Source organism: Schistocerca serialis, chromosome 7 (assembly GCF_023864345.2).
Source record: "Schistocerca serialis cubense isolate TAMUIC-IGC-003099 chromosome 7, iqSchSeri2.2, whole genome shotgun sequence".
In the NCBI taxonomy this organism is placed as follows: domain Eukaryota; kingdom Metazoa; phylum Arthropoda; class Insecta; order Orthoptera; family Acrididae; genus Schistocerca; species Schistocerca serialis.
In genome coordinates this window covers 200720005-201008362 of record NC_064644.1, presented here as the reverse complement: position 1 = coordinate 201008362, position 288358 = coordinate 200720005, and the positions used below count along the sequence as shown (strand labels likewise).

The 288358-nt window shown below is 43.6% G+C and overlaps 1 protein-coding gene across 1 annotated transcript; it reads left to right on the top strand.

Annotated features, from left to right (window-relative positions):
* The first annotated feature begins 84609 nt into the window (after nucleotides 1-84609).
* LOC126412223 (uncharacterized) lies at nucleotides 84610-267733 on the top strand. Its single transcript, XM_050081712.1, has 8 exons — nucleotides 84610-85391; nucleotides 154626-154682; nucleotides 227597-227671; nucleotides 240271-240540; nucleotides 243741-243938; nucleotides 250939-251175; nucleotides 258171-258528; nucleotides 266845-267733. Exons 1-8 carry the CDS (start codon nucleotides 85221-85223, stop codon nucleotides 266910-266912), a joined length of 1434 nt encoding a protein of 477 aa, XP_049937669.1. The 5' UTR covers nucleotides 84610-85220; the 3' UTR covers nucleotides 266913-267733.
* Nucleotides 267734-288358: the final 20625 nt, after the last annotated feature.

Below are 288358 nucleotides of genomic sequence, written 5' to 3'. Positions count from 1 at the left end.
ATGTAATTTACTAAATATCTACAGCTATTGATTATTTCCTTTGGTAAGTAACAAACTTTTTTTTCTTTATCCAGTGTACTTTACTGACTGAAGACGCGTTTCGACTTTTACTTCAAGGCATCTTCGGTGGAATCTAGAATGATTCAGTTTTGTTTTGATATGTGATACTTGCAGATTATAAAACAGTTCACATCTTTTTTTATTTTTATGACTGATTACTTACAGTGAATCGAGTTTTTGGCGGACATATACGTTTCCCCTAACCTGGTCACATGCTCGAGGTTGAACTAAAACTTAGATTATGGAACATAAGCACATTTTCATGTTCGCTCTTTTTTCTTCTGTCACTAGCAGTAGACTTTTTACTGAAAACTCTGATTTGAAGTCGTAACTACAGTGTGTTCACCTCATGTCCCTACCTGTCTGGTTGGTTTATGTACGTGTTGCCAACCTGCAGAATTATATGCTGAAAACTAATGTTCGTTTATTTTTGTTCTCCTTATATCTGTATGTGTGTGTGGCTAGCCAGCGATAGTTATAGAAAGTTGAAAGTGAATCCAGTAGTTGTCAGACAGTGGTTGAAAGATTTGGTGTGCAGCTGATTTCAGTTTTGATTTAAATGTTTTGTGGAGGAGTGCATGGAAGAGTAAATTCACTGCTTACATTAATAGTTAAAATAGTAGAATAGTATTTCAACAGACGATTATTATCAGAAAACTATCACCCAACCTATTTGTCCTCACTCTTTCACGCCCCATAATACGTTCTGTCAACTAACCCCTATTGTTGTCAAAGTTGTGCCTTAATTTCCTCTTCCTCCTCTATTTAATTCTGTACCTCTTCTTTAGTCACACGATCCTCGTATCTAATCTTCAGCATTCTTTTTCATCACCATGTTTTGAAAGCGTCCATTGTCTTCTTGACAGTACTGTTCATCGTCCACGTTTCACTTACATACAAGGCTGCGCTCCACACAGATACCTCTGTAAAATAGTATCCAACCATTAGAATTTATATTCGGTGTGAACAAATTTTATTTTCCAGGACGCTTTTATTGCTATTGACAGTCTTCAGTCAGGTTCGCGTATGCACCAGGAAATGCCTTACAATTTAAAATCTGGTTTCGAAAACTCTGTTCCAAATATATATTATTCTTTCGTGATTCTTAAGCAAGGTGCTGGCAATGATTACATTATGCTCTGTGGGAAATTCTATCAGGTGGCTTCCACTTTCATCCCTTCCACCTAGCCTTTGTGTTCTTACTGTTTTCGTGTACCTGCTACCGTATCACATTTTAAATTTTTGTCTCGCTTCATTATCTGAATAATCTCTTTTATCGTACATTGTTTCAATGTGTTAGGAGATAGTGAACAATCATGAACGGTAGTTATTAAATCTGTTTATGTTGAAATGAGAAAACATGAATAATGAAATATGTGAAAGAGTACATTGCACAGAAAATGAAAAATTTTATGTCTTCACCCAACTTCGTCTTTCCTTCATGTAGGTGTAAGATATAGTTATTCAAACACACCGGTCGTTTCAGTGGGTCCCGCCCCGTACCTCAGTGGCTGTCCGTCATTGGCTACCGCTAGCGTCTGCCGCTTCCAGATGGGAACGCCAATTCCGCAAGCCGCCGCGTCAAAGCGGAAAACGCTTGCCGCTGCCGTTGCCGCACGACGCGCTGCCGCGCTCTAGTGGGAACCGGCCTTTACAGCCATGCGGATAAGATGCCTGTCATCTCGACTGCTAGTGACTCGAGGCCGTTGCGATCCAGCACGGCGTTCCGTATTACCCTCCTGAACCCACCGATTCCATATTCTGCTAACAGTCATTGGATCTCTTCCAACACGATCAGCAATGTAGCGATACGGTAAGCCGCAATTGTGATAGGCTACCTTCATCAAAGTCGGAAACGTGATGGTACGCATTTCTCCTCCTTCCACGAGGCATCACAACAACGTTTCACCAGGCAATGTCGGTCAACTGCTGTTTGTGTATGAGAAATCGGTAGGTGTCGCCACCGGCACCAACCTTGAGTGAATGCTCTGAAAAGCTAATCATTTGCATATCACATCATCTTCTTCCTGTCGGTTAAATTTATCGTCTGTAGCACGTCATCTTCGTGGTGCAGCAATTTTAATGGCCAGTGGTGTATTTTATTTGTGCGGGACATTTTAAATTATCAATAAAACTGTATCGAGCGTATATTCGGCAAGATGAATCGATTTAATTCCAAGCGCTTCATACAAAGACATGCATCCACCAAAATCCTGTTCGATGCCATCCACGAGGTGCATACAATTCTTCCCACTAATAAATGCTGTCGACATTTTGTTTGCCATGTGAACTGGTGCATGTGTTACAAACTTGAGCAGTGACCACGTGCTCCCCAGATTTTCCCACCCCACAGGAATCTACAGATTAAGGCCAAAGTGGCCTGTTTTTCTCCTATGAGAAAGCCATAGGATCGTATATAAATATAATCGTATATAAATATACCAGGATTGTTTCGTCCATCTATTAAATACAAATTGATTACTGTTAACATGCGAAATATTAGTCAAAAAAAATATTTTATCATTTGAAGCTATTTTCGTGATCGTTAATTTATTTTCAGTACATCTGAAAATAGTGTCACATTTGTAGTGTTGATGATTACGCTCCTCAAATCCAAAGAGTTTGGCTCAAGTTCAGCTAACAGTATGTAGCTTTCTCTGACTGCCCCATAGAATACCACAGCGTTATCCGTTGCGACCTTCATAAAGTCAATCGGTGAAGGAATTGTTCTTAAAATTTAGATGGGCCTAACCATGTCTTTCAAATAACGGGCAAAAACTATTCAGAGAAGGTTACGTTGCCAAAAAAAAAAAAGAGCGAATGTGGACATTGTATGCCATCGCAGCAGGCTGGAACAAAAGAAATAATAATAATCAAAAGAAGCTCCTGCTAGTGAAAGTAAGTAACCCTCCATAGGCTGCCATTCAATGAGTAGTAAGATGCCAGTGGTGAGTTACAAACTTTATATTCTATTACAAGGCGTTAAATGTGCACTCTTGTTGGAAGTTTCAGGGCACTGTTGTGTTACAGTTAGGTCCACAAGTAGCTACCATCCGTTTTTATAACCAAATCAACTGTGTAATTTCAGGTTTGCTGACGTTTAGTATTGCGTAAAAAGCGAACAACATAGGTATAAAGAAAGGTAGGAAAAAAACGAATGCTGCATCAGTACTAAAACTATACATCGGCGACAGCTGCAAGTTGCTGTGTCATGTGATTGCTGGTAGTGATCTCCGTGGCGTAGCTTGTTAATTTGCTCGCTTGGGTACAGGATTCATGTACATTAATACGATGTGCATCTGATTTATTCCATGGTTGCACCTGACACCTACATGTAAAGGCGTTTCTTAAAGGTAAGATTCCACAATAATGCATTGGCCGTAACTTACTGCACCAACGTCCTATCACGTTGCCTGATCTCACAGTTTGTTTGTTTCCCTTTAGTTCGTGGGGTTTTTGGGAAGATTACGTGTATGTGACTCTTCTTCAGCTACTTTGCGTGAACGCTGACGCCACAGAGCAACAGCAGTGAATGCAGTGACAACAGACATACGAGCAAAAGTATGATACCTATTGAACTAAACCCTGAATGTGGTGCGTTCAGTGGAGGGCATATCGAACGTTTGTGGAAGTTAAATAAAACCTTTGGTCCTTAACGCAATTGTACCCCAAGGTTCTACGTACACACACGTAAATGGCATTGTAAAACTGGGTATTTACTTCGGAAGCAAAAAAGTCGTGTGCGAGTTGATCCTTGCACCAAAAAATATCAATCTGTCACTCTTCACAATAATGTTATTAATGGTATCTCGCCACTGTTTTCCTTATTTTAAAGATTCACTGTATTTTTTACACAACGATGGTCTCAAAATGTATGCTTCGGACAAAACAGCGAACAAATTTGTAGTTCTTTGTAGTCGCCCGGTTTCTACCTTCATTCACTAGAAGTTATAGTCCAATGAAGTGGAGAAAGCGTTTGAAACACGCTGTGTACCACTCTAACGATCATGTGTAATGTGCATTGACTTACAAATTGTGTACTGCGCACTTCTTTACCTGCAGTATGCTGTAATTTTCATTTGTTTCTCAATTGGTAGCGGACTGCTAATTTAACGCCTGCCTAGATCTGTCTAATATTCGAAACTATTCTTCACTTAGTTACAAGTATAATTTAGAGTCCATCGTTGAATGGAGAATTCTGTGACTAAATGAAGATTAACGATTGCTTACTGTTCTTACTTAGAATAAAAGCTGTAAACCCGATCACAAAAAGCTGTAATTTAAAAGCGTTATTGTAACTGCAGCAAACATCAAGGGAAAGGCTGTAGGACGCTAGTCACTGGGGTCTTCACATTTAATTTATTTCCATTCCGTTCCGTAGCCCTGCTGGCACTCCCGGCGTCACGCATGACGGTAGCTCATCAGTAATGCGTCATTATACCCCACGTCGGCCTTCTGCCAGTGTTGTTTCTACAGCGATGGCCAACGGTACAAGGTGAGAACGTTATGGCCCTTCCAACCAACCTGTCACTGAAGCAGCTCACAGTTAATCTGTGCTCTTAGAATCACATGCCACAGTTGAAACATAAACTGATATTATTTGTGATCTTTCAAGGTGCTTGATTGTGTAGATCGTGTCACCCTCCTAGAAAAACTCAAGTGTTACGCAATAGACGGCATTACACACAATTTGTCTGAACCATACCTAACTAACAAAATGCCAAAAGTTGAGGTAAATAATTCCCGCAATGTCAGAAAGCTAGAACATTTTAGTAACCGAAAAAAATACAAATGCAATCCCTCAGGGTTTTGTTTTGGGTCCGCTCCTACTCCTTATATATGTCAATGACCTTCCACTTAATATTCAACACTCAAAATAGGCACTTTTTGCAGATGATCCTAGTGTTATAATAAATTCCGTTAGAGAGGAAACAACAGAACAGTTGATAAACGATATTTTCCAAAGAATTATTAAGTGGATCTCTGAAAATAGACTTAACATTTTGCAAAACAACACTTCATTCACTTCTGTGCAACAAACAGTCACACCAAGAGCTGATGTAGCACATCAGCAGGAGTCGGTAAACAGGGTAGAATGCTCCAAATTTTTGGAGGTATGTATTGGTGGAAACTTGAACTAGAAGAATCATATTGCTGAGCTTCTGAAACAATTAAAAGTTGAGCTACTTTTGCTCTTCGGCAGTTGCTAACCTTGAAAACAATTGTATCAACCTACTGATATATTTTGTATACTTCCATTCCGTAATGTTGTACGGAATAATTTTCTGGGGTAATTCAACACGCAGAGATAAAGTACTGATTGCACAAAAGCTGGCAGTAGGAGGAATATGTGGTGTTTACCCAAGGGCGACCTGTACGTACCTTTTCAAAGAGCTACATTACATATGAAGGGCCTGTTTTAATAGTGGTACGAGTCCATTTTTGTTCATTCTGAGATACAGAGTCCTAAAGCTATCTCAACTGCAGATTTTTCAGCGCTCAGTCAACTTTGCATTTGTACGTACCTTTTCAAAGAGCTAGGGATTTCAACTGCGTCGTTACATTACATATGAAGGGCCTGTTTTAATAGTGGTACGAGTCCATTTTTGTTCATTCTGAGATACAGAGTCCTAAAGCTATCTCAACTGCAGATTTTTCAGCGCTCAGTCAACTTTAGGACTCTGTATCTCAGATACAGAGTCCTAAAGCTATCTCAACTGCAGATTTTTCAGCGCTCAGTCAACTTTAGGACTCTGTATCTCAGAATGAACAAAAATGGACTCGTACCACTATTAAAACAGGCCCTTCATATGTAATGTAACGACGCAGTTGAAATCCCTAGCTCTTTGAAAAGGTACGTACAGGTCGCCCTTGGGTAAACACCACATATTCCTCCTACTGCCAGCTTTTGTTCATTCTGAGATACAGAGTCCTAAAGCTATCTCAACTGCAGATTTTTCAGCGCTCAGTCAACTTTAGGACTCTGTATCTCAGAATGAACAAAAATGGACTTGTACCACTATTGAAATAAGCCGTTCATATATTAGCTAATGAAATTCATCATACCTAATTCATCATAATTTGAGAAAAACAGTGATGTCATACCTACAACACTAGAGGGAAAAGTGACATTTATTATCCATTGTCAACGTTGTCAGTGGCTAAGAGAGAAGTTCAATATGCAGCAATGAAAAATTTTTCATCATCTGCCCAACAATACAAAATGTCCGACAGGTAGTGAAACAAGTTTAAAATCTAATTTAAACAACTCCTTCCATCCCGTTCATGAATTTCTGCTTAAAATCTGTAGCCAGAAGAAAATCTAGTTTTACAGGGTGACAGTTATTGAACAATATGAAAAAGAACGTAAATTAGTTAGAACCAACGAGTGTGCACACATAATATTCAACATGTAAGCGTCACTACATGTATCCGGATTTAGGTTATGACATGTTCGATACGCCTGCAATCACCGGCGATGTTGTAGCGCCGACGAACAGCGAAATTCTGCATGACCCGCTAATGTATGAGAACATTTATGCAGTCGACGCCCTCCTGAATGGCTGTTTCCATCTCAGCAATGGTTTTGGAGTTATTACTGTACACCTTATCTTTAATACAGCACGACGTAAAATAGTCGCATGAGTTCAGATTTACAGAACACTGCGGCCAATAGAGGCCCATGCCAGTGCTTTCCGAGTACCCTAGAGCCGGAATGCGTTCTCCAGAGTGCTCCTCCAGGACATAAAACACTCTCCTTCTTCGATGGGGTCGAGCTGCGTCTTGCATGAACCACTTCTTGAGGAAATCATGGTCACTTTGGATAATGGGGATGAAATCATCTTCCAAACCCTTCACGCACCGTTCGGTAGTCACCGTGGCATCAAGGAAAATCGCACAGATTATTCCGTGACTGGACATTGCACTCCACACCGTCACCCTTTGAGGGTGAAGAGACTTCTCGATCGCGAAATGCGGATTCTTAGTCCCCCAAATGCGCCAGTGTTGCTTATTGACGAACCCATTCCAACGAAAGTAGGCTTCGTCGATAAACCACACTATATTCACATACCAATTCCCATCGTGCCCCACTCTCAAATGTGCTGTTAGGACGCCCTAACGCAAACCGTTCAGAATTTATGGCGATTTTATTTCATATAGTTCAATAATTGTCTCCCTGTAAGTGTAGTTGCACGAGTAGGAATGGAATGACAGTTTGTTCATTGATGTTAATACTAATCATGCTTACATATCCTGTAAAGTGACTCGTTCCACATCATTTCTATAACGGAAACGTTGAGATGATCTATGGTATGTGTAATTAACTAACTAAGTAATCACCCCTCCGCAGACATTCGGACAAATCACTGACACTGTGTCCAGTAGAGTTGAAGCCGTCACAGAAAAGATAGCTGGACACATCCCTTGTTAATGTCCGCTAAAAGGCGCCCAGGTACATTTGATCAGATAGTGTACCGCTTTCGGTTAACTTTTAAGGGAGGGTAGGACGTCAAACGGGCCGACTTGGAGCAGGAGAGGCACCACAGGGCATTTTAATTTCCACTGTCTATACTTTTACAAATAAATTCATAAAACTTTGTCAACATGACCAGGAAGGATTCAGAATTCACCCTCATAGGAGTGGAAGTTCGAAAACACGACGAAATGATTTTTTTTTTACATGCGATATTTCATCGTTTTTTTCACTTACTAATGGCAGTATTTCTCGCTAGAGGTACACTTTTCTTCATAAGTAAGAGAGGTTCTTCGATGAATCTTGCACAGCATACAAACCATACTTAAAGCTGTATGAAACCCCAGAATTTTCCAAATCTATTAAAAACTGTGGTAAAAATTGAGGTAATTATCTATAAAATTTGTGTTTTTTCTAAACATGAAGTTTAAAATATAAAATATCATTCGTTTTTTCATAAATTAAATAAATTCTAGAGTTTCATACACCTGTGAGTATGGTATGAATGCTGTGCAAAATTCATCGAAGAATCTCTCTAACTTGTGAAGAAAAGTGTACCTATAGCAACAAACGCAGCCATTAACAAGCGAAAAAATGATGAAATTTCACACTTAAAAAAATTTATTTTGTTATGTTTTCGAACTTCCACTGCAATGAGTGTAAATCCTGAATCCTTCCTGGTGTTGCAGACAATGTTTTATGAATTTATTTGTAAAATTATAGACACTGGAAATTCAAATGTCCTATGATGCCTCTTCTGCTCCAAGTCGACCCGTTTTGCATCCTACCCCCCTTAAAAGCTTATTTTCCGGTCAGTTTTCGCCCCTCTCTAGCTTCACCCCTGGTGACGGAATATCTCTCCAGCCCCTCGGTACAGCCGCTATACGACAAATATTAACTACCTGTGACGCAGCGGACAGCGTCCGTCAAACAGTAACAAACGACCCGTGTTACGGAAATGGCTTCCTGTCGGGTAGGTGGGGCAAGAACAGGTTGTGGCAGCTGCCCTGGAGCGTCACTTCCTGCCCCGCCGCGCGACCGTAACTCAGAAATGCCTATAATGTAGGTATTCATTAGTGGAACACAGACACACTTCGTATTCATGTCATAAATGACGGCCGCGTGCGTGTCTGTGTTTTCAATAATGAAGCGACGCATACCTACAGGACAGCAGAAGAATTTCTCCGTGTCCGAGGCGGTCTAATCGGTCCAAATTATATTGTTAGGCGCCGGGATAACAGTCACGAGCTATGAATAATTCCCCCCCTCCCCTCGCCGTCTCCAGCTTTCAATGAATACCTGATGAGGGCGTTGGACGGCGCCGGCCGCGACCCGAAGAAAACGGAGCAGCAGAAGCCCCAAAATGGGTCGTTAGGGCTGCGGCGGGGAGTCCCCGGGCCCGGCAAGCCGCGGGCTGTTGGCCGCCACCGCGCGGCACTTAGCCAGGAATCCCTGGGCGCTGGTGGGGTGGCTTTCCGGGAAAGAGGCGACTCCCGAGGACGGCCTGTCCTACGGCACTTGTGGTCGCGCTGGCAGCCCTCGGGTCAGTAATGGAACTGGGCCCGCGCGCCTTCTGCCGTATAAACGCTTCCTGCATAAGAATCGTTCCTTTCCCCTGGCGGTTACAAAGTAATGAGGGAAACAACGTGTGGGCCTTTATCCCCTGGCCTGCCTTCCCTCATATACGTGCAACGCCACGCCTAATCACCATCGTGCTGCTGGTCACGGCCTGCACAGATGGCCGGGGATCTTCACTCTCCCTACAAGAGTTTCGAATTCATTGCTCAAATTACTTAACCAAAACACAGTTAAATAGTCAAATTACCACATTTCCATCGGGTCGGTTATCAGTATTTTGTTTTTACTGTTTGGCAGAGCCTTCACCTTAGTCAAATGGTTTTAAGCCAAAAATCGTCCCAGACGCATTAGCATTCGTTCAGATAGCCATTGCATTACTGACTTATCGTACCGCAAAATGGCTCATGAACGATTCGTAAACAGCTCTGTTTAGAACTCAGCTGTGTACTAGTGCGAAACGGTGGCAATGGGGAAGGCAGAAATGAAACAGTTAACAGATTGGAAATGTAGGATATTAGACGCATTAATCGATTAATCAGTGAGGAAGATTTGCGTAGTTTCGCCTAGAGAACAAGAAAAGGAAAGAATGGCAGAAGGAACACAGTGGAGTTACACTACTGGCCTAATAACTGCTACACCCAGAAGAAATGCAGATGATAAATGGGTATTCTTTGGACATTATATTATACTAGAACTGACATGTGATTACGTTTTCACGCAATTTGGGTGCATAGATGTTGAGAAATCAGTACCCAGAACGACCACCTTTGGCCGTAATAACGGCCTTGACACGCCTGGGCATTGAGTCAAACAGAGCTTGGATGGCGTGTACAGGTACAGCTGCCCATGCAACACGATACCACAGTTCTTCAAGAGTAGTGACTGGCGTTTTGTGACGAGCCAGTTGCTCGGGCCGGCCGAAGTGGCCGTGCGGTTAAAGGCGCTGCAGTCTGGAACCGCAAGACCGCTACGGTCGCAGGTTCGAATCCTGCCTCGGGCATGGATGTTTGTGATGTCCTTAGGTTAGTTAGGTTTAACTAGTTCTAAGTTCTAGGGAACTAGTGACCTCAGCAGTTGAGTCCCATAGTGCTCAGAGCCATTTGAACCATTTTGAACCAGTTGCTCGGCCACCATTGACCAGACGTTTTCAGGTGGTGAGAGATCTGGAGAATGCGTTGGCCAGGGCAGAAGTCGATCATTTTCTGTATCCAGAAAGGCCCGTACAGGACCTGCAACAAGCGGTCGTGCATTATCCTGCTGAAATGTAGGGTTTCGCAGGTATCGAATGGAGGGTAGAGGTACGGGTCGTAACACATGTGAAATGTAACGTCCACTGTTCAAAGTGCCGTCAATGCGAACAAGAGGTGACCGAGACGTGTAACCTATGGCCATACCATCATGCCGGGTGAAACTCCAGTGTGGCGATGACGAATACACGCTTCCAATGTGCGTTCACCGCGATGTCGCCAAACACGGATGCGACCATCATGATGCTCTAAACAGAACCTGGATTCATCCGAAAAAATGACGTTTTGCCATTCGTGCATCCAGGTTCGTCGTTGAGTACAACATCGCAGGCGCTCCTGTCTGTGATGTAGTGTCAAAGGTAACCGCAGCCATGGTCTCCGAACTGATAGTCCATGCTGGTGCAAACGTCGACGAACTCTTCGTGCAGATGGTTGTTGTCTTGGAAACGTCCCCAGCTGTTGACTCAGGGATCGAGACGTGGCTGCACGATCCGTTACAGCCATGCGGATAAGATGCCTCTCATCTCGACTGCTAGTGATACGAAGCCGTTGGGATCCAGCACGGCGTTCCGTATTACTCTCCTGAACCCACCGATTCCATATTCTGCTAGCAGTCTTTGGATCTAGACCAACACGAGCAACAGTGTCTCGATACGATAAACCGCAATCGAGATAGGCTACAATCCGACCTTTATCAAAGTCGGAAACGTGATGGTACACATTTCTCCTCCTTACACGAGGCATCGCAACAACGTTTCACCAGGCAACGCCGGTCAACTGCTGTTTGTGTTTGAGAAATCGGTTGGAAACTTTCCTCATGTCAGCACGTTGTAGGTGTCACCAAAGCATCTTCTTCCTATCGGTTAAATTTCGCGTCTGTAGCACGTCATCTTCATGGTGTAGCAGTTTTAATGGCCAGTAGTGTAGAATGAGGAGGAGGGGGAGGAAATTACTGTTTAACGTCCCGGCGACAACGAGGTCATTAGAGACGGAGCACAAGCTCGGATTAGGGAAGGATGGGGAAGGAAATCGGCCGTGTCCTTTCTAAGGAACCATCCCGGAATTTGCCTGAAGCGATTCAGGGAAATCACGGAAAACCTAAATCAGGATGGCCGGGCGCGGGATTGAACCGTCGTCCTCCCGAATGCGAGTGCAGTGTCCTAACCACTGCGCCACCTCGCTCGGTAGTAGTGTAGAATGCTTGGGCAGATACTGTGGCGTTGTACAGCGTGCGCAGTACTCGGAAACATGGCAAAATTTAAAACTCACAAATTACACGAAAACTGATATAAATGTATAGTTTATGTTAGTGACCAAATAATAGTGTTTCGGAAAAATTCACAAATGGACTTGCAAACTTGCTTCTCAGATTTGTTTGGGAATTCAATTTTCTATAAAAATCCTAAATACGCATCGTTACGACAGTTTCTCCAATGTACGTTTCGTTATTTCTTCTGTTTTCCTGACTAGATTTTGGCCACTAGTGGAATGGAAGTACGACGGAGGGCGCTATAGAATTTATCTGTCGTTGACGAACGAAGTACTAGAGAAAATTCGTGAAATCAAGCAACTCATCGTTTCTTCTCAACCATCAAGTTTCCTTGAAAAATCTATTTCATCTCTGTTAACTTCGAGATTACAAAAGAAAATGCCTTCCTTGTGTGTGTGAAGCATTCGCAATTCCTCAGTCAAGTAATATGAAACGGTTCTGCCTCCACAAATGCACTTCTTTCTGAATAACTTATATGCCGTGATACTTTCTGCAGCAGTCTCTAATCGAATCCGATGTAACAAAAACAGGAAGTGAATACGTTAAACTTCCTTTCCTATTAAGCAACTATGCATCTAATAATTATTATGTATATGCATTGTATATTTATCATAAAAATGTCATTAGTTAATATCGATCAAGTTTTAGACTTGTGTTACATTTTAAATCACAAAAAAAATATTTAGTGTGGGTATACGTGGAAATCCTAACTTTCATATTACATAAGGATTATAATGTAAAGTAAACCAACATTTACATTATGCGTACGCCTGTATCAAGTGATATACGGGTTGAATCACCTAAAACCTGCACCACAAATATTGCGGGAAATGGAAGTGCTACTGATGTGAAGGTTTCACGGAATAGATTGGTTCTCAGGGGCTCGTATTCTTAGCCAATCAAACGATTGTAACAATACTTATAAAATGTATTTCTTGTGCAAACACACAAAATGAAACAATGCCTATTGACATTAACAAACAAAATGGTAGAGCAAATTAGAATGTCAGTGGTGTATGTTGCAAGATTCTAGTGCGAGTCTTTTACGAGATATAGTGTTTAGAAAAGTATCCACGCCGACACTTCTACAATACACTAATTATATGGATACTGACTATTAACGAAACAACTGACGATCACTCGAAATGATCACCGGCAGCGACAATACACGCTTCCAGTCTGATATGGAACGACTGCTGCACACTTGTTGGCATTTCAGCGGAGATGTCCGAGTAGGCTGCAGTAATACATCGTTGCGTATCATCGGGTTAGTTGGTTTGTCCGTGTAGAGAGCGTCCTTCAGGTTTCCTCGCAGGAAAAGACTACAGGCGTCAAATCCAGGTAACGGGATAGTCAAGGTACAGATCCTCTGCGTCCAATTGAAACGTTTCTCTCTCTCTATGAATTTATAGTGAACGAAAAGATTCTGAGACATAACTATTAAGCGAAGCTTTCCCACCATGCCACGATAAAACAATTACTGAGTGTTGTACACTTCCATGACGGGCTAGAGAAACATCCACAGAGGGCAAAAGTAAGCAAAAAATGGAATTAATTAGTACTAATAACAGATGCGAACTAAACATTCGTCGCCGTCCACTAATTTCTTGGGACAGAAGACCAGCAGGCTAGTGAAACGACGCCTACGCCATTGTTAGACGGTAGTTGATCGTAGTAGGCTAATAGATGTTATCACAGGGATCAGTGAGGTGTGCTTCCTAAATAACTCGTCTTGCATATTTTAATTAAATATATACTTAATTAAATTCAGAGGTACATAGGAGCAGATGCTTCTTACACTTTGTATTCCACAGAGAAAAGCACCACAGACTGCAAGAAAAAGTGGAGTACATAATCACGGCTTGTTCCTTTACCGACACTATCATTCCTTATTTCCATTTGGTTCTCTTAGCAAATCTCTCTGGGCAAACGATATCATTACTATATTAATTACAAAACGTATTTCTCTACATAGAAAGGAACAGAAAACATTATTTTACTATAAACACGGATTTGAGATCACTTCGGGGGCAAGGAAGGGATGCGAACAGTCGACTTCGCTTTATTGGATGAACTCTGGAAAAGTGTAGCTCAGTTATAAAGGAGACAGCGTGTAGAACCATAGTGCGACCAGTTCTTGATTATTGCTTTAGTGTTTGGGGGCCCCACCTGGTCAGATTATAAGAAGGCGTTGAAGCCATTCAGAGACATGTTGCTTGATTTGTTACCTTAGGTAAGACGACGTCCTTTTCTCGAAACACTATCGAGAAAATTTAGAAGTATGGCATTTGCGACTGCCAATTTACAAGTCGAGTAAGGACTGAGAAGACAAGACAACGAAATTGCGGCCTGTACGAAGCGCATACGCAGTCATATTTCCCTTGCTGTATTTTCGATTGGAACGAGACAGGGACGCTCTACCGTACATCATATGGTGGCTTGCAGTATGCATGTTAATGAAGACATAGGTACGTTTTTCACAACTTTCTAATGTTCATTACTGTTGGCTTATAAGCAGCAAGGCCAGTCAAATCAACTATCGGTATTGTCCTAAGCGACATTTAGAAAAGCAAAGCATTTCTACATAATCATGTGTAATGATATCTAAATCTACCTATTTCCATCAATCCAGGCGGCATAGCGTAGTATTTTTCCTCGGAGGAATATCCTCCCAGAACTAACTGCACCAGCTAAAACAGTACGAGATTACCGGTCAGTAGCCACGTAAGTGTGTCAGCAACAAACAAATCACTGTAGTTACATAAACTACTCGAATCATTTGAAAGTAATTTCTATAAACGGTGTATTGAAATACTGATACAGTAGAGCTGATCGACCAGTAGCTTATCTACTGGTTATAACAGTAAAGTTAACATTCGTTTGCTAAGAGAATACACATACTTCTTCCAGAAAAAGTTCTACGAAGACTAGTCTGTATATTGGACGGAAGAAAGATTTAATAAAATGCTATTACGTTATTAAAATACAATGGAGCCAGCAAATGTACACAGGGTGTAGTGTATAGAAGTACAGATTTTTTATATGTAGAATGTAATATGCACACACATAAGTGTGTTGGTTGTTTCTGCCTTGTGTCAGTCTTCCTGCAAAAACACCACATAATTTACTACCTGATGTTTTCTGCACAGTTTTATCTGCTCCACTAAGTGGACTATGCCTGCAGTATAGACTAACCACATCTCGTACATGCATCCAATTTCAACACTTGACGTGCTGCCCAGGGAAAAATAAGTATTAAAAGCTTGCTCTTGTCACATGCACTTGAAGATACTAACCAAACTAGAAACATACTTACTCTAACAACTGGAATCAATAATCTGCAAACGACGTAAATAGTGATGTAATGTTATTCAGTACACTGTCCTGAGTCACTAATAAAGAACTGTACTTATACTCGCTAGAACCTGTATAATAAGAGGAATAATTCACTGATGATTTTTCGCAAGATACAGAAATGAAAGTGTATTACATGAAAGTAAGTGTTTTAACTAGTAATATGTGTTATCGCCCTTGTGTGGACGCACTGACAACACATTGTATGCAATATTTAAACATTCATGTAGTGCGCTGATGCTTGCGATTTGATTTAAGGCATTGCCGCCACAGCTGGTCATTGTAGCCAGCAACGACACAAGCAGTCATTGTGTGTGCTCGGACTTTTGTGCAGAAAGGACATGAAGGCACAACGGTAGCCACCGGCCGCCGTGTCATCTTCAGCCTACAGGCGTCACTGGATGCGGATATGGAGGGGTATGTGGTAAACGCACCACTCTCCAGCCGCATGTCAGTTTATGAGACTGAATCCACTACTTCTCAACCAAATACATCCTCATTTTGCCTCACAAGGGCTGAGTGCATCCCGCTTCTCAAACAGAACTTAATTAATCTATGATTCTTTTGTACAAACGTCTTTCGACTCCAATACTTTATTGTAGCACAAAAAATATTCTGAACTTACGTGTACAATAATTAACAATCAAGAATTAGTTATGGCCACTCTCGTACGATTAATAGTTGTCAAATGTAAAGTGCAACTGGCTATTTTCGTTGTAGAGTTTTTAGAACTTACGAGAGTACATTTCTGGATTTGTATTTCGTTGCTCGGAACTCGCTTTGCTACTTACGTAAATAAGGTATTCAGGTACGATCTGCTGCATTGTCGACAGTGAACGGCTGCAACCTATGTACTGTTAGAAGGTGAGTGTGTCGTCCTGAATTTTCAATGCACCATGCATGTTTTTATTTCGTAATGCGCCATGTACAAGTATTCGCAGTGCGGTCCAGTACCAGAATAGAAACAGTAGCAATACACCAATCAAGTAAGAGAGTCGGTTACACCTACAAATAATTTATAGCGGTTCCCTGTTTTTCGAACGAGGAGATTCCTTTCTCGAGATGTGTTTGCGTGTTTGCGTGGTACCGCATTAGCAAAACTTCACAGCAGATAAAGCTCTGTACTTCGCTCTTTACGGAGCGAGGTAATTAGTTGTAACAGTAATTTCTGGAGTAGTGCAACACAATGTTACAGGGCCATCGCATTTCATGAAGTAGAGAAATGGTAAACAGGCAGACCCCGGAAGAAATGCAAGGCAGTTCGTGAATGATGCTGTTGTACATATAAGAAATTGCAACAACAGAAAACTGCATCGAAATTTAGGAAGACCTGGAAGAGTATCGACGACTGATACGGTGAGTGCGAGTTGATCGTTAATGTAATGTGTGTATGGCAAATTGAACTCAAATAAAATCACAAAAGCTGTAAAGTAATCATTTATTCAGGATCGATTTCGCTGTGTTAAAGCAGCATCTTCAGGCAGTAGTGCATAGAAAGGAAGGCATTCCTGTAATCTATATATCTAAGCTTATTGACTGCTTTAGAAGCCACTTTTTCCGTGAATGAGTTGCCTTAGGATCCCAACATCACATCTGATTTTCCTACAATTGCCTACATGTCACGACGCTCCGCACGGGTTTTCCTAAAAATTTTACTATTGTTGCCAGTGTCAGTCATTTGTAACAAATAGTATAAAAGAACAGCAATGACTTAGGATAGCCGATGAGGCACTACAGCAAAAGCATATGTAGTTAATGGACTAAATATGGTTAAAATGCAGTGCAAGAAACATATAATAAGATATCATCAGTAGAGCGTCTGTCTGAGGAACCAGCCCAGTTACAACAAAGATAAAAATACCCCAGAAGGATAAAATTATGCAAGATTAAAAATCAAGTAGCGAGAAGTTAATTAAGCTGTTGGATCTATAAATGCAGCTATATGCAAATTGAAGGTAGATGAAGGACTAACTGTATTAAAAACCTTATGAGGTTATTAACTTTATTTAAGACCCCTACCAAAAACTAGTAAGAACCGAGAATGAACATCAAGTAATAGGGGACCCCATTTATAGAGGTAAATCTAGGAACCAGACGAACAGATTAATGAATCACCTAATATAACGTGAATGTCCAAATAAGCAATACACAAAATTTCTATACCCTGTAATTGGTTGCCGCGAGGGTAAAGCAGTAGAGGCGGTCAGCTGTATACTAAATTGGCATGGATCGCCACACGACCGAAGACACTAGTGTATGATGAAAGATCACAATACGTGATAAGTGCGGTGAGATTTTGAAGGTTTGGGAGCGCCTTAACGATCGAACATTGCATTTAGGAACCAAAGAACGCTGTAAAGACGAAGACGTATCATCAGGAGAGGACGCTGTATTAGTGGGAATGATAAAAATATAAATAGTGAAGGATGAAGGTACTAAAGGTGAATACCAAAGTCGTGGAATCCAAGGAATCACAGACTCCACTTTTAACTAATCGGAATTACTTAGAATACTGCAGTATCTTAGCTCCATCTGGTTATTTAAAGTATGCAGTGGGAGCAGTTTCTTACTGCGAACAATCGCACCTTCCTCAATGACGTTAGGAATCAGGCCTTTCTCCTGACGATACGTAGTAGAGAAATTGTAGTTCAGTTTTGTGACTGAATGTCACATTTTGTCGAGGTGTGCGCTGAAGCATGACTTTGGCCAAATGACCTACCAGTGTGGCTGATAGATCTCATTGGACAAGTTGTAAGTATTGCGTGTAAATAGGCGGGTAGAGTCATTGCTGGCCTTTTATACTATTTGTTACAAATGACTGACACTAGCAACAATCGTAAAATTTTTAGGAAAACCCGTGCGGAGCGACCTGACATGTAGGCAATTGTAGGAAAATCAGATGTGATGTTGGGATCCTAAGGCAACTCATTCACGGAAAAAGTGGCTTCTAAAACAATCGTTCGGGCAACTTTTTAGTATTGCTGATAAATCTCGAATCTCTTATCCAGTAAATTTATATAGTATGTAGAGAATATCGAAAGACTGCTTGTTTCCTCACAGGTGAACTTCTCATCAACTTCTAGTGTCAGAAGAGACGTGCGTTTACTGTTAAACTTCCGAGTGCAGAGTTCCAGGAAGAGTTACTCAGTACAATACATACACTCCTGGAAATTGAAATAAGAACACCGTGAATTCATTGTCCCAGGAAGGGGAAACTTTATTGACACATTCCTGGGGTCAGATACATCACATGATCACACTGACAGAACCACAGGCACATAGACACAGGCAACAGAGCATGCACAATGTCGGCACAAGTACAGCGTATATCCACCTTTCGCAGCAATGCAGGCTGCTATTCTCCCATGGAGACGATCGTAGAGATGCTGGATGTAGTCCTGTGGAACGGCTTGCCATGCCATTTCCACCTGGCGCCTCAGTTGGACCAGCGTTCGTGCTGGACGTGCAGACCGCGTGAGACGACGCTTCATCCAGTCCCAAACATGCTCAATGGGGGACAGATCCGGAGATCTTGCTGGCCAGGGTAGTTGACTTACACCTTCTAGAGCACGTTGGGTGGCACGGGATACATGCGGACGTGCATTGTCCTGTTGGAACAGCAAGTTCCCTTGCCGGTCTACGAATGGTAGAACGATGGGTTCGATGACGGTTTGGATGTACCGTGCACTATTCAGTGTCCCCTCGACGATCACCAGTGGTGTACGGCCAGTGTAGGAGATCGCTCCCCACACCATGATGCCGGGTGTTGGCCCTGTGTGCCTCGGTCGTATGCAGTCCTGATTGTGGCGCTCACCTGCACGGCTCCAAACACGCATACGACCATCATTGGCACCAAGGCAGAAGCGACTCTCATCGCTGAAGATGACACGTCTCCATTCGTCCCTCCATTCACGCCTGTCGCGACACCATTGGAGGCGGGCTGCACGATTTTGGGGCGTGAGCGGAAGACGGCCTAACGGTGTGCGGGACCGTAGCCCAGCTTCATGGAGACGGTTGCGAATGGTCCTCGCCGATACCCCAGGAGCAACAGTGTCCCTAATTTGCAGGGAAGTGGCGGTGCGGTCCCCTACGGCACTGCGTAGGATCCTACGGTCTTGGCGTGCATCCGTGCGTCGCTGCGGTCCGGTCCCAGGTCGACGGGCACTTGCACCTTCCGCCGACCACTGGCGACAACATCGATGTACTGTGGAGACCTCACGCTCCACGTGTTGAGCAATTCGGCGGTACGTCCACCCGGCCTCCCGCATGCCCACAATACGCCCTCGCTCAAAGTCCGTCAACTGCACATACGGTTCACGTCCACGCTGTTGCGGCATGCTACCAGTGTTAAAGACTGCGATGGAGCTCCGTATGCCACGGCAAACTGGCTGACACTGACGGCGGCGGTGCACAAATGCTGCGCAGCTAGCGCCATTCGACGGCCAACACCGCGGTTCCTGGTGTGTCCGCTGTGCCGTGCGTGTGATCATTGCTTGTACAACCCTCTCGCAGTGTCCGGAGCAAGTATGGTGGGTCTGACACACCGGTGTCAATGTGTTCTTTTTTCCATTTCCAGGAGTGTATTTCTACTCACATGTAGCTCAATCAAGATGGTTGAAATATCAGTGAAATTATAGTAAATATGGAGGTTTATCAGTGGCTGTCCTTCCCATACGCCATTCACGAAAGTTCCCATAGTTACTTGGTAGCGCCCGCAGATAAAGCTTTATGCTCCGAAACCAGTTGTAATATAATTAAGAAAACACCGGCAACTGCAGAGGATTTTTACTCTATAAACATTCATGAATGATCAAAAAAGGGGGAAATGAATCATTGTGGGAGCTTGCCTCAGACCATAATGTGATTATTAGATGCATGTAGATGTGCATGGACACGTTACTGATGACTTAATGCACTCTCTGAATCGATGACGCTGGAAAGATGGGGCGTTCTAACATGGGAACGGCACACCAGCTCATTAACCGCGATGTCCGTTCAAACGAAGAAATCCGTAAAAGCCGGGGCGTGTTTACTTGGATGTACAGAGACATCGAATGGGTACACATTACGGAGCGTTGACCAGCCTTTACGCTTTTGTGTACCACAGTATTTGTATTTCATTGTCCAGATGATAACAAAGTAAAATAGATATACGTAATTTTTGTTACGAACGATGCTGAAAGGAATTTCACAGACAGGAAGGAATGAAAATGATGGAAGAAGATTTGCAATTCAGCCTTAAGGCATGTGTGCAAGAACAGGGATACAGCAAAGACAAGAACCTAACACCGACAGATTTTTCTTCACAAGAGGTACATGAAACGATATTGTCAAAAGTTCTCACAATATATTGCTCATCTAAAAATATATAAGAAAAAGAACAGACAATTATGAATTAATCCATGCAAACTTTAAAAATGGATGTAGGCTACGTATTTAAGTACGTTCCATATCTCCTCCTGAACCACTTTACGGATTTCAACCATAGTTGGTACACATGTCACTTACTGTCTGGAAAGAAGCACTGTGGGGATAAGAATCACACAACTTCCGAAGGGTTTGGGGATGGAGAAGCAGTGTAGCCCACGACGCGTGAATACCAATAGTTCAGTCATCCGGTATTTGAGAATGAGGGCACTTAGAGGCTTGCAACAAAATTTACACGTTATGTCAAACCTTTACAAAACTTTTTCTCGCTGACGGCCCCAAAAAAAGATGAAAGATATAAAAAGTTTATGGCTTACTGCGTTTTCGCTGTTCATGGAGTAAAAATGCCGCATGAAGTATGACGTTTTAATTTATCGCTTCTTTGCTAATAACTGTATTCGTGACACATTTTGCAGACAATACAGACAATATTCACATACACCACTGAACATACCAGAAAAATTATATCATTGTACGACACTTAGTTCAGGAGCTAAACACCGAGATGCCTGAAAAACTACCGAACCATGCAGACGTCTAAATTTATTACCATGTTGTTACTTACTCAATTCCTAACACTTTTCGCCGGCAGTGTTTACATCGCCAGTAAATGTATATGCAAAAATGTATCACTGTACGACTGACAGTTCAGGAGGCCCGCCCGGCTAGCCGCGCGGTCTAACGCGCTGCTTCCCGAGCGGGAAAGCAGTGTCGGTCCTCGGCACGAATCCACCTGGCGGATCAGTGTCGAGGTCCGGTGTGCCGGCCAGCCTGTGGATGCTTTTTAAGGCGGTTTTCATCTGCATCGGCGAATGCGGACTGGTTCCTCTTATTCCGTCTCAGTTACACTATGTCGGCGACTGCTGCACAAACGGTCTCCACATACGCGTACACCATGATTACTCTACCACGCAAACATTGGGGTTTGGGGTTACACTCGTCTGATGTGAGACGTTCCCGGGGGGCAGGCGGGGGGGGGGGGGGGGGGGGTGAACCGCACAGTAACCCTGGGTTCGATGTGGGGTGGCGGTGGGGTGGGTGGACTGCTGAGGCCTGTTGTGGGGTTGTGAACCCTGAGGGCTACGGCGGGACGAAGCCTCCCCGTCGTGGTTCAATACGCAATACACACACACAGTTCATGAAGTATGACGTCAAATACAGAGATGAGTGTAAAACAGCTGCATCATGCACAACGTCTTAATTTATTACTTATTTACTGCTAACTCTGTTCATAACACATCTCGCATGCAATAGCCACGTATAACACTGGTTGTATCTGCACAATTTCATTATTGTACAGCACTTATTTCAGGACATACGACGTTATAAACATTGAGCTGCGCGAGAATTAAACTGCGGGGCCGAGCTCACTAGACATACAGGTGAAATGTGTGACAGATACATGTGGAATATGTTAAATGTGTGTGAAATATATTTGACAAGTGTGTGTGGAAAAAGCTACGGGTAAAAAGGTCGTCATAAACCCCTGGAACAATTTCAGTCAGAATTGGTACACATAGTAGTCACAATCTGGACAGAAAAACTGTAGGGTTGAGAACCACCAGCTTCCTATTGAGGTGAACGTGATAACGTGGTGAGACACTGGTGGAGAAGGAGATGAATGGATAGTGAGGGAGAAGGAGGAGACAGACATAGGAAGAGGATGAAATAGACCGAAAGGAGGAGACGGGTAAAGAAAAGAGACGGGAGAAAGATAGCAGAGAGAGGGGCAGGAGGAGATGAACACAAAGAGGGGGAGGAGGAAAGGGGCCGAGAAGGAAGAGCTGGAAAGAAAGAGGAGAGAGTTGGAGATGGACGAAGAGGAAATGAAAGTGGAGATGGAGACAGAGAGGGGGACAGAGGTGAAGGTCTAATAGAAGAATGGAATAAATACGTACATGAGCAAAGCCGGGCATTCAGCTACTAATTATGAAATGTGAAAATAACTGTGTCCGAGACATTAATTGTAGCATCTTTGTACTCAAACACATCAACATTAAGTTTTTGCAATCGTTTTCTCCTTCTTTGCGGACTGTGTGGCAAGGGGGGAAAAGCATAAACAGTTTTGAAGGAATCAAAAACGAAGCATATTGAAACTATTCCCACTAAATTCTTATGTTATTGGTAAACTGCATATGCTAAAATATTATATTTACTGTTCTTCTAGCCGAGCGGTCTAAGGCGCCGCTGTCATGGACTGTACGGTAGGTCTTGGCGGCGGTTCGAGTCCTCCCTCGGGCATGGGTGTGTGTGTTTGTCCTTAGAATAATTTAGGTTAATCATTGTGTAAGCTTAGGGACTGATGACCTTAACAGTTAAGTCCCATAGGATTTCACACACACATATATACTGTTCTTCGTTTACTTTACTTAGATTAGGTATTTCTTCCTCTGATTTTTTTTGTTTGCTGTGAAATTACGAACAACTTTTGATGGCACTATTTTAGCGATGATATCCAGTAAATCATCTCTTTTGGAGCACTTTTAGACAAATGTTTATTTCAAAGAGAAACGGACCACATTAGTGCATGCAATGAATCAATGTCACTTTCTTACGGAAGACAATTTCTTGAATTTTATAGCTTTTTAAAGGAGATTTTAATTCCATATTTCTGTTTGTAATTTACAAAAGTGATCGGGGATATTATCTGTATAGAGTTAAAAAATTCTGTTGCGGTAATTGTGATAAATGTGTTTAAACTATGCTCATTCTGTACACAGTTGATGAACTAGTGAATTATAACCAGTTAATCGGTTTGACTGACTGGTACTGAGAATGACTATTTGCACCTGTGTTGCGTTCCAAATTTTTTGTTGCTGTGTGCAGCACATATTTGGAAGAATTTGCTGGTGTTACACCGTTTCCCCAGCGGAGTCCAATCATAGTTTCCTCGTTTGCATACTGTCAGTTAAGTACCACAGGGTGAAACTGTCATACAGACATTTATTTAAATGGAACAACGGCTATTGTCATTAACAAACTAGAATTAGGGTAAATTATAATGTCAGTCGCGTTTGTTGCAGGATTCTAGTGCGAGTCGTTTGCGAGATATTGTAGTCTGAAAAGGTCCCACACCGACACTTTTGGAATTCCTGTAATAGCACACACTGAAGAACAACATAAGTGCATAAACTAGTTCTGTGGATTCCGACCAGTAATGAGGCAACTGATCATCACAGATTCTGTTCAAAATGACCAACGGCTGCGGCGATACACGTTTGCAGTCTGGTATAGGATAGATGAAAGGAGAAAGTACGAAAACGTTCCGGGACACTCAGGAATACAGAAATACAAGTCGCTGAGGAAATGCAGGGAAGCTAAGACGAAATGGCTGCCTGAAAAATGTGAAGAAATCGGAAAAGACATGATTGTCGGTAGGACTGACTCAGCATACAGGAGAGTAAAAACAACCTTCGGTGACATTACAAGCAAGGGTGATAACATTAAGAGTACAACGGAAATTCCACTGTTAAATTCAGACGAGAGAGCGGATAGGTGGAGTGAATACATTGAAAGCCTCTATGAGGGTAAAGATTTTCCTGAAGTGATAGAAGAAGAAATGGGAGTCGATTTAGAAGAGATAGGGGACCGGGTATTAGAATCAGAATTTAAAAGAGCTATGGAGGACTGAAGATTAAATAAGGCAGAAGGGATAGATAACATTACATCAGAATTTCTAAAATCATTGGGGGATGTGGCAACAAAACGACTATTCACGTTGGTGTGTAGAATGTGTGAGTCATGCAACATACTATCTGACCTTCGGAAAAAACATCATCCACACAATTCCGACAATTCCGACGACGGCAAGAGCTGACAAATGTGAGAATTATAGCAGAATCAGCTTAACAGCTCATGCATCCAAGTTACTGACAAGAATAATATACACTCCTGGAAATTGAAATAAGAACACCGTGAATTCATTGTCCCAGGAAGGGGAATCTTTATTGACACATTCCTGGGGTCAGATACATCACATGATCACACTGACAGAACCACAGGCTCATAGACACAGGCAACAGAGCATGCACAATGTCGGCACTAGTACAGTGTATATCCACCTTTCGCAGCAATGCAGGCTGCTATTCTCCCATGGAGACGATCGTAGAGATGCTGGATGTAGTCCTGTGGAACGGCTTGCCATGCCATTTCCACCTGGCGCCTCAGTTGGACCAGCGTTCGTGCTGGACGTGCAGACCGCGTGAGACGACGCTTCATCCAGTCCCAAACATGCTCAATGGGGGACAGATCCGGAGATCTTGCTGGCCAGGGTAGTTGACTTACACCTTCTAGAGCACGTTGGGTGGCACGGGATACATGCGGACGTGCATTGTCCTGTTGGAACAGCAAGTTCCCTTGCCGGTCTAGGAATGGTAGAACGATGGGTTCGATGACGGTTTGGATGTACCGTGCACTATTCAGTGTCCCCTCGACGATCACCAGTGGTGTACGGCCAGTGTAGGAGATCGTTCCCCACACCATGATGCCGGGTGTTGGCCCTGTGTGCCTCGGTCGTATGCAGTCCTGATTGTGGCGCTCACCTGCACGGCGCCAAACACGCATACGACCATCATTGGCACCAAGGCAGAACCGACTCTCATCGCTGAAGACGACACGTCTCCATTCGTCCCTCCATTCACGCCTGTCGTCGACACCACTGGAGGCGGGCTGCACGATGTTGGGGCGTGAGCGGAAGACGGCCTAACGGTGTGCGGGACCGTAGCCTAGCTTCATGGAGACGGTTGCGAATGGTCCTCGCCGATACCCCAGGAGCAACAGTGTCCCTAATTTGCTGGGAAGTGGCGGTGCGGTCCCCTACGGCACTGCGTAGGATCCTACGGTCTTGGCGTGCATCCGTGCGTCGCTGCGGTCCGGTCCCAGGTCGACGGGCACGTGCACCTTCCGCCGACCACTGGCGACAACATCTATGTACTGTGGAGACCTCACGCCCCACGTGTTGAGCAATTCGGCGGTACGTCCACCCGGCCTCCCGCATGCCCACTATACGCCCTCGCTCAAAGTCCGTCAACTGCACATACGGTTCACGTCCACGCTGTCACGGCATGCTACCAGTGTTAAAGACTGCGATGGAGCTCCGTATGCCACGGCAAACTGGCTGACACTGACGGCGGCGGTGCACAAATGCTGCGCAGTTAGCGCCATTCGATGGCCAACACCGCGGTTCCTGGTGTGTCCGCTGTGCCGTGCGTGTGATCATTGCTTGTACAGCCCTCTCGCAGTGTCCGGAGCAAGTATGGTGGGTCTGACACACCGGTGTCAATGTGTTCTTTTTTCCATTTCCAGGAGTGTATATAAGAATGGAAAAGAAAATTGAGGATGCGTGAGATGGCGATCAGTTTGGCTTTAGGAAAGGTAAAGGCAACAGAGAGGCAATTCTGACGTTGCGGTTAATAATGGAAGCAACACTAAAGAAAAGTCGACACATTCATAGGATTTGTCGACATGAAAAAAACTTTCGACGATGTAAAACTGTGCGAGATGTTCGAAATTCTGAGAATAACTGGTGGAAGTATAGGGAGAGACGGGTCATATACAATATATACAACAGCCAAGAGGGAATAATAAGTGTGGACGACCAAGAACGAAATTCTCGTATTAAAAAGGGTGTAAGACAAGAATGTAGTCTTTCACCCGTATTGTTCCAATCTGTACATCGAGGAAGTAATGATGGAAATAGAAGAAAGGTTCAGTAGTGGAATTAAAATTCAAGGTGAAAGGATATCAATAATACGATTCGCTGAAGATGTTGCTATCCTGAGTGAAAGTGAAGAAGATTTTCATGACCTGCTGAATGGAATGAACAGTCTAATGAGTACAGAGTATGGATTGAGAGTAATTCGAAGAAAGACGAAGGTAATTAGAAGTAGTGGAAATGGGAACAGCGAGGAACTTAATATCAGGATCGATGGTCATGAAACAGATGATGTTAAGGAATTCTGTTGTCTAAGCAGTAAAATAACGAGTGACGGACGGAGCAAGGAGGACATCAAAAGCAGACTAGTAATGGCAAAAAGGGCATTCCTGGCCAGTAGAAATCTACTAACATCAAATATCGGCCTTAATTTGAGGAAGAAAAAAATGGTTCAAATGGCTCTGAGCACTATGGGACTTAACATCTATGGTCATCAGTCCCCTAGAACTTAGAACTACTTAAACCTAACTAACCTAAGGACAGCACACAACACCCAGTCATTTGAGGAAGAATATTTGAAACATGGACTGTGGGATAACCGGAACAGAAGAGAATCGAAGCATTTGAGAAATGGTGCTACAGACGAACGTTGAAAATTAAGTGTACTGATAAGGTAAGGAGGTTCTGTACAGCACCAGAGAGGAAAGGAATATGTGGAAAACACTGATAAAGAGAAGGGACAGGATGATAGGAAATCTGTTAAGACATGAGGGAATGTCTTCCATGGTACTAGAGGGAGCTGTAGAGGAAGACAGGGATTGGAATACATGCAACAAATCATAGAGGACGTATGTTGGAAGTGTACTCTGAGATGGAGAGGTTAGCACGGGAGAGGAATTCGTGTCGCATCAAACCAGTCAGAAGACTGATGACACCCCCCCCCCCCCCCCCCCCCACACACACACACTCACAAAATGGAACAACTGCTGCACACGTGATAGCATTTCAAGATGTACAGGCAGACCGCAGTAATACGTTGTTGTATATAATCCGATGTAGTTGGTGTACCCTTGTAGACAGCGTCTTTCAGCTTTCCCCACAGAAAGAAATCCACAGGCGTGAAATCCGGGGAAAGAGCCGGCCAAGTACACGTCCTCTGCGTGGAACGCAATAAATTCGAAGGGATTCGTGAAGACATGCTGTGGTATTTCTTACACTATGGGCCGGACAGCCATCATTTTGCTACCACATGTCCATTCTAGTCCTCAGAGGAACGTCTTTTGGGTGCATCTGTGGAAAATGGTGTACTAGGAGTCTGAGTTTTGTGTGTGCGATCGGTGTTCTGCCTATATAAAATGGGTGTATGGGCTGATTGTTCACTATCCCACACCACACGTTTACACTCCATGGACGCTGACATTCCACAAGACGAACCCAACGGGGATTGTCGTCAACAGACAAGAGGTATGTGTTTAAGCGGCTTACCAGCCGTGATTGGTGAATGTGGCTTCATTACCAAGGAAGATACATCTACAATATCCAGTTCTTAATGCCCATGTACAAAAGTTACATCGGTTCTCATAATCGTTTCCAGGCAGCTCTTGATAGAGATGTGATAAGGGTGGAACCTATGTCGATGGAGAACGTATAGGACACTTGCTTGAATCACACCACTTCCTCGTGCGTTTGTGCGGGAGCTAACATAAGGATCAACTGCAACAGCGCCAAGAATATTAATTACCCCTCTCCTGTCGTCACTTGTTTCTTTCTGTTACCTTGTCGAGGTAACACATTACCACAACTGGTTGAAGAGGTTGATAAATAACCGCCGAGATCGTCGACGCCTAATGGGGTACCTTCTGCATACGCCGTACAAGAAGGACATCCATTCTTCCTACATGCTCCATACACCATGAGCATTTCGACTTTTCCTGCATTGGTGTATCTCATCATCCACCAACGACCTACTGCTGGGACTGATACACATTAATTGACTAGCAAGTTGCACTGCACTCAATGATACAGAGCACCTTGTAATCAAATATAGCAACATTGTACCTAGCAGCTACGCTCGCTGAATGGCACTAACAAAAGTCGGTGTAGAAACTTTTCAAAATGCGATATCTCGTAAACAATTCGCACTAGACACCTACAACAGACACCACTGACATTCTAATTTACCTTTCTTTTGGTTTGTTAATGTCAATAGACTTCTCCCCGTTAAAAAGGTGTATGGTGGCACAAAGATACACTTTCTTAGTATTATTACAGTATGTTTATTATTGGCTAACAATACGACCCCCTGACTACTAATCCATTCTGTGAAAACCGCACATCAATAACACCTTTTATTTCCGCGACATCTGCGATGCAAGGTTTAGCTGATTCACCCTTCATGCATAAAAGATTTAAGAAAAACTTGGGTAGTGACGATAAAACATTTTAAAAATAACGATGCGTATTTTCGTACACTATTATTTCGTGCCGACGAAATAACTGTTAGACATAATGAAAATTACTTGCAAGAAGCTGTCTTTAAATTTAAGTAAAACAGCCAGAGAATACGCTCTGGACATCTCCATCACAAACACAAATTCAGCGGAATTTTTAGGGCCCCAGCCTGTTCGAGTTATCATTGAAATTGACAAGTAGGTCATAGTGCAAGTTAATTCATTTAAATATTTATGGAGCAGTATTGACAGACAAATAATGAAATCAAAAATAAGATAGAGTTATTTAAAAATTTCTGTGGAACTTTACGCAGAACATCGGGAAAGAAATTCCACAGTGAGACTCCACTGAAGTTCTATAAGGGTTCGGCTACGTCAGCACTGCTCTGTGGATGCGAAAAATGGACCCTTAAGAAGAGTGATGAAAAGAGAATAGAAGCATGTGAAATGAATTTCTTTAGATAAATGGCTGGATATACGAGGGCTATTCGGAAAGTAAGGAACGATAGGTCGTGAAATGGAAACCACAGTGAAAATCAAAACTGTTTTATTTGCAATGGTTAGCTGCACCTTTCAGCTACTTCTCTACACAGTCACCGCTCAGACTTAGACATCTGTCGTAGCGTTGTAACAACTTTTCAATTCCCTAGTTATAGAAGACAGCCGCCAGTGCTTTTCGACAATTTTCTACTCTGGACTGCAGCTCATTGTTTGTATCAAAATATTGACTTCATAGCTAGCGGTTCATTTGAGCAGAGGTGAACCTCAGGGGTAGCCAATTACGGGCTGTATTGTGGGTGATCAAACAGTTCCCATCGAAAACGCTGCAGGAGCATCTTCATTGCCCCTGCAGAGTGCGACCGAGAATCGTCATGTAGAACAAACAGCATTAAACTTATGTTATGTGGATTGCATAGCCTCAGGCGAAATCTTTCACCAGGCCCTCATGCTAGTCGGGAGACGCTAATTTCTGGCCATCTTTACGTTCTCACTGTGAGCTCAGAACTGAGAAGAGCGACATGATGCGATCGGCGGGCGTACTAGACACAGTGCCCAACGCATCTGTGCAAAGCTTCATCAGATTTTCACTGTATTTCTCATTTCGCGACCGATCGTTTCTTACTTTCCGAATAACCCTCGTACTTTGATGAATAAAAACAGAAAGGATGACCTCCGAACTGAACGGAACATGCAGAATATAACTGACATGTTCTTGTGACCTTCAGTCTGAAGACTGGTTTGGTGTAGCTCTCCATGCTACCCTATCTTGTGCAAGTCTCTTCATCTCCGAATAACTCGTACTTTGATGCGTTTACCATCCCTCTGAATCTGATTACTGTATTCACCTCTTGATCTCCCTCTACAATTTTTACTCCCCCCACCCCCTACCCATTTCCCTGCAATACTGAATTGGGTGTCTCTTAATGTCTCAGAACGTGTCCTATCAACCAATCGCTTCTTCTAGTCATGATGGGCCACAAATTTCTTTCCTCGTCAATTCTGTTCAGTACCTCATTATTATTTACGTGATCTACCCACTCAATCTTCAGCATTCTTTTTTAGCATCACGTTTCAAAAGCATCTATTTCCTTCTTCTCTACACCATTTATCGTCAATGATTCACTTCCATACATGGCTACATCCCCAACAAACATTTTGAGAGAAGACTTCCTAACACTTAAATCTATACTGTGTTTAACATACTTCTTTTCTTCAGAAATGATATTCTTGCCATTTTATATCCTCTCTACTTCAGCCATCACTATTTATATTTATTTTGCTGCCAAAATATCAAAATTCATCCACTACTTTAAGTATGTCGTTTTCTAATCTAATACTCTCAATATCACCTGATTTAATTCAAATACATTCCATTATTCTTATTTTGCTTATGCTGATGTTAATCTTATATTGTCTTTTCGAGACACTGTCCATTCCGTTCAATTACTCTTTCAAATCCTTTGCTGTCTCTGACAGAATTACAGTGTCATCAGCAAACCTCAAGGCTTATATTTCTTCTCGCTGAACTTCGATTCCTCCTACAAATTTTTCTTTTATTTCATTTTCTGCTTGCTCATCGTACAGATTGAATAACATCTGCGGTAGGCTAAAACCCTGTCTCACCCCCTTATAAACAATTGGTTCCCTTTCATAACCCACGACTCTTATGACTGCTGCCTGGCTTCTGTTCAAGGTATAAATAATCTTTTACTCCCTGTATTTTACCCCTGCTGCATTAAAAATTTTAAATTGGTGTAATAAAACAATATAAGTTAAGACGGAAAGAAAATATAGATCGTATGCCAGGTCCAAGAATCACTAAAACCATAGAACAATATACTGGGTGATCAAAAAGTCAGTATAAATTTGAAAACTTAATAAACCACGGAATAATGTAGATAGAGAGGTAAAAATTGACACACATGCTTGGAGTGACATGGGGTTTTATTAGAACCACTCCATATTACTAGACGCGTGAAAGATCTCTTGCGAGCGTCGTTTGGTGATGATCGTGTGCTCAGCCGCCACTTTCGTCATGCTTGGCCTCCCAGGTCCCCAGACATCAGTCCGTGTGATTATTGGCTTTGGGGTTACCTGAAGTCGCAAGTGTATCGTGATCGACCGACATCTCTAGGGATGCTGAAAGACAACATCCGACGCCAATGCCTCACCATAACTCCGGACATGCTTTACAGTGCTGTTCACAACATTATTCCCCGACTACAGCTACTACAGCTAATGTTGAGGAATGATGGTGGACGTATTGAGCATTTCCTGTAAAGAACATTGTGGTGTCACCGCCAGACACCACACTTGCTAGGTGGTAGCCTTTAAATCGGCCGCGGTCCGGTAGTATACGTCGGACCCGCGTGTCGCCACTATCAGTGATTGCAGACCGAGCGCCGCCACACGGCAGGTCTAGAGAGACTTCCTAGCACTCGCCCCAGTTGTACAGCCGACTTTGCTAGCGATGGTTCACTGACAAATTACGCTCTCATTTGCCGAGACGATAGTTAGCATAGCCTTCAGCTACGTCATTTGCTACGACCTAGGAAGGCGCCATTATCATTTGCTATTTATCTTGTGATGCATGTACCGTCAGACCGATGTTCACCAATTATGAATTAAAGTTAAGTATTCCAGAAGCTCCGTACTTTTTTTACTAGACTCAACTCCTTTAACTGTTCCAGACCTCACGCCAGCATGCGTGAGTTTAAACGCGTGCCTTTCGGCTACCTCATAGTGGCTTGGCTGTCTTGCCAAGTCACAACAAACATCATCTTTGCTTTGTCTTACTTTGTTATGATAAATTTTGCTATTCTGATCAGATGAAGCGCCATCTGTCGGACATTTTTTAAACTTTTGTATTTTTTTGGTTCTAATAAAACCCCATGTCATTCCAAGCATATGTGTCAAATTGTACCTCTCTATCTACATTATTCCGTGATTTATTCAGTTTTCAAATTTATACTGACTTTTTGATCACCCGGTATACCAAGAGGCAAAAGAGATTTAGCACCAATGAAGAGATGGCTTGACCTATTTGGAAGGAGACGACATACGTCTCGCCACTGTCGTCCTGTTGTCAAAGTCTGCATTGGAGAATGAAGTTCAAACTCACTTCTTTATGTACCTCGGAGATTTGCCGGGAATCATCATTTTAGAGTTCGGGTGATCGTCTTCTTGTTCTGATGCTACTACAGGAATTCTTAAGCTTTAGTAGCGCGGGTGATTAGAGGAAAGTACTTACGGGAAACCGCCATTATAATTGCAGCAGCGCCTTCACCGAACAATGTACTCTCTCCGGAATACCTTCAGTCCGTGCTGGCCTGAGACGCCAGCGAACAGAAGAAAAGCTCCGCTGCGTTGGCCACCGAGACGCGTGTAACGCAGCATGACGCCATCAAGGGCCGCAGCCGGCTGGTACAATCGGAGATGCCGACTCACGATGCTAAGGAAGGGCCTAAAATAGTTGCGCTGCGTCATCCTCGAGATGACCGCCGATTTGTAGTTCGAACGGAATCTTCGCGGAAATAAAATGCCGCTATATAATCAGAATTCTTATGGGGTCTACTGCTGGGATAAGACACGCTTTTTTATGCACAGTGCTACAGTAATCCCCTCAAGTTTCCATCAGATTATGGAATCTAGCGGTTTCACCTCGTTAACTGCGGAAAATGCCATACTTAAATTTTGCATAAACATGATGTCACGAAACGTGGTATCCGGGAATAAAGGTTGTCGTTGACAGTCGGATCACAATTTGAAAATAGTTGTGCCATCCATAAACATAATCTCGTACTAACGGAAATACGGATAAACTGCACACAACAGAAATTATTTAATTTTTGAAGAACAACATTTTTCCACCAGGCTGTGCATAGAAATTCTATTTTTCACTAGCGGATTCGGGCATTGCCCATCGTCACATGCATCTGAAAACATAGCAACACACTGTAGCAAAAACAGCTCAACACATAGCGGGTACCTGCATTGGACACACCATTACCCAAACATTACATTTATATATGGCTACAATTAAAAATTATACGAAACACACTCGTCAAACGTCCTAATCTATAATATAAAGATGCATAGCATGAAAGTGCTTATGGAAAAAATACTACTACGGCGTTCTTAAAATGCCACATCCAGCCAAAAGCACTAAGAAAACAAATCAAGCAATATATTCTACGAATCACACTGTATACATTCATTCAAAGAAATATCTTATGTTCAGTTTCCGTGCAACATTTCGAACTGTCAGTCAGGGAATAAAAATACAGGCATCTTACAACTATCGACGCAATTTCAAAAATATTTATATCTTAGTAACAGTAACAGTAACGCATAATACCAATAAGTCGATGTCACACATAAGCATCGTTACAGTATCTTTAGTACATATGTCGAGACGTATTTCGTGGACTGAACAAATTTATTTACCTTGTATATATTCAGTAAAATACTGTTAATCGATGTAATACTCTGTCAAATCTCAAATGTAGCACTTCGGCTCGTGAAGTAGAAAAATGTGTGAAAATATGTCCACATTCCTCACGTAAAACATAGTGTTCACACTTACAACGTGTGACAAATGTGGAGAAATGACGCTTGCAATCAGTTGTGGCCAAAACAATCTTTCCACGTGTCACAAATAACCGTGCACATACAAAGAATAATTAAAACATTGACAGCAAGACATAAGGTGAAAACAGATAACATTAATATGTAAGTCTGTATACGATGTTGTACTTGAAATATATCTTTTACCGCACAGCGTTTGAAGAACAACACTTTTCCACCAGGCTGTGCATAAAAATTCTATTTTTCACTACCGGTTTCGGGCATTGCCCATCGTCACATGCGTCTGAAAACATAGCAACACACTGTATCAAAAAACAGCTGAACACATATCGGGTACCTGCATTGGACACACCATCACCCAAACATTGAGTGTTACTAATCATGGTTGTTATGGCACGGCACAACCGCCTCTTACAGTATCTCCATTATTTGAAAAAATATACAGGTGAGACCATTAGAAGAGTAATCCTTACCACAGCATAAACTCATCAATTTTGATTGGAATCCACCCACATGACGAACAGCAAATGAAATTTACAACGTTCATTCTTATAAGATTGTCGTTTGTTGTTGCGGTGCTCAGTCCGGAAACTGGTTTGATGCAGCTCGCCATGCTACTCTATCTTGTTCGAGCCTTTTCATCTCCGAATAACTACTGTAATTTCCATCCTTCTCAATCGGATTACTATATTCATCTCTTGGTCTCTCTCTACTATTTATACCCCCTACACTTCCCTTCAACACTAAATTTGTGATCCCTTTGTGTCTCAGAATGTGTCCTATCAGCCGATCTATTCTTTTGGTTAAGTTGTGCCACGGTTTCCTAGTTTTCCGAATTTTAATCAGTACCTTCTCATTAGTTATGTGATCCACTCATTTAATCTTCAACATTCTTCTGTAGCACCACATTTCGAAAGCTTCTATTCTTTGTGTCTGAACTGTTTATCCGTCATGTTTCTTCCATACATAGCTACACTCCAGACAAATATCTTCAGAACAGACTTCCTAACACTTAAATCTATATTCGGTGTCAACAAATGTCTCTTCTTCAGAAATTCTTTGCTGGTCATTGCAGGCCAAATTTTATATCCTCTCTACTTCGGCCATATCAGTTGTTTTGCTGCCCAAATACCACAACTCATCTACTACTTTAAGTGTCTCGTTTCCTAATCCAATTTCCGTAGCATCACCTGTTTTAATTCGACTATATTCCATTATCCTTGTTTTTCTTTGGTTGAGGTTCATCTTACATTCTCGTTTGAAGACGTTCTCCATCCCGTTCAACTACTCTTCCAAGCCTTTTGCTATTTCTGATAGAATTACTATGTCAACGGCTGACTTAAAGTTCTTATTTCTTCTGTTTCAACTTTAATTCTGCCCCAAATTTTTCTTTGATTTTCTTTACCGCTTGTTCAATGTACACGCTGAATAACATAGGGGGAAGACTACAACCGTGCCTCTCTTCCTTCTCAACTACTTCTTCCCTTTCATGTCCCCTGACTCTTATAACTGTACAAGTTGTAGACAGCGCCTCACTCCCTGTATTTTACCCCTAGAGCCTCCAGAATTTCAAAGAGAGTATTCCCGTCAATATTATCCAAAGCTTTCTCTGAGTCTAAAAATACCATAAACGTAGATCTGTCTTTCCTTAACTTATCTTCTAAGATAAGTCGTAGGCTCAGTATTGCCTCGCGTGTTCGTACATTTCTCCGGAGTCCAAACTGATTTTCCACGAGTTCGGCTTCCACCAGTTTTTCCATTCGTCTGTAGTGAATTTGTGATAGTAATGTGAAACGGAGACTTATTAAACTGATAGTACGGTAATTTTCACACCTGTCGGCAACTGCTTTCTTTGGAATTGGATTTACTATATTCTTCTTGAAGTCTGAGGCATTTCGCTTGTTTCATACATCTTGTACACAGTGGAAGAGTTTTGTCATAGCTGGCACTCCCAAGGCTATCAGCAGTTGTCACGGAACCTCATCTACCCTCGTTGCCTTGTTTCGACTTAGATTCTTCAGAGCTTTGTCAAATTCTTCTCACCATATCGTATCTCCAATCTTTGAAGTTTATCTCCCTCATATAGACCTTCTTCGGACTTTCAACTTTTGCATCGTTGCTTACGAATGGTTTATCGTCTGAGCCCTTGATATTCATGCAGCTGATTCTGTTTTTCCCAAAGGCTCTTTCATTTCCCTGTAGTTGGTATCTGTCTTTCCCCTAGTGAAATATGCCTCTAAATTTTTCATTTGTCCTCCAGCCATTCCTGCTTAGCCACTTTGCACTTTCTGTCAACCGCATTTTTTAAATGTCGTACTCCCTTTCGCCTGCTCTATTTGCTGCACTTTTAAATGTTCTCCTTTCATCAATTAAGTTCAATGTCTCTTGTGTTATCCAAAGATTTCCATAGGACTTGTCTCTTTACTAATCAGATCCTCTGCTGCCTTCATTATTTCATCTCTTAAAGCTACCCATTCGTCTTCTACTGTATTTCTTTCCCCTGTTCTAGTCGTCTGTTGCCTAATTCACCCTATGAAACTCCTAACAACCTCTGGTTCTTTCAACTTATCCAGGTTCCATCTCCTTAATTTTCTACCTTATTCACGTTTACTCAACAGTTTATAGTCAATAAATTGTGGTCAGAGACCACATCTGCCCCTGGAAATGCCTTACATTTTAAAAATTGGTTCCTAAATCTCTGACTAACCATTATATAACCAATCTGTCTCCAAGTCTCTTCCACGTATACAACCCTCTGCTATGATTCTGAAACCAAGTGTTAGCGATGATTAAATTATGTTCTGTGTAAAATTCTACCAGACGGCTTCCTCTTTTATTCCTTTTCCCAAGTCCATATTCACCTACTAGTTTTCCCTCTCTTCCTTTTCCTACTGTCGAATTCCAGACCTCTATAACAATTAAATTTTCGTCTCCTTTAACTATCTGAGTAATTTCATTTATCTCATCGCACATTTCTTCAATCTCTTCGTCATCTGCCGAGTCAGATGGCATATATGCTTGCACTACTACAGAAGGCGTAGGCTTTGTGTCTGTCTTGGCTACGATAATGCGTTCACTATGCTGTTCGTAGTAACTTACCAGCATTCCTATTTTCATGTTCATCATCAAACACTCTCCTGCGTTACCCCTATTTAACTTTGTACTTATAACCCTGTGTTCACGTGACCCAGTCCTGTTCCGCCTGCCACTAAACTTCATCAGTCCCCACTACATCCAAATTCAACCTATCCATTTTCCTTTTTAAACTTCCTAATCTCCCCGCCCGAGTAAGAGATCTAACATCCCACGCTCTGATCCGTAGAATGCCAGTTTTGTTTCTGCTGATGACGGCACCCTCCTGAGCTGTCCCCGAGAGATCCGAATGGGAGACCATTTTACCTCCGTAATATTTTACCCAAGAGTACGGAATCGTCATTTAACAATACAGTAGAGCTACATGCCTTCTGGTGGAATTACGACTGTAGCTTCCACTCGCTCTCAGCCGTTTGCAGTACCAGCCCAGCTATGCCGTTTTGGTTGATTTTACAAGGTGAGATCCGTCAGTCATTCAGACTGTTGCCCCTGCAACTATTCAAAATGCTGCTGCCCCTCTCCAGGAACCACACGTTTGTCTGACCTCTCAACAGGCACCCCTCCACTGTGGTTGTATCTAGTTTACAGCTTCCAGTATCGTTAAGGCATGCAATCTAACCCACCAATGACAAGGTCCATGGTTCATGGGGGTATGAAATTGTACTGGTATAAAAATGAAAGTATAAAATAACATGCTGTGCCAGAGTAATAATGCCAGTGTAAATCGAGAGGATAAAATGAAACACGGTGGCAGGTCAGAACTTAAAAGACCTAAAGTAACGGAGATTACACCTGTTGGCTCTGAACATTTTATTAGTACATGGCACAGTAGATAAAAATAAAATAATATGCCCGTATCACATGCGGCGTCATTGTGTAAACAGAAAACAAGACGAGTTCAGAGAAATTGTTCGAAGTGTTCAAAAAATCTTCTGTCCTTTAGTTCTATTAGTTCATTGAGGATTCTGTCAAGATGTTTACGTAAATGGCTGTATCTCTCTATTCTTCAAGTAAATTCGTAACTCTGCCGTTTGTGACCTTGTGTAGAGCCTCCAGTGTGCTACCAGTTTATCCTGGGATAACTAGATCCTTCAGGCCCTACTTCCAACAAGGCGTAACATTCATTGCAAGATGTATGTTACAAAAGATCTGGAACGTAATAGAACACAACATTTAGAAATAAAATGAGTAACGGCACAGTTGTAGCTGTAGGAGGAGAAAAACTCATTTTTTTCGTTGTTGGGAAGTATAACGATAAAGACAAACTACAGGCTTGTGGATATTTAAATTATGAGCGCTGACAACGATTGACGAGGGAACATTGAAGAAGAGGAGTGGGAAAGGAGGGACGTAGGAGAGAGAGAGAGAGAGAGAGAGAGAGAGAGAGAGAGAGAGAGGAAATTAAAATACAAGTAATTAAGATAATGAAAAAGAAAACTGAATCGAAAAATGAATAGTGGAGGAGCGTAATTAACTATGCTCACTGGTTATTACGGAAAAATCGGATTTTCGTAGAACGGAGTGCTTCAGCTTTTTCTTAAAAGCAACGGGGCGTCGTGGGCGGACCGCAGGATAGCTTGTTTTAGACATGGAAAGTAGCAACACATAATTAGTTCACTAAATGCTTTTCTTTCGTGTATGGCCACAATTAAGGTTCTAGGCAAGTGAGACCTATTGTTGCATTTGCGATGAGATGACATTTCTAATTCGAGGTAGTGGGGCACACGCACACGGATGAGTCGATTAAGTAGGCACAGCATAATTGTAGTAAACGTAAACGTTCACAGACCCCTGGCGGGTCCCCGGTACCGACCGACTGCCGTGTCATCCTCCAGCAACGGCGTTCCTGGATGGAATGCGGAGAGGCATGAGGTCAGCTCTTCTGGTAGTTGCCAGTTTTCGTGACCTGGATTCGGTTTTGTAGTCACATAATTATTCTGCCCGCAACCATCCGAACTGGGAGCAAGAAGTACTGAGATGCTGAAATACGCCAGAAGTTTCGCACAACAATGCAACTACGCATAGATAACACGTAGCACTTGAAACTAAATTTGTAATTATTTCCGCTTGGCGGTTTTATCTACTTTACTGTGTGTATTTGGTACCGCTATTAAAATTAAATGACTTAGTACATAATTTGCTTGAAGATGATTCCGTTTGAACGAGTGACTGTAATAATGCAGAAGGAACACTGTACTCGATGTGAAAGTTGGTTTCAACACCGCAGTATTTTATTATACGTGGTTCTCTTGGAGGTGTTTGCCCTTGCCTTCCACCAACGTTTGAACTGACTTACCCAGCGGGTCTGTATCACAACAAGTACTACGAACCAAGTTGTAACGCACACAAATAAGTTTCGGAGGTAAGGATATCAGCAAAATAACAAAAAAAAAAAAAAAATTTACGATTGACAAAGGATTGAATTCCAGATCTTTGACTTTGTATCTTGGCACTCACTGGTTAATTCATCAAGAAACACATTCGGGAGGACGACGGTTCAAACCCGTCTCCGGCCATCCTGATATAGGTTTTCCGTCATTTCCCTAAATCGTTTCAGGCAAATGCCGAGATTTCCTTTCCAATCTTTCCCTAATCCGAGCTTGTGTTCCGTGTCTAAAGACCTCGTTGTCGACGGGACGTTAAACACTAATATCCTCCTCCTCATCATCAAGAAACACGTGTTTTTCGTTATATCAGTTGCCCACTCATTTATTTCTTCGTTTACTCGTTGTGCTCCATAAATGACATCACGTTCGCTGCATTCAGTAACGTAAAATGCGCAGCGTAAATGCACGAAACAAAGTTAAGTACCGATATATGGTTCAAGCAAATTTTTGACGTGTACGATTAGCATGTAAGGTTACTCCAACGATACGAATGACTTTCACAGTTTCGCTGAGTTGAATTATATTATATTAACTAATTCCTTTATTGTTTCATTTCATCTCGTTTTTCTTTTTTCTTATTTTCATCTGCTTCTACTGCATAAAAATCAACCCGAAGGTTGTTGTGATCAGCACAGTGTTTTACTAGTCATTGTGCTGTCGGAGATAGTATGCCGCTGTTTTCCTGTGACTTCTGAACTTGCAGGAGGAACCTACATTTAATACTGCCTCAGAATCACAGTGCAGCTCGGCGTTTTTCGTATAAACAAACATCTTCGAAGGTGAAAGAAGTGGAAAGTGGCTCAAAAAGTGTTAGAACTGAAAAGCGACTGAATGATCGACCTTTTGAACTTATGTAGCACTCGCAGCTATCGTGCGTCAGTGTATATTGTTTAGCAGAGAGGATTTTCGTCTTACTATTTGTTAAGGATTCTTTCAGTACAAAAAGTTTATCGTCTGATAGTATGAAAACTGATATTTTCTTCTCGAATCACTTCATTCGCTAGAAGTAAGTAGCGCATTACTTTAGTTCCAGATTCCTCATTGAAAAATGCCGTTTGAGTTTTTGTAACACGAATTCCGCAACAGATTCAGTATGTTTCACCTGGGCCAGTGCCACTTTATATTTTTTTCTAATTTTATGATACTCTCTCGTACTTAAGAAAACCTATAACAGTTAGTGGAAGTTTTTTTCCTTAGAGTTTCTTCGAACAATATTCCATTGCAGGTTAGGACTATAGAAGTATTTCATGGACGTTCTTTCTCGCAGACGAACAGCTAATTTCTCGCATATTACTAACTAACCGATGCTTATCATATTTATGGTGTTATAATTTCTGACCTGTTAATGAATCAGTGTGTTCCATGTGCAAAGGTTCCTTAAGCGAGCACTACATACTGTGAAACTGGAACTGAAGTGCTAAGACACGTTATCCGCTGTTCTCTTCGTAAAGTGGGACGCTTCACGAGCACTATATACTGTGAAACTGGAACCGAAGTGCTAAGATACGTTATCCGCTGTTCTCTTCGTAAAGTGGGACGCTTCTTTCACTAGACGTTATTAGACCTTATGTTGACCACAATTATCGGCAAATGCCATATATTATTTCCTTACGGTCATGCATGCGCCCTTTTCCTATCACAACAATGTTCACAAGAAGCTTCTGTTGGAGACTGATAGACCAATTTGTTGTCACCTTTATTGGCAACTGTTTACTTACATTCATGCCTTCTTTGCCTATCACAGTTTTGCCTTTTGACACCCCATGCTGGCCATTCAATCGAAGCCTGAGGCGTTTTGAATCTAGAAATTCTTTTGCTTCTAGGAAAACCAATATGCTGCCCAAAATTCCGGACTTCTCTGTATGCCTTAGGGTTTAATGGCCCTACAGACTGCCTACAGTATTAGCATAGGGACGTTTAGTTCGCTAACTTCCAAGGAAGTGGACTACGTTCACTTACCATTTTAAACTTTCCGTTTTTTATAATCGATTTGCGTTTCGTTCTATCTTCCCTCTGTACTGTATATGGCGTTTTATGAGAACGAATCATAGACTTTCACACTTTCCTATCTAAACATTCCTCGCATTTCGTTGAAATGCGGTGCTGAATTACATTCCTTAATACTTCAAACTATGCTGAAGCGCCAAACAAACTGGTATAGGCATGCGTATTCAAATACAGAGATGTGTAAACAGGCAGAATATGGAGCTGCTGTCGGCAATCCCTATATAAGATAACAAGTGTCTGGCGCAGTTGTTAGTTCTACTACTGCTACAATGGCAGGTTATCAAGATGTGGGTGAGTGTGAACGTGGCGCTATGGCCGGCGCAGGAGTGATGGGACATAGCATCTCCGAGGCAACGATGAAATGGGGATGTTACCGTACGACCATTTGATGAGTGTACCGTGAATATCAGGAATCCGGTAAAACATCAAATCTCTGACATCGCTGCGATCGGAAAAAGATCCTGCAAGAACGGGACCAACGACGAATAATGAGAATCGCTCAACGAGACAGAAGTGCAACCCTTAGGCTGCGTTCACACTGCCGGCCGGGCCGAGCCGGGCTGACGCGTACTGGCTCGGCTCGTGCCTAGAGATGGGGGATGCACTCTTGAACTAATTCATAGAGTTGAATCTTTCAAAGGAGTGAACAATCAGTGATTCAGAAAAAAAGAACGGTAGCTCCAAACGTTTCCCACGGCAGAGAGAGAGAGAGAGAGAGAGAGAGAGAGAGAGAGAGAGAGAGAGAGAGACGGACCATATCAGCGGCGCCTCTGCTGGTCAGAGCACAGTGCACGCCACACAACACAGCCAGCGCCGGCCTCTGCCCTGCTTCTACCTTGGCTGCCTCCATTGTGCAGTGCCCCATTGGATTTAGTGTTTCACATATGCCGTGCCATCTCTGTGCGTCGTCTGCTGCGCGCAGTGTCTGGCGCAGCTTGACTTCGCATCGCACCCTGTCGGCGATCGTTTCAGTCGCACGTCCTGCCCTCTGGGCAGTTGATGCGAGCAACAGGACAGAGAGCCACCTAGCGGATAACATAGGAACTACTTGCAACAACCTGCTCGCAAGAGAACAGACGATTTGTCTCGGAGCGGGTGAGTTCACCGCTCCCCCCATCCACGGAACTCGCCCGCTCAACGCTCACCCCACCGTCTCGACTCTAGCCAGAGCGTTGAGCAAAGCGACTCAGGTGTCACTCTGGTCTCTGCGGTCTCGGCTCACGCAGTAATACAGCTCGCGGCTCGACCTGCTCGACTCAGCGGCTCTGCATCGGAGTTCGTCTCTACTGGATATTGTTCTTCGTAGTAATACCGCTACGTATATTAAATTATTATGTTATGTATACATCATTTGTTTTTATTTTATTTTTATTTGTTTAAACTGATTAGATTAGGTTCCTGACGACTCCTCTTACTATAGGATTTTTATTATGGACACTCGAATTTACGCTTTAATTACGAGCGAACCGATAAACGTATCGCAAAATGTGATACACTAATATTTTCCTTGTTTTATTCTGCGTAAGGCTATATGCAGCACTTTCGTTTTACAGTCAAATTTATAGTTTTTTTCTTATTCTGGTACGGATTTTGCGATTTTAGGCGTCTTCGGAAGGAAACGTTCACTTTAAAAATATATGGCTTGCGATGTATTTGTATGAGGTTAATGAAATTTTAGTACATTGTAGCCAAATATATTGTTAATGTAAATCTCAAGTTACAACATTTTCCGATCACCCAAAAAACCACGATAGTGCAAAATAAATCAATAATCAAAAACTTTGTCATATCGTGGAAATTTCAATAAACAATACAAAATTCTTACTCATTATCTGTGTTACTTCAAAATAGGATCAAATAAGATCAAAATACAGGTATAGTACTGGAATAAACCAAGTTTAAAGGGCAATGTGCCTTCCATTTATTTTCTATTGTAAATGAGTGGTGAGTCATGAAAAAGAGCTAATTCATTTCAGGGAGTGAACAGTTCTGATCCGATCTCTGAAAAGAACAGTTTTGCCCATCTCTACTCGTGCCTAGCCAGCTTAGGCCGACGAGTAGTGCATTCACATTGCGCGCCGCGCCGAGCCGGGACGGCGAAATGGGGGAAAATCCACTTCTCCGATTTTCATGTTTTAAAAATTCTTAGCGGTATATAAGATTTCGCCACATCGTTTTATGAACTTATTTTTTCCTTAAAAGCGTTACTTACGTCGTGAAAAAAGAAAAAGTCTACTTTTCGTTTCGCGTGATTTCTTAGTTCCGTAACGCTTCCCAACCGATTTTGAAGAAAGTATGCTGCTAAAGAATCTGATTTTTGTACACGCGGTAGTGCAACATCTTAGCTTCGTATTGAATCATTTATCTTTCCATATTTCTTAACAGTCATTGTGAAATGATAATATTTGTCAACATTGTGCACTTGATTTACAAATCTTGTAGTGAAAAAGTTATGTAGCGGGTAGCTTACTGTTAGATCCGTTTTAGACCATACATTGTTGGGAATGAAATGTAGCTAAAAGTACCAAAAACGTTTTGAAATGATAATGATACTGATATCTGTCTCTGGTCTCAAGTAATGCGAGCTATTCAGTGGCGTCAGTGCCGCGTCCGCAAACCACGGAGTTCGCGCGGTTACAGCTTGGTTTAGTGTAGTCATATAATGCAGGACAGAAAAAAACTAATTACTAGTGATCAGCGCAGACCTAGTGCCGGTCCCTCTTATTATTTTAATGGTCTCATTCTCTAGATAAATCCAAATGTATAAGAATTTTTCCCTCGGCTGCTGGACAATCATCTGCTATGCTTTTATAATTGTCCACACGTCGCATCAGAAAAGACAAACAATTATTTGTCATCAACATCGTACAATTAGTATGATGTACATTTCGTATTTCGAACTAAAAGATAACTGAAGCGCAATTCTGTAGTTTCGTTGTCTACTTTGACGGAAAAAATAATGGAGAGTTAATGAAACTACTGTAGATCGGCACAGATGTGCGTTTCATTGTTCTTCATAGTTTTTTTTTTTTTTTTTTCCTTGGCGGGCTGCGCTGCACTGTCAAGGTAATCCCCACTCTTTGGCTAAATGGCTGGCCGGAGGCCAAATAAATAAATTTAAAAAGATCCCCACCCTTCGACAGCTGACAAGCAAGTCAGTAGAAAACGCAACTACAGTCAACAGTTGCTCGCCTTAGCTAGTCTGTGCTGTCGTGTAGAACAATGTCTTCACTCTTTTATTGGTATTGTTTTGACTCTGCAGTAACTCGTCGAGTTTTGAAGTACAGAAGAACTAGGAGGTTATGGGTTCATCCCATAAATAGCGACAGACATTTAGGAGAGTTTTTTCCTTTATATGAAGAACTTAAAAACTATCCTGAAAAGCTTTATTCAAATTACAGAATGAATCATAATACATTTCAGTATATGCTGCAGAACATTCAAGACAAAATTTCTAAACAGAACACAAATTTTCGCAGAAGTATAACAGCAGAAGAAAAATTGTGTATAACGATAAGGTAAGATTCGTTAGTACACACTTTTTGGTTTGCAGTAGTACTTTGTACAGCATTCACTACATCCAATTAATTGTAGCCAATTTGTATTTTAAATTTCACAAACGCTTACCTCTGAGGGGAAGAGAGTTTATGGGACTCCTGAGAATCATTAGGAAGTAATTAGCTTCCTCATTTTGGGTAATGTCTTGCTGTGCCTTCAACAGAGAATCGCAGAAATACTCCTTCAGAATTTTCCAACGTTTTTCTTCTTTTTTCTTCATGATGCAGCGCTTGGCAGTGGTGATGGATCATCATGTGGAGCCACTGATGACCTCACAGAATTCTTTTCATTACCTTGTAAGATAGACAGATTCATAGGCGAAGAGTTTTGAGATAATGCCCTTTGACTCAGTGGTTCTATTTCCACTGATAAGGAGCTGCCACAGCATGACTTTACAATGCATTATCATCTGGTAGGGACACATTTCCGTCCCTCAGTGACACTCATATCTGTCTCCGTTTACAAGTAAATGCGAACTATTCAGTGGCGGCAATGCCGCGATCGCTGGCAAGCTATTGTTGTAAATGCATGTAAATACGGTAGATTAAATAAATGAAATAAAAGTAATTTCGCATGTATCATTATAATAAACGTAATTTTTCCTCACTGATTGTGAAATGTGAGGTAACATCTTAAAATAAAAGACGTGTGCAGTCACACTTGTGATGAAAGCAGAAGGGAGACGTGTGATGCGTGTACTGCAGCAGCTGTAGTGCTGCTCCAGAGGCTCGCGCCTGCGGTCGGCTCGCGCCGGCAGTATTAAACACTCGGGATGTCGCCGGCTCGGCTCCGGGAGGCTCACGCCGTGTCGGCGCGGGCCGGCCGCCAGTGTGAACACCGCAATTCAAAACCATGTGTTTGATATCGAAGCGGGCGGCGGCCCGGCCAGGCTCGGCTCGGCCCGGCCGGCAGTGTGAACGCAGCCTTACGCAAACTGCTACACATTTCAATGCTGGGCCATCAGCAAGCGTCACCGTGCAAACCATTCAACGAAACATCATCGATATGGGCTACCGGAGCCTAAGACCCATGCGTGTAACCCTCATGTCTGCACGACACAAAGCTTTACGCCTCGCCCGGGCCCGTCGACATCGACATTGGACTGTTCATGACTGTAAACATGTTGCCTGGTCGGACGAGTCTCGTTTCAAATTGTATCGAGCGGATGGGAGTGTACGGGTATGGAGACAATGTCATGAATTCGTGGACACTGTATGTCAGCGAGGAAATGTTCAAGCTGGTAGAGGCTCTGTAAAGGTGTAGTTCGTGTGCAGTTGCAGTTATATCGGACCCCTTATACGTTTAGATACGACTCTGACAGGTGACACGTACGTAAACATCCTGTCTGATCACCTGCACCCATTAATGTCCATTGTGCTTTCCGACGAACTTGGGCAATTCCAGCAGGGTAATGCGACATCACACATGTCCAGAATTGCTGCAGAGTTGCTCCAGGAACACTCCTTTGAGTTCAAACACTTCCGCTGGCCGGCGAACTACCCAGACATGAACATTATCAAGGATATCTGGGATGCCTTGCATGTGCTGTTCAGAAGAGCTTTCCACCCCCTCGTACTCTTACGGATTTATGGACAATCCTGCAGAATTCATGGTGTCACTCCCCTCCAGCACTACTTCAGACAGTAGTTGAGTCCATGCCACGTCTTTTGCGGCACTTTTGTGTGCTCGCGAGGACCCTTCCGATATTTGGCAGGTGTACCAGTTTCTTTGACTCTTCAGTGTATGTGAGACTCCAGAGTCGCACCGAAAAATTATCAGTCATGGTATTCTACGTGCTTGCTCGTAACTGTTCCTTAACATTAGGCACTCCATCGGCTTATGACAATCTGCCAAGAAACTTGTTCGCACGTCGCGTGCACAGCAGGAGCGAAATTAGATCAGAGGAACCAAGTTCTTAGGGACGTTTGTGGAACGCACTGTCTATAGTCGCGTGATGATCTCGTGCAAGCGTGGATATCAGAACATCGAAAACAATACGGCAGACTTGCCACAGTTACTTCAGCTGTAATGCTACTAACTCAATGAAGAAGTGGGAATGTTATTTGTTACCAGGCCGGTACTTTCGTATTCTTCGCCAAAATTTCTACGAATTATGGACCATTGTATGGCAGTGAGACAAGGACTGTGGGAAAACTGAAAAAAAAAAAATGGAATCGAAGCATTTGAGATGTATTGCTGCAGAAGAATGTTGAATATTAGGTGGACTGATAAGGTAAAGAATAAAGAGGTTCTACGCAGAATCGGTCAAGAGAGGAATATATGGAAAACACAGGAAGAAGGGGCAGAATGGTAGGACACCTGTTAAGACGTCGGGGAATAACTTCCATGGTACCAGAAGGAGCTGTAGGGGAGACAAGTTTAGAGGAAGACAAAGATTGAGATACATCCAGCAAATAATTAGGGACGCATGTTGCAAGAACTACTCTCAGATAAAAAGGATGGCACAGGAGAGGAATTCTTGGCGAGCCACATCAAACCAGTCAAAAGACTGGTTCGTCGAAAGCGTCGTATTTAGATGAGTTTTCATTTTGCGTCATCACGGGAATATAAAGAGAGGATATAACCCAATCATGAGATCGCACGTAGGTGCGAGTTTCGCGCCAAACTGTCAGTTAGCTGTTTAAGTTCGGACTTGGACGTATGGTAGTTCAAACAAGAGCCATATGAGGCATCCTTAACAATTAGTTAAAGTAAGTAATACTGGACGCTTCGGTAGGCACCATACTCATTATGAATCTTATTTTTCTAGCCTTACGACAACAGTTACAGTGCAATAGAATATCTTTCTTATGGACATCGATAGGACATACCGAAACGAATTAATATGGATGTTGCTCATACAAATGAACAGAGAACGATATTGTTTAAGGCTTTCTTCTTACCAGTTTTATTCCTTATTCGCTTCTTTTCTCCGAGCAAGAAATACTTAACGAAATCTGACAAGTGCATTAACATCTCTTGCAGTGGATCGATCAGTATCTTTAGGAAGCGCGTGATTTCCCTCATGATCCTATTCAGTCCAGCATCAGACCATTTTCACATCTGAACTCCCGTACCGCATGCCTAGTCATCTCATGATACGACGAGCCGTCCAGCGGACTCACAATGACGGCGGTTGCAAACTGTGACAGGTGCTGGTAACGACATCGCACCTCACACGAGCATGCAGCGTTCTCCATGTGTTCTCATAGTGCTCGCTATCTGATCCAGTGATCGCCCAATATACAGAGTGTCCCAGGAGGAATAGTCACTATTCACAGATATGAAAGGAACGATCATTCGAAGGAAAAGATTCCAGTAAACACCAAAATAAGAGAAAATTGTCCAGTAAACATGGGCTCTAACTTGCATACCTTCAGCGCTATGAGCACATGTTCAGTAGAAGAAATTTTTGACAGTAGCGAAGATAATGAAGCACTTTAAGCCCGTCTTTGCTGGTCTTTTCTTGTTATGGTCCATACTACCATCTGTAAAAATGTGGAAAACAAAGAAATGGCAATAGAAGAGATATGATTCACAGAATCGAAGATGAAATAGTGCTCATAGCTCTCAAGCTATTCATTTTAAAGACCATGTTTAGTAGATTTTTTGTTTCAAATTATGATTCCTGTGATGTCTCTGAATAATGACCATTCCTCATTGGATATCCAGTATACCCTGAAAGGTCTCACGTGCTTAAACACTAATGCATCTGAAGACAATTTTAACCGCCACAGATCATTACAATTCAAATCACTTACATACCTGCAGCTGAAGATACGCGAGCACACCCGTGAGCACAACAGACAAGTATTTATCATCCCCAGGAACCATCTCTCTAATATCGTGTAACAATCCCGCAAGGTAAAGAGTCACTCACTGATGATTAGCCGGCCGCGGTGGTCTCGCGGTTCTAGGCGCGCAGTCCGGAACCGTGCGACTGCTACGGTCGCAGGTTCCAATCCTGCCTCGGGCATGGATGTGTGTGATGTCCTTAGGTTAGTTAGGTTTAAATAGTTCTAAGTGCTAGGGGGCTAATGACCACAGCAGTTGAGTCCCATAGTGCTCAGAGCCATTTGAACCATTTGATGATTAGATCCCGGGGAATTCCCAAAGTGGAGAGGGGGGAGGAGGATGGTGTTAGTTTCACCTGTTGGTCCAAGCAGTCTAAGACATTTTCTGTGGATTTGGGTGATTAAGTGGATCAAAGATGATGTGACTGGGAGGTGTGTTCTTAAAGCTAGGAACGTATGTGTGCAGCCCTGTGAACACGGCTGATATCATTTTTTAAGACGGAAATTTCCGCAGCATACCCGTCACTAAGTTGCAAAAGATAGGGTCGCGAGGATGTTGAAGTAAATACCGTGGTTCATGTTCACGGTGACTTAAATGTACGACCCTACGCTACGGTACGAAAATCGTCACGAATACATCACAGAACCAAATAGATTTGGGGTTAAACGCGTCATTGGACTGGCGATGTACTCGACAGCTCTCATCATTTGAAAAGAGACAAAATCGCGACACTCCGTCACAGTACACGCCTCTTCATCTCAGAGTAGCCTTTGCGCCCAACGTCCTAAATTATTTATTGGATGATTTCCAGTCTTCTCTTTCCCCTCTGCAACTCCCTCTAGTGTGATGGAGGTTATTCCCTGATGCGTTAGCACAATTCCTATCATCCTATACCATTTTCCTGTCAGCTTTTCCACATGTTCCTTTCTTCACTGATTCTGTGAAGAACCCCCTCGTTACTTATCCTGTCAGTCCACCACCCTGGTCGGCAGACGGTGGTTGAACTGATGGCTATAGCAAAAAACTACTAATACCAGTGCTGATGGCCCCAGTTTTGATCAGAATCGAGGTAGAACCTTCCTACACGTTGCTCAGGGGCCTGAAGATGTCTTAGTAAAACGCTGAAACTGGTAGCCATATAAAATAAATTTGGAAACTAGACGGCTGAAATGTGTTTGACATTATGTATCGAACAGTCGAGTCCCACAACCATCTCAAAAAAAAGATGGACATTTAGCGTCTTCCTCCTTCTGTCACGTCATCGAAGGTCTTCAATGTATTCTTTCCATCTATCCGCTTTCCTGTGTTTAACAGTGGAATTTACATTGCGTTGCTATGCTGACACCCTTCCTTTTAGTTTCACCAAAGATCGTTTTGTTTCTTGAATAGGCTCAATCAGTCCATTTAAAACCATTTCTTTCTCTTTGTCTTCACAGTTTGCTCCTGCAGCCATTTTGGACTAGTTTTCCTGCACTGCCTACTTATTCCATTCTCAAGTGACTCATATTGCTGTTTTCTTGTCTTTCCACCAACGCTTCTGTGCTTCCTTCTTTCGCCGACCAGTTGAAGTATTTCTTTTACCCAAGGTTTCTTCGCAGCTACCTTGCTTCGACCCATGTTTTTCTTTCCAAATTCTGTGACTGTCCTTTTCACAGATGTCCATCCCTCTTCAACGGAACTGCTTACTGAGGCATTCACTATCACGGCAACTACTGCTTCAGAGTACTTCAAGCGCCTCTAATCGTTTCTTGATCTTTAGTATCTCATTTCTTTGGACACTGATTCTTACGGACAAGTCTCAAAAGCTTCAGTCCGCCTTCATCATTACTAGATTGTGATCCGTGTCTGCATCGTCGCTTGAATCCAATATCCGATTTCCGATTCTCTGTCTGTCCATGATGTAATCCAATTGGATTCTTCCCGTGTCTCTAGACCTCTTTCAAGTATAATTCCTCATCTTGTGATTCGTGAACACAGTATTCACTATTACCGTCTGAAATTTACGCCAGGACTCAATGCGTTTCTTCTCCTCTCCCATACTCATCACCGCAATTCTTTCTTCTGCTCCTTCCCCGCCAACCGCATTACGAGCCCCCTTGACTTTTAGATTTTCATCTCCGTTTGCATAATGAATTAGCCGTTCAGTAGCCTCATATACTTTCTCTATCTTTTCATCTTCCGGGACGGCGGTATGCATTCTAAATTACTATTGTCGGCGTCGGTTTGCTGTGAATCTGGTGAGAACAACCCTGTCACTGAACTTTTCACAACAGTTCATTCTGTGCCCTACTTTCCTATTTATAATGAACACTACTCCCGTTATACCGTTTCCTACTACTATTGATATTATTTTATATTCGCCTTATCAGAAACCCATCTCTTATTTCAATTACGCTTCACTGGCCCCCACTACATCGAGACTTAGCTCTTGCATTTCGGGAGTCAGATTCTGCATGTTTCCTACCACGTTCAGACTTCTGACATTCCACCGTCCGACTCGCAGTATGTTACTTTTTCTTTGGTTGTGCAATACTTTTTTCGAAGTTACCTCCCGCTTCGCAAACCCCTCCCCTAGCTGCGAATGAGGAACTAATACGAATTTTTTTTGGCAATGATCGTCATGACATTTTCTAAATTACAGGCCACATTTTCTGTTGATACCCTCAGTGTGTCTTTAATGCCGTTGATTCCATTGCTTTCCACATCCTCATGCCTTTAGTCATTGCTGATTCTTCTGCATTTTATGGTCGATTTCCCATGCGAAGGGCAAGAGGGTATCGTCAAGACGTTGACAGAACGGAGATGACTTCTTACAGCAGAAACCTTCAGCAGTCGTTACTGATGATTTTTGCTCAAAATTTAAGCAGCTGCTTGGAGCGCACCCAGGACCGAGGACTTTGTCTGTTAATCAAAGACGCTGACCCTAGACCAAAGGTCCTGCAATGTGTCCGATCCCAGATGGCCACTGCACGTTGTTTCCTTCGCACTGTTCATACGGAAACTGGTTAAGATGCATATGCATTCACTTAAAATAACTATGACTGTCACATCTGAAACCTGTTATCATCGATAAGACGTGAACCTCACCTCCTGTCCTTCTCAGGATCTTTTAGGACCACCGTTCTTATGGTGTATTCCATGGCCGCGATTGGTACACTGTTCTTTCTAGGTCCGTTGAGCAGTGTGCAGTGACACATCAACAAATGGGACAACTTCATTCACGGTATGATCATGGGCACATCCAAATATGATAGCTCCTTTTTGTCACATTTGCACGTGACCCAGCTTACTGCGTTAATTCTGTGGTATCACAGATCGATAGCGCCCTGACCCCCGTCTCACGGTTGGCAGCGCAAAAGCACATTTCCGCCAGATGCCAACAAAAGTCGTGCGAGGACCGCGCGGATCCAATGATGCGCGCCCGCTGAGCCATGCCTTCACCGGCTCTGGCTATGAGCACCCTCTGTTGCCACGATGGAGAGTGGCTGGCAGCAGCTATATGGACCAGTCTCAGTCGCATTCTTCGACAATCTTTAGCCTTCGACAGTTCGCTCATGCATTCGTAGTGGGAGTCTCATATTGCGCGATGCTCTATAATTTGATTATTGTAACAGCTGGTCTTAGTATCTGTTTGTTCTTTTGTAAAGTTCCTTCGCAATACTTGGAGACAGCTACAAGTTAGTAAAATTTTTGTTTACTGTACCTAATCATTTCTGCCTCTGTCCAGCTTCCCTACGACGACAGCTGCTACGTTCCTCTGTAGCTCAGCTCTAGCTACCCTTGTCTACCACTTAAACAACATTCCCCTGCCACGACTTATGTTAGTGGTGGAGGGTCAAAAATCATCTGGTACCATTCCACATCATTTACAGCGCTTAAAGCCTCTAGTGTGTTCTTTGAAGAATGTGACTAATATTTGTCTGGTAAGTCTAGTTGTACAAAGTTATGTATACCTTGCGTGATTTCTTCAAGTTGTTTCACTTTCATTTATCATTGAGTCTACCAGTATGAAAAAGAGAGTTTTACCTTTGTTCTCATACCTTCCACAGATTTTGTGAATGTATTCTACAGTATATTCTTATAGTATCAACATATTTACCTTGCAGTAATCTACAAGACATTCACTATGAAAATATCACATGCTCTCGATGTTAATGTGCAATCTCTCCTGGCAAATGCCGGGGTGTTTCCTTTAAAGGGAGCGACCAATTTCTTTCCACTTCCTTGCATCATTACAAGCTTGTGAACCGCCCCTAATGACCTCGATGTCGACAGGATGTTAAATTCTAGTCTCCTTTCCTTCCTAGAATCGATGTACTACTTTGAACACAATTGCAGAAAATAAATAATAGTTCAAATAGAGAGAAACAGCCCTTTCACCTCGCTCCCTTCCTCCCAGCTACTACCAATTACTGGCCGTCGTTGTACAACGTTAGCAAGCAACAGCGATAATTTTTAGAGTACCGGTCTATAAGAAGTCAGAGACAAAAACACTGGCCCAACGTGGCACTCACCACAGCGTTGCCATTACCAGGGTAGGCAACAACTAGCACATGAGACAGAGACCACAGCACATTGGCGCCTGCGAAGTACGGTCCGTATCATTCTGTAGAGAACACATCACGCAGCCGCCAATCTTGCTTGCACGCCACTGTAACATAGGGTTTTACTTTACGAGACGTTTCATTTCTCCAAGGACATTCTCTGCGAATTGACGCGATAAAGGGCTCTAGATGGGTGTCCACTGGACGGTGTCTGATTAAATCTTGCAATGATGCAGTGAGAGGAGACAGTGGGAGAGCGAAAGCTGTCTGTTAGGATGTATCACGAGGAGGGGCGAGGGAGTCAGGAAGCCGGTTGGTAGCAAGGGGTCAGCGGCAGGGATGGGTGACCTGCGGTGTTGTGCCGCTGGCAGCTTTCCCTGCAGATGGCCACACTTTAGCGCCTGGCGAAAGCGTATGACCCCAGTGGAGGGCCATTCGCCGACGACCGCCTTGCAATCACGTCACGTACACACATACCCGTTCTCTCTCTCTCTCTCTCTCTCTCTCTCTCTCTCTCTCTCTCTCTCTCACACACACACACACACACACACTCACTCACACACACACACACACACACACACACACACACACAAACACACTCACAACCGCACACACACACACACACACACACACACACACACACACATACACACACGCACGCATGTACACTGGTACGCATTGTTGCTTCCATCTAGAGGACAATACTGGCTTCCTTTAAGACGAAGTTTTCTCTCTGCAGGAGAGTTAGAGCTGTCTTAAAACTTCCTGTCAGAATTTGCGAAAATATTTCCTCGATTTAATACGGCTGTAGATTGTCGGTAGTATCTGATCCTTCACAAATACGTGCATGCATGTCCGAAGGACATTGTGGAGTAATCTACACACACACTGTTAATACAGACACTGCGAACCTATAACCTTAATGTTACAGTGCAATGTTTCGTGCAGTCACCGAATAAATATCTAAGAAAAGTGTCCAACGATTGTGGAACGGCAAGAACAAGCCTACGAGGGATTCAGAAATTTGACTAAGAAATATGTCCAACGATTGTGGAACGGCAAGAACAAGCCTACGAGGGATTCAGAAATTTGAAATTGAGAGCTTTTAGGGCTACTTTACTACAGTGCGCAACAGTATTAAAAGGTCATTTTTTTCTAAACATCGTAATCCCCATCCATTGCGACGCTTCGTCTGTAACGGTGCAAAAGCTTGTCGTCCTGCGACGTAACCTTCGGACGCTACGACGCTTCAATCAGCGATGTGTTGACACGTGCGAAAAACAGACCATACCTCAAAAATTTATGTGGCGTTTAAGGTGGCTCAATAATTTACATTCGCACCAAATTTCGTCACAATTGTGTCCAGTGCCACTGTGGACGTATCACTCGATCTAAAGGCCGTAGCACCACTTCTTACGCACATTTCACCCCTTTCTTTTGACGTCTCTGTGACGGAGATCAGAACCGGGATACCCAGCGTTGAAATCACGCTGTTATGTTGTGAGCGGCCGAGGAAAACATCTCAGCCACTCCACTGCTCTGAATCGGCACGTACAGGCCACAGGCCCCTTTTCCTGGGGCGTCGATTCCCGCACACTTCGTGGTCGAAAATGACAGCTAGCACCCTTGGGTGGTTCAACCCTTCTCTAAGGACAATGTGGGGCTGCGTATCAATTGAATGTGATCGTACCCGTTTGGAGTGCAGCCGACCAGAATCTTGCTTTCTTGTACAGGTTGGAAACACTAGGGACGGTTCAAAACCATTCGACGAAATCTGAACCTAATCCGTAACACCTAGAAACGTTTCTGCTTTTTTCGTTAGCGGATGTGAGATTGACACCTGTACACTACTGGGCAATAAAACTGCTACACCAAGAAGACATGCAGATGATAAACGGGTATTCATTGTTGTTGTTGATGTTGTCTTCAGTCCTGAGACTGGTTTGATGCAGCTCTCCATGCTACTCTATCCTGTGCAAGTTTCTTCATCTCCCAGTACTTACTGCAACCTACATCCTTCTGAATCTGCTTAGTGTATTCATCTCTTGGTCTCCCTCTACGATTTTTACCCTACACGCTGCCCTCCAATGCTAAATTTGTGATCCCTTGATGCCTCAGAACGTGTCCTACCAACCGGTCCCTTCTTCTTGTCAGGTTGTGCCACAAACTCCTCTTCTCCCCAATTCTATTCAATACCTCCTCATTAGTTATGTGATCTACCCATCTAATTTTTAGCATTCTTCTGTAGCACCACATTCCGAAAGCTTCTATTCTCTTCTTGTCCAAACTATTTATCGTCCATGTTTCACTTCCATACATAGCTACAGTCCATACAAATACTTTCAGAAACGACTTCCTGACACTTAAATCTATACTCAATCTTAACAAATTTTTCTTCTTCAGAAACGCTTTCCTTGCCATTGCCAGTCTACATTTTATATCCTCTCTACTTGCGGTAGCATTCTCGCTTCCCACGCCCGGATTCCCGGGTTCGATTCCCGGCAGGGTCAGGGATTTTCTCTGCCTCGTGATGACTGGGTGTTGTGTACGGTCGCAGGTTCGAATCCTGCCTCGGGCATGGATGTGTGTGATGTCCTTAGGTTAGTTAGGTTTAAGTGGTTCTAAGTTCTAGGGGACTGAAGACCGTAGATGTTAAGTCCCATAGTGCTCAGAGACATTTGAACCATTCTTTCCTCTCTACTTCGGCCATCATCAGTTATTTTGCTCCCCAAATAGCAGAACTCCTTTATTACTTTAAGTGTCTCATTTCCTAATCTAATTCCCTCAGCATCACCCGACTTAATTCCACTACATTCCATTATCCTCGTTTGGCTTTTGTTGATTTCATCTTATATCCTCCTTTCAAGACACTGTCCATTCCATTCAACTGCTCTTCTAAGTCCTTTGCTTCTCTGACAGAATTACAATGTCATCGGCGAACCTCAACGTTTTTATTTCTTTTCCATGGACTTTAATACCTACACCGAATTTTTCTTTTGTTTCCTTTACTGCTTGCTCAATATACAAATTAAATAACATCGGGGACAGGCTACAACCTTGTCTCACTCCCTTATCAACCGCTGCTTCCCTTTCATGCTCCTCGACTCTTATAACTGCCATTTGGTTTCTGTACAAATTGTAAATAGCCCTTCGCTCCCGGTATTTTACCCCTGCCACCTTTAGAATTTGAAAGAGAGTGTTCCAGTCAACATTGTCAAAAGCTTTCTCTAAGTCTACAAATGCTAGAAACGTAGGTTTGCCTTTCCTTAATCTATTTTCTAAGATAAGTCGTAGGGTCAGTATTGCCTCACGAGTTCCAACATTTCTGCGGAATCCAAACTCATCTTCGCTGAGGTCGGCTTCTACCAGTTCTTCCATTCGTCTGTAAAGATTTCGCGTTAGTATTTTGCAGTCGTGACTTATTAAAGTGATAGTTCGGTAATTTTCACATCTGTCAACACCTGCTTTCTTTGGGATTGGATTCATTGGACAATTATGTCATACTATAACTGACATGTGATTACATTTTAACGCAATTTTGGTGCATAGATCCTGAGAAAGCAGTACCCAGAACAACCACCTCTGGCCGTAATAACGGCCTTGATACGCCTGGGCATTGAGTGCAACAGAGCTTGGATGGCGTGTACAGGTACACCTGCCCATGCAGCATCAATACGATACCACAGTTCATCAAGAGTAGTGAGTGGCATATTGCGACGAGCCAGTTGCTCGGCCACCATTGACCAGACTTTTCAATTGGTGAGAGATCTGGAGGATGTGCTGGCCGGGGCAGCAATCGAACATTTTCTGTATCCAGAAAGGCCCGTACAGGACTTGCAACATGCAGTTGTGCATTATCCTACTGAAATGTAGGGTTTCGCAGGGATCGAATGAAGGGTAGAGCCACGGGTCGTAACACATCTGAAATGTAACGTCCACTGTTCAAAGTGCTGTCAGTGCGAACAAGAAGTGACCGAGACGTGTAACCAATGGCACCCCATACCATGACGCCGAGTGATACACCAGTATGGCGATGACGAATACACGCTTCGAATGTGCGTTCGCCGCGATGTCGCCAAACGTGGATGCGACCATCATGATGCTCTAAACAGAACCTAAATTCATTCGAAAAAATGACGTTCTATCATTCGTGCACCCAGATTCGTCGTTGAATGCACCATCGCAGGCGCGTCTGTGATGCAGCGTCAAGGGTAACATCAGCCATGGTCTCTGAGCTGGTAGTCCATGCTGCTGCAAACGTTGTCGAACTGTTCGTGCAGATGGTTGTTGTCTTGCAAATGTCCCCATCTGTTGCCTCAGGGACCGAGACGTGACTGCACGATCCGTTACAGCCATGCGGATAAGATGCCTGTCATTTCGACTGCTAGTGATACGAGGCCGTTGGGATCCAGCACGGCGTTCCGTATTAACCTCCCGAACCCACCGATTCCATATTCTGCTAATAGTCATTGGATCTCGACCAACGCGAGCAGCAATGTCACGATACGATAAACCGCAATCGCGATAGGCTACAATCCGACCTTTATCAAAGTCGGAAACGTGATGGTACGCATTTCTCCTCCTTACACGAGGCATCACAACAACATTTCAACAGGCAACGCCGGTCAACTGCTGTTTGTGTATGTTAAATCGGTTGGAAACTTTCTTCATGTCAGCACGTTGTAGGTGTCGCCACCGGCGCCAGCCTTGTGTGAATGCTCTGTAAAGCTAATCATTTGCATATCACAGCATCTTCTTCCTGTCCGTTAAATTTCGTGTCTTTAGCACGTCTCCTTCATGGTGTAGCAATTTTAATGACCAGTAGTGTATAAATGAACGCCAAAGCGTCTCTCTAAGACCCGTAGTTTCTTCACTAAGAGTTTTAGACATGCGCCTGTACAGACAGACGACGTGTGCGACGTCATAGGCGCTTGCAGACCGGCAACCCCTTTGACACCCCCCGATTCCGGATGGCCTACTGTCAGGCGCGAGGACGGCAGCATAGCCTGCCAGCCGGCACTGGTAGTCATTTCTACGGCATTTTCTGCCTAATCTGAGAGGTGGTGTCTCTCAGACTTTTTCCTCGGCCACCTGTAAGAAGACCGCGTGATTTCAACATTAGATGTCGCGGCTCTGACCTCCATCGCAGAGGCGTCAAAGAAGTGGTGAACTGTAGGTGAGATGGGGCGACACGTTCTCGGTGGGATCGGGCATAATTGTAATGAAATTTTGTGCCAATATGACAGTATTAACCGACCTTAAATGTCAGATGAACTTCTGAGCTGTGGCCTTTTTTGCTAGTGTCGACACCTCACTGTCTGAAGCGCCGTGAAGTCTGAGGGAGATGCTGCAGAGCGATACTTTTTTCACCATTACAGAGGTAGGATGTAAGCATCTTTGAGCCAAATTTCAAACTTAAGTGTCGCAATGTGGAGGAAAAAACGATCCTTTAATTTTGTTATGCAGTGTAAAAGGCATAAATGGAGGTGAACTGGAGATGGGTACGGAATTCTGCAAGTTGTATACAATCTGACAAGAAGCGGGTCCCAAGTTTTAGAGACGCGTTCTTTGGGGCGACGAAGTGAGTTTTAAGGTGATCAAACACAAATATGTCTACTGGGATTCTACGAAGCCCCATGTGTTCGTTGTGTGACAGGATTTTCAGTGATGGCTTTAATGTACTATCAGTTCTGTAAATTACCTGGACATGCATCAAGAAGTGTTGTCAAAACTGCAAAATATTCCACTTTTTGAACATCTACAGCTGGTTAAGAAAAATTGTTATGGGGCCAAAACGGGACACCCCGTATTATGGACTTACAGCAAGGGTCTTACTACAGCAAACTTTTGATCAATGGATTGGCAGATGGTGTGCTACTGAATGGTCTCTACGAACCTCATATATCACAAATGTTCAAATGTGTGTGAAATCTTATGGGACTTAACTGCTAAGGTCATCAGTCCCTAAGCTTACACACTACTTAACCTAAATGATTTTAAGGACAAACACACACACCCATGCCCGAGGGAGGACTCGAACCTCCATATATCACACCCATGAATATTTCAGTCTGTAGCGTTCTCAAAAATGAGGTTTGTTCCATCAGGATTAATGATGTTGATCATTTGAAGAAATGAATCTAATTAGAATTTGAGAAGCTGGAAGACTTACTACGAAATTTGTAGATTAGTGTGGGAAAGATGCCATGTTTGCTTCGAACAGCACTGAAACGACTTTTATCAACTCCATATTTATTTCTCTGTTGATGAAGAATTCGGATTTTCATTTGGTAAATATTGCAGCATCAAACGCATTTTATACAGCTGACTTATGGCCCACGCCGTATGTTAACGAAAAAATGGTTCAAATGGCTCTGAGCACTATGGGACTTAACTTCTGAGGTCATCAGTCCCCTAGAACTTAGAACTAATTTAACCTAACTAACCTAAGGACATCACACACATCCATGCCCGAGGCAGGATTCGAACCTGCGACCGTAGCGGTCGCGCGGTTCCAGACTTAAGCGCCTAGAACCGCTCGGCCAACCTGGCCGGCCGTATGTTAACGGATCACACCTGAAACTCCTCCGACTTGCTGATAATATTATAAAGCTTGTCTCGAGTGCAGATAAGTTTCAATAACAAATAGTGGCACTTAGACAGGAAGCGTGAAAAACAGCTCATGAAAATTCATTACATATAATGAACACACCGACAAGAAAACAGTGCAGATTAATAGGAAGTCATATAAGTATTTCACATGTTTCTGTTTTTGTGGCGGTTTAAAACTAACAATACGTTTGAAAGACAGACGCCTGTCGGCTTAAGTCACTTGGTTGGTTACAGATATTCAGTCACGGCTGGCATCTTCCTGCCAGAATGAAGTATTGTTGCCAACTCGAGAAAGTGCAACTCCATGAAGCCCATCTTTATACACGATGGTTCCATTACGTCGGCTGGTCAATGTAAAATATCAAAGCAAATACATCTTCAGCCGTCTACATTCCCTATTTCATTTTATTTATGCTACACGTTTCGGCGCTACATTACGCCATCTTCAGGCCTCTGTGTAAATACAGCAGAAATAACATGATAAACTACATAAAAAATGGTACGCTGTTAAATTTAGAAATCAAATTATAAACAGTTCTTAAATGTAGTAAAAGCATAACTAAAACCAAACTGTACAGGCAATGACATCAAAGTTTAAAATAAATTAGGGAATAAAACGATAGAACAGTTACACACTGTATGAATGTAAACTGGGGAACAAGATATATATGGCATAAAATAGTAAGGAAAACATAGTAATCGATAGCCAGAATCGCATGCTATGCATAGGTAACTACGGTGTCACATATTCACAAACAACCAGTATGTATTGCTAATGTTAATGCCCGTTAATCAACTGAAGCAAAACAGCCAAAGTCATATACTGATGAGTACAAACCGAAGGTAAAATATTTATTTATATGTTGTCACATAATAGTAAAATGTAAAACCACTTATTGGAGGTCAACCCCACATTAACTACCTGTATCACCATGTACCATATACTAACAATAAGTAATAAAATAAGAATATAAAATTACATCAACATAATGTATCAGTCAGTGATTCATAAGGAGCCACATACTTAATAAAGACATTTTTAATGAGCAAAACCGTGAAGCTAATGTAATATACAGTAATACATTCCCACAAAGCAGTCAGAATTGAACGTCATATGGAAAAAGTCATAACCAACATTATCATGAAAGTGGGAAATCTGATGGAAAGCTGGCGTGTGGCTAGGCGATATACCAAACTGTAAACTGTGAAGTAACTCCAAATAAAAGTACTACAATACACTATATACACAAAAAATCAGAAAGACACACATTTCAATCAGAAAAACCAGCGTCACAGAGAAGCTGAAAAAGCTGAGGTGCCAGATCCTTGGAAGAGAGACGCCAACTGTCCGTAGAAAGGGTACTTAAAAAGTTTCGATAATCTAGGAATATACTACATCCCCAAAATAACACACCTATAGCGATAGCGAAGACGACATCGAACTATTTACAACTGGCACTGCGCCATCTAAGCAGCTATTCCTCCCACGATCCACACGCCAACAGAGCGGTAATAAGACCTAATAGTGTAGGAATGGGAACTACTCTATACCATGCACGCAACATTGGTTTTTAGAATACACACTACATGATCAAAAGTTTCCGGACACCCCCAAAAACATACGTTTCTCATAATAGGTACAGTGTGCTGCCAGATACTCCATATCAGCGACCTCAGTAGTCACTAGACATCGTGAGATAGCAGAACGGGGTGCTCCACGGAACTCACGGACTTGCAGGAGGTGAGAAAACTTGGATTTCATGGTCGAGCAGCTGCTCATAAGCAACACATCACGCCGGTAAATGCCAAACGACGCCTCGTTTAGAGTAAGGAGCGTAAACATTGGACGACTAAACAGTGGAAAAACGTTGTGTGGGTATGACGAATGACCGGCAAACGTCATCTGCCAGCGTGTGTAGTGCCAAAAGTAAAATTCGGAGGTGGTGGTGCTATGGTAAAATATGGTCGTGTTTTTCATGGAGGGGGCTTGCACCCCTTGTTGTTTTACGTGGCACTATCACAGCACAGGCGTACATTAATGTTTTAAGCACCTTCTTGCTTCCCGCTGTTGAAGAGCAATTCTGGAATGGCAGTTGTATCTTTCAACACGATCGAGCACCTGTACATAATGCACGGCCTATGGTTACATGACAGTAACATACCTCTAATGGACTGGCCTGTACAAGTCCTGACCTGAATCCTATAGAACACCTTTGAGATGTTTTGTTACGCCGACTTCATGCCAGGTCTCACCGACCGACATCGATACCTGTCTCGATACCTCTCCTCAGTGCAGCACTCCGTGAACAATGGGCTGCCATTTACCAAGAAACCTTCCAGCACCTGATTGAACGTATGCCTGCGACAGTGGAAGCTGTCATCAAGGTTAAGGGTGGGCGAACACCATTATACAGGGTGGTCAGAAAATGTCTGAAACGCTTGTCGTGATGTTGTAGGGCAGATTGTACTGAGACATAAATTTTAAGAAAAAAGGCGATACGTTGCGCCGTTTCCGAGATATTTAGCATTGAAGTTAGCCAAGAAGGTCGTTGGGGGCGCGAATTCAAGTTTCTGCTATCAAAACAAAGCACTCGTTAGGTAACACCGCCCCCTGGCAGGCCGCTTGAATGTGAGCGCGCGACGCCCCGATTGGCTACATTCAGTGTTTAATTACTCGAAAACGGTGCAACGTATCGAATTTTTTCTTAACATTTATGTCACGGTGCAACCTGCCCTGCAACACCCCTACGAGCGTTTCAGACATTTTCCGACCACCATATATATATATATATACACTCCTGGAAATGGAAAAAAGAACACATTGACACCGGTGTGTCAGACCCACCATACTTGCTCCGGACACTGCGAGAGGGCTGTACAAGCAATGATCACACGCACGGCACAGCGGACACACCAGGAACCGCGGTGTTGGCCGTCGAATGGCGCTAGCTGCGCAGCATTTGTGCACCGCCGCCGTCAGTGTCAGCCAGTTTGCCGTGGCATACGGAGCTCCATAGCAGTCTTTAACACTGGTAGCATGCCGCGACAGCGTGGACGTGAACCGTATGTGCAGTTGACGGACTTTGAGCGAGGGCGTATAGTGGGCATGCGGGAGGCCGGGTGGACGTACCGCCGAATTGCTCAACACGTGGGGCGTGAGGTCTCCACAGTACATCGATGTTGTCGCCAGTGGTCGGCGGAAGGTGCACGTGCCCGTCGACCTGGGAGCGGACCGCAGCGACGCACGGATGCACGCCAAGACCGTAGGATCCAACGCAGTGCCGTAGGGGACCGCACCGCCACTTCCCAGCAAATTAGGGACACTGTTGCTCCTGGGGTATCGGCGAGGAGCATTCGCAACCGTCTCCATGAAGCTGGGCTACGGTCCCGCACACCGTTAGGCCGTCTTCCGCTCACGCCCCAACATCGTGCAGCCCGCCTCCAGTGGTGTCGCGACAGGCGCGAATGGAGGGACGAATGGAGACGTGTCGTCTTCAGCGATGAGAGTCGCTTCTGCCTTGGTGCCAATGATGGTCGTATGCGTGTTTGGCGCCGTGCAGGTGAGCGCCACAATCAGGACTGCATACGACCGAGGCACACAGGGCCAACACCCGGCATCATGGTGTGGGGAGCGATCTCCTACACTGGCCGTACACCACTGGTGATCGTCGAGGGGACACTGAATAGTGCACGGTACATCCAAACCGTCATCGAACCCATCGTTCTACCATTCCTAGACCGGCAAGGGAACTTGCTGTTCCAAAAGGACAATGCACGTCCGCATGTATCCCGTGCCACCCAACGTGCTCTAGAAGGTGTAAGTCAACTACCCTGGCCAGCAAGATCTCCGGATCTGTCCCCCATTGAGCATGTTTGGGACTGGATGAAGCGTCGTCTCACGCGGTCTGCACGTCCAGCACGAACGCTGGTCCAACTGAGGCGCCAGGTGGAAATGGCATGGCAAGCCGTTCCACAGGACTACATCCAGCATCTCTACGATCGTCTCCATGGGAGAATAGCAGCCTGCATTGCTGCGAAAGGTGGATATACACTGTACTAGTGCCGACATTGTGCATGCTCTGTTGCCTGTGTCTATGTGCCTGTGGTTGTGTCAGTGTGATCATGTGATGTATCTGACCCCAGGAATGTGTCAATAAAGTTTCCCCTTCCTGGGACAATGAATTCACGGTGTTCTTATTTCAATTTCCAGGAGTATATATATATATATATATATATATATATATATATATATATATGAAGTCTCAAAGAAGGCGTGCCAGAGATAAGTTCCTGCAGTCGCACTATCCTCTGTGTCCTCGGTGGCTCAGTTGGATCGAGTTGGCCTTTTGCCGTGCTGCGGTGAGGACTCGCTGTTTGTGTCCCTGCCTTGGAGCGAGCGCTCGTGTTGCTTAAATCTACTCCGCCGTTTCGCGCGTGCCGTACTCAGCTTATAGATCACAATGGCGCACCAATAAAGAAAATCGACGCTCAAATTTACGTTCCGCAACAAATTTGCACGACCCAAAGCACCTGAAGTCTAACGATTCCTACGAGAAGAGGAAAAACTCCCGGCGACCGACATTCTTGGCCTTCACTTGTCCATTGTGAGTAGCATCGTATTTGTCAAGATCATCAGCGACGCAACAGGTGAACGAATCCTTCGGGAGACGAAACAGGGCCTCCATTTCTGCCATGCTGATGGCAATGTAGGGACTGTGCACGTCGATTACTCTGGCATGGGATTTCGCACGATCAGACTTTTCGATCTTCCATTCGGACTACCGGCGGAGGACGTCGTGGCAGCGCTGCGCCCTACGGCACAGTGCATAATCATGTTGTTGTTGTTGTGGTATTCAGTCCCGAGACTGGTTTGATGCAGCTCTCCATGCTACTCTATCCTGTGCAAGCATCTTCATCTCCCAGAACCTACTGCAACCTACATCCTTCTGAATCTGCTTAGTGTATTCATCTCTTGGCCTCCCTCTACGATTTTTACCCTCCACGCTGCGCTCCAATACTAAATTGGTGATCCCTTGATGCCTCAGAACATGTCCTACCAACCGATCCCTTCTTCTAGTCAAGTTGTGCCACAAACTTCTCTTCTCCCCAATCCTATTCAATACCTGCTCATTAGTTATGTGATCTACCCATCTAATCTTCAGCATTCTTCTGTAGCACCACATTTCGAAAGCTTCTAAACTACTTATCGTCCATGTTTCACTTCCATACATGGCTACACTCCATACAAATACTTTCAGAAACGACTTCCTCACACTTAAATCTATACTCGATGTTAACAATTTTCTTTTTTTCAGAAACGCTTTCCTTGCCATTGCTAGTCTACATTTTATATCCTCTCTACTTCGACCATAGTCAGTTATGTTGCTTCCCAAATAGCAAAACTCCTTTACTACTTAATTGTCTCATTTCCTAATCTAATTCCCTCAGCATCACCCGACTTAATTCGACTACATTCCATTATCCACGTTTTGCTTTTGTTGATGTTCATCTTATATCCTCACTTCAAGACGCTATCCATTCCGTTCAACTGCTCTTCCAATTCCTTTGCTGTCTCTGACAGAATTACAATGTCATCAGCGAACCTCAAAGTTTTTATTTCTTCTCCCTGGATTTTAATACCTACTCCGAATTTTTCTTTTGTTTCCTTCATTGCTTGCTCAATATACAGATTGAATAACATTGGGGAACCCTGTCTCACTCCCTTCCCAACCACTGCTTCCCTTTCATGTCCCTCGACCCGTATGACTGCCATCCGGTTTCTGTACAAATTGTAAATAGCCTTTTGCTCCCTGTATTTTACCCCTGTCACCTTCAGAATTTGAAAGAGAGTATTCAAATCAACATTGTCAAAGGCTTTCTCTAAGTCTACAAATGCTAGAAACGTAGGTTTTTAAATATATATATATATATATATATATATATATATATATATATATATATATAATGTAAAATGAATGGATGAAAATGGGGGAAGAAATGGCTTTAAATATTTTTGTTATTTACATGGGGAAGAAATGGCTTAATATATTTTTGTTATTTACTCTTTCAGTACGAACTTTGTTGTAGAACCCTTTTTTTTACGTGTGGTAATAAAAATTCATTTAGACAGAATTAAGCACATTTAAAATTACGTGAACTTTAGTAACCCTCTCATGCTGATAAATTCAAACTAACTGATTAATAACATTTACGACTTTGAAAATTATGTAAATTAAATTTTTTACGTATTTCGGCCTTGGCACACATTTTCTAAATTCAGTGGGTTTTTAAATATTTACTGAATTCCTTCCCGGCGCTAGCTATGAAACACAAGACTGTCTCTGTTAGCATAAAATGGTTAAATATTGCCTAGCCGACCTGAACGTTTAATCATCATTGACAAAATACACTTCACTATACGTTTAAGTTATTTGCTTTAGAAACTGAAAGAACCAACAGATTAACAACTTCAACGTTAATTATCCGCCTATGAATGCACAAATGTAAAACCAGTAATAAATTCAGTCAGCCTCAGGATCGCTGTAAAAGAAAAATATTTCGTAATTCATTGCTAATTTTACCTGCTCCCGATTTTCGGGTTTGGTTAATTTTATAGCGGAACAATTTTTTAAATGTGCCGCCGCTGCAAATAGTTCGGTCGCGGCACAGCACAGCAACACCAACGATAATCGCTAAAAGTGCTGAAAATTCTTTAAGAAATATTATGGATGACATGGGCAAGCTAATTTACATTAGTAATACACAATTTTGATAAATTATAATGTATTTAGACCACAACAATAATTAAAATTACACACCTTTATAATTTCTCCTCTAATTGCGGCTAAAGACAGATACAGACAAAAGAAGTCTACTCATGCATACGCCACAGGTTCCTCTCTCTCTCAGCTCTCGAGGAAGACGACAAAGAATGCACATTATGTAGTGCTATTTATACTATTGCTGATTATTAATATCTCTTTGTAATCTTACAACATTATTTTCCTCTGTGGCTATATTTTACATTTTTTCATCGCAGATATTAACATATTTCGTAATTACATTATGAGTATAGAAATATTACAATCATAAATACTTCGAGATTATTATTACAGAAAATATTACAATAATAACGAACGTCCTTTATACAAAATTAAATAATATTTTTTGTTAAACATTTACAGTGCATACGAATTGCTTCATAGCGGCGTACATAGTACAATTAAACGTCATTTCAGTTTATTAACAGTGTGTTTGCTGCCAGGGAACGTTACAGTTTGCCTTTCCTTAATCTTTCTTCTAATATAAGTCGTAGGGTCAGAATTGCCTCACGTGTTCCAACATTTCTACGGAATCCAAACTGATCTTCCCCGAGGTCGGCTTCTAGCAGCTTTTCCATTCGTCTGTAAAGAATTAGCGTTAGTATTTTGCAGCTGTGACTCATTAAACTGATAGTTCGGTAATTTTCACATCTGTCAATAGCTGCTTTCTTTGGGATTGGAATTATTATATTCACCTTGAAGTCTGAGGGTATTTCGCTTGTCTCATACATCTTGCTCACCAGATGGTAGAGTTTTATCAGGACTGGCCCTTCCAAGGCTGCCAGTAGTTCTAATGGAATGTTGTCTACTCCCGGGGCCTTGTTTCGACCCAGGTCTTTCAGTGCTCTCACGCAGTATCATATCTCCCATTTCATCTTCATCTACAACCTCTTCCGTTTCCATAATATTTCCCTGAACTACATCGCCCTTGTATAGACCCTCTATATACTCCTTCCACCTTTCTGCTTTCCCTTCTTTGCTTGGAACTGGGTTTCCATCTGAGCTCTTGATATTCACACAAGTGGTTCTCTTTTCTCCAAAGGTCTCTTTAATTTTCCTGTAGGCAGTATCTATCTTACCCCTAGTGAGATAAGCCTTTATATCCTTACATTTTTCCTCTAGCCATCCCTGCTTAGCCATTTTGCACTTACTGTCTATCTCATGTTTGAGACGTTGTATTCCTTTTTGCCTGCTTCATTTACTGCATTTTTATATTTTCTTCTTTTATCAATTAAATTCAATACTTCTTCTGTTACCCAAGGATTTCTACTAGCCCTCGTCTTTTTACCTACTTGATCGTCTGCTGCTTTCACTACTTCATCCCTCAGAGCTACCCATTCTTCTTCTACTGTATTTCTTTCCCCCATTCCTGTCAATTGTTCCCTTATGCTCTCCCTGAAACTCTGTACAACCTCTGGTTCTTTCAGTTTATCCAGGTCCCATCTCCTTAAATTCCCACCTTTTTGCAGTTTCTTCAGTTGTAATCTACAGTTCATAAGCAATAGATTGTGGTCATAGTCCACATCTGCCCCTGGAAATGTCTTACAATTTAAAACCTAGTTCCTAAATCTCTCTCTTACCATTATATAATCTATCTGATACCTTCTAGTATTTCCAGGATTCTTCCATGTATACAACCTTCTTTTATGATTCTTGAACCAAGTGTTAGCTATGATTAAGTTATGCTCTGTGCAAAATTCTACCAGACGGCTTCCTCTTTCATTTCTTAACCCCAATCCATATTCACCTACTATATTTCCTTCTCTCCATTTTCCTACTCTCGAATTCCAGTCACCCATGACTATTAAATTTTCGTCTCCCTTCACTACCTGAATAATTTATTTTATCTCATCATACATTTCATCAATTTCTTCATCCTCTGCAGAGATAGTTGGCATATAAACTTGTACTACTGTAGTAGGCATGGGCTTCGTGTCTATCTTGGCCACAATAATGTGTTCACTATGCTGTTTGTAGTATCTTACCCTCACTCTCATTTTTTATTCATTATTAAACCTACTCCTGCATTACCCCTATTTGATTTTGTGTTTATAACCCTGTATTCACCTGACCAAAGGTCTTGTTCCTCCTGCCACCGAACTTCACTAATTCCCACTATATCTAACTTTAACCTATCCATTTCCCTTTTTAAATTTTCTAACCTACCTGCCCGATTAAGGGATCTGACATTCTACGCTTCGATCCATAGAACGCCAGTTTTCTTTCTCTTGATAACGACATGCTCTTGAGTAGTCCCCGCCCGGAGATCCGAATGGGGGACAATTTTACCTCCGAAATATTTTACCCAAGAGGACGCCATCATCTTTTAACCATACAGTAAAGCTGGATGTCCTCGGGAAACATTACGGCTGTAGTTTCCCCTTGCTTTCAGCCGTTCGCAGTACCAGCACAGCAAGGCCGTTTTGGTTAGTGCTACAAGGCCAGATCAGTCAATCATCCAGACTGTTGCCCCTGCAACTATTGAAAAGACTGCTGCCCCTCTTCAGAAACCACACGTTTGTCTGGCCTCTCAACAGATACCCCTCCGTTGTGGTAGCACCTACGGTATGGCTATCTGTATCGCTGAGGCACGCAAGCCTCCCCACCAACGGCCAGGTCCATGGATTCATGGGGGGGGGGGGGGGGTGCATAATCATATTGTGGAAAAATGGACATAATTGCAGACATATCCTGTACTGAACGGAGTTCGCCAGGTCCGAATATAACTTAAAAGACATTTACTTTCATATCTGAATATTGGTGGTTGCCGTGTCATCGTCACCTACAACGGGCAACCAAAGACCTGCTCTGGTTGTGGGAAGGAGGGACACCTCAGATCCGAAAGTATCCAACGTCGAATCACTCACGTGCCGCCGGCTGACAAGGACCCGCCATCGCTGCCGACGCTGCTTCCTGTGACTTACATAGCAGCCCTCACGGCAACTACAACTTCACCGCGACAGCCGATATCCAATGTTGAGTTGCCGCTCCATCCTCCAACACAGGGCGATGACGACACATCCGTTCTACATGTTACGGATTCAACGATGGCGCCGCCCCCGTCGACGGATGACGCGATGCATGACGATAGCATGGCAGTAGACTCGCTTATTGTGCCAACAGCAGCCTTTGTGCTGGAAAGTCGTGAGTCGTTGCCATCGTCTGACACACAAGGACACACCAGGAATCAACGCTCTCCGAAGCGACGGAAGCGGAGTCGGAGAGCGACTTCCAAACGGGATGCGACACAGCTTCCAGAGGAAATGTAATCCGAAAACAAAGGAAGTAAGTTACAGTACGCTTGCTCAGCAGTGTGGCATCCGTACCAGTTAGGGTTGATAGAAGAGATAGAGAAGATCCAACAGAGAGCAGCGCGCTTCGTTACAGGATCATTTAGTAATCGCGAAAGCGCTACGGAGATGATAGATAAACTCCAGTGGAAGACTCTGCAGGAGAGTCGCTCAGTAGCTCGGTACGGGCTTTTCTTAAAGTTTCGAGAACATACCTTCACCGAAGAGTCAAGCAGTATATTGTTCCCTCATACGTATATCTCGCGAAGAGACCATGAGGATAAAAACAGAGAGATTAGAGCCCACACGGAAGCATACCAACAATCCTTCTTTCCACGAACAATACGAGACTGGAATAGAAGGGCGAACCGATAGAGGTACTCAAGGCACCCTCCGCCACACACCGTCAAGTGGCTTGCGGAGTATGGATGTAGATGTAGATGTAGACGAGTACTTCACCTTCAATGACGACACTACCACAGAAGCAGTCGCCATTTGCTGCAGTGTGGCACCACCGAACTGAGGACAAATCACACATATCCATAGTGGCGCAATCGGATGCCAATATGCAGGACAGATGCTGCCCACCACATTCTAGAGTGCAGACCCCCATGCCGTACCCTGAGGAAGCTAGGGAAGCCGATCCTGCTCCGAGTTCCCCGGCGTGGGCAGATGACCACGACGACGACGGCACCACGCAAGTTACGCCAACAGGGCCCACGCCATTGGCGCTGACTGTCTAGAAACGACTGCAGGTGAGGTTTGGGGGGATGCGGAGGAGCCAATATATCGGAAGCTCCATAGACATTTCCAATCTCAATGGATAACTTAGCACCTGCGGTTCGACAACAAGCGTATCGTATCGTCACGATTAGCCTCAATACGATAAGAACGGCAGTGAAGATCCAGTTGCTGCGTGAGAAGCTTCGTTCTTCGGTTGTTGACATTCCTGTGTCGCAAGACGTGTATATAGTGGCTCTCCCCGTCTTTTGTGGTTATGTGACACCGGCGGACCGAAATGACAGCGGTACGGCAATACTAGTGCGCGACGGAATTGCCATCGAAGAAGTGACTTACCTTCCGTCAGGCAGGGGCTGGCGATCACAGCACTGAGCACGCGCATCATTAACATCCATCAGGAACTGACCAACATAGTGAGCGTTCGAAGTTCTACTCGGAGGATATCACCCCCCTCTTTATTAGTCGCTTCGATCAGTGTATCTTCGGCGGCAACTTTAACTGTGTGCTCCACCCCAAAGACCAAGTCCCACATTTCTCGATTAGTCAAGAACTTCGGCTAATGGTTCAAGATTTGCTTCTCACCGACACTAGGGAGAAAATGCATGATGAACGTCCCGGACCCACATACCTTACTAGTCGCTAAGCCAGTCACCTAGACCGCATTTATGTCTCACGAGCTCTAGCGCTGGGAGTGTTGGACGCCGAACGATGGCCGCTTGCCTTCTCCGATCATAGCGCTTTCATATGCACGGTTATTCTACAGCAGCAGCGGATATGGCGCAGCCGTGGACCCTGGAAGCTGAATGTGGCACACCTTCAGGACCCGGAATGCCGTCGGATTATCGCTAGCACATGGATGGAGTGCGATCGTCGTCTTCCCCGATATCCTTCGACTCTAGCATGGTGAATGGAATGTGCAAAACCAGCGTTTCGGCTTGCGCTAACGCAATATGGTAAAGACTTCGCAGCGTGGCATCGTCACACGTTGGACTTTTATTACACAATGCTCTGCGAACTCGCCACCCAACCACCGTCACCAGACCGAAAAATGTAAAATATTGTCTCTTACAAGGCAACGTTTGGAGGGGGTCGTCGTGGGGTCTCGACGCCAAGACCGAGCGGGAGGAGAAAATCCGTCTATGCATCACATCGTGCACGACACCCGCCGATGCCGACAGCAGCTGATCACGGATCTCATTTTGCCCGATGGTAGGGTCGTAATGACTCAGGCGGCGGTTGCAGAAACCTAGCACCGGTTTTACGAAGAGGTGACTACGGAGTACGCGGACGATCACGACATACTGTATCACGTGTCGCACACCCTCGACAACGCAGCAGCGGCGTCGCTTTTACGTGGACTGACACGGGACGACATCGAGGATGCGCTTAACAAGGGAGCACTCAACAAGTCGCCCGGGCCAGACGGACTGCCGCTCGAGTTTTATCGGACTTTCCGCGATCTCATGATGCCCCGATGGATCACCATGTACCACGAACTGATGACCCCCGGTTCCCAGGTGCCACCTGGGTTCGTGGAAGGTCTCCTCATACCGATACACAAGCGTTCCAGAGGTCGGATGGTTGAGGACTTCAGGCCAATTACAATGCTAAACTCGAACTACAAAATCTTCGCCCGACTACTCGTCAGCAGCATAAAGAAGGTTCTGCCACTACTCCTATTCATGGAGCAAACGACACAGGACAGAATGACCAACATGCAAACGACAACCAGCGAATGCAGGGATTTAATAGTCATCGCCACATCCTGTCGCCTTCGAGCTGCTCTGATCTCCATTGACTTCGACCACGCGTTCGACAGAGTTCACCACAAGTTCCTTCTGTCAGTTATGGCCCGCTTGGGCTCCCCGCCTGACTTTCTTGACATGTTTCAGCGACTTTTCTGCAGAGTTGCATCCCGTGTACTGGTGAATGGATGGATTGCGGGTCCTTTGCCGATCCGACGGTCAGTTCGCCAAGGATGCCCACTCTCCACGATCCTTTACGCGATCGCACTAGAACCACTTGTCTGAGGGTTGAAAAACAGGCTCTCGGGCGTGGCGTTAGGGGATCACACCCTTCACCGCAGAATATATGCTGATGACCTTCTATTACTTGTCCGATCTGGTGAGGAGGTACGGTCGGTGTTACAATGGATCAATCGGTACGGATTGGCAATGGGCAGCCTCATGAATGTGGCCAAGTCGGCAACGATGCCTATTGGGAGAGGTCTACAGAATGGCGCTTTAGCCCCACTCCCAATAGTCAACAAGATCCGGTTCTTGGGCATAACATTTACACAGGATGTGCGCTTCACAGTTGCCATGAACTATAAAGGATTACTACAGGCGATACGCACAGAAGTTCGCCGTGACCTATTTCGACGGTTGGACCTCCTACAGCGTGTGGAATACCTCACCCTTCATTTGGCGACTAAGATGATCCACATGGCTCAGGCTCTACCAATATCGACAGCGATGGCACACAGACTGCAAGCAGCATTTGGATATTACCTTACTGGTGGACTCCTATTCAAAGTCCGCTACGAAACACTCACCCTCCCTCCGCGTGAAGACGGACTGGGACTTACAAATGTACGAGCGAGAGCTACAGCGTTATACTTGTGCACAGTGATGAAGTTGTGGACCCATCAAGATGCTTCCCTTACGGGATGTCTGTTAGAGGAATTGATGCGGACGTCTCATCTGCCACCTGTCACGATTGCGCACATTGCTGCCTCACTCTCGCACCTCTCGGCAGACCTTCCCAACACTCGCACTACCAAGGCGAGACACATTTACAGTTTCCTGCTAAGGTCCATCTCTCGCAATGTGACTGAGAGGAAAAGCCCGATCACCCTATGGCCAGCAGTGTTGAGAGCGGTCCAGAAGCCGTTCCTGCCCACGCGGATACGAGCCACGTGGTACCAGGTTGTGAACGGGAAAGTTGTAACACGACATAGGCTGCATACTATTGGGGTGACGGATTCCCACCTTTGCCCACGTTGACACCTTGTGGATATTGATGAACACCGTTTAACACGTGGATCGGCGTTAGAGCTACGGCTGCGAGTGCAGAAGATCGTTGCCTATTATACCTGCGTATCGCGCCTCTCACAATTGAGCCACGGCTTCTCCTTTGTCCGGAGGATACTTATTTCCCGCAAGCGAAGACTCACACTCTCACATGGTTTAAATGCAAGTCCATATACAACTTCTTTCGAGATGATGAGAAGATGGTACTTGATTACTGGCAATTTCTCCAGAACAGTCATAGCACACTTGAGCGTACAACACGATACCAACAGCTATTTGTGAACTATTTGCTCAGTGTCTTCGATAACTCCCCTCACAGTGGGGGAGTACCGGGCAGGGGATGATCGCCGTTATGGAACTCCACACGCTGCGAAATGTTTACCAACTTGGAACATGGAATCTGTACGCAGATGGACCATGCACATGGAATGGCGTGCAAGACCAGCTTACATTTTTCTTTCTGTATTACCTATCATTATACGATTAGTTTTAAATTCCATTTCATAGCCGGCCGAAGTGGCCGTGCGGTTAAAGGCGCTACAGTCTGGAACCGCAAGACCGCTACGGTCGCAAGTTCGAATCCTGCCTCAGGCATGGATGTTTGTGATGTCCTTAGGTTAGTTAGGTTTAACTAGTTCTAAGTTCTAGGGGACTAATGACCTCAGCAGTTGAGTCCCATAGTGCTCAGAGCCATTTGAACCATTTTTTTTCCATTTCATAGTGGTGAAGGTACTCCTGTTCTGTTATTGCTATAATGTAAACTCTAATTTTGCTTGTCGTCACTGACAGACGCCTTTTTTCTAAAAAAAAAAAAAAAAAAAAAAGTCTCTGGGGTACGAATTTTGCTGGTGCTACTTTTTTTTTTACTCCCATGTGATTCTAACAATAGATTTGTTATGACTGCAAATCATCAATATTTAATGATTCATGTATTATTTACATAATATTTATCCTGAAAAAAAGATGGTAGAGCACTTGCCAGGGAAAAAAAATTATAAAAAATGCTGGATAGAGCGTCAGCCATGTGGGCAGGAGTCCCAGTTTGGGCACACATTTTCAACTGTCCCCGTTATATCAACGCCTGTATGGTTCAAATGGCTCTGAGCATTATGGAACGTAACTTCTGAGATCATCAGTCCCCTAGAACGTAGAACTACTTAAACCTAACTAACCTAAGGACATCACACACATCCATGCCCGAGGCAGGATTCGAACCTGCGACCATAGCGGTGGCGCGGTTCCAGACTGTAGCGCCTAGAACCGCTCGGAAACTCCGGCCGGCTCGCCTGTATGCAGCTAAGGGTATTCATTTCATTGCAGCCATACTGAATTCCAGTATTACAGATGGAGGGCGCCACGAACTTGTAAGTCATTTCCAGCCAGGTGTCCGGATACTTTTGATCACATAGTGTACACAGAATATCAGAAAGACATTCATTCAATCAGAAGAACCAAACGCAATTGCCGCTATATGACATGTAAGCGTTATATAGGTTTAAGACAGAGGATAGTGTGGTCTAAGACCAGAAAAAGATATCAATAAAATTTTCGTACAGTAAAGAATAAATCCCCATGTCGCGTAGTAAATACTGGATTATAGTGAGGGGGATATCAACATGCTAATGACGACAAAAGTTATGGGGTGAGTATTTATGCTTCGGAACCAGGAGTATGTAATTACCTGTGACGTAGTTTACCCAAAATATGCAAGCAACACATCACAAGGCAATATCAGTAAAGATGGACAAACGAACAGGCCCATTAGATGAATGAAAAAGGAAGATAATGAAAAACAAACATACGGGGAACAATATATTAATGCTGTATACCTACTCAGTATAGAATTAGAAATAACGTAGAAACACGTGTATGGGATGTACTAGAGCAGATTGCGAGGGACGGTCATATCAGTAATGAGGCCAACCAATGTATCAAATCTTTCTCAAATATCTCAACAAATCAGCTCTAAAACAAAAACTGTGTCACTGTATACTACAGAATGTATAATTTGTCGGTTGCTATCTTCATGAATATTTGGTTAAAGGAGAACATGGGTGTCAAGAGATAAACCAGAACACTATGTCGCATATTATCCGAACAACCACAACAACTAAAAAAACTGCAGACGCGCGGAAAAAAACAACTGTCATGTAACGTGAATCAGCGTAAGAGGGAAGAACAAGCAATACGAACACCACAATGCCAACAAATGTAGTGTAGTAACCATCATGGTTACAGACCAAAGAATGAAAGCAAGGAAGTGAGTAGATCAAGACGACGTTCACTTACGTAATACGGGACTTGCGAAAATCTAGAAGGGTTCTTCAAGAAGACACAAAACATATATTTTGTTCCATGAATAGTAAGGGCTGTAGTGCAGTTTAGAAAAATGACATTAATAACCAAATAAGAAACAATGTGTGAATAATTACCCCTGTGTGTAATGAAGACCAGTAAAACAATATCACGTGCAGCTACACGCCGATAGTACAAAACTGTTAGCGAGAAGTACAACAATTACGGTTTACAATTATGCATCGTTCGTAAAATGGTATCCCACATATACAGCACACTTGAAAGCACTGCAAACATCAATAGTAATTCATAACCAGAAAACTACGTCAATGTATTTTAATACACTGGAAAACACAAAATTAAAGTAATAACATCATTGTAATTATCAATGAATCAAACGGTCAGAAATGTAAAACTTCAATAAGTTATACATTCGTCTGCAACCATTATTGAAAAAACAAGTTACCGTACTTAATGCGGAATAATCCTAAAGGAAAGAAGCAGGCCACACATACCACAAAGATTGGGCTTGGTATAGAGACATACTTTATGAATACCAATCTTAAAAGGCCAACAGTGGTCATGGTATACGAAAAAACATGTTTGAATGAACGCAAAACACACGGACACGAACCAAAAACGACGGATCAGAAAAGAAAATGTAACCACATTAGACTGAGGACAACCCATATAAAGAGGATACACGCGTTAGAAACCACTGACAATAAATGAACGATGCATTGAAAAAGAGTTTAAACCAGAGACATGAAACTCATGTCATCGACACGTAAAATTAAAGAAGTGGTCATGTTGTAAATATTTAGGCTTGCTACTCTATGAGCATTTTCAGTAGATTATATCAGTTTCAGTGTGTCGTGTGAGACGGTTTCTTGGAACTACTCTTACTGACTCGACAATCTCCACTAGTTTGTGCTACGACTTCTAATACGTCATATTTACGTGTCCCCCCCCCCCCCCCCAACCACCTTTTTCAACTAAGTTTCTTTGTTTCGTCATCCACGTTTCTACGGGGCTGGCTGAACTAGTATTTTTTGTCTAGAGAAAGTTTCTTTGTTTCGTCACCTGCGTTTCTACGGGGCTTGCTGAGTTAGTATTTTTTGTCTTACAACATTGCGTTGTCTTTATCACATTACGTGTTGATGACATGGGTTTCATGATTTGTTTTAACCTATTTACATTTCAACTATGCATTTATTATTAGTCGTTCGTAACACACGTGTTCTATTTATACGGGTTGTTCTCAGTCTAATATGGATACATTTTCTTTTCTGAGCCTTCTTTTCTGGTTCGTGTCAGTGTGTTGAACATTTATTCATATAAGTTGTTTCTATACGATGACAACTGTTGACGGCTTGTGCAACCTGCCTTTAAGATTGGTCCACATGAAGTACAGGAACTTGGGTTCCAATTATTGGTGCAAGCTAACGTAAGATGACCACATTACGGACTGCCAAAAAGAGGACATGTTCCATGTTTTAGGTTGAAAAAAGAAGACATTTTCTATTTCTTAAAGTTACTTCATAAGAAACAAAAAAATAAAAACAGCACACACATCTCACATACCTACAACACTTTAGAACTCATGTACTGGTACTGACTCACCTCTTTCAATTATCATGATCTTGGTCTTTTTCTTATTCACCGGAAACTCTAGTTTCTTACTTTCTCTCTTTATCCAGCAGTCACTTCATTTCGACTTGTGCTTCTTGCACACCATGGTGGCATCAGTGTATCACAAATTACGGATTCTTCGTTCTCCAATTCGGATACCACCAGTTCAGCCATAACGATAATGCTCGATAAAACATATGACATGTAGATGAAGAACCGTGGAAGCAGCAGGTGTTGTGAACCAAAGGAGGATATTGTCACAGAGTTTGAGCGTTGTGCACGACAAGTGTGCGTAAACTAATGAAGAAAAACTTCAATTGCATCATCAATATAATGGCGACGAAATTTAATTGACGAAATAATGAGTGCGAAGGCGATGCCGGCGCACTTCACAACGATTCTGTAATCAAAAGAGGTTTCGAATTATCGATAGGAATCGACCATTCCTACAGCTCCGAAGCTTCATATTATACAAAGCTCCTCAAGTGTTGCTGCAGCTCTGAGTCTAGTGCTGAATGTTCTAGGTCTCCTGTGAACGCTTGGTAGTGCGGTAGCGTACAGTAAGTAGAGCCACCAGAAAGTCGGCGACGAGAACGCTAATCTGTGTGAAGTAGTTTACGATAACACACAAGAAAACCTCTACGCGCCTGACGCATTTTGTAAAACTTCTCAACTTTTTACTGTGTACGCAATATAATTCATGCTGTTGGTAATGTCGCAGACTGTCAATGTAAAAATTACTTCTCGATGCACATGACGCTCAGTGTTCTCAAGTTTCCGTTGATGCACACATAGCCCAAAATGTAATGAGTTATCGGTGCAGAAATGTTGTTGACGCGCGTATGCAGAGTGAATCGTAATCAACAACGAAAATTGGCAGAGGTGAAAATGTACGATAAAATAAACAAAATATTCTGGTCATCATGGCTTCACGAATATCCTGCTGCGAAATGAAATGATGGTTGGCATTATTGGCATGTAGACACCACGTGGAGCTGTTAGCCCGCCTGGTACAAGTCACTCTATTTGACGCCACATAAGAGAATTGCACAGCGATGAAAATAGAATATGCTATTTGGTAAATGACCAATGGCTGTTGTGGCAACATAATTCGCCCCTTTCTGTGCCCAAGTTAGATATAGCCCACAATACTGAAGAACATCCTTTCTTCTAGTGTTGTAGCTACGCAGTTTGCTATTATTTTTGAACTAGAATTGGTTATTAATAACAAGTTTCGTAATTGAATATATGTATTGTGAAGGCAGTGTGAATATCCCCAGGTTCTTAAATAAATGTCTGCAAAGTGATCTTGCGTGAGCTCCAGCTATTATTCTGGTTACACGCTCTTGTGCAATGAATACTTTTTCTATTAATGATGATTTCCCTTAAAATACGTCACGTGAAAGCAGTTGATGAAAAGAGGCATAGTTGGCTAATTTACTGATATGTTTATCACCAAAACTTGTAATAACCCTAATAGCGTAAGTAGCTGAACTCAAACATTTCAGCAAATCATCAATGTGCTTCTTCCAGTTCAGTTTTTCATCAATGCACACACCCAGAAATTTCAAATATTCTGCAGCAACATACTTCAGTTTAAAGTCTATATTTACAAAACGGAATATACTTTGTTTACTCAAAATTCAGTAAGAGTCGATCTGCAGAAAACCACTAAATAATTTTCTGAATGACATTAATTAAAATTCCCTCATCTAATTCTTGCTTGTTGGGTGTGATTGCTATATTTGTTCGCTCCTCGTAACTGAGTGGTCAGCGCGTGGGAACGTCATGCCTAACGAATCGGATTCGATTTCCGGTTGGGTCGGAGATTTTCTCCGCTCAGGGACTGGGTGTTGTGTTGTCCTTGGATGTAAACAAATTGAGCCCGCCTTCACGTGGCGGGACACGGGCAACAGTGTGAGCGGGGACCGGAGACGGGTTGGTGTCACTTTTAGTCACACCGGACCCCGGACCCAGTCACAGCGGCTAAGTGGCAACATACGAACCCACCATAAGAAATTAGACGGTGGGTCATAAAAAATAAGCAGCTAATGAAAAAGAAGTGTCCTTGTCATCATCATTTCATCCCCATCGACACGCAAGTCGTCGGCGTGGCGTCAACTCGAAAGACTTGAACCAGGCTAACGGTCTACCCGCCGGGAGGCCCTAGCCACACGGCATTTCCAGTGGTGTACTTGTATCATCAGCAGAAAGAACTAGCTTTTATCTCCGTGATTAGTAAGTTGCAGCCACTGGCCTACCAGGTGCTGTTAATGTGTGATTGCGAGCCGCCAATTGAATTCAGTATGAAACATTGCCCTTGTTATCAAATGTACTTGAAATGTTAAGATCAGATTAGATTAGATGCCCTTTCATTTCGGAAAGTCCATAGAGTGGAGATCTTTCAGGATGTAGATCACATCTGGAAAAAAATCATAAACAAATATTTACAAGGAAAAACAAATATACTAATGTATATTACACAGATTCTTCTTCATGGATTTGGAATAAGTCAAAAAAATCTTAAACATATTTTCATCTAAAAGGTAATAAATAACCTGTCACAAGACATGTAAAGTTTCGATACACATGATAAACCTGATAATTCTTAGGCTACCGAATCCATGCATTATCGAATAGAAAAACCATGTTACAAACTTATTTACATTGTAACCTCCCAACAGATAAAAAATGTAAGTATAGCATTCATTCACATTCAGCGTGACACAGTTAAAAATACCTCCCAACAGTAAAAATAATTGTATCATTCACTTTCAGCGTAAACTCCCAATGAAAAATTCCGTAACCTACCAATCATACAATGTGAATAGCCTCCTAATAAAAAATGTGACTCATATATAACCTTTCAATAACTGACTGTGAATTTAAACTACTGAATTTTGGACGTCAGCAGTGCTGCGTCATGGCCCTGAAAGATCATTCTGAACAAATTGAAAAATCTTACCTCAATGAAGTCGCCGGATAACGCGATAAATCTGCACCTATAATAAATTTTTCTGACACAGCCCAGTGCAATGCTGGCCGATAGATTTGTCATGTATAAAAAGAAACAAATGATTTTCTCTTTACAATAATCGGAATGACCATGGTTTGGAGAAATTAGTAAATTCTTTAGATTGAGATGAATGATTGTCAAAAGTTAATTTTTAGAAGAAAGATTATTATTAAGAGATTTTTTTAAAAAAATTTACATGGGACTTGATATAACAATAGTTCATATGCGCGAGGCTGTTGGAATATTCGCTATTGTAGTGTTGGGCAGTTGGATGTGAACAGCGCGTAGCGTTGAGCAGTTGGAGGTGAGCCGCCAACAGTGGTGGATGTGGGGAGAGAGAAGACAGCATTGAGATGTTAATATGATGGGACGAGCTGGACGTGTGTCCGTCAGAAAAATGGAATTTGCCAATCTGGATGTCACAAATTATACATATATATTAAGACTTTTGAACACTATTAAGGTAAATAAATTGTTTGTTCTCTATCAAAATCTTTCATTTGCTAACGATATGCCTATCAGTAATTAGTGCCTTCAGTAGTTAGAATCTTTTATTTAGCTGGCAGTATTGGCGCTCGCTGTATTGCAGTAGTTCGAGTAACGAAGATTTTTGTGAGGTAAGTGATTTCATGAAAGGTATAGGTTATTGTTAGTCACGGCCATTCTTTTGTAGGGATCATTGAAAGGCAGACTGCGTTGCGCGAAAAATACAGGGCTATTACAAATGATTGAAGCGATTTCATAAATTCACTGTAGCTCCATTCATTGACATATGGTCACGACACACTACAGATACGTAGAAAAACTCATAAAGTTTTGTTCGGCTGAAGCCGCACTTCAGGTTTCTGCCGCCAGAGCGCTCGAGAGCGCAGTGGGACAAAATGGCAACAGGAGCCGAGAAAGCGTATGTCGTGCTAGAAATGCACTCACATCAGTCAGTCATAACAGTGCAACGACACTTCAGGACGAAGTTCAACAAAGATCCACCAACTGCTAACTCTATTCGGCGATGCTATGCGCAGTTTAAAGCTTCTGGATGCCTCTGTAAGGGGAAATCAACGGGTCGGCCTGCAGTGAGCGAAGAAACGGTTGAACGCGTGCGGGCAAGTTTCACGCGTAGCCCGCGGAAGTCGACGAATAAAGCAAGCAGGGAGCTAAACGTACCACAACCGACGGTTTGGAAAATCTTACGGAAAAGGCTAAAGCAGAAGCATTTCTTAAACAGGAGATTGGAAAACCGATGGATCGGTCGTGGTGGAGATCATGATCAACAGTTCATGTCATGGCCTCCACGCTCTCCCGACTTAACCCCATGTGATTTCTTTCTGTGGGGTTATGTGAAAGATTCAGTGTTTAAACCTCCTCTACCAAGAAACGTGCCAGAACTGCGAGCTCGCATCAACGATGCTTTCGAACTCATTGATGGGGACACGCTGTGCCGAGTGTGGGAGGAACTTGATTATCGGCTTGATGTCTGCCGAATCACTAAAGGGGCACATATCGAACATTTGTGAATGCCTAAAAAACTTTTTGAGTTTTTGTATGTGTGTGCAAAGCATTGTGAAAATATCTCAAATAATAAAGTTATTGTAGAGCTGTGAAATCGCTTCAATCATTTGTAATAACCCTGTATTGTGTGTCAGTTTAGTTTTGATCAGAATAAGTAAAGACAGAAATTTCTGAGTACGTCCAGTTTTGCTCAGCTGTTTGAAAATCAAATAACGTCATAAGTTTACCAGCACAGTAATTCATAATTTTTCTAAGGGGACATTTCAATTATGATAACACGTGCATAAGCTAGTACCATGTGACAATGTGCTAAAAGCCGAGATCAACCTGTTATGAATGTTAGTAAATTTTTAATTTTGAAGAAAAGTTCACAGTCCCTTGGAATGATGGTTTTCACATACAACATGGATAATCTGTAAATCTGTTAAGGCACTACAAGGAGACGATAGTAAGAAACGATGTGCTAGGTCTATTAAAAGGATGAAAAAAAGTAATTAATGAACGAAAAAGTTATTTGATAAAAGTGTAATGTTTGGGCAACAGGTGAAGCGACTCCTTTAGGGCGACTACGTGAAGAATAGCCACAGGCGAAGTTGTCGTTTCCTTCGTGGCATCTCTACTGCTGGTATGGAACATACAAGCCCGTGAAGCAAAGTTATTTCACCGCGAAGTTGTTGCTAAGAGATCGCGAGGCCGTTATTACCATCATACGAGTAGCTGATTGCGAGCTCCTGTCTGCAGTATCGGATAATAACTGAGTTGCTCCAAATTTGACAGCCATCGTGGGTGTTCCAGAGCACCATCACTGACGAGCAGTATCATTTCTTCAAGGCAGTGTCAATGCTGACTTATGTGTGCTTTAGGTGATTTCACTGTGTTGAACTATTATACCACCCGAGTCGTCCTCTTGAAACCACACAAGTCGGAATTCGCTTAAAGGCGTGCTGTTTGACAAAAGGGGTCACATAATAACTGATTATTCATTGGTATGTTTATTCTAATGATAAAGCGATACAGGAGATGCAAGGCGGGCTCATATATTAAATGATTTGTAAGATTTTTATGGTGGTTGAAATAAAGCATCTTCAGCCTTCAGCTGTACTCGTGCAACTTAATTTTTAAGCCCGTTTCTCATGTTACAAGCATAATCACTGGAGAAAAAGCTGTACAGTGAAAAATCAAAAACCTTGGCATGAAATAGAGCGTGATCATACGTTCCATATAAATAAATTCCATGATGAAATAGTCCACATACAAAGAATGAAACCAACTTTAATGCGATTCATACAGATAGTGTTTTATAGGTTGTACGTGTTGTAACATCGTTGTTTTTTCAGTTTTAGAGCTCTAAAATCTGTTTTTATTCCATCTAGATAAAAATTAACGGCATGGCCTGTTGGGACTAATGTCGAATGTGAAAATCATCTTTTGGGGAAAGGTCCTCAGGGGTGAGGGGTAGGTTTTCGATAGTTACTACCTGAGGATTTTGGTATAAAACAACAGTTATAATTCAGGCTGTATCAGTAGAAGCCTGTTGGAACTGAGATGGTCACTGAGGCTTTTAAATGAGTTTTTTGAATGTTACGTTATTTTGATTTACTGTTGATATTTTTTTAAGAAAAAGTTTTTCGTGATAATGCTCAACGGCGCCTTTGAACTGTGTTTAGTGTGATTATTGGCACCTTAAAAATCTGAAGTTAAAACTTTTTTAACTGAATCCTTAGCGCCCTTTTTTGGAAGTACATGATCTTACAATTATTTTCGTTGGCGCGTTTAAAAGCGCAAAAGCTACTGCTTCATTAGATACTTAGCGCCATGAAATTATTTCGCAAGTCATTCACTTAATGTGGACAGTGTTTTTAATTAATACTTCGCAGTCTTATATAATTGTAGTATAAGTATCTGACTTCTTAAGATGAAATGTGTTAATGCTATCAGCGCGTGCCGTGTGTAAATTGTTTTGTGATGCAATAAATTTGTTATTTTTCTGTTATTTAGCACGCCAGTATCCCCGCTTCCTATGGAGTCTCGACTCTACCGCAAAACTGTGCTCAATTAGACTTGGTAAACTAGAACAAATGCAGCTTACTGATATTCTTTTGACCTTGTTGTTGTTGTTGTTGTGGTCTTCAGTCCTGAGACTGGTTTGATGCAGCTCTCCATGCTACTCTATCCTGTGCAAGCTTCTTCATCTCCCAGTACTTACTGCAACCTGCGCCCTTCTGAATCTGCTTAGTGTATTCATCTCTTGGTCTCCCTCTACGATTTTTACCCTCCACGCTGCCCCCCAATACTAAATTTGTGATCCCTTGATGTCCTACCAACCGGTCCCTTCTTCTTGCTTTTGACCTTACAAACGATAAAACGTCTCCTTCACAGTAATTCACAGGTTGAAGATGCAGATACGTTGTTGAGCAGGAAAGATTTTAGCGTTCTCCTTCCAATACAAACGCATCTAGCGTACACGTTGTTTGACTTGGAGCGGCAGCAACAGCCTCGATGTTCCAACGCGGACTGTAGGCTGTTTCTGGAGAATGCCGCTCCCGCCGTGGTGGCAGCAGAGGTCAGATGGGGCGGACCTGCCTGTGGTGGGGGACAGTCACGTGACTCACGGCGCCGGGCGACGGTAGTGGGGATGGAGCAGCTGTAGCTACTCGGGTGGCAGACTAACTTTCAGTGCGTGCTCGAACGCACGCGGGGAAGGTGGGTTTTCTGAGAGAAGGAGCAAGTGTACATTGGATCGTGCTTCAACGAAGCTTCTATTTCGAGGGAAAGACAACGTTCCAAAGAGGCAGCGTCAACCTATATGGTGTGTCACGACACTATGCAAGCACCGTCTCATTCGATCCGATGACGCAGTCAATGTCGTGAGTAGAGCAAGTGTGTCAATGTGTCAGGTACCTCGTTTTAAAGTTATAGGAAAACGTCACTAACAAGTGGGATACGTATTTACGGTTACTGATACGTATTTACGGTTACTGAGTAAAACCACGAGCGCACGCTTTGTTTCGCTTGTGAGTGACCTGAAGTGGAGCATGGGAGGAATACAAGCAGCGAGCAGTATTTTTTTGTTTAATGAAGTGATGCGTGTCATCCGTTGCACTTAGGTTTGAAAAGCACAGTACTCACTCTTGCTATCAGCGCGGACGCTTGCAACTGCACTTGTCGTATCACTGTTTCACGCGAGCACCGCCGCGCGCTACGGCCCTGCGCAGAGTGACCTATTGTGACGTGTGTCCGCTATGTGAGGAGCAGCTGATCGGAGGACACCATCATCTCGTCTCCCGATGGCTGTGAGTGCGGGCAGGTCGGCTTCGGCGGCGACGCGCGTGCTGCTGCTGGCGCTGTCCTGGAGCGGCGCCGTCTCTGGAGCCTCCGGTGGCGCTGCGGACTCGCTGGAGGACCCCACGTGGTCCCCTCTGGCCGTCGCGCACTGCCGAGCCACGTGTCTGCGACAGGTGAGCGAACGCGCGGAATCAGCTTCGCTGTTAACGACCAGCACGTGCTGCCGCAGCGAAAACCTTGCATGACAATAGTCGTCGTTTCACGTAAAAAAAAAAAAAAAAAAAAAAATGTATTATGTCACTAACACTGTCAAACTACAGTCTGAGTACAAATTGATCTACTTTGCAGCAGCGACCAGAACTGTTTTGTTTTGCGAAATGTCTGTTTTTCGACTGGAAAAAAATCTGCTTATGTACTCTTTCATGCTTGGAAAACTTGTCTCCTGCCGAAAATTCTCTTTTTCCCTCCGTTTTCCTCGTCCTGATACTGCTATTTTCGTTAGGAAAACGGTAGTGTTTAATGTGTTACACATTTTCAAAGCACACACGTACGATGTCATTTATACTGAAAACACAATATGATAGTCTACGTTAATCGTGTGCTCACAGATAGCAAAATGTTAATGCACTGCCTCTACATCTATATGGAAGTCACCAGCCCTCTTTTTCTGTCTGTATTTGAAGGCTACTCTCAGGAAATACTATATAGATTTTGATACGGCATTCACTAACAGCCGACCGATTCACTACGAAGCTTCGTGTGTGTAATTTATAAATACTCCGTGCGAACTGGCCGAACTATGGTGAATTAAAAATGCTCCCAATGTGCTTTACTGTCTGTATGTGAAGGCTGATCTCAGGAACTGCTGTAGGGATTTGGAGACTGTTTTCAGTAACAAACTGATATGTGAGGAAGGCGAGTTTGCATATAATCTACTGCTGCTATGTTAAGTTGGTCGTCCGCTCGTAGATTCTTGGTGCTACCCGTGCGAAGCCGAAACGGGTCGCTAGATTCTATTTTACAAATGACGTAGATGACGTAGTAGTTGAGTAGTCGCGTCATAAATAAAGATCTGTCTCTCTCTCTCTCTCTCTCTCTCTCTCTATATATATATATATATATATATATATATATATATATATATATATATATATATATTGTCAAACATCATTTACAAAGGTCCAGTTAGAGTTAGAGTATTTGATGCTGTACTGGCTGTTTTTATAAAGGTTGCATGGTGGTCTTTGCTTTTGTAAATGATTGATCGAAGATCCCCGACGGTGTAAAAACGGCCGAAATCTGTGTGGGACTGCACCATGTTCTTCGAGTTTGTCTCTAGGTTCCCCTGACATAACAGTTTATGTTCACGAAAACCTGCCAAACCAGATTATTAGCGTCTCTGGGAAAGTACCTCCAGGTTAGCGACGGTCTGTTTTGTCTGTGTTCGTACACATTTTTGAACAAGTGTAAGAGGAGGTACACACGGAGTTATACTTCCATGCAATAAAAGTGTTTGTGTAGCTACAACGAATGTTTCATTTATGGTATGGTGGCTTAAATACCGGCTGTTTGTACAGGACGGCACTTATACGAATCGAAGCTTCATAGTACTTACAGGATTTCTGGATTCCTCGTTTGTATTATGTGGACATTTTCCCGAGCTTACCGCCGTCATCATGAAGCGTCTGTCGGCTCTGGAAGTCCGGTGTACCATAGTCTCGAAATGTAAGTGGCTAGACTTGTTGCCTGTATCTGCGAACATTTGATATCCGCTATTTTTATACAGTACCAAAGACACTTAAACGGCATCTAGAACAATATGACTGTAGCGTAGGTATGTAAAGAAAACCACTACACTTACGTTACGCTATTGACTAAAATCGCTGGTAACAGTAAGTCCTATCAAATACTTAGTAGTAACTGTACGGACGGTCACGTAAAACAAACAGTGGGAAAAACAGGATCCGGGCTGAGATTCATTGGGAGAATATGAAGAAAATTTAGTTCATCTACGAAAGAAGTGGCTTATAAAACACTTGGTCGACAGCTTCTTGAGTACTGCACATCAGTCTAGGACCCTTGCCAACTAGGATGAATAGAAGCGACAAGATCAAAGAGTATCAACCCGGAATCGTTTACTGAGCGCTAAAGCCTTGCAGAGATGCCCAACTAATTCCAGTGACAGTCACTTCGAGACAGGTGTTGTGCATCGCGGAGAGGTTTTCTCTTGAAAAGAGTCTAGTAACATAATAATTCCTCTCACACACTTCTCGCGAAATGGTGAACCGGCAAAATCAGATAAATGAGAGCCAATGCACACCTTCAATGACAATAATTCACACAGGAGCCATTTGTGAATGGAACAGGGAAGTGAAGACGAGATAGTGGAGCCAGAAGTACTTTTCTCCATAGTGTAAGATCGCAGTGACGCTTTATTAGCTAAGTGTTGTGATTGCAGGTGAATTGCACTTCTCCAAACGTGTTACTGCCGAACTGTGTTTAACCTCCAGATTTACCCATGACGAAATCATATCGACATCCTTTCACATCTTTCAACAGTTGCTAGCCTCAATCATTGCAACAGAACTTCAATGTTATGCGGGTATTAAAAATTTGATATACTGTTATGTTTCATCAAACAAGGAATAAAATATTTAGCTAATTATTGCGCGTTCGATGGTACTAAACACATTTATCGTCCAGTTGCAAACCGGAATCACGGAGATGAACGACAAAATGTGCATATTCATTCCATTTCAGTATTCTGAGCAATCGAATGATCGGTTTATGCAGATATCATCTGTGCTATAACAGACAACAACAAAGGTGTGCTACGTAATATTCAGTAGCTAAGACTCCGACAATCTGTAAATTTCCTTTGCAGGAATGAACAAACACGAACTGATTTTCTTTATAGGATCGAGCGTTCTTGTCTATCTTCTTCGGATGCCCCGCAAGTCATGAGAGGTCGCGTATAATTTTGAGTTCTGAATCCAACGTGCTAAAAGTAGCTTACTTCCATTTGAAAGTGTGTTTTCTGTTCAATATTATTAAATATATAGTTCCTATGGAGTTAAACTGTAAGAGTATTCGATCAGGCTTCAGCTCTTGTAAAAGGTCGCATAAAAGATAGCTAGTACGCCGTTAAATATATTGCAGAGCGTTTTTACAAAAAATAAAGCATGTTCCATAAATGAAAACGTAACTGAAGAAGACAACATTACGCTATCTGTGGTAAAATGAGTAAAGTGATTATCAAAACAATTTTTAAAGTTCCTCTGAAAGTCACTAAAGGCTACTTTTCATTAAAAGCTTTCTTTGTATTGTTACTGACGACGATTACTCACACAGTTTGTGAAATACTTTATGCTTGTATTCCAGTGGTGACTCCTCCGCTAGGGTCAAGAACAAGGCGCGGGAACTGAAGGCAGGAGAATAACTGCTTTCACTTTCGTTAGACTAAGCGGTGTTGCAAGCTGGAGAAGCACACACGCACGCGCACACACACACACACACACACACACACACACACACAGGAAGAACGGACAATACAATCAAGATCTTCGTAGCGCTGCGTACGCGGGATTGTTCAGCGCATTACGTCGTTGATTGAATACTCAACCTAACGACTACCCTTCCCCGTAATGTTACCTCACACTGCAACTAAATTTCGCAACAGGTTTTCCTTACTAAATATGTAGAATATGACATACTCATTCGTTTCAGCTTTTGTGTTATTTTGTTAAATTCTATTCTTCTGAAATCAAGTTATAGCATTTCGTTGGAAGAGAGAATAGTTCAGATTCACGAGATCCATTACGTGGAATGCGCTTTACGAAGGTGTTGAACAAAACTTTGTTTTGAGTCGCGGAAAGAGCAACGGCATTTCAGGAAGCTATTGACTTGTCGGTTTAGTATTCTGTTCATTGCAGAAGGAGGTGAACAAGAATGGTTGGAGGTTGTTTTGGGGGAAAAGACCAAACTGCGAGGTCATCGGTCTCATTGGATTAGAGTAGGACGGGGAAGGAAGTCGGCCGTGCCCTTTCAAAGGAACCATTTCGGCATTTGTCTGAAACGATTTAGGGAAATCACGGAAAACCTAAATCAGGAAGGCCGGGCGCGGGATTGAACCGTCGTCCTCCCGGATGAAACAAGAATCTGGTGTATTGTATCACTGTGCCGTAGCACCTTCCAGCTGATGGCAAGCGTTGGAAATGCCGAAATCAATGTGAATTACGATGTTTGTTCCCTGACGTAAAACGAAGCCAGAAACAATTCTCAGGAGCTGTGGTGGAATTCTGACGTAATGTAAAATTACAAATACAAACGCGAGAGTTACAGAGTTGGTATGGTTTTACATTTTTGTATACCTGAAGTGACTATCAATGCTGGCAATACCTCATATATGACGTGACCGAACTTGAAAGTTACTTAGTGCTAACAAGTAACTGGCAGGGTCAACCAGTTCTCAGGTAGCAAGCAGGCATTGGTATACGCTAATCTACATTAAAACAAACATTCTTGAACGGTTACAGTAGAGCGTAATTTTCTCATATCGCACGTTCTGCTTCACGTCGCTTTAAAAGCGGGCACGCCTTAGCGCTCTTTGCTTTCAGTCGTTTAAGGCTGCTGTCTGGCATAATCGACTGCTTCAAGTGGTTCAGATGGCTCTGAGCTCTATGGGACTTAACATCTGAGGTCATCACTCCCCTAGAACTTAGAACTACTTAAACCTAACTAACTTAAGGACATCACACACATCCCAGCCCGAGGCAGGATTCGAACCTGCGACCGTAGCGGTCGCGCGGTTCCAGACTGATCGACTGCTTCGATATTTCTGTAGGTATTGTAACTGCTGTGATGCTATCATGTTCATATAACATGTGAAGCGACATGTTAATTTTATCAAACATTTAACCACAAGTTCTTCCTTACTTCGAGTCGCCTGCCGATGTGACCGAGCGGTTCTAGACGTTTCAGTCCGGAACCGCGCTGCTGCTACGCTCACAGGTTCAAATCCTGCCTCGGGTATGGATGTGTGAGATGTTCTTAGGTTAGTTGCGTTTAAGTAGTTCTAAGTTCTAGGGGACTGATGACCTCAGATGTTAAGTCCCATAATGTTCAGAGCCATTTTACATCGAGTCGCTCGGTAGTTCGAACTGAAATAAATCCCAGTAACAGTGTTAAGAAATTTTACAGAGAATTCCAGTACCTTATTTTGATGCGAGGACTATTTACATTCTTTTCGTAGTAAATATTGGCTTTTATTTATTGTTAGCGCCGTGATTAATCAACCGGCATCCTGAACTCACATCTTTTTATCACCTTTTGCAAATGTCGGAATACTCTCTCACTGCTGTTAGAACGTACTTATTAATTCACTCATATTTATTGTGAGCAGGAGCAATCCTGTCACGCTTACTGCCAGCCGATGTTATGTTGCTTTCGATGATGACTTCCAGTCCACGGCGTCATAGCAGATTCCCCAGCAATTTACATTATGCACGGCTAGTTCCGTCATCCTTATGGATAGTAAGCGGGATGTAAATCATGAAGTCCTTGAAGATGCGTTTTTCTCTGTGAACCGATAAACACCAAGAAGAGCTTATGTCATGCAGTCGCGGTGAAAACAACGCTGGCAGAAGGCCGATGAGGGGATAATGAAGCATTGCTGATGAGCTTCCGTCATGCGTGACGGCAAGAATGCCAGCAGGTGTACGGAACGGAATGGAAATAAATTAAATGTGAAGACTGCAGTGACAAACGTCCAACGGCTTTCCCTATATCCTTCCTGGTATTACAGTAAAGCTTGAAATGGCAGCTTTTTGTTATAAGCTTTACAGTTTTTATTCGAAGTGAAAACACGACATAGTCGTTAATCTTCAATTCGTCGCAGAGTTCTCCATTTTGCGATGGACCCTAAGTTATACCTGTAAGTCGGTAGAGAGTTATAACGCATAGTAGACCCATCCAGGTAAGAATTAAATTATCTGTCGGCTGTAAATTAAGGAACAAATGTAAAATGAAATACACTGAGGGAAAACAAGTCTGCTGTATAAAATTTATTTGAGACTCAACATCTACATCTACGTGGTACAGATGATCAATAAAGTGATGTAAATAGTTCATCATACTTCGCAAGACAATTTCTACCCAAATGAAGATAGAAACTTATGCATAGAAGTGCAAAACATTTATTTTGAAAAGAACGACCCAGTTTTAGAAGGATGTACCTCTTACATACATGCGCGTAAGACCTTGGGGTACTTACTACAGTTATTTTAAAGGTAAAAGTTTTCGTTTATCTCTTATGAATGTTCGATGTTTTTCAGCTCAAGTCGTAATTTAAGATGGGCTGCTGATATGAACTTGGATCACCTCCGTTAACATCTGAAAGCACCTGGCAATCCTTGCGAGTTTTGGACTGTGATGGCAATCTAATGAAAGGTCAACATTTGGGGTTAGGGATTGGGGGTGGGATGGAGGGTGTATTGGAGGAGTGTGGTTCACAGGCGCATGACGATGTGAACGTATTAAACAACAAAATTACTGTATAGGCATAATAAATAAGCGTGCTTACTAATGTAGTAAAGAAGGGAAGAAGTTTTGTTACATGTTGTATTTGGTGGTAGAAAGCCGGTTGCTACATTGTTACATGTTTTTGTGATTGTGTCGTACGAAAAGGAATGGGTTCAATGATAGAATACTGGGAAAATCTAGTTGGTCTACAATGGTGACTGGTTACAAACGCTCTTACTAAACAGTCGTGCGACCCGTTCCAGAAAATTGCCCTGATTGTTCGACCCCATATCAAATAAGCCTAAACGGTCAAGACCGGACTAATTGCATAGTGCACAGAATCATTAAACATTAATTTTTTCTCATGTTCCAAGTGCGATTGGAAAGGCAAGAAATTCTAATGTATAGCAGAATGAAACGTACTCTCTACCATTATCATAGTAGCTTACCTACTGTGGATGCTCATGTAGAAACGTTGGGATGGCTCCTATGGGATATAACAGATTTCCTGATTCATCCTTCGTGAAAATTTTTAAAATTTTTTCACTGTTTTTATTTTATTTTTTGCCTCTATAATGACTTCTTTCTTCGTAAATGGCTTATCGGTTCCTTACTAAGAGCCGTGCATCTTTTCGCATGTTGACAACTCTGTTCTTGTCCGAGACTTCCGTCAGCACCCCTCTCGTTTCCGCAGAACGCTCGGCGTGCCGCGGCTTGAGCCAGCGGTCACCTGTGACGTCGCACTAGCGCTGAGGTTGCGTGCGGGCCAGCGCTGGAACAACATTCCGTTTTATCTCTATCGACTTCTATTGCCCTTCTCGTCCGACCCGATCGTTCATCAAAATTTCACCGCAGCACTTAATCGATAGCAGGTGCCTTAAGCTTACGTAACGCGGATGCAGGTCAGCGGGGGGAGAGGGGAGCACCTGTTGTGACTCATTTAGACGTTAACTCTAGAATTTTCTGTCGCCGTGACGTCAGTAAGCGTGAAATATGCACCACAACTCATCTGCGCACAGTGCTCCTTAATTACCGTTCATACCATGGCTTAAAATAAATTGTCGCTGCTACTGGTATCGACTGGATCGTCGGTGACGTATTGCTTTCCTTACCCTAAATGTGGCATCTCGCTTTACCGTCAGGCCTGGTGGGGTAGTGGTAAGGAGCGTGACTCGAAACCGAGAGGTGGCCAGATCAAATATCGGCCGGACCGCTTTGCGTTTAAACCAACCTTCCACTCCCAACGGTGCGAGGAGTTGCCAGGAACGAGACGTGGTTCGAGTTCCACGTTTAACTCTACGTCACGCTTTTCCAGCTGGATAAGGGGGATACATTAAGGACACGCAAGACCACGACGTGGCATCCAATTACAAGACTTGCACTTGGCCACTGAACCGGACTCATTATTATTTAGCTTCACCCACGCTATGTGTCATTACTAAATGATAGAGAACGTTCGAGAAGTATGCTCATCATTCGAGGGATCCACTTCACAATGCACGATTAGCGTTTGCAGTTGTTTGGTTATTTTCATGTAGTTCAAATGTATGACGTATGAGTCATTATATATGCTTAGGGTTATTTTAAAATCAGTCATGTGTGACCCCAACTTGTGCAGTTAAAATCGTTGCAGTTTCTATGTTACAGCTTAAATAGTCACTAATCGAAAAAAACGTTTACAAAATAAGATTATAATACAACTAGAAGAAATATTAGCAACCCTACTAAAAGAGCTACAACTAGACGAAATATTGGCAACCATACTCAAAGAGCACTTGGTCTCTTTGCAATGCAGCAGATAATGTACAACTACTACCAATCGATGATGTGAGCCCCCACTGATGACGCAAGTCATGACAATGAAGTGCCGTGCGGGATTAGCCGAGCGGTCTGGGGCGCTGCAGTCATGGACTGTGCGGCTAATCTCGGCGGAGGTTCGAGTCCTCCCTCGGGCATGGGTGTGTGTGTTTGTCCTTAGGATAATTTAGGTTACGTAGTGTGTAAGCTTAGGGACTGATGGCCTTAGCAGGTAAGTCCCATAATATTTCACACACATTTGAACATTTTTGACAATGAAGTGCTGTGTTGGTGCTAGTCTGTCGTGTACAGTCAGTGCTGTAAGATGTGTCCAAGTGGAACGTAGCCGAATGGCAGAAGGAGATATCATGTTTAGACCTGCCGAGGACTACAACGTGAATGCCGTTGCCCGATTTGTTGCGTTGATACAACGTGGACTGTCCAACTTCTCTACAAGTAATCTACGTCTACATCTACATACATACTCCGCAAACCATGGTACAGTGGATGACGGAGGGTACCTTGTACTGCTACGAATCATTTCCTCTCCTGTTCTACTCCCAAATAGAGCTAGGGAAAAACGACTGCCTAAATGCACTCGTAATAGTCATAATTTCTCGCATCTTATCTCAATGGTCCTCCCGCAAAATATGCACTGGTGGCAGTAGAACCACTATAGAGTCGGCCACTAATGCTGCTCCTCTAAATTCGCACAATAATGCTTTGCGGAATGAGCACAATCTTCCCTACAGGGATTCCCGTTTGAGTTCACCTAGCACCTCCGTAATACTTGAGTGCTGACTGAACCCACTGTTAAAAAATCTAGCAACCCACCTCCGAAGTACTTCAATATTTTCCTTTAATCTGACCTGGTGGGGATCCCAATCACTCGAACAGTACTCAAGAATTGGTCGCACTATCTTTCTACAAGCCGTCTCCTTTATGGATGAAGCTATGCTTTCCCAAAATTCTCCCAATAAAAGTATGTTGAGCATTCGCCTTCCGTCCTACCAATCTGACATCTTCATTGCATTTCATATCGCTTTGCGACTTTACGCCTAGACGTTGACAAACTGTACCCTACTGATGTTAACTTACAATCTTCTACACTTACAGCAAGCTGTCATTTCATGTGACGGGGATATTCTGCAGTCTGGAGAAAGGGCGTATGAGTCGCAGCTATGTACACTATGAGATCAAAAGTATCCGGACCACCCCAAAAACATACGTTTTTCATATTAAGTGCATTTTGCTGCCACGTACTGCCAGGTACTCCGTATCAGCGACCTCGGTAGTCATTCAACATTGTGAAAAAGCGAAATGGGGCGCTCCGTGGAACGCACGGGCTTCGAACGTGGTCAGGTGATTGGGTGTCACTTCTCTCTCATAGGTCTGTACGCGAGATTTCCACATTCCTAAACTTCCCTAGGTCCACAGTTGCTGATGTGATAGTGAAGGGGAAACGTGAAGGAACACTTACGCTATGCATTTGACAGACTTTTTTCCTTGTTTTGGTCCATACTACCTCCTTCCAAAATATGGAAAATAAACAGCTTGCAATAGAAAAAATGTTTTACAGTATCGAAGTGCTCATCGTTCTGAAGGTATGCGTTTTAGAGCCCATGATTTTCATGTTTTGGTCTATACTGCCTCCTCTGTAGTTTGTCGGTGGAGTTCTGGAGATGCAGAAACCAAAAACAGTTACGTATTTGAAGCTAAGCAGCTTTTATAACACATCGTTTCCGGTCGCAACCGTTGGCTAATCGGTTTCCCGTGTACCCCGGAAGTCGGCTGTTCTCGAGCCTGGAGAATGGGCAAGGACCCTCTCGGCAAAATGAGCGGTGGACTTGACCGACTCTGCTGTTTTCAAAGCCAAGTGATTTTCTCATGAAAGTCGTTGTTTATTAATACCTTTATTAAAAGAATCTTGTCATAGGCTTGGCTGGAAGTAGCACATTTCATAAAAAAAGTACGAAAGAACGAGCATTAGCAGGAAATAGCCAGTTTAAATGGATATCTCCTGCTCTGGAAGATGATAGTCCGAAAGTTCTGCAGTCTGAAAGTGGTTCTGTGAACCCTCTGCCAAGTACACGTGTAAGCGCAGAGGAGTCATGTAGCTGTAGACGTGGGTTAAAACAGCTTCGTGCTGTAGCAGCTCGCAAAATTGATAGCCGTCCCTCTGATCCCTAGCGACCAGTAAAGTTGGTAGTTGGTTTACCGTATCACAATATGGGGCTTCAGCAACCTGATCGAAATGTTTCATAACAACGAGGTGTACTTGGCAGCGCCTTATAGAAGACGTAAAATCCATTTGCTGCAGAGGAAATTATTGTGGTTTTCACATGTGTCCATCTCCCTTGTAACTGTAGATTGTTATCTTATTTTGTCGATGGATGAGATACTATAAATGACTTGGAGGTTAAATAGACCAACAGTTTGGTTACAGTGGGTCCGATCTCCGTCATTTTTTGGCAGGATGAAGAAGCCCAGGTCAAGTTGGAAAGTATTCTATTATAGAGGTTAGAATCTCTTTCTGTGAGTGGTTGGAATAACCAGACAAATTTTGCAAATATACGAGACAAAGAGAAAAACGTTTAATTACGTGCTCGAAATGATTCATGGTGACATAGAAAGGTAAGATTGCAAATACTCTGCACCACTTCAAATAAATACAGCAAAACAGACGTATGTCAATTAAGCTTCCGTGACTTTCATTTAGCATATGTGTGGAAGACAAACACAAATTTCAGAATAAGATATTCTGAACACCTAAAGCACAAAAAAGTGGAAGCACATACACCAATCCCCATCCTGTGGCTAATCCATGTCTCCGCAATATCCTTTCTTCCAGAATGCTTGTCTTGCAAGTTACGCAGAGGAACTTCTATGAAGTTTGGAAGGTAGGATGTGTAGTGGTGGAGGTAAGGGTGCGAGGACGGGTCGTGAGTCGTGCTTGGGTAGCTCAGGTTGTAGAGCACTTCCCCGCGAAAGGCAAATAACCCAGGTTCGTGTCTTGGTCCGGTACACACTTTTAAACTGCCAGTAAGTTTCGTATCAGCGCACACTCCACTGCAGAGCGAAAATTCGTTCTGGACATACACATTTGCAGACCACCTCATACATTGCGGAAGTGAAGGATAGGAACCAATGCTGGACAGGACGTGATTTGGGACGAGAATGATTTCTAGTAGAGACAATTGAAGGTTCTATTCCGGGTAAAAGAGGGAAGTACAGAGGAGCCAGATGCTGGACGACGTCAGTAGACAGGATGGAGGGTACCGAAGAATGAGGAAGGAAAGTAGAGGACATAGAAGCATACAGGCCTACGACGTCTAAACCTGCCGCAAGACACTTAACCAAATGGTGGGCTTAAGAATGCCAGTAAGCAGTAACAATAATTTGTGGACAGGTAATTCCAACCTACCATAACTCAAAGCAGACAGTGAAGCTTGCCTTGTCCACTACAGAAACTTTAACGACTAAATAGACATACACCATCTTTCTCGTTTGTAAACATAACTTTCTGAAGCTATAATCTAAACCTAAAATTTCCGATGCAAGTTTCGCCTGTGTTGCAGATGACATATTGATTAGACATGAGGATGAAATGTATAGACAGCCCCGAACATGCATGAGGTAATGTAAGTTAACATTCAGTAAACTACTACTAAATTTCTAACTTGTTAGAAAACCGTGGTTTCGAATAAAGTAGTGATTTCAGGCCATACATTCCGAGACATTTTTTTCTATTATAACCTTACTCGTCCTTAGGATGTTATGGTTTCCTTCTTTTTCGTAGGCTCGTATTACACACTATCAAATTTCTTTGTCAAAGATTTGATCAAAGATGTGATCAAGTATTCCGTCAAATATATTTGACAAAGATCTTTGACGTAGCGCTAGAAGGGGTATTACACTGTCCTCACATTTTTCATCAAAGTTCAAGATGGCTGACAACAACTTGTTACTAACCGCAGCAGTTGCATGTACCACAATTGCGCTGTGTGCACATGTATAAGAGAAGCGGGGGGGGGGGGGGGAGAGGGGGGGGGGGGCGGGGAAGAAACATACCTGAGTGAAGCCGTGGGTTTTACGACTACAAGATAAAACCATTCAACAAAACTTGTTTATACGTGAGGTTATAGTGGAGGACGTCAAGTCGTACATCAATTACTTAAGAATGGATGAGCATACATTTCTGTATGTGCTCAATGAAGTGTATCCTCAACTCACAAAGCACAATATTCTTAAGAACTGCGGCATCTGCAGAAGACAGGCTCACTGTAACACTCCGATTCCTTGCTACAGGAGAGGGTTAGGTTAGGTTAGGTTAAGTTAGGTTAGGTCAGGTCAGGTCAGGTCAGGACTCCAATCTTCTTAATCTACTTTTGTATTCAGCTTGCCTCACGTTGTAAAGCGCCTCATCAGCTTCATACATCTCTGTTAATTTTGTAGTTGTCGGCACACACCAATTGTATTTACCGGCAATGTTTATAAAAACAACACAGACGACAGAATGCTGCAGCGATGCTAGCGCTCCATGTGGTAACATGTCACATTGCAGTGAACAGAAGACAAGCGACTTCTTTGATCAAATCTACAGCGAGGCCCTAGATTTGATCAAATACTGGACGACATTTGACAAGTTCCCTATTACACCATCAAATATCTTTGACAAAGATACTGGACAAAGATATTTGACAAAGAAATTTGATGGTGTAATACCGGTCGTACTAAACTAAAAAAGAATTTCTCAAATCAAAGTTTTGCATGTTGTAACGTCGGCCGATTCGACGGAAGAGAATAAATGATTTGAATTCCACCGACCACCTTGTTCGGCCGATGTCGGAGCCAGTGCGACCGCAGCCAAAGCTGTACGGTAAGGTCCAAGGCTGCGGGCACGTGTGCGAGTAGCTTCTGCGGTCGCCAAGGCCGCTCCTGGGACGAGACGAGAGCAGAGGAGACTAGCTGCCCCTAATTACTGTGCGCCGAGCCGCGCTGCGCTGCGCTGCGGGCCAACAACCGTAACGTATACCCAGCCACCGCCGCCGCCGCCGCTGCTGCCTCTTAATCGCCGAAAAAAGAAGGCGACGAGAACGGCGGGCAGGGGAAGGAAAGGCAGCACAAAAAGGAGCAGCAGGGGCGGCCCGAAGGGGTACACACACACACACACACACATACACACACACACCACAGTGATCGGCCGAGACCTTGCTGCAGCGTCCTTGCCCGGCAAATGTTTGCAATGAATTTGCTCAGGGAGGTACTGACGGTAAGCAAGTGAGAAAGCACAGTGGTTCCGTAAGCAGCGACCGCTTTATCATTCATAGGTGAGCTGGTGGCGGACATAGTCACTGGTAGGATACTGGGACCATACAGCGCGGTTACAAAAAGGAGATCGGCTGCGAGTCACTCAAATACCGAGCCAGTGCATACTACCCACTCCAGATAGAACTAACAGGGGACGTAGAACTAATACACCGCCAAAAATTTCCGGGCTGATTTCATTCCTTGCGTGTAAGTGACGCCAGGGCAGTAACTACGATGGCAGCTTTCAGTAACAAGAATAAAGGACACATGTGCATGCAGCTACTCAGTCGTGGGGAGGCAGTTTCAGTAGTGGATGTGCTACAGTAGTGCGTCAATGTCGTGTTGTCGCAAATTACAATAGAGCAACACCAAGGGTTTCAAGGCGTCCTCCAGAATTTTTTGAGGAAGAGAATAGTGTGCGCAAAGTTTATCGCTCATATCTTGACTCACGAACAAAAACGACTCGTGGAGGCCTGCAGCGGCTTGATTGAAATGCAGAACGCAGACAACACGCAGGGAGGTGGGGGGAAGGGAGGGATGAAATTTAGTTTTATGAATAATGTACATGCCACTCAGGCGAAGGGTCTACGGTTTGATGCCAAACCCGCCATTCAAGCCAGTGTAACAAACTGGTTGAACACCCAGAAGAAGGAATTTACTGAGAGTTTCACATTGTTATATCAACGTTCTGTGAGTTGTACAGAACTGGGTTGGAGACTGTAGAATACCTGAAGCATTAAAACTGCCATCTTTTCTCTAAGTTTTTTTCTAATCCAGTCTCGCTACCTTTTGGACTGACGGAATACAAAGAGGGACACCACGTGACCTGTAGGAAGCGTCACAGAGAAGCTGAAGAAGCTTAGGTGGCACATCTTTGAAGACTGATGCCAACTATTCGCAGAACAGTTGCTTAGAAAGTTTCGATAACCTACGAATATGCTACTGCCCCAACGTATGGCTCCTGCAGCCATGTAAGCAGCTATTCTTCCCGAGATTCACCAACCAACAGAACTGAAATACGTGTTGCAATGAGAAGTACCCCATACCACGCATGTTGCATTAGTTTGTACAATATAGATGCTGATGCGACAATTTAAAATCGTGAGGTGGGCAGATGTCACACCCAGACTTATCGGAAGATGCCTAAGAAACTTGTCATTGAGTCCGAAGAAGATACGTTGACACCGTGGCTCTACACTTGACATACCTTTCATCGCCAAACTCCTGTGATGTCCGGAGGACGACTTTCGGACGTGTAGTTTCGCCCCGGCGCAGTATTTATGACTGTATGTTAATTTATTCAGTGATCTTGTGATAGGATTCAAGGTGTTTTTACCCATTATGATAAATATAAGTGGCAGGAAATATCGTGGGGTGAAGTTCACGACGACCGTGTGCAATCTCGAAATCTCGTCGAATAAATATCTCAACAGTTATGGTTAATGTAAGAAACCTCCATTAATTCTTTCAGTGACTAACTCGTAATCATATGGATAACTGGAGACTATAAACGTTTCGACGACTCTGCACCAATCTTTATAAGTAGTTCACAGGATGTTTGTGAAAACTACACACTTGTTACATCCGTAGTGGTGTAGCTGCAAATAAAAGCAGTCTGCAGCGCTGGAAAGAAATAAAATGGATCAGAATACTAGAGCAACGTTCATCATTACTGTTCGTGCCAGGTGGGATTCATGCCGTCGTCGTCAGCTGGACTGAATGGTAGCACTACAACACAGAATTACATAACTTCAGTACGACGTCACTGCCCGTAGCGTTGCCCTGTTACGCTACAAGAGAACAACGTCACGCCGTAACCAAGCGACGTCTCAATTTTCACGTACCACTTTGACGTCAGCAGTAGCTATGACGACCGACATGCTATTCGATATCAGACGTAACATAAAACTGTCTCTCATGCAATGTCAACTGAAGGACTGTGAGTGACGTCCAATGTACTCGTAGATACGATGGACTTACTGACAAATACTGGTGAAAGGCACAGGTGTCAGAAAGGCGCAGGTGTCAGCCCTTCGAAAGAACCTTTAAATGCTATTCCTTGTCTCTCAGCTGAACATTTCGAGGGGCAAGTTACATTTGTAATGTTATAGCAAAACTGATACGAGTGGTACTCATTAAATCTGAATCTTACATGAAAAGTACTGTTATCTTTTGTTGAATAATGCCTTCTTACAAAATATAGTAGGCTCAGAATTTTTGCGCACTGTGTAATATGCTACCCAGGACAAGTTATTTTAAAGTAATTGCACATATCATTACAAAAGAACTACACCAAACATCTCATACAACATCGAACTCTTGTCACTACTTCTTGGACAGTCCCTGGCCTACAGCATGGCTTATAAATTTTCCTTTCTTACCTCAAACACCGTCAATTTCTTGCTGCGTCGTCGCTAGCTGGAAGTACAGGCTCAGTACTGAGTTGCCGAGTCTCTGAAGAGTATCTCAAACAACGCTGTGTGCAGTGCCTCGCTCACAAGTCGAATGTTAGGTTGCACAGCGCTTCGCCAAGATCCACCTGGATTTGTACCGCTTGACAGCGAGGAATGTTGAAATCTTTAAAGTGTTATTTGCCGATTTGTGTGCCGTTCGAGGTATGCAGCAATGGCATTACCTTATTCAGTGTGAAGTCTGCTGAAACGGTACACCCGCAATGTACCGATGAAGACGATAATCGAAAAGCCTTTCGTGACTGGGACAAACTGGATGGTATGTTAAGAGTTGAACGTATCTCAGCGTTAAAAGTAGCTGTATTAATATTTTGTCCAAGGTCAAGATAGTGAACAGTGAAGCATAACGAAACTTTGTAGTACATTGAGAGATGTTGTGTTCAATCTGCAGAGTGTTTTGATACAGTTCTCCACGCTAGCCTGTCATGTAAAAGTCAAGTCTTTCCATCTTAATATTAAAACCCACACCCACTGGAGCCTTGATTCACTCTGTAATGGTGGACTCCCCTCCCCCCCTCCCTCCCTCAACGTCGCCCCTTGCTTCCCTCCACGACTAAAACTTTCCTCGATGCCTCAGGAAATGCCCTATCAACCTATCCCTTCTTCTACTCTAATTACTCGACCTGCTCATCTAATCTTCCGCTTTCTTACTTATCACAGTATTTCTTCTCTTGTCTATGTTGTTTTTGCCGTTGTCTCACTTGCCTTTAATACTACATTCCAGACAAAAACTTCCAGGAAATACCTTCTAACATTTACATTTATGTTAGATGTTAACTAATTTCTCTTCCGGAAAACTAACTTAAACTAACATACGCTAAGGTCAACACACACACCCATGCCCCGGGGGAGGCCTCGAACCTCCAGTGGAAGGGCCCACGCAGTCCGTGACATGGCGCCTCAAACCGTACGGCCACTCTGTGCGGCTATTGCACCCCAGAATTAGAAAGTGTGGATTAGAAAGTGTTCATTACTACAGATTCAAAAATGGTTGAAATGGCTCTGAGCACTATGGGACTTAACATCTGAGGTCATCAGTCCCCTAGAACTTAGAACTTCTTAAACCTAACTAACCTAAGGATATCACACACTTCCATGCCCGAGGCAGTATTCGACGGTAGTGGTTTCGCGGTTCCAGACTGAAGCGCCTAGAACCGTTCGGCCACACCGGCCGGCACTGTGAAGTTTACCTACGATTATTTGCGCTAAGCCATTGTTGGCCTTTTTTGTGTTGTGTTACATGCAGTGTTGCAGACTTAATCATTCGACAAGTCACAAAGATAAGTAGACCCTTTAACTCATTTGTGTGACCTTGTCACTCATTCGATGGGGTGCTGTAGTACGTCTCTTATCTTGTTACTTGACCCTGTGACACGGTTGTGTAACAGTGGCAGGGAGAAATTTTCGTTGCGGTGTAATGCACCAGAAGCCGTTTCACGATCCCTCAAGCTCGGCCTACAGTAGCTACAGTGGCAACTCGGCCTCCAAAGGAGTAGTGGACGAAGCCCTTACAAGACTGGCGACAAGGGTATACGAAAGTTCCCATGAGAGGTGCCTATCGAGTATCACGCTCAGATATTTTTCAGTGCGAGACCATGGGGTGGGGCCTCCCACGATCCGGGTGGATCTCGGCAGGCACTCTTTTTCTTGTGATAGTCAGGGCCTGACTGTTTGTGACATCATATCTCGGGCGCCATTTAGTGGTTCAGGCTCATGATGTCCGCATTAAGACACCTCCTGTATAGAGCAGTGTCGTCAGCGCTAACGCAACTGTACCTTCGGTGTGTCGGAGGTGTAAAGGAAGTACACCACGTGGCCTAGCACGGACGTCTGCGGCACTCTCGCCTGTTTTTTTGCCTCGCTGTTGATGCACCGACTCGTACGTGGAAGGTCCTATCCATACGGTAACGGACACTGGCCCGGAAACTACCGAGTCGAAAGTTCCAAGCGAAAATCGTTTTTATACATGTGACAGTGGAGCACATACCGGTATTGTTATTTACAAGACTGTAGAGTAGGCAACTTTCAACGGTAATAGTAAGGACTAAAAGAAGAAAAAAATGTCCAGTAAACATGGGCTCCAATTTGCATGTGTTAAGAGCTATGAGCACTTGTTCATTTTCGCTACTGTGAAACATCCCCTGAACAAGATATGCATTTTGGAGCCCATGTCTACCTGATATTTTTTTCTTGTTTTGGTGTTTCAGCTGTGCCGCAGGGGAGTGTTGTAGGACCATTGCTATTCACAATATACATAAATGACCTTGTGGATAACGGGAAGTTCACTGAGGCTTTTTGAGGATGTCGCTGTAATATATCGAGAGGTTGTAACAATGGAAAATTGTACTGAAATGCAGGAGGATCTGCAACGAAGTGACGCATGGTGCAGTGAATGGCAATTGAATCTCAATTTAGACAAGAATACACAGAAAGAAAGATCATTTATCATTTAGCTACAATGTAGTAGGTCAACAACTGGAAGCAGTTAATTCCATAAATTATCTGGGAGTAGGCATTGAGAGTGATTTAAAATGGAATAAAAAAGGCACTCCGTCTTCAAACCACAAGTGGCTCATCGGGACCATCCGACCGCCGTGTCATCCTCAGGTGAGGATGCGGATAGGAGGGGCGTGTGGTCAGCACACCGCTCTCCCGATCGTTATGATGGTTTTCTTTGACCGGAACCGCTACTATTCGGTCGAGTAGCTCCTCAATTGGCATCACGAGGCTGAGTGCAACCCGAAAAATGGCAACAGCGCATGGCGGTTGGATGGTCACCCATCCAAGCGCTGGCCACGCCCAACAGTGCTCAACTTCGGTGATCTCACGGGAACCGGTGTATCCACTGCGGCAAGGCCGTCGCCACGATTTAAAATGGAATGACCGTATAAAATTAATCGTCGGTAAAGCACATGCCAGACTGAGATTCATTGGAAGAATCCTAAGGAAATGCAATCCGATAGCAATATTGCTCACCGGTGTGGGATCCTTACCAAGTAGGGTTGATAGAAGAGAGAGAGAAGATCCAACGGAGAGCAGCGCGCTTCGTTACAGGATCATTTAGTAACCGCGAAAGCGTTACGGAGAGTGAAACGTCCCCTTAGAAAAATTAATGAATTACTGTGCTGATAAACCTCTTACATTATTTGATTTTCAAACAGCTGAGCAGAACTGAACGTACTCAGACATTTCGCTCTTTTTATCTATTCTGATGAACACTAAACTGACACAATATTTTTAGCGCAACGCAATCTTACTTTCAATAATCCCTACAAAAGAATGGCCCTGACTAACACTAACCTATACCTTTCACAAATCACTTACCTCACAAAAATCTTCGTTACTCGAACTACTGCAATACAGCGAGCGTCACTACTGCCAGCTAAATAAAAGATTCAAACTACTGAAGGCACTAACTACTGATAGGCATAGTTAGCAAATGAAAGATTTTGGTGGAGAACATACAATGTATTTACCTTAATAGTGTTCAAAAGTCGTAATATATATAGCAGTTCATGACATCCAGTCTTACAAATTTACTGTCTCTAATGGACACACGTCCAGATCATCCGCTCTCAAAACTCCACCATTTCTCTTCCCACATCCACCACTGCTGGCGGCTCACCCCCAACTGCGCAACGCTATGCGCTGTTAACAGCCAACTGCCCAACACTACAATAGCAAATTCCAACAATGCAAATCAGCCACAGACTGCACACAGCACAGTCAGTGATTTTCATACAGAGCGCTACGTGGCGTTACCAATAAAAAAACCTAAACAGCCTACTTACAAGATGATAGATAAGCTCCAGTGGAAGACTCTGTAAGAGAGACGCTCTGTAGCTCGGTAAGGGCTTTTGTTGAAGTTTCGAGAACATACCTTCACCGAGGAGTCAAGCAGTATATTTCTCCCTCCTACGTATATCTCGCGGAGAGACCATGAGGATGAAATCAGGGAGATTAGAGCCCACACAGAGGCATGCCGACAATCTTTCTTTCCACGAACAATACGAGACTGGAATAGAAGGGAGAACCGATAGAGGTACTCCAGATACCAACCGCCACACACCGTCAGGTAGATGTAGATGTAGAAACATGCCTATCGCACAAGCTTAGTGCCAACACTACCGGTATACGTATTCTTTGTCAGAGGTATCGGAATGATTTTCTCTTATAACTTTCGGCTGGGTTGTTTCCAGACCAGGGTCAGTTACCTCAAACAGATTCTTCTTCACCATCCCTGAAAGTTCGTAACATCACCACTAAGCAGAATCGAAGATTTTATGTGTCCCTAAATGGTAAGAACTGTAGATGGCGACTGCAGAAGAATGGCTTACCACAAGGAAGTGTACTTTCTCCCATCCTTTATAATGTGTACACTAATGACCAACCTATACCTCAAGATGGAAGACTGTTCGTATATGCTGATGACACCGCTGTGGTGGTCCAGGGGTCCAATTTTGATGCAACATCTGGAAATCTCTCTAGAGCGCTTGAAGAACTGGCTCAATACTACGACGCCAATCACCTCAAGCCAAACCCTGACAAAACCCAAGCATGTGCTTTCCATCTGCGCAATAGAGATGCTAGAGTTGAGCTCGACGTTACATGGCAAGGTAAGAAGCTAAAGCACTGTCCAACACCTAAATACTTGGGGTTGTACTTGACAGAACGCTTTCCTTCAAGCAGCATTGCCAAAACACCAAGGCTAAAGTCTGCTCCAGGAATAACATCATCCGCAGGCTGACAAACTATGAATGGGGAGATCATCCGCAGGCTGACAAACTATGAATGGGGAACCCAACCATCAGTACTGAGAACATCAGCACTTGCTCTGTGTGTTACTGCAGCAGACTATGCAGCGCCAGTATGGGAAGCATCTGCACATGCTAAATAGGTTGATGTAAGTGTAAATGAGACAATGCGAATTGTTACAGGCTGTCTCAGACCCACACCAACGGGGAATTTGTACCTACTTGCTGGTTTGCCCCATCCAAGATCAGAAGGCAGGTGGCAGCAGACGCTGAGAGAACAAAGAAAGAAACAGATTCTCGACACCCACTGAATGGGCACGTCACTCAGGCTCGGAGGCTTAAGTCTAGAAATAGCTTTATTGCAAGAACCAAGATCCTTGACGGTTCACAGGAAGATAATAGAGACGGTAAGTGGGAGGATGAACAAACCGCACTGCAGGTAATACCAAAAGAGCAAATGGCACCTGGAAACATACTTCCTTATACAGTGTGGAGAATACTAAATAGGCTGAGGCCTGGTGTACCCAGATGCAAAACTAATCTGTGCAAGTGGGGACTGCTGACTAACTATGACGACGTTCTTTGCGGATGCGGAGAGGTACAAGACGAGGCACATCTGCTCATGTGCCGACTACTGCCGGAGCCCTGCAGTTTTACTGACCTGCTACAAGCCAACGACAAAGCCGTAGCGGTGGCTAACTACTGGAAAAATAAAATTTGATCTGGACACGGGAAAGTAAAGTGAATATGCACGTGTGGAGACGGCTGATCGGTGACGGGAGGCCGAAGCAGGCGTGATGCAGCTGCAGCGCGGCGGCATGGTTCGGCGCCCACGCCACACCACACCACAGCACAGCGCAAGCACACGACCGCGTCGCTTCGGCTCCGGCTGCGGTCAGGCGTCGTGCCGGGGACCCGGACCGCGAGGCAGCTCGCCTCGCCGACCAGGGACAGCCGAGTGGGGCCGCGCCGCCCTCGGCCGTAATTACACGGGTCCCGACACGACGCCCCGCGGGACTGCAGGTGCTGCTGTCACGACTCTGCTCTCCCCGTCCCTCTCTCCCTCTCTCTGACACACACACACACACACACACACACACACACACACACACATACAGTGAGCAAGACATTCGACACGAAACGCTGCTCTAGCTTACCGCCCACCCGCTTTGAGCAGACAGGTCTCCTCTTCTCTTTATATGCTGCAGTTTTTTTTTTTTTTTTTTTTTTTGTGCGAAAGATTTCGTTTACCATTGTATCTGCATCCGGCGGCGACCATGAGTAGCTAAAGTAAGTACGGCACAGCTGGTGTTCAGCTGTAATCGGTCGGTATGGTTGTGGTTGGTTGGCTGAGGGTGAAGTCTTAGGGGACTTAACTGCTAAGGTCATCAATCAGTCCCTATGCTTACACACTACTTAACCTAAATTATCCTAAGGACAAACACACACACACACACACACCCATAGATGCCCGAGGGAGGACTCGAACCTCCGCCGGGACCAGCTGCACAGTCCATGACTGCAGCGCCTTTCACTGCTCGGCTAATCCCGCGCGGCTATGGTTGTGGTGGCACACCTGCAGAGTAGCCCGAGGTCTAGGCCATTTCGTGTGTGAGTTCGTGAAGCCAAGGAATGCGAACGCCAGAATGAATCTGTGGTTACTGGTCGACCTGTAGCGTATGCTAATGTTTACGTTCGGGCCGAGTTTAATCGGTCGATTTCAGCCGAAAGCCGCGTGTACCGTACTCGTTTTAGTTACTCCTTCTAACAACCCTACCACAACAAAGGTCAACATTTAATAATGATTAAGACTTCCGGAATAAGAAGTCACCCTCATTCTGCCAACGGCCTTGTCAAAGAGGGCGGAGGAGCGGATACAGGTTCAGGGCACTCTCTTGTCCTAGGGGTGGGAAATTGCCCCTAAAGGCGGAAGAATCAGCAATGATCAACGACATGAGGATGCGGAAGGCAATGGAAACCACTGCATTAAAGACACGTAACGTGTATCCACAGGACATGTGGCCTGTAACTGAAGAAGTGTCATGATGATCTCTCCATTGGCAAAAGATTCCGGAATAGTCCCCCATTCGGATCTCCGGGAGGGGACTACCAAGGGGGAGGTTACCATGAGAAAAAGATTGAATAATCAACGGAAGGATAACGTTCTACGAGTCGAGGCGCGGAATGTCAGAAGCTTGAACGTGATAGGGAAACTAGAAAATCTGAAAAGGGAAATGCAAAGGCTCAATCTAGATATAGTAGGGGTCAGTGAAGTGAAGTGGAAGGAAGACAAGGATTTCTGGTCAGATGAGTATCGGGTAATATCATCTGCAGCAGAAAATGGTATAACAGGTGTAGGATTCGTTATGAATAGGAAGGTAGGGAAGAGGGTGTGTTACTGTGAACAGTTCAGTGACCGGGTTGTTCTAATCAGAATCGACAGCAGACCAACACCGACAACGATAGTTCAGGTATACATGCCGACGTCGCAAGCTGAAGATGAACAGATAGAGAAAGTGTATGAGGATATTGAAAGGGTAATGCAGTATGTAAAGGAGGACGAAAATCTAATAGTCATGGGCGACTGGAATGCAGTTGTAGGGGAAGGAGTAGAAGAAAAGGTTACAGGAGAATATGGGCTTGGGACAAGGAATGAAAGAGGAGAAAGACTAATTGAATTCTGTAACAAGTTTCAGCTAGTAATAGCGAATATGCTGTTCAAGAATCACAAGAGGAGGAGGTATACTTGGAAAAGGCCGGGAGATACGGAAAGATTTCAATTAGATTACATCATGGTCAGACAGAGATTCCGAAATCAGATACTGGATTGTAAAGCGTACCAAGGAGCAGATATAGACTCAGATCACAATATAGTAGTGATGAAGAGTAGGCTGAAGTTCAAGACATTAGTCAGGAAGGATCAATACGCAACGAAGTGGGATACGGAAGTACTAAGGAATGACGAGATACGTTTGAAGTTCTCTAACGCTATACATACACCAATAAGGAATCGCGCAGTAGGCAGTACAGTTGAAGAGGAATGGACATCTCTAAAAAGGGCCATCACAGAAGTTGGGAAGAAAAACATAGGTACAGAGAAGGTAGCTGCGAAGAAACCATGGGTAACAGAAGAAATACTTCAGTTGATTGATGAAAGGAGGAAGTACAAACATGTTCCGGGAAAATCAGGAATACAGAAATACAAGTAGCTGAGGAATGAAATAAATAGGAAGTGCAGGGAAGCTATGACGAAATGGCTGCAGGAAAAATGCGAAGACATCGAAAAAGATATGATTGTCGGAAGGACAGACTCAGCATACAGGAAAGTTAAAACAACCTTTGGTGACATTAAAAGCAACGGTAGTAACATTAAGAGTGCAACGGGAATTCCACTGTTAAATGCAGAGGAGAGAGCAGATAGGTGGAAAGAATACATTGAAAGCCTCTATGAGGGTGAAGATTTGTCTGATGTGATAGAAGAAGAAACAGGAGTCGATTTAGAAGAGATAGGGGATCCAGTATTAGAATCGGAATTTAAAAGAGCTTTGGAGGACTTACAGTCAAATAAGGCACAAGGGATAGATAACATTCCATCAGAATTTCTAAAATCATTGGGGGAAGTGGCAACAAAACGACTATTCACGTTGGTGTGTAGAATATATGAGTCCGGCGATATACCATCTGACTTTCGGAAAAGCATCATCCACACAATTCCGAAGACGGCAAGAGCTGACAAGTGCGAGAATTATCGCACAATCAGCTTAACAGCTCATGCATCGAAGCTGCTTACAAGAATAATATACAGAAGAATGGAAAAGAAAATTGAAAATGCGCTAGGTGACGATCAGTTTGGCTTTAGGAAAAGTAAAGGGACGAGAGAGGCAATTCTGACGTTACGGCTAATAATGGAAGCAAGGCTAAAGAAAAATCAAGACACTTTCATAGGATCTGTCGACCTGGAAAAAGCGTTCGACAATATAAAATGGTGCAAGCTGTTCAAGATTCTGAAAAAAGTAGGGGTAAGCTATAGGGAGAGACGGGTTATGTACAATATGTACAACAACCAAAAGGGAATAATAAGAGTGGACGATCAAGAACGAAGTGCTCGTATTAAGAAGGGTGTAAGACAAGGCTGTAGCCTTTCGCCCCTACTCTTCAATCTGTACATCGAGGAAGCAATGATGGAAATAAAAGAAAGGTTCAGGAGTGGAATTAAAATACAAGGTGAAAGGATATCAATGATACGATTCGCTGATGACATTGCTATCCTGAGTGAAAGTGAAGAAGAATTAAATGATCTACTGAACGGAATGAACAGTCTAATGAGTACACAGTACGGTTTGAGAGTAAATCGGAGAAAGACGAAGGTAATTAGAAGTAGTAGAAATGAGAACAGCGAGAAACTTAACATCAGGATTGATGGTCACGAAGTCAATGAAGTTAAGGAATTCTGCTACCTAGGCAGTAAAATAACCAATGACGGACGGAGCAAGGAGGATATCAAAAGCAGAACAACTGAGAGAAAATTTGGAAAACATTTCACATAAATTTTCTCAGCATGTTATAGTCTTAGGTGGAGATTTCAATTTACCAGATATAGACTGGGACACTCAGATGTTTAGGACGGGTGGTAGGGACAGAGCATCGAGTGACATTATACTGAGTGCACTATCCGAAAATTACCTCGAGCAATTAAACAGAGAACCGACTCGTGGAGATAACATCTTGGACCTACTGATAACAAACAGACCCGAACTTTTCGAATCTGTATGTACAGAACAGGGAATCAGTGATCATAAGGCCGTTGCAGCATCCCTGAATATGGAAGTTAATAGGAATATAAAAAAAGGGAGGAAGGTTTATCTGTTTAGCAAGAGTAATAGAAGGCAGATTTCAGACTACATAACAGTTCAAAACGAAAATTTCTGTTCCGACACTGACAATGTTGAGTGTTTATGGAAAAAGTTCAAGGCAATCGTAAAATGCGTTTTAGACAGGTACGTGCCGAGTAAAACTGTGAGGGACGGGAAAAACCCACCGTGGTACAACAACAAAGTTAGGAAACTACTGCGAAAGCAAAGAGAGCTCCACTCCAAGTTTAAACGCAGCCAAAACCTCTCAGACAAACTGAAGCTAAACGATGTCAGTTAGCGTAAGGAGGGCTATGCGTGAAGCGTTCATTGAATTCGAAAGTAAAATTCTATGTACCGACTTGACAGAAAATCCTAGGAAGTTCTGGTCTTACGTTAAATCAGTAAGTGGCTCGAAACAGCATATCCAGACACTACGGGATGATGATGGCATTGAAACAGAGGATGACACGCGTAAAGCTGAAATACTAAACACCTTTTACCAAAGCTGTTTCACAGAGGAAGACCGCACTGCAGTTCCTTCTCTAAATCCTCGCGCAAACGAAAGAATGGCTGACATCGAAATAAGTGTCCAAGGAATAGAAAAGCAACTGGAATCACTCAATAGAGGAAAGTCCACTGGACCTGACGGGATACCAATTCGATTCTACACAGAGTACGCGAAAGAACTTGCCCCCCTTCTAACAGCCGTGTACCGCAAGTCTCTAGAGGAACGGAGGGTTCCAAATGATTGGAAAAGAGCACAGATAGTCCCAGTCTTCAAGAAGGGTCGTCGAGCAGATGCGCAAAACTATAGACCTATATCTCTTACGTCGATCTCTTGTAGAATTTTAGAACATGTTTTTTGCTCGCGTATCATGTCATTTCTGGAAACCCAGAATCTACTATGTAGGAATCAACATGGATTCCGGAAACAGCGATCGTGTGAGACCCAACTCGCCTTATTTGTTCATGAGACCCAGAAAATATTAGATACAGGCTCCCAGGTAGATGCTATTTTTCTTGACTTCCGGAAGGCGTTCGATACAGTTCCGCACTGTCGCCTGATAAACAAAGTAAGAGCCTACGGAATATCAGACCAGCTGTGTGGCTGGATTGAAGAGTTTTTAGCAAACAGAACACAGCATGTTGTTATCAATGGAGAGACGTCTACAGACGTTAAAGTAACCTCTGGCGTGCCACAGGGGAGTGTTATGGGACCATTGCTTTTCACAATATATATAAATGACTTAGTAGATAGTGTCGGAAGTTCCATGCGGCTTTTCGCGGATGATGCTGTAGTATACAGAGAAGTTGCTGCATTAGAAAATTGTAGCGAAATACAGGAAGATCTGCAGCGGATAGGCACTTGGTGCAGGGAGTGGCAACTGACCCTTAACATAGACAAATGTAATGTATTGCGAATACATAGAAAGAGGGATCCTTTATTGTATGATTTATGATAGCGGAACAAACACTGGTAGCAGTTACTTCTGTAAAATATCTGGGAGTATGCGTACGGAACGATTTGAAGTGGAATGATCATATAAAACTAATTGTTGGTAAGGCGGGTACCAGGTTGAGATTCATTGGGAGAGTGCTTAGAAAATGTAGTCCATCAACAAAGGAGGTGGCTTACAAAACACTCGTTCGACCTATACTTGAGTATTGCTCATCAGTGTGGGATCCGTACCAGGTCGGGTTGACGGAGGAGATAGAGAAGATCCAAAGAAGAGCGGCGCGTTTCGTCACTGGGTTATTTGGTAACCGTGATAGCGTTACGGAGATGTTTAATAAACTCAAGTGGCAGACTCTGCAAGAGAGGCGCTCTGCATCGCGGTGTAGCTTGCTCGCCAGGTTTCGAGAGGGTGCGTTTCTGGATGAGGTATCGAATATATTGCTTCCCCCTACTTATACTTCCCGAGGAGATCACGAATGTAAAATTAGAGAGATTAGAGCGCGCACGGAGGCTTTCAGACAGTCATTCTTCCCGCGAACCATACAAGACTGGAACAGGAAAGGGAGGTAATGACAGTGGCACGTAAAGTGCCCTCCGCCACACACCGTTGGGTGGCTTGCGGAGTATCAATGTAGATGTAGATGTAGAAGCAGACTCGCTATGGCAAAACAGGCATTTCTGGCCTTAATTTGAGGAAGAAATTTCTGAGGATGTACGTCTGGAGTTCAGCATTGTATGGTAGTGAAACATGGACTGTGGGAAAACCGGAACAGAAGAGAATCGAAGCATTTGAGATGTGGTGCTATAGACGAATGTTGAAAATTAGGTGGACTGATAAGGTAAGGAATGAGGAGGTTCTACGCAGAATCGGAGAGGAAAGGAATATGTGGAAAACACTGATAAGGTGAAGGGACAAGATGATAGGACATCTGCTAAGACATGAGGGAATGACTTCCATGGTACTAGAGAGGGCTGTAGAGGGCAAAAACTGTAGAGGAAGACAGAGATTGGAATGCGTCAAGCAAATAATTGAGGACGTAGGTTGCAAGTGCTACTCTGAGATGAAGAGGTTAGCACAGGAAAGGAATTCGTGGCGGGCCGCTTCAAACCAGTCAGTAGACTGATGACCAAAAAAAAAATGGTGTTGCTCACGCTGCTAAGTACTGCATTTTCGGGCAACAACAAAGTTATTATGTGGCAGGTGTCATTAGAGCACAGTTAATAAAGTCATTTCATGTAATAATAAATAAACTAGGCACTCATCTTTTCGTGTTTCCCACGCTGGTCTCGTTGTAAAATCATGGCTCAGTCGTCGAAAATCTAGGTGGTGATGATTCCAAGCTCGGATGCAAAGAGGCCTAGGTTTTATTCTGCTGTGTTCAAAAGTTTTATAGATGTGTTTCACAAACCATTCTTGAAGATTAAATCTTTGAAAGTTAGCACAATGGTGATGTAAAAAAAGTAATCAGCACTCCGAATTCAAGTTACACTTCTTTTTATTGCTTTTGTTGCACTGGCACGTAACACACAAAACATCACTTCACAATACAAAACATACTTGAAAACATCTTCCTCACTGTTAAAGTTCACATTGTATAAACTGCCTACAATATGCGTCTTTCCAACATAACGTCCAAGACATAACTTTTTCAAGGTCCGACTCTCTAACAAACTAGTAATCGCTTACGCGCCCAAAAATCAGTTACAAGTACGTCAAAGATCATAGTGACAAAAGAAAGAATACACATAAGAATAATATCATTGCAACATAAACATATCGATGTGTCAAAGTACCTCTACATTAATGAAATCAAATATGAATGTTGTCTCAGAAATATGTCAACTACTTTACAGAAACACCGTAGAATGTTGCTGGTACCGAGAAGTTCAGGTGAGGTGCCGTAATGGTTACGTAATTCAAGTACCATTACATCCTGCAGTGATGAAGAAGCAGAAACGTGTCTTCAACAGCTGGATAAGGATTTGGATATGACCAGCACAGGACATACCGCTGGGAGGCAGTCAGACAGGGCAGTGGTTAGACACTGGACTCCCATTCGGGAGGACGATGGTTCAATCCCGCGTCCGGCAATCCTGATTTAGGTTTTCCGTGATTTCCCTAAATCGCTCCAGGCAAATGCCGGGATGGTGCCTTTCAAAGGGCACGGCCGACTTCCTTCCCCGTCCTTCCCTAATCTGATGAGACCGACGACCCCGCTATCTGGTCTCCTTCCCCAAAAAACAACCCAACAACAACAAGCAGTCAGACAAGAGGCTTCGCGCAGAGCTGGAGTGCGCTGTAGAGGCCGACTGTGTTGTATTGTAACCCGCTGGAGCAAGGCGGCTTGTGCAAGTCCGCCGGCCGAAGTGGCCGTGCGGTTAAAGGCGCTGCAGTCTGGAACCGCAAGACCGCTACGGTCGCAGGTTCGAATCCTGCCTCGGGCATGGATGTTTGTGATGTCCTTAGGTTAGTTAGGTTTAACTAGTTCTAAGTTCTAGGGGACTAATGACCTCAGCAGTTGAGTCCCATAGTGCTCAGAGCCCTTTGAACCATTTTTGTGCAAGTCCATCACTGTGTACATCAGAGCTAATATGTCTTGTGACTGCGGGAGGACACAAGATGACTTGCAATTTTGTCATATGATGACATGATGGAGACCGTGGCTGTTGTTTGAAGACAAATGTGTTAGGACAGCACAAATGTGTTAGGACAGCAACCAGCCACAAATTTACTTTCTGTTCCTTTATTCAAAGGGTACCGTTACCGGTTTCGAATCGTTGTGATTCATCCTCAGACGGTTTACACCCTTTCATTATGACATGTGCTTTGTTTTCTACAGATTAATTGTCCTAAAATATAAATAATACGTAATTATAAACGTGTCACACACAGATGGTTGCGTTACAGATTTTTGTTGCATGCGAATTACGTGAAACGTCGGTTTGGAGTGTTTGTTTTCATAACATCCGTCCAACAGATGTGAATACATTCCCACTGCATTCTTATTGTTGCACACGTAAATTGTTCTCACTGAACACTTTAGATTTGTCATTGAGAAGATTTCGACCACGCACCACATGTTTTGATACATACAAAGAGCTTACAAACATATGAGTATCAAAGATGCTCTGATATATCGTAACATTTGACGATGATGTCCTATGTTTGGAAAGTATTATATATTCGTTTACGCTACTGTAATGCCTTTTACACTAGTACAGAGACACTGAATTTTTTAATCCAAACCGACGTTTGACGTAAGTCATATGCAACAAAAATCTGTAACGCAACCATCAGTGTGTGGCGTGTTTATAATTATGTATTATTTATATTTTAGGACAATTAATCTGTAAAAAACACACCACATGTCATAAAGAAAGCGTGTAAACCGTCTGAGGATGAATCACAACGGTACTCTTTGAATAAAGGAACTGAAAGTAAATTTGTGCCTGGTTGCTGTCCTAACACCATCAACAAGATGACTTATTTTGTATTGTGCTGCTTGGCATTGTCACCTCGATCAAATACAGTGTGAACTATATGAAAATATATGTAAATTAGTTACAAACTAAGGCGTATGCACACTTTATTCAACATGTAAACGTCACTATAGATATTCGTTCAGGCTATGACATGTTAGATATGCCTGCCATCATTGGCGATAATGTGGCATCGACGAATAGCGAAATTCTGCATGACCCGCTTCTCGAGCGCGAAATGCGTCTTCTCAGTCCCCCAGATGCGCCAATTTAGCTTATTGACGAACCCACCGAAATGAAAGTGGGCTTCGTCTCCAAACCGAACCTTGCAAGCTCATACCGTGCACTTTGGACGTCCTAACGAAAACCGTTCAGAACTTGATTTTATTTAGTTCAATAATTGTCACCCTATGTTTTAGGCGTAACTCTGCAAAGCAATCTGAAATAACGGTTCCATCATTTCTGACGGACTGCGACATTTCTCTTAAAATGGCAAAAAATTGACGTAATATGGAAAGCTGAAACCGAAACGAATTGGTACACTTCTCTTGAGCTTAAGAAGTGACTTAATTAATGAAAATATTTTCTTGGGTTTGTAATTAATACTGTCTTCAGCTACACCAAAATAATTGACAGTTGAAAGTTCATCGCATATAAAAATTTGACAGTGTCACACTCTAACACTGATTAAAAAGTTGCTGTAGAATTCATTCTGCCCAAAGTCATATTTTGTGCTGCTTCGGAATCATTAAAATATTTGCAGCTTAGCCTCGAAGTACACTCCACTGATTTCAAATACATTTGATGTTTAATGGTATGATAGCACATTGGTAATTCCGCAGCTGTTAGTAATCAAACAAATTGGAAACAAAATAAAGGTCCGTTTTAAGTGCTTTTAGAGAACACGCTTGATTTATGCTTTACTGTACCTAAATGATCCTTAATATCTGCTCTTCCCCTAAGTGCAATGGAAACACAAACACAAGTTACACATCGTACTTCAGGCCACTTCTCCCTCCTTTTATGAAAAACCATTCTTCTGAATATTTCTCTTGGACTCAACACGTCCTTTTTCTCATTTTGACTTCAGTTCAAACAGTCAAACACTTTAAAAACAAATTAATCCGATACGACTCAGACAGACAAACAGGGAACCAAGTTGCTGCAGAACTTAAATTGGACTGAAGCACTGAAGAATAATGGAAACTCCGCGGCCCTACCAAATAGAAATACTTCTTAAGGGGCACTAAGTAACTGTGATAATAGAGACTTCCATTATTTAGCTTAAAAGCTGGCTTTGAAATACAGATCCACCCAAAAATTTGGAAAGGATATACATAGCGTCAGAACATTTCTCTGAAATCCGAAACCCGGGAAGAAATGCAATCCTGAACTACTTTTACGGACACCGACTTCTGTAATCTGAAGCCAGGATTGTCCCTCTGGCAAACTTTTCTGAAATGGAATGAGTACGTCAGGGTCGAATTAAAGGAAGTTGGCTCAAATGGCTCTCAGCACTATAGGACTTAAAATCTGAAGTCAGCAGTCCCCAAGACTTAGAACTGCTTAGTCCTAACTAACCTAAGGAGATTACCAACATCCATGCCCGAGGCAGGATTCGAATCTGCGACCGTAGCAGCAGCGCGGTTTCGGACTGAAGCGCCTATAAACGCTCGGCCACAGCGGCGGGCTTAAAAGAAGACATCAAAGCGTACAAGGCAGAAGCGTGCTGTTATGTTCGTCACTGATAGGTTAGATCTACACGCGAGTAGTATTGGGGAGATGCTTTCTGGCCTCAAATAGGAATTCCTGGACGGAAGACGACACTATCGACAAAGTTAAAGTTCAGGGAGTTAACGCTAGTTTCTACTGTCGCGAACGTATATTTTGCGTAATAACCATACATTATAGCTGATACGGAGGCAAATAGCCATTTGCCCCTCACTCTAATTACGAGTGGAATAAGAAGGGAAATGACTAGAAGGTATCCTGCGCCGTGAGGCATACGGTGGCTACCAGAGCATGTAGGTATACACAGAGGATCACTTCTTGTTACGTCCGTCCCCGTTAGCTGAGTGGTAGTTGGCACGGTAGCTCAGTGTGTTCGGTCGGAGGGGTAGCAGCCCTCTGTAATAAAAAGAAATGGATCAGTAACGAACTTCAACGGGTGTCATGGGACGTCCGCCCCGAACAAGGCAACGAACATGAACGAACACAACGACATAAAAAAAAGCGCGACAGAATATCAATTCTAAGGGCCCGGGTTCGATTCTCGGCTGGGTCGGACATTTTCTCTGCTCAGGGACTGGATGTTGTGTTGTCCTAATCATTATTATTTCATCCCCATCGACGCGTAAGTCGCCGAAGTGGCGTCAAATCGAAAGATTTGCACCCGGCGAAGGGTCAACCTGACGGGAGGCCCTAGTCACACGGCATTTACATTTTACTTCTACCTACGAAGGTGTTCGGAGCGTACCTTACTAGCTCAGTATTGACGACCTCGCTATGTAGATGTTTTCTGTGTTAAGTTTCTCCTTCGACGTACTCTTCTGCTGATGGACTTTGTTTACAGAACGGTTTGCTCAAACTTGTGTGAAATCACTCGTCCCCATCTCCCGGCAGGACCGAACTCTGAACGTGACCTTTACGTTCTCCTGCTAATCCATCATCGTTTAGCGGTTGTGGTCTCGAAATCAAGGACCGCTTTGCAAGTCTCGCGTTCTATTGCTTGTGGACTACAGCCCTGGCATCGCTTTTCGGGACTCTCGTTCGGCGCGTGTATCTAGCGGGACACAAAATTTACAAAACGCAGTTCACCGCTGTTAGTGGGACTCGAAAGTGGTGGAAATATTCTAGGTGTAATAATGGAACTTCTTGTGGCTCATTGGTCGATTACAAGACTTTCAACTGCATGACACTTTGGCGACATGCTTGTCCCTAATCTTTCAAATGTTCAAATGTGTTTGAAATCTTATTGGACTTAACTGCTAAGGTCATCAATCCTTAAGCTTACACGCTACTTAACCTAAATTATCCTAAGGACAAACACACACACCCATGCCCGAGGGAGGACTCGAACCTCCGCCGGGACCAGCCGCTCAGTCCATGACTGCAGCGCCCAAGACCGTTCGGCTAACCCCGCGCGGCCCTAATCTATCGATGGGTGGAATGCGGACCTGCAGTTTAATGTGGAATCCAAATCGAATGTCATTTCTCACATCGCTGGGAGGCGAAGGTTATTATTAAAGGTTGACAGAATTCCGCAGTCCGACCAAGATTCGATTCCGCGACCTCACGGTTTCGAGGCAGTGGATACAGCGCACGACGGCAGAGGCGGTTGCTCTGGTGAAAAATGGCGCATAAAACGCGGCACGCGCGGCTAACGTAAAATCCTCTCCTACGCGACGACACCGCCAATAGCACTTCGGCACGGACAGGTTGTGGATCGTCGCCAGCCGAGGTCTCCGACAGATGTCCCTGCGTTCACAGTATTGTGATCCAGTACGGTACAGAAGATGTAAATCAGCAGATCGTTATATTTTCCAAGTGACACTTGAGTTGAAATTTTGGAAGCTATTTCTGCTTTTTCTTCCTTCGTAACTCAGAACTTGCCAACTTTGTTCTCGCTACTTACATGGTTTTTATAAGAGATAACAACTTCCCATCAGTAAACGGCTGGATGGGTGTGTTTAACTGGTAACACTTGTTGGGTTCGCTGGCTCCATCAGTAAATACGAGGTGTCTCTCCCGCATCGGTACTACGATTTTTTTATTTCCATTTATCGTTCTTTTTACCTCTAGCAATGATTGGTTAAAGTGAAAAATGCCAAATTGCACCCTGCTACGGACTTAACGCTGAACTGAATAGGACAGTTCTCAGTTAGGTTAGTGTCCTGCGTTAGTCCAATGCTTAACATACGTTCAAAGAATGGACCAGCTGGTGCTTTGTAAAGAAGTTCTTTTTTAGACGACCTTCTCAAGAGCTCTTGTAGCTGAATATAACATTTTAGTATTTATATTAATCAATCAACCTGAATAAGAAGTGAATTACTGCAGTAATTTAAACCATAAAAATAAAGAAATTCTAATGATGAAAGATAAATAAAGTGAATCTCTAGCAGCTTCTACTTTACAAGCATGACATGGTACCAGTGCGAATTCCTGGGGCGAAGTGCTCATCGTGTGCAAGGCTTTTCGAGATAGAATGTTTCCTAAACAGCCGAAATGCAGACTTCTACATCCAAATTCTTCACAAACTCGTCAGTTGCAAAAAAAAAAAAAAAATGTGAATATGTAGAGAAGCACTATCACCGATTTTCATTATCACAGCTTGATTTTTTTCAACGTGGAAATTAAAACTTTATGACGACTCTTCGGAATGTTTTGTAGGACTGAACATTTTTCGTACTCTTTTTTTTTTTGGGGGGGGGGGAGGGGAGGGAGGGGGGAGGGGGAGAAGATCACCAGCCCTCTCACACTTATGAATCACGAATTCATCTCCTGTGCCAATCTGTTCGTTTCAGGGGAGTATTTATGCACAAAGTCACTGTAGAACCTGCAGAGAATTTCTTCATTTCTTTTTTCATCAGTTTATCCAATTTTTTGAATCCTTATGTGGTGTCAAATATCAACCTCTTCGATTCTCTTCTTTTCCGATTTTCCCACAATTCATTATTCACTTCCATAACATGCTGTGCTCCAAACATACATTTACAGACGTTTGTTATCCAAATTAGGGCAGGTGTTTGATGCTAGTAGACTTCTTTTGGGCAAAGTGTCACGTTTGCTTGTGCTACTCGGTATTTTATTTCTTCTTTCCTCCGGCCGTCATGCATTATTTTGCTTCGAAGGTAGCTGAGTCCCTTCGCTTCGTCTACTTCGTTGTCCCCAATTTTTATTTTGAGTTTATCGCTAATCTCATTTCTACTATTCATTACTTTCAACCTCATTATTTGCTCATTAGACTGTTAATTCCATTCAAATAGTCCTGAAACTGTTCTTCACTTTAATTAAGGACGTCAATGTCATCTGCTAATCTTATCGTTCATATACCTTCATCAGGAGTTTTAACCCTATTAGTGAACCATTCTTCTAGTTCTCCCATTGCTTCTTCGACGTATAGATTAAACAGTACGGGCGATTAAACAACAGGGGGTGAAAGGCTACATTTCTGCCTCATAACTTTTACCATATGTTGGTCACCGGTGACATGACTGAACTTCCTTAGGCTCACGTGAATTCTTTGAATATGCCGCAGGGGGTTAACTTATGCGACTAGGGTTAGCTATCTATTGACGTAGTGCCAAGGAGGTCATCTAATTACGAAATGAAAATGGACTAATACTAAAGCTTGCCAAAGAACAGACATTAGCACAGAAGGTGAATCTGCCCTCCAACTCTCTACGACATAACAATGCCCGAAACTATTTCTCACTTCCGTGATAGCACCTACTAGTAACTTATGAGTCTCCCCAATTTTCTCCCTAAGCTCGTGTCATCTTACCAAACTCTACATGTAGTGGAGGAGAAGTCATGATATGCTGTTAAGTGTTGCTGGCGGACAGAAAATCAGCCCTCGTGGGCTCACGGTGGGTAATTCTAGTAGTCGGTGGCCGCAATAGAAGTCTCCAGTATATGAAGCATGGTACGTTCTGCAGACCAATTCTGTGTCCCATTTGGAGCGCCAATCCGATGATTTTACAGAACTTTGCCCAATGGCAAAATCGCAAATAAATCAAGAATTTCAGAGTCTGGAATGTTAACCAATGGAAGGACTCAGTTCTGAACAAGTCTTTCCGGCATCCCCATTCTGCTACCGCCAGTCCGCTGGCCTAGGTTTGTGGACATTTTGGAGGCCAGTGCTCGGCGCTGCCCCACTGCTGAATTATTGGCATTAACCACTGATGAATCTCGTTCTAAATTTACAACAAACTATCTGGACAATCCTGTGTGTAGGATGGACCTGATAGTTTCTCACAGTTCCACAGAGTGGTCAGCATCTCACACTACTTGCCTCTGGGATGGACTTTCCAACCAGAAAATGAACTTTTTTGGAAACAGTTACGCCTTGGTAATTTTTGTAAACATTTCTCGCGAAGAACAGCGGTCTGGCTAAAAAAGTATTTGAAAAATGAATAAAAACATTCTCCACAGAAATAATATATTTATTTACAGTGGTTACTGGTTTCGGTCAGAATGCGACCACTTCAGACCACTTGATGTGAGGCGGTAGCAGCGAGCAGAGGACTAATAAACCTTGCTGCGTTCACCGCCACTGCCTGCCATCATTCTGGTCTGAAGATGGTCACATTCTGACAGAAACCGGTAACCATAGTAAATACATGTTTTATTACGGTGGAGAATGTATTAAGTCCATTTTTAAAGTTACGCCTCGCTCCTCCCGCCCACTAAGCTCGTCGGATGGTCTGACTGCTCTCACGCTAAGTAGTACGATCAACTAGGAAGGCACCGGACTGCACATGGTGCGAAATACACCATGGCGACTGCTCTCGGACTCACCGCGGCCAGTACGCAAAATCCTGACAGTGCCCTGCCCTGCAACTCTTATGCTCAGCCGCAACGAAATCTGATACAGGGTGTTTCAAAAATGACCGGTATATTTGAAATGGCAATAAAAACTAAACGAGCAGCGATAGAAATACACCGTTTGTTGCAATATGCTTGGGACAACAGTACATTTTCAGGCGGACAAACTTTCGAAATTACAGTAGTTACAATTTTCAACAACAGATGGCGCTGCAAGTGATGTGAAAGATATAGAAGACAACGCAGTCTGTGGGTGCGCCATTCTGTACGTCGTCTTTCTGCTGTAAGCGTGTGCTGTTCACAACGTGCATGTGTGCTGTAGACAACATGGTTTATTCCTTAGAACAGAGGATTTTTCTGGTGTTGGAATTCCACCGCCTAGAACACAGTGTTGTTGCAACAAAACGAAGTTTTCAACGGAGGTTTAATGTAACCAAAGGACCGAAAAGCGATACAATAAAGGATCTGTTTGAAAAATTTCAACGGACTGGGAACGTGACGGATGAACGTGCTGGAAAGGTAGGGCGACCGCGTACGGCAACCACAGAGGGCAACGCGCAGCTAGTGCAGCAGGTGATCCAACAGCGGCCTCGGGTTTCCGTTCGCCGTGTTGCAGCTGTGGTCCAAATGACGCCAACGTCTACGTATCGTCTCATGCGCCAGAGTTTACACCTCTATCCATACAAAATTCAAACGCGGCAACCCCTCAGCGCCGCTACCATTGCTGCACGAGAGACATTCGCTAACGATATAGTGCACAGGATTGATGACGGCGATATGCATGTGGGCAGCATTTGGTTTACTGACGAAGCTTATTTTTACCTGGATGGCTTCGTCAATAAACAGAACTGGCGCATATGGGGAACCGAAAAGCCCCATGTTGCAGTCCCATCGTCCCTGCATCCTCAAAAAGTACTGGTCTGGGCCGCCATTTCTTCCAGAGGAATCATTGGCCCATTTTTCAGATCCGAAACGATTACTGCATCACGCTATCTGGACATTCTTCGTGAATTTGTGGCGGTACAAACTGCCTTAGACGACACTGCGAACACTTCGTGGTTTATGCAAGATGGTGCCCGGCCACATCGCACGGCCGACGTCTTTAATTTCCTGAATGAATATTTCGATTATCGTGTGATTGCTTTGGGCTATCCGAAACATACAGGAGGCGGCGTGGATTGGCCTCCCTGTTCGCCAGACATGAACCCCTGTGACTTCTTTCTGTGGGGACACTTGAAAGACCAGGTGTACCGCCAGAATCCAGAAACAATTGAACAGCTGAAGCAGTACATCTCATCTGCATGTGAAGCCATTCCGCCAGACACGTTGTCAAAGGTTTCGGGTAATTTCATTCAGAGACTACGCCATATTATTGCTACGCATGGTGGATATGTGGAAAATATCGTACTATAGAGTTTCCCAGACCGCAGCGCCATCTGTTGTTGAAAATTGTAACTACTGTAATTTCGAAAGTTTGTCTGCCTGAAAATGTACTGTTGCCCCAAGCATATTGCAACAAACGGTGTATTTCTATCGCTGCTCGTTTAGTTTTTAGTGCCGTTTCAAATATACCGGTCATTTTTGAAACACCCTATACCTGCCAATAGCCATGTGGGTGCAGAATGAGACCTCGCTCAGCTGAGAAAAACAAGATCCTCAAACTGTGCGACTTTGTAGGATTCTCCCTTCGCAAAATTTACCGGAAGATTTGCATTCGACTTCCAATATAGAGGACAAGAAGACTCTAAATGACGTCCTGATTTCCGCAATCACTGAATATTGCTTTCTACTAAACGTAAGAATGTATCAACTAGCTTCAGTCAGACTGAAACCAAATGAAATAGTGGACAACCTGACAATAAAAAATGAGACATATTAGTCCAGAAGTTGACTACCAAATATCACTTTTCCAATCACAGCACGTTTGTTCCTTGTCTTCCATCCTTCTTTTTTCACTATTGGTTCTGTACATATTGCATATTACCCCTCTTTCTCTATAGTTTACACACATCTTCCTGAGATTTTCGAACATCTTGCACCATTCTACATGAGTGAACTCTTTTTCTAGATCTATAAATTTTATGAATGTGTCTTCGTGTTCCGTTAAGTCCTACGTGCATTATTAAGCGCAAAGTGAGAAGCTCCTCTCTTGTGCCGTTACCTTTCCTGATCCCAAACTGATCGTCATGTGACAGGTACATATTGCATATTACCCCTCTTTCTCTATAGTTTACACACATCTTCCTGAGATTTTCGAACATCTTGCACCACTCTACATGAGTGAACACTTTTTCTAGATCTATAAATTTTATGAATGTGTCTTCGTGTTTCGTAAGTCCTACGTGCATTATTAAGCGCAAAGTGAGAAGCTCCTCTCTTGTGCCGTTACCTTTCCTGATCCCAAACTGATCGTCATGTGACAGGTTCTGAATTTTCGTTCCAATTCTTCTACACATCATTCTTGTGAACAGAATTGGATGCATGAGCTGTTAAACTGATTGTCCAATAATCCTCTCACTCATCTGGCCTTTTTCTACGTACGAGCCACGGTTGTGCAATAGTTCTCACACTTAATTTTCATTTCTCTACGTATGAGGCGTCAGACCTCAGATTCGGACGAACGTGGCTGAGTTCACCACTACATAAGGCGCTCTGAGGCCGGTGTTTAATTCAGTGTTTGAGCTGCCGGAAGAGACATACGCATCACGGCTATCGGTAGCTGTTATTACACTGTAAATATTTAACTCCAACGAGCAAAGACAAAGTTTATACGCGCAGTGACTTGAAACAAAAAATCGAGAAACGAAACAAAACAAAAAAATATTAACTGTGAACAATAGCGGAGCGCCCGCGGGGGTAGGAGGGGAGAGGGTGGGGTTGGGGTGGGGGTGGGGGGGGGGGTCAGGGGGAAGCCCGGCCGGAAAAATACGCGGCCACTCGGCCGTGTGTTAGCAAAACTAATAACACGCACACGGCGTGGCGCTCACGTGTCGCTCTTTTTGCCGCTCCCCGCCCGTGGGCGCGCGCCCTGCGTCTCACTCGCCGTCCTGCACAGTTTATTGAACAAAACGCCGCCCGCACCCGACGCCGCGCCGCGTGGTTGCGTGCCTGCCTATTCCCAGAATTGGAATTAAAAATTGAGAGGAGACTTTTGGAGCGCCATTCTGTTGATTGAACAATGCATGATGAAACACTCAGAGGTGCTAACGGATTGAGAGCGTGTCCTCTGTTTTCGCAATCGTAGCGATACGAGACGTTATACAAACAAGCTCTCTCTTGCGATGAGTAACACTGAGAACTACTATGAATTAGAAGCGACGTTTCGACCGTGTTTTCATCTGTCCTCATCGGGATGACAATTTAGCTGCTTTATGTCGGTGGTCTTGTACAAAACGTGCAGTTCTGTACACAGAACTGGACCATTAAACTAAACTCTGTTCGAACATACCTTAATCGACCGACGATAACGTCCAACCGCCGTGTCATTCCCAGCCCATAGGCTTCACTGGATGCTGGTATGGAGAGGCATGTAACCAGCACACTGCTCCTCCGGCCCTTGTCAGTTTTTGTGACCCGAGCCGGTACTTCTCAGTCAAGTAGCTCCTCAATTGGACTCGAAATGCTGAGTGCTGCACACGCTTGCCAACAGCAGACCTCGACGGTTACCCATCCTAATGCTAGACTGGAGGTAAAAGATCGTTGGCACCCCAGTATCAGCACCAGTCAGTTTGTAAGACCCCCTCCCCCCACACATACATACCTTTTCACACCACTTGTCACGTGGCTGATCTTACCGTTACAATCACGGCCACAGATCACACCCCAGGAGCCAGTGCGTATTAATCCAGTTAGGCAACGGAACATAATGAAAACGTGATCTCTTATAGGTGGCCTGAAAGTCTGTATCCTGTGTGGGTCTCATTGAACTTATATCTTCTACCTGTGGACATGGAATTCATTGACCGTGAAAGTAAAATCGCATAATACGATAGTCATAATTTATTTCACAATCGGAATGGTAAATCTTCGAAGGATTGGACATTTGTTACTAAAAGATTTCGATTCAGATAATACTTGGATGGTTACATCAATGACTAACTAGGTGTTGACAAGGTTCGGAGATGGATGGGATGGTGATTTTGTTATGACGATTTATCATCACGCTAACTAAAACCATGAAGTTGTATGGTATGCATGCAGTGACCGCGAGGTGTGAGGTGGAGAGCGAATGACTCTGGTCCTCAGATTTCTCCCAGCGCTTCAGTCAGATCGTTGTACTCAAAAGTCACGATTGGAATGTCTAGAAAGCAGACTCCTCTGCGACCCGCTGTAGTTTCCTTGGCAAGTCAACCAGTTTGTCTCAAACATTCGCCAGTGACATTGTTTTGTAATGTCCTGCATCCTCCCTCTTTTTCTGTCCAAAAAATGGAAATGAAGAATAGTGCCACAAGACGCCTACCAAGAGCACACTTTTCCCCTTGTCGCGATTTCGCCACCTTGGGGGAAAAAAATGAAGAAAAGTTCTACCCACTCGGCTTCGGTTTGATGGGACATCAGCTGCATATTAAAGTCACAGCCAAGTGGTATTTTGTGGTGTGCTTTCTAAAGACTTTATCTGTGCGCAGTGCCTGTACTTTCGCACTCCGCAAATAACATTCCGTTGAAATCTTTCACACAACTATCCACGAACAATACGAGACTGGAATAGAAAGGAGAACCGATGGATGTACTCAAGGTACCGTCCGCCACACACCATCAGGTGGCTTGCGGAGTATGGATGTAGATGTAGATGAACGGCAAGTTTTTCACCTGGGGCGTACTGTCCGATCCGCATGTCGGCCTAGGGAAAACAGTGGGGGTTGCATCTTTAGCTCCATCCTGCTATATTGTCCAAGGCCTTTGCGGTATATGGCCCGGCGCTGGCCTAGCGACTGTCCATCCTCCTGCACAGAGTCAGTTCTCCCACTTTCTCTCTGACTTGAGTTCACTGGCCAGCTGATGAAAAGACCCTGCAATCTGCGGCCCTTGGGAATGATCCCTGTGGTAGCCCCTCGCTCCCTAGCGCTCGTGTGTCCTGGACGACTCAGCGTCTCCCTCTACACGTCGTGATATGGCATGCATGAAAGCCAAGCAGAAAAGAAAAGGCGCAGGAAATTATCACTGCCCCTTGATTCGCTGTCATATCCATCCTTAAAATTCTAAATTCAGCTGTCCCATTAAAAACATCATTAGCATAATACTCCATTCCATCTCTGTTTGCATGGAGAAGTGACTAGCTGGAAAGGTTAGCCACCTCTCAAGGTGCCCTGTCAGCATTGAGTAAGCCAGACGACTGTACGGAACCTTCTCTACAAGTACTACCGCTGTCTGTATCAAAACGTTGTGCACGACTTCTTAGCTACAGACTTGTCTCTGCAGTGATGGTTTTGGCGCTGGTTCGTCGCACAGGCTAGCATGTTTCTGGGAATTCTGTCATGCATTCCCTTTATGAAGGGCGTTATTGTCAACCATCACAACATTCACCCAAGAGCCACAGAGAATCCGCTTCGTATGGAGGCAGTGAACCATCAGCTATGATTGAGCCTCAATGTGTGGGGTGAGATTACTGGCGACCGCCACGTGGGCCCAGTCATCACGCCAGAGCACCTTTCAGGAGAGGCGCGTCTGTACTCCATGTGGGTGATCCTACCTCACATTCTGAGAGACGTGCCTTTGGTGGTACAAACTACAGTGTTGTACCGCAAGGAAGCAAGTTATTGGTGACACGTATCATCTTTCTACATCACAAATGCACACGTGGATTAATATGGTTCTTTATTTACAGGTACAGGGAGCTGCTACTTAATTTGAATAGAGTCCATGCGTTGTGGTACAAGCTCATCAATAACAGCCCTGTTGCAAGCAATATCGGTAATCTTGCAATTAAAAACTTTAATTCTCACTGCTAGTCCAGCTATTAGACACTCGCCTGGTCGCTATTTGGTGTCGTGGCCTGTTACGAACTAAACCCGCACTGCAAGTAACTGACGACGCATCACTGGAAGCGTGTAACGTGACTGTTACATGATGATTCTCCAGCTCACCATACTGTTCAGTATGGAATTAAAACACTTGTAAAGGCAGAGTATTTCTATGTGCCTTTCAGTCATTGAAACCTAGTCAAAGATCTTTTATCTCAAACTTCAAGCTGATGTACTTCCCTCGGAGTGCAACTGTGACCATTAAAATTTTTCTGCCCTTTATTCTGTCCCAGTTTAGCAAACTCAACCTGTGCTCATGTGAATGGGGAATGGGCTTCAGACGTTATAGTACTTACACTTACAGTACTTAAAAGTCTAATTTCTGCAACGTTTACTTTGTGGATAGTATCAGATTATGGAGATGAGAAAGTCGGAAAGTTTACTTACTTATCCTGTTTCCATCCACCAAAATGTCTCTCTCCATAGCTGTGTGGAAAGTGTGTGTCCCTGCCATGCGAAGGACGCATGATCAGTCTGCAGTAGTCCCAGGGAGTTTTCAGTGGTCGGAGGAATAGATCGGGATCCAGTCAAAAGCTATTTCTACACAGCTGTCTGCATGGTAATTGGCTGTTCCATGGTCTGGAAAGCCGACAACCACCGCGAGAATGATTTGTTGTCCCCAGGCACCTCCATACCACATAGGTGTGACCCCATATGGTAGAAGATGACACGGTAGCCGTTTGCCATTATGCGTCCTGTATGCACTTGGTGCAGGGAGTGGCAACTGACCCTTAACATAGACAAACGTAATGTATTGCGAATACATAAAAAGAAGGATCCTTTAATGTATGATTATATAATAGCGGAACATACATTGGTAGCTGTTACTTCTGTAAAATATCAGGGAGTATGCGTACGGAACGATTTGAAGTGGAATGATCAAATAAAATTAATTGTTGGTAAGGCAGGTGCCTGGTTGAGATTCATTGGGAGAGTCCTTAGAAAATGTAGTACATCAACAAAGGAGGTGGCTTACAAAACACTCGTTCGACCTATACTTGAGTATTGCTCATCAGTGTGGCATATGTACCAGGTCGGGTTGACAGAGGAGATAGAGAAGATCCAAAGAAAAGCGGCGCGTTTCGTCACAGGGTTTTTTGGTAAGCGTGATAGCGTTACGGAGATGTTTAGCAAACTCAAGTGGCAGACTCTTCAAGAGAGGCGCTCTGCATCGCGGTGTAGCTTGCTGTCCAGGTTTCGAGAGGGTGCGTTTTTGGATGAGGTATCGAATATATTGCTTCCCCCTACTTATACCTCCCGAGGAGACCACGAATGTAAAATTAGAGAGATTCGAGCGTGCACGGAGGCTTTCCGGCAGTCGTTCTTCCCGCGAACCATACGCGACTGGAATAGGAAAGGGAGGTAATGACAGTGGCACGTAAAGTGCCTTCCGCCACACACCGTTGGGTGGCTTGCGGAGTATTAATGTAGATGTAGACGTAGACGACTGGAAAATCGTGCCCTGGTCAGATGAATTCCGATATCAATTGGTAAGAGCTGATGGTAGGGTCCCTGTGTGGTCCAGACCCCAAGAAGCCACGGACCCAAATTGTCAATAAGGCATCGTGCAAGCTGGTGGTGTTTCGTTGCTGGAAATAGTCTTCGGCTGCCTGGAGACTATTTTCTGCCCGAATAAAGATGGAATTTTTACGGATGACAGTGCGTCATATCGCCAGGCGACAATTGTTTGCAACTGGTTTGAAGAATATTAGGGACAATGATTTGGCCACCCCGCTCGCCCGACATGAATTCCATGGAAAATTTATGTCACATAAACGAGAGGTCGGTTCGTGCTCAAAATCCTGCACCGGTAACACGTTCGCAATTGTGAACGGTATAAGCGGAACATGGGTCAATATTTCTACAGGGGACATTCAACGGTTTGTTTAGCACATGCCACATCCAGTTGCTGCAAGTCCAAAAGAACGTCCGACACGATTTTAGTAGGTATTCCATGACTTTCGTCACCTCAGTGTATGTGCAGATGTAATGATGCAAAGTGAGACGTCCACTCTGCAGCGACGTGCCTTCTGGGAGACTAAAACTGGGTGTCTGACTGGGACTCGAAATCACGACCTTTACCTTCCGCGAGCAAATGCCCTACTAATTGAGCTACCGAAGCACGACCCACGATCTGCCCTCACAGCTTTGTAATGTAGGAGATGAGATACTGGCAGAAGTAAAGCTGTGAGAACATGGTGTGAGTCGAACTTAGCATATTTAGTAGAACACTTGCAAATAAAACAATTTCTGCTTCAGTCACTTGTTTATTTTGCCACTTTGCATTTCGATGGTTCAAACCATCATCTGCATTTGAAGATTTGTGTCTTTACATAGCTGGTGTTGGTGATGAGTACATAAAAAGGGCATTGTCAGCAATCTTGTGTTTTTTGCTAATGATAAAAATTGTTTATTTATAAAAGGCTCTATTGAGGTTAAAAGATATGAATTTCCAACACTGAATTGTACTTGCAGGGACAGCAGAGTTATTAGAAAAATGGGAAACGTAACCTATGCCGTACTTGGTCTGCTACTGTGAAAAGACGTCTGTAGTTTTCATGTGAATAAACAATTCTCCGCCTGAAGATGATGCTGTGAACCTCGAAATCCGTAGTAGCAAAATCTACATCTACATCTACATTTATACTCCGCAAGCCACCCAACGGTGTGTGGCGGAGGGCACTTTACGTGCCACTGTCATTACCTCCCTTTCCTGTTCCAGTCGCGTATGGTTCGCGGGAAGAACGACTGTCTGAAAGCCTCCGTGCGCGCTCTAATCTCTCTAATTTTACATTCGTGATCTCCTCGGGAGGTGTAAGTAGGGGGAAGCAATATATTCGATACCTCATCCAGAAACGCATCCTCTCGAAACCTGGCGAGCAAGCTACACCGCGATGCAGAGCGCCTCTCTTGCAGAGTCTGCCACTTGAGTTTGCTAAACATCTCCATAACGCTATAACGCTCACCAAATAACCCTGTGACGAAACGCGCCGCTCTTCTTTGGATCTTCTCTATCTCCTCTGTCAATCCGACCTGGTACGGATCCCACACTGATGAGCAATACTCAAGTATAGGTCGAACGAGTGTTTTGTAAGCCACCTCCTTTGTTGATGGACTACATTTTCTAAGCACTCTCCCAATGAATCTCAACCTGGTACCCGCCTTACCAACAATTAATTTTATATGATCATTCCACTTCAAATCGTTCCGCACGCAAACTCCCAGATATTTTACTGAAGTAACTGCTACCAGTTTTTGTTCCGCTATCATATAATCATAATCTTTCTACGTATTCGCAATACATTACATTTGTCTAAGTTAAGGGACAGTTGCCACTCCCTGCACCAAGTGCCTATCCGCTGCAGATCTTCCTGCATTTCGCTACAATTTTCTAATGCTGCAACTTCTCTGTATACTACAGCATCATCCGCGAAAAGCCGCATGGAAATTCCGACACTATCTACTAGGTCATTTATATATATTGTGAAAATCAATGGTCCCATAACACTCCCCTGTGGCACGCCAGAGGTTACTTTAACGTCTGTAGACGTCTCTCCATTGATAACAACATGCTGTGTTCTGTTTGCTAAAAACTCTTCAATCCAGCCACACAGCTGGTCTGATATTCCGTAGGCTCTTACTTTGTTTATCAGGCGACAGTGCGGAACTGTATCGAACGCCTTTCGGAAGTCAAGAAAAATAGCATCTACCTGGGAGCCTGTCTCTAATATTTTCTGGGTCTCATGAACAAGTAAAGCGAGTTGGGTCTCACACGACCGCTGTTTCCGGAATCCATGTTGATTCCTACATAGTAGATTCTGGGTTTCCAAAAACGACATGATACTCGAGCAAAAAACATGTTCTAAAATTCTACAACAGATCGACGTCAGAGATATAGGTCTATAGTTTTGCGCATCTGCTCGACGACCCTTCTTGAAGACTGGGACTACCTGTGCTCTTTTCCAATCATTTGGAACCCTCCGTTCCTCTAGAGACTTGCGGTACACGGCTGTTAGAAGGGGGGCAAGTTCTTTCGCGTACTCTGTGTAGAATCGAATTGGTATTCCGCCAGGTCCAGTGGACTTTCCTCTGTTGAGTGATTCCAGTTGCTTTTCTATTCCTTGGACACTTATTTCGATGTCAGCCATTTTTTCGTTTGTGCGAGGATTTAGAGAAGGAACTGCAGTGCGGTCTTCCTCTGTGAAACAGCTTTGGAAAAAGGTGTTTAGTATTTCAGCTTTACGCGTGTCCTCCTCTGTTTCAATGCCATCATCATGCCGGAGTGTCTGGATATGCTGTTTCGAGCCACTTACTGATTTAACGTAAGACCAGAACTTCCTAGGATTTTCTATCAAGTCGGTACATAGAATTTTACTTTCGAATTCACTGAACGCTTCACGCATAGCCCTCCTTACGCTAACTTTGACATCGTTTAGCTTCTGTTTGAGAGGTTTTGGCTGCGTTTAAACTTGGAGTGAAGCTCTCTTTGCTTTCGCAGTAGTTTCCTAACTTTGTTGTTGTACCACGGTGGGTCTTTCCCGTCCCTCACAGTTTTACTCGGCACGTACCTGTCTAAAACGCACTGACGCTCAAGAAGTTGTATTTGCACTTAACAGTCACAGCCCTCATAGCGCTGTCCGTTGCGGACGAACATTCATTGTTAGAGCACTTGCCTGCAAAAGGAAAAAGATTCTCAGTTTGAGTCTCGGTCCCACACATAATTTTAAGCTTTACAGGACGCTTGAGAAGTATAGTGTCTGGTCATGCTTCACTGTTGTGTGAGGGTGCGACGGCTGTTTATTTTACCGCTTTTCCCGCGATATACCTTCTCATCTGTACCTGACCAGGTCCTATCTCCCATTATTGCCACGAGATGTCACTCCAAACGACAATGTAATATGAAACAAATAACAATAGATACATCATACACTCATCGTTGCAGTAATCACGCTGTATATCAGTGAATGCCGTAAACTTCACATAGAGGCAGAAAAACACATCAGAGGACTTTAAATTGCCGGCCGCGGTGGTCTCGCGGTAATAGGCGCTCAGTCCGGAACCGCGCGACTGCTACGGTCGCAGGTTCGAATCCTGCCTCGGGCGTGGATGTGTGTGATGTCCTTAGGTTGGTTAGGTTTAAGTAGTTCTAAGTTCTAGGGGACTGATGACCGCAGATGTTAAGTCCCATAGTGCTCGGAGCCATTTGAACCAGGACTTTAAATTACGTGTATTTACGGATACAGCAGCAGCGGCAATATTTCGGCGGTCACTTAGATACTATCAGATATCGTCGCCATATAACTGGTGTTAAGAAAACAAAGCACACATGGATTACTACTGTTATAGTCCACCCCCGGTAGCTGAGTGGTCAGCGCGACATAATGTCAATACTAAGGGCCCGGCTTTGATTACCGGCTGGGTCGGAGATTTTCTCCGCTCAGGGGCTGGGTGTTGTGTTGACCTAATCATCATTTCATCCGCATCGACGCGCAAGTCACCGATGTGGCGTCAAATGGAACAACTTGCACACGGCGAACGGTCCACCCGACGGGAGGCTCTAGTCACACGACCATTGTTATACACCGAAAAAAGTGAACTAAGAATCGAGCCCTGTGGGACATGAGAGAGTACAGTAAATGTTTCCATAGAAATTTATCTGAGGGACATACGGTTTTAAGGTAGCTACATTGCACTATTTGAGGAATTCCACAATCAACAGTATCAAAAGCGTTGCTGAAATCAATCAGGGTTAAAATTTACACTTGACGACTGTCCAGGACGTGTTTCAAGCCGTTGGCCACGTAGTAAACGTGTTGATTGAGAGACCAGGGGAGGGGGAGGGGGGGGGGTGGGAGGCTGTGTCTCCCAACAAGATCTGTAGTGAGCCGGGCCCCCCAGACGCTGCAGACGGCCGGTCGCAGACTGGACAGGTAGGGTCTACGCACCCTGGGGTCTGCCGTCAGCCGGGGAGACGCTGCTGCCGGTGCTGCCGCCTCCTGGCGGCGCTATAAACCAGCCGGGCGGCGAGTCGGCTCTGGCGGCCGGCCAGCGCCGTGACACAAAATTATGGGCTGTCCGTCGAGCCCCGCGGGACACGCGAAACGCAATACCCGCCATTAATTCCCTAATGCACACACACTCCAAACACACACATACACACACATGCACGTCTGGCGGCCGCACACGCGGGACGACCCAGGCCCAGCCCACCGCCGGCTGCTTCTGCGCCTCTGTCTCTCTCTCTCTCTCTTTCTCTCCCTCCCTTCCTTTCTCTCTCTCTCTCTTTTTCTGTTTATTCGTCCGGCACCGCCCGGCCCTGACAGCTTCTCCATTACTCCGAAATAATTTCTTTCATTTAGCCTCCCACCGCCCGATCGCTCAGCAGCTTAGCTGGGCGGCCCGTCTGGCGTACGTGTGGGTGCGCGCGCGTGTCTGTAATCCAGTAATGGCGGCGACGGCAGTATTGAAAATTAATTTCGCGTGTAGGCGGAATAATTGCATTTGCGTCAGCGGGACGACAAGCGGGGAAAAAAGGGAGTACAAAAAAGCACAAGTTGCGCAACATGCGGTGGTGGGGAAAAAAAGTGTTTGAGTGACACTACGTATGTGTACGTGCATGCGTGCATATGTGTGTGCGTGTGTGTCTGTGTGTGTGTGTGTGTGTGTGTGTTTGTGTGTGTGTGTGAGTGTCAGACAGAGAATGTCCGTGCGTATGATGGGACATAGAGAAGGATCGGTCGTTGTCAAACACGTACTGCATACACTGGCATGGCGAGTTTATTTACAGATACTGCGTTGTGGGGACGATCGAACTGTGTGCGAGCGCGGTGGCAGACAAGGCACCAAGCGCCCCCGTCACTCACGGGCTGTTTATAGATCGCACGTGCACGACACTTGCTGAACGCTTTGTTGCGGTCCTTCTGTGCCGATAAGCCACCGCTTAATGGTGCTAGATGGAAACGTATAGCGAAAACACTTCAGAACTTTTGGTGTCTGATGGGCCGGCCGGAGTGGCCGAGCGGTTTTAGGCGCTACGGTGTGGAACCGCGAGACCGCTACGGTCGCAGGTTCGAATCCTCCCTCGGCTATGGATTTGTGTGATGTCCTTAGGTTAGTTAGGTTCAAAAATGGCTCTGAGCACTATGGGACTTAACATCTGAGGTCATCAGTCCCCTAGAACTTAGAACTAGTTAAACCTAACTAACCTAAGGACATCACACACATCCATGCCCGAGGCAGGATTCGAACCTGCGACCGTAGCGGTCGCGCGGCTCCAGACTGTAGCGCCTGGCAGGCAAAGATCATATATATTTGAGCCACCCAGGATATTTGTCGGTCGGTAGAGATAACTACCAAAATCATTCAAACATATGAATATACACAATTTAAACAATGCTGAGAATCCTTTAAATACGTATAATTGCGGAATATATGTGTGCAAACAAATCGTAAATTCAAATTGTTTCGGCTGTTCAAGCCGAGCCGAATTGGTGGCTCTGACCGATGTTTCGGCAACGATTTTGCCATGCCATCTTCAGATAACTTCTGGGGAATGAGGCGCTGGTCCACTGAGATATCCTTTATTTCCCGTATTTTATAAACGGTCACATCTCTGGAACTATCTGTCATACGCTGATACAATTTTGCGGGGACATTCAGTGGTATACGTGGATACTGCCAGCAAAATGTGTTGTGAATAGATTCAGTAGTAAAAAAGTTAAATAAATTGAAACGTCATGGCTGATGTTGTACTTTTACTGCATGAGCAGCGAATACGTAGTAGGCGATAACTTTCTTCTTTTCTTCAATTTTTAACAGGTGTCGGCTAAAAAAATGTTCGTAAGAGTTTGATATTGTGTTTAAATTCGGTCATAACTGTATGAGATATGGAAAATCAAAATTTTGGTGCCCGTGGAAGCCATTATGTGGGGAACCTGCAACTGCGACCGTGCCTCGGGTTAGCCTTTTAGGTAGGCACACTGCTCACACTTGTTTAACGCGTACGATTGGGATCTTTCATGTTATAAAGTGCTATCATTACTAACTTATTTCTTAGTCACGTCTACAAATAAACGTGCATTTGCCTTAAAACGTTACTCTTTACAGCATATAAAACGTAAATTCGGGGCCGTTGCAATATCTTTATAAGACCAATTAAAACACTGTCTTTTTATAACCACAAATTGTGGACATCAGCAAAAGGACGCTCAACTACTTGTTGAACATGTTTTAATTTTGGTAAATCAACAATACACTAAAACAGACGATCCTATAAATTGGTATTTTTTTGTCAAACTTCTTTTACTTGTTTTTCCATATTTTCTAGATGGGGCGCAAAGCACCTGCAGCACTTTGTTTTTGTGGTTAATGTCTTCTCTGCCAGTAGCTTCTTCATTAGTTGCTAGTATACTGTTTACATGTAAAATCTCTTCTATTCCTTTAGAGTAACTTCGCTTTTATGCTCGAATTTTTCTCTTATTATTAGGCTCATTACTACCCCTTAAATCAACACTGGAGGATGGGAGATGCTGAGTAAGAACACCTTTGAGCTCCAGTTACCTTTCGGCGAAAGGTTCAAAAGCTAACTTTATAAAATCCCTTTCATAATCGGAATCAGAAAAATGTACTGAGCGTACACAAGGAACTGATGTTCAACCAGATGACTCGGGTCGGTTACAAGCATTTACCCGTTATTGTTTTTTCTCATTGTTCTTGGGAGATACATGAAACTTAAATCCGAACAATAGTTAAAGTCGTTCTTATCGTCAGCCCCTTGAGTTGGGGGAATGGAGCTGCGTTCTGGAGACAAAGTAACCGCCGAGTCATCACTGGATTCACACTCCTAGAATTCCTCAGTATGGCAAGCGCAGAACTTCATGCCTTAATGTGACAGAGAATATGTTGACACCCCAGTGAACCAGATTATAATCCTCATCTGTCACGTAAAAGTGACGGCAAGTGTCTGGTGATGGGTTAGAAGGAAACCTGAGAAGAATATCAACTATGTGCAAGTCGTGTATTGTACCCAGAGAACTATGTGCACTATTCAATGTAACGCTTACTTCCGTAAAAGATTATTAAAGAGTAAAGAAGAAAAATGTTACTTGGAATTGTCTCATGGCAAATCCTGATGGGATGCTCAGCCACATAATGAGAAGTAATTTTTTTTATCTCCTACCTTGACATCTTTCATTTACAACATGTGATTTTACATACATACTCTTATGTATAGGTTGCGACGACGATATGTAGAAAAATACATACTATTAAGTCTACGTGTTTGGTATAGGTTGTGACGACGATATGTAGAGTGTAGTGAACAGAGAAGACAAAATTCAGTGGGAGCACATAAACCAATTCCTTTGCAAAAGTAGAACGGATTAGTTAGGTTCCAGTTTTCCTCAGACTGGCAGATAACCGATCACATTCGTCGCACATCATCACTTTGAAACTCACTGAGATTTTAGGAGCACTGCGGGACGTGGGCACGCAGTATGGTGATCGGAAATATGAACCATTGCTTTTACTCGCCTTGTCGGCCAAATACTGGTGATGAACTCTTGTGCACTAGCCGAGATTTCAAAGGACTATCTCTGTGTAACAACCAGTGCGATCGTTGAAAGATGCATCATGGAGCTAATACGTCTGCCAAAGCGGATATCAGATCTCTACAATAGTGCAGTCTACTGACCAGTGAGAAAGTAAAAGTTCTAACGTTTATCAGTGCGTGCCTGAACAAAGCTGTTAGTTCTAAATTCGGCAAGTTTAATATGAAAGAAATTATCGTTGTTAGGCTGACAAAAGTGCTTCCCCCTTAACGTGGCTACTTCGCTCTTAAGATCAAACCATTTTAGATGCGTTGCTACAGAAGAATATTGAAAATTAGGAGGACTGATAAGGTAAGGAATGAGGGGGTTCTCCGTAGAATCGTCGCGGAAAGGAATATATGGAAAACAGTGACAAAATGAAGGGACAGGGTGATAGAACACCTGTTAAGGTACCAGAGAATAGCTTCCATGGTACTAGAGGAAGCTGTAGAGTATAAAAACTGTGGGGGAAGATATTGAAATACATTCAGCAAATAATTGAGAACGTAGGTTCAAGTGCTACACTGAGATGAAGGGGTTGGTACATGAGAGGAATTCGTAGCGGCCCGCACCAAAGCAGCCAGAAGACTGATGACTTGAAAGCCGAAGTCAGTTCTTCTTTAGACAGTACCACCAGACCCATAAACTACCACGAAAGTATCACTTTCGTCATGCAGGACAAACGGTAGAAAATGGGCTTCTAGATGCGTGGACACCATACAAAAAAAAACTTGTTCCTACGTGCAGAGAGAGGAATGCGGTTTCTAAGATATTCTCAGATTTTCATGCAGGAGGTGTATTACTGCGGGGCCCGCATGGTTCACGATTCGATTCTTCTGAAAAATATTTTTAATACCTAGTCATTTTCTTAGGTGCAGCGTGGAATGCTCTTGAATGTCTGTTTGTAGTCCAACTAGAGAAATCAGCTTGACATTCAATTTGTGTCATATACGACTGGAAAATGGCATGGACTGAATGGAGATAAGGGTGTAATATCTCGTCCACAACGAAGTCTTCAGAGACGAAGCACAAGAATGGAATGGCGATGGGTGGGGAAGGAAAGAGACAGCGTTTTTCTCAAAGGAACCATCGTTGCGTTTCGCTTAAACATTTCGGATGAACAACAAAAGAATTAAATCTTGATGATCGAACGGGGATGCAAGAGTTCTTCCATATTCCATGCCTTAAAGGACACGAATTCTTTACAGAAGAGTGGAAAAACCGGGGGAAGTCGACTTCGAGAATGATTAATGTGGGAACTCACGAGGCTATATTGATGTTACGACTCATCTTAGCAGATAGGTTGAGGAAAGGCAAACCTACTTTTATAGCACATGTAGATTTAGAAAAAGTTTCTGACAATGTTGACTGGAATAACCTCTCTGAAATTTTGAAGGTAGCAGTGATAAAATACATGGAGCGAAAGGTTATTTACAACTTGTACAGAACACAGACGGCAGTTATAAGAGTCCAGGAGCATAAATGATAAGCAGTGATTGAGAAGGAAGTGGGGCAGGGCTGCAGCCTATCGCCTATGTTATTCAAACTGTGCAGCGAGTTACCCAATCTATTCATACAGCAAGCAGTAAAGGAAACCAAAGATAAATTTGGAGTAGGAAATTTCAGGGAAAAGAAATAAAAACTTTGAGGTTTGCCAGTGACGTAATTCAGAATCAGAAAAGGACTTGGAAGACCAGTTGAATGGAATGGACAGTGTCTTGAAAGGAGGAAATAAGACGAACATTAAGAAAAGCAACAGAAGGATAATGGAATATAGTCGAATTAAATCAAGCGATGCCGAGGGAGTTAAATTAGGAAATGAAACACATATATTAGTAGATGAGTTTTGCTATTTGGGCAGCAAAATAACTGATGGTCACCTAACTAGAGAGCATATAAACTGCAGACTAGTGATGGAAAAAGAGAAATTTATTAACATTTAATGCAGATTTAAATGTCGGGAAGTTTTTTCTGAAAATATTTGTATGGAGTATAGCCATGTATCGCAATGAATCATGGATGATAAAGAGTTTAGACAAGAAGAGAATAGAAGCTTTTCTAATCTGGTGCTACAGAAGAGTGCTGAAGGTTAGGTAGGCAGATCACATAGCTAATGAGGAGATGCTGAATGCAACTGGGGAGAAAAGAAATTTGTTGCACAACTTGGCTAGAAGAAGAGATCGGTTGATAGGAAACATTCTGAGACATTAGAGTGTCACCAGTACGGTACTGGAAGGAAGTATATGTGTAGGGGAGAGTGTGTGGTGGGGGGGGGGGGGGGGGGGGGGGGGAGGGGTTGAGCGGGGATTAAAATCCTAAGGGGAGACCAAGAGATGAATGCAGTAAGTAGATTCAGAAGGATGTCGATTGCAGCATTTATTCGGAGACAAAGAGTCTTGCACAGAAAAGAGTAGCATGGAGAGCTGCATCAAAGCAGTCTTCGGACTACAACAGCAACGACAAAGGAAGGAAAATATTCAGGCAGGGATGTGTTACAAAACAGCTTCCTGCAAAATAACGTCGTATTTACCCCTGTAAGACAGTCGTTCTAATATTTCCGCTGCCTGGGTGGGCCGAAAACATCTCAGCTGCTTCTCGTATAATTCGAATCAGTCCTTCGAAGTGTTTTGATGTTGTAGTAACAGACGGTGGCGAGCCCGCGTTGACACATTAAGTCGAGATCGTAGTTCAACAACAAAAAGAAGTAATAATCATAATAAAGAACTGAACAGAAGACAGGATTGTGAAATATAATTCAAACGGAAATCTTCAAATAATCCAGCAGCGAGCCAGCTACGTAAACTTGGAAGGCAGCCTAAACAGTATGTTGCCGCTGGGCACTGTGCCAGCGCCTCGGTTCGATGTCGCTATACCTGTCCACAGCTCTTAAAGCGCACACGGTTACACTCAGCTATTTCAACAGCTGCGGTACGTCACCTGATTCCTAGCGTTGCATACTGGGGTGGTACATTCCTCAAGGATAATTCACGAAGCCGAATTGGTGGAGCATTTCTGGCAGAGACTATTCTTGTCAGTGGGTTACCCATTAAATGCCGATTATGAGGATTACTTATATTAGATTCTTCCAGTTGTTGGCAAATAGTGCTTACAAGGGAACCTCCTCCCCCCCATCGCACCCCCCTCAGATTTAGTTGTAAGTTGGCACAGTGGATAGGCCTCGAAAAACTGAACACAGATCAATCGAGAAAACAGGAAGAAGTTGTGTGGAACTATGAAAAAAAAAGCAAAATATACAAACTGAGTAGTCCATGCGCAAGATAGGCAACATCAAGAATAATGTGAGCTTAGGAGCGCCGTGGTCCCGTGGTTAGCGTGAGTACCTGCGGAACGAGAGGTGCTTGGTTCAAGTCTACCCTCGGGTGAAAAGTTTAATTTTTTGTTTTCAGATAATTATCAAAGTTCAGGCACTCACACATAATCAACTTCGCTCTCCAAAATTCCAGGACATGTTCAGATTTGCTTGCACATATGCAGGATTTGACGGTCTACACACGGAAAAATTTGAAAACGTTAAAAACATATGTTTTGACAGAGCACAGGGAAAACTGCGACTGTGAAACTGTTGCATTCATTTGTTGCAGTTTATGTGACAAACTCTTATATTTTCATCACTTTTTGGGAGTGATTATCACATCCACAAGAAAACCTAAATCGGGCAAGGTAGAAGAATCTTTTTACCCATTCGGCAAGTGTACAAGTTATGTGGGTCGACAACATATTCCTGTCATGTGAAGCACATGCCGTCACCAGTGTCGTATAGAATATATCAGACGTGTTTTCCTGTGGAGGAATCGGTTGACCTATGACCTTACGATCAAATGTTTTCGGTTCCTATTGGAGAGGCACGTCCTTTCGTCTCCTAATCGCACGGTTTTGCGGTGCAGTCGCGAAAACACAGATCATAAACTTATTACAGTGAATAGAGACGTCAGTGAACGAACGGACAGATCACAACTTTGCGAAAATAAACTTTTCAGTCGAGGGAAGTCTTGAACCAAGTACCTCTCCTTCCGCAACTGCTCACGCTAACCACGGGACCACGGCGCTCCTGAGCTCGTATTATCCTTGATGTTGCCTATCTTGCCCATGGACTACTCAGTTTGTATATTTTGCTTATTTTTTCATAGTTCCACACAACTTCTTCCTGTTTTCTCGATTGATCTGTGTTCACTTTTTCAAGGCCTATCCACTGTGCCAACTTATAACTAAATCTGAAGGGGGTGCGATGGGAAGGTTCCCTTGTTAGTAGCGAACAAACAGTGCGTGGGCAAAGAGATCATGGGAAGGCACAGGGGCACAAGTCGCTTATTGGCGGCTGAAGCCTACGTACAGGCGTGGTGAAACGGAATTCCTGTCGACTCATATTTAGATACGTAGCACAGTAGACCGTCGATCGCCCCCATAAGACTGGGTAAATCAGGCGTCGTCGTGCGTCAAACGCTTATGTTTGCCCCTTGCTGCTGTTAACGCGTGTAGAAAGATTCACACTAGACACTGTTAACGAAGGAAACCAGAGATGTGTATTTCAGACATGCTCTGACCCACACGTTTTGCACCGATTATCATTCAATATTCAAAGCCAGTGGCATCGCGACGTGCTGTCATGTTCGCTACTCATCTGTGTGTGGCAGTGGTTGAGAAAAAAAACCGTATATTTCTAAGAACCAACCCAGTGGGTTGAATTGTGTTTTTATAGAAAGTCCTGGTACAGAACGCAATAAGGAAGTAATAAAACACAGAAAGGATCAAGCACTAGGCTCTTTCACTATCTTGCTAAAATGTTAGATCCGATATTCAGAGGGGAAGATCAACAGCTGAACAAGAAGAAAGTGGAGAAAACTGGCTAATACAGATGCATCAAGAGTGGATTGCAAATGTTATGTATTTTAGGATTACTCAATTTGACTACTTTCCTATCATGATTTTTTCTGATATTACCTTTCCGAAAAGGTCAATTCACTACCTATGGGCTTGTGTGGTCAAAGTTAAGAAACAACTCATGAAAGAAACGAGCTGTATAATTAGTCAGCATGTACCAATTCATGCATGGTTTCAAAAGGGACTTCATTGTATTTTACAGTCTTTACGCTTCTGCATCAAGTTAAAGTTGTTTTTCTGGAAGTGTAAATGTTATTTAACTGTGTTTCTTATATTGTAAGGGGACCGATGGCCTTTGTAGTCTGGTCCCTTCAACCCCCACAAACCAACCAGTCTTATATTGGAAGAAAAGTTAAAACACGTTGTGATAGCCCGACATGCGACCTTGCAGATGAAATGCGCGCACACGCTACACCGTTCTCCATTTTATTTTCTGCGAGTAAAATTCGACAAGCGAAACAGCTTGATCGATAGTAGAATTTGTGACTGATAGAATACGGTAGTGCATGGTGGTGAAGGCTCGAGACGTCCAAAAGGATAAAAATGCTGTACGAACTTAACATATAATATCCCATCGACGTCGAGGTCGCTAAATACAATACGAACTCTGTAAGTGAAGGGCTACGCAGGAAACGCTCCCGTCTACAGCGATTTATGGAAGCTGCGGAAAACCTAGGTATGGCGGTAGTCGCTGTTCCTAACACCGGTGCTTCAGCCACGACGCCTCTCCCAGTCTTCAAGGGGCATAACAGCATTCGCGCTGACCGGAGTCGACAGGTCAGGTAGTTGATACTTGACAGAAGTTGTAAATGTCGAGAGGCTGACAGAACGCTCCCAAATGTGCCTCCCCAGTGGAAGATGCTTCCCACAGCTGTAAACTTCTGGAAACAAACATTTAGTCGAGGAAAATAAAAAGGTTAGGCTCCAGCTTTATTCGTTGGAGAAACAATTAATATTAAGATACACTCCTGGAAATGGAAAAAAGAACACATTGACACCGGTGTGTCAGACCCACCATACTTGCTCCGGACACTGCGAGAGGGCTGTACAAGCAATGATCACACGCACGGCACAGCGGACACACCAGGAACCGCGGTGTTGGCCGTCGAATGGCGCTAGCTGCGCAGCATTTGTGCACCGCCGGAGTCAGTGTCAACCACTTTGCCGTGGCATACGGAGCTCCATCGCAGTCTTTAACACTGGTAGCATGCCGCGGCAGCGTGGACGTGAACCGTATGTGCAGTTGACGGACTTTGAGCGAGGGCGTATAGTGGGCATGCGGGAGGCCGGGTGGACGTACCGCCGAATTGCTCAATACGTGGGGCGCGAGGTCTCCACAGTACATCGATGTTGTCGCCAGTGGTCGGCGGAAGGTGCACGTGCCCGTCGACCTGGGACCGGACCGCAGCGACGCACGGATGCACGCCAAGACCGTAGGATCCTACGCAGTGCCGTAGGGGACTGCACCGCCACTTCCCAGCAAATTAGGGACACTGTTGCTCCTGGGGTATCGGCGAGGACCATTCGCAACCGTCTCCATGAAGCTGGGCTACGGTCCCGCACACCGTTAGGCCGTCTTCCGCTCACGCCCCAACATCGTGCAGCCCGCCTCCAGTGGTGTCGCGACAGGCGTGAATGGAGGGACGAATGGAGACGTGTCGTCTTCAGCGATGAGAGTCGCTTCTGCCTTGGTGCCAATGATGGTCGTATGCGTGTTTGGCGCCGTGCAGGTGAGCGCCACAATCAGGACTGCATACGACCGAGGCACACAGGGCCAACACCCGGCATCATGGTGTGGGGAGCGATCTCCTACACTGGCCGTACACCACTGGTGATCGTCGAGGGGACACTGAATAGTGCACGGTACATCCAAACCGTCATCGAACCCATCGTTCTACCATTCCTAGACCGGCAAGGGAACTTGCTGTTCCAACAGGACAATGCACGTCCGCATGTATCCCGTGCCACTCAACGTGCTCTAGAAGGTGTAAGTCAACTACCCTGGCCAGCATGTTTGGAACTGGATGAAGCGTCGTCTCACGCGGTCTGCACGTCCAGCACGAACGCTGGTCCAACTGAGGCGCCAGGTGGAAATGGCATGGCAAGCCGTTCCACAGGACTACATCCAGCATCTCTACGATCGTCTCCATGGGAGAATAGCAGCCTGCATTGCTGCGAAAGGTGGATATACACTGTACTAGTGCCGACATTGTGCATGCTCTGTTGCCTGTGTCTATGTGCCTGTGGTTCTGTCAGTGTGATCATGTGATGTATCTGACCCCAGGAATGTGTCAATAAAGTTTCCCCTTCCTGGGACAATGAATTCACGGTGTTCTTATTTCAATTTCCAGGAGTGTATGTAGCACCTGACGGGCTTCAAATCCCCACTGGTCTTCCTGAATTAGGTTTTCTACGGTCTCCTTAAATTATTTGAGATGAGGTGAGGACTGTTCCATTTAAAGGCTACGCCTATTTTTCCAGTCATCCAACTGAATCTTTACATTAAGAGGTACGATTTTACGAAAAAATTTCAACTGATTATTTTAGTTTCATTCTTCGCCGCGTCTTAGCTGTGTTTCTGTGCCATATATAGTGTTTAAATTTAGTCGGATGCTAGATGCAGTCCTATCCTAAAGATATCTGAAGATTCAACGAAGGCAGTTCTCACCTCTCATATACAAGGTAGGTAGGCTAGAGATGAACTAAACACAAATGTTAGTTTGAACACCATGTTGTTTTACTAGGTAAGGTCCTCTTCGAGGTGGTCTGCCTTTTCCTTTGCCTTTGAACTGCCACAGTCAAGTAGTTATTTGAGGAACTGTAGATTAATGTGGGCTCAGAACCAAGCTAACGCTCAAGTAATACAATGAACGCTTCGCTACGAACAGTGGCTTCGCGAACGTCGGTCGGTGTTGGCCTGGGCTGGCCGCAGAACTCGCCTTTCAGATATGCCACTGTGGGCTGTCATCAGATCTCCGCAACGAGGTAGACATTCTGCGTCGACAGCGCCTCAGCAAGCTAGACAGGTGTCCTGTATATCATCTCCACTTAAACATGACAACTGCTTTGTAGCGGCGGAGACGACGTATGTCATCAGCGCGCTGGTAAATATACAGTTCCAATAAAACGTGCGTTCCGACGTCTTCAAATACTGATAAAAAGGCGCGCTGTTTGTTTGACGCCGGAGCTTGATAACGTCACGAGGGGGTCGGTGTGACGGCCGGAGGCGTCACTTTCTTGCTCCCATCGGGCCTGCGTTTACGTCGGAGCCGTGCCGGAAATAGCAGCTCAGTCGGATCCGGCCTAAGGACCTTAAGATCATTATCTGAAAAGAGACCCCTCGAAAACAGGCTGCATCTATCCTCGAGCCTAGAGAGAGAAGGATTTTTAACTACAGCACTGCAGGCTGTTTGAGGGTTGAGTGTAGGAACTCACTTCCTTCAGTGGAAAACTTTTGTCCATGGACGCTATTTACGGAAATCAACACGAAGGAATTTTATTCCGTATTTAACGTCATGCCAGGGATACCTATCCTTATACAATGGGTGGACAAAATTATGGAAACACAAAAACACAACACATTACCTTGCCTGAAACGGTGTAGAAAAACTGTTGTCAGTCAAAAAAGCTTCCAGCAGTCTGGGAATGGGTAAATACAGGTCCTCTGTGGTTTTCAAGAGAATCAAATACCATTTTTCCCACAACGTATTGTACTGTATGGAACTGGTGAGCCAGAAGCGACGGAGAGGCTTCGTCCCCGCCTTGACAACTCCACAACAATGTACAGCAGTCCACTCACCCTACCGCCGCCCCACACCGAAAAATGGTTCAAATGGCTCTGAGCACTATGGGACTTAACTTCTGAGGTCATCAGACCCCTATAACTCAGAACTACTTAAACCTAACTAACCTAAGGACATCACACACATCCATGCCCGAGGCAGGATTCGAACCTGCGACCGTAGCGGTCGCGCATTTCCAGACTGTAGCGCCTAGAACCGCTGGGCCACTCCGGCTGGCCCTCACACCGAACCACGGGTTATGGTGCGGTTCGGCCCCCAGTGGACCCCCCACCCCCCGGGAACGTATCATACCAGACCAGTATAACCCCAATGTTTGCGTGGTGAAGTAATTATGGTGTACGCGTACGTGGAGAAAGTATTTGCGCAGCAATCGTCGACATAGTGTAACTGAGGCGGAATAAGGGGAACCGTCCCGCATTCGTCGAGGCTGATGGAAAACCGCCTTAAAAACCATCCACAGACTGGCCGGCACACCGGACCTCGACACTAATCCGCCGGGCGGATTGGTGCCGATGACGGGCACGCCTTCCCGCCCGAAAAGCAGTCCGTTAGACAGCACGGCTAGCTATACGGGCTCCCACATCGTAGTGGCTGTTCTGGTAATAATGATGGAAGAGGGTAGCGATCACATCGAAGTAGGCATTAAACTGCATTGAGATCTGATGGCTGTGGTGGCCAGGGAGATATTTGACGATTCAACCCCGTGCTCACAAAACCAGTTCTGGACGATGCGAGGTATGTGGACGGGGGTCCTGTAGTCTTGGAACACAGTATCGCCAGAATAAACATTGTACGGTAGTATGGGCCTGGTCAGCCAAAATGGGTCACTTAATCCATGGCAGTACTGGGACCTCGCAATGTAACTATGGAGCATGTGGAACACTACAACATGCCTGCCACAATGACCACCGAACCCACACCACGTATCACCCTTGGGACGTAAATTCGGCCAGGAGTTGGAAACCCTGCGGAACAAGACTCATCATACCAAATCACTTTCTTCCATTACTACTGAGGCCAGGTTCTATGGCTTCAGCACCACGTATTTGCATTTCCCATAAGTGGTTTTGAAATTACAGCTCGCCTTACAGTTCCCTGCTTTTGGAGGTTCTTTCGTGTTGTTTTGGTGGTAGCACGATTCAAGAGTGCGACATCCAGTCCTGCAGCGGCTTTTGCAGCTGTCGTCGAGAACTGGTTTTGTGAGTACGGGGGTGATTTGTCGCAGATCCCCCTGGCCTCCACAGTCACCAGATCTCATTATTGTTAAACTTTATGGTCTACATGGGTGTGATGGCTACCCACTTCCATTATCGTTACCAGAAAAGCCACTACGTTGTGGGAAAAAAGGAATTCGATTCCCTTGAAAACCACAGAGGACCTGTACTTATCCATTCCGAGACGACTGATAGATTTTTTGTCTGCCAACGGTTTTTCTACACCATATCAATCAAGGTAATGTGTCATTTTTATGTTTCCATAATATTGCCCACCGATTGTATAAGGGTAGGTATTCTGGGCACCTTAATTATCGTCACAGTCCTCTTCAACGAGCGTCCGTCACGATCAGTCAACATATAGTTTCGCCTGCGTTGTCATTCAACAGATGATGTTTTTTCGCTTTCCCTGTAGGCAGTATAAATCTTCGGTACAGTTTCACAATAGAAATAATTCAAAAGCCAAGATCGCTTGAATACTGTTTACTGGATAACCGGTTTCTACACACTATAGGTGCCATCATCGGATCTGAATCTAGCTTTAGTGTGTTGAAACCGGTTATCCAGTAAACAGTGTTTAAGCGATCTTGGCTTTTGAATTATTTCTACAACAGAGTGATCGCCCCACTACGCACTATGTGTTCACTGCAAAACAGTTTCACAAGTTGCGACATGGTCGTGAATTGAACAGTGTCTCGAAAATAGAATAAGTTTCCTTTACTTCGCGCCTATGGCCACAAATTTTTAAGTCCTTAGACTACCTGTTTCGGTCAGTAATGGCCATCTTCAGATCTGTTTTATAAAAACATGTCCTAATATATTGGAGCCATCCTGGCTCTTGAAACACAAAATACTTCGACTACGCTGGTTACGGAAGCAGCCACCTTAAGAGCACCAACAATCTGCTCAAGTTCAGTGTCGTTCACCTCCGACGTAATGCACTCACAAATACGCAGAACACTGTTCTGAGGAGTTGCAGCAAATTGCGGATATTGCACAGGTGCCTTTAGTTGTCAAATACAATAGCGAAACCTGCAGGCTGCTCCAGCATCTGTATTTACGTTAAAGCATGCGTTTCTCGTGCTGTTTCGATATTTTTGTCCAACCCCTCTAGATCTGTCCTTGGAAGACGTTCGAACATTGCAGACTGTCGACATTTTCCATGTAGCAATTACGAAAGAGAGGCAGCAAGAATGGTCTCAGATTTGTATGATCGTCGAAATCGTGGAAAACATGAACTGGGAGACGGTTGAAGATAAGCGTCCACTCTCCTGCGAAAGTCTACACAGAAAGATTACACGAAACAGCGTTAAATATGAAAGCTGGGAATTTACTACAATTCGTTACATCGCGAAGACCACTCCTACACGCATTTAAGCAATAATTTCCTTTGCGCTTTGGATTAAGAAGAAACTTGTTACCATGGGTAGTGTAGATATTCAGGTAATGATGTGCAGTGTTTCATGATGCCAAGAGACAGCGAAATGGAACATATTGCGTTGATATGAAACTTGGTGGCCGATTAGAACTGTGTGCCGGACCGAGACTCGAATCAGAACTTTTGCCCTTCGTCGGCAAGTGCTCTACTCACTGAGATACCGATGCACGGTTCACACTCCACCCTCACAGTTTTACTTCCGCCAGTACCTTTTCTACTACCTTCCTAACCTTATACAATCTCTCCTGCGAACCTTGTAAGACTAGCACTCCTAGAAGAAAGGATATTGAGGACACATGGCTTATCCACAACCTGGGGGATGTTTGCAACATGAAATGTTCGTTCTACAGCGGAGTGTGTAACGTGGGAGACGAACTACTGACGGAAATAAAGATCTGAGTAGTGGTCATGAGTCTTGCTTGGGTAGCTCAGTCGGTAGAACACTTGGTGGCGAAAGGCAAAAGCCCCGAATTCGAGTCTCCGTACGCCAAACGGTTTTAATCTGCCAGGAAGTTTCATATCAGCGCGAACTCCACTGCAGAGTTAAAATTTTATTCTGGAAACACCTCTCAGGCTATAGCTAAGCCATGTCACCACAGTATCCTTTCTTCAAGAAGTGATAGTCACGCAAGATTCATAGGAGAGCTTCTGTGATGTTTGGTAGGTGGGAGACGAGGTACTGGCGGAAGTAAAGCTGTGGGGACAGGCCGTGAGTCGTTCTTCGATTGCTCAGTCAGTAGAACACTTACCTGCAAAATGCAAAGGTTGGTGGTTAGAGTCTCGGCACGGCTCTCAGTTTTAATCTGCCAGGAACTTTCAAACTGAAATATGCAACACATAGCTCCGTCCGAACAGGCCACGAATGCCCAACGGTATCGACCACCGACATGTCATTCTCAGTCGATAGGGGTCACTTGTTGCGGATATGCAGGGACATGTGGTCAGGACGCCGCTCTCACGGCCGTTGTCAGTTTTCATGACCATAGCAGCTACTTTCTCCTAAGTTGTTCTCACAAGGACTGAGATCACCCCGCTAGCCAACAGCGTTCGGCAGACCCGGATTGTGACTCCAAATGCTAGTCCAGCCCGACAGTGCTTAAGTGATCTATTTTTACAAGCTTGCACAAGAAGAAGCAACCTGGGAGATTATCCTCAAGACATTGAGTTAAGTACAATTAATCGAGTTACCCATTCTTCGCTGTGCCATATATCGATACCATGTTTGAAGGCGAAAGTAGAATATCTTTGCATACACCCCAGTTGTGTGTGTGTAAGAGAGAGACATACAGACAGACAGACAGAGGGGCAAGGTCTATGATGAAGAAGCGTGGATACAGACATAGTTAAGGTGGAAAGTAAAGCAGTACATGGACTTAAAAAATGGCGCTATGCACTATGGGACTTAACATCTGAGGTCATCAGTCCCCTAGACTTAGAACTACTTAAACCTAACCAACCTAAGGACATCACACACATCCATGCCCGAGGCAGGATTCGAACATGCGAACGTAGCAGCAGCGCGGTTCCGGACTGAAGCGCCTAGAACCGGTCGGCCACAGCGGCCGGCTGTACATGGACTTACTCAAGCCTCTAGTAATATCCATATATGCTGTAATGTGGCCTTTGCACCACACGTTTATATCCAAACCACGTAACTGATAATGACCAGGCTGGAAGAAGGGAAAATGTTCTGTGGTAATAGACCGCTCTGCTTCGTGGAAGAGATAACTAAGTGCACAAGAAATAAGAGCAAATGAGGGGTTCCTCAGTTCCTTTACGATGACGACTGTGTTTAACTCTCTACGGGACGAATAAGATACTGTGCGGCAACTGCTTTTGAAGAATGCAGAACTTCATAAAGGAGAATAGAAAGTAATTTTGGAATATTGCGCTTTGAAATAGGCATTGTCACAGCCGTGTGAGGAAAGAAAGACATTTAATTTGAAGACCAACATACAAGAATGAGTTACATCACTATTGTAGGCTGGTAGCCATGCCGTCAGTTTAAAAGAAAGCTGTTGTCTGAGCACTGCTTCGAGGTACAGGTACATGACCTTTATCATTTATTCCACGGTGAACAGGTATAAGAAAGCCTTAGTTAGTTAATTACTTAGGTACATGTTCCATTGGTCAATTGAACGATTCATTTATCAAGTAAGAACGAGTCAGTTTACAGGATATGTATACATACTTGGTGTTAACGTTAATCTACTCACTATTGTTTTTAGTCGTACACATACTTATACTATAATTTATTTCTTGTTTCCAGTTTTTAAGCAGAAATTCGTCAATGGAAAAGAAGGAGTTATTCAGGAGAAATGATTCTGAATTAGATTTAAAAATTGCTTTGCTACCCGCCGGGCACTCTATGTTATTGACCAAATGATCAAAAATTTTCGTTGCTGCATATTGAACTCGTTTCTGAGCAACTGACAGCCTTGAGACTGGGTAATAAATGCCATTTCTGCCTCTAATTGTGCAATTATGGAAATCACCGTTCTTCTCAAGCTGTGATGGATTATTTATGACGAATTTCGTTAATGAATATACGTATTAGGCACTTTGGAAAACAAGTCATTCTTATGTCCATCAGGAGAGAGTGAACAGGAGTGTCGTCGTATCTTCGTACAACACTGTATCGATATCCTCATGATCTCGTGTGTTAGATATTGTGTGAAGAAGAGATCGAAGTGTCTGAAATTGTATACTTTACAATGTAGCTGCAGTTTAAGTGGAGTCAAAAGATATAAGGGGACTCTTCGCAGAATCGGCGAAGAAATTAATACCGGCACCCTAACTATAAGAAGGGACGGAGTATTTGGAAATGTGTTAGGATCTCAAGGAGTGAAGCAGTAGCTTCTGTGGTGCTACAGGCAGTCGTCGAGGAGAGAAATTTTAGCAGAAGGGAGAGAACGGCTTATCTAGAACATATAACTGAGGTAGTTGCGTGTATGCGCTACTCTGAGGTGAAGATATTAGCAATGCAGACGAATTTGTGGCAAGTCGACTGAAAAACGATGGCATAAAAAAAGTTGAAGTACCGGAATAATATCGATAATGTGACAGCACATCAAAATTTGGTATACCGACCACTCACCCCACACAACACAGGAAATGAACAGTGAATTCCATTTCAATTAATAGAGATTAAACTCCAACTCCCTCTCACTCCTCTCTCTCTCTCTCTCTCTCTCTCTCTCTCTCTCTCTTCTCTACACATACACACACACACACACACTCGTACACAGGTGGTAAACGGACACGAAGCTGTACATGGGTTCGCAGGAATCAGAAAAAAAATTGCATACGTTCATTAACAGTGGCACAAGACAAGCCTATCATTAAGTAAAAAAATGTGAAAATATAGATATGTAATTAATCAGATCAGCCATGTGGTTGCGAACACGACATCTTGCAGAATTAGTAATTCAAAACGAAAAAGAAAAGGAATCACATTGCCTGCAAAGGCAAAGGAAATACGAAATTAATACATATGTTATAGAGCAGCTTGTACCTTGGTTCATATCGCACCGCGTTTACCCCTTAGTCGGAGTCGTGAAAGCTCGTTGGTTCTCCGAAACCCCCAGAAAGTTCTCGAGGGCGACCGACCGTTCCGAGCTCCCAGCCTCGTTCGGAAACGAGCCTCGTTATACCACGAGCAAATATATCGGTCAATCAAATATTTGACGCTACCTCTTCGGAGCGGTCCTATTAATCTGGGAACCGTGTTAAAAGGGCAACGGAATTCTCAGCTCGGCCGTGGGGTCTCGTCGTTCCTGTTCGGAGCCGTGATCGATAAAAATTAGGAGCGCGTTTTCCGCGGCGCGGTCTATGGCGTGGCTGCCCCGTTAACGGGAAAATAAATGTGAGAGATTGGGAAGCGCGGCGTGGGCTCGGGGGATCGAGGCGTCGTATCTCTGCCTTGTTAAGGTGTTACCGTTAAACCGTGAAGTCCGTGCGGCCGGGCAGCTTCGTTTATTTTCGGGCGCCTTCGTGTCGGACTTCACATGCTCCGAGCGCGCCTTCCCCGTTCTTTGGAGGGACCTTCTTTGTAAAAGGCTCCGTTTTTTGTTTTCTTCGTTATGTAGCCATCACAGCAGCGGCGAACCACTCCGCCAATGTTTCACACTTCAGCGCGAGAGGGCATCGTCGCGATAAACAGCGCCCGTGAATAGCAAAACATGCACGACTTTCACACTTTCGCGAATCAACATCCCTTTTTGCTACTCCGCTGTTACATGGTGCTTGTCGATGGAAGTTCAATAGCAGGATCTGAAAGCGAAGTGCTAACTCATTGGCCAGAGGCCTGTTTTAAACACCACTGCCCTTCGCTAACCACTTTCTTGCGTTACCTTAGTGTCTGTGAACCAGCGCAAGATATTTAAAAGTGAGATTAAAAATAACTGTTGGATGCAACTCGTCAACCTGCCTCGGATAAGCCAACGCAGTACCCACTGTGGCTGAGAGAGAGAGAGAGAGAGGGAGAGGAAACCGTAAGAATTGCATGGCAAGGCTACATGTGAGGAGAGAACCTGATTTGTGTCGAAAGGGGAGATGACAACTGTGAGAAACATAAAGAAACTACTTTGCTGTCGCGCTGAAGAAACCTTATTGTAGTTTGCTTCTGCCTAATGAATTAAAGCGTACAAAGCGCGATCTTGAAAAACTGAAATGATATACATTTTTTCTGTTTTCACTCAGAACGCATGCACTTCGAATCTGAATTGTTGTTACTGAAAGACTGACTGAGAGATAATAGGATCGAGCCATGATGAACGTTTCAGGCAGTGCGCCTGAATGGTTCAAATGACTCTAAGCACTATGGGACTTAACATCTGAGGTCATCAGTCCCCTAGACTTAGAACTACTTAAACCCAACTAATCTAAGGACATCACACACATCCATGTCCGAGGCAGGATTCGAACCTGCGACCGTAGCAGCAGCGCGGTTCCAGACTGAAGCGCATAGAAGCGCTCGGCCACAGCGGCCGGCCGCCCGAATGGCTCAATATCCCTATCGTTATCTGAGAAATGTGGAATTTAATTCGTGTCCCCGGCCGATATGAAGCCTTAGCTTGTTAGATCCGAAACATTTCGGCTTGTACCAACATATATATTTTGTCATTTTTGTTCATCTTTTCTGCTTGTGGTTGCTACCCATTCCGCGGCAGCAGCGTCACAGCAGAGATGATTTAATAATAATGTGCATATCTTGCTTAAAATGACGTAATAGTAATGGTGGACGTGTCTTTTGTTGCAGTTCTTGCCGACCTATGGAAAGGATTCTTCCTGCAAGCTGCACCGAGATTGCTTCATGGTAAGGCTGTTATTAAGCTTACGCAAGTGACCCGTAGCAACTAAGGCCTCTGAAAGTTAACCCTTGTTCTCCACTCAATAGTACTTTCATAAACGAGCCGCATCAATTCTTAGATAAGTCTGAAAATGTTTTAGGCTGTGCGTTCCATTTTGTAGAGAAACCTGGCATGTCAAAAAAAGTTGGTGGCACTACTTACAAAATGGCAAGGAATGTAATGATTGTCGTGTGTGTTAGCTCTGTGCTTGTCAGTTAAAAATCATCAGAAGCTGTTTTCGACTTGCAACTGGCTTGAAAACATGGCTGCCACCATACACTTCCGAGTTAAGTACAGAATACTTAAGCCTAATAGTAAACAATGATTTGATGAGCGGGTTGAAGGCGTACAAAGGTATCCACTTGTATTTCATACAACCATTACGAAAATCTCCTTTTCAACAGTAAAACTAATCAATTTTTTCACATTTCCCCAAGATACTATTGTGTGCACAGCTCCGATGGAAGAATGTTCACGCTACGGTCGCAGGTTCGAATTCTGCCTCGGGCATGGATGTTTGTGATGTCCTTAGGTTAGTTAGGTTTAACTAGTTTTAAGTTCTAGGGGACTAATGACCTCAGCAGTTGAGTCCCATAGTGCTCAGAGCCATTTGAACCATTTGAAGAATGTTCTTCAGTATCTTTGTGGGTAAATCGATGTAGCCGCAATTTTCGATTACAAGAAAACGAGGTTTCGAATGCTATGGTTCATAAATGTATTTGTGGAAAAGTGAAGCAACAGCAGCGGAACAACTTGTAAGTACATGTCGTTCTTTGCATCTCTTAGATAATTCTGTAGCGGCCGACGACCACTGTATGATTGTCAGTCGGCTTCAAGGGATGCCTTCAAAATTAAGTTCTCTTATTATGTCTTCTATTTCATCAGCCTTGTGAGCATTAAGATGTTACTGTAAAGGCAATGTACCGAATAACATGATGACTTTAGGTTCGTGTGAAGTATCAAAATAGAGTGTGAGTTTAAACTCCACTCATAAACACATAGACAAATGCCGACGGAACGTTTATTTCTCTGCTGCACCTTTCAGCACGGGCAGCATAAACGATAACAGCTACTAAATGTAAGAATTACTTTGCTTCTCGGTCAAAAAAAGCTTTTAGCCGGCCATTCACGTGTTTAAAAAGATAAACAGAACGTTGGCACGTTACGAGTTCTACAAAATCAGTGTTTATGTCCTCAATCTGACAACTGTTATCGTTTTCGTAAATTTATCGCTGCTGTACATTTCTGTTTCTATGACAGACCTAAACAGATTCCGACTGCTTTTCAGTTCCGTGCCGTATTAATTGTTCCAGAATAATAAATATTAGTGAAGTATAGAATTTTCTGCTACTATGTACTCATAATTTTCTTTCCTTTTAGTCACAATTTAATGTTGCAAATTAATGTTTTCATTTTGCTGTTTTGTTGGTTTATGTAAGTGACCAGCGGACTTTCCATATACTCAGAAAACTTCCACAATGTACAACCGCATAGCTCTCTGAGGCTGTGACACCCCATAGGATGTGCGAAGGATTAATGCCCGTCTGCAGTATGTGAGGAACTTCTTCCTCGAAGCAAGTTACCTTATTAACGAAATCAGAAGCAACGCATGTATCACAGCGCGCGACATCATACTTGCAAGGAAGTTAAATGAGGGCAGAAACAAAATTGAAAAGAAATTCCCTAATTGTGACTGGAAAGCTGTATGGCGGAACATCAACTATGCCGGGCTATCTACAGACGCTATTTCCGCATGGTACAAAACAGTAAGCAATGTCATCAGCACCAACGAGAGTCTATATGGGATCGGTTTAAACCAGACACACCTTTGTGGAAAATGCAATCTGGTGGATACACTCATCCACAGATTCACCTGTGGCGGTAATGTGAATAACTGGAATTGGATCACGCAACAAATCGCCTTTCTCACCATTTCCACGGCGGAATATATAACGCCATCGCTCCTCCTGAGACCAGACATGACGTACTTTCCGAGATTAAAAACCAACGCCATTAGCTGGTTACTGGGAAAATATGTTAGTTATGTCATCAACAAACTTGGGTCGGACAACGAGATAGAATTTCGCGTTTACTTGAAGTGTGAATACGCAAAAATTAGCACGTATCGTATCGCAAACACAAGAATCACTACGGCAACATGCTGAAGATCATTTTTGAAAGAATGGGTGTCGGTTAAGTATGTGGAACCACTACAACACCTTGAACGAGAACGAACAGAAGATAATTAAAAGTCACTTGTGTTATTATTATTTACTATTACCTTGCTTCCGAAACTTCTATGTTACACGAAGAGTTTTTTCAAAACATTTTGTTCAGAATTACTCGTGTTCGACTTCCAAAGTATTTGTGTGATTCAAGAAGAATTGTTAAGTTTTATCAGTGTTCAGTTTCTACTCAGAGAAGAGGTTTCTTTGTCTTTCTTATATCGGAGAATGGGAGTTTTGTAACATTTCTGCACACTTAGTGCTATGACCCAACAGGGAACATGAAAAAAGGGGTGGGAGGGGTTTGGGCCTCGACGCACTGGCAGTGCCGTGAAGAGACCCCACTGCTAGTGCGGCGTGTACCACGCCCTGATCTCCCTATAAAAAAAGGAGAGTCTTTAAAAAAGCGGTCTAAGGGGGAAAAAACGTCGTGGTCTAGTCTGTAGATTTCAAAACCCAGCCACTCAGGTCCCGGGTTCAGTCCTAGGAAAGGGTGGGAATTTTCCTCTTTCCCTTCCCTCCAAGACAGCCTCAGTTCCACTCAGTCTGCCTTCAGATTGAGTGCAGGAATCTTTTCCCAGGAATGAAAGACAGTCGGGGCAGGTGCCGAAGCGAAGGAAAGGCTGCACTCTTCCTGCTGTCAGGCCAGAAACCCATTCATGGGTTGAGCTTCTCATACGTACAGAATACTTGTGACTAGTCGCACATGAACAATAATTTTGAAGCTCCTTTTTTTTAAGTGTGCTGCTATTTAAGCGCGAGATGACCCACTGGAAAATGTACTGCACACGAATTCCTGTCTGTTGTGGCTCAAATTCTCGTTCTGGCCATATAGATACTCTTGTTACAATTTGTTAAAGTGCTGTATGCAAATCTTATTGCTTAGCTTTACATGTTCGTGAAGGACGTTTTCTATATGTTTGAACATATGGCTGTACGTGTGTGTTTTTTTTCAACATATGCGATAATCTAACTTTTCCTCCGCTACAGGGAATGGTGGTGTTCTTCTGAAGTGCAGCTCATGATGTTCATCAATCTGTCCTGCTAGAAGACTGTGATGTGCCTTCCAACTTTCCACTTAATGAATATATTTCAACTCTTCTTTAGGACTTTGTTAACAAAAAAAATTCACCAAACAGCCGTGCAAATTGAGAAGTTACTTATTTTACTTTCGCTAACAGTTTCGGCAATTGAATATACCATCTTGAGAGGCGCATTTGGAGCCTGAGTATGGTGTATTGAATTTCCGAAACTGGTAGAGAAAGTAAAATAAAATAACACCGCAATTTGCACAGCTGTTTTGCGAATTTCTTCGTTAAATATTTGACCAGCCTACAACCGATCAACAGAGACATCCTCGGAACAGTCACTGACTTCGTGGATGTACTAAAGATTAGGTGATCTAGATTTGATTTTTTTTCTGGCAGATATAAGGGCTGACGAAGCTTTGTTTATTGAAAAAGTCAAGTTTCACAGTTGCTCAGATCCGCTCCAGCTATACACTACAGTCAGAATTATTTTTCATTCCTTGAAAGAAGATTCCTGGTAGCTGACATCACTGACTCCAGCTTTCAATCTGCATACCCCAAACGGCTGTCAGCAAAAACAGTAGTCGTCTACATAAATGCGGCACGTTGCCATAGAGACATATTCAGTATCATGTTGCGTGATCGGTCGAAGCAGACGCATGAAGCAAACGCGACAATCTCTTTTAAATGTCAGGGCTCTTTATTCATGGTAAAGAGTATACGCTGAGACGAAACAGTCATGGTATAACTCCTAATACCGTGTTGGACCTCCTTTCACCCGGCGTAGTGCAACAACTCGACGTGGATGGACTGAGAAATTCGTTGGAAGTCCTCTCTTGAAATATAGAGCCGTGCTGCCTCTATAGCGTCCATAGTTGTGATTCACGAACTGACCTCTGGTTTATGTCCCATAAATGTTCGATGGTATACACGTCGGGCAATATGGGTGACCAAATCATTCGCTCGAACTGTCCAGCTCATTCTTAAAATTAGTCGCAAACAATTGTGGCCCATATAATTGGCTCTGAGCACTATGGCTCTGAGCACTATGGGACTTAACATCTGAGGTCATCAGTCCCCTAGAACTTAGAACTACTTAAACCTAACTAACCTAAGGACAGCACACAACACCCAGCCATCACGAGGCAGAGAAAATCCCTGACCCCGCCGGGAATCGAACCCGGGAACCCGGGCGTGGGAAGCGAGAACGCTACCGCACGACCACGAGATGCGGGCCCCATATAATTGCGTAGACTTCCGCGGCCAGAGTCAAATGGTTCAAATGGCTCTGAGCACTATGGGACTTAACTTCTAAGGCTATCAGTCCCCTAGAACTTAGAACTACTTAAACCTAACTAACCTAAGGACATCACACACATCCATGCCCGAGGCAGGATTCGAACCTGCGACCGTAGCGGCCGCGCGGTTCCAGACTGTAGCGCCTTTAACCGCTTGGCCACCACGACGGGCTACGCGGCCAGAGTCAGACGACATAAAAATTTTCTGGGTATGGTACCGCGTCATAATGTAAAACCTACTGCTGCTCGAGAAAAACCAACGTTTCGGTCACGGTTGTAGCGGCCTTCTTCTGGGTCTATTGGTGCGTTCTAGCTATGCAGTGTCCTTTATATTTTGTTGTTACTGCTCACTGCGCGTGCCATTGCGTCATTTTAAATGGTAGTTAGTTTCATTGGTCAGTTAAGGAAGAAGGAGAGGAAACTTTATTTTAATAGGTTATTGCGGTGGAGGGAGAACGTAACCTCTGTTGTATATTGGCTCTTGTGTTTTGTGCCATGATTGATAGCCACCGTCGAATGAGATGGTGGCTGCTGTTTACGAACTGCTGGACGTCGGCCGCGCAGCGTCAGTTACTCGCCGGTAGTGCTCGTGCCTCGTGTTGACAGTGCGGTCTGTTGGACTCTGATTGCTGGCAGCCAAGATGGGGCAAGCCTGAGTCCATCCTCCCTGTTCATGTTATTAGGGTGTTTAAGTATTACGATGTTTGCCTATTCGGTCAGTAACATTTTTCACATAAGGTAAGCGAATAGGCAACTTCGCCGCGTTAGGGTGCAGCCTGTCATCTACAGTGGTCGTAGGATCCAGGACTTACTAGGCTCCAGTAAGGTCAACGTGGATGCATTACACACTGCAGGAGTTTACATGGTGGAATTCGAATGTGGAGAGGCATACATCGGCGAGACTGGTAGGCCAATAGCAACGCACAATCGGGTAAACGACCGCTATATTCGTCTAGGGCAACACAAATCCGCAGTGGCAGAACATCAGCAAGATTGCGGAAAAGAAATAAAATTCAGCGAAGCCTTTGTGTTGACCAAGCAGCCAGTTATGACGACACGCAAAATCAGAGAGGCCATCGAAATACTTAAACACCCTAATAACATGAACAGGGAGGATGGACTCAGGCTTGCCCCATCTTGTCTGCCAGCAATCAGAGCTCAACAGACCGCACTGTCAACATGACAGCACTACCGGCGAGTAACTGCCGCCGCGCGGCCGACGTCCAGCAGTTCGTAAACAGCAGCCATCATCTCATTCGACGGTGACCACCAATCATGGCACAAAACACAAGAGCCAATAGACAACAGAGGTTACGTTCTCCCTCCACCGCAACAACCTATTAAAATAAAGGTCCCTCTCTTTATTCCTTAACTGACCAATGAAACTAGCTACCTTTTAAAATTAAGACGTAATGGCATGCGCAGTGAACAGTAACAACAAAATATAAAGGACATTGCATAGCTAGAATGCACCATTAGACCCAGAAGATGGCCGCTGCAACCGTGGCCGAAACGTTGGTTTTTCTCCAGCAGCAGTAGGTTTTACATTATGACGCGGTACCATACCCAGAAAACTGTTATGTCAGTTGTGGCCCGGTGACATGGTGCGTTGCACCCATAAAATGTCCATCGCTGATTGGCTGCAAATGCTCTCCAACTAACAGAACGTAACGATTTTCGGTCAATGCTCGGTTCATTTGGACGAGAGGACCCAGTCCCTTCCATGTAAATATAACCCACACCATTATGGAGCCACCATCAGCTTGCACAGAGCCCTGTTGACAGACTGGGTACATAGCTTTACGGAGTCTGCACCACTCCAACCCTACCATTACACACACGAATCCTACCATCAGATCTTATCAGCTGAAAGTGTGGCTCATCTGACCAGGTCACGGTTTTCCAATCGTCCAGGATCCAACCGACAGGGCCACGATCCCGGGAGAGGCCATGCAGGCGATGTCGTGCTGTTAGCAAAGGCACTCTCGTCAGTCGTCTGATGCCATAGTCCATTAAAGTCAAACGTCGTCATACTGTCGTAAAGGATACGTTCGTTGTACGACCCATATTGATTTCTGCGGTTATTTCACACACTGACAACTGTACGCAGACGGCTCTGTTCTCGGTCGTCGATGAAGACCGTCGGCCACTGCGTTATCCGTAGTGATATGAAAAGTCTGAAATTTGGTAATTCTCGGCACCATCTTGACACTGTCGATCTCGGAATATTAAATACACGAACGATTTCAAAAATGGCGTGTCCTATATGTCTAGCTCCATCTACCATTCCGTTTTCAAACTCTATTAATCGCAGTCGTGCGGGCATAATCACGCCGGAAACCTTTACACTTGATTCACCTGAGTACAAATCACAGCTCTGCCAATAAACTGCCCACCTATGCCTTGAGTAAGCGATACTATCATGATATGTATATGTGCATATCGCTATCCCGTCACGTCACGTAAGTGTAGTTCAAGCTGTAGGAAGCAATAGGCAGAGTACCCTCACCAGGATGATGGGTTGCAATACACCACAGTCATCAAACCAATCCGTAGTACCACAGTAATTAAGGTTAGCACTCGATGCGTCCAATATACACCAAGAACATCAGAAGAGAAATCGGTAAGGTATTTGTAACCATCTTGAGCAAAATAGGGCCCTTCCTCTACGTTTTATTTGACGTCATGAAATCCCTTACAATCAATCACAATAGTTGACTGAAGTTAAAATCTTCTGGGTTATTAGGCCGCGTCATGTTTCTTCTAAAATGTTCGACGTTTCGACTCCTCTGCTGGGATCCTCCTCAGGATCTTTTGGTGTCTTCTACTGCTAGAACACTGTCAGAGACGAGTGTCGCGTCCACTTATAAAGGGGGAATTTTCTGGCGTTCGTACTGGAGAAGTGATAGTATTGGTTAAAATTATGTGGCTACCATTGGTGGGCCATAGTCATAGGCTAATACAGAAGAAGAGGCGTTGGTAGCTCATCTCCTGTGGATACCATTGGCGGTCATCGTCATTGGATAGAAAGCCACTGTTTCACACTTATGCTGGAGAAGGGTTGTTGGTTGAAATGCCTCCTACCGCTACTGGTTGGTCTTCATCAGTGGCTGGATTCGAAACGGACAGAGCAAGAGAGGGGGAATGTTTACCCAAAATATTATTGTCCGCCGAGGTGACTTGCAGCGCGCTGTTTATGCCGCTCACACACCGCGGCCGCGTATTTACTTCCTTGATGGCGGGGAGCCACGATGCCGGAAGCCTACAGCCGTCCTCTCTATTGAAATTAGATGAATTCTTAGAAATTTCAACCGCGTCTCGGACCTTAATTCTACAAATGTTTGTTTCCTTAGCCAGTACACGTACGTTATTAAAATCGATATCATAGCCACAGTTCTCGTGATGTTCTGCTACTGCCGATTTTGCACTTTGATTTAGCCGCATATGCCGTTCGTGTTCCTTAATGCGTTCTTTAACAGTTCTTCCCGTTTCGCCTATATACACTTTGCCGCAGCCGCAAGACACTTGATTGGCGCCTTCATTGTGGAGGCAATCAGGTGCATCCGTTTTCCGTCGGGAAAAGTCTTTTATTTTGTTTTGACTAAAGAAAGATGTCTGAATACCATTTTTCCTTAAAATTCTGCTTATGCGGTCAGTGACCCCAGAAACGAACGGTAACCTGACGGAGTGAGAAGGCGGTTCCTCGTCATTCTTATTAGCGGTATAACCATTCCGCCTAAAAGCCCTGTCGATTGAATAACTATCATACCCATTTGCCTTCAATGTCCTCTCTAAGTGTTCTAGCAGTAATGGTCACCAAACGATCCTGAGGAAGATCCCAGCAGAGGGGTCGAAACGTCGAACTTTTTAGAAGAAACATGACGCGGCCTAATTACCCAAAAGATTTTAACTTCAGTGACTACGGCCACGAAAGCCTGCAGACTTACATATCACAGTAGTTGCTTCCTATGACTAGACTGCTCTAACAAGGAATGTCCATTCAGTTAGCTTCTGAAGGCATTCGACTGAAAGTGTCTGTTTCACACCCAGTTGCCGCTAAGCGTTTCAGCAGCTCTCTTTCCTCCTCGGCAACGTGAAACCGTCCCCGCCACGCCCTGCGCATTCTTCATACGTGACACGCTCCCATACGTCTCTGCGGCGACGGCGGGCGGGGTTCTACTTTGCTGGAAAATCTCATTGTACCGACCGGGGCACCGGCGACAACAAACGACCACCACGACAGCCACAAATCTCGACCCAGCGGAACAAATGCAAATGGCGGCGTGCGGCCCGTTATAAAATGTCTCGGCTTTGCGTGTCAAAACTTTCAGAATTACGAGCTCGAATTCTCTGCGTCTACGCAACAGGATTGCAGCAAAATAAGCCTTAAGCCGAAGAAATAATGGAGGTTTCCCCTTTTAGTGGAATTGATGCCTGCCGTGATCTCTTAAATAGCGAGGTGGTATTAATCTCCCCAAGAATGTGAGCTGTCGGTGCCAAGAGAGCGGTTGCGTTAGTGTGAAAAACGGGGGCGCAGAAGCATTGTGGCCGCAGGTTTTCTCTGTGGTGCAATCCGATTTAGAGTGAAACTGTGCAAACAATTTTGAAATAAGAGAAGGTAGAATATAAAGCACAGTTAATTTCACAGACGTACTTTTGTTCCCGTTGGTTGGATTGTTGATGAAGTACTGATACCCATTATTTATTCTTTGAAGTTTGGGCAGAACGATCGAACTGAGTGGTTCTATATTCACGAAACATAACTTCCCCAAGTAACACAGTTATGATGGTGAAACTCAATGTGTTTTCAAGTAATTCTTGTACACATATTCCGTCCTGTTTGTATCGAGGAAGTGTGGCTCAATACAGTTTGAAGTTCCGTCCTTTGTTCTGTTTCGTATGTGAATGGTAGCCGGGTATTTGGCGTGTCTGTCTGTTCCAACTCATTGGTCGATGTAACACTTCGCAGATTTAAAGTCCATCTGCGTTCATAATTTGTTGTGAAGAACATGCGTACGTTGCCTCCAACTTTGCTAGTGATAGATCTGTTGTAGATGTTACGTCCTTCTCTATTGATCTCTGAACTAACTTAAATATCCACTTGTATGAGGACTTAAAACTTAACTTGGATTAAGGAGCAAGCTGAATATTGTAACATAAATCATTAGCAGCGTTTGAACTCCGAGCCTTTATGTTGCAGTTCCACACCCACTCACTCAGCCACCGAGACACATAGTGTTGAATTTGGCTTCTGAGGCCAAAACTACCAAGTATGGTATGTGTAAAAATTTTACATGTCGACAAGAAATTTACATTCACAGTGGAACCATGGTGTTGATATTTTCGTGGCGGCAGTGGCAACTAATAATAAAAAAGTAAAGCGATAGGCACGGAACATTTGCCTTCAACGAAGATAATTCCCGAACATACAGCATGTTGTTGAAGATACTGGTGTTACGAGTCGCTCGGGAAGGTGGAATGCACACGCAGATCACAAGTTTCTGAAGTTGTGGGTTCCAGCCGTTCTGGATTAGCTATCCCGCCATTTCCATAAATCACGTCAGACAACTTTAACGACGTTTCTCTTGGCTCAGTTAAGTCTGAGACGTTTCTCTACATCCTGAGGTATCTGAGAAAATTTTTCTTTATTACGTGAAGAGAACGTATTCCAATATTTGTAAAGCTTTATTTGAGAGCTACTTCACACCTTCACACCTCTTCAGGCAGTGAACTGATCCGACACCCACCTTTTGGATTTATGTAGATCTAACAGGAATTGAAAAGAATACTCTGTTGACCATTTAAATCTACTGAACACAGTAATACAACATTCCCAAAGACAACTGGAGAAAATGAACAGTGATGCGACTCTCAGGGGAATGACTCACAAGACATTACAGACCCAAAGCTCAAACGGACTTGATATCTTGATTCTAGTGTTATAAGTAATAAAAATGTAAAATAATTCTGGCAAATGTTTCATCGTGTTCGGCTTGTAAACATTACTTGCTATATATACAGGGTGATTCAAAAAGAATACCACAACTTTAGGAATTTAAAACTCTGCAACGACAAAAGGCAGAGCTAAGCACTATCTGTCGGCGAATTAAGGGAGCTATAAAGTTTCATTTAGTTGTACATTTGTTCGCCATTTCAGCCAATAAAGTTTTTGGTCCCTTTTTCTTCGAAGGTGCTACTGTAACTGGACTACAGTATCTGGAGATGTTAGAGAATTGGCTGTTCCCTCAGCTCGAACAAGAAGCACAACAACTCATATTTCAGCAGGATGGAGCGCCACCACATTGGCACTTATCTGTCCGTAACTACCTGAACGTCAACTACCCGAGGCGATGGATCTGCCGCCAGGCAGCCCGTGACAGAGCACTTCATCACTGGCCTCCAAGAAGCCCTGATCTTACCCCCTGCGATTTTTTCTTATGGGGGTATGTTAAGGATATGGTGTTTCGGCCACCTCTCCCAGCCACCATTGATGATTTGAAACGAGAAATAACAGCAGCTATCCAAACTGTTACGCCTGATATGCTACAGAGAGTGTGGAACGAGTTGGAGTATCGGGTTGATATTGCTCGTGTGTCTGGAGGGGGCCATATTGAACATCTCTGAACTTGTTTTTGAGTGAAAAAAAAACCTTTTTAAATACTCTTTGTAATGATGTATAACAGAAGGTTATATTATGTTTCTTTCATTAAATACACATTTTTAAAGTTGTGGTATTCTTTTTGAATCACCCTGTACTTATTGGAAAAACAAATATATCTCACTCGAAAACACAGATCATTCTCTTTCTTTAAAATCGTAGACTTAGGACAGTGCATCCATTAGACGTTTCACACTACCGGCGTATGAACACAGTTACGTCTTGCACAGCAAGTGATTTCCGACGAACTGTAGCTTTATACCCTAACGAGTAAAACCTGTGACTGCAGTCGCATTTGGTACTACCTCAGGTGCAGTGACCCTAACCATCTTTTATCCCTATTCATATGTATTTTATATACATGCAGGAGAATAACACGGAACGTAAGAGGTTATACCTAGTATTCCATTTATCACATACCAGAAATGGGCGAACAGTACACTGCTTCTTCTCGGAGTCCAAAACTGAACAGTAAAGCCGAGTTCTTTCGGTTGGACTGCACAGATTTCGGTGCAAAGTCGATTTGGTACAGAATTTTAGTTTACCTTAAATGCGGACGAATGTCACAGTATCGTGAACGTACCGGTCCCGTTCAAACGCTAAAGTTACCGCCCTACGGTAAGAAGTTGTTATGTGGACATTTACAGCTGTGCCATAACCATATTGTTCGGCAGTGAAAGCTGTTCGGATGCCAGTGTAACGATGTGGGACTGACACACTGCGTTGAATAAAATTTTTGACATAGACAGACATATTGTACTAGTTCCGCTAAATTTCGAGAGGAAACTCTTGACAACAATACAGAATTAAATTTGTTAAGATTTCCATGAACTGTTGATTGTTGACCATATCTGTGAAAGAGTAAGAAATAATAACGCCAAGGTGGTCTTCCCATTTCTACGTCGACGAGTTTGCTATGTTCTTAAGTTACTTCCATCCATGCTACTTACTTTCTCAAACCTGCGGTTTGAAATTCAGCCCGTTTTATCTCCTGGATGACTGAAATTGTTCACTGTTTTTCTTTCGTATTGACAGTTGTATCTATTTCTCACTTACTCTGAATCTCATCTTGATCATCAGTACATACCGACCCAGTGTCCTCGATCTACATACCATCTCTGCTTGGTCATAGGCGCCAGTGTCAAAAAATGTAGGGTCCTGATTGATCGTCGTTTTCTCATGTCACACCGAATCGTGCTCTACCGGCATTTTGAGTGCACAATACTTTCTTCTGGTCGCAGTTTAAATCTACTCTGAGAGGTAGTTGTTTATCAGGTTCACTGGCCGAACACTCTGTTTCACGGGGTTTCCGGCTGTGTTGTGTTTCTCACCTGGCGATAAATAACTTGCAACGTGGTCCTTTATTTCGCTTTCGACCATAACTGCCAAGAATGTGACAGCAATTTTTATAACGGGACAAAAGAAGCTGTAACCTTATACTGCCCACGCAGAGAAACAGAAATTTAGTGACTTTGCACCTCGCCGTATAAACGACGCTGGCCCGGGAAGAAAAGGAGAAAAAAAAAGGAAAGCAGGCAGGGGGAGGAGGCATCCTGACTCAGGATGTCACGGCGAGAACGATATCGCGTTTCAGCCCGGGGCGCAGCCGCCGTCGTCGTGGAATCGGAAAGTCTCGCCTCAAAGTTACCACGGCTTTCTTTCTTTACGTGGCCATGATTTTAACTCCACCCCATCCTATAAAACTGTAAATATCGAAAGAAAAAAAATTGTGCTCTGCAGTTTCTGTACTCTCTTCTTTCTTCTTTTGATATGTTTCATCAACCCCAGTGTGATGTCTTACACAAGGACAACTTCTCAGTACGAAATACCACACATTTGATATCAACTGTATTAATGCTGTTGCAAGAGGTGGAAAATCAGGAGTCACAATCGACGTTTTAAACAGCTTCATTTTTCCACTGGTTCCTTGCTAACTACACAGTCCAGTCACATTAATATGACCACTGCCTATGTTCGACGTAAAAGTGCAATAACCACTCACAGATGACGTGGCAGCACTAGCAGTGGAGGGCATATAAAAAGTGTCGAGGGGACGCTTCCTGTAAATCCAATTTCACTAACGATATCAGTGTCATCAGCGAATCTTCTCGTTGACCTATCTCCATCCTGAATTGCCGGCCATTGTGGCCGTGCAGTTCTAGGCGCTTCAGTCTGGAACCGCGTGACCACTACGGTCGCAGGTTTGAATCCTGCCTCGGGCATGGATGTGTGTGATGTCCTTAGGTTAGTTAGGTTTAAGTAGTTCTAAGTTCTAGGGGATTGATGACCACCGATGATAAGTCCCATAGTGCTCAGAGCCATTTGAACCATTTTTGAACCATCCAGAATATTAATTCCACTCTTAAATTTTTCTGTTATTTCCGCCATAGCTTTCCGATGTGTTATTTGAACATTAGTAGGCGACAGACTACATCCATGCCTTACACCCTTTACCGAGCGAGGTGGCGCAGTGGTTAGACACTGGACTCGCATTCGGGAGGACGACAGTTCAATCCCACGTCCGGCCATCGTGATTTAGGGTTTCCGTGATTTCCCTAAATCGCTCCAGTCAAATGCCGGAACGGTTCTTTTCAAAGGGCACGGCCGACTTCCTTCCCCGTCCTACCCTAATCCGATGAGACCGATGACTTCGCTGTCTGGTTTGATTCCCCGAAACAACTATAGTATAATAAAATAATGGAACAGATGATAATAAAATGCGTGGCTTTTTAAAATGTATTGAATTAATGAGATTAATTTTTCGGCGTGAATGACAAGCTATGCCTGGAAATAAGTCCGTATTAGTTCATATTATTTTGCAGGGCGGAGTAGTTTCTTTCTCCGCTGTAGATTTGTGCTTACCATTCTTTGTAATACTACGTTTGGTCGCCGCGTTCACCTTTGAAGTCTTGACCGTGTTCCTATTAAGCTTATCGGATCTTCCTAATTTTCCAAAGTACACAGGTGGGCTTCAGTTATTGTAATTATTGTACTATTTGAAATAACAACTCACACGACCTTTCTGTTAATAAAACAATACTGTATTTTTCTAAACGGTGCACATATGAAATCCACACTCCTCACTTATTTATAGCGACCCCAAAATGGCGGTCTACAATTACTCGCTAAAAAATTGACGTGCTTCTCACTCTTTCACTAGCTGAGCGCGAATCCCTCCTTCCTCCTACCGGTACCAGAAAAAAATCCTCTGTTTATTAACAACTGAAAGTCAAAAAATACATGACGGTAGGCATAGGCTCTATGATGGGCTACCGCTTCATCTTGTCTCTTTGCCTTTAAGGAAGACGAAAACATAAAGGAAATGCAAAAGGTTTATCACACAACCAACCAACCATCTTACACCTTTTCTAATTCGATCACTTCGTTCCCGCTCTTCCATTCTTATTGTTTCCTCTTGGTTCCTGTCCATACTGAAATGATAGCGGAACTTTATGTACGTCTGTACAACCTTCCTTTCTTTCTTTCCACAGATTATAATGGCGTCCAAAACAAACGGCTAAAGAGAAATAGGTGGTAGATCGACGACGCACAACGGCTTCTTGCAAAGGACACCCTCCAATTAAAGCGATATAACACCAGGAATGGAAGCCTGTAGCGTACAGCTTTGCAGTAATCTTCTAAGCAGACCAGGCTGTAAAACAGTGCGATTTCCTTTCTATAATTTCACGATTAAATGTTTCCCGATTGCGGCATTCGAAAGTCTTGGGTTGGATTGGGTTATTCTGAGGGAAGAGACCAAACTGCGAGGTCATCGGTCTCATCGGATTAGGGAAGAACGGGAAAGGAAGTCGGCCGTGCCTTTTCAAAGGAACCATTCCGGCATTTGCATGGAGCGATTTAGGGTTCAAAAAAATGGTTCAAATGGCTCTGAGCACTATGGGACTTAACAGCTGTGGTCATCAGTCCCCTAGAACTTAGAACTACTTAAACCTAACTAACCTAAGGACATCACACACATCCATGCCCGAGGCAGGATTCGAACCTGCGACCGTAGTAGTCGCGCGGTTCCGCACTGCGCGCCTAGAAGCGATTTAGGGAAATCACGGAAAACCTAAATCAGGATGGCCGGACACGGGATTGAACCGTCGTCCTCCCGAATGCGGGTTCAGTGTGCTAACCACTGCGACACCTCGCTCGGTTTCGAAAGTCTCTCTGAAAACTGAAAGAACAGTCGTTGTATATTCTCTGTGTCAGTCTCCCAACGAAAGCAGAACTGTAGAGAAAAGTCTTGTCTGTGGGTGTCGTCTATTCGGCGGTATCCGCCGGGATTGGAATCTGGCGCTCGTGTTTGGTGTGGGGGATGTATCGGAGCAGGTAGCGTCTCCTATTTAGGGGCATGGGGCGTGGGGCGAGCGCCCGCCGGAAAGTGGAACTGGGAGGCTGCCGTGCACAAAACAGGGCAGGTCGGCTCCAGCCATCCGCGGCGTGCCGGCCCCGGCGCTGCTCAAGTCGAGCGGAAAATTGCCGCAGGGTGGTTGGTAGGCGTGGGAGGGTGGCGGCGCGACCTGCCTCCCGAACAAAGGAGTAGCCGGTAGGCGTCAAGGCTGCCACCATACCGCGCCTCCAAGACGCGGCGGCTTAGCCGCGTTTTAATTAACGGCGTGCTGGTCTGGGTTTGTGTCCCATTGGCGGCAAAACCAACGAGTTATTTGCCGCAGGTCTTAATTCGACGTTGGAAATTTAAGGAGAATTCGGAAGATTTGGGCACTGGGGACTAATGCAAGATTCCGAGACAGCCACTCTTTGCCTCATTAACAACCATCGACCTACTGTGCCATCTACCACCCTTATACATATTTCTCCTTTTCGTTTATGTGAATGGCAAGTGCATCTCCATTTTATTGCCTAAATATACACTACTGGCCATTAAAATTGCTATACCACGAAGATGACGAGCTACAGACGCGAACTTTAACCGACAGGAAGAACATGCTGTGATATACAAATGATTAGCTTTTCAGAGTATTCACACAAGGCTGGCGCCGGTGGCAACACCTACAACGTGCTGACATGAGGAAAGTTTCCAACCGATTTCTCATACACAAACAGCAGTTGACCGGCGTTGCCTAGTGAAACATTGTTGTGATGCCTCGTGTAAGGAGGAGAAATGCATACCATCAAGTTTCCGACTTTGATAAAGGTCGAATTGTAGCCTATCGCGATTGCGGTTTATCGTATCGCGACATTGCTGCTCGCGTTGGTCGACATCCAGTGACTGTTAGCAGAATATGGAATCGGTGGGTTCAGGAGGGCAATACGGAACGCCGTGCTGGATCCCAACGGCCTCGTATCACTAACAGTCGAGATGAAAGGCATCTTATCCGCATCGCTGTAACGGATCGTGCAGCCAGGTCTCGATCCCTGAGTCAGCAGATGGGGACGTTTGCAAGACAACAACCAACTGCACGAACAGTTCGACGTCGTTTGCAGCAGCATGGACTATCGGCTCGGAGACCATGGCTGCGTTTACCCTTGACGCTGCATCACAGACAGGAGCGCCTGCGATGGTGTACTCAACGACGAACCTGGGTGCATGAATGGCAAAACGTCATTTTTTCGGATGAATTCAGGTTCTGTTTACATCATCATGATGGTCGCATCCGTATTTGTCGACATCGCGGTGAACGCACATTGGAAGCGTGAATTCGTCATCGCCATACTGGCGTATCACCCGGCGTGATGGTATGGGGTGCCATTGGTTACACGTCTCGGTCACCTTTTGTTCTCATTGACGGCACTTTGAACAGCGGACGTTACATTTCAGATGTGTTACGACCCGTGGCTCTACCCTTCAAAAAAAAAAAAAAAAAAAAATGGTTCGAATGGTTCTGAGCACTATGGGACTTAACAGCTGTGGTCATCAGTCTCCCAGAACTTAGAACTACTTGAACCGAACTAACCTAAGGACATCACACACATCCATGCCCGAGGCAGGATTCGAACCTGCGACGGTAGCAGTCGCACGGTTCCGGACTGCGCGCCTAGAACCGCGAGACCACCGCGGCCGGCCTCTACCCTTCATTTCATCCTTGCGAACCCCTACATTTCAGCAGGATAATGCACGACCGCATGTTGCAGGTCCTGTACGGGCCTTTCTGGATAGAGAAAACGTTTGACTACTGCCCTGGTCAGCACATTCTCCAGATCTCTAACCAACTGAAAACGTCTGGTCAATGGTGGCCGAGCAACTGGTTTGTCACAATACGCCAGTCACTACTCCTGATGAACTGTGGTGTCGTGTTGAAGCTGCATGGGCAGCTGTACCTGTACACGCCATCCAAGCTCTGTTTGACTCAATGCCTAGGCGTATCAGGGCCGTTACTACGGCCAGAGTTCTGGGTCCTGATTTCTCAGGATCTATGCACCCAAATTGGGTGAAAATGTAATCACATATCAGTTCTAGTACAATAGATTTGTCCAATGACTACCTGTTTATCATCTGCATTTCTTCTTGGTGTAGCAATTTTAATGGCCAGTAGTGTATTCCTCCTTTTCGTTTAGGTGAATGGCAACTGCATTTCCAGTTTGCTTGCCTAAAAATAGTCCGCAAATATTAAACACTGGAAAGTGTGCAGAGTGCCTTCCTAAAAACGTCACGATCCCCCTGCGGATTGAGGCGAAAACCCGAAAAGATTTTAATGCACAAATTTCAGTGGTTTCCTAAGGATGAAATTTATATTGTCTCATCTCGGCCATCTTCTCTTACAGAGTTTTACAACCACATGTTGCGTCACGTCGGTGTCCATTGTTTGAGAAAAAAGGGTTCGTTGCAAACCTCATGATACGCTACGAAAAACTTTGACATACTGAAATTATTGTAACTCACCGACCATATTTTCTTTTTTATTTTTATTTTACAAATATAAAGATTTTGACCAACTGAAGAGAATGTAATGCTAAAATTATTTTTAATATTGAAATTCAAGTGGTTCAAATGACTTTAAGCACGATGGAACTTGACATCTGAGGTCATCAGTCCCCTAAACTTAGAGTTACGTAAACCTGGCTAACCTAAAGACATCACACACATCCATGCCCGAGGCAGGATTCGAACCTGCGATCGTAGCAGCCGTGCGGTTCCGGACCGAAGCGCCTAGAAACGCTCGATCAAGCGGCCGGCCGCCAACAAGGACGTTATCGTGTCAGGAATGCTGTCCTGATATTTATCCATGTTTTTGTTGCTCATTTCTGTCGGCATTGTTACTAACGTAGCACTGACCGGTCTTCCCGTCTTCTATGATAACATAATACAGTATTTCAAGCTAATGTAGATTTCAGCCGCGCTGATTAGCCGCGTGGTCTCGGGCGCCTTATCACGGTTCGCGCGGCTTCCCCTTTCGGAGTTTAGAGTCCACCCTCGCTTATGGGTGTGTGTGTTGTCCTTTGCGTAAGTTAGTTTAATTTATATTAAGTAATGTGTAAACCTAGGGACCCATGACCTCAGCAGTTTGGTCCCAAAGGAATTTAGCACAAAAATGCATATTTTAGAACTAAAAATTCCTCCTTTTTAAAAAATGGTTTATTTAAAAAAGAAAGATTTAAGCGCTGCTGCTATGGATATTGATATTTAGATATTTTTACTCGTTTATTAGTAAAAGATGGAAAACACCTGTTATAACCGAGACCGGTTATTCATAACTAAAATAGCGGTGTCGATTGTAAGAGGTTGGTTGTTACCATCCATAGGTTAATCTAATCCTGTTTTCAGAGACATTAGAGGTGCGATACGTAAAATATTGTAATAGATTCCTAATTCTTCACTTAGTAATGGTTCTTAAAAGTTCGTAAGCTGCAACAGGATAGTTGATGTCTACCAGTTGTAGTTTATCAACATCTCTATGAGGCTCTCACATGGGTTGAACAAATCTGTGATCATTCGTACTTCCCTGAATTATACATCTTCAGTATTCCGTGAGTGCTGTTTCGTATGGGTCGAACAAACTTGTACAATACTCTAGAGTATGTCACACGCGTGTTCGGTAAGCAATACCTTTTGTAGACTTACTGCGTTTTCCCAGTGTTGTTCCAATGATCTATAGTCTGTCCCCTACAAATACCTGCACTCCGATTTTCTTGTAGGAGCTGACCTGATTCCAGTTGTGACTGATTGAGATTTTATAATCATGGGGTACTATGTTTCTGCGTTTTGTGAAGTAAACAGTTTTACAGTTCTGAAAATTCAAAGTAAGTTATCAACCTTTACACAATTTTGAAATTTTGTGAAGATGTTCTTCTTAGCGTTCATCCTAGTACGGTGTCCGCTGTGCTCAAGATTTTGGAGATTTTATTTTTCAACATTTAGTTATGACGCTTCCGATGTCCACCTTACGGTACATAATCCTGAGTTTAGCCATTCAGTGATCATCCTTCTGAGAGTTTACAGAACTGATCGGTTTACAACCTGACTGTTCCGACATCGTGTATTTTCTCGTTACATGAAGTGAAAGACAAGTGAAACCTGTTCTTGTTTTCTCGCTATTATTCACTAAGCAGTAAAAGCATTTTATAAAAGATATTTTTGTATTCAATACAATCACCTGAAGGTGCCCCTGAAATGGTGTAGACGTGGTTGTGGTGCCTAATAAAGGAATCAGTAAACAGCTAATGCAGTAGAATTTTCATTCATTTTCTAAAATGTTTTGAAGTATTTTTCTATGTTCTTTGGAGAACTTTGTAAATTTTCTTACAGTTACAACTTATTTCAAGTGTTAATTTTGTAGGTCGTGTTTTCTGAGGCAGAAATTGGGGACCAGTCTAACATTTGTTTTAACGAGCGTGGAAAACCGTCTAAAAAGTACATTCCGGTGGCCGGTGGACCAGCCACGGTCGTTAATCCGCTACGTGGATTCGATCCGGGTCTCATTCATCGCTCCAGAGCTGCAGCCCCGTACGGGCAGGTGTTAGAAATTCATCTGACTGAGTATTTGAGTAGCTTTTTTCAGACCGTGCTTCATTATAGGTAGCTTCATCATCTGCAAAACGTCTGAGTTTGCTCTTAATGTTGTCTTCCAGGTCATTAAAATACAACTCGAGGAGAGAAGTTGCCAACAAATCTCCCTCAAGCACGCTTGAAACTACTTCTACATTACATCTCTGTCTCGCTCAAACACACACACACACACACACACACACACACGCACACGCACACACGTCCGTGCGCACTTCCTCAAATACACAGTCCACATGCATGCTCGAAAATAAAAAAGGAAAAGGAAAAAAATGAAAACACGACGGCGGCGTCCAGGTAATGTCCGGTGTAAATGAGGTGCACTTGAGCACCGGGCAGAACCGGTTCCTTGCCACTTTCCGCTGTACTCGCTGTTCTGCTGCCAAAACAAACAGCTGCCGTAACAATTTGCATGCAGCCAACATCGCCCCAGCGTCTCAGAGAGAAAAGTGTTCCTTTTTGCAGCTCTCACAACCACTTCCAGCTCGTTAAGCTGACGTACGAAGTTGAACATACAGTATGTGTGTGTTTATGCCTACAAACAGAAGTGTTAATTTTTTTATTTTCATTTATTTATTTATTTTTGCTCCAGTTCAAGTTGGAAAACGTTAAGGCCGCGTCTCTGTCGCTACGTCAATTCTGGATGGAACGTACAAATAGCAGATAAACTGATTCAGTGTTTTACGGGCGTCGCGTCGAATAATGTTGTCATAGATGCACAATATTTCTAGGAGACAGCTGACCGTTATCATCAGGTGCTTACCTACGTGTCGCTGCAGTCGCACGGCAATACGCAGTATGTGCTGGCTCGCTAGAGAAGCGCAAGCGCCAAGGGGTGGGGCTATCAAGTCATCGTAGACGAATCATAGAACACGGCGACATCCAGTGCCCCCTGCCGGAGACACGGGCCACGGTGTGCGCATGCGCGACAAGGGAAAAGCTCGGCCGCAAATCACGGCTCAGCGCGCGCGCAGGCGGTGTGTTGGCGCCCAGAAGTGTGTGAACTTCCATTCTCCGTCTGTGTTGACTCGGTTTCGGTCATCTGCGACCGACGATGCCTTATTGCCCCCCAGTGTTGGTTCTCATACATCTCTGAGTTGTAATTCCGTACCTCTGTTAATCAGGTCGTTACTTATATTTGTTTCTAGTGCTCCTTTAAAGGCGGAGTCCCTTTACGAGAAGTCGGAAGAACGAATATTTGTCTCTCCCTAGCGGACTGTAGATGTCGTCGTCTATGATACATCTATGGTGTCATAACCTTCCTCTTGACGAATGCGCTTTTCTAGCGAGCCTGCGCATTCAGTATATTGGCGAGTGGCTACAGCGACACCTCAGTAAGCATCTGACGACGCCTGGTTGGCCGTGCGGTCTAACGCACGGCTTTCCGGGCGAGAAGGAGCGCCTGGTCCCCGGCACGAATCCGCCCGGCGGATTTGTGTCCAGGTCCGGTGAACCAGCCAGTCTATGGATGGTTTTTAGGCGGTTTTCCATCTGCCTCGCGTACACCACCATTACTCTATCACGCAAACATAGGCGTTACACTCGTCTGGTGTGAGACGTTCCCTGGGGGATCCACCGGGGGCGAACCGCACAATAGCCCTGGGTTCGGTGTGGGGCGGCGGAAGTCGTCGTGGGGTTGTGGACCACTGCAGCTGCGGGGGGCGCGGAGCCTCTCCGTCGTTTCCAGATCCCCGGTTAACATACTGTACACTACAATACAAGCATCTGACGACGATGAGCAGCTTTCTCGTTGAAACACTGTGCAGCTTTCACAAAATTATCCGATGCGACGCCCGTGAACCACAGAAATAATTATTACGTCTGGGAAGTCTCAAACAGCACAGCACAGAAACTATTAGCATTAATTACTATTTAAAAGGACCGTCAAACACTGAAAATGAATGAGGTCAAAACCTTGTAAATAGAAATTTGTAAACATTCCATTACAAATTGAGATAGCTGTCAAGTACAGGAGCGGAGTCGCACTCATACTACACAAAAAGATTACTAGCTATAACTGTAGCTGAAAAATACACACTGTACCCAAAATGCAACGATTTAATATATTTTAGGTGCAATAGAGAGAATAGATCGCCTATAAAGAATCTGCGAGTTATTGTTGCGAGCTGTCGTTATTTTGTGGATAAAAGAAGAGGTTACCGCTAAAACGTGTGAGAAATTTGTTTCAAAGACCGCGTTTATTTTTCTGTGTGTCATTGAGAAGTGTTTGGCGTGTCTGACGGAGGATACTTTGTTTGCCGTGTGTTCTTCCTCTCATTCATAAATGGATTTAGGACTAATGGCTGTACGTGTGTCTCCGTACGAACTGCTTTTCTTAATTCATCAGGCTTTCGGCTGGTTTTAAATGCGCTTTATCTTTTGCTGCCTTGTACTGATCTTTTCATCTTAACGGAACTACTTCATCTTATCATCCACTGCGGTCTGTCTACCCCTACCACATTTTCCTCTCTACCACTTCTTCCAGCGCCATCTTACATGTTGCTGATGTCCGGGTAGCAGACTGTAAGTGTGAAGCACTGTACTTCCTCCAGGTAACGGATCGTCGACAGTCTATGGAGACTACAACTGAATGTTGGATAGCGAGAGAAGCGTTTCTGAAAAATACAATTTTTTTGAAACTGAATGTAATTTTCTCGAGTCTAGCCTTCTAAGGAAATGGAACGTGAATTATAAACGTTTCCAACAAGTTGGCCGGCCGAAGTGGCCGTGCGGTTAAAGGCGCTGCAGTCGGGAACCGCAAGACCGCTACGGTCGCAGGTTCGAATCCTGCCTCGGGCATGGATGTTTGTGATGTCCTTAGGTTAGTTAGGTTTAACTAGTTCTAAGTTCTAGGGGACTAATGACCGCAGCAGTTGAGTCCCATAGTGCTCAGAGCCATTTGAACCATTTGAACCAACAAGTTGAGAATAGAAGCGTTCGAGATTTGATGCTACAGAAGAATACTCGGATAATTAATGAACAGGTACACGATTGAGTAAGGAAGCAAAAGAAATTTGTGGTGCAACTTGGCGAGGGACTGATTGATACGACATACCCTGATGTTACAAACGAAAAAGGAAGGAAGATTATGGCCTTAAGTACGTCGACAACGAGCTTATGAACGACAGAGCGCGGTCTCAGGTTAGGGTACGAGAGGGAAGGAAATCGGCCGCGCCCTTTCAAAGGAACAATGCGGGCATTCAACTTATGTGGTTTAGGGAATGGCGGGAAATGGAAATCTCGATGGCCATAAAGAGATTTAAAATGCCATCATTTTGAATATGAGTCCTGTGTGTTACCATTGCTCGGTCTGATGTTTGGAGATTAGTGGTGAACGTCATGGGAAAGTCATATTTAGTAATAATACTAACAAGCGATATACGAGTAAAATGGGATGATCACGTGGAAGTACTTGTGGAAGAGTTGTCAGAAAAGGTCATGCACCTATGCAGAGATTAACATACAAGACGCTAGTGCCATCGATTCTAGAGTACTGATTCAGTGTTTGTAATTCTTGCAACTTACGTTTGGCGACAGGCATCGAAAGAATCCAGGGACGTGTTGTTGCGAACGTAACAGGTCGGAATAGCCCATGGAAATGGAAATGAGCGTACGGCACTGTGGGCCGGGAGTCCCCCATTCCGGGAAGTTCGGGCGCCGAGGGCAATTACTTACTGCATTCGACGCCACATTGGCGACTTGCGCGTCGGAGATGGTTATGAAATGATGATGACAGTACAACACTCAGTCCCTGAGCGGAGAAAATCTCCTGCCCCAGCTGGGAGTCGAAGCCGGGCCCCTTGGCGTGGCACCCCGTCACGCTGACCACTCAGCTACTGGGGGCGACATAGCCCATACAAAAGGGCAACAGAAATATTCGAGGAACTCAAATGGAAAATGCAAGGAGAAAGATAAAGCACTCTCGGAAACCCCTTCCGGCTAAATTTAGAGATGAATATGCAACCTTTACGCCGCCACCGAAGTATATCTCGGACAGACATCTTGAGAATAGGACAGGATAGATTAGAGCACGTACAGAAGCATGTAATGAGTCATGTTTCCTTCACTCAATACGGAAATGGAATAGGAAAGAAAACTAATAATATTGATATGATGTGCACTCCACCATGCACGGTACCATCGCTTGAAGAGTATTAAGGGATGATAGAGAAGGGTGAACGTACCAAATTGAGGTACGACACCCTTGTCCGGAAACGATCGAGTCGGAAGTTATAAGCGAAAATCGTACCGATACCTGCTAGCGTTTTGCTTTCATATTTTGGGATTTGGCAGTACGAAGCAAAGTAAGGAAAAAATTCCATTAAACATGAGCTCTAAAATGCATATCTTAAGAGCTATGACCACTTATTCATACTCGATAATGTGAAACACATCTCTTCTAATGAAGAAGTACTCATAACTCTTAAGGTATGCATCTTAAATCCCATGTTTACTGGACAATTTTCTCTTGTTCTGGTCCATACAGTCAAGAGCTTGCCAGTAGATGATGTCCACTGTCCGACGTATCAGAAGGATTTTCGCGTATAAATATCGATTCTGTCGTTCCCGGACCAGGATTCTTTATCTCAGGTTCGTACATTTACCCTTATCCATGATCGCTGCAAGTTTGTAACATCATCGAGAAATCACACTGTATATGTAAATGTAGGCATTATCAATTTGGTAATGCAGGAAAGTTCGGGGGTGTTAAAATTGTAGAGACAGACCAAGGCTTGACTACTGTAACATCTAAATGGTTGTAGGTCGCAGTAGTTACACAGAGATGAAGAGGCTTGCATGGAGTAGACGAAAGTGTTTATGTTCCCCGTATGTGTTTCAGTTTGAAATTTAGCCCAAACTTACCTCCCACCAGTACCATGGAAGTCATTCAATGATGTCTTAACAAATGTCCTGTCATCTGTCTCTTCCTCTCGTCAGCGCTTTCCACATATTCCTTTCTCGTTGTTTCTATGGAGAACCTTCTCATTCCTTACTTCATCAAGCCACCTACTTTTCAACATTCGTTTGTAGCACCGCATCTTAAATGCTTCGATTCTCCTCCCACAGCCCGTATTTCACTCCCATAAAATGCTGTGCCCCAGACGTACATTCTGAAAACTTTCTTTCGCATATGAAGGCCTATTTAGATTTCGCTTGGCCAGGAACGATTATCTGTAAATTAATCGTGGAAGCGACAAGATTCTGAAGAAGATTGCACCGGATGTGTCGAAACGTCACTCGAATAGAAGAAAAACGATACGACCCAACAACCCTGAAAAATTTCAGTGACATCGGCTACAGAAGCCGGCAGAATTACAGTTCAAAGAGTTTCCATGGCGACACACGCCCCTCTCCTCCGCTCAGTCCGTCAGTGGGAGAAGTACTCGCCGGAAGTGGGGAGTGACGGCTGTCATATGGCGGCCGGCGAGCAGAAGAGATGAGGCACTTATGCGGGAGGTGAAGGCGGCCGCCGGCAGAGACTGTGAGCACTGGCAGCTGCCAGGCATCCGTTCACCACCTGTCGTGGCGCCAGCAGCCTCTTGTCTTCCATTCTCTTGCCTTCTCTTTGCTGCCCCCACCCAATCACTCCGTTCCATTCACTCTCACAGCCGTCGCCAAGCGCCAGGTGCGGGCTATCAGCTTTTCACGGCTTCCAACTGGACTAAATATTGCACTGTCTTGCAGTACTCCGGCGCAAGAGGACGCTAAAAAGAAAGAATTTCCTGCTAGGAAATGTACTTAAGCCGTTCTCACACGAGAAGAGTTAGCCGACGTTGACGTGGAAATGTACGAGTTTTGTGACGTCACTTCCGGTTGATTCACGTTCAGGGTCCATTGCCTCTCGTGAAACAAAAAGTAACTTCTCCCTAATTTCGGCAACGCGACACGAAAGGTTGGACCAATAAGGGTCAAGAAAGCTCACTGTCACAAGCAGAACTCACTAACTGCCATACTGTATTTGTCGTTTTCAGCTGAATACCATATTTGGTGAGTTTCATATTGTAACTTACAACCTATGAATATATGCTGCTCCTAAGAAATATAATGACGATCCCTCGAAAACTCGTCCTCATTGGTACGATTTGTTGTAAGAAACTGGTAGGATGCGTCATATTACTAGTTAAAGCATTTAATATTTAGTTATTTTCATCTTTTAACTCGGTTGTTACAAGAGTACGTTGTTTTAAGACAACAGCAAATGGAGACTCATTAAAAATGCGTCGTCCGTGGTAGAGTTTATTATGCAAGATGACTGTTTTAACTTGAGGCAACTAAATACCTCCAAAACGACGAATCATACGGAAGAAAGTTTGTAGCTAAAAAGTTATCAGTAAATGGGACATCTGTCTGTGATAAAACTGGACACCTCGTAACCATCATTTGTGCGTCGGCGGGGTCACTGTATTTTCCAATGGACTCCCTCCTGCAATTTTCATTGCATATTAGCATTCTACTGCAAAAAATACGTACGGTTTACTCAAACTGATGTTTTCCATTCGTGGTGGATGGATGGATGTGTAATCGGCAAATATCTGGTGTGTCTATTTTTCAGGTGAAAAAGCGACACATGGTCACCATCACCCTCGAAGTAGTTCCTATACGCACGCACACACTACTTCCAGCGCTTCTGCCTCTGGTCAGACGTTTTCTGGAAGTCCTGTTCTTTGAGGGTTTATATCACCATCAGCGATGCTTCTTCAATCCTGTCTAGAGTGTCGAACCGACGGCCTTTCAACTTGAGTTCCGGTTTTAGGAATAGCGCGGCGTCGCAAGGTGCCAAATCTGGCGAGTACAGTGGATGAGGTACAACCGCCATGTTGTTTTTTGCCAAGAAGGCCCTGGTGGGCCAGAACGTGTGACAGGGCGCGTTGTCGTCATGCAGCAGCCAGTTCCCTTGACGCCAAAGTTCGGGCCGTTGTCGCTGCACGTTTTCAGGGAGCCGTCGCAAAACGTCACAGTAGTACTCGGAATTCACTATTTGGTTGGGTGGGACGAATTCTTTGTGCACAATTCCCTTGTTATCAAAGAACACGATGATCATGCTCTTCACTTTGCTCTTCATCTGTCTCGCTTTTTTGGGTCTTGGAGAGCACGGGCTCTTCCGCTGGGACGATTGTTGCTTTGTTCAGACGGCTCAAGTAGCTCTGAGCACTATGGGACTTAACATCTGAGGTCATCAGTCCCCTAGAACTTAGACCTACTTAAACCTAACTAACCTAAGGACATCACACACATCCATGCCCGAGGCAGGATTCGAACCTCCGACCGTAGCAGTCGCGCGGTTCCAGACTGAAGCGCCTAGAACCGCTCGGCCACAGAGGCCTGCGATTGTTGCTTTGTCTCTGGGTCATAACTGCAGCTCTTTTCCCGAGATTCGCACAGAATTTGATGCACACGCGCTGTTCTGTTCGCGGATCCGTCGTAAAATCGCCACACACCAAACACAGAGTATTAGGGAAATCACTGTGGACACGCAACACTTCCTCCCAGCTGAATACCACTCAGCACACTGACTCATCAAATATGCTGCTCTCGCCACCTATCGGTGCAAAGATATACTACTCCTGCATTCCAGATGGCAGCACCAGTCCCGAAAATTTTGGATTCCACCTCGTACCATTGTACCTTTCATTTACGATGTAAAATTTAAACCATTGTGTGTTAATGCTTGATACTGACGTTCAAACGTTACTTGAGTGTTGCAAATGTAACCGTAAAGTGCAAATAATATGGCCTGTATGGTAACGTAGTTTTCTGTCAGCTATTGCGTTGACTGTGGTGACTCACGAAACCATCGGATTGCTTCGGTGGCCACCCTCGAACCCTGTCATCTGGGTGACTGCTCTCTGTGTGTTTCCAGCCAACCACAGTAGCTCTCGCTCTGGTCGCTAAGCAGCTACTGGCGGTATACAAACAACATCCAGAGCAATGATGTAAAATGTCCACGAAATGTCTGTGACAGGTGCGCCAGCCATGCATACTCACAAAATCAAGCACCACATTGGTGAGAGGCAAGGTGACTCAACAACATCGAACATCACGATGAGAACACAAAACTGTTACATCCACGTCGTTGTTCCTGGATCACACTAAACGTAGTTTCTAACGAGTCATGGAAAGAGCTAACCGTACTTGTAGTTTACAGTCAAATTTGCAACACTAAAGTAGATTTCGAGGACAAGTACCAACCTTTAGAACACAAAGATTTACGTTTGCATTGTAAATGAAATATAGAATCATATGCACCACTTCTTCATTGCAGGACAACGCACAATTGACATCTGTCAATTCACAGCTCCATCAACCACGAATGGACAACAATGGTTTGAGTAAACCGTACCCATTTTTTGGCGTAGATCCGAGTTTACAATATAAATGGAGCGTTCACTTTTGAAAACAGACAGTTGACCCCGGCCACGCAGGAGAGGTGCAGAAGAGGTGGTTGGATGTAGCACAAACACTTGTCACCTTTACTGATATCAGCTTTTCACCTAGAACATTTTAAGTGTGATGCGTCTTTTTCGAGATATTTAGTTGTCCCAGTTTAAGACAAATGCCCTATACAAGGAGCGATGAAAAAATTTCCGTTTGAGGTCGTTGCTGCAACGTGTACGCAGCGTAGCGCAAGTCTGATGTGGGTGTATGAGCACCGACATTTAAGCAGGCATTCGTGCCTTTCCGTCGTGCGTGCCGTAAATGCGGAAAAGTGAACTGCAACGGCGTTATTATGAAATTCGTCCAAACAGAACGAATGTGCTGTTATTATTCTCTTGCCTGCTAAAGGAGAAACACCGGTAGATATCCATCGGAGAATGCGGAGTGTCTCTGGGGCAGCGTGACTGTCCCCTCGTCCCAAGAAGTTCAAGAACCACTCATCTACTGGAATGTTGATGGTGCCCTGTTCTTTGATTAGCGGTAGCCATTGCTTAATGATTTCAAGGAACCTGGTGTCTCCATCACTGGGGAATCGTACTGAGCAATGCTGGAGATATTACGCCGTCAATTAATACGAAATGTCCGGAGAAACTGTGACAAGGGGTGCTGCTGCTTCATGATACGTCACACCTCCTTATCACATTTTTTTAACGCAGACGTTACGCTAAACAAAGGGGGGGGGGGACACTCGAAAACCCGCCCTATAGTCCCGATCTTTCCCCTTGCGATGGTCACGCCTTGGGATCCTCGAAGAAGACCGTGAAGGGTCGGCGATTCCTGTTGGACGAGAGTGTGCAGCAGACACGAATTTCTTCACGCAGCATGACACAGTGTTTTACCAAACGTGTATTTTCAACCTGCGTCGGTGGGATGACAACCTCAACGCTCACGGCGATTTTTGCTGATTGTCATACTCATTCTGGACTGTACGGCCTTCGAACGGAATCTTTCTGGTAGCCCTGATAGATCAGTTACACCTCTTAATAACGAAATGGCGATTAAGGCCTTCAGAAGATCGTACCTAAAATAGCAGCATGTTTATTGTACTAAGTTCAGAATAGCGTGGCTGATATAGGCGCCATTACAAAACAAAGTGTAGCGAGTTCAGATGTTCGTGTATCAGAGTTTCTTCTCACCTTCGTGTTTTCTAAAAGATTCTGCGCCTTTCTTATTACATTAATAGAAATAAAGTTGTTTCTAACTTGAAAAACTGAAATGTGATGTGACAAAATGTGACATATTAACATACTTTTAACTACTACGTTATTCAGTTATTGGGGTATATAAAAGGAAAGATCTATTACAGGCTACTGAAGATGCTTCGTCAATAAAAGGATCAAAACGTTTATGGGAAAAACAAACTATCTTTCAATTAGCTGCAAGTATGGAACATACCTCCATGAATAATAGTTATACTTTCTGTAATATTCAGTGTTAATCTAAGTGCACTATCTCTCTCTGCGAAGTTTTAGAAGCTAAGTCCTTATTGACTAGACATGGAACTTTTCTTTTTGTCTTATAACATGTCCGTGGATACTGAAGTCTCTATTTATGTATACGACAAGCAGCGCAACATGACCATTATATGGACAAGGGAGGAAATGTGCGTTTTAATTGAGCCAACTTAGGATTTATACGCGCATCCATTTTCGTAAACAAACTGCGTAGTCTGAGAGACAGATACAGCCGACAGGTACCGTTGGAGAGCGCTTCAGCTGCAAATAACTTTAACGAGCACTTCCGATGTGACGCCTGGCGCTGCGTTTCGTGAGGTTGGATTTCCCGTCAACGCCCACGTCAGCGTTGCCTGTCTCGCCCCGTGTGAGGAAGGCTTTAGAAAGGGCGATAAAAATTGTAGAGGGGGACCCTTCAGTGTACACAGAACGCAGTTTTAGCTGCATATAGATTGCAACAGTTGCTTGGAGATGAAGAGGCATACATACGGCAGATTAGCGCGAATAGCTGATGAAGCCAGTCTTCGGATGGAAGAACACAACGATAGCAACATGGTATCGTGCTGTTAGCCTATTGCTTAGCTTTACTGACAAAGATCTTGCTGTACACAAATATAAAAGCAAAGATTTAGCATTCGTCAGATAAACGAATTGCTAATACTTAATAAACTAACTAATGCGTTCACAATCATAGAACATCGTAATGTAATTCTGGCAAATACATTTACATTGGTAGACTTCTACTACTGAGAAGTTTTGAACTTAATAACTTGTTAACAATGGAGTATTACCGCTGTTTATATCTACATCTACAAACATACTCTGCAGGGCACTATATGGTGCTAGGCCACATCTAGTCATTCCCTTTCTGTTATACTCGCAAATGCAACGAGGGAAAGCGACTGTCTGTATGCCTTCGTAAGAGCTCTAATTTCTCTTGTCTTTGCGGTCCTTACACGAAGTGTACGCTGGTGGTTGTAAAACCGCTCTGCAGTCAGCTGCAGACGCCGTTCTCTTCAATTTTCTCAATACTGGTCCGCGAAAAGAACGTCGCCTACCCACCAGGGATTGCCATCGCGGTTCACGAAACATTCATCTCTCGCTTGTTGATCGAATCTAGCAGTAACAAGTGTAGCTTCACACCTCTGAATCGCTTCGATGTCTTCCTTCATTCCGACCAGACTTGGAACCCAAACACTCCACTGATTTTCAAGAAGGGGTGCATTAGTATTCCAGATGCGGTCTCCGTTGTAGATGAGCTACACTTCCCCTAAAATTCATCTAACACGCCGAAGTAGATCTTTTGATTTAATCGACTTGAATGTGTGAAACAGCATCTGCATTGACTTGAATTTTTCTACATTTAGAGAAAGCTGCCATTCATCACACCAAGTAGAATTTTTCTCTACGCATCCTGCATCCTCCTACAGTCACTCGACGTGATCAGTGTCATCAGCAAACAGCCGCAGATTATTGATCATCCTGTCAGTCAGATCGCTTACGTACACCCATACTTACTGTAAAAATGTGTGTATGTTTATCTGCGTGTGTTCCACATATCCTCCTAAACCACTGGATAAAGTTCAACCAAACTTGGCACACAAACCCCTTACAATCAGTCAACAATCGCTGTGGAGATACGAGCCACCTGGCTACCATAGTTGAGGAGATATGACGTCGTAAACAATGACATCGCACTGTAATTGTAAAGCTCCGCCTTCAACTGATAGACAATGAGATCAGTGAAGAACTGCCATGTAATGCATGTGGTTTAAATTTGTTACTTCCGTGCTACAAACTCCATTCGCCAGAAATTTCGCATGCAGCTTCCACATATATCGCTAAATGCACCTTCAAAGTTATAGCATGGTACCACAGATGGTTCAGGAGATATGACATTATAAACACCGAGATGCCTGAAAAAATGGCGCATTGAGCATGATGTTTAAATTTAAAACGTATGTGCTGCAAACTCTATTCGCAACATGTTTTTCAGACAGTATCCACGTATCCCGCTGAATGTACCTACAAAATTATATCATTGTGTGACACACAGATCAGAAGATACGACGTCATAAACGTTGAGATGTGTCGAAAACTGCCGCATCAAGCATGATGTTTAAATTTATTCTTTCTTTGCTAATAACTCTATTCGCAGCATATTTCGCAGATAGTACCCACATACGACGTGCGTCAATAAAGTAATGAGACTGATTTTCTTTGCAAGATGTGGCAACCCTGCAGGTTTGCGTACGCACAATGTCTTTGACCTTGGTCTATAAGCTGCTTCTAGTCCAAGCGGCACATCGATGCAACTAATCAGTCGTGAGTTGTGCTGTAATAAGTTAACACGTGTCTGTGTCTATCGTCACGGAAATGGAACCGCATAATATTGCGCAATGGTATGCCATTTCTTTTTGCGTTAAATTGGGTGAAAACGCGACGACAACTTACGGTAAGCTTCATAAGGCTTTTGGAGAGAAGGTTATGTGAAGAGCTCAAGTTTTTCGTTGGCATAAAATGTTTAGTGAAGGCAGAACGAATGTTGAAGAAAAAGTGAAATGCATGCTTGTGTGTTTCTTTGATTCCAAGGGAATTGTTCATAAGAGTGGGTGCCTCCTGGACAAACAGTTAAACAATACGACTACAAAGGAATTTTAGAAAGACTTCGTAAAAGAGTTCTTCCTGCCCTTGCCAACACTGCTGATAATTGGATGCTGTATCACGATAATGCGCCATCCCATACTGCTCTGTCAGTACAACAATTTTTAACCTCAAAACAAATTTCAGTACTACCACAGCCACCTTATTCACCAGATATCGCTCGATGCGACTTTTTTCTATTTCCAAGAGTCAAAACGGCGGTCAAGGGACACCATTTTCAAACAACATAAGATGTCCAAAAAGCTGTGACGAGGGTCTTGGAAGATATTACAGAAGATGAGTTCCAGTAATGTTACCATCAATGGCAGAAGCGCTGGGAAAAGTGTGAGCAATCAGAAGGGAACTACTTTGAAGGAGACAACACTCAACGTGACTAAATTGGTAAGCAACATTTTTTCACATCAGTCTCATTACTTCATTGTCGCACCTCGTATACCACTGAATTTACCTACACAAATATATCATAGTACGGCACAAAGTTGAAGAGATATGTTACAGACACTGTGTTGAAATGCCCTATCAAGTATGAAGTTTTAATGTATTTATTCAGCGAGCTTAAGGAAATGCCCGACACCCAGCAGCGCTTTTGACAGCTTGCAACGGCAAACCGCAAACGGCTGTGGGCGAAATCAGAAGCTGTCTATAGAGCTATGAAGAAGTGTAGACACGGGGACGTTCAGAAAATCCCGTTGTAGGTACGTGAAGCAGCTGTACCCAGCGTGCAGAAACTGTAAGATTCTAATATAAAATAGGCAGAATGAATAACAGAGCAATGCCAGGCTTTTCAGCTAATAGTGAATAAGAGCCCTCCTATCATACCTCGCTGGGAGACTCCTGAAAATACCACTTCCGCTGGTGAACATTCGCTGGTCCAGGGCAACGCACTGGATCCTGTTGCTTAAGAAGTCTTCGAGCCATTCACAGGTGTAGGAAGTTAGCCCGGGCGCTCGGACCTTCGTTAAGTCTGCAGTGGGGTACTTTGTCAGACGCTCTCCGGAATTCTATAAAAATGGAATCTGTCTGTTGCCCTTCATCCTGATTCGCAAAATGTCTTGTGGAAAAAGATCTACTCGTTCTAAAATCATGCAGATTTGCTTATAGCAGAAGCTTTTCTGTCTCACAGAATTTTATTACGTATATTCGAACTTAGAACATGGTTTGGGAATGGAAGTAGTATGCGAGCCCTTGCCCTCTACGCTGTGAGACATCCTCGTTACAGACTACCATCTCGTAAGCCGTTCTATCGATTTTCCTGCTTCTTAGGGACACAAGTTGCCTAGCACCCAAGTGTCGAAATGATTACATTCTTACATGACAACAGCGTTTTTCTTTTTGACTGACACCTGGCTTATTTCGTGCTTAGTGAGTACGACCTTGTAGGGACATGGTTAAAGAGTGAAAAATAATTTAAAAAAAAGAGAAGAATGTTACGGTATACGGAGACTTCGATCTCGAGTGTTGTTGTATGGCATTCAAGCTCTTTGTGCGACCGCACCATTAGGACTGGGGTACCTTTTTTGTAGGTTTAAAGGCTGATGGGCACGGCCGTCCGAGCATAACGTAACGTTTGAAAAAGCAGAGCCAAAGATAGTTCCCAACTGCGTGCTTCAAGGCGAAGGCGTTGTCCTTATTACTGAAGTATTCGGCTGTTATTGTTTTCCAGTCGTTACGCATTTAGCTCTGCTTGAGCAACTGCCCGTGAAGGGATACTTACTAGCAATACGCCGCCCAAGAAAAATGCGAAGCTCTGTACGTCTGTGACGAGGGTCTGCAGTCACAAAGAGTCCCCATAAAAACGAGAGCGCAAAAAGTATTGAGCCGTTTATATTTAGAACTTAATGTCTTGTGTATCATAAAACCTGATAAATCGGGAAGTTCAAACACGAATGCATGTATAATCGGAGTTAAAACACGCCTTCAGTATGCCCATTGTTTGGCTGCTGTAGTGTTTCCAGACAATCATCCATCGTCGGTGCGATTTCTTGCGCTATACTGCAGATTTTCCATACGATAACGCTGAGTTCCTCTGTATTTCCGGGATGCTACGGGTGTCAGTTTAATAGCTCGTGCTTCCAAGTTGTTGACAAGAATAATATGCAGATGAATGGAAAAGAAAACTTAGGATCTGTTAGATAATAATCAGCTTAGCTTTAGGAAAGGTAAAGGCACCACAGAACCAGTTCACTGATAATGGAAGCGAGACTGAAGAAAAATAGAGACACATGCATAGAATTTTTAGACCTGGAAAAAGCGTTCGACAATGTCAGATGGTGCAAGATGTTCGAAATTCTGAGAAGAATAAGGGTAAGCTGTAGGGAAAGACGGGCAACACACAATTTGTACAAGAACTAATTGGGAACAATAAGACCTATGGCCAAGGACAAAGTGCAAGACAGGAATGCAGTCTTCGATTTATACATCGAAGAAGCAATGAAGGAAATAAAAGAAAGGTTCAAAAGTGACATAGGCCTTCATTTGAGAAAGAAATTTATGAGAATTTACGTTTGGAGCACAGCATTGTTTGATAGTGTAATATGAACTGTGGGAAAACCTGAACTGAAGAGAACTCAAGAATTCGATATGTGGTGTACGGAAGAATGTTGAAAACTATGTGGACTGATAGGTAAGGAATGAGGAGGTTCTCTGGAGAATGGCCGAGGAAAGGAATGTATAGAAAACACGGACAAGGACAAGGGACAGGATGATGGGACATGATGTTACGGCATGAGGAATAAAGAAATTTATGAGAATTTACGTTTGGAGCACAGCATTGTTTGATAGTGTAATATGAACTGTGGGAAAACCTGAACTGAAGACAACTCAAGAATTCGATATGTGGTGTACGGAAGAATGTTGAAAACTATGTGGACTGATAGGTAAGGAATGAGGAGGTTCTCTGGAGAATGGCCGAGGAAAGGAAGGTATAGAATACACGGACAAGGACAAGGGACAGGATGATGGGACATGATGTTACGGCATGAGGAATAATTTCCATGGTACTGGTTCCAATGGTTCAAATGGTCCTGAGCGCTATGGGAGTAATATATCTGAGGTCATCAGTCCCCTAGAACGTAGTACTACTTGAACCCAACTAACCTAAGGACATCACACACATCCATGCCCGAGGCAGGATTCGAACCTGCGACCGTAGCAGCAGCGCGGTTCTTGACTGAAGCGCCTAGAACCGCTCGGCCACTCCGGCCGGCTTCCATGCTACTAGAGGGAGCTATAGAGGGTAAAAACTGTAGAGGAAGACAGAGATTGGAATACATCCAGCAATTAATTGAGGACGTAGGTTGCAAGCGTTGCTCTGAGATGAAAGAATTGACACAAGAGAGGAATTCGTGTAGGGCCGCATCAAACGAGTGAGACCTTAGCAAAAGATGTGGCAGAGAACCCGAGAAAATTCTGGTCGTATGTAAAATCGCTAAGCGGGTCTAAGGCCTCCACTCTCTCGCTTCTTGACCAGTTTGATGTGGCAGTAGAAGACAGCAAAACGAAAGCCGAAGTTTTAAATTTCACATTCAAGCAATCGTTCGCGCACGAAAACCGTCTGCGCGGCTGGTCCCGGTGGAGGTTCGAGTCCTCCCTCGGGCATGGGTGTGTGTGTTTGTCCTTAGGATAATTTAGGTTAAGTAGTGTGTAAGCTTAGGGACTGGTGACCTTAGCAGTTAAGTCCCATAAGATTTCACACACATTTGAACAATTTTTAACTAAAACCGTACACACTTACGGTTATTTGACCACCGGACAAATTCCCGTATGGATGACATAGAAATAAGCATACCTGGGTAAAGAAGCAACTTAAAGATTTGAAATGAAATAAATTACGATGTCCGGATAGAATCCCAGTTCGATTTTAGAAAGCGTACTCTAGGGCATTTGCCCCTTATCTATCTTGTATTTATCGTGAATCCGTCTCCTAGCACAAAGTCTCTAGTGACTGGAAAAAAACGCAGGTGACTCCAGTATACACTCCTGGAAATGGAAAAAAGAACACATTGACACCGGTGTGTCAGACCCACCATACTTGCTCCGGACACTGCGAGAGGGCTGTACAAGCAATGATCACACGCACGGCACAGCGGACACACCAGGAACCGCGGTGTTGGCCGTCGAATGGCGCTAGCTGCGCAGCATTTGTGCACCGCCGCCGTCAGTGTCAGCCAGTTTGCCGTGGCATACGGAGCTCCATCGCAGTCTTTAACACTGGTAGCATGCCGCGACAGCGTGGACGTGAACCGTATGTGCAGTTGACGGACTTTGAGCGAGGGCGTATAGTGGGCATGCGGGAGGCCGGGTGGACGTACCGCCGAATTGCTCAACACGTGGGGCGTGAGGTCTCCACAGTACATCGATGTTGTCGCCAGTGGTCGGCGGAAGGCGCACGTGCCCGTCGACCTGGGACCGGACCGCAGCGACGCACGGATGCACGCCAAGACCGTAGGATCCTACCCAGTGTCGTAGGGGACCGCACCGCCACTTCCCAGCAAATTAGGGACACTGTTGCTCCTGGGGTATCGGCGAGGACCATTCGCAACCGTCTCCATGAAGCTGGGCTACGGTCCCGCACACCGTTAGGCCGTCTTCCGCTCACGCCCCAACATCGTGCAGCCCGCCTCCAGTGGTGTCGCAACAGGCGCGAATGGAGGGACGAATGGAGACGTGTCGTCTTCAGCGATGAGAGTCGCTTCTGCCTTGGTGCCAATGATGGTCGTATGCGTGTTTGGCGCCGTGCAGGTGAGCGCCACAATCAGGACTGCATACGACCGAGGCACACAGGGCCAACACCCGGCATCATGGTGTGGGGAGCGATCTCCTACACTGGCCATACACCACTGGTGATCGTCGAGGGGTCACTGAATAGTGCACGGTACATCCAAACCGTCATCGAACCCATCGTTCTACCATTCCTAGACCGGCAAGGTAACTTGCTGTTCCAACAGGTCAATGCACGTCCGCATGTATCCCGTGCCACCCAACGTGCTCTAGAAGGTGTAAGTCAACTACCCTGGCCAGCAAGATCTCCGGATCTGTCCCCCATTGAGCATGTTTGGGACTGGATGAAGCGTCGTCTCACGCGGTCTGCACGTCCAGCACGAACGCTGGTCCAACTGAGGCGCCAGGTGGAAATGGCATGGCAAACTGTTCCACAGGACTACATCCAGCATCTCTACGATCGTCTCCATGGGAGAATAGCAGCCTGCATTGCTGCGAAAGGTGGATATACACTGTACTAGTGCCGACATTGTGCATGCTCTGTTGCCTGTGTCTATGTGCCTGTGGTTCTGTCAGTGTGATCATGTGATGTATCTGACCCCAGGAATGTGTCAATAAAGTTTCCCCTTCCTGGGACAATGAATTCACGGTGTTCTTATTTCAATTTCCAGGAGTGTATGAGAAAGGTAAAAGAACGGATCCGCAAAATTATAGACCAGTATCCCTAACTTCTGTTTTCTGCAGAATCCTTGAACACATTCTCAGTTCGAATATAATCAACTTTCTTGAGGCTTAGCAGCTTATGTCCTCGACTCGGCATGGTTTTAGACAGCATCGCTCGTGCGAAACTCAGCTTTTCCTTTTCTAACATGATATACTGAGAACTTTGGATGAAGGGCAACAGGCAAATTCCATATTTCTAGATTTCTGAAAAGCATTTGACACGGCGCCCCATTACAGGCTGTTAGCGAAGATGCGATCGTATGGAATACACACATAGATGAGTGGCTCGAAGACTTCTTAAATAATAGAATTCAGTATGTTGTCCTCGAAGACGAGCAATCATCAGAGACAGGGGTATCGTCAGGAATGCCGCAGGGAAGTGTGATAGGACCGCTGTTGTTCTCTATAGACATGAATGATTTGGCTGGCAGGGTAGGCAGCGGCCTGCGGTTTTTTGCCGATGATGCCATGGTGTAAGGTGGTACGTCGAAGTTGAGTGAATGTAGGAAGATAAAGGACTAGAAAAAGCTTCCAATTGCTGTGATGAATGGCAGCTAGCCCTAAGTGTGGAAAAATGTAAGTTAATGCGTATGAGTAGGAAGAATAAACCTGTAATGGTCGGATACAGTATTAATAGTGTCCTACTTGACACAATCTACTCCTTTAAATATCTGGACGTAACGTTGCAAAGTGATATGAGTTGGAATGAGCATCTGAAAATTGTGGTAGGGAAGGCGAATGGTCTACTTCGGTTTATAGGCAGGATTTTAGGAGAGAATGGTTCACTTGTAAGGGAGACCGCATGTGGGACTCTGGTGCTATCTATTCTTGAGTACTGCTCGAGTGTTTGTGATACGGGCCAGGTCGGATTGAAGGAAGACATCGAAGCAATTCAGAGGAGGGCTGCTATATTTGTTATTTAAGGTTTCGAGCAACAGTTTTGCGGTGATGCTTCCCTAGAGGGAAGGCAGCATTCTTTTCGTGAAACACTCTTGAGAAAATTTAGAGACTCTGCATTCTGCTCCCGGCAACATAAATCGCGCGTAAGTACCACGGATATAAGATACGAGAAATTAGGGCTCATATGGAGGCGTATGGACAGTCGTTTTTCCCTCTTTCTATTTGCAAGTGGAAGAGGAGGGGAATTGACAAATAATGGTAAAGGATAGCTTGCGGGGTATCTGTGTGGATGTAGATATAGGTGTAGATAACTGATGACTCAAAAAAGGGAATTTCTAAAGCGACGTCGTATGTGAGGAGCTTAAATGTTCTGTCTCTGAAGACATGGACTAAAGCGTTCAAGAAATTTTCGCAACCTTCGTACGGGGAGAACTGTTGTCATTGCATGGACTCCCAAAATACAGTGACATTCTACGTCTAGGAAAATCGCTTTCGCTATGTGAGCATCTGACAAATAGATTTGACCGTCTTACTGCGTGGTCTGATAATGCAGTGGAAACTTTCATCTGTGGAACCTGACTTCCCATTACGTTCATGGAGCACACTATCGACGGTCCAGTTCCTTCGATGGGTCGACTCAGTGTCTCTGTCGATATTAAAATATTTGCATACCTCGCGTTGGCAAAGATTCACCATATTATTGACGAGTTGTTCCACGAAGACACAAAGTAACAGTGAAAAAAGATAGGATTAGCACAGTGGTCTTGTAATTGACTAGTATTAGTGATTCAAAAGTCATATTGACATAGTAATAATGATTAAAGTTCTGCAGCTCTCATTAGAAATTACAACCAGTTCATATCATTCTGTCATATTCAAAATATAAGGTTAAGAACTGTGGACACAGGCTACATATTGTTAACCGAAGCATTGCGAGTTGCCTTGAATCAGCAACATCGAATTTTATCTAATCTCAGGCTTAAGTAGACCACTATAAATAAAATTTAAGTAATGGTTTTCATTAAAGGCTTCCCCCCTTTTTATGGCGACGTTTCTACTTTTGGCAAGCCTGGTTTCGAATATATGTTATTCGGTTTCAGATGACAAAAAAAATTCCTAAAAAGAAAACTGAAATATGTTGACATTTATTTAGGTGTGTACAGCAATTAAAAACTAATACACTACTGCCCACTCACGGGAACTGCCTGACCTAATGAATGACACCAGTCGCCTTGGATTGGGCCAATGACATATGTTTTTATTTTTCAAACATTTCATTAACCGTGATTATTCACGGTTTCTGTGTCTGCTGTAGTGAAGTGTAAAAGATGAGGTTCAAGTTACACTGAAAATAAAGTAATTACTACATTTGTGAGGCTTTAATTACACATTTTCCTTAGGTGCCCCACTGGGAGGAACATTTCCTTTCGTTCGTACTGTTCTTCCTATTTTATGATCGGACCAACCAAATTAACTTCCTACCGTCAGCGAACTACATGTTCTCCGGACTGAGTCGTTTTTATCAGCCTCTTTAACGGTTTGCAGTCTCGCTTATCCATTGTCAGTGCATCACTGGAACACGTTTTCACGTAGTATCGTCGTACTTGTCGAAGAATCCAAATGTCAAATTACACTGCCTTAAAATAAGAAGAAGAAGAAGAAGAAGAAGCACCCAAAAGATATGATGGAACGTTATTTCAACCTCGTACACGTACGCACCATCGGCGCTTGTGTAAATGATTAAAGTTGCAGTTCTCTGTGACAAGAACAATGGCCTTAGCTTTGTTTACGTTTAGTGCTGTTACCATGCGCGGTAGGGTATATTAGGGACGTGAATAGCGTCAGATGTAGAGTGATCACTGTAAAAGAAACGGGGATGCGCGTGCGACTGTGAGACAGTGTTGACAGGATCTGACAGACTGTGGAAGGGATTTGATTGTGGGTCGTAATTTGGCCAGCTGTTTGAATCATGCAATATCCAGATTTGTGGGCATTCGGATGTGACAGTGGCCCGAAGTTCGACGTCATGGGAACGTGACGGCTGGCGTACACGTCAAGTATCTGGTCGACCACATATGGTCACAACTAAGGACGTTCGCTCCAACATTCTGTGTCATCCTACACAATTGGTGGGAGACAAGCAGCAACCGGTGTATGTAATTACTGTCCCGTGGTTATACTGCCGTCAGCATGAAACACAGACTGGTCCCGTGACCGAGAAATCGTGCACACCACCGGCGGGTATGTAAATGACTGGAGTTGGAATTCTCTGCGACAAATAGAAAGATCACCAGGGTGCACTAGTACTGCCTGTGTTTAAGTTCTTATAAGGCCTATAGCATCCTGATGGTGTTTTATTGTGTTCAGCTGTGAATTGCGGTTCTGCAGTACACCGGATGACCAGTGTCGCCGAATACGGCGGCGATCTGGATGGAGGTCCCATTCTCCTGGTGATTTAGAGAACCACAGCGATGCCACTCCTGCTGTCACGGTGTGCGGATCCATCGGATACAGCTGGTAGTGTCTGACGTACATCCTGCATCCTCATGTCTTACTTGTTATTCGACGATCTCGTAGTGCCATTTTCGAACAGTATAATGCACGTGCACAGACGGCACGTCTCTCTAGAAACTCTCTGCTTGATGCTGAGGGACTCCTGTTGCCAGCAAGGTCCCAAGATCTTTCTCCTATAGAACCTGTGTGGTACTAGGTCGGACATCAACTTCCAGAGTCAGTATCCAGGATGTCAAGGACCAGATAGAAAAGCGGTACCTCAGTTTGCCTCGGGGGAGCATGCAGCGGTGTATGACACTCTCCCCAACATAATAAGTGCATCCTTCCAGGCTAGAGGGAGCTGCAACGTCAGACGGATATGTCGGCCCCTACTGTCAAGTTCTTTGTTAATTTGACTCGCTATTGTAATAACAAATAACGTCACATTCCCTCTCAACGCCGGAAGATTCTCTTCGTTTCCTCCTGTCCTTCTGGGAGCTTCCCTTTTTTTGCTAGGCAGTGTATAGCTGTTAGAGGTCTTTCCCTTCATCAGGCGCCAAATCTCTTCTTCCGATAGCTTGACCCTATTACATTCCACGGATGTCTAGAATGAGACGTGGATCAATGCAATCTTTCCGGGTAACAGATTTCAATACTTGGGTTAAGGTTTAATGTCCCACTGATGAGGTCACTGGTTCAATTCTTGGATGTACTGGAATGCCGGTTAGCTACCTTTGAACAGAATGGTGTCAGTATTGTTTACTGAACTTGGACAGAGAGCGAGCCAATCCGATAGTAATTGTATTCATCATTCGTTGCATTTTAGTTCGGAAACTGCAATGAATACTGAGCAATACACTACTGATCCCTGAAATTACATCTCTTAAACGAGAAGGAGTCAGGGTAGGTGCGGAAAATTGTAATGAAAACCCCACTTCATATACTAGTTACGACAAGTCATTTCAGTGATCAGGAATCTTCGTCCGAAAATATGAACTAAATATTTTATACTTCATTTTGGAGCTGCGCCGCAGAATCTAAATCTAGCCATTAAACTGAAATCGGAATTGTGAGGCGGTTTCCTGCCACATCAAAAGAAGTGAGTCAAAGTCTCTGAACATCGTGTGTCAATATTACATCACATTTATTTATATTATATTCCGTTATATGACCTGCAATGAAGCGATAGACGTCAACCAGGCAGCGCTAAGTATTGTGGCATGGCCTTACAAAGTGCTTGGTTAAGATCAGTCACATGCGAGCAATGCAGGTTATGTTACGAGTTTAGAAATCCTTAAGTTGCCTTTTGATATGTTAATAATGTGTATTGTTCATTTACGAAGTGCTTAAAAACTGATTCTAGCAACGCTGATATATAATTTATCGATTTAACTTGATAGACGTACAATGATTACGTATACTGCAGAACGCATTTTGCTGTTTTCTCTGACGGAATATGATTATAATAAAAAATTGCAGCTATCCCTATACATTAACGACTTCATTATTTCGATGAGGTAAAAGCCTTGACGTGTTTCACTGTAGTTCCATAAAGACATTTCGTCAAATGCTGCGAACTCAAAATCTACCTGTCGCTCTCCATGCTACTCTATCCTGTGCAAGCTTCTCCCAGTACTTGCTACAACCTACATCCTTCTGAATCTGCTTAGTGTATTCATCTCTTGGTCTCCCTCTACGATTTTTACCCTCCACGCTGCCCTCCAATGATAAATTTGTGATCCCTTGATGCCTCAGAACATGTCCTACCAACCGGTCCCTTCTTTTTGTCAGGTTGTGCCACAAACTCCTCTTCTCCCCAATTCTATTCAATACCTCCTCGTTAGTGATGTGATCTACCCATCTAATTTTCAGCATTCTTCTGTAGCACCACATTTCGAAAGCCTCTATTCTCTTCTTGTCCAAACTATTTATCTTCCATGTTTCACTTCCATACATAGTTACACTCCATACAAATACTTTCAGAAACGACTTCCTGACACTTAAATCTATACTCGATGTTAACAAATTTCTCTTCTTCAGAAATGCTTTCCTTGCCATTGCCAGTCTACATTTTATATCCTCTCTACTTCGGCCATCATCAGTTATTTTGCTCCCCAAATAGCAAAACTCCTTTACTACTTTAAGTGTCTCATTTCCTAATCTAATTCCCTCACCATCGCCTGACTTAATTCGACTACATTCCATTATCCTCGTTTGGCTTTTGTTGATTTCATCTTATATCCTCCTTTCAAGACACTGTCCATTCCATTCAACTGCTCTTCCAAGTCCTTTGCTTCTCTGACAGAATTACAACGTCATCGGCGAACCTCAACGTTTTTATTTCTTTTCCATGGACTTTAATACCTACACCTTTACTGCTTGCTCAGTATACAAATTAAATAACATCGGGGGCAGGCTACAACCCTGTCTCACTCCCTTCCCAACCGCTGCTTCTCTTTCATGCTTCTCGACTTTTATAACTGCCATCTGGTTTCTGTACAAATTGTATATAGCCTTTCGCTCCCTGTATTTTACCCCTGCCACCTTTAGAATTTAAAAGAGAGTCTTCCAGTCAACATTGTCAAAAGCTTTCTCTAAGTCTACAAATGCTAGAAACGTAGGTTTGCCTTTCCTTAATCTATTTTCCAAGATAAGTAGTAGGGTCAGTATTGCCTCACGTGTGCCAACATTTCTGCGGAATCCAAACTGATCTTCGCTGAGGTCGGCTTCTACCAGTTTTTCCATTCGTCTGTAAAGATTTCGCGTTAATATTTAGCAGCCGTGGCTTATTAAACTGACAGTTCTGTCATTTTCACATCTGTCAAAACCTGCTTCCTTTGGGATTGGATTCACTGGGCAATTATATTATACTAGAACTGACATGTGATTACATTTTCACGCAATTTGGGTGCATAGATACTGAAAAATCAGTACTCAGAACAGCCACCTCTGGCCGTAATAACCGCCTTGATACGCCTGCGCATTGAGTCAAACAGAGCTTGCATGGCGTGTACGGCTGCCCATGCAGCTTAAACACGATACCACAGTTCTCAAGAGTAGTGACTGGCGTATTGTGACGAGCCAATTGCTCGGCCCCATTGACCAGACGTTTTCAGTTGGTGAGAGATCTGGAGAATGTGCTGGCCAGGGTACCAGTCGAACATTTTCTGTATCCTGAAAGGCCCGTAGAGGACCTGCAACATGCAGTCGTGCATTATCCTGCAGAAATGTAGGGTTTCGCAAGGATCGAATGAAGGGTACAGCCACGGGCCGTAACACATCTGAAATGTAACGTCCACTGTTTAAATTGTCGTCATTGCGAACAAGAGGTGGCACCCCTTACCATCGCGCCGGGCGATACGCCAGTATGGCGATGACGAATACACGCTTCCAATGTGCGTTCACCGTAATGTCGCCAAACACAGATGCGATCATCATGATGCTTTTAACAGAACCTGGATTCATCCAAAAAAATGACGTTTTGCCATTCGTGCACCCAGTTTCGTCGTTGAGTACACCATCGCAGGCGCTCCTGTCTGAGATTCAGTGTCAAGGGTAACCGCAGCCATGGTCTCCGAGCGGATAGTCCATGCTGATGCAAACGTCGTCGAACTGTTCGTGCAGATGGTTGTTGTCTTGCAAACGTCCCCATCTGTTGACTCAGGTATCGCGACATGGCTGCACGATCCGTTACAGCCATGCGGATAGGATGCCTGTCATCTCGACTGATAGTGATGCGAGGCCGTTGGGATCCAGCACGGCATTCCGTATTACCCTTCTGAACCCACCGAATCTATATTATGCTAACAGTCATTGGATCTCAACAAATGCGAGCAGCAATGTCGCGATACGAAAAACCGCAATCGCGATAGGCTACAATCCGACCTTTATGAAAGTCGGAAACGTGATGGTACGCATTTCTCGTCCTTACACTAGGCAGCACAACAACGTTTCACCAGGCAGTGCCGGTCAACTGCTGTTTGTGTATGAGAAATCGGATGGAAACTTTCCTCATGTCAGCACGTTGTAGGTGTCGTCACCGGCGCCAACCTTGTGTGAATGCTCTGAAAAGCTAATCATTTGCATATCACAGCATCTTCTTCCTGTCGGTTAAATTTCGCGTCTGTAGCACGTCAGCTTCGTGGTGTAGCAATTTTAATGAGCAGTAGTGTATAAAACAGTTATACGAACTGACGGCTGGAAGAGTTCAGCGATCAGAAGCTTCGAGTGTTCCTCGCCGCCTGTAACGGCCGGCGTGCCCTACCCTTCACGAGGGGAAAAAACCAATAACAACTTTGGGCGGGCGCAATTACGAAGGCGGCCGTGGCAGCTGGCACACACACCGCACTCTGGCACGGCACACATTCCTCGAGGCGCCTCGGACCGCCGCCAACCCCAGCAACCCCCGCCAGATGGCAGCAGGGTCGGCAGGTGGCGGCGGACCGCTGCCTCCCCAATCTGTGCGCCTAATAACCCCCGCTACCTGCCACAAATGCGCAGCCGGCGGAGGATTTGCTGCTTGGATTTTTTTTGCCGCCGGCCCCCGGGGGTGAAGGCCAGGCGACAGGTGCCCGATTGATGGTGCTACCTGCAGCGGCGGATGCTGCTCCACGTGGCACTGCGACCAATCGGAGTGCTCCGGTAATGGGGCGCCATCTGGCTGACGCCTGCAGATGCGCTTCGACGTGGTGCAGGTAACCGCTGACCTTGCTTGCTCGTCGATTACCACGGAAGGAAACGAAACTTTTTTTCTCCCCTTCCAGCTCTCGGAACAGATTGTTCTCGGCCACCTTACGCCACGAGTTGAATGTTTATTCATTAACTGCATCTACAGTCAAAATAGAATGTTAAGCTATTCATGAGGGTATTACGTTTCAAATAAACCGCTTATGGCTTTGTAGATTTAGTGGGCTATTTCTCAAAGGATTCATATGCATAAGTTCTTTTTACAGGTCTTGATGCCAAAATCGTTTCTTTTTTAAGATTTCATTCTTTCTAGTGGCCTCACACTGTCCATTTATCTTCTGTCTACCTCTTCATCTCTCTGATATCTTAGACTTATTTTCAGCAGTGGTATGTGCTACTTCCTCTTTCATCTGCTGCTGTTTTAATAATTGTTGAAACCAATTTATTGAAGAAACCTTTCATCGTTGCTCTTGTTTGTCCTCTCTGTTAGATTAGTTTGTTTCCTGGGCAAAATAATTACTTCTTCTACGGCTAGATTTTGCACTTTCCAATATGTGTTTTTGATATTAATGATTCATTGCCATAATTTATGAAAACGATAAATCGAAAAAGGTGTCTATGTAAGGTTAATTGATCATTTTATATCACACGATTTGCTATCAAATGTACAGTTCTGCTTTAGAAGTCGTTTAATAACTGAAAATGCTATATTCTCTTTCCTTTGTAAGGTACTGGATGGGCTAAATAAAAATTTTCGAACGCTTGGCGTATTTTTTGATTTAACAAAGGCATTTGACTGTGTTGATCTCACAATATTGCTCCAGAAGTTGGACCATTACGGAGTAGGGGGAGTAGCTCACAATTAGTTCACCTCTTACTTTAGCAACAGGTAGCGAAAGGTCATTATTCACAATGTTGATAACGGCTGTGGTGTGGGATCTGAGTGGGGTACTGTCAAGTGGGGGGTGCCCCAGGGATCAGTGTTGGGGCCGCTCCTGTTCCTTATTTATATAAATGATATGCCATCTAGTATTATGGGTAACTCTAAAATATTTCTGTCTGCTGATGACACCATCTTGGTAGTACGAGGTGCATTCAAGTTCTAAGACCTCCGATTTTTTTTCTAATTAACTACTCACCCGAAATCGATGAAACTGGCATTACTTCTCGACGTAATCGCCCTGCAGACGTACACATTTTTCACAACGCTGACGCCATGATTCCATGGCAGCAGAGAAGGCTTCTTTAGGAGTCTGTTTTGACCACTGGAAAATCGCTGAGGCAATAGCAGCACGGCTGGTGAATGTGCGGCCACGGAGAGTGTCTTTCATTGTTGGAAAAAGCCAAAAGTCACTAGGAGCCAGGTCAGGTGGGTAGGGAGCATGAGGAATCACTTCAAAGTTGTTATCACGAAGAAACTGTTGCGTAACGTTAGCTCGATGTGCGGGTGCGTTGTCTTGGTAAAACAGCACACGCGCAGCCCTTCCCGGACGTTTTTGTTGCAGTGCAGGAAGGAATTTGTTCTTCAAAATATTTTCGTAGTATGCACCTGTTACCGTAGTGCCCTTTGGAACGCAATGGGTAAGGATTACTCCCTCGCTGTCCTAGAACATGGACACCATCATTTTTTCAGCACTGGCAGTTACCTGAAATTTTTTTGGTGGCAGAGAATCTGTGTGCTTCCATTGAGCTGACTGGCGCTTTGTTTCTGGATTGAAAAATGGCACCCACGTCTCATCCATTGTCACAACCGACTAAAAGAAAGTCCCATTCATGCTGTCGTTGCACGTCAACATTGCTTGGCAACATGCCACACGGGCAGCCATGTGGTCGTCCGTCAGTATTCGTGGCACCCACCTGGATGACACTTTTTACATTTTCAGGTCGTCATGCAGGATTGTGTGCACAGAACCCACAGAAATGCTAACTCTGGAGGCGATCAGTTCAACAGTCATTCGGCGATCCCCCAAAACAATTCTCTCCACTTTCTCGATCATGTCGTCAGACTGGCTTGTGCGAGCCCGAGGTTGTTTCGGTTTGTTGTCACATGATGTTCTGCCTTCATTAAACTGTCGCACCCACGAATGCACTTTCGACACATCCATAACTCCATCACCACATGTCTCCTTCAACTGTCGATGAATTCCAATTGGTTTCACACCACGCAAATTCAGAATACGAATGATTGCACGCTGTTCAAGTAAGGAAAACGTCGCCATTTTAAGTATTTAAAACAGTTCTCATTCTCGCCGCTGGCGGTAAAATTCCATCTGCCGTACGGTGCTGCCATCTCTGGGACGTATTGACAATGAACGCAGCCTCATTTTAAAACAATGCGCATGTTTCTATCTCTTTCCAGTCCAGAGAAAAAAAATCGGAGGCCTTAGAACTTGAATGCACCTCGTAAAGGATGTTATGTACAACATTGTCTCGGTTTCTAGTAGTGCAGTTCATGACCTCAATTCATGGCTTGTAGAAAATAAACTAACGTTAAATCACAGTAAGACTCAGTTTTTACAGTTTCTAACACACAATTCAACAAAACCTGACGTTTTAATATCACAGAATGGGCATATGATTAATGGAACTGAACAGTTCAAATTTCTAGGTGTTCAGATAGATAGTAAGCTGTCGTGGAAAGCCCACGTTCAGGATCTTGTTCATATACTTAATACTGCCATTTTCACTATACGAACGGTATCAGAAGTGAGTGATACTTCAACACGTAGGTTAGTCTACTTTGCCTATTTTCATTCACTTATGTCGTATGGTATTATGTTTTGGGGTAACTCTTCCCATTCTAGAAGGATATTTTTGGCTCAGAAACGGGCGGTTCGGGCAATAAGTGGTGTGAGTTCACGAACTTCTTGTCGACCTCTGTTCACGAGGCTGGGTATTTTGACAATGGCCTCTCAATATGTATATTCCTTATTGTCGTTTCTTGTTACCAATATTAGTTTATTTCCAAGAATAAGGAGCTTTTACTCGGATAAAACTCGGGGAAATCAAACCTTCATTTGGATCGGACTTCCTTAACTCTTGTGCAAAAAGGTGTGCAGTATACTGCTGCATCCATTTTCAATAAGCTGCCGCTCGAATTCAAAAATCTTAGCAGTAATCCACGCGCTTTCAAATCGAAACTGAAGAGTTTCCTCATGGGTCACTCCTTCTAGTCTGTCGAGGAGTTCCTTGAAAAATTGAGCTGATTTTTTATTGCATTTACTTAAACTAATGGCTTGACATTTTTCGGGTCCATAAACATTTATTTTGATCTATTGCTAGTTTTATGTTGTAATTTCATGTACTGATACGTTCCATGAACTTGGAGATTTGCTCCTCAATTTGGTCCTACGGAACATGAGGTGTAAATAAAAATAAATAAGACAGACAGGTCTTCGCTGACCAACTGGACAATAGTCGTTAACTTGTTCGACGTGTACTCACTGTTCGTACATTCTCTCGCATGAATAGTATCGCAGCCTAATAAGGAACAGAACAGAGCGGTCAGTTTGTTTCAGTGGGCATAGCGAAGCAGATGAGCAAGACGGGTCTGAAACCTCGTAAGTACCCTACCTTATCAAGAGTATCCGCACACCTTTTAGTGGATATTGACGTGGGATGAGTGAGCCCTCCGTCTTTGTGATGGCGGTCCTTCAGTGAGTGAATGTCTATGGAGGAATGCCAGTCCATACTACCCTTCAACAGCCGAAACCAGTGAAAGTAGTGAAATTGAACGCAGGGGTCTAAATCGAAGTCGACGTTCAATCAGTCTAACTCATCTGAGAAGCATTTCGTTGGTTCAGGTCGGGGATCTGGGCATGCCAGTCTATATCAGGGACGTATATTGGTCCACAAACAGTTGCCTCACTGTAGTGGCGTTGTGGCGAGGTGTTTTGTCATGCTGCCAAAAACAGTCATCATCACGGAACATTTTCTCTACTGTACACAGTATACAATCTGTTACATGTGTTCATATCCTTCCTCCTTTAGAATTTTCTTCAGTGCAGTAAGAGCAACACTCTCTAAGCATCTAAAACACCCCATAAAGTAACACCACCATTTGGCACAACACACTATGGCAGATAATGTTTTCCAGGCCCATTCGCCAAAACCAAATCCAGTGTCTGTTGATCCATCATGGACACCGACATTAGCTGGTCACGTAATTATCAATGAAATTCACCAACAGCCATGTACACACATCAAAAAAGTTTTGCATCTCCTGGGTTCCGAGAGTTCCGGGATCTGTACAGAAAATTGGAATAGAGATCCGCCCTTTTCATTGCTCATGAAAACCACACTCTGCATGTTGTACCACCATACAACGAGACCTGTACACACCGGTACTTCTAATACCCAGTAGCACGTCCTTTTGCATAGATGCATACCTGTATTCGTCGTGGCATACTATCCTCAAATCCATCAAGGCACTGTCCCACTGCTCAGCGGCGATTCAGAGTAGTTGGTGGGTCACTTTTCAACCTATCCCAGGCATGTTCGATAGGATTCATGCCTGGAGAACATGCTGGCCACTGTAGTCGAGCGATGTCATCATCCTGAAGGAAGTCATTGACAAGATGTCCACGATGGGGGAGCGAATTGTCGTCCTTGTGGACGAATGCCTCGGCAATATGCTGCCGATATGGTTGCACTATCGGTCGGAGGATAGCATTCACGTATCGTACAACCGTTACGCCACCTTCCATGACCACCAGCGGCTTACGTCGGCTCCACATAATGCCACCCCAGAACAGCAGGGAACATTCACCTTGCTACACTCGCCGGACAGTGTGTCTAAGGTGTTCAGCCTGATCGGATGATGATGATGATGATGATGTTTGGTTTGTGGGGCGCTCAACTGCGTGGTTATCAGCGCCCGTACAATTATCCAATCTTTGCTCAGTCCAATTTCGCCACTTTCCTGGATGATGATGAAATGATGAGGACAACACAAACACCCAGTCATCTCGAGGCAGGTGAAAAAGCCTGATCGGGTTGCCTCCAAACACGTCTCCGACGGTTGTCTGGTAGAAGGCATATGCGTCACTCATCGGTGAAGAGAACGTGATGCCAATCCTGAGCGGTTCATTCGGCATGTTGTTGCGCCCATCTGTACCGTGCAGCATGGTGTCATGGTTGCAAAGATGGATCTCGCCAGGTGAAGTTGCGCATCATGCAACCTACTGCGCACAGTTTGAGACGTAGCACGATGTCCTGTGGCTGCACGAAAAGCATTATTCGACATGGTGGCGTTGCTGTCGGCGTTCTTCAGAGCCAAAATCCGTAGGTAGCGGTCGTCCAGTGCAGTAGTAGCCCTTGGGCGGCCTGAGCGAGGCATGAAACCGACAGTTCCTGTCTCTCTGTGTCTCCTCCATGTCCGAACAACATCGCTTTGGTTGACTCCGAGAAGTCTGGACACTTCCCTTGTTGAAAGCCGTGTATTTCCTTCCTGATGGAATGACTGGAACTGATCGGCTGTCGGATGCCCTCCATCTAATAGGCGCTGCTCATGCATGGATGTTTACATGTTTGGGCGGGTTTAGTGACATCTCTGTAGAGTCAAAGGGACTGTGACTGTGACATAATATCCACAGTCAACGTCTATCTTCAGGAGTTCTGGGAACTGGGGTAACGCAAAACTTTTTTGGTGTGTGTAATTGAGATGTTTTTTATTTTGACTATCAGTTTCGTCATTCGTAAATTCACGACATTCTGCAATATATGGCACTGTATGACAATATCGTTCAGCTTTGAGACATGCATATGGGGCGTGAAGATGGCATAGTGGAATGCCGAAACTCGTAGTCAAAATAACATAAAATAGCATCTCAATTACAAGGCTGTTGGCGAACTTCATTCATAAAAACCAAATCTTTCCAGCGGGTTGCCACAGGATGTAGCTTGATTCACCACCCATTTCCAGTCAATCCGTGTCCAACGGCATCGCTCTTTACCCCAGCGCTCTCCACATCTCTCTTAGCTCTGACTACAAAAAATGTGCGTTTTCTAAGGAGCTACTCTTCCCTGTACCCCTTCTTTTTGACTTCCCAGGCACAGTCGTTGTGCTAGCTGGACTTCGAAACTCACGATTGATTAATTCCGCAGATTTCATATTTTTTCTAAGTAGCCTCCGCAATATTCGAGATTCACTCAGAAGATTTCATGCGATTTTTTTATAAGTATCCTCCGCAATATTCGACGGACCCTGCCCGTTGGTATATAAGGTCTCCCTGGGCTTGGTTTGTGGTTAGCACACTGGACTCGTATTCGTGAGGACGACGGTCCAAACCCGCGTGTAGCCATCAAGATTTACGTTTTCCGTGATTTCCCTAAGTCGCTTCAGGTAAATTCCGGGATGGTTCCTTTGGGCGAGGCTGATTTCCTTCCCCATCCTTCCCTAATCCGAGCTGGTGTTCCGTCTCTAATGATCTCGTTGTCGACGGGACGTTAAACGCTAATCTCCTCCTCCTGGACTTGTTTTAGCTATGGTTATCACTTAACGTTTCCACTTCGCAGTCACGTAATGAACTATCAGTCTGGCCAGGTGTAGAACGTTTGAAACATCCGGTATGAAACAGTTGCTCAGATGACATCCAATGACGCGTCCACGTTTGAAATCACTGAGATATCCGGACAGGATCATTCCGCTGTTACTGTTTCTCTACTGACAAAACAATACACCCTGCCCCTCTTGACATCTAACGGTCAGTTCCGCATTACATCTCATCGGGTGGTGTATTTCGAACAAACTGAGCCCTTACCTAATAACGTAAAGTTGTGGATATCATGCCGGCGGCTAATTCTCACCTCCAGAGGGCGTCTTCAGTTGACGAGGAGACCTGTACGCTTTCTTTTCATTTCCTCTTTTATAACAGAAAAGTAAAGTAGTATTATTCCATTGTGCTCCTTTACGTGGAAATGGGTCATCAGTCGTAAGAAGGAAAACCTAATACAACTGCCCAGAATCAGTCCTGTGAACACGGGCGCTTTCGAAAACCGTTCGCCCAATGGGCAGCTACTGGAGAATACATGCTCTTAAAAAAATGTAGCTATTAAACAAATATAGTTCTCTCTGGACAGCAGGAAACATTGCGTAGGTTGGTGATGGTCTTTGAGTGATACGAAGCGAAGATTATTAATTTATTTTAAAATTAGTTAATGAACCACCGAGGTCTTGCTTCGGTTCTTTTCTCCAGAACCCACTCGGAGCTGTCTGTATTACAGCCAATGTCCGTGAGTACTTAGCGAATCATGTCGGTCGTTATCGGTGACAGTAACTTGCGCCGCAAGCCTGGTTCGTTCATTTTGTTACGACTTCCCATAAACATAATACGGCCGTAACTCCAAGTCTTGCGCGTCGTCCCTGCGGTATAAGCATAATAAACGCCCATAGAGGGTCCTCTAAACTGCTGCAGCTAGACTATAATATTCGATGAAGAGCCAATAAATTTAGGCTGCTATAATGCAGCTGCTCAACGAACGACGACTCACTAGTAAACAGGATGCTTTATTGGAAAAGATGACGAGGTGTTTAACGATCGGCCTTCGCCTGCTCCGTAACATAACCTCAGCCACTTTATTACGCCGTCTCACGCGATTCCGGAAGAGCGTATCAGGTTCAGGTACAAGTAATGCAATTTACAAGTCTGTAGTACCTACACAACAGTGTCATAAAGGTTAGTCTAATAATGTAGCACTAAATTCAGTAAATATACAAATGGTCTTCGGTGCCAACTGTCGGCAACGACACCGCTGTCGAGCTATTTGAGTACGGCGTATCAGTGTCTTGAGAACACTGAGTATAGAGCACGCATAGCGTCTTCTTCTCTGAATGGTTTAGTGCTCGTCAATAAAGAAGGGCATATATAGAGTATATAGAGTAGATTTCACTACATGTTTTCTTCCATACGAGTGATGTCAAATTCAAATGGATGCGAAACCAGATGATATACGTAAAGGGCATAAAAACGCTATAATGCCGTCCGTGCACGCTCCACCGCAAAGTTTTTCTTTCCAGAAACATCATCTAGGCTGCGACTAAGCTGTTTTACTGTGATGTCCTTTCCTCGAGAAGCGCTAGTCTCCTTAGGTATGCGAGATAACTTCCGAGAAATTTGGAAGGAGGTACTGTGAGGAGGAGATCAGCATGGCTGCCTCCCATGCTATGGGAATTTTTTCGTTCGGCATTTTTTCCTCGGTGGAAGGACTGCTAAGCAGTCTGAGGACTCGCGAGGTCAATTGACGAACTACTCGATCGATTATTAGCGTGAATGAATGTGTGTGTGTGTGTGTGTGTGTTTCTCTTTATTTTTTTGACGAAGGCTGCGTCCGAAAGCTAACGTGTAAGTGTCTTTTAATTGTACCTATCCGCAATTTAACGTGTCATCTTTACAGTAAGTAGCAATCTATTTTTTCCTTACATTGCTGAATCTAGAGAAAAAGCTATGATAGTAGAACCCTAGGTACAGCTGACCACGTCCTACTGAATGATCAGATTTGTTTCACGTTGTTAGAAGGGACACCATCTTCAGCGCTCCTAAAGCTAGAGTGAAAAAGAAAGTGCACATAAAGTACCCCAGCAACACAACGAAGCTACGTAAGGTCACTGAAAAATCACCATAAAGTTCGTCGTCTCCTCCACGTATTATTCATAACAATGACATATCCCTTTCTTTTTCTTGCTCTTTTCTATTCTTCTTTCCATTCCCGTTCTAACTTCTTATTACTATCTCTCCTCTTTAATTATGATTTTCAGTACTTTGGTATTCATTAACTAGGATAACGTAAACTTCAATTCCTGTTCTTACTTCGTTGTTTCTTATTTTTCCAGTACTCCTTCATCTTCTCCCCCAGCTTTTCCCTTTCATCTGTTCATGTTGTTCCCGATTTCTTACATCCTCTCTCTTGTAATCCCTCTAAATATACTACTTTGTTCTTAAATATTTTCTTTCTGTTATCTGCATTCCTTTGATATTGTTTCTTACTACTTCTTTTCCTATTTTTGTAATTCAAGAAAAACAAGTAACACAGAAATACAAGAATATTTGTTTTGTCTCTCTGTTCTGGATAATTCAGTAGAGCTGTCCAAGGAAACAATCATTGCTTTGCCATTACTTCTGACATTTTCCATATCTTTTCATAGATATCGTTAGCATCCAGCCATCTGTAATTTGCATAACACCCATTACGTTTACAATCAGCCGTCTTTCCAGTTTCTCCGTTCTGCCCAGCTTGTAGTTTATCGTTAAACAATTAAATGCATATAAACATTCTGGTCTACCAAGGTGTTACGCATTTCTTGTTGTAAATGTTTTTCGTCAAACCGTTTGCTCTTTCCTTTTTATCAGCTTGTATCATTATATTATTTTTTTATAATTATTATTATTACTATTACCTGATACCCACATTTCCAGATCTAAAAGCGTGGTAGTCAATGCAGTACAACACTAACAATGAAGGTACGTTTATTGCGAACACCAACTTACAGGAAGAAGGGAACTTAACCCCTGGAGGGAACGAACTATTGTTTATATAAACATCGAATATTCCAGAATATACAAACATTACAAACATAAGAAGTTTCGAGAATCTTCCAGAAAAGATAAATATCGAATAACAAATCGTCGCTGGGCGCTGGCTTCAAACTAATGACCCGACGCACGCCAGCGAGCGATGCTAATCGCTACGCTGCATTGCATGGGGTGCGTCTAAAACCATTATCATTATTGTTATTATCAGATTTCGTGTAATATTAGTTGAAGGTTAAATTTAATTTGCAGCTTTAATAGGTAATTTACTAATAAATGGGGAACAAGTTTTTATGTACTGAAAAACATTAAAATATTTCATTTATTATGCAGGAAGAATATTGAAAAAGTATTCATAAGAATGCAAAACTATTTTGTTTCAGTATTACAAAGCTGCAAAACCTACGTTACGAAAAGAACTCCCCAGTCATCCTGACGTAGTGATGGATTGAACCAACTTGCTGCTGCAATGAACCACCAAATCTTTCTCAAAGTTTGCCGTCACAAACCGATATAGGCTGTCTCCAAACAATGCACGATACAGAGAGAAGGACCTTTCAACATCTCGTACTGCATATGAATGTCATTAGCATACACATTTGCAGTTTCACGTACACCTACTTCTCCTTCCAAAACTTTGGCAATTTTGCACGTAATATGAAATTCACCATTTTTTTCGAACACATTTTTAAATTTATATGTAATAGCTTCCACTTTTGTGCTCTAAGTGAACTAATTTTTTTCTCAATGTCATGCACTTCATCAACTGTCTTAGTTAACAAGCTGGTTCATGTTTTAATTTTTTGTCAGAGCGAAATAAAAACTCAAATTTGAAGATATGTAATGTAAGACAATTCTTTTTTAGTGTACTATCGTTGAGTAAGTTGTGAAGAATTTCAACTGGATAAGCGTCATCCTTATTTGGTTCATCAACCCCTGATTTAAAATTCTCATAATTGTTAGCATAATACACTGCTACTTCCAATCATGTCCCCCAACGAGTAATTATGGGTCCAGGTGGAAGTGAAAGATCTGTAGTTTTGACTGAACAAATCAGTTGTTGTTGGCGCTTTTGCAAACTTATTTCTGTCATTTGAGATCAATTCGTCCACTTTAGGATACGATACACGTATCTGTTCGCAGAGTGTAGCCCATGTACTTACTACACACGGTATGTTATGACGTATGGGATGATTACAGAAAGGCATCTGTAACTAAGTGTTGAACTTAATCAGATTTCACCCCATTCGGCCGTAACAACAGTATATATTCTTTGAGTAAGCGAGGCATTGTTACATGATTCGATGTTGATAGTTCTTTACATGGTAATAGAAAACACAGCTTGGAAACCGTTTCATAATTTTCTAGCACATCTACCAGAACAAAATCTGATGATTCGTCAATGCTTACCCAATTTTCTTTTTATTTCTGTATCGTACTCTGATCTTCCTTTGCATTTTTTCGTAACAGGCAAGCACATACGATTTTTTTAAATGTTGGTTCTTCTGGTGTTTCGAGATTTGCTTGTTTCGTAAGAGAAATTCTGAACCATGAGATTCTCGGTTTAAAGGGAAATCGCACGAAAGAAAAATGTTGCACAAATCTGCATAATATTCGGAACTTTTTGAAACTATGATATGTGAAGAACCTGATTTGCCTAAAATATCCTGTCTAGAAGTTGTACATTCCAAGTACCCGTGGTCTAGGGGTTGCCGGCACGGTAGCTCAGCGTGTTCGGTCAGAGCGTTAGCTGCACTCTATAATAAAAAAACTGAGTGAATGGATCAATAACGAACTTCAACGGGCATCGGGAGACGTCCGCCACGAACAATTGCAACGAACTATAACGAACAAAATGAGATTTAAAAAAAAAAAAAAAAAAAAAAAGGTAGCGTCTTTGATTCATAATCAAAACGTCTTCGGTCCCGGGTTCGATCCCCGCCACTGCCTAAAATTTGATAAATAATAAGCATTGGCGGCCGAAGACTTCCGGCATAAGAAGTCAGCCTCATTCTGCCAACGGCCTTGTCAAAGAGGGCGGCGGAGCGGATAGAGGTTCAGGGCACTCTCTTGTCCTAGGGGTGGGAAATTGCCCCTAATGGCGGAAGAATCAGCAATGATCAACGACATGAGGATGCAGAAGGCAATGGAAACCACTGCATTAAAGACACGTAACGTGTATCCACAGGACATGTGGTCTGTAATTGAAGAAGTGTCATGATGATCTCCCCATTGGCAAAAGATTCCGGAATAGTCCCCCATTCGGATCTCCGGGAGGGGACTACCAAGGGGGAGGTTACCATGAGAAAAAGACTGAATAATCTACGAAAGGATAACGTTCTACGAGTCGGGGCGTGGAATGTCAGAAGCTTCAACGTGGTAGGGAAACTAGAAAATCTGGAAAGGTATATGCAAAGGCTCAATCCAGATATAGTAGGGGTCAGTGCAGTGAAGTGGAAGGAAGACAAGGATTTCTGGTCAGATGAGTATCGGGTAATATCAACAGCAGCAGAAAATGGTATAACAGGTGTAGGATTCGTTATGAATAGGAAGGTAGGGCAGAGGGTGTGTTACTGTGAACAGTTCAGTGACCGGGTTGTTCTAATCAGAATCGACAGCAGACCAACACCGACAACGATAGTTCAGGTATACATGCCGACGTCGCAAGCTGAAGATGAACAGATAGAGAAAGTGTATGAGGCTATTGAAAGGGTAAAGCAGTATGTAACCGGGGAAGAAAATCTAATAGTCATGGGCTACTGGAATGTAGTTGTAGGGGAAGGAGTAGAAGAAAAGGTTACTGGAGAATATGGGCTTGGGACGAGGAATGAAAGAGGAGAAAGACTAATTGAATTCTGTAACAAGTTTCAGCTAGTAATAGCGAATACCCTGTTCAAGAACCACAAGAGGAGGAGGTATACTTGGAAAAGGCCGGGAGATATGGGAAGATTTCAAATAGATTACATCATGGTCAGACAGAGATTCCGAAATCAGATACTGGATTATAAGGCGTACCCAGGAGCAGATATAGACTCAGATTACAATATAGTAGTGATGAAGAGTAGGCTGAAGTTCAAGACATTAGTCAGGAAGAATCAATACGCAAAGAAGTGGGATGCAGATGTACTAAGGAATGACGAGATACGTTTGAAGTTCTCTAACGCTATAGATACAGCAATAAGGAATAGCGCAGTAGGCAGTACAGTTGAAGAGGAATGGACATCTCTAAAAAGGGCCATGACAGAAGTTGGGAAGGAAAACATAGGTACAAAGAAGGTAGCTGCGAAGAAACCATGGGTAACAGAAAACATACTTCAGTTGATTGATGAAAGGAGGAAGTACAAACATGTTCTGGGAAAATCAGGAATACAGAAATACAAGTCGCTGAGGAATGAAATAAATAGGAAGTGCAGGGAAGCTAAGACGAAATGGCTGCCGGAAAAATGTGAAGACATCGAAAAAGATATGATTGTCGGAAGGACAGACTCAGCATACAGGAAAGTCAAAACAACCTTTGGTGACATTAAAAGCAACGGTGGTAACATTAAGAGTGCAACGGGAATTCCACTGTTAAATGCAGAGGAGAGAGCAGATAGGTGGAAAGAATACATTGAAAGCCTCTATGAGGGTGAAGATTTGCCTGATGTGATAGAAGAAGAAACAGGAGTCGATTTAGAAGAGATAGGGGATCCAGTATTAGAATCGGAATTTAAAAGAGCTTTGGAGGACTTACGGTCAAACAAGGCAGAAGGGATAGATAACATTCCATCAGAATTTCTAAAATTATTGGGGGAAGTGGCAACAAAACGACTATTCACGTTGGTGTGTAGAATATATGAGTCTGGCGACATACCATCTGACTTTCGGAAAAGCATCATCCACACAATTCCGAAGACGGCAAGAGCTGACAAGTGCGAGAATTATCGCACAATCAGCTTGACAGCTCATGCATCGAAGCTGCTTACAAGAATAATATACAGAAGAATGGAAAAGAAAATTGAGAATGCGCTAGGTGACGATCAGTTTGGCTTTAGGAAAAGTAAAGGGACGAGAGAGGCAATTCTGACGTTACGGCTAATAATGGAAGCAAGGCTAAAGAAAAATCAAGACACTTTCATAGGATTTGTCGACCTGGAAAAAGCGACAATATAAAATGGTGCAAGGTGTTCGAGATTCTGAAAAATGTAGGGGTAAGCCATAGGGAGAGACGGGTCATATACAATATGTACAACAACCAAGAGGGAATAATAAGAGCGGACGATCAAGAACGAAGTGCTCGTATTAAGAAGGGTGTAAGACAAGGCTGTAGCCTTTCGCCCCTACTCTTCAATCTGTACATCGAGGAAGCAATGATGGAAATAAAAGAAAGGTTCAGGAGTGGAATTAAAATACAAGGTGAAAGGATATCAATGATACGATTCGATGATGACATTGCTATCCTGAGTGAAAGTGAAGAAGAATTAAATGATCTGCTGAACGGAATGAACAGTCTAATGAGTACACAGTATGGTTTGAGAGTAAATCGAAGAAAGACGAAGGTAATGAGAAGTAGTAGAAATGAGAACAGCGAGAAACTTAACATCAGGATTGATGGTCACGAAGTCAATGAAGTTAAGGAATTCTGCTACCTAGGCAGTAAAGTAACCAATGACGGACGGAGCAAGGAAGACATCAAAAGCAGACTCGCTATGGCAAAAAAGGCATTTCTGGCCAAGAGAAGTCTACTAATATCAAATACCGGCCTTAATTTGAGGAAGAATTTTCTGAGGATGCACGTCTGGAGTACAGCATTGTATGGTAGTGAAACATGGACTGTAGGAAAACCGGAACAGAAGAGAATCGAAGCATTTGAGATGTGGTGCTATAGACGAATGTTGAAAATTAGGTGGACTGATAAGGTAAGGTATGAGGAGGTTCTACGCAGAATCGGAGAGGAAAGGAATATGTGGAAAACACTGATAAGGAGAAGGGACAGGATGATAGGACATCTGCTAAGACATGAGGGAATGACTTCTATGGTACTAGAGGGAGCTGTAGAGGGCAAAAACTGTAGAGGAAGACAGAGATTGGAATACGTCAAGCAAATAATTGAGGACGTAGGTTGGAAGTGCTACTCTGAGATGAAGAGGAAAAAAAAAAAAGTTGTACGTGAGACTGGTTTTCGATAGTTACCATCTACCAAATGCTGTGAGACTTCGGATATCTTGTCTGCATTCACTGCTTACTCACATTTCTGAAAAAATAGAATTCTTCCATCAGCTGAAAAGATGCCACTACGTTCGGCAACATACTATTTCGGCATTATATGGCGGCCAATCACTTCACTTAGGATAACGTGTTGTATAGACAATCTGATTTAAGCGAGACGTTGGTAATGACTGAAGACTGTTGAGTATACTGCCTCAGCCGTCCCCATCATAAATACAGATTTCCCCATACAGATAGCGAGGCAGCACGTGCTGTGAGAACTCACTCACAACGCAGTATGTTTAGGAATGAGGTTCATTCAGAATACGTTCTCATAATATGACAACACACGAGACTTTTTTTCCTGCAATTTAAAATTTGTAACAAACAAAAGTGACAGACTGTATTTTTAGCAAACTTATTTAACATATTTTTTCTACAGAAAATATTACAAAAACGTATACTTTTATATGAAAAAAATTCGTATACGATTGGACTGTGCTCTTTCGCGAACTTCTGTCTTAGTTACACATATTTAACGACAAGCATAAATGTGTTACATAAAAATACGTTCCTACCAATAACTTATGGCTGCAAGGAAGGAGAGGCACACAGCTACTAGTCTTAAAAAAAAAAAAAAAAAAAAAAAAAAAAGGACAATTGTTCAAAAGTGTGTGAAATCTTATGGGACTTAACTGCTAAGGTCATCAGTCCCTAAGCTTACACACCACTTAATCTAAATTATCCTAAGGACAAACATACACACCCATGCCCGAGGGAGGCCTCGAACCTCAGCCGGGACCAGCCTCACAGTCGATGACTGCAGCGCCCCAGACCGCTCGGCTAATCCCGCGCTATTAGTCTCAGTTCCATTATTCTTACAGGTGTATAGGCAGAAGGAAACCTTTTTGTTTCCTTATGCCTATACACCTGTAAGAAAAGATGGTGACATGTCCTACCGCGAGTCTATTGGATCGTAACTGAAATGCACTGAAGGTGGCTATTTACAGCCGAAATCTAGATTTGCAAGAATAATGAAAGCTAATTGGGTTGCAACTGATAACAGTGTGCCTCTCCTTCGTTATAGTCTACGATCGCTGTGCGCAACAGTTCCCTATGGAATCAAAGTTGGTTACTTATGGCTACTTCTTAGAAGAAAAAATTACAGCAGTGTACCCTTGCTGTTTCAGTAAACAACGGTACCAACGTTTGCATTTTTTGGTACTACGTTCATTTCATTATGTCATTAAAAAGAGCCAGTTTAGTGAGATGGGTGTTGGAACATCGCCGGCCGGAGTGGCCGAGAGGTTCTAGGCGCTAGAGTCTGGAGCCGCGCTACCGCTACGGTCGCAAGTTCGGAATCGTGCCTCGGGCATGGATGTGTGTGTTGTCCTTAGGTTAGTTAGGTTTAAGTAGTTCTAAGTTCTAGGGGACTGATGACCTCAGAAGTTAAGTCACATAGTTCTCAGAGCCGTTTGAACCATTTGTTGTAACATCAGTAAAGATATATAATTGTAAATAAATGATGGGAGCTGTACAAGGGAAAAGCTGAGAAAGTGCTAGTATGATATGAAGACATGGCGCGCCTATCAATCCATTCTCTGTTGACATACACAAAAAAAGTAGTAGGATGGTCACGGCAATAAGATGCAACATCAGATCTCCAAGCGTTTATGTGCTGAAGCGCGCCATGCTCAGCGGGATGGCCTCTAAGTCAAGGGGATATCGCCTGATGCAAGTAGGTCGGCTTAGAGGGATATACAGCCTAAGCCTGCAGCCGTGGCGCTCGCGGAGTGGACGCCCCACTGCGGGATCTGTGGGGCCCTTTCGTCACGCAATCAAATTGCGCTCCGCCCCCCCCCCCCCCCTACCCTTCCACCCAACCTCTGTGTCCGCCGCGCTTGGCCCGAACATGCGTGCACGCAGAGGATGCAGCGCGCACCCACGCCTGTTAATTAATTCAGGCTTACCTCGAGCGGGCCGGGACGGTACACAAACCCTTTTCCCGGACTGCAGCGGCAGCAGCCTTCCCTTCCGGAATTTACGGAGAGTCCGCGGCCGACGCAGCGGGATTCGGTGGAGATTACTGTTAAAGTTTCAGTGCGGCGGATGGATGGATGGGGCGCGCTCGCACACGGCGCAGGGTGGGGGGTGGGGCTTAAATATTAAGGCCGGCCTCTCTGGGCGGCTGCAGAATTATTGACGAGGCTCCGGAACGCCGGAATGCCCTCTGGGAGGGGCGGCTGCGGTCGCCGGGGCACGGTGGCGGAGGGCGCGTCCACGTCAGGGTGCTCAGCGCCCGCTAAAGGCCGCCGGCCTGACAAATTCTCTTTAATTCCGCGACGCGAACGCTTTATTGGATACCCTGTGAAACGCGATCCACATAAAATTCTGCAGACTGTCGGAATGTTGTCAGTGTAAATCCAGCCCTCTGTGGCGGTAATACGTAACATCGCAGCATCGAGTTTACGGGAGGGGACAGGGGGAGGGCAGTAGCGGGGTGTATGTCCTGGTTCAGGGTTGTAGAGGACCATTCTGTTTAAATTCCAGAGAGTGGCAGAAAAAAAATGGTCCAAATGGCTCTGACAAGGGAACCTCCCCATCGCACCCCCCTCAGATTTAGTTATAAGTTGGCACAGTGGATAGGCCTTAGAAACTGAACACAGATCAATCGAGAAAACAGGAAGAAGTTGTGTGGAACTACGAAAAAAATAAGCAAAATATACAAACTGAGTAGTCCACGCGCAAGATATGCAACATCAAGGACAGTATAAGCTCAGGAGCGCCGTGGTCCCGTGGTTAGCGTGAGCAGCTGCGGAACGAGAGGTCCTTGGTTCAAGTATTCCCTCGAGTGAAAAGTTAACTTTTTTTATTTTCTCAAAGTTATGATCTGTCCGGTCGTTCATTGACGTCTCTGTTCACTGTAATAAGTTTAGTGCCTGTGTTTTGCGACCGCACCGTAAAACCGTGCGAATAGTAGACGAAAGGACGTGCCTCTCCAATGGGAACCGAAAACATTTGATCGCAAGGTCATAGGTCAACCGATTCCTCCACCGGAAAACACGTCTGATATATTCTATACGACACTGGTGACGGAATGTGCGTCACATGACAGGAATATGTTGTCGACCCACCTAACTTGTACACTTTGGCGAAAGCGCAAAAAGATTCTTCTACCTTGCCCGATTTAGGTTTTCTTGTGGATGTGATAATCACTCCCAAAAAAGTGATGAAAACATAAGAGTTTGTCACATAAACTGCAACAAATGAATGCAACAGTTTCACATTCGCACAGTTTTCCCTATGCTCTGTCAAAATATATGTTTTTAATGTTTTCAAATTTTTCCGTGTATAGACCGTCAAATCCTGCATATGTCCAAGCAAATCTGAATATGTTCTGGAATTTTGGAGAGCGAAGTTGATTATGTGTGAGTGCCTGAACTTTGATAATTGTCTGAAAATAAAAAAAATTATACTTTTCACTCGAGGGATAAAAAATTAAACTTTTCACTCTGGGGAAGACTTGAAGCAAGGACCTCTCGTTCCGCAGCTGCTCACGCTAACAACGGGACCACGGCGCTCCTGAGCGTACACTATACTTGATGTTGCTTATCTTGCGCATGGACTATTCAGTTTGTATATTTTGCTTATTTTTTTCATAGTTCCACACAACTTCTTCCTGTTTTCTCGATTGATCTGTGTTCAGTTTTTAACGCCTATTCACTGTGCCAACTTATAACTAAATCTAAGGGGGGTGCGATGGGGAGGTTCCCTTGTGAGCACTATAGGACTTAACATCTATGGTCATCAGTCCCCTAGAACATAGAACTACTTAAACCTAACTAACCTAAGGACATCACACAACACCCAGTCATCACGAGGCAGAGAAAATCCCTGACCCCACCGGGAATCGAACCCGGGAACCCGGGCGTGGGAAAGTGGCAGAAAGGAAACCAACTAGCTCATACCACCACTGAAAGAGCTTGGAAATACGTTCCGATTACACAGCGTGACAAAAAAAGTGAAGCATCTAGAAGAAGCCATGGTGGATTGTCAATGTAACTTAGTACACGCACATACGAGCGGAGTTGCAATTATCTATGGCAGGTACACCAGCCACAAGGGTGCATTAGTGTTGTTCGTATTTAGTGCTGTTGTCCAGTCAGGATGGCATATGTGGTACGTGAACAGTATCAGATACCGCGTGATCGCTCTCAAGGACACGGAGAAACCTCCTACTTGTATGAGACAGGGTTATGAACAGTTGACAGTTTCAAGGGGTCTCCATTTGGCCGGATGGTTGAATCGCGCAATATTCGCAGTTCATGGGCACTGAACTGAGACAGTAGCCCGATATTGTATGACATGTGAAAGTGAGTGCTGGCGCATTTGACGTCGTCGGCCACACTTGGCCACCACAAAGAAGGTTCGCCGTATTGGACAGCAGCATATAGTAACCTCTTCACACAGTCGCTTGACAGCCGTCAACACATAAAGCACTGACTACAACATTTTGTGTTATCCTGCACCATTGGCCTTACACTAGCGACAGCCAGATTAGGAAATTACTGACCGCTGCGTAGGCTGCCGTTAAGACCACAAAAGCCGCGCGGGATTAGCCGAGCGGTCTTAGGCGCTGCAGTCATGGACTGTGCGGCTGGACCCGGCGGAGGTTCGAGTCCTCCCTCGGGCATGGGTGTGTGTGTGTTTGTCCTAAGGATAATTTAGGTAAAGTAGCGTGTAAGCTTAGGGACTGATGACCTTAGCAGTTCAGTCCTATAAGATTTCACACAGATTTGAACATTTTTGAACACCATAAAACAAACGGTTGCATTTGGTGTGGTGCTGTGACCTGGACATCAAGGACTGCTTACAAATGGCATCGCATAGTGTTCAGCGATGGGGTGATCATGGCAGTGACTGGGGAGAGGTCCCATTCTTCCAACGTTTTGCAGAGAGACAGCGGTGTTACTCTTGGCATTACGGTATAGGCAGCCATCGCGCATGGCTTCAGGCCACGACTGGTAGTGATTGTGCATCACGAACATCACATTCTTTTACGTGGTACCTCTCATGCGACAGTGCTATCGCGCATTTTTCCAACAGGGTAACGCCCGCTCATACCTGGCAGGTCTTTCTATGAGCTGTCCTGTCAATAGCAAGATCTGTCCCCGATCTGTGGAACCACCTCGGACTTCAGCTGTGTCACAGTGGCAGAATCCGGGCTATCAAGAACCAGCGCCATCTTGCTTCAGGAGAGAATATAATAGCTTTATCAGAAGAGAATATAATAGCTTTATAACACCCTTCCCGGCCGAATCATGCATGCTTCCAAAGAAGCCGGGCTGAAATGTCCTATCGGTAAGCGAGCGCGAAGTGCCAATTTCTTTGTACATTTCCCCCATGGCATTGTAATCACTGACATAACATCACATACCCTCAGCCCGTGAAGTTTCATTCGATTCCTCATCCCCTTCTGCATACTTTTTTTTATTTATTTATTTTTTTATTTTTTATTTTTTTTTTATATACGAACGAGTAGTGTATTCGGTGTACAAGAAGATGCGGACTGCTCTGTGAGGAGCGACTGACGATAGATAGTTTAATTTCACTTAGGTTTTTGCATTCTTCTTGAATCTTATTCACGACAACGCTCTGTGATGTGGATCGTCGAAAGGTGTACAAATAAGATAAAATGAGCCAATGGAAGTCTTCGATACTACCCGTCGGCTTTCACCGACGACGTCATGAATGTGAATGAATTAAGGTCTAATCTAAATCTGGAAATTTGTGATAAGTTCCTGTGGAACCAAAATGCTGAGGTCATCGCTCGCTAGGCTTACACACTACTTAATCTAGCTTAAACTAACTTGGGCTCAAGACACACACGCACCCATGCCGAAGGAGGACTCGAACCTCCGACGTGGGGAGCCGCGCGGCAAGGTCTAATATAAATCGAATATTCTTAACATAAACAACATAACAAGAACTGAAGTTATTCTCATTAAATAGCGTTTGTTGCCTTCACCACTTCAAAACCAGACTGTTACCTTTCAGTCCTACCCAGGCCTCAGTATAACTGAGATTTTCCATTGACGGGAGCTCACAACCGCACTGTCAACTTTCAGCCTAAACTAAACATCGAGCAACGGTGCACCACAATTTAGATTCCTACGTATAATATACAGTCAAAGTAATCTTGAAAATAATCTGTTCTCGTTCTGTTTGTGCAGTTACAGTGTAACGAGTTACAACATATTTATGTGACCGGTGAAATACTATGTACAGGATTTGTTGGTTTAACTGGCCGTTTTCTCTGTGAAAACACGGCTGCATACTGACCATTTACACGACTAGATGTTTTAAATCTTAATCGACAACAAAATTCGATAAATGTAGGCCAGATAAATACTGTCTCCTCAGGTATTCGTCTATGCAGCAGAAGGAGTTCTCAGTCAGAAACAATTTTAATCTGTTGTTAAAACTTTTCATTATCTGCTAGCACATTTAATTCACAAGGAAAACTGGAAACAAATTTTATGATTGCATACTTTGCTTTTTTCTGTGCAGCAGCAGGGTTAAGCTAAGGACAGTGGACGCTCTTTTTCTTGGTAATGTTTTATTCATAGGTACTATAATTATTTTCAAATTCAACCTGATTCCTAACAACAATCTTCAAAAGATAGTATATGCATTCTGAGGCCATCGTAAATAAGCCTAATTATTTAACCAAATCCTACCTGAAGTTAGAGGATTGACTCCAAGTATTATACTTATAACGCGTTTCTTTGCAATGAATGTGTCTATAGGTGTAGTTGCTCCAGACACTCTTTATGACTTCAGCGGACGGGAGAAAGGCGAAGTAAGCTAATTTTCTAATACTTTCATAGCCAAAATCTGCAGACGCATCAAACGGTGCAGGATTCACGAGCTTTAGATTATCAGCAATGCTTAATATACAATTCGAATTTTGATCAATATGCACGTCCAGGGGTTTTGAGTAATCAGTTTTACACACTTCCTTTTTCTCTTCGTTGACGATACTTACTACAATCTAAAAGTCGTTGATAAATCGGTGCAGTACCCTAACAGACAATCGTCGACTTTAAAGACATCCTCGGAATCACAGCTCAACCAAATTCTAACTTTAAAATAATTCGTGAAAATACAAAAAAGTGAAAATTGTACTAAAGTCTGTTAAACGTTCCATTTACTACAACGGACGATCACTACATAACGTACCACAAATCTTCTGAACTGATGGAAATATTTCGCTACATAAACCAAGATGACTGCTTGAGGGAAAACAAGGGGCAAGAAACTATATGAATGAATGATGGTCTACGCGCGTAAGGATTAGACTGAACAATAATCCAACGCGTCATTGTTAAGTGGAGCTGTAAGCATCCAAAGATTAGTTTGAATACTACAGTGCTACGCTAGGCATGTTTCTACTGAATGCGGTTCGCTCTGATCCTACCTGACCAACATTGTAGGAGTACCCACATGTTATCATGGAAACTGCAACACGGTGTAATAGCGTCTCTTCTTTTCTTTCCTTTTAAAGGTGCACAAGGCGAGCGTCCCGAGAAGTTCGAGTGAAAAATTTGTATCTATCAACTGTTGACCCGAGTCATGTTTCTAGTTCCCAGTTGCAGGTTGCTTATCCAAGGACTTCCAGAGTTAGCAATAAACTGATTTTCAATATTTCACGTAATTATTGGGCAAATTTAAAATTTTTTAATTCTGTCATAACCAACTCATTGTAAATGTCTCGGCTGGAGGGCGATCTATGAATTCAATGTAAAGAAAGCTTCAGATATGAACTTTGGTCTTCTTTTACCGCATGTAGGTGCACTGGATTACTGGTTTCCGCAAGACCAAACAGCCATCTTAAGAGCCACTTGTACAGGTTAGGAAATCATGTTGTGTGATAAACGGCACATTTGTTTCCGTACCATAGTAACGGACTCATAATAAAAAGAGAGTAGAACATTAAAAATGGTAACGGTGTCCTCTAGGTAAGACGTTTGTACTAATGTAACACATCATGAAGTGACGCGTGTGTCTCGGTGGATTGCCAGCTACACATCTGAAGCTTTCCTTGAGAAGTTTGATCTTATCTTAAAGGTTTACGCAATAGGTCAAGTATTAGAAACTGTGTACATGTCTCGACACAGTGCAATTCACGGCGCGCAAATACCCCGTCTATATTCATCCAGTAGGCCTACTTGAGAATTAGAGCAGTCAGTGATCAGGAAAGAACTGTGCACATGATTTCAAATCCTTACGAAACCCGTTCTCACTGAATACCCTTAAAATGATCGAAGAGAAAAGTTCATCGTGTACTACATTTTCGTTGTTTGTGCAGTAAAACTGTAGCATCAGGAATGTTCTAATTTATTGCTTCTTTACTACTAACTCTCTTACCAACACATTTTCCATACGGTATACAGATATACTGCTGACTGTATCTGCAAAGTTGTACCATTTTACGACACATAACTCGGGAGAAATTACGTCACAAAAATTGAGATGCTCGAAAAACTAGTTTTTTTCTTAAAACTCAGCGTAAATTAGCCAGACGGCTCTCATGAGAGCACATGGTAACTTCCAACAGACCTTTAACGTAATTTATAATCTTTCAGAAACCTCTTCTCGCGTACATGCTTTATGTCAAATGTAGCACATGAACTCATTGTAAAGAAATTGGAAGCCTGAAGCTGTTCTATACACGGAAGTTCGAGCCTTTAAAGAATCGGGGACTTACTGATATAGAATTAAATAGTTATTAATTCTGGACTCTTAGCCCACCATTTCGTCGTCAGCTATTATTTCCGATAGCAAGTAAAGAAATATGCACCTGACGATACGAGTTTCTGACCATCTGGACAATACTATGGGCGAAAAGAAGAGAGAATTCAGAAAATGTAAACGAAAGAGAATTTAGTCTTTACATTACTCCACATGATTTTGATGGGCAGCAGGCGTAATTTTATGTTCAATAACTTATCTGATATCTCCGACAGCGTGGTATTTGTTTGATTATTTTATTTCACGTTAGTAGATTACTAGTTAAGCGTCTACATCGAAAAAGGTTATTGCAGTAAAGGAAATTAGCATATTTTTTTAAAGAAATTATTAAATTGTTTCATGTTGTATTAATAAAAAATAGCGGAAGAGTCAGAAGAAATACTATCACACCCTCTGTTCTGAAAGTCATTTTCCCACTGTAGAACTGTCGGGTAGCTAAAATGTGGCTACACAGAATATTGGTCGAGCTTGTAAAACATTCAAAAATAGGCAAGCAAAGACAGTCACATATTAGTACGTACTCTTTCTGTACTGTACACAGTATACAGTCCGTTACATGTCTTTTTCATAATCCTTCCTCACTAGGCGTAATATGTGAACGTTTTCACGACAGTAATAAAATTAGACATATTTAGAGTCGATGACGTCAGTGAAATAAGTTCTTACCCCACTGTTCTTTTATTTATATTTTTTTTCTGTTTTACGCATATTGAAATACGTTGTATTAGCCTGAGACTCAACTCACATTAGAGTAAATGACTGTATTTAAATACTTTACAAATTCAGTAAAAGCTTTGCCAAGCTATGCAAAGAAACCTTTACAGGACATATGTTCTTCAGTGTATGGACGGTGTTTCGAAGTGTTTCCGTCAAACGTGTAGGGGTGAGAGATCATGTCATGGGAATGTAAGAGATTTATCCGGGCTAGCTGGGTCTATTAAGAAGGTGTGCTGCATCTTCATATTACCTACCCCAGTAAACTGACATGATTATCGACCAGAAAATCTGCATATTGTGTCTTACTAAGCGCAGAAAGTTAATTTAGAAGCGAGCTAGGAACACGATTATCCCTTTCCACTCAGAGCATTGATTATATTGTAGGCAACACATAATGCATACACACTCCGCAGTGTATCTACAACCTGCCGTCAATCAGCGGCATAACCATTGTCGAAAGACACCTAGCATTGCTGGTAAGTGTCAGATGTTTTGTATCGAAAAAAAAGTAGTTCCCTAGAACGTGATCTATCACCCCTAGACGTGTATCGCAAAGACTCTGAAAACTCGTGGAGTTTATGGACCCGAAACACCTTCAAATACTAGGTGTAAGATTTTCGTATTCTCTCGCTCGCATGCTCAAACAACTAGATCTACGGAAAAAATGAACAGAACCTTGTTGTAGGAACTTTAACGTAGTTGAATCTTGTACTGCGATACTTTTTCGCTAGAGGCCGAATTATTCAACAAAAACGTACAAAAGTGACCTTCAGATACATTTTTCTTGAAAACCATGTCCTCCAGCGAAAACATATTCCACTACAAATGTAACTTCATTAAATTTTCTACAAAAAGCTCCTGTTGATTTTTTTCTGTAAGATTAACAGTTTGTTTGCATGTTGCAAGCGAGAGAATATGAAGTATCTTACGTGGTTTTTTTTAAGGTACTGCGGGTTGCGTAAGACTTATCAGTAGGGACAACTGAATGAACCTGTACTGTATACAAAGGTTGGTCAGCAACAGTCTAACAAACTTGTAATGGTATTGCAGGGCAGATTGTACTGGGAAAGATGTGTTAAGAAAAAAAATCGAAGCATTGTGCCGTTTCCGATTTAATTAGCATTGAAGTTAGCCGGTCAGGTCGCTGCGTGCGCACATTCAAGCAGCTTGCTGGTGACAGAGTCGCCAAACGAGCTCTTCGTTTGGTCCCCTAAAACCGAACTGGAGAGCGGTACAAAAATTGGACATGGGGCGGTAGTAAGGATGGACCCTGAGCCAAAGGCCGAGCAGTGTCGTGCGCTGCCATACACGCTACGAGAAATACTGACACTAACTGAATCTGACTGGCCGCTTGAATATACGCGCACAACGGCCTTATTGACTAACTTCCATGCTAAATAACTCGCCGCAACGTATCGAATTTTCTTCTTGAGAATTATTTCTCAGCACTAGTCTCCTGCAGACTTTTTATGACCACCCCGTGTATGTTTGACTAACAAAGATTACGTTTTGACGATTATAAAACGAGCACCGGTGTTTATGGAGATGTTTTTGTCAGTAACATGTACCGCTCACGGTGATAACAAGCTTGGAATGGGGTACTTTTTATCGACATCATAATACCTAACTTCCCAAAACAAGGACAATTTCACAACGATCAGAATTTAATCAAGCAAATTTTTTCGACCTGCTTAAAGTCCCAGACTAAATCTTTTCGAACACTGATGTATTAGGCAAGTTCGCTGATGAAGTCGGCGATAACATTCCATCCTGATACAGGAAGAATGGAAATAAATTTCACCTTCAGCGTACTAATGCTTAGTGGAGACCTCTATGACCGGTTACATGCAATAGTACACGAAGACAGTGATAACGTTAATTGTGTTATGAATGACATTTTTGGAGTGAAAAATACTGAATGACCGGGAATGTTTTGGACATATATTGCATTTTTCCGTTACTTGTGCTGCCAGTACGACCATTGCCATCTGCTTTATCTGATCTGTAATCCAGAAAGAGTACATAGTTTCTAGCGAGCGTTGCATCACAGAAGTAACCCACTGAAATCATACACAGAGTAGCGGAATTCAAACCGTCATTGCTTAATCGGTATTTAAGTTCCCACTGGTGAGCGGTGTTGCGGTTCTGTCAACAGACCCGCGTCCGATTTCAACCCGCACCCTTGCTCTGCCTTGTACGCAATATTGTGTTTGTGAATAATCTTAAAATCATATTTACGTTCATTCATGCTTTAATTTTCAGTCCCAGTTTCTTTTATTAGGGAAGGTAGTTTTCCTTCAACATAGCCTTTTTTGTTGACATCATAGCTGTTGTTACGTTTCGTTTTTATTCATTATTAATCCATGACGCTTTCTTGTTTCAGTGTTGGGAGAACTGCGAGTTGTTGCAGTCTGATTGGTCGGTGTGGGGCTCCATGTGCTCCGAGCAGAGTGTCTGCGTAAGTACAGCTGAAGCTGATATATAAATATATAGCTTTTTCTTCTTAGGACCGACCACATGTTCCGTAAACAGATGGATCAGACACACTGTATTTTGGAGAGGTCTTGGTCTGTGTCAGTCCCCCAAGTGCTACACGATTATTTAAATAGCAATGATGAAACTAGTTTCTCTCAGGTCTGTCCACAGCCTCTTAACGAGTATTTTGAATCTGTGATTGTGCCCGTTTCAGGTGAATAGTGGATTGAATATGTTGCAAAAGAATGCACTCTGGAGGTACTAACTTGAATGCTGCAACGATCCTGTCACACACTACGCGGACATTTGAAATTCCATCTTGTAGCAGACTTCTTAATTGTGTTAAAGTTACATTCGTCCTTCGGGTGCAAAGTTTCAATTTCATTGACATTATATCAGCAACAAAGCTTTGCAACTGAAAAGAAATGTAGGTACCGAGTAGGCGTTCCTATCACACACAACTGTAAAACGGTAAATGAATATGTATGTCTCTCTAGTATAATGAAATATAAAATTATTAACAGCCGACCAGTTGCAATGGATAAAGAATTCTTTACCTAGGTTTCAACAAATTTAAATTTGTCTTCTTCAGAAGGTGGCAATTTTACATTAGTATGGACTGATGTATGATCGCCGTTTTTACAAATGTCTGCATAGATCCATTTGTCAGAATTAAAATATAGCCCTAAAAATTATTAACAGCCGACCAGTTGCAATGGATAAAGAATTCTTTACCTAGGTTTCAACAAATTTAAATTTGTCTTCTTCAGAAGGTGGCAATTTTACATTAGTATGGACTGATGTATTCTGAAGAAGACAAATTTAAATTTGTTGAAACCTAGGTAAAGAATTCTTTATCCATTGCAACTGGTCGGCTGCTTATAATTTTATTACATGGAACCGTTGTTGTTGTGCAGCTATGTTTAAAATAATGAAATATGTAAGTTTGCAAATGTTCCCATTGTGACACTTTCATGTGATTATTAGATGATTTTTCTTTTCATTCGATACAGCAATCATAAAAATATGGCGTGGTTTCGATAGAATGTTTTGGATCAGAAATTGCTACATTTCGATATGTGAAGGCGTTTTATGCAGCGTTCTAGCTCGATTTCCGTATCTGACAGAAAAATAAGTCAACGTTTGAAATGTACTTGTGTTCAAATGCTACAGAATACATACTTGACTGTATCGAATTTGCACCCTGTACACGATTTGCCTCTTTAGTTTCGTTCATTTTTGTTGCTCGCATTTGGTTTTGACATATAGTGAAACCTCATTGCTTTTTGCGTTAATCCTGTTCCCTACCGTTTTCCACACACATTCCGTTACTAAGTACGTGATCAGAAATATGACCTTCGTATCTGAGAGAAATTTCGTCTATTTGAAACAAATTTTAGATTCATAAAAATTCATCTACCGTACAAGGCTTAAGTCCCCCATGATATCAGCTACTGCTTTTTAGAGATAAAATATTCCGCCTACAAAACGTGACGTAGCATGCGATTAACACCAAGTTAACTCATGTTCATTTGATATGTAAAATGATTCTACAAATTTTACAAACTAAGTATTGTTAATTCTAATCGGACTTCGGGGGTATAGATTTAAACCCCGATATCTGTTCATAAGTATAGCTGTTCTACCCTGCTCGTCTTCTCATTCATAAAATAGTAGCTCACGAATTTCTTACCATTTTGCTTACTACCTGTCCTTCGTCCTGATAACGTTTCCCCACAGCAGGAACTGTGTAACTGTTTTACTTTCTACGTAATAACTCATCTTATTTCGTATGTCGCTGGCATATGCCAATAACACGATAAGAAATCGTCTAAAATAACATGAAGATGCGGATGATTTTTGACAGCTGGCCAAATTTGTTACTTTGAAAGGTTTGTTGAAGCGACTAGAGGCTATCGTATAGTGAGCCGGCATTTTCCCGGCCATTGGCATACTTTTATATTAATTTCATTAATGAAATTCTGATGGCGACATCGCACTGATAATGCCAAAATGTACCCATTCCCAGATCAAATGTCACTGTATGTTAAACGAACAGTTTAGGTGTGTGATTAGTAGCGGTAAATGTGCTTCAAAAAGATGATTATTTGGGCAAGAAATTCGGTTACTGTGACCCGTCCCAGACAGGACTGATGTTCCAACACTGAGATGGTATGGACATGTCCGAGGGATGAAGGAACAACGATGGCAGCAGTGTTTACTCAACTGATCTTCACCACGAAGAGGAAACCGAAAGAGGCCGATGGGAACGTGGACGGTAACTATAGCCAAAGCCGTGGGAGTGAGGGGTCTATTGGAAGAATGGCGCGATAGAATTTTGTGGGATCTGAAAACAGGAAACTGCTGATAAGCGGAAACGCACGGTAAGGTAAAGTAAGAAAATTAACTCACAATTTCGTCAGACTGTCTTTGGTCCTCCGTTTGAGAAATCGATATCAGGAGACAGCACGGAACCCAGAGACTGTAACAGAAATTGGTAAACTGGAGAACGTTAGCTGCGTGTAAGGCTGAGCTTGTGTAGTGTCTCAAAAACATATTATTTAGCATAAATCGGCGAGGAAAGTAGCGTAGGCACGGGAAAGCGGTATCAGATGGAGGACCGCTGACAGATGACTTGGTCGTTGCCTGTCACCCGGCCGGGAGGCGTCTGCAGAGAGGGCCGTGCGCTGAGCCCGCAGACTGCTTCCACCTGTTGCGCCGCGACAAGTTGTCTCGTCCAGAGGCGGCGTGACCCCGCTGCCCTTGACTCCTTGTCACAGCACAGCACAGCGGCGGACGCCTTGCCACCTGTTGCTCTGCGCTCTACTATTATTACCTTCCACGTCAGCTGGGGACGGCGATCTGTATTACCTCTCTTCACGACAGCGCGTCCGTAATTGTTCCAGTTTTGCTCTGGAGCCTCTCCGCGCCGAACTTGCATGGTAGCCAGCATAAAAAGTTCCAGTGCCTCGACTGAGAAAGGGTTTTTAGCAATTACGGATGAACAGAATGTGGGCCTGTCAAGTTTTTCATACGTCTGGGTGTGTGCTATCAGTAATACGGTCCAGTCCAGGAGATAGCGGATATGCTTAGAGCAAAGAAATTCCGGTGGCAGGCCGTGATCCTCATGGGTATTGGGTCCGCTGGCGGATTGGGTAGCCAGCAACGACTATTCATGTATAGGTGCAACTACAGACAGGTGCTGTTGCTGGATATCGATGTTGTCTCCAGCGACTATCGCACTGGAATTCTCCCTCTAATATGCCGAAGTCGTCATCAGAGACTTCTGTTTGATTGCGGTAGTGTAGATTATTGTGTGTTTTATGGGTGTGTTTTACATGTTGACGGATTTCCTGTATCAGTCGGATGCTAAACTGTGTAAACATAGGTGGCAGAGCGAGTTAAATTTTCACAGAGACACGCCGACACCATGATTGCGTTATTCGGTTTGATTTTCCCACAGATGGTCCGTTTTCCTCACAAAAAAATGTCTGTAGCCGGTTATATTTGTACCTGGGGTTGTGAACGTAGTTCACCAGATTCATAATAAAGAGTTTATTGTTTCGAGTACTTTTACAGTCATGTGCACAGTTTGTTGTATACCTCCGTGAGGGCCTGCAGGCGTAGAATTCACTGTGCGTGTCTTGCCCAGTTCCATGTTCATACGAAATCTTCGGGTTGTATAGAGCATGTTACTGTCCGAGCAAAACTCAAATTTTGCGGAATTGATGGTTTTACGCACAGCTGACTTGAATCATAATAAACGGAATGCGGAAGGTTGTGATGAATAAGTCAGACGATATTGGAAAAGTAGAAATTTTTGTGAGGGAAAAAAGTTACGAAGGGAATCCCATAGGTTTCAGTTTTGTATTCACTCCTATTCCTTATGCGTGAGTGATCTTCCACTTTACATTCGACAAGGAAAATCGGTACTTCTTGCTGTTTATATTAGTATTATGATAAATCCGGTTAGAGGGAAAGAAACGGAAGAGTTGGTTAACAATATTTTCCAAATAACTGTTCTCTACAAAACGCTCTTCCTAAATTTTGAAAAAAAAAAGTTGCTGAGCCTCTCAAACATTTGAGTTTAGCTACTTTTGCTCTTCGTTTAATTGTTAATCTTCGAAACAGACGTATCATCCTCCTGACATATTTGCATATTTTCGCTCAGTAAAGCCTTGTGGAATAATTTTCTGTGGTAACTCATCATTTAGGAAGAAATTATTGATTGCACAAAAGCGAGCAGTAAGAATAATGTGTGGTTTTCACCCACCGATGTCATGCAGGTACCCAGGCATCTTAACTGCGCCGTCACACTACATATGTTCGCTAATGAAAGTTGTCATAAATAACAAATCATAGTTTTAGAATAACGGTGATGTCCATGCTTACAACGCTAGAGCGAAAAATAACTTTTGCTACTCATTGTTAAAGCATTCAGTGGCTCAGAAAGGAGTTCAATACTCAGCAATAAAACTTTTTGATCTCTTACCCAATAACATAAAATATCTGAAAGGTAGCGAAGTAAGTTTTACATCTAATTTAAAATCATTTCTCCTAGACAAGTCCTTTTCGATTGACGCATTTCTACTTAAAAACTGGTAGCCAGCAGAACTAAATAAATAAATAAATAAACAAAATAAGTGTAGTTGCATGAGTAAGACTAAAATCTTTAATGTGTTCATCAATGCTAACACTAATTGTGAATACATATCCCGTGAACTGAACGTTCACATCATTTCGTTAGAAAAATCATTCAAATGATTTTGGAACTTGTAACTAACACCCATTTAGCCACCGAACAGGAGAAATTAACGGATAACCTCGATTTGATTTGAGTTAATCACGTAGGTAAACAACAGTGGTTTTGGCCGCCGGTTGATCGTGTCAGTCTAGTTAAGCCAGTATTCTTGAAAGGAAGAAGAAGTTTCTTTGCTAAGTCATTGTTAGATACAGTCTCTTCTTTTGGCCACCAGGCATTATACTTACCTTGAGATTAATCAGCCTCCTGCTCAAGTCTAGGATTGCAGAACTTCTTCCTGAACATGATTTCGGTTATCATTAGCCAATCATGTGTCTGTTTTTGAGCTCTTAGTCCAAAGTTCTACGTGCTGCATTTTGCTCCAGCTATGTGTTAACATTTTATCCACAAATTCATGATAGGAAGGTTCCGGTCCAACAAATGGGATCGTTTCCACTGTCTTGGCTAGGCTACCAGCTTGTTTGTTACTAGTAATACCTCAGCGGCCAAGGATCCACAGCATGTCTACCCAGTTACTTTCTCCTAACCTTACCAGGGATTCTGCAACGATCTTGGCTGTCGTTGGTGGGGCTAATAGAGATTTCGTAGCTACCTGGCTGTTTGAATCAATGCAGATTCTACGAACCTTGTGGCATCAACGTGTATTCTCGCAGTGATAGCAAGTACCTCCACCTGGAATACCATTGCCAGCTTCCAGAGAGAGACTGCGGTCTCTAGTACAGGCTGTATTACGTATACATCCCGGCCTCAGCGCCTTCGTGTGATTTCGGCCCATGAGTAAACCAAACTGTCACGAGAAAGGCATCGTGGCTCATTCTCCCATTGCTTCATACTTTAAACTGCTACATTTAAAGGATTACTGAAAGACCGAAGTTGTTTTATAGTGAGCCAACTTTTGTCCGACCATTCCTATATTTACCACATTCATTATGTTAGTGTGGGGCTATGGGTATCCTAAAATTTCCATGCTCTTGCCGCTGCTTGTATTTTAACCCAAAGCTGGTGGTCTACATCGCAGCAATGGGTGTGCTACAGTCCCGCCATTTATGGCAAGGCAGGCCAATCTCTGCACCTTCTCGAACTAACTGCTGGACTTAACAGATTTTCAAAAAATTCGTCCGATTCACAAGACTATATGTTCTGCATGGAAGAAGATAGAAACTAGAAATAATATTTACCTTATGCATAATGCACTATGTTATTGTTTCCAAACACGGCCTTCTAGTTTTACAAGTGTATATATTTCCACAATCTTGAGGTACTTATCGCAATTACGTGTGTCACCAACGTTTTGATTTACTTTTCACAAATGGTGAATGTTCCCTCCATAGGACACACGACAGATATCCAGACGATAGTCAAACTGCAACCACACTTTAGCGAGCACCCCTTGAGCTGCTGTATTCGTTGCTGTTACTGTGAAGCGTCGCATTTCACTCAAAGTTGCCGGATGAAGATACACATTGCCACAGAGATGGACTCCTTCATAGCACCTCGTACAAAAATATCATTTATCAGGCGACCTTTTGACCAGTGGTGCAACTAGAGATCCATAGGCACCTTACGGCTATCCATCGTTGCAGTGTCATGCTCTAGCCGAAAGTCACATCATACAGTTGTATCTTAATCGCTCCTGTCGAAACGAAGAAGTAAAATGCCTTTAGTTGCCGTGTCATGCCCATCTCGACTCGACACACATTGAGCATAGGTAGTTAAACGCACACCAAGGTGACCGCTAACGACAGGCAAAGGAATCGGCAAGGAGGCGAGGTACACTTTGTCTCATTGCGTAGCTCAAAATCTCCCCCAAAGTTCTATCTCAATTCATGAAGAAGATACAGTCTTCTAAAACCGTGTGAATCTATCTGAAATAACTGAGTGGACTAGTTTACGAATCGCAGCAGCTGACTCGGAACGTAGCACCAGGACCTCGGAAGACAGAACTGGCTGAAGTGATAGGGGTGTCGAATTCAGCTCGGACGCGCCGTGCGGTGCTGACTAGGTTTCCGAGAAGTCTGTCGCTGGGTCTTGGGGCGAGCAGTGGAACAGCGGGAACTTGTAGTGAGTGCAGACGGTGGCTGACAACAACGAGACAGCGGCGTCTGCTGTACGGAAGTTGTGCAGTCCGGTGTTGTCTCGGTTTCCGAGAATGGAAGGCGGATTAAGGTGTAGGTTCATGCTTCTCGAGAAGTCTGTTACGCGATGGTGCGGCGAGTAGCTGAATAGCCGGAACTTAGAGCGAACGCCTTGACGTTCGGTGGGCGGTTGCGGTCGGACAAAAGATAGCGACGACAAATTCAGATAGTACGGGCTAGACGTTGTTGTGTTGCTTCCCGAGAAGTATTTTCCTGGAGAGAGAACGGACAGTGACTGCGCCTTGTGCCGAGTGGCTTGCATGCAGGACTCCACAAGGAACATAAATTTATTGCGAGGGCAATGTTATGGAATTTTAATTCAATTTCAGTCCTTTATAGCTTGTTGGGGTTGTGTTACGTACTCAATCGATAGAAACGGAACCTCTATAGGATCACTTTGTTGTCCGTCCGCCCGTCTGTCTGTCCGACTTTTCAAAACATTTTTTCGTAGAAGTGAATCTACGTATCAAGTTGAAAATTATGCCACATATTAAGGTCTACGGTCCCCTGGAGATGCAAGGAAATACAGCTTTTAAGTCAATACAATCAAAAGATACGGCTATTAATGTAACATATTTTGATACTCAAGCATCTAATACTATAGGGTACTTTCCGTTAGCCTACTTTTGTATCCCGCCTGGATAGGCGGCGCGTTTGTCTGCTCCTGTGAACTGCTTCTGTAATATAGGCCGAGAGTGAAGGAAGCGAGTAAGAGCAGGAGAGGTGAAGCACTTTGGTACTGCATGTAACTTTAAGACTTTTAATAGAGTAAAAAAAAAACACAAATAAATATCAGATGCATACATAACTTTGGCTAGGATGAGCACGTACGTGTGAAGCCTTAGTCAGTGTCTAATCCTGTGAAGTTAAGATGACTGTTCTGTACAATTTCAAAGCTAACAAATACTCGTTGCTGTCCAAACTTTAACTGAACTTAATACAAAGTCTCAATAGCAAGCTAGCCCACTAGATACTAGAAGCGATATTTCCAGGCCCTCTGATCTTGATAAAATGGGGCAGAAATCAAGACGGCACCCGCTGAGCTCGGCAGCGTAGGCCAGGGGGCGCTGTGGCTTGTATGATTTTATGATAGCGGAACAAACACTGGTAGCAGTTACTTCCGTAAAATATCTGGGCGTATGCGTACGGAACGATTTGAAGTGGAATCATCATATAAAATTAATTGTTGATAAGGCGGGTGCCAGGTTGAGATTCATTGGGAGAGTCCTTAGAAAATGTAGTCCATCAACAAAGGAGGTGGCTTACAAAACACTCGTTCGACCTATACTTGAGTGTTGCTCATCAGTGTGGTATCCGTACCAGATCGGGTTAACAGAGGAGGTAGAGAAGATAGAAAGAAGAGCGGCGCGTTTCGTCACAGGGTTATTTGGTAAGACTGATAGCGTTACGGAGATCTTTATCAAACTCAAGTGGCAGACTCTGCTAGAGAGGCTCTATGCATCGCGGTGTAACTTGCTGTCCAGGTTTCGAGGGGGTGCGTTTCTGGATGAGGTATCGAATATATTGCTTCCCCCTACTTGCACCTCCAGAGGAGATCAAGAGGAGATCACGAATGTAAAATTAGAGAGATTCGAGCGCGCGCGGAGGCTTTCCGGCAGTCGTTCTTCCCGCGAACCATACGCGACTGGAATAGGAAAGGGAGGTAACGACAGTGCCACGTAAAGTGCCCTCCGTCACACACCGTTGGGTGGCATGCGGAGTATAAATGTAGATGTAGATGTAGATGTGCACGGCGTAGTTAGTCTTCTCTCGTAGTGCCAACTTACGAGAGCGTGCATCTACCTTGTGGCATCGTAACTATCGACGCCATACCTACAATCATGAAATTTGCCAAGAAGCAGCGTTTCACTGTAAAAGTAAACCTAAAATCCTAAAACTGTGAATTTCCTAATTATATCACACGAAATGAATTGTCAACTATTTTCTGACAGTCTGTGTGTTATCTGTCCGTCTGTTACGCCGTCTTTTTTCAAGAACAAATATATGCGTGAAGTTGACCGTAAAAAGATGTAGCTTTTAAGCAATGCAATTAAAAGATACGGCCATTTTGATGCAAACTCATTAATTAAGACCTATAGCTTACTTCGCCTTGACTTAGAATCATGAAATTTGCCAAGAAGAAAGGTTTTTCAGTACAAGTAAAGGAAAAAATCAGAAGATTGCTGATCTATAATCATGTTACACGAAAATATATTCTTTTGTCGTTAGTGATCCGACATCAAACAGCAAAACTGGAACATTTTCTAAAGAGTTGGAATCGCTAGGACCGATAACTGTCCACTCAGTATCGATGTCGTTATAGGCAAAAATCGTCGAAATTCTCGATTCCCGGAATGGATGAACTGTCTGTCCATATAATTGAGTTTGCACTGAACCCTCAGCCCTGCTGGCACCTGGCCAAAATTTTCCTTTGGAGGAATTTTTGAAATTGGGTTGGAATTTAGTTGTGTCTGGGCAAATTTGTGACGTATGTTGAAGAGTGACTTCATTCTACTGCTATTTCTACTTTTGGAATCGTGATTCAACTCACGAAAGGTCTTTGCGCTTTTGGTGTGACAGTTATCGAAAAGGCACAGTAGGGCAGTGTCTTTATTTTACAGTGTCTGTATAGTTCGATGCAATGTTCCTGCAGACATGCATGCTTGCACAAATTTTCATGTGTTAGTAAACAGTTAGCCGGTGTACAATTATATTCGCAGTTTGCAAATACATTTCGCAGTTAATGAAAAGGGCACGACTTTAGGTTGTCCGCCTTAGTAGCTGCCATGTCAGGGGAATGGGCCCGATCCCAATATTGGCATGGATCAAGATTTTAAACATTGCTGGAACAGAAACTGTTGAAATTCTTCACGGTAAGCAGTTGCAGGATAAAGATTTATTAAAATCTTTCACCACGGTTTAGGTATATGTAAATATACCTTCATCAAAAGTAAAATACACTAAAATCACATCCTGCAGTGGAGATACATAAAATAATCGTGCCAAAGGCGTCGTCAGTAGTAAAAAAAAACATCATCTCCATTTATACAACATAATTGTGAACTAATCATAGCATAGCCACTGATGCTGTGATTTTAGTGTATTTTACTTCTGATGATGGTATATTTACATATACCGAAACCGTGGTCAAAGATTTTAAAAAATCTTTATCCTGCGACTGTTTGGCTGTTATCATTTACCGTGATTGGCATGGATCTTTCCTTCGTGAGAGGACGGGAAGGAGTGCAGAAAGCGTCGTGATGCTACTTGAGGAGCTGCTTGAATTAGAAGTAAAGGATCCAGGCCTGCTAACATGACTACGGCCGGGAGAGCAGTGTGCTAAACTCATCCATGCCGCATTTAGATGACGCCATTCGCAGACGACGACACGGCGATCGGTGGGACCCGATTTGCTTGTCTGTAGCAAAGCCCTTTCAAGTTTTTTGTTTAAGTTGTCGTAAGAATTGCAATTTAATCTTTTTAAAACTTGTTTGCTTTATAGGCCTACTTGTGATGTTCTGTACAGTAGAGGAGATGGTGTTATTAAATAGCGTCTGACGGCTAAAATACAAAAGTTACATAAAAATATGGAAACTGCGCGAGATATGCATCCTTGAGCATACGCAGACGCTAGTCAAGCCTGCAGGTGGCGCTGTTGTATTTGACCACGAGTGGCACTTGTGCAGTGACCTCAATACGACAGAGGGAGGTGACCCAGTGGGTAATTCACTGGACTCGGATTCGGGAGGACGACGGTTCAAATCCGCGTCCAGCCATCCTGATTTAGGTTTCCCATGCTTTCCCTAAAACGCTTCAGGCAAATGCCGGGATGGTTCCTTTGAAAGGGCATGGCCGACTTACTTCTGCATCCTTCCATAAGCCAATCATGGTCAGAAGAGTTTTATTATCAAAAAATGTCATTATTATCAGCCCGGTGAAAGTTTTGTGTCAAACATTATGATTATGGCAACAGATGTTCGAAAAATGTGTGTAGCTCTATCACTGACAATGTTGTCCTTATCTATCCTTTAACTCTACAAAAAAAAATGCTAGGCTATCTAGTGAAACTTTATTAACGTTATCATAAAATCCGATTGGTAGCCGTACAACTTGTATTATGAAAAGCCTTAATCGGACATGTCAGTATTCTGATTGAGAACAAAAGATAGAAATTTATTACTCATCCTATAAAACATGAAAAATACTGTTGTATATGACTGCGATTTTAAAATGTTCTCTAACATCTCCTAACAATTAATACTGAACAGAAGAGACAACTTGTCTCGTATTGCCGCTGTAGCGGCGCGAATGTTCTGCATCCAACGACATGCTTAAATAATTCAAAAGAAATACTGCGCTCCGTGGAGAGCGCAATTCATGGTCACAACTACTGATGCAAGTACTATCCCCCTTTTTGAAAAAATTGAAACTGAATGATCAGGACGGCTTCGGTAAACAGGCCATTAGCGGTGTAAAACATGAAAGGAACCAATAAAATCTTTTAGTTTTCTATATTCTAAAAATTAACGATTCCGACACTGACAAACTTTACTCAGACGTTTCTCTTGCTTCGACAGTTTGAGTAGCAAAAACTTCAGTTATTCCACAGTGTCTTTACCCAAAAATAAATACCTGAACACCACGAATATACAAATGTTGCTTTCAATGTATGCTTACACAAATGTGACAAAATCCCTCCAGTGCGCAAGAAAACAATAACTACGCGCAGCAAAAGGACAGATTACCAAAAACTCTCGATTACTACAAAAATCTCCTCTGACGCTACTAGCACGGTCAGGGAAAGGTGTGACCTCTCCTGATGCGCGGCTTCTCTCCACGCCAGGCTGCGTCCATCTTGTCTTACCACTCACTGTTCGCTCGCTGCCACTCGCGATAATAATATCCCAGACTCGAAGTTTGTGTATGCACGCAACAGCAGAATCAAGTGTTCCTTGTAGTCGTGGGTGCGTTATGTCGCAGATAACCGTTATCGACCGCGGAAAAATGATTCGTTTTCGTGTGGTGGTTCGCACAGCTCGCATTGTCCAGCACTGGTTTTGTTAGCGCGAGGACAAATTATTGCATCTCCCCAGACCACCAGAGTCAGAAGATCTCATTATTTACTGAGCCTTTGTGGTGTATTTTGGACAGAAGGGTACAGGACCGCTATCCACCTCCGCCACCCTTATTAGGACTTGCCATTTCCTTGCAGGCAGACAGGTATAAGATTCCCTTGAAAACTACACAGTACCCGTGTTTATCTATTCCGAGATCACTGGAAACTGTCCTGAATGGATGGCCGGGGTGGCCGAGCGGTTCTAGGCGCTACAGTCTGGAAGCGCGAGACCGCTACGGTCGCAGGTTCGACCCCTGCCTCGGGTATATATGTGTGTGATGTCATTAGGTTGGTTAGGTTTGCGTAGTTCTAAGTTCTAGGGGACTGATGACCTCAGAAGTTAAGTCCCATAGTCCTCAGATCCATTTGAACCATTTGACTTGTGCTGAATGCCAAACATTTTTCGGACAGCGTATTAGATGTGGTGATAAGTTGTGTTGGTAGTGTTTCCATGCTTTTGTGCGCCCCCGTACACTTGCACCCTCACAGCCCCCGGCTACTTCCGCTCCACAGCTCACTTTGCTAGTAAACCGGCGTGACGGCAGCGTGTGTTGTGTGCGCTTTTGCAGTTCCCGGGCTGCCGGCAGGCGTGCCGCTTCTTCCGCGGCGGCCAGGGTGGGGGCGGCGGCTCGGGGCCGGCGCCGCCCCCGCAGCAGCAGACGCCGGTGGCGCAGACGCGCGCCTTCCCGCTGCTCGCCGTGGCCGGCCGCGACCTCTTCTGGCCCTGCCGGCTGCCCCGCAACGCCACCGGCCCCAAGGGCGCGCCGGGCACCGCCAGGCTCGTCTACGTCGTCGTCTGGAGGCCCGACGACGCCTCCCACTGGCGGCAGGTCACGCAGGTCAGCCTCCCACGCACTGCTCGACTCCCCCGCGCATGGGGATACACTCATAAGCCATACTGTTATCTGCCTCACAGTTGTCTTTGCTCAGAATCAAAATTAATTCCAGGTTCTATTTACGGATATCCGTCGTCTTGCACGAGCGAGGGACATGATGATACATATGAGAAAAAGTACCACCACAGCTGTGTCTTCAGAATGTCTTTATTCTATCACGGGGCTACATTACAGCCATTCTCAGGCTCCACCACTCCAAAAAGAGTATTTGACATCCTTGGCGCATATACTGTGGGATTCTTTTCACTAGCACACGTCTGCTAGCTTCCATCAGGAGTCTATAATCGACATTGGTGCCGAGTATAAGCAGACGAAATGAATTAAAATTCTTGCTGCAGCCGGGACTCGAACCCGGGTTTTCGTCTGCTGCGATCATTATCGTAGATAATAAAAAGAGACTTAAATGTCTCAGGGAAACATTTAATTATAACATCTATAAGATCACCAATGGTACAAGGACGCCCCATTATGTCCAATTCTGGGGTGCTTGCCAATATCAGAGAGCCCAGGCAGTAGTGACAACATGTAAGGGAAAAATGAATTGAAGTTTTGTGTTGGGGACAGAACTCAGCTTAGGTAGTTCGTGCAGCAATGTTGACCATCGTACTGCAGTTGTGTAATGGTTAGCATTTCTGTTTAGCAAGCAAGAAGACCAGGGGTGCCTGCATGGTAGCTCAGCGTGTTCGGTCAGAGAGCTGGTTGGCCTCTGTAATAAAAAAACCGAGCGAAAGGATCAACAACGATCTTGAACGGATGTCTTGTGACGTTCGCGACGACCAAACACAACCATCATCAACAACAACAACAACAACAAAAGGACTCGTGTCCCGGCCGCAGCGCCAATTTCGTCTGCTTCGATCATTATCGTAGTTCAATAAGTGTTCACTAGTTGGAATTCAACGTTCTATACGAATGAAAGATTTTTTTCAACTGCTCAAATAATATTATTACGGTCATGACAATGAGCCACTGGTGCTGATAGCCACAGATTAGGCAGATCGTAGTGGTATTGCGCGGAGTATAGTAGTGCCTACTAGTGAAATTTTGTTGAGAAAAATCGTTGCAAGCAGTATAGATATCCAAAAAACTTGTATGTTACATAAGAAAATATTTGGCATGCAAGCAGTGCACACTGTTGGAGACAATGTGAAGAGTAACGTTACCACATGTATCAAAACACGTTCACTTATTAACCATATCAACATCTCTCGATCCTAGATTCGAGAACATACACGCTCAAGAAGCTTCAGAATTAAGCTTTCAAGGCCGGTCAGTGTGGCCGACCGTTTCTAGGCGCTTCAGTCTGGAACCGCGCTACCGCTACGGTCGCGCGTTCGAATTCTGCCTTGGCCATGGATGTGTGTGTTGTCTTTAGGTTAGTTAGGTTTAAGTAGTTCTAAGTTCTAGGGGACTGATGACCTCAGATGTTAAGTCCCATAGTGCTCAGAGCCATTTGAACCAGCTTTCAAGATGCTGCAAAAGTGCGCAATGCTGCCTTGTGAGACATATCTGTTGCGACGGTTTCTAACATTGACCATCCTCACAAAATGCAAGAAAAACGCAATGTAACACGAAAGCGGAATACAAGATACAATGAGACTACACAGTCAACTTCAAATACTTACGAAAAATTATAATCACAACTTCACATGTGCCATAGATGTCTTGATATAGAACGAATAAATTGACCACAGTTGAAATGTGTAAAGCAAGTTTCCATTACTGAAGCAATACGTTGAGTCGATCAGTTGTAAACAGCACAATAGCTGTCAACTATACAGGTACACTGCAAGAAGTCAATAAAGGACGACGATCATACAAAGGCAATAGGTGTACATAGCAACATAGAACCATCACAACTTAATATTATGTCGTAAGGTAGTATAAAATCACAACAGTGAAACGACCATGTTCAACGCAGGGATCCTTTTACGGACAAAATACATGCACAAAGCACGCATATTCTTTACATATATATGCCAACAAACATAATACAAAAACTGTGCGTACACCCAAACGTAAAGTACACGGCACAAACTGAAGTCAAGTAACCTACTAATATCACCAACCAAAAGTCTGAGAAAATTAAATACAAAAGCGCTTCTATGTCCCTGTACTGAAATGCAAAATGTCATAAGCCCATCTTAATGGAAGTGAAATTATGTAACCCGAACCTACTGAAACCCAATATAATGAAATCGTGTTATTTAAAATTTGTATACAGTGTGATGTGGGATATGTAATGTTAATTAGTGGCGTATTTAAGTGTCAATATGTATGGCGCTGAAGTGTTTGTATGTTGCTTTTTACCCAATCCTATAAATTAATGATTTAATGTCGGTATTTTCGTATCGATTATTTTCGGTCACCGATGATTAACGTCTATGATAATATAGAAATCAGCACCGACCATTTGGCAACATCGCACCTCCCTCTAAGGCTACTTTCGAAGCACGTATTTTGGTAGTAACATTCCTGGATTAAAGTAATTCTCCAAGATGCAGTGCAAATTTAGAGCACAGACTTAATCTGTCCTAAAGTCTTACTAGTTGACAATAGAGAAAAGTACAGCAATCGTTCGCAAAACACGTCATCTTATTATAGCAGATCTAGATTACAGTTACATATTCATCTTCAGTGGATACGACAACAGGTGACAGTTCAAATTAAACTCCTGTAAGCTCTGCACCAATATTGTTTACTAAGCGACACTTTGTTGTCATATGCACTGAAGATACCTGTGTAACAGTCGAAATCTAGATCTGCGATAATGAAACGAAAGAGTTCGTCATCGACAGCTGTTATTTTCTTCGTTGTCTCTAGTCAGTGATCACTGCACAAAAGTCTCGCATGGGTTCCAGTCTGATTTTTATAACTTGCTGGTATATCAACTTTTGCACAGGACAATTCATTTTACTTGGCGCCCTGCGAAAACATCGTTACTATGTTCCTTACAAACCCGCTGATGTACTCATGCCCTATGTTATTTCTCCTATGTCTGTCTTTCTTTCCTAATTCAAGTGTATCCCCTTGGTTGAGCTGTTCCCAACTTATGTCGGGGCTGATGCCGAGATGTAAGGCAGTAGCTGTTAGCAGCGTTTCGGCGACACGCACATCATCAGCGCGCTGCTGGCGTTTTGCAGACGGAGCAGTGCGGAGCGCGCGTGCCGTCCGCCTCCGGGTCGGCGCGCGTGCTGGCTGTAGACGCCGGCGGCCTGCGCACCGTGTACACCCCCGCCTGGGCCGCCCCCGCCGCCTCTCTGGGGCCCGTAGCCGCCCGCGACCTGGCCGGCGCCTCGGTGCGGCACCCCACCCCCGCAGGACCCAGCACCGCCACCGGGGTAAGCTTCAAGTTCTAAGTAACTTCCGACAGGCTTCAGTATCCATCACTAACAAGTGGTGATGTGATTAACTTCTCATGGTTGGGATTCACAGTCATATAATATTTCTTAAAAGACATCATAGTCGCCGTTGAGTGTATAAAATATTTATTATTACTACTGAAATTTCGGCCTTATGGCCATTCTCAAGTAACACTGCAAAAGTTATATTCTGTCAGAATATAAAACTATCCGACATGATAGTTTTATATTCTGACATAAAGTAACTTTTGCAGTGTTACTTGAAGATGGCCATAAGGCCGAAATTGCAATAGTAATAATAAATATTTTATACAGTCAACGGCGACTATGATGTCTTTTAAGAAAGTGGTGATGTGTTTGAATCAAAGTACTTCCTGCTGGCTTCTACTCGTGATCTTCGGCCGAAGTTTGTTTAGTACTCTTTATACCGCGTCTCCCCCCAACGGAGGTTCGAGTCCTCCCTCGGGCATGGGTGTGTGTATCGTCCCAACAAAAATTAGTTTAAGTTAGATTAAGTAGTATGTAAGCTTAGGGGCCGATGATCTCAGCAGTTTGGTCCCATAAGACCTTACCACAAATTTCCTTAATTTCTTTATACCGCTTCGGCAGCACTAGTGGCTGGCATTGTCAAAGATTGACCATCCAACGCTGGCGACGGTTTGGAGTCTATCCCGCGGCCGCAGATAATATGTAGAGTGGAAATGGACACGTTCTGATTGCCAACTCCCACAGGAAAAAAAAAAAAAAAAAAAAAAAAAAACGCCGGGACAAGTAAATTCATGTAAGAAACACAGGGCCGCAGACGTCAGGAAATACCTCAAAAGCGGGTGAGGCTCCGGCAGGCAGTTTCTTTTTCAATCCCTTAGACAAGTATGTGTTTACATTCAGGTGAGATTATTTCATTTGCCGATTTCACGTTCTCTGCTGGTTTATTGAAAGGTACAGTACAACAAAAAACTGCCCTATTGTGTCACAAGTAAAAGAGTATAAGCTTCTGAATTTCGTCGTTACCAGAAAATGGCCTTATTTCATTTACTAGAAATGTCTGCAAAAAAATAAATAAATAAAGAAAATAAAATATAATAAAAAGTTGTCACAAAAGGGAAGGAACTTAAAGTAAGAACAACTTCTGCCTGATTACAGTGAGGACATTAATTCTGTGACTTCTGCTTTTTCAAAAAATCACATTTACAAAAGGTATTCGAAATTTGCCCGTTGTACAGCGACGTGTAGCACTGCCCCATACCAGCGAATGTAGGATCACAACAAGCCTAACCGCTGCACGTGCGGCGTGATACGTCATCTAGTGACGTCACATGTTCAACGTTTGTCATCCACTTTTGCGGCTCCGTGTGATTCTTGTTAAACTATTTGTCGCAACGCCATCTACCTCACTCCTGGTTTTTTCAAACGTCGATAGGAATCACCTCGTATGGTCCTGACACGGACAGTCTGGAGGCGATGTGCGATGTATGGTAAGCCAAGATCGCTAAAAAAGCATTTTATTGGATGACCAGTTTCGACAGAGCTATGCTGTCATTATCGGATCTTATGCTTTTGAATGCAATACAAAGCGCATGCAGTGCGAAGGGATTAGTAACACTGATCATTAATATGTTGTAAAAACTGAAAAGTATAAGATTCGATGACTACTGCTTGGCCCTGTCGAAACCGGTCGATCCAACAAAAAACTTTTTTTCTGCGATCTTGGCTTGGGAACTTTTCTATTTACGTAACTCACTTACATTCAGAAAATTGAGAAGGTAGTCTGATACCTTCGGATTATGTTATTCATCGCATTACGGTATAAAAATTACGGCAAATTAGAAAATGAATACTTCATTAAGAACATTCTAAGTGCCATATCAGGAAATTGATTTTAGCGGCCGATAGGAAAGTTCTTACAGTTCGTCAATAAGAAGTTTTTTGCACGTTGAAAACAGAAGAAAACAGCAACCAGCTACTCTTAATAATGCTGTTTTTCTTACAAAAAGAAGCGCCGTTACCTGTTTCGAACCGACAGTTTCGTCTTCAGACGGCTGTTTATGTGTATATTACATTTGTTTCTTTTCAACAGCTAATGTAATGAACAACAGACGTAATATACACATGAACAGCCATTTGCAGATGAAGCTATCGGTGCGGAACCGGTAACGGCACTATTTGTGTAAAAAAAGAAAAGAAGGACTGGCTGATTGGTGTTCTCTTGCAAGGATCAGCTTGTGTTTTTTACTTAGCCACTGTCTCAAAATGTTAGTTTTCGACAAAATAGCAGGAAGAATGTTTTTATTCAAAGTGCCATTCATACTGAGTCACTGCGTTGTAGTTGTGAGAACACAACAGAAAAAGATTAAGCTTTTCACTTGTACAGGGTGGGACAAATAAAAGTGTCCCGGAGAACAGAGTTGCAGGGTACAAAGAAACACAGCAAAGCAAAGGATAATGCAGTGCTAATCTGACTATAGCAGATGTTGAAAGTGACCGTCATTCATCTCTTGACACTTCTGGACCATGGTCAGCAAGTTGCTGAAGGCGGATCGAAGCTGGACTGCTGGAACTGCTCCAATCTCATCCGAAATGTTCTACTTCAGTTCTTCAACACTATGAGGCTTCCCCACACAAAGTAATCGCACACTGGCAGTTTAGGTGGACCGGGTGGGCATCTAGAGCCGCGACCAGTCTCACCTCTGCTAACAACTCCATCATGGCATCCTGTTGGACGTAGCTGTAGGTCTTCTCCGTAAACTCTCACACAATTTGTATCCACTCGTCTGGGCCGCTTTTATTCGCCCCACCTTGTAGAAATTTGTGGTCAACAGAAACCACTCATTATCTTTTAAATTTTGGAACTTCAGAGGTACACATAGCTTGACATAAAGACCAGGCGCCATCCTTTAATGTATGTTTCAATGTCTTTCTCCTTCGTTTGCCAGCTGTATCAAGGCTCGGGACATACAACAGATTATCGAGAACATAACAGCACTGAAAATGCGTTTTACGAAGAAATGGCTTTTAGAACGTTCTACATTTCCACCCGCCGTGCGGTTAAAGGCGCTTCAGTCTGGAACCGCGTGGCCGCTACGGTCCCAGGTTCGAATCCTGCCTCGGGCATGGATGTGTGCGATGTCCTTAGGTTAGTTAGGTTTACTTAGTTCTAAGTTCTAGGGGACTGATGACCACAGATATTAAGTCCCATAGTGCTCAGAGCCATTTGAACCATTTGAACCAGCCATTTCCACTCTTCATACGTACCTATCGCACCAACATCTGAAGGCTTTTCCCTGGTCCTTAGCACTGTGATTTTCCCTTTATTACCTGCAACAATCGTTCGCTGAAACTCGGAAACCCAGGAACCGTATACCTTAAGGCTTTTTGTCGTTTCGTATTTTTATGTTTGTGAATCTCTATGGCTTACCTGAAGAAACGGGCGTAGTAGCTCTCCTCCACAGCGGAAACCTGAGTTTTGGCGAGTTTTAGTATATGGTTGGTCTCATACACGAAGAAAACTTCCCGCAACCATACACACATGCTGTAAAACGATCGATGAAGGCCATATACCTCAGCACAACCAAAACGCAATCTGCAGAGTGCAGCTTGCGTGCCGTTGCCTGGGCGTAGCCTAGCGTTATCTTTAAGATTGGTGACCATGCCCCTGCTTCTCCGTCTGCTGTTATTGGTTTTCTCGGACAATCTGGGGAAGCTCTTAGTATAGAAAGTAACCAGGACCAGATATTACGTCAGGATGAAAAAGATTACGAGACGACTCCCGACAAGGCCTGAAGAGTTGTTCAAGTGGTATGTGACAGAGAAATGTACTGCATTGGCAAATATGATTTGCTTGTGTTGCAATCAGTATCAGTCGTTGTCATTCCTTATGAGAAAAGTAAAACCACTGTTTCAATTAGTGTTTTCTCAGCTGTGAATTACAAAGTAAACACCAAGAACTGTGAAGGAACAACAAGTTTGCTAAATGTTCGCACACTATCGAATTCTCACGATACTTGAGTATCGAACAGAAAAACAAGTGCGCTCTGCAGGTGAGGATGTCTCTCCAAAATTAGGGAGTCGAGATGGAAAAGGAAATTGCGTGATGTTATTTCTTAGAGATTTTACAAGGGCAATTCAAAAAGTAAAGGCAATAGTAGTGAGAAAATGACAATGTGAGTAGCATCAGTCATTTTCGTAATCTCCCCAACCTGTATGTACTTGATAAGCTTCCCAATTCCGTCCTGAAAAAAACTTTGTGGGATCCATTCTTGGATCGCCAGCATGGTCTCGTAATCCGACGGTGCTACTTCACCGGATCAAAAAAAGTGGAAATTGGTTGGAGCAAGTTCAGACCTACACCGTTGTGCTCCAGCAGCCGAAAGCCAAGATTTTGAATGTGCTGGGGGAGCGTCATACTGAAGCAAAATTACACCTTTTGAGAGATTTGTCTTTGCTCTGATTTTGGGTTTCAGATCTCGCAGTAGCTAATAGTCGCTTTCACTCTTTACTGTATGGCCTTTAAGAGTGTTTTAGAAATGGCACCATATAATACCGTAAGGTGCTCTTAAAAATTTCTTTAATAAGCGACCGGTTCCAAAGAATGTCCTCCATCACAACTTCGATTAACAACAAGAGTTATAACAGAATACGATGACGTCTAAAGAACAGAATGTTAAAAAGAAGATAGGAAAAGGCATAGTCGACTTTTCGGCACTGTGCTCCTTTTTTTGCCGTCATGGTATTCGAGTGTAACTCTTGTTGCTAACCTGAGTGGTGCTGAAAAATTGTCTTTGATCGAAACTGTTCGCTCATTATAGAATACTTCCACAGTACCTTACAGTCTTACGTAGTGTTGCTTCAAAACTTCATTAAAGCTGTATCAAGAGCACAATCAATAGAAACATTGTCATTACAAACTTTTTTACAGAAGGTTGCCTTTCTAATTTTTTTATATAACCGAAGACGCATGTTACCACACCATGCGCTGCTACTTATTCTGATTCGTAACGCTGGACACACGTCTCATTAACGATCACTGTGCAACTGAGAAATTATCCTCCCTCTTCGCAACGCCTTAAATGTGATTTACACATTTTTGAAACGTTATCGTTCGTCTTTTTAATATGATACACAACGAACGAACTAGATGATAGGTTATGAGATTCATAGACAGTTGAAAATGGTCAACGGTGATAGTTGCTCAACTGATGCGTAGTATCAAGAGTCCTGCCCAGACGATAATCATGAGCTCAACTGACTCGATATTCTTGTTCATTTTAGAAGTTGATGACGTATCCGAATGCTCTTTCTGCACTTTTAAGGCGATTTTTCCATCTGGCAGACTGAACACTTTTAAAATGGTTTATCCACTCGCAAATCTTTCGTCCGCTGTGATAGTTGCCTCCGCAGGGCACCTGCGTTCTGCACATGATCTCCGCAGTTTCATTCTTTTCAGAGTTTTCTGCTAATTTCGTCCCTGGTGGATACGGACAAGGGGTAACTTATAATAAAGTATCGCTATGATCACAGCTGTCCACTGAACCAACGTAAGTAACTTACAGTGAAAGTAGCATTTGCTTATTTACGTATGGAGCAGAACAAAATTTCGTTTAGTTAACTGATTTGCCAGCGTACTTCTACTTGCTATGTTCGCACCACGAGGTATCCGGTGTCAAACGAGGAGCACCTTTAGAGGAAAGCCCTCTGTGCGTATGCGCAACACCAGTAGCTAATTCCTGGCGGAAAGCATATGACTTCTCAATGACAGCGTGCTAAGCAGGCAGTGTTGGTTGTCCAACTGTAGCTTCGGCGCCCCCAGACATTCCTACAAGCTGTCGCGACTCCCCATGTTGCAGGTTTTGTATAACGAGGTCACATGTGGAGGCAGGCAATGACAGGACACCAGAAAACATGAAATACAAAAGAAGTGTTTCTGTCAAGGTTGTACTGCGGACTTTCTTATAAACGTAAACGACATGAATCAAATATCTTCTACACTTCATTTCGTGTAAACCTGGACGCATGTCAGTTGTTTTGCTTCCTGTAGACAGAAGCGGTTTCCTGAACTCTTCAAGTTGGGGGAATCTATTTTCAGATACATTTATTCGTCAACGATACTTTACAGGAAACGTACAAGATACCGTAAGATCCTTACCTTCTGATAGATGGTTTACTGTCGCATCACGTCAGACAAAGGTATGTGACCACCGCAAGAGTTTTAGCGGGGCATTCAGAAGTCAAATGAACAAATGTGTATTTTTTAAAGTATGAACGTATAAAATTTTTTGTCATAATACTTATACTACTAGCAACTGCTAATAATTATAATAAACTATCTTTTAATATTTGAGTCCTGAGTTTTGTTTCACCATGAATCCCAACTTTTATTCTTATTTCAACACGACGGTCTCAATAAATCGTCAAACCACTGCTGGGCTTTTTACTGGAAGTTGCAGAATTCAGTTGATTTTGGCCCCGCTTGCACTCGTGACTTTCTTGGTTGCACATGCTTATGTAACACGCTTAATTAGTTCTACTCTTTCCGTTTGAAGACTCCGTTGCTCTTTGTCATTGTGGTTCGTACGTTGATGGCAGATTACGCTTGGGGCCTGAAGATGACGCTTTTTCGCGTCGAAACTGGTAGCATGTTTTGAACAAACGTCTGTATTACAACACAGCTGTTGGTTTCAATTACGTCATTCAAGTACAACAATAATGGTTCATTGGGGAGGTCAATAATAATGTCTGGCGCTAATAATAATAATAAAGAAAAACAAGATTCACAAGTCTGTTGATTATCATAGTAAATTTGAAGTGGTACTTAGTGTTATCAGAAACAGAAAGGATAATGAAAGAGAAGGGAATTTAAACCGGCATTATCAGTGTCTATGTTTATCTGCCCTTGGTCATAGTGATTATTTGTGGGCACGACTGATTCTTATGTAAGGTGACATGTGGACTGAGAGAATGTGTGGCTTGTGTTGTTTTCCAGGACGGCAGCGTGTGGTCGGTGCAGGTGCTGTCTGTGATCCACCAGGGAGTGCTGGTGATCGCGGAGCTGTCATGGCGAGCGCCGGACAAGGACCTACTGGCCGCGCGACGTGACGGGGGTTCCCCGCTGTACCTGGTCACGTGGGAGGTGGACGGCGGGGGAATCACTGGGAACCTCTACACCGATTCCTCCTGCGTCACGCTCTCTCTCTGGCCTGACACTGTGTTTCACATTCGGGTAAATTTTTCTTGTTGTTACAAACATACATTATACGAGGGTGGGTCAAATGAAAACTTTAAATTTGTAATAACAAATCGAAAATTCTCGCCGTTATCCTGTAAGTTGGTAAGCGTGCTACAAACAGCGTGCAGAATGGCGTGTAGGTGGCAGCATAGTGCAGATGCACACGTACCGTCGCAGTATCAGTATAAAGATGGCCACCCCACTTACGACTTGCACCAGGGAAAAACAGCGCTCTGTTATTCGGTTTTTGCGTAGTGAAGCTGTGAAACCTACTGAAATTCATCGACGAATGAAGGTTCAGTACGGTGGCGCATGTTTGTCACAGCAGCAAGTCTACGAATGGAGTAGGAAGTTCGCAAATGGTGTGAATGACTTCAGTGAAAGATGCTCTTCGTCCAGGTCAGGCACAACGAGTTGTGACTCCACAGAACATTGCCGCAGTTGAAGCCATAGTGAAGGAAAACCGCCGAGTGACATTGCGTGACATTGCAGCATGTTTACAGATTAGTCATGGGTCAGCACACGAAATGTGCATGATGTGCTCCAGTTTCGCAAAGGGTCTGAAAGATGGGTACCACGGCAGCTGACTCCTGAAATGAGAGAACGACGTGTTGATGCTTGTGAAGAACTTCTTCGGCGCTTTTAACGAAAAGGTGATGGCTTCCTTGCACGAATCCTTAATGAGGACGAAACCTTGGTTCACTTCCACCAAGCAGAAACGAAGAGAGCGAACAAGGAATGGCGACATTCCTCATCACCAAAATCAAAGAAGTTTCGAACAGAACCACCAGCAGGGAAGGTTATGCTGACTCTCTTTTGGGACGAAAAAGGCGTCATTTTGGAGCATTACATGCCTAGAGGGACCATTGTCACCAGTGGAGCATACACAGATCTCCTAAAAAATCATCTGCGGCCTGCAATCAAATAAAAGCGACGTGGATTGCTGTCAGCAGGTGTCCTTTTGCAACATGAAAATGCAAGGCCCCACACTGCCCGAATAGTTGCAACAATCACAGACCTGCATTTTGAGTGTCTTCCTCATCCACCACACTCACCAGACCTTGCCCCAAGTGAATCCCATATGTCTGGACCACTCTAAGACGCAATGGGAGGAAAGAAGTTCCGTTCTAATGAAGAGGTACGCCACGCGGTGCATGAGTGGTTGCACGGACTAGCAAAAGAATTTTTTTTCCAAAGGAATTTTGTGCACTTTGTAAGCGCTGGAGGACTTGCATTGAGCGTGGGGGAGATTGTTGAAAATTGATACAGCTTTGTACCACTTCTGCACAATAAATAATATTTAAAAAAGTATTTAAGGTTTTCATTTGACTCACCCTCCTATTTCATAGAGTTCACCTAAGAAATATGAGCACTGTAAGCAAGCAGTTTATGTGGGGGCTTCTGGGAGCGAATGTAAAGAATGGTATATATTCCTCCACTCCAGCTGCGCTGCCCTGCGCCTCTCCACCCACCCATTCCGAACTCTCAAACCAAAATGTTAAACTATAGCACTTTCACTGTTTCTCAGACTTTACTGAAGACGTCAAATCACAAATTCGATAGCTGGCTCAAACAAACCACAGTGTACGTTTGGTGTCTTTTGATACTGTTGCCCATATAATTCTTGTTAAAATGTCAATTTGGGTTTGTGTGTGTGTGTGTGTGTGTGTGTGTGTGTCTGGTGGTTTATGCAGAAACTGTTTTTCTAACGTAAGACAGAGATACTTTCCTGCCACGATACGGTGTTATCGGTAATGGAAATGAATTCTCTGTTCTAATTTACTTACAAAAAAATCTGGAAAAAGATAAATTGACACCTTCAGTGGTAAGGCAGGTTTGTAAGCATGAACTGATTGTATATACCAATAAAATAAAAAAAAACACTGACCGAATTGGCGATCATGTTAAGTAGGCCTATCAGGAAAACGTCTTGATAGCTACTGTAGCTAGGTCCACAAAATGAGATGCGACATAGTCGCAGCACAATTTTCCCTGTGATTCAATATTATATGTACATATTTTTATTTTTGTTGTTGTATTACTCCAGAAAAAAGTCCAATGAAGATACCTTTAAAATAAAATTCGCAATGTGCCTGGAAGCCCGGTAAATACTGCACTGCAGGAAGAACACTTTAACCAACGAAATAAACTAATGACAACACTTTTTGCTGATAACCATCTTTTCACATCTGACAGTGAGGACATACTTCCGCATTTGGATTTTATTATGCGCAAAAACGACACATACCACAACTCCACCGGTACACAGGTTCTGTGCCTGGTTGCCATGGGATCAGAAGCACTGGGACAACAGGGTACTGAACATTATCCGTGACTCAACCAATGTTTAATTGCTTTTATTAAATATTGTACTCAGGCAAATATATACAATATTGACCTTTCCTTTGAAACAATTATAAAGACATTCACCCAGTTTGCGGTCACATATTGAAGGGCCATATAAATGCCTGTTTTGTGGTTAATTACAACAGTATTAATCCTTGATTTGAACAAATTATTTAAAGAAGTCAACAGTTGTCTGAACAAATAACAAATTTCAGCGTTTGCCTTAAGGAAAGTTACTAGAAATCGTTAATTCTTATTTTAGAACAAATTGTTCAGAGACGTGTAACAGCCTAACAAATTATGAATCATCACTGCATATTACCAGTGAAGGAGCATCTTAACTGGAGCGAAAGCATGCACACATATAACGAACTCTGCTTATCAACGAGCCACCAGTGACTGATGACATGCCACAACGGGACACCTCACAAATGGGAGCCGCAAGTATACAAGTGACTAAAGAATGAACAACACAAGAACCCTGAACAAACAATTAACATGGTGTGCATCCAAATGTATTACAGAGCCACCCAGTAAGCCCACTGGTGGAACCAACCCCAAAAGTGCAGGAGAAGTGGGAATTGGAATTATTTCACTGGCCAAATGAAGTGCGCTAACACATTTTACGACAAGGAAGCTACTGTGGTAAATCACTACGGAAGCCCACAATAGAGCGGTTAACACCATGCTCTCTCACCCTGCAACACAGTGCAATAACTAACTTTTTAACTCGAGGGAGGTGCGGTAACCTTTTCAAAACTTAACAAAGCAAAATGTTCTAAGTAAGATGCAGGTGTCAAATATGGGTGAATGCTCCTCCCATAAAAGATAGGCACAACATTTGGCGAAACAACACGATCATACAAACGATGATTAATTTAAACGAAGGGAGAAGCTCAGTACTCTTGGTAAGTATAAACATGCCACGAAATACTCTAAAGAAAAAAAGACGGCTATTAATTCCTAAAGGAACTTACAGTCATGGACGCTGGCGTAATAGCTGGTTAACCGACAACGCAACACAGTGTAATGGTTCAGTCAATTACCTTAAAAAAGCTCAATGAATACTTTGTAAAAAACCGCCTAAAAACGGAAAACATGACAAACATGTGGTGACAATCATTTGGGGCTCCAGCGTGATAAACAGAACTTGAGCAGCCGCATGCAGCGCAGGATCGGGACACAAAGGTGTTTTCCAAGCTTATTCCCAACAGAATAAACAGCCAGCAAAATTTCCTCATGACATTAATCATTAGGGAAACACACATTACGATGCACAGCAGTGGTCTTAGAAAAAAATAACACTAACCTTTAACACTCCTTAGAAATGTACACATTAGTGGCACTTAAAGCTAGGAAGGCCGAGTAGTGATCGCAATCCTATTTTTAATACTTGTACTTTCAAATCCTCGGCGAGACGAAATTACTAGTTCCGAGCACAAATCGAAACGGGGTGGAGTGACCATAGTACAGATGGTCTCAGATGAAACAGGCATACCGCTTACAGTGATATTGCACAGACGTTTACACAGCGAACACGAAATGTTAATGGTGAGGAAAGTTGTCAGAGCTGCTCATCCGGAATAATGCTGAAAGCAATGTCTTTCTGCTGGCCGGGCGATTCCACCTTGATCCATTTACGTTGCGTTCACTAACCACCACCGAAGCGTTCCCCAGGCACTGGGGCTACATACCACGCACAGATCTCAGGATCCACAGAATGGGACCACGTGACCACAATACAGACGGAGCCGACCGTTACTCTCTGTCGCTGTTAAGCCACCCTCGTCCTCCCGTCGTCACTCCGAAACCGTCTCAATGTCGCCGACGCTTTCCGCCTCCTCCATGGACCACGCTTCGCACCCGCTGTCTCTGGACAAATATAAGTACTTCTGGAGCGTAATGCAAGGTATTAAAACACACCACGTCTCAACCATTTTCTCATACTTCACTATTGTTACTATGTATACTGGGAAGTAGCATCCTCAAGGTATCCTTCACACCCAAGGTATGAATGGTTTATTCTACAATTACTACCAGCATTTTGGAGGGTTTTATTTCTGGAGCCACCAGTTCTCCAGGAGGAAATCTGATTACGATGGAGTTGGAGAGGTCGTTAGGATTTCTGAAGTGTTGGGCAAGGGGCTAGGAAAGCAGCATTATAAACATACTGAATGATGTGGACTGCATGGAGTGATTTTTGGCATATCAGCAATGTAGAGAATATACACTATGTGATCAAAAGTATCGGGACACCAGGCTGAAAATGACTTAAAAGTTAGTGACGCCCTCCATCGGTAATGCTGGAATTCAGTACTGTGCTGGCCCACCCTTACCCTTGATGACAGCTTCCACTCCCGCAGGCATACTTTCAATCAGGTGCTGGAAGGTTTCTTGGTGAATGGCAGCCCATTCTTCATGGAGTGCCGCACTGAGAAGAGGTATCGATGACGGTCGGTGAGGTCTCGCACGAAGTAGGCATTCCAAAACATCCCAAAGATATTCTATAGGATTCAGGTCAGGACTTTGTGCAGGCCAGTCCATTACAGGGTTGTTATTGTCGTGTAACCACCCCGCCACAGGACGCGCATTATGAACAGGTGCTCGATCGTGTTGAAAGATGCAGTCACCATCAGTGAATTGCTCTTCTACAGTGGGAACCAAGAAGATGCTTAAAAAATCATTGTAGGCCTGTGCTGTGATAGTGCCACGCAAAACGACAAGGGGTGCAAAACACGACCACACCATAACACCACCGCCTCCGAATTTCACTGATGGCACTATGCACGCTAGTAGATGACGTTCAACGCGCATTCGCCCTACCCACATCTTGCCATCGCATCGCCACATTGTGTACCGTGATTCGTCACCTTAGGTTAGTTAGGTTTAAGTAGTTCTAAGTTCTAGGGGACTTATGACCTAAGATGTTGAGTCCCATAGCGCTCAGAGCCATTTGAACCATTTGATTCGTCACCCCATACAACGTTTTTCCACTGTTCAATCGTCCAATGATTACGCTCCTTACACCAAGCGAGCCGTCGTTCGGCATTTACCGGCGTGATGTGTGGCTTATGAGCAGCCGTTCGACTATGAAGTCCTAGTTGTCCTCGGTCTCTGTCAGTCTACAGACGAGGATTACGTGTCTCTTCACGTTTGCACTTCACTATCACATCAGAAACAGTGGACATAGGAATGTTTATGAATGAGGAAAGCGCCGGCTGCGGTGGCCGAGCGGTTCTACGCGTTTCAGTCCGGAACCGCGCGACTGCTGCGGTCGCAGATTCGAATCCTGCCTCGGGCATGACTATGTGTGATGTCCTTAGGTTAGGTAGGTTTAAGTAGTTCTAAGTTGTAGGCGACTGATGACCTCAGATGTTAAGTCCCATAGTGCTCAGAGCCATTTGAATCATTTGAATGTGGGAAGCTCACGTACAGACGATGACACAAGTGACGCCCAATCACCTGACCCCATTCGAAGTCCGTGAGTTCCTCGGAGTGCCCCATTCTGCTCTCTCACGATGTCTCATGACTACTGAGGTCGCTGATGTGCAGTACCTGGCAGTAGGTGGCAGCACAATGCACCTAATATGAAAAACGTAAGTTTTTGTGGATGTCCGGATACCTATGATCACATAGTGTAGGAGAGAGCTCTGAGATATACCTTCAACAGGGTAGATGCTTTGGAAAGAATAGGTTGTTCGATAGAAAGGAATGACGTGGTTAGTTGTAAATGCATATGTCTGGAGTTTTAAGAGGAGAATGAAACGTCAACACAGTGATGGTCGCTATCCCCGCCCCATTCCTCGCCCTGACATTCCTCCTACTCCCGCGTCAATTGTGATGCCTACCGGGCGTACACACCCATGTCGAACGCAATGACCCTACCCTCCAATCTCCATTTGACATCTCATGAACTGCTGCCTTCCTCAACCAGATCTTGCCTGACGTTGTCGCCACCCATATCTCTAACAAAGCCATCCACCATCACTGCCCAGCCCTGTCCCCACAGGTCGTCCAGCGTATTACGCTGCTGCCAGCCCGCCTCTCCCCCTCTGGGAGGACGGGGGGGGGGGGGGGGATCGAAATACAATAGAGAAAAAACAAAAAAAAAGCCAACACAGTCATAGTTATTTTCGAGAGCAAGGGGCCGGATATTGCAAATTGTTGGTTCCTAAGCTTATGCGATAGAAGAAGTGTGAGATAGCAAGGTCGGTCATCGGAGGAGAAATTTGGACGAAAGCCACATTGGCTAACCGAAAGTAAGTTCTGGTGCAGTTGTCTGTCGATGCATTGGGTGAGAACCCTCGGGCAGGACGTCATGAACCAATAGCACGTGCTATGGAGGGTGACCGGACCAATAGACTTGTCTTCTTCTGCCCTTGAAGTGTTCCGTCTTCACTTTTCACTGCTACTTCGTTCTGGGTCTTCCTACGTCCCTTCTTCCTCCTGGCTGGTAAAGCATGGTCTGAAGTGGGATTTACTCTACACTCAGGTATATCACAGCAGCAAAGACGTACTGGACCTATGAATCTTGCACTAAGTTTAAATCTTGGTTATTAATATCCTACACAGACTTTGTCCTTTGTTAAGCCGTACTGTGGCGCTGTTCTCCCTCCTGAGCGAGCGTGTTGGCTGCCCGGCAGGTGGAGCTGATGTGGCACTCGCGGTCGCTGTCGCACAGCGAGCCCCTCCGGCTGGACACGAGCGGCGTGAGCGCGCCCGCCGTGCGTCGCGAGCTGTCCGCCCCCGAGGCCGCCCCCGCGTCGGGCAGGCCCGCGCCGCCCCCGCCGACCCCGCCGGCCCGCGGCCAGTGGCCGGCGCTGCCCTGGGCCTCTCTGTACGCTCTGGTGGCGCTGACGCTGCTGGCGCTCGCCACCCCCGCGCTCTACCTGCTGGCCGACTGCGCCTCCCGCGCCTGCAGGCGGACGCCCGCCCCCGCCGATGACAAGTGGAGCCTCATCGGCCACGAGGAGGCCGGCGTGCACACCACCGACCTGCCAGGTAAGCCACAAATCCACTGCTTCTACCGTTACTAAATTCTCCAAAACCTTTTTGTGTAGCTGATTCCCCAAAGCTCCTAAGCTTTAGGAAGGAAAGGTCATATTTCAGAAACACAAAGAGCGTCTGATAAAATAAAAAAATTTGGGAAATTTGAGGTAAGGTCTTATGGGACCAAACTGCTGAGGTCATCCGTCCCTAAGCTTACGCACAACTTCATCTAACTTAAACTAACTTACGCTAAAGACAACACACACGTCCATGCCCGAGGGAGGACTCGAACCTCCGACGGGGGTATCTGCGCAAGCCGTGACAAGGCGCCTCAGACCGCTCGGCTACCCCTCGCGGCGTCTGATAAAATAGTTCGCCATTAACTCCTCGTTTCGAGCATCTGGTTATCTTCAGATACCATCAAATTATTTCGAACAGCCTATATGGTGCCGTCACTTGAAATAAAAGCCATTTTATGTCCCTGCGTTGTAATGACGATAACAGTAAGAACGTTGTGATGCAGGCTGTTGTAAATAATTGTATGATTCCTGAAGGTGTTCATAAAGGAGTTAATAAATATTTAATCTGCAGCTCTTCGTGGATTCTGAAATATGACGTTTTCCAAGTGATCAAAAATGTTTTGCCTCACTTGTATATTTATCCATGTGTGTGTCATGGCCCTCCCCGGCGGTGGGAAATGGGAATGAAAGCTTAAGCGTTACAAAACTGAAGAAATAGCTTTACTGTGATATAAAAATTAAGAAATAACAAAAATATAGCAATCTTTGTAAAGTGGTCATCTCTGATATCTGTGGAGTAACATTAAATACTGTGATGCTCCGCGCCATGAATCGTTCGAGGGGCGTTCAATCAGTAATGCGACACATTTTTTTTCTGTCAATCTTGTCGAATATTCCCGCTTCAGTCCTTGTAGATTCATGTTCCTATTGGTGGCGGCCAAAATAGCGTATGTAGCTGAGGTGCTTTCCAAGCAGACAGCTATAATTACGTTTCTTTTGGTGGAAAACCACAGCATCACAGATATTCATAGGCGCTTGCAGAATATGTGCAGAGTCCTGGCAGAGAACAAAAGCACCATGAGTATAGGGCCAGACATCTGTCAACATCGCAGAAAGGTGCCGCCAACCAGTCCGATCTCGCGCGTGCCGGCAGTTGTGATCCCTATTCGTCTAACAGCTGGGATACTGAAAGATGTGTGTGCCTGCTCGGTTCCACGCCACCTGACAGAAGATCATAAATTGCTACTATGGACGATCTGTGCGGAAGTGCTTGCGCTTAAAGAGGCTGATGGTGGCAACTTTTTATTGAACATCGTCACAGGCGATGGCACATGAGTTCATCACTTCCAACCGGAAACAAATCCATGGAGTGGCGCCACTCAACCTCCCCACCAAAAGAAAAGTCCAAAGCCGCAACCTCAGCTGGTAAAGAGATATTGGCGAGGTTCTGAGACTCTGGAGGGGTTATTCTGTTTGATGTCCTTCCTCATGGTGCAACGATCAACTCTGAAGTGTATTGCGCTGTCTTCATTCAGCTGAAGAACAGACATCAGCATGTCTGTCGCCACAAAACGAACTTGTCCTTATCCATCACAATGCAACGCCGGACCCTAGTCTGTGAACGCAAGAGTAGCTCACGAAACTTACTGGTCTGTTATTCCTCATCCACCCTACAGCACTTTCCGACTTTCATCTGTTTGGCCCAGTGAAGAGTGCACTCAACGGGAATCAGAACGTGGATGATGGGGAGGTTATTGATGGAGCAAGACGTTAGTTCCAACGTCGACCAGTAGAGTACGACCATTGCGGTCATATAGGTCCTCCCAGTACGATGGGGTAAGACCGTCGTTCTCATCAGAGATTACGTTGAAAAATAGAGTTTTGTAGCGAAAAGAGTGGGGAATAATATGCTGTATTGGAATCCTGAATAAAGTCAACGTGCTTTTAGAAAAAAAAAATGTGTTGTACTACTTATTGAAAGCTCCTCGTAACATAGTCAGCTACTCCTTGGCATGCTGTCCTCATTGTAGTCGAGACGCTGCTGGTCAGTTGCGTCCCACTCTTCGTCGGCGACTCTTTCTGAGGCCACTTAGAGCAGAGTCTGTACTAACACTGCCCGAGAGGGCGCGTGCACTGCCGGGTACCCCTCAACTCTCGCTGTGGTCTAGAGGGCGTAACAAGGTCCCTAATGGCGGGCAACTCTCTTGCCAGGAGAATACAACGACCTTCTACAGAACTCTGGCGACAATGAAACATTCACACAGAGACAAGCTCCAGTTACGTGATTGGCTGAAACACGCGCTCGAAGCTGTCATGCCCAGCCCACGGCAATTGTCGAAGATATTCTTACAGTATCTCGACTAAAGTATAGGCAACGCACCAGGTGACTCTGTTCCACGCATTCTGGGTATGTGGCATCTCGATTTCAGTACAGGCTGCTCACCAGGTGGCTCTGTTCCACGCATTCTCCGCATGTGCGAACAACTGGGTGAACCCTGCCCGCGTGTGTTCAGCCAGAACAAAACTGTCACACGTGCTATGACCTGCCAGCTTCAGCTGTTTACCCGCCCCAGCACAACTGAATCTGTGAGTGCCTGGCTGCCCACCTAGGGGCAGGCGAACTGAAACAGCGTGAACGAGAGTGTGACGACAAAACTCTAGTTTCTAATGGTGTCACACAGTCGGCTTCATGTCAGCAGATACTGCATGCCATTCCTCTCTGCTGATTCCTGCCCCATACAGGAAAACACTCAAGAGATGGCTGTGGTGTGCTCTCGAAAGAAAAGGTGCATCACGGAAATGTTGATTGCAGGGCTGGTAGATTCCATCCTGATACTGCACAGTCCTCATTTATTCCCGATAGCCATGACAAGCATCCGACATCTGTACATGGTACAAGCCCGGTATGTCACTGACCCATCTCCTGGCTGGCCGGCCGATGTGGCCGTGCGGTTCTAGGCGCTTCCGTCTGGAACCGCGTGACCACTACGGTCGCAGGTTCGAATCCTGCCTCGGGCATGGATGTGTGTGATGTCCTTAGGTTAGGTAGGTGTAAGTACTTCTAAGTTCTAGGGAACTGATGACCACAGATGTTAAGTCCCATAGTGCTCAGAACCATTTAAACCATTTGAACCCTCTCCTGGCTGCACTCGTGTCATGTAGTCCTGAGAGCTACATTGGCACAGAGCCGACTCCAGACTATTCTACAACCATCGTTATGCTTCAGAAAAATCCTTCACTCCCTGGTGAAGAAATCCCGACTTTGTAATAACCCGTTCGTATCTCTTGTACCCCTTCTTCGCGCGTCACAGTACTAGGGCCTCAACAGTTAACCTTAATGAAATCCAAGAGGCCACACTCACTGACTGGATTAGGTTCCTTTCAGATTACGCCTATATAATAGCCCCATACCTTGCCACAATATACTACCGCTCACGCGACGAAAGATTCTTACCTAAAGACTGCACAATTGTACAAGTCACGCCAGTACATAAGAAAGGAAATAGGAATAATTGTCTGAATTACGGTTCCATGTCACTGACGTTGGTTTGCAGTAGGATTTTGAATTATATAGACCTCTACCGTGTTCGAAAATTACGTATTACCTCGAACAAAATGATCTATTCACAAAATTCGGATTCAGAGGATCTCGCTCGTCGTGAATCACTCTTTATTGTTATGAAGTAGTACTAGGATCATCGAGTTGAACGTTCCCCAAAGAAGCGTTAAGGCCCTGTGCGGTTCATAACGTATGTAAATGAGAAGATAATCTGAACAGTAATCTTAGATTATTTGGAGACAATGCTGCCAATTACCGTTTAGTAAAGCCATCAGAAGGTGAAGATCAATTCAAAAATGATATACACAAGATAGCTGTATGGCTACGAAGTTTCTCGCAGCAGCGACCGTGCTTAAAAATTTCTCGGTTCACTTGCCGCGTCAAACTCGGATAAAATTCCAATGTTACGATTATATTCACCATCATGTTCGTCAGGGACTGAAACTGACTTTCGTGAGCTGGCAAGGTTCCCTCTTTTATATCCTAAGAACGGCATCCGGTCGACTGGCGCTTACAGAGGTGGCACGCTCTACGTACATAAACTTCACTCGCGCTCTCTATCAAGCGTTGTTACAGTGCCACGCGTTGCAGCAGGAGGTGAACTTCGGGAAGTACCGTATTACTCTGTGTTTCTTTTTTTTTTTTTTTTTTTTTTTGTTTCTGCTTGCCAAGTGCACTCTTTCATGAACTGCTAAGTGCTAAATGACTGATCGAACAGTCATGGGTATCAGACGGACGACTCAACCAATATCTGTACAGAAAACCGACTGACACGGATCTGTATCTGAAGCTTTCACAAACCACCTCAGAAAAAGCTGCTCTGAAGAACTTAGTAACAGAGCCAGAAGTGTTTCGTATATGGATCACCTCGGTTCCAAGATTATGCACGACGGTGTTCAGAAGCATCAGGACCAACACATGGCGCGGCTTCTATTCTGCAGTGCAACATCTATCAAGATAAGTGAAGTCCTAAACAGGCAAGGAATCAGACCACTCTTCCTGCCTCCCAGAAAAATTAAAGAAATGTTGCGACCAGTTAAAGATAGCCTCGGGTTAACAGCGCCGGGAATTTGTAACATTCCCTGTGAGGGTAGCAAGATTCAAGTGGGCCAATCTATACGGACGGTTGCTGATCGTTGGAGCAAACATCACCAACAACTTACGTACAAGCATTTGGATAAATCAGTGGTGACACGAGATCTTGTTTAACCAAATTAGAATAGTGGCTCACGCTTCGAACTAATGGGACTTTGTGATCAGAGAAGCTGTTGAAAACAGACTTTGTGAAAACAACTTCAGTAGAGACACCTGCTATGTCCTTCGCAATGCATGGAAGCGTGCACTTGACAAGGATAAAACGAATAATTCACTCAGTTCACCGCATGATGCGATGGATAGCGATTCAAGCAACGTTAGAGAGTGCAAGCAAAGAAAGTCTACGGACATATAGCGCACCAGCTCTGTGCGCACTATAATGACGTAATCCAGACAATCGCATGCCGTTCTAGGGGAAGGGGGGGGTATATAAGACTGGGAATCTTGCCAATTCACGACAGTCAGGTTTAGTCCCTGATAATGATGCTGGATCTTATCGAAAGGTTGGAATTTTATCTGTATTTGACGTGGCAAGTGAACCGAGAAAGATGTCTGTATCCTGCGAAAAGTGACAATCGATTTAAAAAACTGAAAACTGTGTGGTCATCCGCGTGAGTACTAAACGGAATGCATTACCTTTCGGCTACACGATAAGTCCCCGATTCAGCTAAATATCCTGATTACAACTGCGTAGAACGTAAATTGGAACGATCGCAGAGAAAATGTTATGGGGAAGGAGAACCAAAAACTGCCTTCTTATATTCAGGACAATTAGACGATGCAACGAACCCACTAAAGACACTGCCTAAGCTACGCGTGTCCGTGCGGTATCGGATGACTACCAGACAGGATTGTCGGAAGACATCAGTAAAGTCAAAGAAGGGCAGGTGTAGTGAACTGTTGCGAAATAGAGGAGAGAGTATATCGGATATAACACGCGAGTTGCGTAGGCAGTCATTAGAACAAAGGCGTTTTTCGTTGCAGCAAGTTCTTTTCACGAAATTTGTATCACCAGCTTTCTCCATCAAATGCGAAAATACTCTGTTCACGCCCATGTGCGTAGGGAAAACTGATCAATGTAGTTAGAAGAAGAGAAATCAGAGTTCACTCGGGAAGACTGATGTGCTCTTTCTTCCCACACCTTTTTCGAGGGTGCGGTAGTGAAACAGTGTGATTGTGGTTCTTCTTCGATGAACCCTACTTACTTACTTACTTATGGGTTAATTGCAGCGTAGATGTAGGTGAAGACGATTGCATGCTGTCTGGGTTGACGAACACTGTCATTGTCTCCAGAAAGCTAGCGCGTGGTTGTGTTTCGTTCTCCTCGTGCCACCCTGAGCCATAGTTTGTAGTAAACGTCGTCAGCTGGTGTTGTTGACCGCGGACGACCTCTGAGAAGGAGAGCTTCAGTGTCGTGTGTCTCCTAAGACCTGCTGAATAGTCTGAGAGGTATATTCTAGTTCTTGACGTAAAGTGACAACGCGCTCGTGGTCTAACCTTTAAGTGGCACTCCGAAGCATATTAACAAACAAAACATTGTACACGAAACGGCACTTTCCCGTTAAAGATTAAAGACAAAGGGCGCTCTAGTCAACTGGACTGAGAAAGCATGCTGTTTTACTGTCAACTACATATTTTCTGTGTTAGGTTCTGAGAATGTGTGGTTAACAGAGTACTGAGAATGTGATTTGTGGTTAAGAGAATGGCTAAGTCTTGAGAGTGGTGAAATATTTTATCTTTCTAGCGGTTTATTAAATTTAGAGGAGCGAAAAACATCCAACGAATATATGCCCAGTCCACAAAAGGTTCTGATCTACGAATGTTTAAGACTACCTGGAATGGGATGGGTGACAGGAATCTGTTGTGTCTTTTTATAGAACGATGCCCTCTGCTAATAATCGCATCAGTTTGTCTCTAGCCAGACGTAGGCATTGGACCGTTACTGCGAGAGTGATGCATGAACTCTGAGCAAGAACTTTTTAAAACTTTATTCGAAAAAAAAATCTAGCATTAGTACCTACAATACTCCTAGTCATACTACCGGGAGAGTTTTCGAGACTGCGCGAGATAAGAAAAACAAGACTAATAGAATCCAGTCTTCCACATTTCAGTAGTCATTTTAAAGAGCTTTTCCAGTAAGAGCTTTTATGGTTAGGACAGCTTGTCTAAAACTACTACAGCAGACACACACTATATTTTCACAGAAGTTATCTGTCTGTATCGCACTTTATTCCTTCAAATGGATAACGCGTTTCGGCAGATTGCATCATCAGATCAAAAATTTAAAGAAACAGTACATCGTGTTACGTCAAACACGAGGAGACTTCAAAAAGTAAGTTACACATTGTTGTGGCTGGCTAAGTAACTTTGATTCGATGCTGCAGTACGCTTCAAGCTGACACAGACATATGGCACTGTTTCCATACAGGAAAAATGCCTTGTAGTCTCTATTTTTCCAAGAGTGCTAGTCTTCCAAGGTATGCAGGAGAGCGCTTGCGAAGTTTTGGAATGTAATTAAGGGGGAACTGGCATACGAGAAGCATTGAAAATGAGTTGTGAAATATGCCAGAACAGCTGAGACGCTAATTGCATTGCCTGCTCAAGGCAAGGCTCCAGGTTCCAGGCGGGACACAATTTTATTCTACGAGGGGTTTTTAAAACAGGTCTCGCCCAACCGCAGAGTGACACATTCATTCTACCTTTCCATCCCTTTATCCAATCAATGCCGTCCGAGAACTAGTGTGGCACTTCTCCGATCACACAGAGAACCTGAATATCGGCTGTTATTACTACGGGGTCACCACTATCAAAAGGAGGAATCTGTGTACCTGTTCCGTCTGTGTCTTGTGTACATTGCGTTGTCAAACGTGATAAGATTTTACGAAGTATTTGCAAATCATGTAACTGATGCGGAGTAGGGAACCAGCCCATTATTTACCTCTGTGGATGTGGAAAACCACCAAAAAACCACATCTAGTCTGGCAGACACGAAACGAACACTTGAACTCACTCACCTTTCTGGATGGGTGTCGTTCTTCCCGCTGGAGTTTTCTTTCTTTTTTAGCATCTTGAACATCAGTACTGCATTTTCGTGGTCGCAGCTACAAACAGAGCATTTGATACGTTGAGTGTAAGGAATGATGACAAGACCTGTCATACTCTGCAAGTTCTCCAACGTGTGCATATGTCAAGTTGCTTCATGCTTCTCGTGAAAAATAGCACTAGTTTGTCGTTATCTTCGCACCCAAGCAACTGCAATATTTTGGTAGGTTATTTACTCATATAGATCAATATTCCTGGTCTCATTCAAAGGTTATAAATTATACTCAGCCACTAGACGTACACCTTGACGGAACTAGCTACAAAATAGAAAACGGCTGAATGATTCGGCATTATACGCATAATTATTACCGTTTTTTTTTCTATTGAGAGTATCCGTCTAGCAGTATACTCCTATATTCAGTTGCGAACTTTAAGCGTATACAACCTTAAATCATCGCAGATTTGTGACAAAATGGAAACAATAATTAAATTTCTTAATTGTGGACTTCCGCGTTTATTCTTGTCGTAGACTCGTAAATGAATAGCGATGCATGCCTGCTCTGATGTACCTCCTGAAAGGGTAATTTATCTTTTCTTCCCGTCTGTCCCCAGATTCACGGCAGCACATACTACAAGAGACGCTTCACGAATCGAAGAGGCCACTCGAAGTGCAAGCTTGACTCCTCTGGCCTCAACTCTTGTGAGGGCCGTCAGCTGGAATTCAGCTGAACTACTGAGGAGTGTCTGGAACCACGTCTAGTCAACTACTTCGAGCGTTTTCTCATCAGTGGACGCCGATAGAATGGAAGGATTCCTCCTGTACATATTACCATAGGCTTCGTTTTAGTGATTGTGTTGTGTGTAACCTTGTCAGACAGAAAAAAGACAAAATACACCATTCTAAAGTGATTGGTATGTGAGTGACTTGAATGCTTTGCTTATGATGGATTAGCATGGACTGCCAAAACATAGAACAAAGTTTTCAGTGCTGAGCCGCAATGTGCAAGTGTTCTTTCAAGGAAAATTGTTCTACTGATGTCGATTGTAGATAACTGGTAATGCAATGCGTGAGCTTAGCAGACTTTATGTTTGTGAGAGGTGTTTGTTGTATAAATTGTATATCTAATGAGATTGACACTGTTTATTAATTGTTTTGTATTACCTCTCGAATGAGAACTAGAAGCATGGTCACTGTTCCAAAACCTCACAAATTACATTACAGAATGAACATTATTCGCAATTTTCCTGCTTACAGAGAGTAACATTCACTTTCTGGACTCCTAGCAAAATTCTTCTGCATATTTTTGCTGAGTTATCTTATTAATAGGGACTGTAATCTTCTGATTTCCTTAGTGTCATTGTTAAATGTATGGTACTGAACACTGTCATAAAATCCTATAACTTACAGTTAATTTCTTATGGACATGTAATGCCTGAGAAAGAAAACATAAGTGAACTGTTTTCTAAATGCTCTCTTCAATAAAACTTTTTTACGATATTATTCAATTATTTAACATTCATTCACCAGCTCTCACAAATTTGAAAACAAGAATTTCAGTTTTTTTGTAGACAAAGAATTACTTATGAACAAACTGCACCACTGCTAACATAAAAGAGACAAAATGGGACCAAACTATTGTTGTTAAACAATAGTTCTAAAAGGACAAAAAAGATGACTAATATTTTGCATTGAACCATTAATACATAATATGATGACTGACCAGTTCTAACAACTTCACAATGATCCAGTATATTATTGAGAGTGTGTGATCTTTAGAAGACTAGTAGGAACAAACCTTAGATCCTTTCACGTGTTTGACGATGTCATTAGACTCCAAAGACAGTCTTAAATATGAAAAAGATGATTCAAGGAATTGGTGATGTCCTGTTCAAAGGAACAATATTGGTATTAGCATAACAGGCACAAAAAATACTTAAGGAAAACTTTTAATTCAGTCTTGAAATAAACATTGTCCATGGGACTTTCAACATATTCCACCAGGCTGGTGAAAATTAATTCAAAAATGTATCTCACTCTTTCCTCTAAAAATGCAAAGTTACTGCATTATACCCACATATTTGAGGAAAGAATCATATTTAAAGCAACTAATAACAGTAATGAATGTATACATCACAAAACTGTCCAGATATCACATACTTTGAAGAGGTCTCTGCAGAATGCTGTAGAATTGGCACCAAATATAATTCTTATAATGCAGGTCTCTATTCATAAAATACTATTGCTGTGAGTAGCTATGTTACCTAATGGACACACCCTAAGTAGTAACTTCTCTAACCAGTATTCCATATGAGCAAACCAAATGCAGCTTTACCTGTTGTTGCTTGTACCTTAGTTAACTGGGCTATACTCAGCTCCATTTAAAAAGAGTAGCTCAGTAATATTGTAGGATTGAGCTACAGTTTCATGCCCTGCAGCTGACATGTGGCAAATAATAACATGAATTGGTGATGCTGCAGCGAAAGAGTCTATGCATCAGATAAAAGTGTGAGTTAATAAAATAAATAGTAACATTGAATAAGAGATAAATGAATATTTTATTAAAAAAAGGTTCTACTCTAGGCTCTGAAGTTGATGTAGTCGTTGCCAAAGACTTCTGTTGAATTATATTTTTCCAAGACGGTACATCCAAATAAACGGAAAGTGCTCCCATGGTAACCAGATATATTACAGACAGTTGGCAGTTGACAGAGTGCTGACACTAAAGTTTTCAGATAGTCTGTGTAGCCATTTATGGTGGCCACTGATTCAATATATAGAGGGATAGTGTCAACCCCTTCCACATCAACTACAGCCTGAAAATAGACCACTGAAGCACCAAAACTGTTTGCAGCAAAATAAATAAAAGGACATCTCTAGGCATTTTATTTTCTCAGAATAGTTAAGATCCATCATCCCAAAGACCTCCTGACAAAAGGATGGATATATAAAAAGAATAATAACCGTATTAAATGCAGCAAAGTTGGGTTGAGAGCATTATGAGAATGGTAGCAGAATCCCCAAGGTAAACAGTCATCCAGACTTTCGAAAACTAAGTCCATTCTGTGATCACAGTACACAAAATTTTCTACAGTGCAGAATAATTCAGACTTCAGCATGACAGTTGATACAACAACACATAACAGATAATGAGTAGATACTCATACTCTGTATGTTCTCAGTTCTTGAATTCAAATGGAGAAGTAAGAGCACGGTAACAGACATTCACTGTCTGAAATCACTCACCCAAGTGACCAAACTATACTCGTTCCCTCAGGCATGTCCTCCTTCTTCCAAAACTATTCTAAATGTGTGTAGAATTCATCCCTTTGCTGCACACTTGGAAAGGTTCTGCCTCTACATGACTCCAGCAGTATTCCACCACTATCTACATCTACATTTATACTCCGCAAGCTACCCAACGGTGTGTGGCGGAGGGCACTTTACATGCCACTGTCATTACCTCCCTTTCCTGTTCCAGTCGAGTAAGGTTATGCAGAGCGCCTCTCTTGCAGAGTCTGCCACTTGAGTTTGTTAAACATCTCCGTAACGCTATCACGGTTACCAAATAACCCTGTGACGAAACGCGCCGCTCTTCTTTGGATCTTCTCTATCTCTTCTGTCAACCCGATCTGGTACGGATCCCACACTGATGAGCAATACTCAAGTATAGGTCGAACGAGTGTTTTGTAAGCCACCTCCTTTGTTGATGGACTACATTTTCTAAGGACTCTCCCAATGAATCTCAACCTGGTACCCGCCTTACCAACAATTAATTTTATATGATAGTTCCACTTCAAAATCGTTCCGCACGCATACTCCCACATATTTTACAGAAGTAACTGCTACCAGTGTTTGATCCGCTATCATATAATCATACAATAAAGGATCCTTCTTTCTATGTATTCGCAATACATTACATTTGTATATGTTAAGGGTCAGTTGCCACTCCCTGCACCAAGTGCCTATCCGCTGCAGATCTTCCTGCATTTCGCTACAATTTTCTAATGCTGCAACTTCTCTGTATACTACAGCATCATCCGCGAAAAGCCGCATGGGACTTCCGACACTATCTACTAGGTCATTTATATATATTGTGAAAAGCAATGGTCCCATAACACTCCCCTGTGGCACGCCAGAGGTTACTTGAACGTCTGTAGACGTCTCTCCATTGATAACAACATGCTGTGTTCTGTTTGCTAAAAACTCTTCAGTCCAGCCACACAGCTGGTCTGATATTCCGTAGGTTCTTACTTTGTTCATCAGGCGACAGTGCGGAACTGTATCGAACGCCTTCCGGAAGTCAAGAAAAATAGCATCTACCTGGGAGCCTGTATCTAATATTTTCTGGGTCTCATGAACAAATAAAGCGAGTTGGGTCTCACACGATCGCTGTTTCCGGAATCCATGTTGATTCCTACGTAGTAGATTCTGGGTTTCCAAAAACGACATGATACTCGAGCAAAAAACATGTTCTAAAATTCTACAACAGATTGACGTCAGAGATATAGGTCTATAGTTTTGCGCATCTGCTCGACGACCCTTCTTGAAGACTGGGACTACCTGTGCTCTTTTCCAATCATTTGGAACCTTCCGTTCCTCTAGAGACTTGCGGTAAACGGCTGTTAGAAGGGGGGCAAGCTCTTTCGCGTACTCTGTGTAGAATCGAACTGGTATCCCGTCAGGTCCAGTGGACTTTCCTCTGTTGAGTGATTCCAGTTGCTTTTCTATTCCTTGGACACTTATTTCGATGTCAGCCATTTTTTCGTTTGTGCGAGGATTTAGAGAAGGAACTGCAGTGCGGTCTTCCTCTGTGAAACAGCTTTGGAAAAAAGTGTTTAGTATTTCAACTTTACGCGTGTCATCCTCTGTTTCAATGCCATCATCATCCCGGAGTGTCTGGATATGCTGTTTCGAGCCACTTACTGATTTAACGTAAGACCAGAACTTCCTAGGATTTTCTGTCAAGTCGGTACATAGAATTTTACTTTCGAATTCACTGAACGCTTCACGATTAGCCCTCCTTACGCTAACTTTGACATCGTTTAGCTTCTGTTTGTCTGAGAGGTTTTGGCTAAAAATCTGAGTGTCCCAGTCTATATCTGGTAAATTGAAATCTCCACCTAAGAATATAACATGCTGAGAAAATTTATGTGAAATGTATTCCAAATTTTCTCTCAGTTGTTCTGCCACTAATGCTGCTGAGTCGGGAGGTCGGTAAAAGGAGCCAATTATTAACCTAGCTCGGTTGTTGAGTGTAACTTCCACCCATAACAATTCACAGGAACTATCCACTTCTATTTCACTACAGGATAAACTACTACTATCAGCGACGAACACTCCATCACCGGTTGCATGCAATCTATCCTTTCTAAACACCGTCTGTACCTTTGTAAGAATTTCGGCAGAATTTATCTCTGGCTTCAAGCAGCTTTCTGTACCTATAACGATTTCGGCTTCGGCGCTTTCTATCAGCGCTTGAAGTTCCGGTACTTTACCAACGCAGCTTCGACAGTTTACAATTACAATACCGATTGCTGCTTGGTCCCCGCATGTCCTGACTTTGCCCTGCACCCGTTGAGGATGTTGCCCTTTCTGTACTTGCCCAAGGCCATCTAACCTAAAAAACGGCCCAGCCCACGCCACACAACCCCTGCTACCAGTCTAGCCGCTTGCTACGTGTAGTGGACTCCTGACCTATCCAGCGGAACCCGAAACCCCACCACCCTATGGCGCAAGTCGAGGAATCTGCAGCCCACACGGTCGCAGAACCGTCTCAGCCTCTGATTCAGACCCTCCACTCGGCTCTGTACCAAAGGTCCGCAGTCAGTCCTGTCGACGATGCTGCAGATGGTGAGCTCTGCTTTCATCCAGGTAGCGAGACTGGCAGTCTTCACCAAATCAGATAGCCGCCGGAAGCCAGAGAGGATTTCCTCGGATCCATAGCGACACACATCATTGGTGCCGACATGAGCGACCACCTGCAGATGGGTGCACCCTGTACCCTTCATGGCATCCGGAAGGACCCTTTCCACATCTGGAATGACTCCCCCCGGTATACACAAGGAGTGCAGATTGGTTTTCTTCCCCTCTCTTGCTGCCATATCCCTAAGGGGCCCCATTATGCGCCTAACATTGGAGCTCCCAACTACCCACCCTCTGCGACCGCCCGGATCTTGCAGACTGAGGGGCAACCTCTGGAACAGGACAAGCAGCCATGTCAGGCCAAAGATCAGTATCAGCCTGAGACAGAGCCTGAAACCGGTTCGTCAGACAAACTGGAGAGGCCTTCCGTTCAGCCCTCCGGAATGTCTTTCGCCCCCTGCCACACCTTGAGACGACCTCCCACTCTACCACAGGTGAGGGATCAGCCTCAATGCGGGCAGTATCCCGGGCAACCACAGTCGTAGTCCGATCGGGGGATGCGTGGGACGAGCTGGCCGTCCCCGACAAACCCCCATCCGGAACCCCACAGTGATGCCCATTGGCGACAGCCTCAAGCTGTGTGACCGAAGCCAACACTGCCTGAAGCTGGGAGCGAAGGGATGCCAACTCAGCCTGCATCCGAACACAGCAGTTGCAGTCCCTATCCATGCTAAAAACTGTTGTGCAAAGAACGTCTGATCTAATCTACAGAGAGCGCAAACAAATCGACACAAAATTTAAACGGTTATTAAAATACAAGATTGCGTAGTAAATGCAGTAATGCTGCTACTTGCGCACTGCTGACACACTGCTCGGCGACGGAAGGAGACTACGCGATTTTACACTATTCAGGTACTAAAACGCGATGCTACAACTCTCAAATACTATAATACGCCCGAAATTTATGAATTAAACAATGCAAGTACCAAAAACACGCAAAGAAATTAAGAATTAAACTATGTAACAAATGAGTGAGCTAGGAGTATACGACTTTCTGCTGCAGCTGCTTACCCAACGACGGCAGGGAGCACACTTCCTGGCAGATTAAAACTGTGCGCTGGGCCGAGACTCGAACTTGGGACCTTTGCCTGTCTACATCTCAATTGGCTGGTGGCCATCCATACCAAAAATACATTGTTCTTACATTCTGGAGACATGGATTTGACTCAGCTTTACCACTTTCTGCACTAAACAAACATATTACAACAATATATAAATAAAGAACTTTTATAACATTTGGTCACATTCAGAACATTGACAATAACTATAAGTAAGGTTTATTCACAAATAAATAAGCTAGTGTTCTTGTGCAAGATCGTTCACACTAAATGAAAACATAATGTCAAATATTGTTTAAACAGTTATCTATGTCTGCCTGATAGAAGTGTCTTTTATTACTCTTTTCAATGATGATGTCAGCAGACACATAGAACTGACCACTTTTAAATTATCACAGTTTTTAATATCTGTTGCAATCAACATTTAAATAAATTTGCAAAAACAGGAATATATTCCTTATATCTTGTGCAAGATCGTTCACACTAAATGAAAACATAATGTCAAATATTGTTTAAACAGTTATCTATGTCTGCCTGATAGAAGTGTCTTTTATTACTCTTTTCAATGATGATGTCAGCAGACACATAGAACTGACCACTTTTAAATTATCACAGTTTTTAATATCTGTTGCAATCAACATTTAAATAAATTTGCAAAAACAGGAATATATTCCTTAAATAATTACACAAGTGTGATGAGATAAGAGGTACTCATGCTGCATTGAGTTGCTGTGTTATTGTAGAGGATACAATTTTCTGACAAAAATTTGCATAAAGGAAAAGATACAGACACATAATAAATTAGGAAATAAACTAGCAGAAGAAAATGCACCTATGAGCGCCCAAAAATCATATGAGAAAGAATGATTACAAACCGAGCAATTATATTCAGAGCTAATATAAGAAAATCAACAGTCCTGTTTATTTAAAAGACTTACTGAAGAGTGGGGCACCAGCCACCTCATTCTCTCTTCCTCTGTACCTTTATAAATTTATGCAAAAATTTTGGCATCCAAACATACTTGTACTATGAAACTTCCTGGCAGATTAAAACTGTGCGCTGGGCCGTGACTCGAACTTGGGACCTTTGCCTTTCGCGGGCAAGTGCTCTAGAGTGTGTAATATTCATATTTTGACCCTGTAGTGTAGGACTGATAGACAATCCTTCTGCTATGTATGCATATGATTCCTAGTCCAAGGGCTATCCAAAGCATTTGACCCCACCTTTTATCACTAACAGAAGCCGAGGTACGGGTACCATACAATCCCTTTCTTATGCTTAGCACATATTAGGTACGCATGCTGTCGCGTACATCCTGATTAGATAAAACTTAGTGGCTTTTCAGGATGATAGCTATAGTCAATGCTATGATCTGAGATACGTGTGTTGAAATCGCCCTAAGCATTTATTGTAGCAAAAAGAGTGATGAATAGTAAGCTGTTTGGGAAGCCAGCAAAAACCTGCTTTCAAAAAAAGAAAAAAATGATGTTGCACTACTCATACTACTTGTTGAACGCTCCTCATATAAATGTAGGTTTGCAGTTTTTGAACCGATCTTCTAAAAGAAGTTGAGGGGCTGTGTTCATTTGCGTGTTCCTACATTTATCTGGAGCCCAAATTCACCTTCCCCAATGTCCATCTCTACCAGATTTTCCATTCTTCTAATGTATAGGAACTACATGGCCTGTGCGTAGACATGTAATGTCACATTCCTCCAGAAACCTACCAAGGAATTTTCGAATTATGCCACATAGAATCGCTGCTGTATTGTGTTCCCGAGGTGGATCAACGCACTATTAAGCAAACTGTCATATTATTTAGAATCATCAGTTCACCTTCTCCACATGATCGATAACACATCTGAAGATAACCAATGTAAGCCGAAACTGAGAACGAAAATAAATCAGTTGTGATTAATATTTCCCTAAATTTTTCTCTCAAAGGAATTTCTGTGTATTACAACAAGTATTACTCGTAAAATTATTAAATTATTCACGGTGTCGAGTTAATTTGTAGACCAGGAAAAATAATGTAGCGGGCACTTCCATTTTACTTTCAAATGATCACCGTTTTCAATACTAAGTACCATCATCAAGCCATCCTACGATAAAAAAGTCACAATAAATAATAAAAACTCTATAATAATATTTTCAAAATATATTTCTCCATGATAGCTAACGTGTGGTACAACGTGCAGCCTTAAAATATACGGATGTCATTGCCCCCGGAGCGCAAGCAGGTGTGTCAGTTACCAAAGGTAGAGGTCAACGGAAACCCAACTGCGACCACAGGATGTAAGAGTGCCCACTTCGTACAGATGCATTTTTTTAAATTTCTTAAAACGTATCACAATGCAAAAATATCTAAAAAGAAAAAGAAAAAGGCTAAATAACACTTCTAAGTTGCTATGTTTTCACCGGCCGGGGTGGCCGAACGGTGCTAGGCGCTACAGTCTGGAACCGCACGACCGCTACGGTCGCAGGTTCGAATCCTGCCTCGGGCATGCATGTGTGTGATGTCCTTAGGTTAGTTAGGTTTAAGTAATTCTTAGTTCTAGGGGACTGATGACCTCAGATATTAAGTCCCATAGTGCTCAGAGCCATTTGAACCATTTGCTACGTTTCAGCTGCTTTTTGTTCGTACACAGCGCGTACTACTGTAAAACAACGATATGACCACGAATGTTCTGATGGAGTCTGCTTTGTCAATAGCAACAGCATAATTTACTGAGAAAGTTGTTGAGGAAGACAGATGTGGCACCGTCGAGAGCTCCGCGTACACGCGGTCGTTGCTGGGATAAAGAGGTAAGTGTAAGTGTGGTCACAGATCGTCAGCTGACAATTGCAGAGTAACACTTAATGGCACTGTGCCACCATTCTCTGTGGACGATAGGTATCTATTCTGTATAATTTTGGTTTTCAAAAGTTGTGCCGTACGGCGATTCTATAAATCCACGTAAAAACCATAACTTAAACACATATTACAAAAACAAGTTAACTGCAAGGTGATGCGTACACAGCATGTTACCATCTTCCTGGATTTAGCCTGTCTCTCCGTAAGTTCACTATTGTCCAGCTGACTGAAATGTGGGTAATTGTTTTGCACTGTTCTGTCGGTGAGAGAGCAAAGTCTGCGTCAAATAATGTTAAAGCCAAATGTGTTTACATGGGCTACAGTTAGAACGCGAAATGAGAAACCAAACTAATGCAAGCGACTGTGGCTCGCTATATTTTTCACAACGAAAAACTGTCATGTATTGACAACTTAATGACTTGTACGTTGCCGTGCGGTTTGAGGCGCTATGTCACGGATTGCACAGCCCCTCCCGCAGGACGTTCGAGTCCTCCCTCGGACATGGGTGTGTGTGTTGTTCTTAGCATAAGTTAGTTTAAGTACTGTGTGAGTTTAGGGACCCATGCCTCAGCAGTTTGGTCCCTTACGAATTCACACACATTTCACTTGTACGTCGTTACGCTTAAGGTTGTTAGGAGCCATCAAGGACGCTCCAAGATTGGAAAGCAGAGACACAATACAGAGAGCAAGGAGGGGTGTTAGCGTTTAGTTTCCGGAGCTAAACGGTAACATTAGAGACCTGCAAACTGCAGAAGCTTCAGGCAGCTGTTGCAGGGGAGAAGTTTCACTTCAGAGAATTAACTGGTAACTGCAGCCACCGCCAAGAAGCTGTTGTAAGGGGTCAGAGTACAAGATGGTCACGAAACAAGACGTCTTAGCAGAGGCAGCAAGCTTGATACTTGCTCCAGAGAACTGCAAAACCAGTGGGCTTACGCAGCGAAGTAGTTAGTCTGATTCCAAGTAAGTTGTGTAGTGAATTCCATGAGTCTCCTACTGCGAGCATCCTGTCATGTCCCAGAATCCACGCCTCTCGTAGGTGTCCTGACAGTGTTTGGCGGTGATCCAGTTCATCAGCCTGCCTTCACTGGGAATTTTTCTTTCTGCATTTGCTCCTCACCACTCGGAAATTGCAGAATGATCTCTCACCGAGCGAGGTGGCACAGTGGCTAGCACACTGGACTCGCATTCGGGAGGACGACGGTTCAGTCCCGCGTCCGGCCATCCTGATTTAGCTTTTCCGTGATTTCCCTAAATCGCTCCAGGCAAATGCCGGGATGGTTCCTTCGAAAGGGCACGGCCGACTTCCCACCCCGTCTTTCCCTAATCCGATGAGACCGATGACCTCGCTGTCTGTTCTCCTCCCCTAAAACAACCAACTAACCAGAAAGATCTCAAACCGCTTGTCTTCCCTCTGTCCCGTGTTAGGACACGACGAAACTTTAGCAACAAAAAGAGAAGTCGGGCTTTTCAGGTAGAACTTCCTCCGAAATTTTAACTCGTGGTCTTTACCGGAATGTTGAAACACACTTTGGTACTGGAAAGAGGAATTTATCGGAGAACTGCTAACGCCACTATCAATAAGAGAGTCTGTATAACAGTTACAACCAGACTCGCTTTCGACCTTTGCTTTTTGGTTACTAGAAATGCATACAGAAATTTTATATATCTAAGGTTCAGATATCATCGACGTTCCTATAGGTATCAGTTGTTTACAAACGTTTGGTAAAAGGACTCGAGGAATTCATTACCTTTGAAATAAAATGCCGAATAAAAAATATGCAACACGTTCCGGGACTGTGTTAAGTAACACCAAGGTTTAAGATGTGCATTCTGAGGGGTTCTAGTCATAATGATTCATTTGTCACATCCATCGGGTATCAGATTACTCTCAGGAGGCCTGTTTTGTGAACCCTCTGGTTTGGCTCTGTAGGAAGTGACTGTAGATGAGTTTAGAGGTGAACAGTGTTTGCTACATACATTCTAGGCTACAATCATACCCCACCGACGAATAGGTACTCCTGTCGAGCAGCTTCAACCATTTCAACGGAGTCGCATTGTGGGCCTGCCGGACGGTGGATATATCAGCAGATTGCTTCATATGTTCCACTGAGTGCATCGATCGTGTGTCGTTGCTTTCAACAGTGGTTTGTGGAACGCTACCACACCTGCAGACTAAGTTCTCGGCGTTGCATAATGTAGACGCACGTCGAGATCGACACATCGTGCGAGCAGTGGTGGCTGTCCTGACATCATCCAGAGACGAAATCCGGGCACGTGATGCGCCTGTTATGCCATCAGAGACCACTGCAGCAGGACTAAGATGACGTGTGCTTCTGGTTAGTCGACCAGTGACACAGCGACACCGCCAGTCATGGCTACTATGGTGTCGTGACTGGACGGTGGGACGGCGCTTTGTCTTCAGTGATGAGAACAGATTCAGTCTTATGTGAGTAATGGGCGTACACGTGTATGGCGTAAATCTGGTGATTTGCCTATTCTAGAGTACATTCGCCCACCACACACAGATGCCATACGAGGCTTCATGGTGTGGGGGGCCATAGGATACATACTGACTGCTCTGGAGGGTAAAGTAATCAGTGCCTGCTACATTGCCCAGGTTATCACCGTCATACTGCCATTCCTTCCACAGGAAGGTGATACGTTTTTTCAGCCAGACAATGCACGTCAGATACGGCTGCTGTGATACAACGTCCTCTTCCTGGTGAACAACAACTGCCTTGACATCATCATCGCCACGTCTCTCACCAACCGAACACGTGTGGGACATGACCAAGTGGGAACTTATTCGTTCTACAGGGCTTGAAAGAACTATTGCCGAAACTGAAAGATGATTGGCACAGTAAATCATAGGATGCCTACCTGCACGTTTATGATCGTTTGATTGAGAATGGCTCTGAGCACTATGGGACTCAACTGCTGTGGTCATTAGTCCCCTAGAACTTAGAACTACTTAAACCTAACTAACCTAAGGACATCACACACACCCATGCCCGAGGCAGGATTCGAACCTGCGACCGTAGCAGCAGCGCGGCTCCGGACTGGAGCGCCTAGAACCGCACGGCCACCGCGGCCGGCTGATTGAGAATATACGCATGCGCAGTCCCCATCAGGGGATATAATATGTACTGATGCGACTGTTTGGATACTTTTGGCTGTAATATGTGTGTTTCATTTGGTCTGAATTTGCTATCGTATGAACTACCTGTCGCATCACTTGTCAGTAAAATGACCTTGTCCTTGATTGTGCTGCTTTCATTCGGGCAGTGTCACAATCAAATGATTATATAACATCATGAATGCGCTATATCTCTGCGAACAAAGCTATGAGCTGTAGAAAGTAAAGAATACAAAGATCAGGGTAAAACAAACGGACAGATGAGCTGCCAAGTTGCTGCCTGTGAGCATGGAAACACTTTTAGAAACACATATGTTAAAGTTTAGCTTTAAGAAAGGTAAAGGCACCGGAGAGACAATTATGACATTGCGATTGATAACGGAAGCAAGACAAAAAAATCAAGATACGTTCATAGGTTTTGATGACCTGGAGAAAGCGTTAGATTGTGTCAAATTGTGCAAGCTGTTCGAAATTCTGAGGAAAATAGGGTTAAGCTATAGAGAGAGAGACTGGTGATATAGAACATGTTGAAGAGCCAAGACGGAATAATAAGAGTGAAAGACCAAGAACGAAGTGCTCGGATTGTAAAGAGTGTAAGATAAGACAGGGATGTAGTCTGTTCAATCTGTAGATCGAAGGAGAAATGATTGAAATAAAATAAATGTTTAGGAGTGGAATAAAATTCAAAGTAAACTTATACCAGTAATAAGAATCGCTAATGACATTGCTATCCTGAGTGAAAGTGAAGAAGAATTACATGATCTGCTAAAGGGAATGAACAGTCTACTGAGAACAAGCACTCAGAGAAAATCAAAGAGCGATGACAGAAATGAGAAGTAGCAAAAATGGTTCAAATGGCTCTGAGCACTATGGGACTTAACATCTGTGGTCATCAGTCCAATAGAACTTATAACTACTTAAACGTAACTAACCTAAGGACATCACACACATCCATGCCCGAGGCAGGATTCGAACCTGCGACCGTAGCAGTCCCGCGGTTCCGGACTGAGTGCCTAGAACCGCTAGACCACCGCGGCCGGCGAGAAGTAGCAGAAAAGAGAACAGCGAGAAACTTAACATCAGGATTGATGATCACAAAGTAGGTGAGGTTAAGGAATTCTAGTACCTAGACTGCAAAATAACCAATGACGGATGAAGGATGGGGGACATCAAAAGCAGACAAGCACTGGCAGAAAGGGCATTCCTGGCGAAGAGAAGTCTACTACTATCAAACACAGGACTTATTCTGAGGAAGATATTTCTGAGAATGTACGTTTGCAGCACGGAATTGTTTGGCAGTGAAACATGGACTGTGGGAAAACTGGAACAGAACAGAGTCGAAGCATTTGAGATGTGGTGCTACAGACGAATGTTAAAAACTGGGTGGACTGATAAGGTAAGGAATGAGGAGGTTCTGCGCAGAATCATAGAGGAAAACACAGACAACGAAAACGGACGTGATTATAGGACATTTGTAAAGTCGGAAGACTGATTTAAAAAAGAAAAAAACAACAAGAAGTTTAGAAAACTTAGAAAATATACAGTTTATTAATCATCATCACAATCATATTTATTTCCTCCCAAAATTTACCGCTTACTACTGCAAATCTTATTCTAATACGACGATAGTAGCGAGAATGCCAATTATCAGACAGCAGTCTTTTATACTTAACTTTATAATTCCAATGGTGCTGGTTATTTCCTTTATTCACTTCTTCATTCATGTAGTGTAGTCAAGAAAAAAAATCGAGTGCCTCTACGTGTGTGAACAGAGTGAGCAAACTTGCGAAATGAAGCGAAATGCCGGCCGCTGTGGTCGAGCGGTTCTAGGCGCTACAGGCCGGAATCACGCGGCTGCTACGGTCGCAGGTTAGAATCCTGCCTCGGGCATGGATCTGTGTGATGTCCTTAGGTTAGTTAGGTTTAAGTAGTTCTAAGGTCTAGGGGACTGATGACCTCAGACGTAAAGTCCCATAGTGCTCAGAGCCATTTGAACCATTTTTTGAAGCGAAATCATCAGATGACGCGATTCGTGAGATATAACAAAGACAGAGGCACATTTGACCCGACCATTCGAAACGCGCTGCACCCCCGGCGGACAACACCAGCAACACACCTCGTCAACGACATGTAGCAGGCTGTTCCAGCAGCAGTATTGCCGTATACTGAAGCCAAATTTGAGCATCGTTGATAATCATTTCCGTTAAATATGGCGAGTACAAACGCACTTTAATCCTCGGCAGCAGCATTGAGCTGCTGATTGAAATGATCGTGAGGTACAGATGGAGTGTCTGAAGCTGGTATGAACGTGTTTTGGAGTCGTATCACATTCTGTGCATGAATATTGTCCTTTCAGTCCGTGAGGCCGTCTGGTACGTCGCACGTTTTTCCCCATGGCATCACTTTAATCTCCCCATCAACATGAGGCGTTATAGGAGCATTGTCCCTCCCCTCGCCTTGCGCTGGCATGCGGAGCACGAACTTCTTATCTTTGTAATGATTTCCTGTGTAATAGAGCACACCATACATCCCTTCTTCCAGTTCGGTCTGATATGGAGGGATGAACCCCTGCTGTAACAGCGTATCAGTTCTCATGTTATTTCCGGTTTATGCGTCAGGCTGTGGATGAAACTCCGAGTGTGGCACCATATATGGTACTTGCTCCTAGGCGTTCTTCTTTATCAAGTACGTACTTCAACAGATATGAACTGTGAACGCACTCTCCTCGACTTCTTAGGGAACCAGACATTCCACTATCTTATCCACGTGGTAATTTTTTTCTTTATTTCTGTGAAGATAAACGTGTATTGTGTTACTGTGTTCGCAACAGTGATCGTTTTTAGTCATCACTACGTATCCTAATTTTCACAGCTATTTCTGAAACTCACGATTAATGGTCTTTTTCAGTCAACTGAAAACATTAGTTGGGTTTAGTTTCCGTCTATTTATAGAAGTATCTCGAAAACAAACAAAAATTTCATTTTTTAAGGGTGGGTGGTGAAATAAATTATAATTTTTTTTTTTAATTTTTTTTTTTTCAGTTACAAAAATGGCTCTGAGCGCTATGGAACTTAACATCTGAGGTCATCAGTCCCCTAGAACTTAGAGCTAACTAACCTAAGGACATCACACACATCCACGCCCGAGGCAGGATTCGAACCTGCGACCGTAGCGATCGCGCGGCTTTAGACTGAAGCGCCTAGAACCGCTCGGCGCTTCGCGGTAACTTGTAGGTGTTCTTGGAACTTTTATTAGCTCTGGTATTAAAATCGGTTTCTTTTTGCAATAATCGCTCTGTCAATAGCCCTTCATAAAACTAGTAATTGCACTATTTAACAGTAATACCATTGGTGTAATTGACGAGAGTTTCCTTCAAAGTAATTAACGATGTCCGAAGTAGAGAGAGTGTAAAACCCTGACTGGCTCTAACAAGAAAAGTATTTCAGAAAAAGAATCGAATATGAAATTAATTGTTAGGAAGTCACTGCTTAAGATGTTTATATAAAGTTCATTGTTGTACAGAAATGAAACTTGAATCGTAAATGGTGAAGACATGAAACGTGTTGCTACAGAATAATGCTGAAGATTAGATGTGTACGTGCAATAACTAAAGAGAAGGTACTAAATCGAAATGGAGAAAGCGAATTTGTGGCACAGCTTGGATAAATGAGGCAAAGCAAATCTGAAGTGTAGTAAGTGGGTTCAGATGGATGTAGGTTGCAGTAGTTCTGCAGAGATGATTAGCCTTGGACGGAATACATTATGGTGAAGACCTGCATCAGACCAATCTTCGGACTGAAGAACACAATAACAACTTGCTAAAACAATTCTTGGAGTAATTTTTTCTCATGTTACTAGCGTTAAACAATTCATCTTGATACTCCCATAACAATAATCAATGAAACTTTTTCTTTTTAGATGTTCGCAGTATTAATTACAGTTTATTAGTTTCAATGATGTATGTGTACATACCAGTAACGACAACAGTACTAGTGAACTGATAACACAGAACTGACTTCAGACCAACTGACGTACAGTAAGTCAGAACATTTCAATTTAATTATTTTGTTATTACTGTTACAAAAGAGCATAGGTTCGATTACTAATTTTATGATGATGAACGCGGAGGTCTGCAGTCTCAACGCAGTAATCTTCTTGCGATCGCTAATTTCTTTTGTCCTGTTACTTTTGTCTCAGGATGTACGATGACCGTTTAAGTGACAGTACTGCCGTCGAAATGTTGTACTGATGATGTGCTCCACACGAAAAATAAAAATTATGAATAACATAATAAACGAATTACCAATTTAAATTATATTATGTAGTAAATGTCTTCTCACCTACGGTCGCTTAACCGAGGAGTACATCAGAATAACGGCCTTGGTACTTCTCACAGTAAGTCACACTACCTGGTAGGAATGGCTACTCTGAACTTGGTTTATGATGGTGCAGAAAACCTTTTGTTTCAGTTGTGTGATTCAGTATACAAGGTATACTTTCGATTGAATTAAGGTGACGTATTTTAAACACTTTAATTTTTGCCATTCGTGCTACTAGCTAGAGGTGAATCAACACATAACATAAAAAGAGCACTTCATCGTCCGTTATGTTATACTGTACCACTGAATACTTTGACGCATTCCGTATTTATAATAAATATCGGCCCCATTTCCGTGAACAACAAATCAAGATGGTTCAATCTCAGGAATTAATATGTCTTGAGTCGACAGGTTTGACGCTAGAAGATGTCAGCAAGTATTTGATAGCGCCCCTTCCTCAGTTACTCTTCCTTTTTTGTCACTCAATCTGTTTAACTGTCTCTACTATTCCATTCTATAATAACGAATATAAACTTGTTTTTCCCTAATAGGATGGCGTAGAATCACTATTATTTCTAAATGATATATTACATACTAAATTTTGTAACCGTACTAGCATGCAGTAAGTGTCATAAAGAATGTACTGGCAACACATGAAGAATATCTGGTTAGCTGTAGAAGAGGGTCTCGAGGCTCTTATGTTAAGATGATCCAGAAATTCATAAATGAAAAGATAGTCTAAACATAATCAAATATTTCGACTTCGATTGATTGCTTTGGATAAAAAAAATACTGATCCTTGGACTAACCACGACTATTAACGTCGTGAAAATCTATGTAGTGCACTCAGAAGTTTAGAAAATATTCTCTGGACTACAATGACAAAACCAAATTATTACTTAAATTCTGAAAATGTGACAGAAATATGTTTCTTGACGCAGTTTTTTCGAAGTGTGTATGCAAAGAATGAGCTTAAGGTAATCATAATCGACACAGTGCGGACGTTTCCGTGTAGAACAGGCATATTGAGTTGTTGCGAATCAAAGTGGATTCCCCTCACGAGAGAATAAGAGGAAATAATATGATAAGAAAGATAGCTGAAACAACAGTCATCAGCAGCCTTTAGGAACTTCCTTTGTGTTATGTTTTAGTCACCTGTATGACAGCATACTCTTCATTTGGCATTAGTTTCAGTTTTGGAGTGGACCATCATTTGGTTCAAAAACGTAGATACGGTTAACTGTGCTTCACAATACCAGATACACTCATGTCCATTCCATGTGTGGCATACTAAATATCGGTGGTTATAGCAGTTGCCGTGTATATTGAAACCTTCCGGTCTCCTCTATACCTCTTTTGTTAATGATATCCTTCCCTTTTACAATAAACTATGAAACCTTTCCTTAGGATTTCTATCTCTTGCTTAATAATAACAAATGAAATCTTCCCTTTGAAATTTATTCTCTTTCTCTATCTTCGCATGCAAATTTAATTGCTGCTTATTAAAAGTGATTTTCTGATTACTTATACGAAACATAGAATGTGTCGTTGTCGTGGCCCTCAGTCATTATCTGCAATAACCCAAAACGGTTCCTTACCTTTTTTACTGTTACTGGATCGCCATCTGACTGCTACAAGGAACTGCGACATGAATATACTTACTCTGTTTTACTATACTCTATTAGCTGCTGGTGGACTTTCATAATAAGTGGCTGTATTTATTACCAAAGCTGACGTTATTCTTTAATAGCAAAGCTGACATTATTCTTTAATTGATTTGGCTGAAATTACGTAATTCATAGTCAAACTTTTTCTTGAGAACAATAAAATTTTGCAGTGTTTTACGTTGATGGTTTTTGGGATGGATTATAATTATAAATGCAATATTGCTGGCAAAAGTTAATTATATTCTGAACGAAATGATTTTACAAACGTTCAAATGGGACTTACTTTTTACAATAATCTTACAACTAGCAATGTGTAAACGTACCTTCAGTAGTCTTGAGTTTTTCAAAAAATTAATTCAATAGTATTAGTTCCTCTTATGATAATAGCTAGCTGATGTCTTTGTACATCCGTTTATAATCTTTTGTAAATCATAGCTAGTGGCTGGCAGGCACCCCGCTCCTCTCAACCTCTCGCTCCAGACCTGCTACCGACTCGCTTCACTTCTCGCTTACTACTGACTTCCTACGAACGCTAAAGTGCGGTCTCTCCTGCCAACAATGCTTTCTGGTGCAGACCGTCCCTACTACCATTACAAAATGTATCAATGCGCGGTCTTTCCCACTCTTTTAAAAATTATATCAATTTGCGGTCTATCTTGTCAACAATGCTTTGGTGCAGACATTCCCTGCTACCAAAATTATTTCCAACATGACATATAGTAATTATTCCTACTTAATCCTATTAATAAAATATAAACATCTTTCATAAATTGTGATTTGACAATAAACAATAGAAATATACACGTCTTACAACATGTCTATATAATTTTCAAAATCATGAAAAGCTAAGACACCATGAACAAAATCTGTGGTAAAGGATATCTGCTTAGCGATCAAGTGTCACATTATCCTGAATATCTGGTAAGTGAATTGTTACAGAGTAAAGTCAAGCTCTGGCACGCCAGTCAGAAACGAGAGAGCAGAGAGGGCTGTGACGTCAGCTAATTGCACGCAGACCGACCCCTCTCCAGGACGACAACACGACAGCAGCGGTCTCTATGCGATGAGGGCGTAAGGGCCACGCTGACTGGTCGCAGCCCATTTCTGCAGCAGCATTCAGATTACGCACCTCAAGACCAGCGACTTCGAAACTGTATATACTGAAGAAGCTTGTTTACTTTGTCTGTCCCCTTTGCTTGTGTCACATCTATGTCATTCTCAAAGTTAAGCATTGGCATTGTTCATTTTATAATAAAACTCATCAATACGATTTGTTTGAATTGTTTGTCTAGCGATCCGAGAAAGCAGGTCTCTTAGCGACCACATATTCGACGACTAGGCAGGTTTGAATATTAGCGATGAGGATGGGTTAGAACCCAGAGCCTAACTTCCAGTAATTTTCTATTGTGCTTTTCTGGAGCCTTAAATCTACTTTGTCTTTTCCATTGCAAGGGTATGTTTACTTGCTTTACCAATGTCTCGTATAATGTTTTCGCTAATCAATGTTGTCGGGTAGGCGTTGCCGAAATTTTCTTTGATTGTGTGTTTATTTTCATTGCTTGCATTGTCTGTTTATAGCATTTACCTCTCCCACCATGGGCAAGCCATCTCTCCCACCTCCTGCTCAGGCACCTTAGCTGTAAGCAACAGCTGCGACACAGCTCACAGAGATGTTGCAGTTTCAGACCCAACAAATCGCTGCACTGCTAAAAACGATACGGCAGCTCCTGGCTACACAAGTTACCACACCAAAATACAACTGTAGCTCGAAGTGCCATAGTGCCATTTCGCCAGTTTCATGAAAAAGAAGAGGAACGGCTCGAGTGGTTGATACAGTTTGAAGCTCACGTAATTGCTCATAATGGACTACATAATGGACTATTTTTTGTCAATGGTACAAAGTGCAGTATTCACCTTATTTAGAAATTGTTACCTAACGCCACTCTGAATAAACTTTCGCATGATCAGGTTATATATTCACTAACTGACTATTATGACCAACAAGTGAATGTGGTGGCAGCTAGATACCAATCCTTTCGTAATAAGAAATGGCTAGAGCAAGCATTGCGAGTGGGTAATAGATTTGCAGGGTATGACGAGGAAATGCAAAATTCAGATTTGATTGTGGTGCTTTCTATTCAGATCTGATGTTGCATGAGGCAGTCGTGTACAGTGTAACTGATGTCAAACTTAGAGAACAGGTTTTGAAACAGTCCGATCCATCATTCCAGCACCTATTGCAGATACTAGACCAGTACGATTCTGGTGTTGTGCTGGGCGATAAATCTGAGCAGCCACCAGGTTGCTCCGTGACTTGTTCACTACCGGCCCAGTAGGCAGCAACAGCTTGCACCAGCCACGCCACATAAACAGTTCCCCACGCCACATAAGAAGTTCTCGAAACAGGCAAACAGAATTAAGTCATGCCCTTGGTGCTATTCATGGCACAAACGTCAAGCCTGTCCGCCCCGAAAAACAGTGTTATTCTTGTGGCCAAAAAGGTCACATGCAATGGAACAACATAAGAATTCCGCCCACTCATAAAAACCTAGTCACAAGGCCCATGTAATCAATGTAGTGTATTCAAAGCCTGCTGCGGGTATTAGCGCATCTAGCAAGCGAGTGGTTTCTACAGTGCTACACCAGTCCAACAAACTTTTTGTTCATTTGCATATTAGTGAAAAATGTATGAAATTTCAGTTGGACATTGGTGCCTCTGTTACACTGCTGAATTGTAACACATATGAACTGTTAGGCTCTCCACACCTGTCTAAAACTAGGATGCACCTGACAGCTTATAATGGAAACGACAGTTCTGAAACGTCCCCTTTGAGCAATTTATACACGTGAGCATTAAAACAAAACAGAATAAATAATGTCTAAACATCTTTACAAAGAAAATAACATATTATTAGAAAAATTCTACAATGTAACTCATATCAGCTAAACACATAAAGACAGGAAAAACACAAATATACAAGAGTAGACAAACACATAGCAGAATAACACAAGAGGAAAGGACAGGGTTTGTTTTACTGCAGTATTCTGCAAACAAAACTGTCTTTACTTCTCGGAGATCTCCCTTCATTCATCATTATTCCCAAAATGTCCTATCTATACCTGCTTTCTGTATTCTATTCATATTTATTTCAAAATAATTATTTCTCAG

Coding starts and splice junctions, on each gene's coding strand:
- LOC126412223 (XM_050081712.1), top strand. CDS start 85,221: ATGGCTGTGAGTGCGGGCAGGTCGGCTTCGGCGGCGACGCGCGTGCTG. Junction 85,392..154,625: donor GAGCCACGTGTCTGCGACAG/GTGAGCGAACGC, acceptor CTTTTGTTGCAG/TTCTTGCCGACCTATGGAAA. Junction 243,939..250,938: donor GACCCAGCACCGCCACCGGG/GTAAGCTTCAAG, acceptor GTTGTTTTCCAG/GACGGCAGCGTGTGGTCGGT.